The 288,358-nt window shown below is 44.2% G+C and overlaps 5 protein-coding genes across 17 annotated transcripts; 2 read left to right on the forward strand and 3 right to left on the reverse strand.

Annotated features, from left to right (window-relative positions):
- Positions 1–36,468: 36,468 nt before the first annotated feature.
- On the reverse strand, positions 36,469–171,169 carry MAPKAPK3 (MAPK activated protein kinase 3). 4 transcript variants are annotated; one of them, XM_063348090.1, is made up of 13 exons: positions 169,949–171,169; positions 149,254–149,335; positions 84,050–84,400; positions 52,179–52,318; positions 51,270–51,334; positions 48,416–48,495; positions 46,537–46,663; positions 44,945–45,020; positions 44,643–44,767; positions 42,540–42,625; positions 39,773–39,853; positions 39,153–39,267; positions 36,469–38,285 (listed from the first exon to the last, which is right to left on the reverse strand). In XM_063348090.1, the coding sequence occupies exons 3-13, from the start codon at positions 84,272–84,274 to the stop codon at positions 38,242–38,244; spliced, it is 1,164 nt and encodes a 387-aa protein (XP_063204160.1). In that variant the 5' UTR covers positions 84,275–84,400; positions 149,254–149,335; positions 169,949–171,169; the 3' UTR covers positions 36,469–38,241. The 4 variants fall into 4 exon arrangements, with proteins under 4 accessions (XP_063204160.1, XP_063204159.1, XP_063204163.1 ...); XM_063348089.1 differs by lacking the exon at positions 39,153–39,267 and having other exon boundaries at positions 169,949–171,164; XM_063348093.1 differs by lacking the exons at positions 39,153–39,267; positions 149,254–149,335; positions 169,949–171,169 and adding exons at positions 55,484–55,648; positions 56,159–56,229 and having other exon boundaries at positions 84,050–84,168.
- CISH (cytokine inducible SH2 containing protein) lies at positions 93,827–107,299 on the forward strand. Its single transcript, XM_063347972.1, has 3 exons — positions 93,827–94,450; positions 98,966–99,192; positions 99,702–107,299. The coding sequence occupies exons 1-3, from the start codon at positions 94,404–94,406 to the stop codon at positions 100,202–100,204; spliced, it is 777 nt and encodes a 258-aa protein (XP_063204042.1). The 5' UTR covers positions 93,827–94,403; the 3' UTR covers positions 100,205–107,299.
- HEMK1 (HemK methyltransferase family member 1) lies at positions 170,080–204,000 on the reverse strand. 3 transcript variants are annotated; one of them, XM_063348096.1, is made up of 11 exons: positions 203,787–204,000; positions 201,549–201,607; positions 200,594–200,685; positions 198,537–198,630; positions 181,690–181,842; positions 179,605–179,669; positions 175,998–176,047; positions 174,548–174,653; positions 173,460–173,555; positions 171,562–171,675; positions 170,080–171,214 (listed from the first exon to the last, which is right to left on the reverse strand). In XM_063348096.1, the coding sequence occupies exons 4-11, from the start codon at positions 198,627–198,629 to the stop codon at positions 171,178–171,180; spliced, it is 714 nt and encodes a 237-aa protein (XP_063204166.1). In that variant the 5' UTR covers position 198,630; positions 200,594–200,685; positions 201,549–201,607; positions 203,787–204,000; the 3' UTR covers positions 170,080–171,177. The 3 variants fall into 3 exon arrangements, with proteins under 3 accessions (XP_063204166.1, XP_063204165.1, XP_063204164.1); XM_063348095.1 differs by having other exon boundaries at positions 201,546–201,607; XM_063348094.1 differs by having other exon boundaries at positions 201,170–201,607.
- A 133-nt stretch (positions 204,001–204,133) lies between these two features.
- Positions 204,134–219,669, forward strand: C10H3orf18 (chromosome 10 C3orf18 homolog). 7 transcript variants are annotated; one of them, XR_010072733.1, is made up of 6 exons: positions 204,285–204,709; positions 207,897–208,281; positions 209,673–209,698; positions 211,345–211,474; positions 216,124–218,141; positions 218,645–219,669. XR_010072733.1 is itself a non-coding variant. In XM_063347784.1 (5 exons), the coding sequence occupies exons 2-5, from the start codon at positions 208,045–208,047 to the stop codon at positions 213,341–213,343; spliced, it is 474 nt and encodes a 157-aa protein (XP_063203854.1). In that variant the 5' UTR covers positions 204,134–204,272; positions 207,897–208,044; the 3' UTR covers positions 213,344–216,071. The 7 variants fall into 7 exon arrangements, 6 of the variants coding, with proteins under 6 accessions (XP_063203854.1, XP_063203858.1, XP_063203859.1 ...); XM_063347784.1 differs by lacking the exons at positions 204,285–204,709; positions 216,124–218,141; positions 218,645–219,669 and adding exons at positions 204,134–204,272; positions 213,263–216,071; XM_063347788.1 differs by lacking the exons at positions 204,285–204,709; positions 216,124–218,141; positions 218,645–219,669 and adding exons at positions 204,227–204,272; positions 213,263–216,071 and having other exon boundaries at positions 207,901–208,281.
- On the reverse strand, positions 219,669–237,257 carry LOC134521386 (high mobility group protein HMGI-C-like). Of its 2 annotated transcripts, none has more exons than XM_063347790.1 (6): positions 237,129–237,257; positions 229,306–229,518; positions 228,620–228,706; positions 228,112–228,156; positions 223,705–223,795; positions 219,669–219,814 (listed from the first exon to the last, which is right to left on the reverse strand). In XM_063347790.1, the coding sequence occupies exons 2-6, from the start codon at positions 229,393–229,395 to the stop codon at positions 219,729–219,731; spliced, it is 399 nt and encodes a 132-aa protein (XP_063203860.1). In that variant the 5' UTR covers positions 229,396–229,518; positions 237,129–237,257; the 3' UTR covers positions 219,669–219,728. The 2 variants fall into 2 exon arrangements, with proteins under 2 accessions (XP_063203860.1, XP_063203861.1); XM_063347791.1 differs by lacking the exon at positions 219,669–219,814 and adding an exon at positions 221,555–221,820.
- Positions 237,258–288,358: the final 51,101 nt, after the last annotated feature.

Genomic DNA, 288,358 nt, shown 5'->3' on the forward strand with positions numbered 1-288,358 from the left:
AGTTCCCTGAGCACAGAGCAGGAACAGAGATGGAGAAGAGGAAAGACAGTAACGAGCAGAGCTATTTACTTCTCTGATCCTACTTCTCCGTCTCCAATGAACTTCCCAAAACTGGGTCAAGCAAGCGCATTCTCAAACCACAGTACTACTTTCTGTTCAAGACTCGCATGCACATCATCACCTCAGTGTTCCTGCACTGTGAGGTGAGACAGGAGAACACCTGCATAGCAAAACAGGTGCTAAGAACCCAGCATCTACAATGTATGTCGCTTTGGATAAGCTCTGGACCCCGGAACTAACATTCTCCGACTGCCTAATGGACATTCAAGGGTGTTCCTGGAGTGCGTGTTCTAGCTTAGTTTTAACCAGAAGCAATCCAATTCGTGTGCTCTGACACCACTCAGTGATGTGAGGCAAAGCGCAGTAAATGGGAACGACTGAGTGATTTACTTCAGAATTGCATCAAAAGTAGATGTACTCCATGGTAAAAACTGTATCTCAAGCTTTAAAATAAGCGTTATCTTATGGCACACCCTTAATTAAAAAAAATTAATTAAAAATTTAAAAATTTAATTTTTTTTATTAAAAATCTATTTAAAATTTTTTAAAAAATCAAATAAAAAGCAGAGAACACTGAGTTGGAGTGAAATGTGAACTGGCTCCAACTTTCGTAATTTAGTGTAGAGAATTAGGCTTTGCTTTAAAGGCAACTTTACAGATATTAAACTACTGACATGAACCTTCATAGAGAAAGGTAGTTTTACCACAGTGAAGGGTGTGCTAGAAAATCCTGCACTGTCTTGAAGAGTGAACACATTCCCCTGTTCTCTGGGCCAAGATGAAGAATCAGTGAAGCAGGATGCGAGGTTGCTTCTGTATCCTCCTTAGATTGCAGAGCCACAAAGGTATGGCGTAGATAAAAGGAGACTTGTCCTAGGAGCAGATCTAATAATAATTGAGTAGGGCATTTATCACAGAAAACAGAATGGTAAAATAGTAATTTACAATTAGTTCCAAATCAGGTTAGAGATAAAAATATCAAGCTAATTGGCTTGCCAGGCAATATTGAGTGGGAGGACCCTACAGGATTTCTGGAGCCTTGGTTTCCTGTGACTCTGTTGCTTGACAGAATAAAGCAGGTTTATATGAAAAATGGCCTTCAAGAACCTCTTAGGAAGGAACAGATATAAAGGAATTCCTCAAGGAAAAAAATCGCGGCTTTACTGCTACAGGGACAATCATTCACATAGCTAAAAAGAAATACACTTCATTTAAGGATGATTGTTTGTGTTTCCAGACTAGACTAGCTAATAACAGGAGAAATTTCAGTATGAACTTCCTATGAAAAGGCAATTTTCAGAGGTTGTGGTTCTGCTTTCTCAATTTTAGCCCTGCTGTGAAAGCTACTGTGAAAAAAAAAAATAAAAATCAAATACTGATCTTGTATAATTGCACTTCAAAATACATGCACAAGTATGCAGTTGACGAGCAAAATGACGTGATATTTAACCTCAACAGCTTTAAAGAAGCCTGATTTTTGTAATTTAATCTCAAAATTTGTTTGAAAGGATATATCTATTTTTCTTTTGTTATTCCAATTCTAGCTTTGCCATTGCTTGCAATCCACATTGGCAAGACACCCCCCAACAGAGAATTTCAGAAATATTCCCTCCAATTCTGAGCTATCTAGAGCCTAGTTACGTATTTCAAAGGGATTCCTCATCCCCCAACTTTGAGAGAACTTGAGAAAATAAAATCCTAGAATTTTCTGAGACAGACTGTATGGCTCGGCACCAGCAACTACGGCCAAGTTTTCCAAAATGCTCAGCTACTCTGCTGAATATCCCCTACGCTGAGTGCTTAGAGAAATGAGCACTGATAGTGCTTGCACAGAAACAAGCTCTTCAGAAAACCTGGTCTGTGACTACGTAAAACTGATCGAATCAGTGAAGACCGTTCAGAATTGAGGCATATCTGTTCTCTTACCTGAGGCTGTTGTAAGAATTAATTTAATTAAATGGCAATAGTAGTGTACAAATGAGATGTGAATCACATTTTGGGGAGTAACTAAATGGGAACTTAAATAATTACGGTTTATATGGAGATGGGTAGAAGAAAATGCGAATTATACTCATTTAGATACAATCTAAGTTCAGCCTGATTAAAAAAGTTTTAGAGATAAAAAGACTTTTAAGGTGCAACTTTAAGTAATGCCTAAATCTCATTTAAAGTCAAGGGAATTGTATGAAGATGTAGTGGTTTAAAGATTTTGTCATTAATTCATATCAGGCTATCTGTAATATTTTAAAAGTATACTAAGAATATGGTATATACTTCAGCTCCCTTTGGCTCTCAACAGACAAAAGAGGAGTTGCTGCTGTTACAGGCACAATGTATGCACACGGGCAGAAAGAGTTCCTACCTCAAGGCAATTACAATCTAAGCAAATATTCAGACGTAAGCTGGAGATAGTGCTGTGATATGTAAACAAAATACAGCGGTGGAAAACGTCACATCAATTCCATTGTATATAAGGGTTCATTTAAGTAAGAAAAGACTAAACAGAAAGAAAAGTGAAAGGGACTTGGGATACTGATGGAAGTGGATGAACGATACCATAAAGAATGTATTTGAGCCACAGAAGTTGCTACTGCCACCCAGGAGAAAAAGATACCAGTGCAGAGCTATAATTAGAAGCTGTGTGATGACAGAGGGACACCAGGAAAGGACAGGATGCAAAATATGGAGAGTTGCTCCGAGGTGTCAAAAAGCCTCACTGTAGCTCAGCAAACAGAGAGGGTGAGAAGGGAGCAAAAAGAGCTATTTCATCAATGGGGATTAACACTTCAATTTGCACAAACCCAGAGTTCAGTGACACACACGCAGGTTCGTTCTGAAACTTTCAAGAAGTAAACAGAGCAATTTTTTGGAAGAGTTGTTTCACAGCACTACACCTAGAGAACATCATTAAAATGCCACATAACTATGTGTGAAAAATAACGAAAACAAAGCTGTCTTATTCCATTACTGTAAATGTGTGCATGAGGCAGGATTGTAGGACTTCCCTCCTTTGTTTTCTCTTTTAATAGCTGTGGTCAGAAGCTTCACCGCATTACGTACGTCTAGACCCTGACCAATTGCTCTTTTGAAGAGCCAGTTACCATGTGATTCAAATTCCAAATGTAGGATTAACATGCTGCTGCAATAAAAAGAAAACCAAAACATGTCATTAGTGGCCTTTCACTGATCTAATTTAATCAATTTGCAGCCTCAGAAGAAATTAATATAATCCCAGGGACACTGCCAGAAAGCCTGAGCTAAGTACAGCGTTTGGAAACAAAAGGTCCACCGTCTTGCCCATGTGATGGGCTAATGCTTTGATTTCTACGTTGAGGATTAAAACTCCTTAAATTTCCCCAGGTAACCACACTCTGCATGCACCATGTTTATTTGTTACCGTTTAGTAAAAATTACTGCGCGCTTTTTCTCTACATTTAGAAACTCCTCTGAAACTATAATCACTACTGCCGCTTTGCACTAGAATCGCAGTGTTCCCTGAGTGAATCACAGTCCTAAGAGACAGGTTCTTCTCACTCGCCTGAGCTCCTGTGTATGTGCAAATATGATGAACTCCAGTGCGGAAGCAGCAACGCTGCTCTCAGATCTGTCTCTGAAAGCGTTCGTCTGCAGGCCCTGGCATGGTAGCTCTGCCATGGGAAGGTGCAGAAAAAGGAGTTGAATATCTCTTGGTGCATGAAGTTAGAGAGATTTAAGAGAGTTAGAGATCCCAAAGTCAGTCTTTGAAGACTGGCCCAAACACCGTTAACTGTCAGATGCTCCAGTTTACAAACAGGGGCTACACAAATTTCAAACCAGCACCATTTTCAAGCAGCAGCACAGGACTGAATTTGATGCGCGTACAACAAGGGGATCAATCCAAGAATTTTCACAAAATTCTAGGTTTGAAAACCGCCATGGTATGTAAACAAGGGCCCAAGGCCTTCAACCCTGTAAAATTTCCAAGGTATAAACATGTTGGTCCTTTCTATTCTTTCCTCACCCCATTGTTTTGTTGAGAAAGAACACAAATGTTTCACAATCAGCATCCATTTGCCTGGTGTACACATTTCTTGATGAATATATTCCTAAAGTTTCACTCCATGCATATTGGCAATGAAACAAATAAACATCCAAAGAGGCATAAAGGAAATGGAAAAATAAAAAATCTATAGATTGCCCTCCTTTTGGAAAAAAAAAAAAAAAAAAAGACCACTTTGCTATTAATTGCAATTATTCCCAATGTGTTTTGTTTTTTTTTTTAAACTGTATGTACAGCATGACAGGTCCATTCTGTGGGACACTTTCCTTTAATCACTTAAGTCATTATTCACACATATTGATTCTCCTGTCCCAGCAGATCCTTTCCATATGGAAATACGTATAAACAACATCATTGCATTTCTGAACAAGACTTTTCCAGCATATCCAATTCTGGCTACAGCAAGGTCTCAGTCAGCACATTCCCTGCTCATCAGTTTCCTTCAGACAGCAGCAACACATATATTCTTGGTGTAAATTAGTTTAGCTCCACCCAAATAATTACCAGCAGAGGATCTGGCCTAATCAATTCAGTAGATAAATTGTCTTCTATCAGACTACAGTATCTTCAAAGCTATAATTTATCTGCATATCTACAGTACAAGATAAGAGTCTCGTTACATTGAGTCTGAAATGAAATTAAGCTTACTTAGGTCTAAGATACTTTTTATCAAAGAATCCCATCTCTAACCAAAACAAAAAAAAAGAAAAAGAAAAAAAAGACATAAATATCCAAATTTCCCTTGCTGTACAGAATATTGAAGACTTACTGAAGACTTCATGTGGCACATGTGGGATACAGGATAATGTTCTGTTTCACTGCAGAACTGAGGTGATTGAAAGAGACAACAAATATGGAAGTTCAGAATTTTGGAATTGTTAGAAAAGTACATAATTTATTTACTCAAGAGACTATCTACTGGGAAAAACTTTGTAAGTCACACACAGAAAATAATTAACCCATATTGAACAAACAGATGAAACTTATGTCTTTCACCAGATATTACAGATTTTTTTTCTGAAGTAATATTTCTTCTTCTGCCATTTCTGTGTAATGTGAAAACAGTTTTGAATACAAACCAGTCTGTTCATTAAGGCAACTTAAATATAGATAAAAATCTTATAGCTAGCACTGTCAGCTGCTAAGTACAGCCACCTGCCTGTACTGAAATCTTCCTGAATGCCATACCTACTATCATTCCCAACAATTTGTCCAGCTTCTGTTTCTCATACAGAAATAAAAATATAACAAAAATAAAACCAGCATGAGCCCCCAGCGCTCCTGGCCCCAAATCCAAGTGCCACACTTTCTCATCTTGTTACAAGTGGCCCATTTTGAATCAGGCAGCCAGTGGGTTCATGCGGATGCGCACGTTCTCAAGAGACATGATGAAACACAGATCATGCTGCAACCGTATTCACACCATGGTCTTGTTATGTTACCTTATAATGATGGATTGCAATGTTAAAAACAGGATTATTCAACTAAAATGAGAATTTGCAATGACAGAAACATAACACGCACTTTCCTGTTAAGGAAAAATCTGGGACTTAGATCAGCATAAGAACAGAAGGAGAAGAGGCAGTCTTCTAGCACAGATAAAACAAAATGGTGCCAGCAGCATGTCCTCAGACACAAACACGACTGAAGTAGATGACGACAGCTTGGTAGCCAGAACTGTGAAAGATATTACACACAATCTTACCCTAGTAATAGGGAAAAAGGAAAGTTTCAGGGTTTCTGGTGCTCTCTAACAGAAAACTCCTATATGCAAAATTCAAGTAGAAACATGAAAATGATAATCAAGGAAATGCTGTGCAGATTACAGTATCACACAAATGCAGCAGATAAGTGAAGATAAATTTCTGCCACTGCTAAAAGAGTTACAAGGGCTTAAAGATTCACCAGAACATGGCAAAAGGGCCACAGAGAAAATACTTGCATTTGTGCATTCCTTTCAGCATTGAACTGCCTTTTCAGATCCTGAGCTGTCTTAGCTTCCAACTTCACAGTAAATGGCAGAACGAGCAGGCTCAAAACTGCAAAGGCGCATCATCCAATCAGCCACAAAGCTATCACGATCTGGATTCATAATCAGAGAGGCAGACAAAGCCATTCTGGCTGCTCAAATAAATAAACAAAACTCCACTGCAAACAATTGCAAGAAATGCTGATATTTCTGCGTAACAAAACCAAGACACCTGGGCCTCTGCCCTAGAAAAGATCTTAAAAAGTATGGCACACAGACACAGCTCCACTTCTGCAGCTGTTTTCAGAATTTCTTAACAGAGAAGAACATAAGATCTTTATGACACTAGTCAAAGGCTTACTCTGAAACTGCTTAAAGCACTGGCACAGATAGGCATTTTCTAAACATATACTACTGGAGAGAAATGCTTGCATATCACCATATGGATTTGTAGGATATATATAAATTTTGCTATTGGCTTGTAAACTACAATAAATTAGAGCACGCTTAATCACCTTCAGGTACAGCTTCTGTATTGAAAGAAAGTTTTAGGTTTGTCTTTAGATGAAGAGTGGGATTAATTTTGCTTGTAAAATCTGGCCCAAAGCTTGTAAATGAAAACTGAGACTACTGTTTAGGGATACGTTTATTTGGTTTAGATTAATTCAATACTCAGTCATTAATTGTTTATAGATTGTATGTTTTCCCCTATTAGACAAGAATATTAATATATACCTACCCTGAAGGTTTCATCACTTTTTGATACAGTCAATGTGGTTACACTGAGTCTAAGCTTTGTTCTTGGCATATAAGAATGAAAATAATCTTGTTCCTAAAGAAAAAAGAGAAAGCAAAACTTTCAAGGAGAGAGAGAGAGGGACAGGGTCCTACATACCTTTCAGATGAATTATGTTTTTAGAGAAGAATCACCCACCCTAAGCAGCAACCTCTTTCCCTCTCAAACCTCTTTTATGTCCTAGCCTCAAGGAATAACTTTTTATTCAAAACAAACAAATGCCAAACTTCTCTTAGCAAAGAAAACAGGTAGAAACCCAGGAGGTTCCTTCCACACCCCTTTCTCACCAGAAAAAGGGAGCAAAACTGGTAGAAGGAACACAAAGCAACATCCCTGCCTCCAAAAGGCTGCTGAAACATGTGACAGGCAGCCAGCTCTTCATTTTTATCTGTTTTGTCCTGTCACATTTGAATTCAGCAAGAACATCATATGGTACTAAGATCAATATTGCTGGTATATTTTCATCTCCCCAAAAGCAACATATTTTCGACAGTTTTTATTTCAAATTTGACTAAATTATAGTTATTCCTGTAAGTTATCCTCTTTCTAATAGCAGCAGACCTGGCAATGGTGCTGCAAGAGCTGTGGGATATTATATACTATTTTACTCTGTTAGATGAGGAAATCCATTTAGACTTTTATGCTGAGTAGTGCAATACTAACACAAGGAGACACTAGAACAGTAAAAGAAAAAACTTCAGTTATCACTTTCACAGATATTAAATAGACTCTATTTCCTTCTAGGACTCACTGAGGATTCTGCTATAAATGTGCAAAACCAGAACTGACACTATTGACTAAAGCTGTCCTGACACTTGACATCAGGAGACTCGGTTTCCAGTTGGGTATAATTTTGCCAAACTTTACCCATTTAGCCTGAACATTTTGATGCTGAACATCACCTGCAAGGTAATTTGTTTTGCTCCCTTATAGACAGACAGTTTAACTGGTTGTAACAACAAAGGTAGGGTAGGGAAAACACGTTATTTTGCTAACATAAAGAATAAGTTCTGGCAACTTTTGAAAAGCAACAAATGCAATTTTCATCAAACTTCCAGTGCTAGGCAACGACCAAGCTGCTACTGAAATTCGCATTCTAAGTCCATCCACTTTCTCATTTCATCTTATCTGGGAAGCTTTCAGAAGACAGACCCCACAGGCTTCTCTCTGCTTAAAAGAAAACAATGCCTGCCTTGGCATACATTCGGAGAGCAGTCTCAAGAGAACTAGAGAAAAAAGACCAAGACAACTGGCGTTCCCTGGGTTCCAAAGGAATAAGCTAAAATCCCCTCCTGTTTGTTTTAGAAGAATGTAGAGGCTCCAGAGCGAATGTAAGGGAATGGTCTCGTAGTCAAAATGGCTTTGAACTGGAGTTGCAATAATTTTTGATGCATAAAAATTTTGCATAAAAAAGAAGTCAACAGACTGGTCACTCAAGTTATTCTTTATGCATGAAAATTACCTCTTTATTGCACTTTTCTGCAGGAATATTTTCATTTATTGTTGATAGAATAAATGGATTTCTCATTGAAAGAGGCCTTCTTTGTTTTCTCTGTATCTTAAGCAAAATCAAACAAAATATTCTTTCAAATCAAACAAAGTATTCTTTATTCCTTCTTTCCATTATTATCATACTTCCTTCACACTAAAATTCAAATCTAATCAAGCTCAAGCTGGGAAAGAGAGCAGAAAGCAAGAGTTCCTCTGGAGTCTTGTCAAGGGAAGGGAAGTCCCAACCACCCGTCGTGAGCCAGGGCTGGAAGGTGCCAGTTTTGGACAGGTGGAAGCTGGAAAGTCACTGGGACATCACAAGATGGACAAGAAAGTTTGGTTTTCCCAGTTACTGACTGTGCAGAGCCAGCACCAGCAGGCTGGAGAAAGGCCCAGTTGAGAAGAACCACCACGCTGAGGCAGAAGTAGGGTAAACTGGGGTGAGAGGGGTGGAGCTGAAGTGAAATCTCTGCAGGAAGACAGAACTTTCAGGTAAAGCAGACTGCTTCTTAATACATCAAAACAGGCTGTTTTCCCAGACTAACAAGATTCTCAGACATCCTTACAAAAGGGAAGAACTACTACTCAAAAGGCATTTAGGTATTTGTATTTTAAACTCCTGGACTCAGAATTTAAGGAGAGATCAATTGTGCAGCTAGAAGCCAATGTTTCGTTAATACTCCAAAGGATCTTTGACATCATGTCACACCCACATAATGACCGTTACACACAGCAGAAGGGTTAAACACACCTCTGTGAAACAAAGGGGAAAATTTCACTATTATTGCCTCTTGCCTGGTGCTAGAGAGACTTTATTCTGAAAATAGCATGCAGCTAACCGGCAGTTCTTGCCAGCACAGCTGAATTCGTCAGAAAAGCTGCCAGGGAGGTGGGAAATCTCCAAGCCTCTTTGCTTGCTCCCGGGCTCGTTCCACCGCGGCACTGTTACAAATACACAACTGTAGAATCTGCTGTGCTCCTGGTTCTGAAAACAATAGCTCAGGGTCTATTTTCTTTATGAATTTCACTCAGCGCTCCAATTAATGCTGACAGAAACTGCACACATACTGAGAGAGGCACAGACTCGTTTTTCTCCCAGGTAAAAGAATTTTGTTCAGACGGGCCTTGCTTAAACATAGAGTAAGTTCTTCAAGCACGCAAGTTTCAGACTTACTACAGCTGTCTGATTCTTTGAAGTCACCGCTCCTCTGCACTCTTTAGTCATAGTAATCAATTTATTATTGCATTATAGATAATTAATCTGTAGATTAATGGTCAGACAAAATGTAAATCTCTATTAGAATATTCACAGAAAGGATGGGTAATTATAGCCGAGAAGTCTATTATCTTGCCTGCAGTCCTGTCAGTTCTCACAAAGGTGGCAATGTCAGGCCAATCAGTAATTCATAGCAAGAAATCCAAGGATCAGGAATCAAACAGTGGAAAAAGGGATTCAGCAGATGAGAACCACAAGGTTTAATTTAAGCCGGCCCTCTGAAACCTTTAATCACATATGCATAGTCTCTTTTTACATACATTATTTTGCATATTCTTTACATAATTTTTGCATAAAATGTAAAAAGAGTTTGTGCATTAAGATATGGTAGCTCCCGGATATTTATTTAGCAAGGGGTCTTGGGGAACTGCTTAATGGAGAGAAAAGGAGAGCATGTAAATAACTGGAATGACAAGTACATGCGTATGGAAAGAATATACTGACTAGATTATTAGACACTTCTAAGAAATTAGGGTTACTGCTTATGGCTATTCTTCTCACTACCTCTGTCAAAAGGCTGGTATTGTAACACTACCAGCAGAAACCACTCACATATCTTTTCTTCACGTTTCTGGAATTAAATCTTTTCTGATTCACCCTCAGGATTTTGCTTTCTGAGAAGCAGACCAGATGGGCTCTAGTAGATCTTGAAGTCATGAGCATAGTTCCCGAAACAAATGACACTTATAAAATACAAAAGTTGTATGAAGGCAAAATGCGTCTAGAATGATCCAACGATTTTGGAGGCTACATGTATTCCTTTCTTTTCTTCATAGGCCATCAGAAGGGAAAGGTGAAATACCTGAGTTACTGCTACGGCCGGTCTGCCTCGTCTCATTGGACACGAGACCGCACACGCTTTACTATACCTAAGCCTCCACTGCCTGATTTCAGATAACAAAAGCAATGCTACAAAAATCAACCCCCCAAGTTGCCATAAGGCAATCCCAATCAGCCTTTTCCATCGGGGTTAACGCTTCGAGTGGGTTTAATACCAGAACAAATACATATATTGAAGAACTTTATGCCTACCAGTAGCTAAATCATTAGACTTCATTGGCTAGAGCAGTGGATGGGGTACCTGTGTAAAAAGAATCTGGCTTCTTATGTTCCCTCCAGACTGGAGTGTTTTATTAAATGAGACTAGAAAATTCTAACATCACCTTTATACTTTGCCTTCGGTACCAGTGTATTAATTTGTAGATATGCTCACTTGAATTATTTCATTGTTTCAGTCTTAGTTGAATCAGTTTAGTTACTGCATTTTTCATCTTTGAGTAACTTAATTTATTCTTATTCTCTTTTCAGTAAAAGCTATTAAAAGCACGGAAAACATTACATTTCCTAGATTGTGCGATGGGCTATGAACATGTTGGCATAGGCAACCTCAGATAAGAAATCTCTAAGGCACTCATCTTTGCTTGCAATTTAAAATTTATTTACATCTAAGAAAAGTTATGACCTGAATGCAACACAAACAGTCTGCGCCTTTGTAAAACAGACAATATACAACCATATGAGAAATAATGGAATGATGAAAATGGAGAAGAGACCGGTATAAAAAAACCTGCAAGCTGGTTTAAAAAAAAACAGGTAAAAACCTGACAGTAGGCTGTTTTGAATGGGAAAATGCTGTGCATGAAGATGATCACTACTGGTGTTCCTCAGCTTTGCATTTGGGACCATTTTTATTTAGTATTTTAATTAAAAGTATTGGTACAAAAAGTAGGAGAGAGCTCACGGGAGTTCCTGATGACATAAGGGAGGCATAGTCAGCGTATGCAGGGGCTAGGTTTTGCCCAGGAATTTTATTTGTGGATGATCTTGTTTAAGAGAATGAACAAAACAGATGAAAATTTAATAATGCACAGTTACTAGTAATAAAATAAAAAGATTACTATAAACCTTAGCCTTACCTGTGGCAAGTGACAGAAGAAAAAACCCTTTGTTATTAGTAAATCTAAAGCTGATCCCTGGTCACCTGCGTAACGTGGTCACGAACATGGCAGTGCAATGCTAGGACTTGGAGAGAAAGGGCAAGAGGAGGCAGAGAAGTATCAATACCATTAGGTAAGAAGAGAAGGTAGAGAAGTATCAATACATTGGGTAAATTACCTCCTTTAGAACTCTGGTAATGAGTTTTTGAGAGCAATAATTTCCTGCACCAATACTGATTGAGGGACTACTATAAAAATATGAGGAATTGAAAGCCTATCTTTCGTAAGGAGAATAGAAAGACTGGCTTGTCTAAACAAAGGCTAAGAAAAGAATGATGATTTTCTTTAAGTACTTTAGCAGAACAAATACTCAGACAACTGAGGAGGAAAGGAGAAAACACTGATCCAGGCTAAATAACATCTGCATCATGAATCAACAGACAGAAACTGGTTGTAGCAAAATGAAAGCTGGAATAAGATTCTGTTACAGTCTTCCAAGAGGAGTTTCAGGGACAACTTAAGTTTCTGAGACTAAGCTTAATCCATTTGCCGAAGGGATTTATACTGATATGATTGCTTATGATAGAAATGGCTTGGACTCTTGACCCAGGAGGTCCCTCTTCTCTTTATTTCCTTGGAAATTTAACAGAGAGTGGATTTCCTCAGGGCTAGTGCAGTATCAGTGCATGTTATCAGAGAGAGACAATGTGCTACTTCAAATCTGATGACACACGGCTGGAATTTTAATTATACAATGCAATTTTAGAAGGCTCTTAAACTCCTTTCAAAAGTCAGGTTGCAGTTTTTAAACTGGATTTAAGAGAGGTTTGTCAGAAGTGAAATATTTCAAAATAACTGACTACTCAGAATTCTTCAATTTTTCTCATAAAATCACTTCAATACCAGTTAGTTGGTAAGTCCACTGAAGATTTTCTGGCATTTTGGTTTTCCTTTAAGCAATGGTTAGCAAGGTTACATTCTAGCTCATTAAATTCACTTACAGTTTTATCCAAATACAGTATTGGTCATGCTGTCCTCCTGCTATAAGACACAGACCCGACACACACCAATTCACCTTGCAGGTGTTTGCGTTTGAAGTAGAAATGACTATTTCACTCGACAAACCCCCTAGGGTTCTTCAGATAAAAGCTATATAAAATGTGATCTGTCATATGATTAGTACCTCTTGATATGGCATGCAAAATGTGAGTAATGTGCCACTTGCATTTTCCCCAGTGTATCAAGACATCTTTCTGCATTTTGGTATCAAGGGACTTACAAGGTTACAATTCCTCAATAGTTTGATTTGAAGTTGACTTTTCACAGTAACTGTAAGAAAAATAAATGACGTGCATCTTCTGAAATAATGAAATTTATGAAAGAAAATTACACCTGTTAAACTCTATTTGTCATAGATGTCTGTATTCTTAGAAGCTGCACAGAGTAAACAAACCATTTTGCTGTACAACCCTCATCAGGCTACATTAACGAACAAAAAAACCCAAAGCCACTTTTTGTACCTCTAGCTTAGGAACTTCACTGGTGTTGTATATTCACATTCATTCAGATAATAAAACAATTTCCAGGGGAGATAAAGAAGTCAGATGATTACCAATGTCATTACAAAGATAAAGACACATTTTTGAGCTTGAAAAACATAATTCCAAATGCAGGTTTTGGAGAGAAAAACCCCCATGTAGTTTCCCACTAGGCATAGTTTACTTGTCCTAAACTCAGAGCCTCCTAAGCATTACAACAATAAAATTACCTTTCAGTGTTTTTATTGAAACAGAGCAAAAACACACACAAAAAAAAATCCCATACACAAACTCCACTCAAACCTCAAGTTACAGAAACATAACAAATAGGTATTTTTAGTCTGTTTTCCCATCAAAACAATGAACCATGAAAAGAGATTGTGCTTGAAACAGTACTCCTATCTACTGTCATTTCCTTTGTTCCACCCACAACCTGTTGGTTGATTTGAGAAGTCATCTAGACCCTACAAATTCACAAAATAGGCAGTTAGAGGGGAAAACACTGAAGTACATGCCCTCTTAGCAACAGCAGAGCGAGTCCTGATAAACAGATAAATACACCATATGGAAAAGAAAAATTATGTTTTGAACCTGCACCATATTAGATACTGTGGTCACTCAAGTGAGACGTGAATGCATGGCAAGATAACATTTTTATCAATACCAGTGCTTACAGAACTACTTCTCTGATGTCTCAGTATAAATTAGTTTTTCAGTAAAATGTTATATATATATATTCTTAGGTAATTGCAAAACCCCACTGGCATCTTTCACACATTTATATAGTACACAATGCAGCCACAATTTAATTCCTGCAGAAATAATTTACTGATTTTACTCTACCAACAGAAGAGATGCTAATAAAAGTACCCAGAGGACTGGGCCCAGATAAGAAGAACTTGGGAGGCGGGGGGGGTGGAGGTGTAGAGGGTCATCACACCTGCCTCCCACTTTGAACTTCATAGCTCACAGCTGGGATACAGCTTCCTGCACAATTCGTGCAAAAAAAAGGCATCTAAATGCAGGTTTCACTACGGATAATACCTAGAGTGGTGCAATACTTAAGCCAACCAACAGTGGAGACTGAAGAGATTCTCTCAAAGCACATCCATCCCTGGTCTAACACACCCACTTACAAACACGCTTTTCAAACTGGAGAGATCTGGATTAAGGGTATACCTGCACTGCACAGTGGCCCACAGTCTTAACAACTGAGCTACTGCTGGAACCGGAAACAATTAGCAGCGTCAGTCAAGGGCTGCATGAACTCTAATCAGCTTTGATGGTAAAAAAATGGTTATATATTTTACCTGATAAAGAAGGCACAAGTATCAACAGCCCTGGGAACTGAAACCTTGCGTAAACGGCCTCCCTATTACTCCATATAACTTTTCCTTACTCTTATTCATTCTTTCCAGCCCCCTAGATCTTGACTTCATTTTTTTTTCTAGCCATTGGCAAATTTCTAACCTCATGGCACAAGCACTTTCCTGGCAAATGACTGACAAAGGTTTGAAGTCCACGGAGCCCAGAAGAGGCAAAGAACCTAGATCTACCACTGACACATGGGGCACTCATCACCATTACTCTCCCTTTCTGCTTGATACTTCACGCTGATCTTAATGACGTCTGTGTGTGCATCCCACTAAGGTCAGATACCTCAGAGACCACAAAGACACCCGGGTTCATTAATCCCAAAGGGAGACAACTATATATCAGGGCACTAGGCAATTATTTCAGATTTCGTGGAGTTTTCTCACAAAGTGAGAGGTCAACATATAATTATAATATCCTTCCCTCACTCCTGTCCTTCTTTTCTAAGCGGTGGTTTCTCAGGAATGCTGGTAAGTGACTGGTTTTAGTATGCATTCCCATTCTGAACAGGCCATGCAGGAAAAAAATGAATCAGTAAAAATCATATCCTAGAAGTTATACGGCTTTCTTTTCCCAACTTCTAAAAAGGAAACAGTAGTTTACAGAAGAAGCACTCTCTTGCCTTCATATTAACTTTCTGAAGTTGTACTATGTAATATTCTTGGATTAGAGCTCAAATACTTACCGTTATTTTCTAAGCAATGATGGAATTTGGGCAGATTTCTTTATCCAGATAACACATGGGAGATTCAGGTCTTGCTTTAAAAAAAGGAACAGAAGTACAAATTTACACACACAGAGTGCCACAAGAATTACCCAAAGAATCCAACTTAACAGTTAAGTGGTAGTTCTGGAGGAAGGAAAACCAGGTCTCCTTCCTTCTACCTGCCCCCATGAAGCCCCTGAAGCCAATTCTGCCCTCGCGCGTGTGCAACCTCACCTTCCCCGGTGCAGCAAAATAGAGTCTCCAGTTCAAGTTAAATAAGCTCAGGCAAAGGAATGGGAAAAGCTGTTATTTCTGGTGGTCAGGAACCAAGTGCCCTTTGAATACATCTCAGCTACCTGAAATGATGGAGCTCCCATTTCTGCCTGAGCACGCACATACTTTCGACACATTCCCCTACATGCTGTTTACAAAAATATTTTACAATGAAAATACAACCCTTAGTTGAATCTAGGCTTACAATAGCCAAGTAACTTTTCTTTTAGTAGGGCTCTTAAAAGAAGTCCGGAGACTCCCTGGAAATTTCCAGGTCACAAAGCGATAACTGCTCTGAGTCATAAAATGTGGTCTCTTCTCTATCTCTATTTTTTGCCTTACAGTAGGAGAGACAGAGTATGTGGTACTTCATAGGGCTTTTTTCTTGCCATATGTACTCTAGTTAATAACACAGAATTTGGGCCATAAAATGTATTAGAAAGTTTTCCCTCCCCTCTCTGACTTACAGGAATGGAACTGTCTGCGTATATATAGAAGAAACACAGATAAACAAAGTTCAACCATACTTGAAATTTTTTTCTCTTTTTATGCTACTTAACTGGAAGATAGCCTATACTATTTTCAAGGAACTACTTGGGAGAAACTACATTTCATTAGGAACCTCTACTTTAGATTTGTGAAAATGCAATGAAGCCAACATGAATGAAGGAATTCTGAATACCCCAAGCCCTTACTTTCCCTGACATTAGTAAAAAAAAAACAAACCTCCTAAGGTTTCAAGAGAAAACTATAGCAGGGGGGACATCTTTAACCATGATCTTAATTTATTATGGGAAAGAAAGGATGCGCAGATACTAACATCACCAGATGATTTCAATAGATAGCAGAATCATTAACTTTTAAGTAAAAATGTTACCTGCTGAAGTTCAAAAGAAAAAAAAAAAAGCCAAAACCTGATTGTAAAAACTCCATGTAGTGCACAGTGGGCAGAATAAGGGGTGAAGACTTGTCACTGGACTAGACGTATGACTGAACTCTAAGTTAAAGTGCGTTTTAACTGGCTTTTTAGTCCTTGGGATCCTGTTCCTGAGAGCCCTTCACAGCAGGGACAGGAAAACTGGCAGCTCTGCAGGATCCAAGTTCATCATAACCACGCAACAGCAGCTGCAGGAAACGTCCCCATCTAAGGGGAATGTCCTCATTAAGCAAAGCTTCTGGAAAGGCTCATCAGCTAGTTAAGAATTGCGGCTGTGTCCAACTCTAGCATATTTTCCAACAGTTTTCACTGAATATTGTCACTGACACAAAGCTACCTTTTTCTGTGCTGAATCAGCGCTTCCAGAACAGCCTTGTGTTTGGGATATAAAGCCATCTGGCAAAGGGCCTGGTCAGAGGTGCTGCTTTTTGAATGGATGCAAAAGGAATTTCTGCAGGAAGGAAAGAAAAAAAGAATACAAGTCAGAAAAATAAAGATGAGAAGGCTGGAAAGAAAGATGGACGTGCCACCTGAATCACAAAATGGAAGGTTAGGAACAGATTTCGAATCCTGGTCTGCACACCAAACCTCCCCCAAGGCAAATCACTTAATTCTTCTAATTTCATTTTCCTCATTGGTGTACCACTCGCCTAATAGGAACCCTATAAACAACTTACTGTTCCTCAAAGTACTTTGAGGCTACAAAATGCTTATTAATAAAGATGAGGTTGAGATATACTGAAGGAGGACAGAAAAGAGCAAGAGAAGAGAAACTTAGAAGAATAATTAGAATAACGTCGAAAAGATTTTCAGATGATTGGAGCTATGGTGCAGGAATAAAAGAAAAGCCAAATAAACACATTTGAGAAAAATGTAACAGCAAAATCCTTCCAGCCAAAACTGCCTACAATCAATGACCACAAAGAAGTTTGTAGGTAACCTGCTTGTGACCTTTTGGTCTTTATTACTCATGACAAAGGGTTGCTTCCTAATCCCAATTCATTTTCAAGAACAGCAGATTAACAAAAAGGGATCACCATCAAGCTGAACCTTCCAGATAATAATCCCTGCTAGCTCGAAATAATCATTGAAAGAGGAGCGTAGAAGGAACCATAATCAATTCCCTTTAATGTTGTTGGTAGCGAATATGCAGAAATCTCACTCAGAAAGGTGCTCGAATGCTGTATTTTCATAACAATTGTTTTTTTAAGCTAAAATAAAACCAGTCAAACAAAAAGTAATCTTATTTATTTCACCCTACAATGTTATCCACATATGGCATTATTCAAGATAAAGGGAAAATTATTGGTTGTCTATCTAGCAAGTTAAATCAGATTAAAATACTGTATGAATTTTAAGCAGAATTGTTCCTACACACACTTATTTCAGGAGAATTTAATTCACTTAGAGAGAACTAAGCTAAGACAACAAGGCTTACCGAGTTCTCAGTAACGCAGTCCCTGAATTAAGCTATGCTGTCTTTTATGACTACTTTTCAAATTTGCTTGAGCCCTAGAAGTCACCTTCTTTCGCCAAACATTGAACACACAACACTCCCCTGTTGTGGCTGCTTATACGCCTGGTAACTCAGCTCCTGCCAATCCCCATACAGGTACAGCAAATACTCAAGCCTCCAAATTTATATATATGTACATATGCATGCATACATGCATACAAACACACAGTTTCCTGTATTTTACTGAGAAAAATACAACACAATCTAAACCCCGCACTCCTAAATTCTTAGAGATACAAGTAAAATCATAAAACAAAAAGAAAAACTTAGCAAATATTTTACCTTAAAACATCAGAGGAAGTTAAAAATTAAGACATGTTAAGAGGAACAGTACTGCCCATGTTACACAAACACACACCTGAAATCTGTGAAAAACCAACACAAAAATATACTGTCCATTATCCAAATCTATGCACCTGTTGGCAACAGACATTGTACCTTTCAATCCGATGTAATGACTTCCTGCACCGTGTTTGCACAAATCTCATTAGATGCCCCTCATGACTGCCTGGCTTTTTTAGAAAAAGAAATTTTTAAAGGAATAGTGTTAGTTTTAGAGAATTTCGACAACTTGGGACGTCACCTTTCTATTGCTCACAACATAATTCTCATTCATCAGTGCGAGTTTTCTTTCCTGCGAGTAGGAACACAATCTACCAGACTGTAAAGCAACTCTCCATTTGACTCACTGGTGAAACAAGCTTGAAAAAGAGAAACCGGCAACATCTTCTGTTTCTAGGTGATGCTGTAAGATCACTGCTCGGTGTTCGTAAGTATGCAGATAAATCTTCCCTCTCTGACAAGAGAGAAAAGAGTGAACCATGCAATGAGGAGCCTTCCAACTTCACAGGTCTGCAAGACAAACTCAGCAAATCTTGTTTGCTCTCAGATTTATTAGATATTATTTACAAGATTTGTGTGCCACCACTGCCTGTCCTGTGATGTTTTATACTTGGCTGGTCATCACTGCCTTCCCTGTAACACAGAACTCCAGTCCATTAGCAGGCCAGGGAAGAAAAGCCATTCTAATCAGATAAAATAACAGAGGCATGACAGACTCACATATTTTCAAGCGTGGCGTAAGAACTAACTTTAAAATATTACTTCCATCAGTAATTTTACCCCCAAATCACATGAAACCTAAACCTAAAATAAAATGAAAACCACAATAAATAAAATCACAAAAAAAGTAATTTTGAGCTTGAATACAACTGTACCCTACAATATCAATGCATTATGTATGAATCTAAAGCAAGTGACTGACACAGGAGTTTGTCCTTGCAAATAACAATGAATTGCTGTCACAATCCCCACCACTGACAACGTGCCTGCTGCATCCCCTCAATGCTTACTGCCGGTATTATCTGCCATCTCCCTCCACCTCTTACAAGCACGTTTCTAACCCATTTCCTGAGGAACACGTATATATACCTCTCTTCCTGGTAATGACAGGCTGCTGCTACACATGCCCCACACAACGGCAGGATTTTCAGTGCCAGAAGTGGTGCATGCCGCCCTGCCAGAACCTGTCCCACACAGCTTTCCAGAGATGATCCCTGAAAGGTTTGCTGTGCTGTCATGCTCCCAAGGTCAGTGTTCACAACTGAGCGCTGACTTTTTTTTTTCCCCTGATGCACACTATGGAAATGCATTACGTACAAATATTATTCCCTGAACAAAAGTCACTGTGGTACTTTATCCAAACAACCAGCTAGCCAGTCAGTTTAGGATTAATTCAAATCCCCTCTCTTTTTTTCTTCCTTCTAACATCTGAAGATGGCACCTTGTCCTACTTTTGCAATCTCTTTCTTTTAAGATTGATTTATGGTAGCAATTTTCTTCCATCTGCATATCCATGAAAATTTGGGACCCAGCAGCAGAGCATAAGCTTATTCTAAAAATAAGAAGGCTTCACAAAAAAAAAATGAAGTCATATAAGAACACCCATGGTGAGCTATGAGTACATTACACAAAGCACAATAGGGACCCTATGGAACGCAGCAGCCCTAAAATATTCTAGGCACATTTTTATCCTTAGCAAGCAGATAAAGGATGATTTTTAGTTTTTAAATCTCTAAAGGATGAAATGAAATTCACCTTGGATTAGGGTAAATACCATGTATGAACAGGACAGACAACTTTTTTCTCTATGGGAGTCATTTTTCTCATGAACTTATTCTGATTTTTCTGTGGGTTCCTGTTAACTCAAATTAATGATTCATGACTGCTTTAAACATTTGCACTATTAATTTACTGGATCAGTAACAAGGAATTTATAATTTCCTTTTGGGAAAGTAGAAAAAAGACGACCCACCAGCATCTACACAGAGGCTTTATGAGTTTTATAGTTTGTTTTGGTTTTTTGGGGCATGTCCTATGGGTAAAGCATAAATAATTATCCAGACAAATTTTTAAACAACATACCAAATATCTAGGTACTGAAAATAAAGTGAACATAAAAGTGCTAATCTAAAAGCTATAAATACAACTTACTTTTGTAATGGAACTGGACTGTAAACTCCATGTATAGGTTTCCCTATGAATGTTATTTAGAATATAAGTGCATTCCCTGCAGTGCAAAATGAACATGACCCAAACCTACTACTCCTACAGCTGTCACCCCATGACAAGGTAGTTTTAATTGCCATTGTAGAGATCTCACAATATAGATTCTGTATCGCTGATGCCACGACTACAGATGCCAAGGTTGGATGTGGCATTCAGACACTGAAGCTGCCAAGTCTGCTTCTTTCACAAGTACTAAATTCACCTGGACTAAATTTTTTTTTATTTATTTTTAATACAAGAAAAATGTTCCTGGACTTTCAAGTTACTGGGACGTGATTAAACCCTTCAGAGGGATGTGTATCTGCTAGCATAGGTTGCACAGGTCAATTATTAAAAAACTCCAGGAATAAACACCATGAAAAAGTGCCCTCATCTCCGAAAGTTAATCAGTATAGTTCTAAGTTCATGATGAGACGTGGCAGAGGTTAATTAAGCATCTACCATGAAAGGAATGCAGAGCCTGGAGAAGTTTTGTTTGTTTTTAATGTATTGTGTTTGGTAACTAGCTAATGAAGAATACAAAATTCAACTACTTGTGGAGAAGCTGCAGTACAAAGAGTTCGAGAACAGCGATGACCTTGGACAAATTGTGTTGTCCAGTCTATTTTAACGCTAAGAAATTATGATTTTTTTTTTTGCCATCTCCATGCAGAACTCTCACTGAACTTCCGAGAGAAGGCAAGCTGCTGCAAATATCACAGTTGTGATATTTGTGCCTCTGCACCTCTTTCCTCTCTCGTGCATCTTGGTTAAATCCACAGGGACAGAGGAAAGAGTGAAGGCAGTCTGCCTTGCTAAGCTTGCATACAGAATAGTTTCTTCACCATCAGTCCAGACCAGTCTCTGGCTAAGATTCCTCCTAAATTTAAAAAAAAAAAAAAAAAAAAAAAAAAAAAAGAGTTAAAAAATATTCCTTAAAAAAGGCAAGAGAGAATTGCTGCAACAACTCTGGTAGTTTGCTTCCTCTGCAGCTAAAACAGAAAAATTCTGTTAACTTTCTTTCCTACATACCTAGAACACAGCCTTTGATTTCTCATGCAAAGAGCTAGCTTATGATTACTGGAAAACTCTGATGAATTAGTAAGCCACATATTTTTACAGATAAAAAAAAAATATTTTCCTTCTATGCAAGGAAGGGGACACCCAGAGGACCACATTAGGCCCCTGCCATCATCTTTGCGGCAACCATAAGTCACACTATTAAATTCCGATTACTAGAAACTGACATTCACTTGGCTCAAAATATATTTTTTTGTAATTTAGTGTCAGCTTAAACTTTATAGTGAAGGCATAACTTCAATCAAATGAAAGGGAGAAATTATCTGAATCAGTGCTCTGAATTCACTCATCTGTACCCCACCACCCAAGAGGGCCCAATCCGTGCATCTCTGTTTCTGCTTACTCTAAATGCTCTGGATAGACCCAGGTGTTATTTCAGACAGTTATTACTAAAAACCTTAGTCCTTTAGCAACAACGTATTTCTTCAGCTGTGCTGTTGCTACCTCATTACAGTTAGCGTTTCCTAGTCAATTTGGTCAGAAGGACCAGCTGCAAGAGAAGTGGGTGTTCACACTAGGCTTGGCAGCCTAGCCACAGTTAATCAACTCAGGTGTGTTATCATCAGAGATGATCCCATTTGCAAATCTGCAGGAACATGGTCTTCGGCTCCCTCAAATTTCCTTCCTTCCTGTTTCTCTTTATTCATTCCAAATTACTCCTCCAAATTTTTCCTTTCAATCATCTAAGAAAGGCAACCCTTTTGATCTGCTCTGCAGAGCTCCTGTATGTGCTCATCCCTTCCCAGTCTTCTCTAGCCTCCAGGGAACAACAAAACGGTGTGGTGAGGAAAATGCTTCAGTACTGCCCCCAGGAGAGAAAAAGTGCAGGTAGGACCTGAAAAGCCTTAATGCAGCAGCAGGCTCCTTAGCAGCTCTGGGTAGGAACCACAAACTAAACAGGGAATCCAAGAGCATTTCCCTTCAATCTGCAAACAGTGACACCAGCTGCTTCTCTTGCAAAAGCAGTGAATGAATTTCCATTTCTGATGGTCTTTGGGTCTGTCACTCTTGCTCCCTGGAGAAGAAGGTGACACTACTTTGTTGCACAGAGAAACGGGAGGATTGACCTTAGACTGTCTGCTTGGATGTGAACCCTAACTGCTCAATATGACTTTAGTTTATAAACTATTTTTTGCCTCTTGTACTGACCTAAATACTGCAATGTTTGGTTTACAAACATGTCAAGGGAACACTGGTTTTGCCCTTGCCCTACATTTCCCTTTCTCTTCTCAGTTTGGCATCTCTAATACATTTCTTTTACCCATATTACAGAAACTACTTTTTCCACATAAAACATTTTAGTCATTTGCTGGAATTCATAGGCTTGTGAGTGGGCTTCATATCGCACTGTTTAAATGGTCAGCATGGAATCATTTTTTTTTTTACATTAAATAAACAATTTGCTTTTTTTAAAAAAACCAAACATTTAAAATGCTACTGCTTTGATTAATGTCTGTAAGGTTATTTTTTAAAAAATAAAAATTCAGGCTGACAAAGAAAACTTTTATTGCTAGTTTATAATTTATAAACCAGAGAAAAACTCACCTCTTCTGACATTCATTTTCATTCCACTGCCTTTTGTTCCATCCGACTATTCCCTCTGCACACCTGCTCTCTATCTCCATTTGTCTGATTAATTATCCTCACTTCTTCTCTACAGGCTTTGACAAGTTCCTCTTCCTTCTCCAGATTCATCCCCATTTTTTGCCTTGTGTGGCTTAAATCTCCACCCTAAATATACTGGCTCCTCTCAAAATGAAACGAAACAGAAACTACCAATAAACAGTCTTAAACAAAGTAACAATAAGTAGCAGAACATTTTGACTCTATACCAATTTTTGGAAAACTTATAAATTAAGCAGTTTTCAGACTAGGAGCTGATGCTTCTGTGTGATATGTACTCCCATGGAGGAACAGCCATATTCAAAGAGGTCTTTATGATAGCATTATACACATTATTTCCCTTAGATAACACAGAACTTATTACCAATTCAGAATCTGATACAAATGCTGAGCAGTATTTCTGTATGTAAAAATATCATATAGGTGCGTCTCAGTTTATTTTTTTCAACATCCAGGTTACCTGGTAGTATATGCTATAATTAATTCTTCTCAGGATTTCCACAGTTGTTATTCCTCTCTTGTCCTGCTTTCAGTGTGTTGGGCCTTGATGAAAAATCCTGCTGTTAAGGCAAAACATACTTGTGCTTTGTCACTCATGTAACTTTTAATATGGAAACTTTGTAGATTTTTATTAGTAAACAATTCAAAATAGATATATAATCTTCACAAAGATGGGTCTGAGTGTTCCTGGAGCGGTTATAGTAGAGAGGACCAAGATGGTCTGTCACTGAAAGCGCATCTGTGACATCTGGTTTTGTGTTCAGTTTCCTCCTCTGCCCAAAATTCATGTAACCTTTCCAAGACCTTCAGCATCTTTGAAATCTGGGTTGTCTCACTGTTCTACCTTCTCCATTTCATAAGGGTTTGAGCATGATTATGGGATGAGCAATTCAGAAAAAGCACAGAGAGTATGTTCGGCAGCCTACAGAGGCAGAGGTATTACTCGCCTATGTGAGGCACACCATTTGTCCTCTTTGTCAGAGGCAAAGAAAAAAAGGTAGGAAAATACTTAAAAAGTAATCTTGCCTAGAAATATTTAGAAGCAATTGCATGGTCTTACCTTCTCACCAGCAATCCTTTCACATATTGAAACCAACCGGCACTTACTAGATGCTCATTTGATCCTTTTGCCCTGGAGGTTTTGGCTATCTTTACAACTGATCCATTCTTCACATTTAACAATGAGTCAAATCACATATGTAGGTATGGCGAGATGTGGGTGTCCTGACAGAAAGATTCGGCCTCACATGTCCCACCTCCAGTTTTTTGGGTTGGGATTTTTTTCTTTTTTTTTTACTCCAAGCATGTTATTACTGTCTATGAGTCATTTCATTAATCCAGAGAGAAGGCTAGAAAACAAGTGAATAAACACCCTGCTTCACAACCTTCTGTCTGCACTGTTTACTTCTCTGCTAATGAATGAACAGCTAAAAAACAGAATTATCGTAATTGGGGACATTCAAAGGGACATTATCTCCTCTTTGTCAAGAGCTGCTGCCTGGGTCTGCCCGTGATCACACTATATGGTCAGACGATGATCTCTGAATGTTCACTCCCAATGACAGCACAAATATGACAGAAAGTCCAGGAAAACATTGGAAAGGAATATACATGCAAGTCAAAACGAAGAGCACACGAGTCTTTTACGTGACCACACCTTTCCTGTTAAAAATAGGTGTGAGAAACACAAAACACCTGTGATGCCAGACACAGGACCCTGTCTCAAGCAGCACAAGGTCAGATCTCTTATACGCGCTGTGCTCGAACTCAGCACACGCTCCAAGTTCTGCAGTTCCCTCTGTGCGCATGGATAGGGCTCTTCATTTATCACCAATATGGCAGGCAACTGTCTGAAATGTCCTACTCCCCCCTTTAGAGCTGTCAGAGTGATCCTATCTCCAGTGACATGAATAAAGATAGAAGACAAAGGACTAAATGAGAAAGAAATTACTGTAGCCTTGGTTTTGCTCTCCAATGCAGGGATTACAGGAATTCAAGGTCTAACTTCTGCCACCACGGCAGCCTGGGTTTTACTCTCCCTTGCAGTCCTACAGCTGCAGACACAGATGAACTGATGCTCAGTGCAGCTTCATCCCAACTCCTTTCACACTGACAGAATCAACTTTTTCTTGCTTCCCTCAAAAGCATAGACAGAGTTAAACCTTAGGACTATTATTTCAAACACCAAAAGGTGTTTAATAAGTCCCTTTCAACTTTCAAGGGTAGGAATATTGCACAGTTACTTCATAAAACAAGAATTTAATGCCTATGGAAAACATTCAGATTCCTATGAATGCTTTTCAAAATAAGGCATGACACTAAGTCTGCTTGTGCACTTTATATACTCTTTCCCCTTTTTTGTTACATATGCTCAGATTCTGGAATTTAGTCTAACATTTATATTTCTGCACTTTGGTGCATAGTTGAACACGCTCTTCTCTGATCTGCTTTCAAAGAGAATCTATTAATTTCTCTATCAAGGAGGGCTGACGTGCAGCTCCTGAGCTAAACATACAGTCCAACAGAACATGAAATTCAACATCTGGCAACTCCCTGATGATGTCCTTTTCCTGCTGCCATTGTATAATGGGACAGCAGCTTGTACATGTCTCCATCATGTGAGTGGTGTGTTTCCACTTTTGTGACAACTAGTCGCATATGAGGCTCTGTCCCTGCCAATTGTCACACAAACAGTGTTCAAACACTTGTACAAATTGCTATGCACCTCTTTGTCTCCTTCTAGATGAGAATATCTTGTCCACGCTGTCTGGGCTGGACAGAAGGACTGGACACAGCAGTGCTCTAGGACATTACCATAACACATTGACTTGTGTCACCTGGACTTCTTAGGACTTACAAGGACAGGCAGACTCTTTGCGCTGACAACAAACTGTTGTCTGTGCACTGACAACAGACTTGCTGACATCTGTGTGGCTGGCTGGATTTCTGATCAAGAGTTAGTATTTTACAAGGCTCCTTGATAGCTTGCGACACACAAATCAACAGAAAGCTAGCATTCAGCAAATAAAATAAAAAAAAGCCTTTTCCTAAACTCTCTGTAAGACTCCTTCAACGGAACATAGTTTTCTTCTTATAAATCAAATTGTATCAAGAAAAACAGGAAAAAAAATCCTGAGTGTAACATAAAAGCGGTCAGCCAAGTGCTATGTACCACTCCGTCACAGTCTATCTTCCCCTCTCATCTGCCACATACTGCAGTAGACCATACGCGGGGAGGGCCGTTAGTGACCCTGGCTGGAGGACCACATTCTCGCATCCAGGTGCTGGGAGCACAAGAGGTCCAGCCCTCAGAGCAGACATACTGCTCACTCCTGCTCACCATTCGCATTACGGGACAGGTTCTCCGTCTGTGCTACTGCCTGCCCTCCTCCCACACACGCCTGTTAGGACTGGGTCCACTCTCAGGGAGAGGATTGTAGGACATGATCTGCCAGGCAGCTTCCCACAACGCTAAAGTTTCCTATAGAGCTGAGGTACAGATACACACAGACAAACAACTAACTCAGTGTCCTTTTAGCTGACCTGCCATGCCTCATCTGCATGTGTAGACTAACACAGGCAATTCCAGATAGAGCTCTTCCCCACTGCTTCCCTCCTCCTCTTTGGAGTAAGCAACGTCCAGCGGCAGATGGGAAAGATGACAGAGACATGAAACCACACAACATTTACTGGCAGTGAGAACCTTACTTTAAGGATGCTGTGGGAAGAAAGAAAAGTGAACTTGACAACAAAAGCTCAGACTAATTTTTTTTTGCATCAGAGTATATCTCTCTATATATGTAAATCTGTATTTGATTTGTACTTCTGAATTGAAAGCATTTTGGCCACACACTTGGAATACTTTCATGTGTACCTAACTTTAGGATATATAACTTCAAACCTGTAAGCATGCAAAGTCACTCTTGACACGGAAATCATCGTCATACAAACAGAAGACTAGTATGTCTTTTTTTTTTTTTTCTTTTTTTTTTAAAAATATCTCAACTTTGGCAGGAGGGTATTTCTGATTAATAAAATTTTAATTAAATTTCTCCTTTCACGTCTGTAGTAGTTAATTCTAATCGAGCAAGCTCAAGGTTTTCAGTTGCCTGGATAAGACTAATAAGATTCTTCCACACTGTTACTTCAACATATGCAATCATACATGGCTCAGAATCACAGAAAATTCATGGTTGGAAAGCACCCTTAAGATCATCGAGTCCAACCAAACAACCTACAGTCTCTGCCACTAGAGCATGCCCTGAAGTGCCACATCTAGACGTTTCTTAAATACCTCCAGGGATGGTGACTCAACCACCTCCCTGGGCAGGCTGTTCCAGTGCCTGACTACTCTTTCAGTGAAGTAATTTCTCCTAATATCTAACCTAAGCCTCCCCTGCCACAACTTCAGACCATTTCCTCTGGTCCTGTCATTATTCACCTGGGAGAAGAGGCCAACACCCACCTCTCTCCAACCTCCTTTCAGGTAGTTGTAGAGGGCAATGAGGTCTCCCCTCAGTCTCCTCTTCTCCACACTAAACATGCCCAGCTCCCTCAGCCTCTCCTCATATGCCCTGGTCTCCAGACCCCTCACCAGCCTGGTGGCTCTCCTCTGGACACGCTCCAGCACTTCAATGTCCCTCTTGTACAGTGGGGCCCAGAACCGAACACATCACTCGAGGTGAGGCTTCACCAGTGCCGAGTACAGAGGCACGATCACTTCCCTGCTCTTGCTGGCCACACTATTTCTGATACAAGCCAGAATGCTGTTGGCCTTCTTGGCCACAGTGGTGGCTCATGTTAAGCTGGCCGTCCACCAGCATCCCCAGGTCCTTTTCTGCCAGGCAGCTTTCCAGCCACTCTGCCCCAAGCCTGTAGCGTTGCTTGGGGTTGTTGTGACTGAAATGCAGGACCCGGCGCTTGGCCTTATTAAACCTCATACAGTTGGCCTTGGCCCATCGATCCAGCCTGTCCAGGTCCCTCTGTAGAGCCTTCCTACCATCAAGCAGATCAACACTCCCACCTAGTTTGGTGTCGTCTGCAAACTTACTGAGGGTGCACTCAATTCCCTCATCCAGATCATCGATAAAGATAATAAACAAAACCGGCCCCAAAACTGAGCCCTGAGGGACACCACTGGTGACCGGCCACCAAGAGGATTTCACCCCATTAATCACATCTCTCTGGGCACGGCCATCCAGACAGTTTTTAACCCAGCGAAGAGTACACTTGTCCATGCCATGATTCGCCAGCTTCTCCAGGAGAATGCTGTGGGGGACGGTGTCAAAGGCCTTACCAAAGTCCAGATAGACAACGTCCACAGCCTTCCCCGCATCCAGAAGGCGGGTCACATGGTCATAGAAAGAGATCAGGTTGGTTAAGCAGGACCTCCCCTTCCTAAACCCATGCTGGCTGGCCCTGATCCCTTGGCCACCCTGCACTTGCCGTGAGAGCTCACTCAAGATGATCCTCTCCATGATCTTTCCTGGTACTGAGGTCAGGCTGACAGGCCTGTAGTTCCCCAGATCCTCCTTCCGACCCTTCTTGTAGATGGGCGTCACATTAGCCACCCTCCAGTCATCTGGCACCTGCCCTGTTGACCAGGATTGTTGATAAATCATGGAGAGAGGCTTGGTGAGCTCTCCCGCCAGCTCCCTGAGTACTCTTGGGTGAATCCCATCCGGCCTCATAGACTTATGTATGTCTAAGTGCAGAAGCAGATCATTGACTGCTTCCTCCTGGATTATGGGTGGGTTGTTCTGCTCTCCATCTTCATCTTCCAGCTCAAGGAGGCTGAGCACCCTGGGGATAGTTGGTCTGACTATTGAAGACAGAGGCAAAGAAGGCATTAAGTATCTCAGCCTTCTCCTCGTCATTGGTTGCAACTTTCCCCCCAGCATCCAGTAAGGGATGGAGATTCTGCCTGGCTTTCTTTTTGTTGATGTATTTATAAAAGCTTTTTTTGTTGTCCTTAATGTTAGTGGCCAAGTTGAGCTCCAGCTGGGCTTTTGCCTTCCTAATTTTCTCTCTGTATAACCTAACGAGATCTCTGTACTCCTCCTGAGTTGCCTGTCCCTTCTTCCAAAGGTGGTAAACCCTCCTTTTATTCCTAAGTCCCACACGAAGTTCCTTATTCATCCAGACTGGCCATTTTCCCCGGCCTTTAGACTTGCGACACTTGGGGACAGCCTGCTCCTGGGCCTTTAAGATTTCCTTCTTGAAGACCATCCAGCCTTCCTGGACTCCTTTGCCCTTCAGGACTGTCTCCCAAGGGACTCTCTCAACCAGTGTCCTGAACAAGTCAAAGTCCGCCCTCTGGAAGTCCAAGGTGGAGGTTTTGCTAACCCCCCTCCTTACATCGCTACAAATTGAAAACTTGACCATTTCATGATCACTAAACCCAAGACAACCTCCGACCACCACATCTCCCACTAGCCCTTCTCTGTTTGTGAGCAGTAGGTCTAGCAAGGCACCTCCCCTGGTAGGCTCACCTACCAGTTGTGTCAGGAAGTTATCTTCCATGTTATCTTCCAAGTTATCTTCCATGCACTCGAGCCTTCCATGCACTCGAGCTCTCCTAGCCTGCCTGCTCTCTGCTGTGTTGTATTTCCAGCAGATAGCTGGCAGGTTGAAGTCCCCAACCAGAACAAGGGCTGGCAATTGCAAGACATCAGCCAGCCGCTTACAGAATACTTCGTCTGTCTCCTCATCCTGGCCAGGTGGTCTGTAGCATACTCCCAGCACAACATCTCCCTTATTTGCCTTCCCCTTCAACCTTACCCATAAACACTCAACTTTATCACAAATATCAACTTTCTTTTTAAACTTTCACTAGAAATAATTTTCTGAAGTTGGGGAAAAAACCTGCTGCAAATGGAAGTACACAATCTAAGGAATCCTATAAAGAAAACTTTAAGGCTTAAAAGAAATGCTTTAAAATTAATTTGCTTAGTACAGAACACCACCACCATTTAGGTTTCATATAGAAATGAAGCAACTCTTTATATTAGACTGAAGTTATGGGAAGCAGGTTTGATGCATGCGTGTGTGAATGACTGCAGATACGCTATGAAAGTGCACAGTATTAACAAACTAAAGTAATCACTTATTATTACTGGGTTCCTGTTAGCCAGGCATTAGCCAGGCATATAACTGCTGTAACTTGCGATGACGGAAGCTTCAAGTGATAGCACCAGATGCCTTATGACACAGAGTCATATACTTTTGGAGCTAATGATTGCTTATTAGATAGTTGTTCCAGGATTCTCAAGGAACAGCTTAGAAACTGACTTTGTGCAGGAATGACAAATTAATCGAGAAAACATTTGATAGCTCTACCAAGTGCCAGCCAAGGTTTGAGCTCAATGCAGAGAATTTATTACGAAACAAGGAGGCAGATCTAGCTGAGTCACTTTAAATCAGGAAATTCAATTCCTTCCTACTCCTCAGATTTTAAATATCCTATAGCAAAAAGCTTCAATAGGATTTTTTTTTATGTTTAGAGAAGAAACTGAAATACTGCAGTCAAGTCTCTCTAAAGGAAGTACTCATGACTTCCAAAAAGTGCAAAATACATCAGTCTAACAAAATTAAGAAGAAAACCAAAGGATTAAAAGGAAGATAACTAGTCCACCTCTTTTTACTCTTTGTAGTTAAGTGAAGTATTCCACACAAAGACTTAAAAGGCAGGAGGAGGAAATAAAAGTATTTCTGCCCTAAGCGGTTATTTCTCGGTGAGATAACCTACAACCTGCACCAAGAGATGTTGGAATAACAGTTCTATGACTCAGGACACTAGCATGGTGCTTTACAGAGCTGATTGGAAAAACAGCTTAAATTCCATAGGAGATGGGATTTTAAAGTAACATTTTCCTAATAAATTTAAACATGTTTATTCTGAATGAAGCTGAGAAACAGCAAAGGTTAAAACATCCTGTGCAGGAGCTGAAAGGGCTGATGGCTCTGCTTACACCCTCCCTTCACCACAACACCGTGGGTATGAGAAATGATAACAGAGGAAGCGCATCAGCCTCTGGGAGAAGTCTGAGGGAGGCAAGCACGGCAGAGCTGCTCACGCCATCCTGCAGTGGACTGCTGCTGCTCTGAAGGGAGAGCAGTATCCTTTGGGGTTATCTCTAAAGGAGGCACTCATAAATCTTGGAGAGTATACCCACAGCCCATTCTCAAACAGTAGAAAAAGTATTAAGTTCTGGTTGGGTTCATTTCTTTGGGGTTTTCTATTACCCTCAGAGGGACATCTTTCCTTCTATCACCCATTGCTTGGAATGTTCCTGCTTAGCGTTTTACATACAATGCGGTTTCTTGCTTCCTGCCAGGCAGTGGGATTCCTTGAAAATCTTCCAATATTTTACACCAGTAAAAGAAGTTCAGAAATAACAGAAGAGGTGGTACAACTGTAATTGAGCCAAAAAAGAAAAAACACTGTATCATGGAAGGTTAGCTTTGAGACAACTGATTAGATTTTTACTCAAGACAAGTGTCAAACACAGTGATGAAGTGCAAGATAGAAGTGTAAAATCTCTGAAAGCAAAAAAGAAAGTTAACTTCACCTTGATGAGGTTTCTGCAAGCAGAAAGGCAGCTCACTCAGGCAACTTTAGCAGAACAGAACTTAATCTGCAAAGCATATTTGTTCAGCTATTAGTTGGTCTAAAAAGTCGTTTATTTGGTATACTAACAGCATTTACTCAAAAGTCTCATTTATAAGTATCAAGCTAAGCCTTGCTTTAGACTACCTTAGAAAAAAAATGGAGTCTGTATTGTATATCTATCTTTAGGGGAAATATAATTATTTCTGAATTCAGGAACTGCTCTGGGTTGGAGCAGCAGCTAATATCATAACCAGAAATTCCTTGATCATTACTCAAGTGGTAGCATTTTTATTTTAAAAAACCTTAGTCCTCCTCCCCCACCAGTATTTCTCTTCTAACACATTCCATTCTAATTTTAGTCTTTTGAGAAGTTTCTTTTCCAGATCAACCCACTCTTTTTCACATTTAAATAATTTTCAGTTTTTTTAAAGAGCTCAGCTTTAGCAGGTGTTTCAGTAACTAAGCAATAAGAAATCTCTTGAGAACATCTTCCATGTTTCCCAAATGGATTAGCCTGGAAGTTTTGGGAGAACAATATTAGGCAAAATAACCTTGCCATTTAATTTCAAAACTGGAATAAAAGTCCTAAGACAAAAAAGACACGCCCCCCATAAAGAAGCACTTATGCTCACTGTTAACAAGTAAAGGTGCAGTGAGAAACAGTTGTTACACTGTCAATACCGGTAATTAACTTGAATTCAGTAAAATTCAACAGAAATAAATTTAGAAGCTTAGCATGGAAGAAAATAACGTAACTCTTCCTTTTTTGAATTATTCAGCTTTAGTGCAACCTCACAACTAAGAAGGCTAAATGGACCAAATAAGTACGTTTCAGCGGCTAACAGCAGACAAACCCCAGCATGTTGTCAAAGCAGGAGAGACTTTACTAGTAATCTGGGCCTGCAGCCCCACACAGCTAAAACGTGTTTATTATCAGATCTGGAAGCTGAGCTGTATACTATCTTCAAGTACCACCCCTCCTCAGACCAAAGACAGCCTGGCCCTTCATGTCACCTCCACAGAATCACGGAATTTTTCAGAGTTGGAAGGGACCTCTAGAGATCATCTAGTCCAACTCCCCAGCTATTTGAAAGCTGCATTTTTTTCCCCTTTGGCTCCTGGAACCTAAAAACACCACAGCACATTTCAGCAATTGCTTCTTTTTGCAGTCTCAAGTAGTATGAGGAAACACACTGACAATGATGCCTCTGTGCCTTTATGCATTTAGAGCAGACCTATGAGATCTCGGCACCTGGTAGATTCACGAGGCAGGAAATTTTGAAATAAAGTTAATGCTAGGCATGATTTACAGATTTACCAATACAGGTGTTCATCTACAGTCACAGAGTTATCTTTCACATTTCCCTAGAGTGCAGGAACATCATCCTCCTCCAGTGGTAAAAAAGACTAATAAAAAGCTGAATCTATCCTGCTATGTCTGTACAGAGGTAGCACCTGCAGTAAAAAAATAAGTTGGAGTAGAATACAACAGCAGACATTTCTTATCTTATTTTTCAACATGACATATCATCCCCCATTTCTACTCCCTTGGCCCCATTAAGTTCTTCTAACCGCACAGACTGAAAAAAAAAATAATCCTTTTTTAAAGCTGTACTTAATACACAAAAAGCATTTTCTTACCCGGTGCAAAGATTTCAGGGAAACATTTCTTCAGCAAATGTTATCACCTAGGATTGTTCTAACCACAATTTTCCAGATGTGAGATGCGTTTAAGTATGTACCTGAAGTAAACTTGCTTGTTAGTTTGCAAGAATTTTTAACAATTTTCTTTTTCTTTGAGGTTTTGAGAACGTGTTCTCTGGCTTCCAAGTTTGCTTCCCTGTCTTCACCCTCTTTAGGCTCTCTACAAGAGAATTAACTATGTTCATTCTCAGCTACACCAGCTCCAGTACCAAGAACAGCCAGGTGAAGAAGGGAAATACTGGAACCTAGGAAAAAGAGAATTCTGGTATTTCCGCAAAAAACTCTCCAAAACATGTACTATTGGAAGAAAGGAGTTCTTCCACATGCAAATTCATTCCCTGCTTGCCTTCACTCCCTGTGGTTTGTTAGTGAGTGTGAAAGGGCACTGGTGAAAGAGTGGGGTGCATCCTCTAGGACAAGAGTTTTCCTCCCTTTAAGTCCAGCTGAGCTGGCTCCCACAGCTGGCTTCATCCTTAGGCTGAGCATGCAAATATATCAAAGCAGCTGGACACAGATTTACACCTCTTCCCTACCTTTAACACAGGTTTAAAACAGTACGTGTACTTACAATTACGTGTAAGTAATTAAAAGCCTTAGTTCTCTCCTCCTCACTAAATCTTCCTTTTCTCAAAAGCGCCTTTGTCTAAACGTGGGCCAAAGTCTGAATTGAAAAGAGGACGGGAAATTAGATCAAACTGAGTATGTAGCATTCTCATTATCCCTCATGTCAGGCAAGTCAGAAGCAGTTACATAATTGGGCCTCCAGACTCTAGGCACTGAAGTGTTAAGAGAGAAAAGCAATCCCAGGACTGCGTGCTGGGTTTTCACAAATAGAAAAACACAGAAGTAGGCCAAGAGCTTACCATCAATGTTAGTTTTTAATTGCACCACGTCAAAAAAAAAGGCTCATCATATGGCACATGTGGTCAAAGTGGTAAGAAAGCATGTAGTGCAAGAAATGGAAAAGTGAGGGAGGGAATTTTATCTGTGCTTGTGTACATGCTTGTGTGTGAGTCAGAGAAAGTGCACTTGCGAGTGAGCGAGCAAGAACGCATGTGTATGAGAGGAGTACAGTGCAGAGAAATACAACGGGAGGCAGCGGCCCATAAGCAATTGCTATGAAAAGGAATGGGGGTGGGGAATTGTGCACAGTCCTTTTTTAGCTTCTGCCGTAAAAAATAAATGGACCTTTTAATCCGCATTCTCCTCGAAGCCTTCTCTATTGACCATTCATTTCTTCTTTCCCTTCCCAGCTCTTTACCTCCTCTATATGGCTGATGAATATGCAAATGCATAACCAGTTCTACAATAGCCTATCCTTTCTAAAAACAGGCTATAAATTTGGAACCTAAGCAGCAGGTTCTAAAGAGACTATTATACTATATGGCTGAGGGAAGAGGCAAGACCGAAATACCACCCCTAGCACACCAAAGCTCTTTATAATGTGTGTGAATGCAGCTAGAAGGCGGGCCCTTCATGTGACAGAGCTAGCAGCCAGGAAGGAGAGATCTTCTGCAAAACGTACACATGAATCTCATCACAGGCTCCTGCAGGGCACAGCGCACGTGCTAGCAACGGGCAGCGCTCCCTGCAGCCGTTGGCAAGAACACTAATGTGACACAGACCCCAAGATCACGTAGATTTTAGTTCTAACTGATGCCAGCTACTGGAACTGTGGGAGCTTTCGGGAAAGCCCAGTGACCTTGATGCTGCTGGGGATGCTGTGCTGCCTGCGGCCCCCCGCGGCTGCATCGCGGCGTGGCGGGCAGGAGGTGGCGCATAGAGCGGTATGTATGTGCCTGCGGAGACACATAGACACTGCTGGGGGGACGGCTGCACCCCAGCGAGGGGTGACAACAAGTGCAGCCCCCGAATCTGCTCCCCAGCAGATTCTCACAGCTCTGGCTGACTCAGGGCTAAAACGCGGCTAGGGCTCTCATACCCTGCTCCCGTCATGTTACAGAAGGCAGCTGCGTTACACACAGGACAGCAGTCTGAGGCTCCAGGTACTACACGTCAGCTGCTTCCCAGCTCCCAAGGAGTTGCCTCCTTTCGTCTGTACAATAAGCACAAACACTTCTGTACAATACTTGCATACACTTCCACATCTGCTATTTTCAGGCCCTCCTCAGGCTCCTGCTGGGCTTTACAGTATTCCTGGATGTTGTCACTGCAGGGTAAAACACAAGAACTGTTAGTCCAAATTTGACGAGATGGTATTGTCCTACTATACAGGGACTGAAAGCTGAAGGTGCTGTGCCCAAGTGCATCAGTTCATCACCCCAGCTTCCAAACTGCAGTTTCCCATGGAAAACTACTCAGGAACAGTTACGTGTCTTCAGGCTCCAGGCTGAACTGACAGGCAAGAAGGCGCCGGCTGGAAACTGAGAGCTCCAGCTCAAACCCTGGGCAAGGCAGATGCAAAACTGCGGGTTGCAACAGTTTCAATACACTCTGCCAAAGGCAGCCAGGACATCACCGCATCATGCAGAGGTTGCCCTGTTAACTGGGATAGTGGGAGCTTGTGTCACCCTGAGGGGGCACAGAGGTGGGAAGGCAGGAGGGATGTACATATAGCACCCTCAAAAAATTTGGATAAAGGGACAGAAACTTGGATCTGGCTCTAATCCTAACTGTCGCACCCTGAACACATCACAACTCTTTGTTGTATTATCATTTACAGGTAGTGAATAATATTTGCACAATTCATAGGAGTAATATGATAAAAATAAACATATACAGGACATGCTATAATCATAGATACACCTAGATAACATGAAATAATTCTAAAATACATCTTCACAGAGATTGATATTTAAAAACAAACGCTTGTAATCTTAAAAAACTGCTCAAAGTTGGACAGCCTTTGAATATGGACATCATTGTGCACTTTTCCTTCTCCCTTTTCCCATCACCTTCAACATAGATGTACCTCGCAAAGCAATTCAAATTCTTCCCCATCTCAACAAAAACAGGGATGCCAGGAGGAAGGAACGTTGTGATATGATTTATTAAAATCATTAAAACCCTAGGACCAAAGAAGACTAGTTCACAAAGAAGAATGGAGGTCCCATAAACACTGTGAAGATGGGAACAGGGCTCCCCAGATGAGGTCCAAAAGCCTCGAGTTCATCTTTGTTGGAGGTAACAAGATCTATGCGGCGGTCAGGTTTGATGACTCAGATCCTTTCTGGAGCCTGGTTTTCCTTTTTGTGTTTTAACATTCTTCCGAGCATATTAACACACAAGTACTCTGTGTGCCTACCACAAAGTAGCTTTTGTCTGCATCACTGGAAGCACGTAATTTTCATCCTAGACTCTGATAACACTTTCACAAATATTTGCTTCACCTCAACTCAAAAAAAACCAAACCCCAAATACAGTGAGAAGAAGTATTTTGATCACAAAGTAGAACAAATTAGCAAACCAAGGCCAGGATCCTATAAAGCAAGAATTAGAATAGGAAAAAAAAAAAAAAGAGTGGATATACTTCTAGGTAATCTCCCTTAGGTGACGAAAATCTTCGGATCCAGAAACACTGACAAAACACTGCAAATAAAGTAGCATCCTCCCCCTCCCTGACTCCAGGAAACAAACCAACCCCAGCACCCCAAAATTTGCTAAGATCAGCACATCTTAGGCACCAGATCTGGAGATAATTACCAGAAGGGATGTTGGCAGACACCAGGGTCCATTCAGAGAACACGCGTTTGCCACTTCTTCCCAAAATTTAGAAGTGTTTCTTCTAAAGCAGTCCCTGGTATACAACTGCATGTCCAGTTGTACACCCTAGAGGTCATGGGTCCAAGAGGAACAGCAATATTCTCTGCAGGATACCTTCAACTAATTAAATCCTTATTAAAACTCTTCACATAAACTACCATTTAAATTAAAAACATCACAAGAGAGGGAACTGACAGTGGCACAGACATGACATAATGGTTACAGTTTAGAAAACTTACACGTTATCAAGTGAGAATCCATGACAAACTCAAATCTTCTCATGAGACTACATGAAGACTTTAATGGAAATGTATGGATGCTTTCTTCTGTAACAGGAATTACTGTTTACTGTTTAGGTGATATTCTGTAACTACAGGAGGTAAGTTTGGAAACATTGACTATTACCAATTCTAACACGAAATGCTGTCCGATACATCCATAATAGAACTGCACCTGTGCTACTCACATAAAGAGTAGTGACATTTTTCTCCTTTCTTAATACTCATGTTTGGATTATTAAAACACTACTAGCAGAACACTTGGCATTTTTTCTAATCCCAAGTTTAAAATAGTAGCAGAAGTTAGTCTTGTAGATGGCTGTTAAAGCCTCAGTGCGTTAGTATGCTGAGACTGCCTCCTCTCCTCTTGTCCGATACAGTTAAAGCCAAAACAAAACCCTGTAACATTTCTGGTATTGCTGTACTTTCCCAAGCAATATGCAACAGAATCACGTCATATACATTAGCCTTTAAAAGCAAAGCCTTGATTCAAGTTATAAAAATGTAATCTTTCACACTGCTCCCTCTTTGCAGGATAGCTTCTTCACAGTCTCACTGCCTTTGTGGTACGGACTGAGTTGATCATACTGATTTTAAATTGTTCCTTTTAATTTTTACCCTCCACCCACAGGTCCTTGGCTTCTCTTCTCATTGGTTATTGCACCCTGGTGCTGCAGAAGAGGTGCCTGCCTGCTTCTGCTTCTTACGGCGTTTGTTCAGGAGGCGGTTGTTGGATGTTTTCAAGTCTTTGATTTTCACCTGATCATAGTCCACCCTCATGGTAGCCAAAGCACTGGTCATCTCCTCCTGAAACCAAGGAAGGAATTTATTGAAAACCCTGAGGCAGAGAGCACACAGCCATCCCACACTACTGCCAAGAGATGAACGTACAAAAAGGAACCCTCTGTTACACTACGGCCAGAAATAGCTGAGCCCTTTCTGCTGCACTGGACTATGACTAAAGGCTTCATTCTACTCACGGACTCATTCAGGAGGAGCTATTCACACAGCGTTTCATACGTGAGCATGCAGGACCACACTTGGCTGGCCTAAATTCCATCATGTCCCTGTGCCCAGCATTTCTTACTGCCTGGCTCTGGGCCTTCACCAGCTACTGAGCCTGGGCTTCTTAAACCAGAGTCAGGGCGCTGCTCTCCTTGCGCTGTTACCAAGCGAGGTTAGCAGGAACTAGAATAGAGAGTCCACACAAAGTTGTTTAAAAGTATGTGCCTCAAACTCACACACTTCCTCAGTTTGAATTAATGTTTGAGTGTAGGCAAATTTTAAACTTTTGAATAAGGCCTTAAGCAAAAATCTGCTCAAGTAAATGAATGTCTATGCATTTAGTTCAGGAATGGAAAAACGATTAAATATTATGGGAATGCTGATGGCCCAAGGGACCTATACAAAGCACAAGTATAAGAATTTCTCGGAAATATGGAAATGAAGAACGGTAAGTGAAACTATCTGTTTCTCTCTTTGACTCGAGAGGCAAATGTTGCCTAGGACCTATGAAATTTTACCATTTACCATTACATAGTTCAACAGCTGAGACATCAGTAATTTAAATAAAATCAGTAATCAGTAAAATACATTCCAGGAACATAGCAATTATCAAAATGCCAAGCATTATAAGTGCAAAAAATTCATAATTAATTGTAAAAGCATGCCAACCTGATAAAGGCCAGCAGGAAAGAGTTAAAGCTTGCAAACAACTTTTAGTCTGCCCTATAGTTTCTCTTTGCAGGAAGCATTCAACTGTCATCAGTACAAACAGCAGGTGAGGCACCTGGTTAGATTAAGGGAAAGACAGATATATTTTTATCTCCCCTTGCCAAATATCACAACAAGACATGACTAAGCTTATTTAATGTTTTTTTACAATAGAACAGAGTAGAAAACCAGAATGCAGCTCAGTCATCCCACCCTGTCCCCCTGCATTTTCATCATATTCTTCACTTCACTATAGTGAACTTCAAGCTCCCTCAACACTATCCCTTCTACTCTGCGGTTACATACAGTGGCTCAACAGGTAGCAACGTTAACAACTTTGATCATAAACATCTACTTTGTTGGTATTTGGCTATCAGATGAAGCTCAAATAGCATTCTTCTTTTTTAAATGGCTATCATATACACTTCGTTCTAACCAGGACTTTTTATGTTTCCCTTGTTTAACATGGTTGTATTCAAATTAGCCATAACCTCCAAGGAAATAGGCATATGCAGAGAAGCCAGCCCATTTAATCTCTTACCAGACTTGATTTCAAGAAATCTGAACTGTGATTGACTCACTTTAACTTCATCCCAGTGGTCTTTATCCTCTTGCAGGACCCGTGCAGTATGAAGAGGAGTTGGTGGCACTGCCATTGATCTCTGAGAAAAGGGAAAAATATCAAAAGACGTGTTCTGCAAAATCACATTTGGGAAGCGCCTGCTTGCTCTTCTATGTGTGCTGAGGGCATAAAAGTTTATGTAATGTCCTTCAGTGCTTTCAATCACTCCAGAAGCTAATTCATGTGTGAGGTAGAAAAGGACTATAGTCCCCACATGACAATATTTTCAAAGAAAAAAAGGAGAAAGAAATCAGTGCTGAGTTTCTTTCACTCTTCTCCCTTCCAGTCCAACCAATATCCCTGCGTTGGATAAATTTTTATGTACGTTTTAGATTTTAACTGTCATTTCACTATTCGTTAGTCAATGTTTTAAAGTGGTTGATTTGACCTCTATCTTCTGGGATTTGTCGTAGGAAAAATTTTCTTGCATATCTACATTAACTGAGATTACCAGTTTATCAGATCATAAACGTGCCCCAAAGAGGAAATTATACTATTACTCAGAGTAAGCACAGTTCAGAAGACAGTGCATCGCTTGAAATGCTCTTCCACATAAAATTGAGATCTATGCTCACCTGCCATGAAAGATCAGTAGACATTTTAAATTAGAATAAGGTACAATTTCTAAAGCATGACGTGCAGTTCCCCAGCTAAATTCAGCAAGAATCATAGTATTTCTTGTCAGTCCATAACCCAAACTATAAATTCATACCTATATCCCTTATGCTTTCTATGCAAACTTGCTGTCTACTGCTGTGGTGTCCTACACCAGATGCAGCTTCACGTCAAAAAAGTTTAGGGAGATCCCTGTATATGTCATTGTAAAATAAGCATTACATTGTAAGCAGTGCTTACACTCCACCAAGCTAACAGCACCACAGCAGTAGTTACAGAAGTGGAAGCAGAAATGATGACGCCAGCATCCTCTGGAAAAGGACCCTAGCTGGCCACAGTATAGTTTTATCAAGTACAGCTGGGAGGAGGGAAATGGAAAACCAGACGACTGGCTTTAATGGTGTCCCTGAGCAGGTGTTGAAGTTGCCCTCCTATCTGCTATGAGCTGCTACTTGTTAAATAGATCTTATCTCCAAGCTAACTAGAGGACCCCACCTAAACTGAAAATTTTTGCATGGTCCACAATAATACTTCTGCCATCCACGTAATAAAAAAAAAATGAGAGAAAAAGAAGAGGAGAGAAAAGCACCCTCCTCCACTGCTTGTGCGGGCATCTCCCCATACATGTTCCCACTTGGGGATTTAGGAAAAGGAAGAACACAAGCATTCACTATGTTGGTCTTTCCCTCTCCCTCCCTCTGCCTCGTGGGAACAATAGGTTCAGCACAAAAAGATGCCAACCTGCAGCTCCAAGAGCATTCTTCCAGGAATGGTATTCTAGCACGGCTCTTTGGTGCAGCAGAATCTTGTCTCTAATCTCCTCCTTATTAATTGGTTATATGCATATTTCAAGTAACATGTGTCACTGTAGGTGGTAGCTTCCTTAGCTATTAGGCACTTATTCTGTGACATTCATCGCCTGCTGACTTCTGAAACACCTCCTTCTTGGGTCTTCAAACACTTAAAGCTGGAGGTATTTATTCTGAACAGTGATTACGTTTTTATTGGGTTAAAAAAGACTTAGAAACATTGTCTAGGTTCTGTTCTAGTTCTACAGAGTCTTTGTAACCTTAATTTCTCAGTTTTCACAGCTCTAAATGAAGACATCTATCTACTTCATCAGGATGTTATGCAACTACATTTCTATACAATTCTAAGGGTTTTCATATCTTCAAACAGGCATTATAGAAATACTGACTATTAGTCACACCTCTGCTTCTGCCCCTTCCTCTGAGGATCAGCACAGACAGGTAAAGCTCTATGAGAGAAAAGGGCATTCTACAGTACAAGTGATTCTGTTCCTGGCTGATAATTTTTGGGCGGTAAGAACAAGACTGGTGTCCTTCTATGCACAAATGTGAGAAGTATAATCTATTATTTTAAGTGACACCTACAGAGCAGAGACGATATGCTGAAACTCAGCCTGATAACTCCTGGGATTCTTGTCTCTTGTTTGAAATAACTGATGTTGTATTATTAGAGTCTTTCCCCACTCCCTCCCCCCCCCAAAAAAAGATTTTTTTAAGGAAAAGTAGATTCAACCAAGTCATAGAATGAAACCTGAACCGGGACCATTAATAGCTCTGTGTACCACCCCTATCTGGCAACCTCTTATAGGGCGCTAAGCTGAGACCCTTGCTCCTCCCCCACGCATTTCCAAACTCTGCCAAGGATGAGAATTCCCACTTAGCATAGAACCGTGTTCACACTAGCACAGCTATGCACAATGGTGCCTGAGACCACTAATAATAGATGTCTCTAAATCCTGCACCAATGAAGTAAGTACATACAGTTTATTTTTATATTTTTAAAGAGAGTAACACATGCATATGCTGCAGAGTCAACACTGACTGCCTGCTCACAGAAGATACAGATACTTTCGGCTTTTGCTTCCAAGGACGCTACTGTGGGTGTCTCTCTTTGTGTGTCCTCTGGTAACACCAAGAAGAGCTGTGGTTCTACAAGCAGATGACTGTGCCCTCCACAGAGGGCACAGAGGTTAATTAAGTTATTAACAATAATCATCAATCCTTCTTTTGCTGTGCTATGTGGAGCTACATGTAAGTTCTGCGTGTAAGAATTCATCTTGTGAAAAGAGATATGAAACTTACATTAATCCAAGGGTGATTCATAAACTGAGAAACTGTCATCCTCTCTGTCGGGTCAGTCTTCAGCAAATGGCGAATAAGTTGTTTGGCTGAAACACAGGACCAACATGGCATGTTTACTACTGTGTTCCCAAATAACCTTGAGAATACAATGACCTGCTGAATGAAGAAATTCTGCAGAACTCAAAAACGCCTACCTATTGCTGGTACCATGTTAAGAAGCCATGTACAGTGTGGTAAGTTAAAGAGGCAGAACATGAAAACATCCAAAACAAGAGATAAGAAGGAAAGATAAAGGATTAGGGATTCCAGCTATGCTATCTACATCACTAAACCAACTGCTTTGAGAGCAAGAACTTGAGAAAAAGAGAAACAGAGGAACAGAAAGCTGCCAAGCCACCTGTCTGAAAGATGGCAACACGCTCGGCATTATGGGCTGAATGAATGCATAAGCTGATGTTTTGAGAAATGACAGAAGACAAAAACTAGCACAGTTGCAGAAAAAAAGATAATAAACTTTTGACAACTGAGAGGCCACTAAAAGGATAACGCAGTCAAAGAAATGGATTGCACAAACAGGCTTTGCAGCATTCTGTGAACATGGTATCTGCCAAAGCAGGAGTCCTAAGTAACTGAGATATGAGATGATGAGAATCTAGACAAGAGTTTCATTAATGTGGGCAGACTGGAAACACTACATCTAAGGGACGTTATTTAGAAAGATTTATGCATAACTTCCTTGGAGGAACCTAGAAAAACTTCTGCATAAGAGTTCTCTTTTAGAAACATTAAATATGAGATGACTAAATGCTTGTAAGAAGCTGTTAGAGGTACAAGTTGAGACTTTAGTTTGTTGAGAGATGCTGCAAAGGAGTTTTACAGCAGAGATTACGTGGACTCTAAAATGTACAAGGAAACAAAAGGAGGGGACCACAAACAGAACCCATTAAGATGATTACAAGAAGTTGGAGGGGAATTTAGAGGAAGCCTCCATAGACGATGGAATGATAACAGAAAGAAAACCATGACGGTACAAAGGAGGGCAAAAAGAAGCAGTCTGCTGAAGATGCCAGATCAGCCTAAAAGAATACACATAAACTAGTTGATTTTAATAGGTTCAAAGGTATAGGGCACCTGTCTTCATTCAGGCAAGCATACAGAAACCCTACAAATTTTCCGAGTGCACGTTCTCTCACCAAGCTCCCCATGCATTTTAATAACTGCTGTAATATGAACAAGACCGAAGGCAGACAAAGTATTAAGCCAGAAACCCGTAAGTAAAACATCCACCTTATATTAAAACGCTCTCCTCAGTAGTTGATGCTGCACATGCAACCATGAGAACCAATGAGATGTTAAAATGCCACAGATCACAGTATTATCCAGCGATGATTTGTTGTTGCTAAACAGCAGACAGTAATAGGATGCTACCAACAGCAATATAAAGGGCTTGTTAGAAAAAAAAGACGTGCCAAGAGGTTGCTGACCTTTCGCTCTAAGATGATGGGCAGGTGAGACTTCCAGATTATAAGACTGTCAGGATAAGAGGGAATCAAAAACATGCACTTTCAGGTTTGAGCCCATCCAGGTCACAGCTGAACAGCAGCAGCTTTCAGTCAATGACTTATACAAAATAAATTGTTGACCTTGTTTCAAGTGGTGATTGGCAAGTTCCTACGTCACAAAAAGCTACCATGAAAACTTGCCATCCTTTCTGGCTCTGTCACCAAGGAGGGCAAAGACTGAATGAGTTCTTAAGACAGTTTGCCTTTCTTCCAACTCAGCTTGCATTGCAGCTATCCTGGCAGCCTCCTTTCTCAGGATTAAAGACTTTTGTTTTCAGAGGGTTTAATCTTGGCATTCACTAGCACTAGCTGGAATTTGAAAGAAACTTTTCAGTAGTCATTTACTTTCTGGAGTACTTAGGTTGCTGGCTAGTATTTGAGTTCCCAGTCGTTCTCTGTATCATCTTAGAAAAAAATAATTTAAATTCTAGAAGAAAGGGAAACAAAACCTAAGACAGGTTTTTGGAAATAGTCTCTTGTAAGCTCTCCACCACCACACAACGCCATGCACACACTCATCGGTAACCGTGAGCATTGTTACCTTCCTCTGATACTTCAGCCCACTCTGGATTGGGAAACCCATATTGCCCCATCCGAATTCTTCTCTTCATCCCTGGAGAAATGGCTTGACCGGTGTTTGAGTAGAATGGAGGGAACCCACACAGGCTGTAAGAGTGGACAAAAGAACTCTCATAACTATGAAAGTCCTTTCATCTCTCAAAAGGTCCCAGACAAGCTTAGTCTTCTGCAGGTTGCAAGATCCTAGTGACTAATTACTTGCAAGTGTAGATTTAACAAGATGCGTCCTCTTTCTGTTCCTCAAGCCTCTTTCCAAATACTTACAGAATATATGTGATGACACCCAACGACCACATGTCACATGATTTGTCATACTTCTCAGGACCAAGGACTTCTGGGGCTGAAGAAGATTAAAACCAGAAATTAACAGAGTACCAGATATTTCCTTTCATCTCCATCACCATGTAAGTTGCAGCACACTTCAACAAGTATCAGAGGCGTTAAAAAAATGCAACGCACTGCAGGAACTGGGTAGTATTTTCTATTGACAAGTTCCCAAACACAATCTAATGTAACTACATCTAATGTAGTTTTAAAAAGGAGGAACGGAGCTGGCAAAATGCCCCACTCTTCACCTTAGTGTCTCTTTGCTCAAGAGAGTACTAAGATTACAGCAAAGCAGAAGGAGCTATAGCTAAATGCGTACAGGGAAACACTGCATTGAAAGAGGCAGGAGCATATGTTCCAGAAATCAGAACAGAAAGGACCTCCTTGAGCCGTGATAACATTTTGAACGACACCTAGGTGGAGTATGTTTAGCTGCAGCAACTACAGAGCACTGTATTTTCCCTTGGTCTCCAGAGCACTACATTTTTTCACTAAGTAACAAAATTTTAGAGAGATACATTTAGAGGGGATTTTTTTTTTCCCCTGGGGCGGGTGAACTGGCAGGGAGCTTGATTTTGTAAGGAAAATGATTCTCTAAACATACGAGCAATCATACTGGTTTACAAAAAGGTGTTGAGAAGGGAAATGTCGGTTTGTTTATATACAAAGGCATAAACATATATATGCATAATTTCCTTAACATTTTATCACTAATCCCAGCTTACAAAAATATAGAAGAAAGCATCAGAAAAAAATATTGCTATCTTAATTATCTGCTAACAATGAATAACAATATCTTTCAACACAAAAAAACCTATATAAACTTACATCGTAGAAGAGAACTAATTCTTCCAAAAAATGAAGCCCTTTTTCTTCCAAAGAAGTTCCAGGCGCGGACTGCCTCAGTCATACCATATGGTGAATGACTATTAACTCAAAGACCAAAAGGGACGTACTCTAAAATGAGTGCATAAAGGACAGTCTACTGTGGTGTTCATTACACAGCACTCTGTCTTTGGACAAAATGAAGGCAAAAATTCAGCTGTGATTAAGTCACATTGGTCTTTTATTACTAATTTCTCCATTTGCCAGCTTTAAGAAGCTTTACAGCTGAGGCAATACTTTCCCTGTTCTCTTTCATTGCATTAGTTAAGCTAAGGGAAGTTTTGCAAGGGAACGCCCAAATAATCATGAAGCTGAGTTCAAACCATGGCTTTTATTGCATCATTCAGAGGAAACACCAGGATTACTTCAAGTGTAATCAGAAGCAATATGTTCTCTCTCCTTGATCCTCATTTGCATCCCCTATTAAGGCTGTTTCCTCTGCAACCAAGGAAGAAAGCAGGAGTACTAAACTGTACCTCAACCAGACTAGGTTTGGGTTGGATCCTAGTTTAAAATCTGCAGGCTACCTCTTTGTATTTACATCCACAATAGAAGATTTCCCATCCATTCCTACAGTCCACAGGCCCACTATAAGGAGGGATGACAGACTCAAACACAAAAGAATCGCATTTTGGATAACTTACCCACATAATAAGGAGTGTAACAGGGGGTCTGGAGCGCGTTTTGTACAGTGGTTTCTTTGGCAAAGCCGAAGTCTGTGAGTTTGAGTACAGTATCCTTCTCTTTAGACGTGTAAAGCAAGTTTTCAGGCTGAAAGGCCACCAAGAGAAAGGATAAACTGGACAATGAAGAGATGTCTCTCATGAGCTGAAAGGTCAAACCATTCCCACTTGCCTGGATCACCACCAGCATCTGGGTCTTCTTACTTCTCTCACATCCCCACCACACTATGCAGAAAGTTCCCTCCCAACACATAGCATTTTTGCTCAGACTAAGGATCAACATCCTTCTCTACATGGTACTTAGGAGAGCAAAACACAAGACTCTCATCAGGTCCAGTGGGTGTCAAGTCTGGCTTCTTGAACCTCTCTCTAGTTCACTGCACTTACTGGGATTGTTCTGCACTCTGTACCGCACTCAAGTAGCTGAGTTGGAAGACAAGAGAAGTCATCAGCCAAATTCTCTATGAGCAACAGACATAACTCCATCAGAATTAACCGATACAGACATAGTCCCCTTCCTGCTCCTCCCCTCCTCTGTCTCCTGAAACCTGAGCTATTCCACTCTTGCTCCACACTCCATAAAGGCTCTCCAAAACCAGAAGTGGCACAAAGGGAACTACAAGCTCTTGTGCGGGAAGAACAGGGACAACGAGCACATCTCCAGAATCTGCAATTGTTTGAACTTGTTTTTCAGTTTCTCAGTCATAAGGAAGCTATGTCCTCTCTCATGCTAGTGTTTAGGGACATACAGAAGAAGGGAGAGCTTGAAAGAAAACAGGATTTAGGATCTATTAAGCAATTTGAACCATTCCTGCATGAGTTCACTGAGTGTGTGTAGGTGGTGTTTGGGGCTAAGTACTTCAGTTTCTGTGTGTAGACAATGGTACACAGGTCCACAAAAGTGAACAGATTTTTCGTCTCTGAACTCTTAAATCATTTTCCAGTTCCTACCTAAAGAACCCTCAAACATCCCCCTGAGTGACACCAAGCAATGGCAGTTCTCCCTCCAGCTAAACATACAGAAGCATCTGTAGAAAATTCACAAATCAGAACTGGAGAATCAATCAGATGCCTCAGCCTACCATTATGTGACGTGCTCTCCAGCACATTCCGTAACACTACCACATTGCTGTGCTAGAAATGCCTTGGTGCGGCTATCTTGTCTTTGCTTATTCTGTGCAATTTACAGAATGAAAACAAAATACAATACTCCAAACCTGGTCAAGTCTCTACAAGAAGATGTGGGTACAAACTTTAACTAATAAAACACACACTCCCACATGGTAGTAACTGAGACCTTCCCATTTTCCTAAATATTTACATATAGTATTAAAGTGGGTTGGATGCATGGAATTGGTATTATTCCTCCCATATACGCAGTTTCTCCTCTCTCTGGAGAGGGTTTTGGTGTTTGTTTAGTTTTTTTGTTTGTTTGTTTGTTCCTGGGGTTTTTTTTAGGCAAGTAGGATTCTGAAAAAAACTAATAACTGTCAAAGACTGTACACAGAGGTATAGCATCTAGTATAAGTTCACTTCAGGCAGCATTATTTTCTTGTTAATTAACTGGATTGCAAGTTGATAGTACCTCTTTAATTAACCATTTGATTATCACCAGATTCTTCTGCATTCCGTACACAATTGGACGGCATTAACACACATGAATCCCCTGACCTTTAACTAGTAGCAAACCAGTTGTGAACAGATCCCTTCTCACACTGGCAGAGGAACAGAAACACTTCGATCATCTGATTGTACTCCTAGTTCTATTTAAACCACCTCTGCCCATTTATTTTTCTGCCTTATGGTCTTTTCTCCCTGCCCACACACCTTCAGGCCTCACCTTGACGTCTCTATGGGCAATGTTCATTGAATGCAGATACTGGATGGCTGTTCCGATGTCTCTCATTATTTCAGAGGCCTCTATAAATACAATTTTAGAGAAAGGTCACATTAACATTCCCACTGTAACTCAGTGACATGCTTGGGAATGCTTATGACTTACAAACAGCTTGCTGGAATATAGGGCTAGCGTCAAGACTAGAAAACCTAAAATTAGCCCTAACAGCTGTGTTTTGGTTTTGCATGCAACCATACCCCCCAATTCCCCGGCTGCTCAGCCCTCCTCCTGAGCCTGCATTGCAACTGAACGGTTGAGACTCCAGTTTTTTATGAGCTTGTAAATTTGTACTTTAATTCGCTCACCAGAAAAGCAGCAAGAGCAGAGCAGGTACGCAAACAACATGCAAGACTGAGGAGAAAGGAGCCCCAATCAAGACATATCTCTGATTGTCCAGGACATGTCCTCAGTTGTCCAAGACAGAAGTTTAACTTTCAGCTTCTAGTTCAGGGGTAACAGGAGGATCTAACAGATTTTCTAAAAATAGAGCAACATAACAATATAGTAATTTTAGGTGAGGTCACATCTTCATTCCTCACTGTCTTTAGAAGTTTTTCCTCAAGAGAAAGAAAATCAACAGTTCTATTCTGCAAAGCCCAAACTGCCACCTTTGAAATAGTACATTTCTAAAATTTAACATAACCCCAGTGGGAAATTTTAGTAGTTGGTGAGCTGCCTTGCAACAGCAGTACTCTTGAAGTCTGCAAGAGTTCAGCTACACAGGGAGAGGTTTCAGAGCAGGGAGGAGTGACATTTCCATTGTACCAAGTGAGCGTTACATTACACCTCCATTGACTGGGAAACAGAACCAGCGATTTCAACCTGATCCTCTGTTTTCTGCATAGGTAGAAACCTCAGCTGCAGTAGTGAGAGAGAGTGTAGAAATTCTTGTACTGTAACCTGGAATCCTTTTTCACACGGCTTGAGATTGAAATTACACAATCTCAGGCAAGGACAATCAGAATGCAGAAATACTCATCTTCTTCAGGGAAAACCTTGCACAACCTCCTCCTTCCTGGCCCAGGCTAAAACTCCTGGCTCCTAATGGTAAGTTGTGGCTGATACACAAACAGCAGCCAAGTGAACCTGGGGAATCCAGTAGAAAAAGGCTCATTTATCTCAGGAAAGAATGAAGGTGATTTTTCTGTTTAACACTTCAGATGATTACTGAGTAAGTATTTAGAATGTTATACAATGGTATTTAAGGTAAAAAAAATCATGTTCTTAGTAGAGTGGAGTCACTAACGATCACAGAACCAGCTTCCCTCCTGGAATCTTGCATTTTAGAGAGGAACAAATAAAGTTCCTCAAAAAACGCCTGTTTTCCCTACATGCGTTTCATACCACTTTCTCATGCTTTCAGCTGGGATGGGGTTGACTTTCTTGCTAGCAGCTGGCATAGTGCTGTGTTTTGGATTTGGGATGAGAATAGTGTTGGTAGCACACTAATGTTTTTCTTTGTTGCTAAGCAATCAAGGCCTTTTCTGGTCCTCACACCGCTCCACCAGCAAATAGGCTGGGAGCGCACAAAAAGTCAACAGAAGATACAGCAGGGACAGCTGACCCCAACTGACCAAAGGGATATCCCATACTGTATGTCATGCTCAGTATATAAAACTCGCAAAGAAGGAAGAAAGGGACATTTGGAGTTACAGCATTTGTCTTCCCAAGTAACCGTTACATGTGATGGAGCTCAGCTTTCCTGGAGATGGCTGGACACCCGCCTGCCCATGGGAAGCAGTGAATTAATTCCTTGTTTTGCTTTGCTTGCATGCGTGGCTTTTGATCTACCTATTAAACTGTCCTTATCTCAACCCAGGAGTTTTTTCTCACTTTTACTCTTCCAATTCTGTTCCCCATCCCAACTTGGGGGAGCGAGTGAGCGGCTGCATGGCCCTAGTTGCTGGCTGGTGTTAAACCATGACACACTTCAAGGAATCATCCCAGGCTAAGAAACACAGGATCAAAAAAAGCCTGGCCTTTGTACCAGATTTGCAAAACCGTCACAGTAATTTACAAGCTCAGGTGTACATTTTTCTAATAATAATTTCATCTCAATGCTAATTACAAACACTAACGTTGTTAATCCTAAGCAGAAACAAGCTCTTGTCTGTTGTGAATGGGCAAGGAGAAGCAGAGTCAAGCACACCTTTGGTACTCTGCAGATAACTAATAGCAAAAATAATAAAAATGGTAAGACCATTCTATTGCAAGCTCTGTCACTGACTCACAGCAGGTCTTTAAACTTGCACATAGTCCCTATGATAGATGAGCAGGCTTGTTTACAGCGTGGCTAATAACACTTCCTTTCAAGCAGTACTTTAAAACCCTTGAATAAGAGATGTTTCATCAAATGTGATTTGCTCGTTATGTTCATCACCTAACAGTATAGCTGTGCACGGTGATGCTGCTTGAGGGACAGCCAGAAGAGAAACCACAGTAGAAGCTGCGTTGATCATGTCAGAGGTGGTCTGGCAGGAGACCAGGGACTAGGGTAACAGAGGCTGCCATGGCTCAGAAATGAAGAAGCTGAGCAGATTTGTATGAAGAATTTTCCTCTAAACCTTCCACACTGTGCCTGAACTTGGCCAATTCTGGTAAGTCCCAATTTTTGGGAACTTTTAAAAATAACCATTTAATACAGAGTGCACAGAAAATGAAAAACAAAAAAAAAAATTTAAAATTACAAACAAAAATCAAATCAAAGAAAAATTCCTGTAAGGGAATTAAGCAAGGTGACAGAGACAGGGAGAAGCACTCTTTCACAAACTTTAAAATTAAACTTGCGATTTTTTACCTCTCTCAGTGAAAGCCTGATCTCCTCTCTCCTGGATCCTGCTAAACAGCTCTCCTCCCTCCATGCTGAAATAAAGAACACAAAAACCCACCACCTTACATGAGCAGAAAAGATCAAATTAACACCTGACTGCACATCCATATAATCACACAGAACCGTGACAGGAACACATTAGAAAGTATTATGGGCCTCCTAGGCCAATGCTTCCTAAACATCACACTTATTTGAATCAATGCACAAAGCCATTCTGATATGGAATAAACCGAAAACAAAACAAGACCAAGGAGTTTTGATGCCTTCAGTTTAATGTGTCCTGTCACAAGAAACATGACACACATAGCTGGGAAGTCAGATACGCTGGCACTGGGAGGCTGACAGTAATCTTTTTTTATGTAAGGGTTGCAGATGAAGAAAAAAGAAAGAAGGAAGCAAAGACACTGAAAAGGATTATTAATTTGTCCCTAGTGAAGACAACAATAACTGTGGTATTACAGATCAAAGAAGAATAGGAAAAGCTAGAGTCTAAGTGGTAGCAAAAAGGATCACGTCAGATCACAGGATTCACATCTGAAGTTGGAAACCAATCACAATCAAAGTGCATCATATTTGTAGAGATATATCTTTCAAGACTGTATTAATTAGTCAATGCTTTAATGAGGGCGATTGTCATGGAGTACAAGGAAAATTTATTTTCTGGTTAAGGATCGTCATTCTTCCATCATACAAGATGGCTGGAGCAGCTATACATTTCCATATCAGTTCCACAAAGACAATAAAAGGTTTGCTGTGCAAACCAAAATCGTGGCACTGAGAAGGCTCATCTAACTCTCACCTAAGCCAACATATTCTCCCACTCCCTCCACCCCCTCAAAGAGCAATGTTTGGTGGGGGGCTGCTGCTGGTCCATACCATTCCATGACAATGAGGAGGCATCTCTTTCCATGATGTATATTCTCATAAACATCCAGGACATGGACAATGTGGGGACACCCTGACGCTCGCCAATGATATTCTACTTCCTGACGGGCTTTTGGGTTGTCATACAGGAGCTGTAAAGAAATAGGAGAGAGCAATGTCAGTGAGCCAGCATAATTCTGCTTTAAATTGGCACCTACATGCATTTCAGCTCAAAGATGGTGGCAAAAGCTACTCTTAGCACTTTCTCCAGCCAAAGGATGTCAATGCATCACAAGACTTTCACCATCTCTGGGCTGTCCAACTTCCTAGACTGAGGAATATAGAAACAACTGGTCCCTTGGAACTGGAAGGACCTCGAGCGCCAGTGAGGAGAGATTTGGAATCTGAGATGGAGACAGACTTATCTCATCCACTGCTGGATGGGAAACAGCAATTGTTTTCCTACTGGTTTGCAGTACTTGCACACAGAGGAGAATCCCTCTGCTAAGGACCTTCCTACCTGCCCTGCTCCTGGAAGAAGCGACTTTTAGGTGCAATGCAAATCATTAAAGTTCAGTAAGATTTAAAAGAATAAGGATTTTCACACTGAATCTGAACGTGCTACTTAAATACTACACAAATTTCTGACTCCACCAGGGTCAGAAAGGGACCTTTGACTATCTAGATGCTTGAACTTCTTTCTCTGTCACATGCAAGGCCAGTATATTTTAAAGGCACTAATCTCTAGAAGGGAGGTAAGAGCTCATCTTTCCCGATCCTGCAACCTCATACACAAGAAACGTGTCCCTTCCCACTTGAAGAACTGCTCTGTATCAGACTCTGCAGCTGAGTTTTTGTGCAAGAGTGGCACATTGCTGAATCATGCCTTTTTTTCTCTGCCTTGTCTCTCTAGATACCATTAACACTTTGTGAGAGACTCTCTCTTTACTGCACATTTATACAGTTCCTACACAGTATGGCTGTGATCTAAGTTTGATACTTTATGCCCTATAGTAATAATCATTGTAATGATGAAGCAGCACAAAACTGATCCTATATAAAGCATTGTCAAATGCATTGAGACAGAGTAAAAACAAGCAAAGAGCAATCACCTCTGACCTATTTGCCTTGAAAAAGGACTACAACAACTGTTGCAGGAACTGTTTTCAAACAGGCAAACAAGAAGTATCATTGTTGCACTATCAGGCCTTAGCCTGAAGCTCTTCTCACTGGTGTTTGCTATCAGGTCCCAGACAAAACACAACCGCATGATAATTGCTGAAAACAAGTATTAACATGTAACCTGTCATCTGGGACCTATGAATCAGCCCAGGAAAATGAGATTGCTTTTCCATTCAATTGCCAAGCTAAGGCACAAATGGTGTCACAAGCACCTCTCAATATAGGGAAACACATGATTTAAAGGTCACAGGAAGGAAGTCACAAATTCTGGTTTCTTTATTGAGTTCAATACAGACAATTTGCGTCACTGGAAAAAAAGCTTACATTTCTTTCCTGCTTGAACATCCCTTTCAGTAAAGCAGACACTGTAACATGGCAGGAAAGGCCTGTAACTCTTCAAGAAATGGTGGGAAAGCACTCAGGAACCACTGGACAGAAGGTTAAGAGACTTCTCTTCTTTTCCAGTCTAGGAACAGTAAAAGGGTGACAAGTACTCCTCTGCCAAGTGCACATTTCTGTATTTTTGTGAAGCACAGAGAGGTTGCAGGAGGGGACGAGCAGCCTCAGGAGGGCTGCTGGCTGCTTAGCTGAATGGGCAGTGAGACTCACCACCGTGACCACCCTCCAGGCTCCCTCAACTCTGCCCCAAAGGCTCCAGCATGACACCAGATTTTCAGCGGTGCAAGGAGCTGAAGAAGCTTTCTTACCGAGTTCAATGCCCTCGCAGCCAACCTACTTCTTCCACAGCTGTCATTCTGCACCCAGAGCATACCCTTTTGAGATCACTAACTATCCGCCTCTTCCTTCCTGCTCCAGCCTGGCTATGGCCTGATTTCCAACACAAATAACTTCCTAAAGAAAGAGATGGCTCCAATTTGGACAAAAAGCCCATTAGCGAGTCCAAGTGCAGTTGCTTTACTTCTTTCAGCCATCAGCCCATTCAGCGGCTTTTCCTTCACAGCCGCTGTGTTCTAGCTCAGTAGGACTGTCTGTCAGCATTTTCCCCTATGCCCTTCTGAGTTTGGGCTGTTGCCTAGAGGTCTCTTTAAAAGTCCATTAAATTACATGTGCAACAAAGACCAAACACCCTCAGGACTAACCAGGCCGTTTAGAAAAGCATTACAGAGTTTACTGCTTGGATATTACTGAATTAATGCCACTTCTGAGCAGGACGCTTCAAAAACCTTCTCACCTATCTGTGCTACTAATTGGACATAACTAGTCTCTTTACTAATGTTAACTGCACTATAATCTGTGTGTCCTGCACTTGCACAGTATGCAGAGATGTTGTTTTTCATGTTTGTACCAAGTGCTTATGAAAACAGTTTCACAGAATTGAATTCTCACTCTCTAAACAGCTTTTACAAGGCATTTTGATACACACAAGGATGCTGCAGTTTCTTTTCTCCACCCCTACAAGCAAGTTACATATACTCCTTAGTGCCAAGCTTGAATGTACTCATGTCAAGATGACACCTGGAGAAGCAGAGAAAAGAAAATGCAAAAATAAAGAGCAGATATACATACCAAGCAACATCTGATATATCAACCAACTGTTAACCTTTGGATTTCTCCTTCTGAGCCTTAAAAATAAATTAAATCTTTTCCTTACGTCTAAAACTGGAAGCCATAACTATACCTTTTAAGACATCTTAGAGATGCAGACACCTGTAAAATGAAAGCCAGGCAGTGCTGAAAGCACCAATTTCTACAAAATTCAGCTGATGATTTAGAAACATAGACTGAAATTCTAGCCCTATGGTTAAATTTAACAAACTTGCAAAAAAACCATAAATGGATATTCTGCCATCTTCCTGAGCCTGAAAAGAGACTGTGCTTCTATTGCAGCAATAGCTTTGGTAAGACTATGACCAGGTTCCCCTGACATCCTATGAAAGTGCAGACGTAGTTGTGAACAAACCCAGAGTTTCAGATAAGTTTTCCAGCACAGCTGGTTCATGCTGGTTTGAGGAAGGAGCAGCTTTGTCAAACAGGATCAGCTCAAGGAGCCCACAGTCATCCCCTTAGAGTTCCCACACAGTTCAGCTGAGTCACAGCTTGTCATGATGGGCTGTGGGCAGGATCATGAACCGACCTAACTTCAAAACAAGACAAACCCAAGAAACATGCCCCACCTCCCAGTTTTTCTTGAAGACAGCGATCCAATGCACGCTGCACAGTAGCCTTTGCATAGCAGTGAGGGCATGCCCATGTGTGCGGTCAGGAAACACAGTTTGGAACAGGAGCTGCACAGTAGAAAACCGTATTTTTGCTGGAGCTCAGCATTACTGAATCACTGCCTAAAAGAAGCAGATGAAGAAGCATTAACAGATATTCACAGGGAGATCACAAAAAACAGAGGTGATGGAAGGCAAGAAAGAACAAGTGCTCTAGAGCCCTAACCCCTACTGATTCACACAACTCTCCATGATCTTTAAAAGCTGGAGAGGGAAGAGAGCTGTGCCATGGGGTGTGCTCTGCCTGTTTTGTAGGAACAACAGGGCAGATGTCAGCAGACACTCCAGGATGCCCACAGCAAATTCAGGGTCTCGCAGTGGAGGGAGGCCTGAACCCTAAATTCTGGGGTAATGGCCTAATGCAAGTTAGCAAACACCTACAAAACAAAACAAATGCTAAACTGCAGCTTGGAAGGCCAGCTCTGTGAAATGTCTCCCTCTGCAGAATTTCTTGATAGAGGGGAAAAAAAAAAAAAAAAAAGGGCAGACTAAAAAGTGACACAGTATCTTATAATTGCTTTTCCATTGATTCAGTGTAGTGTAAGCAAGGAAAGATAGCAGGAACCCTCATACCTTAATGGTCTGATCTATACAGGAAATAGCCTTCTAAGGACTCCAGGGAGCAGCAAGTGATTTTCTGGACTCTGAAATTGTAACAACAAGGAGAGAAGATATCCATGGGCACACGTATGAAACAGGCTGAGGACAGGATGCAATGACTTCTTTGTGACTTTCTCTCTAATATGCCCTAGCAAATTACACAGATTACTATTATATCTGCTATCTGTTCCCTACATAGGGGATTAATACCTACATATATGCTTTTTTATTTATTTTGAACTGCAGCAATTTTTCCTAGCTGCAAACAGTTGTGGTGCTTGGATTAGACCTGTTACAGGCTCAGTTCTCATCTACTGCACGTGCCATGTTAAGGCAGCATCTGACACTGCAAGCATCCTTTACTTACTTGCACCAATTCCAGAATCTGAACTCTCCTGCAATAGACAATCAGTCTTATAATCTCTATGCTATTTTCCTCACAGGAAGGCTTCCCATTATTAAAACAGAAATGAGACCAGCAAAAACTTTCAGTCCTAGGGGACCTCAACATGTTGTACTGATATGTAGGCACTTAAATATAGCTTTAATTTATTTTTCTAACTGGGATAAAAATGTCTCTGCCCAGGCATAAGTGGGTAATGTCTAACTTCTTTTGCTTTCTTTCCTCTTTGCACATAGCTATTACAAAAATGCTGAATCCTACAAATAAGCCTTGGAATCTAAAATCATGCTGATGCGGAGCAGCTCTTCCAGTTGTTCTTTATTCAAGAGGGGCTGATGGCAAAAGGAGTCTTGGATAATATTTCTTTCATCTCCTCCCTCCCCTACGCTACAAAAACAAGAGAAAAAAAAGAAAAAAGAGCTATCACTATGGTTCTGGACATTTTGTCTTTTATTACATACTGATTATTTGCACTACATCTATTAATTCGGTGTTAACAATCTTTATCTGTTTTGAGAGCTCTTCATAAGGGATAAAGACATGGTTTGTGTTAGAACGCTAAAGGAATTGAAATTATCAAGGTTTTCTTCTTCACGCATCAGCACTGCCAGTCAGTCAAGCTGCAGCAAGAAACGTGTCTTTTTGCAATGGCAGCCCAGCAAGCAGGGAAATCCACACATGTAAATCACAAAGAAAGCATTGAATTTTTTCTTAAAATAAAAAATATAATACATTTCTGATCAAATTGTTCAGTACTGAGGCATCAGTTTATAGGCAAGGGATAAAACCAGGGCAGGCACAGGTGGGTCATCACTAAATCTTTCACTTTTCTGCTTTTATTTCAAATCCAGCTTAGGCTATTAGAAATTAAATCTGCTTGGAGGCTTCATTGAAACAAACTGTCATCGCAGTTCCTGCAGAGCTGTCCAAGCTGCTACCACAGTTGGCATTAACTGGCATCTCCATCAGTGCTCAGGTAGACAGCCAGTCCCAGAGGTGGGCTTCCGCAAGTTAATAATAGAGCACAGTCAAGTAGCAGGGTTTTGCAGCACTCCTGCCTGTGGTATCTAATCCTATCAACTCAATCTACTGAGTATCAAGGTTTTACTAGTCGCACTGGGAGGCCCCTCTCTATCAACCTTTTTCTTCCAGTCTTCCAATCTCTACTCGGCTTATCTTTTGAAACGGCAACAGCTACAACAGATCTTTGGTATCTTGCCAGCATAAGCGAGAAAGAAGAGGACTCAGAGAGGACTGCTTGCATGTGGTGTCAGAGTCGCACTCTGAAACCAATTCCCTGCTGACACACCAGGCTTCACATTTCTTAAGCACACATTTTAAGGGGAAAACAGGAGAAAGAGTAGAATGGACAAAGATAAAAAGAACAGTTTAACAGAGAGATGTGCTCTTTTGTAAGAGTTTGCACACTGGACATAGAGCAAATCCACTGAATTTAGCTCTCCGAGCACTCCTACTTCTCCATCCCGAGAGCACACACCATAAATATTATTTTTCTCCAAGCCTCTCTCCTGCAGTGAATCAACTAGGTCTCTCAAAAATAACTTTGGTGTGGTTCTGAATTTTATTTATTGTAGCAGTATTCAAATCACCACCAGGTACTCAATATGACTCTACAACCTGAGGTAAATAAATGAGACATACCACTATTAGTTCTCTAATTACACATGCATCTAGCCATTCACTCTGCAAAGGTCAACTGTCTTTGTTCATAAATGTTAGTGGAGATATGGCAAATACAGCTGAAATAGCAAAGCAGTGGGCCAGTATACATTTCAAATTTATCCCCTTGCACACGTGAGGTTAGCATAAAAGGCAAGCACAAAAATGAGCAAAAAAAATGCCCATTTTCCTGTTCTGATAAATAATCTGATAATAGTACATGAATCTACTTGAACTGCAGTGCCCAAAGTATGTGACTGTACATTCAATACTATGGGGTATGTATAGATTTAAATAAAAAGCATGCTATGCGTTTTGTTACAACCATAAAATTACTTTGCATTTTAATACTGCGCTTCCTCTGCTGTGTGGATGGAAAAATAATTCTTAGTGGCACCTTAAGATTCCAGTTATACTCAGTTGTGACAGGCTACAAACCAGATACATGCGGCTTCTATTTTATTCAAAATATTGCAACTGTATTTTAAAAGAAAAATAAATCACCAACAGCTACTAATGTGCTGTTACCAGACAAGAACATCCTCGAATGCTTGTTTATACAAGAAGGCCTACAGATCAGCTCCTCTCTCTGCCTTCCCCTTACGACAACTACTACCACAGAATGCTGCTGTTTAGCCAGTACTGACAACTGCATTCAATACCTGCAGTCAATACTCAGCATCTGCGGAGACGTGCTGCAAAGCCCTTTCTGAAACCCCCACACACCACAGAACATCCTTTCTTTCCTTCCTTCTTTAATATGCATATTATGACCGTCTGAGATGAAAGAAAAGCGGGAAGTGCTCTAGAGGTCTTTCCTACCTTCATTTTAAAACCTCTTTTTTCTCTGGGGATAGGCAGAAACGCAGAATAAATAGGCAAGTCACAGGATTTGTGTTCACTCTCTTTCAATGTCTGGACTTCAATATGGCTTTGCTCTGTACTGAGATGCTCTTTGCCACCAAAACCATCGTCTCCTTCCTTGGAGCAGGATTTTCACTGTAGTGCCTGCATGCACACAGCACAGGACACCTGGCAGCTGTGGCCCTAAAACACACGAAGTTCAGCCTGATGTGCCAACATTGCTCTGCCTATAACCTACTCAGGTTAACCAGCATAAAGCCAAATTATCCAAAACCTGATATGGCATAAATACCTTCAATGAAGTGGGATTGTGATTATAATAATCTGTTTCTACTCTTCTTAAATTTCTGAGTTGAGGAAAAGGAAATCTAAAATCCCAGCTGAAAATTATGATACTTTTTGATTTATGGTTTTAATCTAGTGCCTGATATGAGGTTTGCCTTTGAAAAGAAAAAAAGAGGAAAAAAAACCTTCAACAAAAACATCACTCCTGACAGCTATGAGTTCATAAATTCTGATAACAAGGATTCAGGTGACTTGGCTTCAGTAATTCATATATCTCAATCCTTGGCTGGTCAAAAGTAATAGAGCTTGCTTGTGAACTTTGCTGTTTAAGAAAATGCCAGCAGTACAAAATGCCATGGCACCTCCTCAGATCATGAGCCCATCAAACCTTCCCTCTGCTTTGATTTTAAGCTACTCATAGAACACTAAAACAAATTCAAGACCATAATCTTGATCTTCTAGGTGTCTAACACCTTCAATCGAAGCATACAGAAGATCACTTAAAACTTTGAGACATACACTATGGCCAACAGTTTTGCTGCCTTGCCATAGTGAAATTTCACACAATAGGATACATCTTGCCTGTGCTGGAGACAGAGCTGTCTTGGAGGTCAATCTGAGACTGAGACACAGATTTCCACAAGAACTACAGCCATCAAAAAAACCCTCTCCTATTTGTTTTTTTTCAAGTGCCAGTTGTATTTCTTTACCTTTGCCTTTCTCCTGTAGAGTGACTGTGATTCAGCAATACCTCCAAAAAACATACTAGCACTTTGCACGGTCATGAAATGGGATGGAATGTGTGTCTGCCAGGATGTGACCCTCTCACACGCTTCCCAATATTGACAGCCACAGTTGCTAAGTTCCATTTTAATCACCCCGAACAACGCCCCTCCCAATAATATGACATTTTTGTTATATACATAGTCTTACACGTCTGGTTTTTTTTTAAAAAAAAAAAACAAAAAAACACAACCCCCCTCTAATTACTCTAGTAGTAATAGCCATTGCACTCTACAGACATTTTCCACAGGAAGAAGGGGAAAGAGCAAACATAATAGATGTTGTTCAAAGTGCTTAATGCCCATTTAGGTGCTAACCGCCGTGAAACCCATCTGTACAGCTGTGTGGAACATCTGGACAATGATACCAAGATTAGCAAAGCATGGCACACCTTTGTTGGAGCAGGATGTTACAGAAGGCACAGACCAGAAAAAAAAAGTACTGAGAAGATCCAAGTCCAATGTTCCCCTTCCTAGTCTTCATACTAATAAGTGGTATCAAAATTAACATAGAAGTGATAATACTGAACAAGGCAGAAGCAAAAATTAGCAACATGTTTAATCTCATTAACCACAGATAACAGTAGCTCCAAGAGGAACCCGTGCTGCCTCCCAGCCTTTCTCTGTATTCCCTGCATGTTTGACTATACAGTCATGTAGATTAAATCACTCAAGAACTCCCAGGAAGGCTTTGACATCCTTCCCCCCAATACACAGAGGCTCTTCAGGGTGCATGCTGGATTTGTGTTGTAGGCATTTTGCATGCACCTGCCTTTTCACTCTGCTCTGCACCCCAGCACCACTTTGTGAGCTTCCCACCACAGCTGCAGCCATGTTGTCCTCTATGGCCCCACCATTTGGCAATTCAGAATGAAGATACCATCCTCTCGTACCACTGCCTGCACACCTAAACTCTCTTTTACCTGGCTTCCCTTCCCTTCCGCATGAATTTAAGATTATCATCCATGCATACAAAGCTTGGCAATATGCCACCCCAGGCCAGTTCTTTCTGATGTATTGCTGTTCTTCCTCTTCTTTCATATTTCATTTCTCTACACTCATATTTGTGCTTTCTGTCACATAATCTACCAGGCCAAGCAGTGTCTCTCTCTTCTGCTGCACTATCTCAAGTATTCCTAAATCATCCAAACACAAGAACCTAGAGGTAAACAAAGAACTCTCAAATCTTCCTTCTCCCATTCCACAGGGCTCATCTACTTCTTTTAAGCATTACCTTAAGGGGAGACTTGCTAAATCACAGACATCAGTGGCACTGACAGCAACTGTACCTCACGTCCCCCACAGAAGAGACACTGAGATTTCACCCAGCTCTTGGGAACGTAACTGGAGGGACTCTGCCCAGTGTAATGTCAAACATTCACTCCTGAAAGCTGTCACCTGTGGGAACTTGACTTGTCTTCAAAAATAAAACAAAGCCCTAAAATCTTCAGCAAGGACACCTGCTATATGTTTTCAGACTGACATTTGTGCAAGCTCTGCTGTTGGCATCTTCAAGCACAGATCTATACCTATTTCTAAGTCACAAATCAGTAGACAGCTCAGTCATCGATGGTTTAAAGGCCCATCAGGTATGAAGATCCCTGGAACTGCCTATCGTGTACAGCAAACATATGACAGAGAATGGTGTGACTGTGAATGGAAACAAAACCACGCAGCATTCAGCAGAGGCTAGAAATGTAAAGGAAGCCATTAAGAGAAAGAGGAAAGTAAATTGCTCTCCCAAGACTTCTTGTGCTTATTTTGTCTGAATATATATTCTAAAGCCAAGTAAAAGGAAAGAAAAGAAATAAACTGGGGGAAGGGGGAATTCAACAGACGGAGTCAACATAAGCAAGCGACAGTGCAGTAAAACCGTTATTTATGTTGCAATTCTCATTGATTCATTTTGCTTGGTGCGCTAGCTTAGCCACCCAGGGTTACAGCTCTGCTTCACCAGAACTGCATCAGAATCTAGCAATCAAAAACATTACTTTTCTCTCGAGCCCCACAGCACACTCCTGGAGCAGCTAATGCCTTGCAGCACTCACTACTTGATTAAGTGCTCTTTAATATCCAGGACACTGGAAAACACACACTTCCTAGAACACAACTGGGAGCTGCCAGTTCACACACAGCCTAACAGTCTTTCCCAGTTCCTTGCAGAAACCTTCAAGAAACACCCTGCAAGCTGCCTTTAAGGAAGCTTGCATAAATACCACGTAAATGCTCCATCCTTCTAATCTAAAGCCCTCCTGAGCCACAGCTCCTCCTCTTCATCCAAACCTGTTCAGTTATTTGCCCAGCCCATCCAGACTCCCACCCTGCCTGCTCGAGCACCCAACCCCTGGAGCCGAGACCTTCCGCGAGCCCTGGACAAGTCCCTGCTCCCAGCTACTCTGGGCAAGCAGACTACATTGCCCCTAAGCTCCAGAGGGCAGGGAACATCTTTCCATTTTGCTGCCCACTTTATTTCAGCTTTTAGCTACCTAGCCTCCCTCCAAACATTTTCCCTATACCAGGCTATGCTGTGGAGTGAGAGGTGGGAGCAGAGAGTTCCCTTCCCAACGTCCATGTTCCATTTCTTTCGACAGATGTTAGAGGACTGCTTCACATTCCCTGCTACCAGATGACAGAAAACAGTCAGACACCACAAAGGCAGAACAGAGCAGCTTAAATGGAAGGGTGGTTTTTGGCCAAAATCAAGAGCATTTCCTTCATATTCCTGAACAGATTTCCTCTCCACTCCTGCATTGTGTTGGCTGCCTCATGACTACACATGCAAAAGGAAGAGGAGGAAGATCCCAAGAATATTTGGAAGCCTAATGTTTTGATGTCTTGGCTAAAGTGGTACCATGCTGAGGACTGCACAGGGGTCAGAAAAATTAGATGTAGCAAAAGCACTGCTGGACAAAAATCATTCCAGGATTTCAATCCTTTTCACCTTTTCAAGCTGAAACATACATCCACTTCCCTCTCTTCAGACACTGTCCTTTCCCCCCCCTCTCCCTGCAGAAGGATCTGCTTGTGGTACACTGCATTGTTGGCTCATTTCCACAAGTCAGTGTGCCTGCAAGAGAGAGGTCTGGGCTGGAGGAAGGGGAAAAGGGAGTGAGAAAGCTGGGGCAACGGAGAAAAGGGACTCAGATCTTCCTGGCCTAAAGTCACCTGCCTGATTCCAACTAATATCAGTACCGTGGAAACCGCTGCCCCACAAAAGTGTTAATGACTTCTGAGGTGATGATTTCACAGAAGCCATGTGCCATCCTGTATCATTCTCCTAGACGTGACACATCAGGGAATCAGGAAAACATACCTGTGCTAAAGCCACGTTAACAGAGAAACAGATTGTCTGAGCTGCACAGCTGCTGGTCTCTCAACGGAGCTGATTCAACACTTCACAGCAGGCAGTGGCAAGGGGAGAAGGCATTCAGCCATGATGCTCTTCCCATCAGTCAGGAAGACAGATCCCCAAGTGGAGACAGGGAGGGCAAGGGAAACTTGCAGATTTTGAACATCATGCAGCACTCCACAAGACCTGGATGATACCTGCTTAATATGCAGGATTTTGTCCAAGACCTGTCAGATGCTAGTAATTTCAACTTTCATGGGTTAATCCCTCTCCTATCACCAAAAATGCTCTGTTTTGGGTGAGGGAGGAGAATCCCTGAAGGTCCAGTGAAAGAACACCAAGACAGTGATATATCATTTTCGTCATACAACTATGCAGCACAAACTCAACCAGGTCAAATGCGATCACTTTCAAAACACTTCTTAATACTAAATGATGATACCAACAATTGCAGAATCTGAAGACATTTTTCAAACCTTAATGCATTAAACCTTAAAGCTCCTGAAGTCTCAGTTTCTTCTTAGCAGTTGACTATTCTAAACTAAAAGCTGTGATATTTTGAACATGGGGGGGGGGTGTGCTCTGCCAGAATTCATAATTATCCATCTCTAGCTGTATCTCCAACTGCAAGATCCGAACTATTTTAGTCAAAAGTAAAAGTTTCCACGTGAAAATATACAACAGATTGGTAGAGAAGTATTCTTAGATCCTGGACAGAACTGCCATTCAAAACCACCACAAGAGACCCTGTATTTACATATCAGATAACCAATAGCTGATTTGCCTATTAAGTCTGGGTGCAGAAATACACTTCCAGATCTTTGCTCTGCCTGAATTAGGTCAGGGTCTTCCACTTCACTACCCGAGTCCTTACAGCTCTTACAGAGAACTCTTCACTTGTCTACAGTGTGCTATATCTCCCACTTTCCACTACTGAAACACAAGTTAGCAAAGTACAGACATAGCCTTGAATTTCCCAGATCCCAGCTGAGTGGGAACCACTGTCTATTTTGGGTTAGGTATGACTATTCTCATTTCTCATGAGGAGTTTTAAAAGTTCCTGGGTGTTTCTAAATGTGGTGAATGCAAATTTTTGTATTTGATAAAGTTTTCCTACAGTCAAAATACCACTTCCTGTTCAGTTTTAAGGGAGGTATTTCTAAAAACAATTATCACAAAAGAAAGGAAAAAGTGAAACTAAGCAAGAAAACCTCCTTGGGGGTACATGCACTTATTACAGGCAGCGTGAGGGGGATTCAGAAGAGAGCCCGACACGTAAGACAAGTTTCCTGAATGCTGGCAGAACTGGAGAGCAGCACACCAGGACTCTCCCGGGGTCTCTGAGGGATGCCATGCGAGAGCTGCATTTAGTTTTCTAGAACATACGCTGACACAGCAAGCGCTACTAGAAAAATATTATTCTTCATTTCCCAAAGGACTGTTACACAAATACCTATGCCCATTTCACTCATTTATCCCTGTGAGCCCTAGGTGGAAAGACCACGAGAGCTTGGGAGCTGGAATATGAAAGTGAAGCCTTTTCATAACTCCGCAACACGCTTACCAAGGCAATTTCTAATAAAGCGTGTTTCAGCCTCTGTATCAGAAGGAAATATTCTCTTGTCTTTTGAGAAAGATGGAATAAGGCTTAGCTACAGACACGACTGAAGTCTGAATGCTTACTTAAATGACTAAGGGCAACTTTTTCGTGACCCCAGTTCTGGCTACAACACAATAGCACCAAAAAAAAGGCAACCAACCTCATTGATAGGTTCAGTACAGCTAAAGGGAGACCCATGCTCACCCACAAGTTACAAGTCAGGTGAAATGTTATAAAGCACAAAGCTGCAGATTTGAGTAAAGCAACTGTTTAGGGAAGCTAAACTAAACAAAAACGAATCCAAGAGCGTGCATCAAATGAAGTGAGCAACAGAGTCCACCCTCCTCCTTTAGAGACATGCCTGGAAACTTGAAATTGTGACATTTAGCCATAACCCATAGTCCCACCTCTTGGTCTCTCTGAAAAAGGCCTGACTGCAATTTTTAAGGCTGCACAGCCTCCATGTCTTTGGAACATTTGCTACACCCCTTTGAGCTCTGTTCCCCTGGACAACCCTGCAAGCTTTGGCCATGAAGCCCCTGCTGTTTTGCAATACATGCAATAGCTTTGTTGTCTCTCAGCTACAGCCACCCACTTGTCTTACATACCTTGCAAAAGGTACAAACCCCAACAAACACCTGACAAAAGACAAAAAGAGAAAGATATTTAAATGCTAGGATCCAGCAGTGCTCTCTGGCACTTCAAAGATGAACTTTAAAGGTTCCATTCTGCAAAGACACTATCAAATTTAAAGATTACAGATTTACAGATTATAAATACTCTATAGTACTCCCCAGTCCAGATTTCATCTAGGCCACATTTGATAACATTCTTTCCTTTGACTATGTAAACCTTCCAAAAAACATTTGCTGTTGCCTGTCCCAAAATGCAGGACACCTAGTCAATAGTCACATTCCTCTATCTTTGCCAATGTCCATGCTGTTAGCCTGTAAATACTCTTGCCATAGATTTCCTTATTGTCAATAACCGATTGTGTTCATTATTTATCGTACCTTTAGCTCAGACATCCTGTCTCCAAGTTTTTATCATTTGGGTAAAGCTAGCACAGAAGCTTGCTGTGGTAGTCCTAACAGTTTAACACATAAAAGAAAGCAGACAACACATGTGTGTCCTGTGTCTTCCTTCCCTCTGTCCCAGTCCCTGTCGAGCCTCCCATGTCTCTAATGTGGACTCTTTTCACTGTTTAGAACATGTAGGGCTGTGGGTTTAAAAACTCCAAGCACTGTTTGGATTTCTCAGATACACTAGCATTCTTTTACATAGCTAAGCCATCAAAGCCATGCCACTAAAAATTAAAAGGGAAAATGCAGCCTATATAGCTTATTTTCCCACCAGGACCAACCAGTTGCAGCGTTTGTTGTAACCACTACATACACACCTAGAAGTGCCTGTAAAAGAAACTGCATGGAAGTTCAAAAACCTGAAGTTCTAATCCAGCCTAGGCAAATGAGGAAACTTTTGAAAAACAAACTGAAGAAAAAGAAATGAAAGCTGAATCCTCCTCTTTGCATAATCCTGACCAAAAACAAAAAAGAAAAAATCAGCAGTAAAAGCAGTAAAGCAGGCAAGGCCCAAGTTGCAGTTTTCACTGAAAAGGCTCCAGTGAAAGAGGAAGAATAGTGACGCTTTATTGGAAGTGATTGATAGTACATGTAAAAATAACCCCACCAGCAGCTGAATTTCTGAGAATTGTTTATTGAGAGCTATTGCGTGATACAGTCTTTACATGTTGCATGGAGTGCAAGTTTTCTCCAGCTCCTGGCCCTGGAAAGCGCCTGTAAGATTACACCATGGATTTTTCTTTCAGAATAATTCACATACACTTGTTGCCTATATGAACTGCTTGGCATGGTTAAGAGGTTATGTTCTTGCCCTTAAGAGACCGGACTCAGGAATCTCAGATCCTTTTCTAGGTCACAGACTTCTTTTGGAACAAAAACTGTCTCTGGATGTCACTTCCCTCATGTTTTACTGCAATGGGGTGCTTTCAGCACAAATTGTTTGGGAATCTCCAACACAGATATGACAGAGGCTGTAATAAATCCTGATAATATAAATTCTGTGCATACAGCATAACTTAGAAATTTCATCATTTTGTTGTTTAAATCGTTTTCTCTGAAGCATTTAATACCCCCTCAATAAATAAAATGTTGCAGATAAAGAAGAACCATTAGTCTATCTTGTCCTCACTATCAACAGGCCTCTGTGATAATTAATAAAAACAAAATATAGATTTCATAATAGGATTAAAATTGCCCTTTTAGACCTTCTAACATTAGTGAATTACAGGATTAAGGTGTGTGAGTAACCTGAATGCTGCTTCCCTTATAAGTATCTATTAAACACAGTATTATTATACACTATTCCTCGTTCTTCAACTTTATCCTTACAACAGGCAGAGTACAACCTGAACCTGATCGGGATGCAAGTCAGGATGCAGAGTGACAGGAACTGCTATGTGCAGCCTCTCTCACCTCGTGTTCATTTTATATAGAAACTGGAAAGCATAATGTAAGAAAGAAGGGTCTTGTGGTTACCACAGCTGAATGCTACTCTCAGCAATCTGGATTCTACTCTTCTCCCTTTCTGATGTCTTAGGCAGTATCTCAGAAAGTCAGCCGAGCCAAAGAGGTAGTCACTAATTGCCTATACCTAATTTCTTACAAGCCTGAATTGCAGTCTCATTTGCAAAAGTCCTGGGCACTCCCAGCTGTAACAGAGCTTGAGTCTAAAAAGCGTGGCTTGAGTTAAAGAGGGGGGAGGGAATCCAAAAAACAAGCCACCCTTATCCCAGATACTTCAAATGGAGCTCCCAAAATTCAATGGATACTTTTACTCTTAGAAGTCTACCCTATTTCTCTGCTCCCCATATGTGAAGTAGGGACAATACAAACTTACCTTCAAGCAATGTTGTGAAACTAATAGTGATCCAGGCATTATAGCAAAAATACCACAAAGAACAACCAGGAGGAAATTAAAAAAATTGTTTTCAGAGTAGGTCTAGAATAACATGAAGTAAAGAAGCCTTGTCCATATGCTGAACAACGACAATGAAACCAGGTATTGAAACCAGTCATTTATCAATCTAATAAAGGCTGAAATGTGGTAGAAAATGGAGGGCAAGATACTCAAAGTACATACATAGCAGGGATTCTGACATTCGCTACATCTGAATGCTCAGTTTCCCAACCCAAAACTAGGGACAGTCTATACTGGGGACAGTCAGAGAGTCAAAGGCCAGAGCAGAGATTGTGTCTCAGTACCTGTGTCCAGAGCCGGGGCAGATTTCAGTAGTGCAGGGATTCAATCCCTGGACCATACCTGCTCTGCTATAGTTGGTGGTACACGCAGTGCAAACACACCTTTGGGAGAGTCAGCTGTTAAACTGAACACACCTCTACTAACCATTAAAGATTTAGAATTTGGCTGAACTGGGGATGATTTTAAGGGTGACAGGGCAAGATGCTCCTAGAACAAAATTCACCCCTCAATAAACTTCAAATTCATGTAACAGTCAAATCACTAGATACTTAACTTGGATTTTATGTAGGCAAAACAATTTTTTCCTCTAGTCTTATTAGTGGAAATGGTTGAAAAATTTCTGTCAAAACAACTCTAGCAAAACTATTTCTGTTCAGCGCAGGAAATACCATCCTTCAAGTCTGTCAGAATATTAAGATAAGAGAGCCCATGTAGACCCAAGCAATCCCACCAAGAAGCTAAGCTGAGCTCTGCCTACAGGCAAGTGCTTTGCCCAGCCCAATTCTGCATCTTTCCAGGGACACAATAGAGTTCCCTGGTAAGAGCACTCATAGCACTGACCTCACAATATCATCTTTTTCCCTGACATCTATTTTTTTCTTTTTATACAAGACTTATCACATTAGTTACAGTCTTGGTGTCTTCACCAAGATAAACTGCTCTCTTAACAGATACTTCGCCTGAGCAAGGACAATGACTCTGGCAGTTATTTTTGTTTCTTTCCACAATTAGCTCTGATACCGCCTGAGAAGCTAATTACATCAGAAAAGTAATCAGTATTTTATCTAAGATACCTTTTCCTGATGCTGTCTTCAAACCATATATATTCAGCTTTCATCATTGCTCACCCTGGCAAACACCATTATCCAGAATGATCTACTCTTGGAACAATTCAGATAGTTGATGTTTCCCCGTGCTTCCTGATAGGCGGTACCTTTCGCCATGCTGAAATTTGCAGGGTGCAGATAGCAGTTCTGTCCACACAATAAGTAGTTCCAACACCAGCACTACTGTAGCAAATCAGATGAACCCCCGAACCAAATATAACTGAGTGTTTCCAAATGCAGCTGCACAGAAGGTTAACTTTTCATATGCTGCTGTGCTCTTATTAATTCCCAAAAGGAATAAACTTGTACTCAAGTATCAGTCTGCATCATTCTCAGTATGTTACTTCTGACTATTTCTCGTGTCTTCTGGAGAGCTACGTGTCTTCCACTTTGTTTTGATTTTGTAACACTGCATTGATTACTTGACTCTGTTATTATTCTGTACCTTTTACTTCTACTTGAAAATCATTTACAACAGAGGAAGCAACAACTTAACACAACCCTCAGCATCTTTTACTGTAACTTCATCATTTGCTTTGTTCCAATTCAGCCTCATTTTCCTAGGAAGATTGGGTGTAGTAAAGAGCCAAAGATTTTCTAACTTTATTAATGCCTGCTAAATTCAATAATCAATTTATTTCTCCGTTATATTACACAAAATTGTGCCACTACGTTGCTTTTAAAATACGTAATTTTCTACCTCTGATTCTGGTTTAATTTAATTAAAATCAATAATTCTTAGACTCACTTATCTGATTGCTCTCCTCTCTCAGCAATGACCATTATGTCTTTCAATTTGAGTATACCTATTAGTTGTTTTTATTTTCCTCAGTTCCGGCGGGCAACACTAGATCATTTGCATCCCTTATTTCTTTGTCGTACAAAGTCTATGGATAAGTAATTTGCTGCCTTCTATTCTCCCATTTCAAACTAACAATAAAATGAGTGAAGTTAGAAGATAGTTGCTTCACGCTTCCTTACTTTTGGGTCAATTAACAACAAATTACATTTTAAGAATAGAACAGAATTTTAAGTAAACACAATCAAGTTAAAGAAGTCTAAGAGTATTTGGCCAATTCTATGCTATTTTTTTTTATAGCATTTATGTCTCTTGCTCCAGCAGAGAGACCCCAATTCAACAGCAAGAAAGGGGAAGCAGGCTGATGTACAATGCGTAGAAGCAGCTCTTGGAGCAGCCAAGCTTCCTGGAACACAGTGCTAACAGTTGGCTCATGTTTTCTATCAGCTGGCTACAGAGACTATATAAATCCTTACTGCTAGCACAGAACGAGATGCTGTAACTTCAGGTTATGGGAGACTACAGTCTTTGGGAGCTGCATTCAATTTCAGGTTACAGCCCTCACGCTAAGAGCTTGAGTTGGGTGCATCCTTATCATCTGTGGGGTCACCATCCCATATCATCCTTATCAATTTACCTGCTCCCACCCTGGTACGTGGGTCGCCTCACCAGAGAAGCCATTTGGGAGGCGGTAGGGGAGACGCCACCCTGGGAGTTATGTTGGTCTGCAGAAGTAGCATGCCATATAGTTTTCCTATATCCTTGATTTATATTATGCATGGAAGCCTGAGCATTTGCTGAAAATGGCAATGCTTACTGACTTCTATTTTCACAGCCAGTGAGAAAACAAATATAAGGCCAAAACTGAATTCCTAATTCAAGCCAAACTCCAACAGACTTTTCAGGAAAAAAAAGGCAGAAAGGAATCTAACATTTTTGTTTTAGTTACTCATCCTACAAGTTTGATTTTGTTATATATTTGTGGTTACTAACAATCCTCTAGTGGGCTACAGTTCCCAGTAATTAATGTTTATTTGTTCCCCGTTTTCTAAGTAATATAAATTTTGGCTCTCCCCTTCTCACACAAAGATATATACAAACATGTAAAAAGGGGAAAACAATGTATTTTATTTTTAGCTTACAAGATCAGAAAACAGGAGACATGCAAATAATATACCAGAGCCTACATTTCTATATAACTAGTAAAATAAATTAGGAATTGTTAAAATTAATTGGGGAGCATACCAGCTCTAAAGAAAAAGCAGAGTAGAGGGATAATACGCTTCTACCTGGCCTCAGAAAAAGTTCAAATGCAAATACTTGTTTTATTTTTAAAGCAATTTTACTTCTTCTTCAATGTATGCCTTATTAAATGAAAAATTTAGATACCGAAAACTCCAAATTTGGTAGTTTGGAAAAAGATTAACAGCAAATTTAATCATACTTCAGAAGTACAGTTTCTATTTATTGAATGCTAAATGAATCTGAGAGAAGAAAAAGGGAAAAATTGCGAAGAGTGATGTCTCACAGATTACTTTCCCCTCATATAACTTTTAATAATAAAATGGAAGTTTTGGGGTGGAAGGAAAAATTGACATTTACTGACATTTAGCAGTTAAAATGTAATCCGTCCAGAGAATGAACAGCAGAAAAAGGTGGGGGTGGAAGAGAAGGGAATCAACTTCTGCCCTGATTACACAGAAGAAAAACGTTAAAAAGCGTGGAATAAACTGACTGAAAGCACAAAACCACAAGCGTTTGCATGGAGGAAGATGTCAGAAGTCCCAGGAATACTGATTTTTGGGCTCCCTAGAAATATTCCTTACAAAAAAGCAGACAGCTACAAACCATTAATGGTAATCAGTCATACTGAACCGGAAAACAGATCATTGGCCTGATGTCTCAGTGGCAGTAATTAGTGACCAATACACACTAACACACAGCTCAGAATCTGCATAGGATTCTATTTATTTGTTTAGGAAAATGCTTTATAAATTTAATTAACCTATTTTTAAAAAGCAAAGAGAAAAGAAGAAAATCCCTACGAGTTTTGTTGCAGGGGCACCAATCACTCTATGTAGATGCAAGCTGAAATGCAAAACATTGGCCAAGATTTATGTATAATCACACAACAAACTGCACATAGGAAACTAAAGGTTGACTACAGTCCAAAGGTATAAGGTATTTAGATTAATAACCTGCAGATTTAAATTAAATATGGTATGAAAGTGTAAATTATCTTGATTAAAGTTAATTTATTTTTTAATTAAAGTTTAAGTATTATTTGAAGGCTTGAACAGATAGCTTAAGACAACTCAATGCAGCCCGATTTCTCAGTAGGGTCACCACATTAGAAGTCGTTCCTCTGAGTCGTTTTAAGCTATGTAGTTGAAATTGAAGGAGCTCTACTCTGGTGAACTCTTTTAGAAAAAAGCCTGATGTACTAGAGAGCTTTAAAAGATACCATCCTTCAGAGGTGGTGAGGAACCTTTGGGTAATAAGAAGCAATATAAAACAGAACCTTGATTCATATTAATACTATATTAACAGCGCTAATCTCAACCAAAGAGCATTTAATGCCCTTGTGCACATACAGTAGGGAGTAATGACATGCAGTTGTCTACTGGTAATCCCCTACGCAGCATGAAACCAAGTGAACATGGAACACATTAGTGTTATTCATTTTTAATATAAAACAGTGCGATGTTCCTTGGTGATGTAGGTGGTGTATTATGCACAGGAGAAGTTGGTGACTAGCAGTGATATTAACAATACCTCCCCCTACCAAGTCAACCCTATTTTAACTTGCTCAAATGCAGGTCAGTAGATCAATTTTAAAAGACAGAAATGACCATTTTGGTCTGCTGAGTCAGAGCATCCTCAAGAAACAGAGATGAAGAAATCATATCTGGAACACTGATGACTTGTGTTAGAAAGCGGTTGTTAAGCACACAATACAAAGTCATAGCACACTGAATGGCTCAGATGTCCGAGTTTAAGAGGTTTACATAAACACAAACAGAGAACATCATCTCCTCGCGATCTTTGATGTTTGGGATAGATGGGAAAGATGACATGTGAAACTCCACATTCAGCAGTGTCACGGATGCTTTCCCATCCTATCCTTAGAAGACTGCCATGCAGCCCTCTCTCACACTCACTCTATGCAGACTCCAAGCTCAAACCACTCTCCTTCTCCGAAACTGCCCTCCTGTGAAATATGCAGGCAAACTCCTGCTTTAGTTTTTTAATTAAACAGTTATTAGCTCATATTGCCAAAAATCAAGAGTGTCACAGATACCAAGAACCAGCTTAGGGTATTTTGATTTAACAAAAAAATATTAATGCTGTGTTGGATGTTTTATTGAACCAACACTTGTGAGAACTTTCTCCGTATTTCCCCTGTGAGACTTGGCTTTTGTGCACAAACACACAACGCTGCAGTCATTCACCCTCCCTCACACCTCCACAACAGTGATTCAGACAGCAGAGAGGTGGGAAAGACTCAGAATTAATTGCTCTTGTATAATGTCGCTTATCAATAATGTGCATTGCTGTCTTCTCCTCCTCCCTACTGCAGTAAGAGGTTAGCTTTTGTAGATCTTGAGTGTCATGTCCCATTTTTCAACAGTAGCAGGCATATAGCCCCAGCCCAAGTCAAGGCAGTCACACTCACCTGCCAAAATAGAGGCGTGCCTGGCAATCAGGGTTTCTGAAATGCAACTGGAACGAAAAGTCACTCTCACGCCCCCTCTGCCTTCAAGAGGCCTTTAATCACAGCATCTCAGCAACAGGAAAAAGCTATTACAGAGCTGAGAGACTGGAGGAAAATTCCACTTGATACCAAACCACCAGAACTGAGACTGTTTCTAAATTAATTGACCTTTCCTCATCTAACACTCTGTCAGTCTGCTTCCCTGCACTCTGGTGCCGGAAATCCTGTGAGATGCTACTTTGTAGGTTTCCAAACATAAAAGAAAATCTACTGAAAAACCACCCAACGAAATCTGATAAACCTGGCAAAACGCTCAATTCCAGCAGACAAGACACAGCCTTCCAGAGATTCTCCTGTTTGTAGGAATGACCCATGTACTACAAATTCCAATGCAGAGCCAGTGACAGGAACAGTAAGAATACAACCAGCTATCAAAAGCTGGTTGCGATACTATTCTAAGTTGCAGATAGAGAGTTTAGTCTTTAAAAGTCATTAATAGGCATCCAAAAATTGAATTAAAATTGTATTTGCATTTGGGTACACGATTTCATCATATATTTGAGCTAGTTTAAAGCATTAACTTCCCATTTCTCTAAAGTTCCAGCTTCTGGTTTTAACCATCTTCGGCAGTTGCTTTTTACCATAGTTTCTATTAAAGGTGAAAAAAAGCAGCAGCAAGTGCCTCAAAGGAAGTTTCAACAACATTATACTGTTTGCATTTCCATGGGCCAAGTCTGGTAAAAGTGCTTTCCTGCCCTGCCCTTCAGAAGGTGTGTAGGGGGGAAATATCTAAATATGAATAGCCATTGTGAAAAATCTATTTCTCTTTATGTTTACACCCTAGTTTAGACAAGAACAACTTGCCCAGGAAGACACACCCTTACATGAAACTATTATGCAAGTGATGGGCATTACCCAGAGCCACAGCCCTCTGCAAAGCTGAGACTGCAGCTCTGCCTCCCTCTCCTTGGACAGGAGGACATTTTACACCTGCAGCAGCAATAAATACACTTAACACAAGACAAGCAATAAGGTGCCTTCTGAAGCTCAAAGTTTCATTACTTATCCTGACAGTTTTGTAATTATCAGTTGTAACAACAGGATCTAGAAGACCACAGCCAAATTTGTACAGTATATTGAAACAACAGGGTTTTTCTTCACATTTGCAATACTTGGAGAAGGGCTTTTTCCTCTCAAGATCTTCACAGCATCACTACCACTCAGCTCCTGAGGCAATGAATTTCACAGGTTAACTATGTATTAGAAAATACTTTTAAACAATGCAATTTTCCAAGGTCAACAGGAGCGAGGCTTAGCTCCCACCCTAAGGGGATGGGTGGCTCAGAAAACCCATTCAAGCAGGTTTAGTTGAAGCAGGTTTCACATTACTGGGAAAGGTAAAAGGACTGATCATTTTTCATGTTCTCATTCATAAGCAGACATCAAACACAGTTCAAAAAGAATAGTGCTCTACCCTCCTTTATCACAAACTCACTGCTACAGGTTTTGCATGTATGCAAGTGCTATTTTGTTTGCAGAAAAAACTCGGTTTAAAAAGCAGACGACAGAGCTGCGCCCTTCAGAACAGAGGGCTTTGAAAGAACAGGAAGCTTCTAAGCATCAAGGAACCATCAAGCCCCATCACCCTCCCAAGTGTCAAATTTTGACTGTAAATTGATTGGAAAGGGAAGAGTAGAACAAAATGAAAGGCTTTTACTCTCCACAAAGACAATGGAGACGTTGTACTGTGGCGTGGCTGCAGCAAGGGCCTCTACCGTGGCGAGGCAGCTGAGCCAGAAAACGCAGCCCCCTCCCCTCCCTACCTTCGAGCGCTGACATCTTTGGTGTTAACAGCTCCGTTACTGTGGAAACCAGACTGCTTTTGACAAAGCCACATTGACTAAAAGCAACACGTGGGAAAATGGAATAAGGCCCTGAGAGAAATTAATCCTTTAAAAGAAAAATAAATAAATACATTTTTGGTTAAAAATGAAGCAAGTAACGGATGGTATTTCTCGTCATTAGAGCTACAGGCAAGGAGAACGCTGGCAGTTATGGCAGTCCCAAACGCCAGCCCTTGTGGCACTACAAATGGGATTTTAAGGACTCTTCATCCCTCAAATATATGGTAGATTTGATGCTGAGAACAACACAGGAGTCCCACGCAGAACACAGGTGTGCGAGACGGCTGCTCCCTGTGCAGTTTTTAACTGCTCTCCTTTGAAAACAAAAACAAAAACCAAATACACCCCACAGTATAACAGAAACCTACTGCAGTTACAAATCACTACTCAAACACTTTCATAAGGCTTACAGCTGATTCACACCTAGGCAAACTCCTCGACCCAGCTAAAATTTCACCACACAAGAAAGTTCAGCGGATGAAGGGCATGAGTCACTCCACGCCCTGCCATTTCCAAACGGTTTATATATTTCAGAAGTGCTGTCCAAAAAACCAAAGTTTTTTCTGAGCTTGCCCCTTACAATGGGCTTAATAAATCTGTCTTCAGCCCTAGCTGACTCAGATCCCAGGGGCTGCCTTAGGGCCTGTTACTTGGAATGCCAGCATACTTAAGAGAGTATTCAAGAAAAAAAAAAAAAATTCCTGGGAAAAAGCCCATGGAGAAGAGCCAGAGTCTGAACAGGCAAGACTTAAGATCTGTGAACAGTGCAACTTTAATGATTGCCTCCTCAGCCAGAACATCTGAAATTACTAGTAAAGATGGCATATTCAGGGTGGCTTGTTTTAGTTTTTTTTAAATAAGTTCAGCAAGCAAACTTCTCTAGAGGAAAAATTAATTTTACCTAAACATAGTATTTGCTTTTTGTCTTAAATCAGCGCAAAATACCATATATTACAAAGATTCAGGAAGCAGGAGGCCACACGTGATTTACATGCTGAGCAAGAATTCTCTCCCCCTTCACTCCTGAGGTATTAAAATGCTGGAGCATTATAGCTTAATCTCATTTACGGAGCTTTGAATCATCTTAAGTACTTAGGAAGTCTGTGTAAAATACCACAATCCACACAGTTTATACACTCTAATCCAGACAGGCTGCACCTCCAGCTTTCACTGGTGATGATGGCAAGAAGTTCTCACAGTTTTCCAATTAAGTAAACAGGTCATCTACTCTCTACCTCCAACACTGGCCACATCTCTGCCACCTTCTTTTTCGTGAATGTCGCCACATCTTCTTGCAGAATAAGAGCCACAACACAAACAGTCCAAACAACTCCACTGTTACCAAAGAAATGAGGACAGCTATGCAGACAGCCATACCATTGCTATTCAAATATTACACGCAATCCTAAAGTCTGGCATTCTAAAGACATATTTAACATGGAAAAATTCCATAACAAGGAAACATATGCACATCATACAAGAAATAGGAACTTCTTCAGAGTTAAGCAAATAGTAACTGCAAAAACATTTAGGGATGCAAAATGTCGCATATGATTATGTAAATAAGTCAATGATTGTATCTTTTTTTCTTTAGAAAAAAATAATCACTGTATACAGCTAAGAGTTTAACAGAGAACAGTCTTTATATGCAAGAGATTCATCTATTAACTTTCTCAAATTTACATTAGCTCTTGCTCCCAATGACAGCCCTTCTCTATGCTTCCCACGAATTTATCAGAGCATGAAGATAATCTCTTTTTTCTGTTGAGACTTAACTGGCAGTAAGCTATCATAAGAAGCCATTTATTCTCAGACCAGGCTGCTCTTACACAGGGTGCTACCACAGACAGCAGACAAAAATATACTAAGGAAAAAAAAGATGCGTGTGAGCCATGACGTTCGGGTGTGGCTTTGATTCTTCCCAAATTATAACAGATGTTATCAGGTTTTTCCAGTCTGGGCATCTCTCTAGATGGTATTACCACAAGTAAATGAGGCTGAAGTACACTTGTCTTGTAAATGAACTTTAAAATTCATGATTATTGTTCCCTTGCACTAAAGCTGATTTGCAAAATCCAGTTATCCGTAATGAGACTCCCAGCTAGCATGAATCAGTGAGGTTTTATTTTAGTTAAATGGAATAGGAGGATTTAGACTCTGAAGGGAGGAGCAAGAGGCAAAGAGAAGGGTCTTCTAGTCCAAAGAGGATGTCAAGTGATAAGTCATGTCTGACAGATATACACATGCACTCTCCCTTTAAGCACCTTCCTGGCAGTTGAAATAAGACACGTATCTATAATACTTTCTCAGATCTTTGAACTGGGCGAAGACAGGGGAACGCACCTTGATCTTCCCAAGCTTTGCTGCTACACAAGTCAGGGTATAACTTGTACCAGCTTGCTAGCAGACTGGAGTAGAACACAGAAGGTGCAAAGTTGCATCAACATAGTTTTGTTTTGACTTAATGGTTTATAGTATTTGCCTTTCTGTTTGTACTTTATAGGCTTAATGAACTGTCATTGAACCTAGTAAGAATTTACTACATGTGGTTTTATTATTTTGGACCACCCACCTCCCCCCCCCCTTTTTTTTTTTATTTGCTGTATTTCAAGTAAGGAGAAGACCAGTCAAGAACGTCAGGTCTTCAAAGTAAATTGATAAAGTCCACCTTTTTTAAATTAACTAGTCAAACGCACACCCTGGAAGGTGCCATTCTGGCCCAAATACGTACAAAGTGCTGAAAGACTCAGGTCTTGAATGACTCACTAGTTTAAAAACAATTCTTGTAGCAGTAGAAACGACCCACTTTTTAATCGACTGAATGTTATTTTAGGTATTTTATGCACATTTACGTAATACTTACCAAGATTTGCACTGAAGGATAAAATTCAAGGACCAGTTTCATGCTATCCATATTTTAGGTAATCCTCCATACACTGGGGGCTGCCGCTTAACTAGAACTTTTCTGAACTCATACTCATTCTACACTGTATCTGGCTTTGATCTACAACACAGAGCTCCTGGAGTTTATTACTCATACTCAGCTGTGTTACCGACACTCAATTTACTGTAGCATGAGATAAACCAGTATAAATAGGCTGCAGTAAACATGGTAGGTAAGAGGGAACTACAGAATACTTCACTATAAAGTGCTAATTTCCTCCTGAAACATACAATCACTCCAGTAAAGCAAGAGCTCCTTCATCCTGCACAAAACCTAACCAACAATTACACTTGGTTACCCTGAATTGCCACCACAGTTCTAGCTTAGTACAACATTATTCTTCCTTATTCTAAAAACGTTGAAGTGTTTCATTCCTAATCTGGCATAATTTTCTTCTCTTCTAAAAATGCAATCTGTAGCATCTAAGAAGCTTGTTAACATTTCCTATTCTACCATCAGTCATCAGCCTAAAATAACCTTGACTTTCACTGGAGGCATTGCATTCTCTACTGCTGCATTCTTTTCCTTGATCATCATCTTATTTCAGGCAATAAATAGGGTATTTTACAAGTACCAGCTATTTAGATACATTGCAAAACAAATACTTTGGACTGTACAGTCTCCCATTTGTGAGCAATCACGACCTGACTTCAGGGTATACTAACTGAAAACAGACTATCCAGCAATTAGCTTACGTGATGTAGTATTACTTAACATAATCAGAAACATTAAAATTGAGTAAGAGGCAGAAACGTAGCTCAAGACTAAATGAAATTAAGGTGACGCAGATCTTTCTCCACAGTAACTCTACTTTAGAAAGCAGAACATTCTCTATGTAGTCCTATGCGTGGTTTCCAAGAACCATTTCGGGAATTATTTTTCTTTACAGAATTTCTTTCTCCATTACCCGCTTTCCTTTCTTCTGAGCACAAAGTTATGTTAATACTCTCACAGATAACAGTAGACCCTCCTACTCTATGATTATCATTTATATCATTCACCAAAATTCCTTAAATCTAAAAGGAAGGGAGCCTGTTCATTTTTGTGTTTGCTTTTTGCTTTATTTACATTTGGGCTTCACCCATTTGTCTTCAAATCAGCAAGTCACGTACACTGTATTATTGGCACTTAGCAGCACAGGACATTTTCCATGAGGCAGGTCATGGCTTAACTCACTGTTTATTCCAGAGGATAAGACTTACGAACTAGAAGGTCCATTCATATACACCGTGCCTTAACCTAGAAATCTCAGACAACTGTAAGGCAGCTGCAATATACAGTGCATATGCTTCTCTTAGGGGAGAAGCACTTTACAACTGCAATACTGTTATTCAGGAGAGTTTTCCTATCAAAAGTACCAATGCACTTATAACCAAATGTCCTGATTTGAGGTACTTTGTTTTCCTGAAGTTCCAAGGGTCTTTGTTTTGCTGCTATGCCTGAACTGTCCTTCCTTTTCTTCTCCTGGAAAGAAGCAATATCTGTTTACGGAAGGTGAATAGTATGTGGGCGACACATAACACTGTTTTTACATCTGAAACATCCACCGAAGTCCCAATACCCCAGCAGCTCTCTTTTCTTGATCCCAACTCTGCTTGAAGCCTTTCTACTGTCTCTCACAAAAATAAAGTAGGTCATCAAATGCACTGAAATATTACTTTGACACCACTTAGCAGGAATTTGTGGCAAAATAAAAGGACAATGTAGTGAGGGGAAAAGAAAGAAAGAACAAGGGACCGTATGTTGAGGTTTTTTTAATGGGAGGCAAGTCCCAGGAGTTCACGTTTATCCTCAGAGGTAGTCAGCTATTTTGGTCTCCTCCTCTCCCTAAAACCAGGGAGGAGTGTGAAAACCAGTAGAGAACACTCAGGCCGATGACAGTGTTAAAGGAGTGGAGGTTAAGTTTTAGCCCCAAAAGGTAAAGTGAACAGAAGGGGGCAGGCTGGCAAAGAAGAGATAAAAATAGAAGAGTGACTAGACTTCACTTGACTGCTATTTCTGGATCAACTATGGAACAAGATCTGAGAAGGTTTTCTATTTGCAAGGGAGAGGGAGACCAAAACACAGTTGCCTTCTAGAAGGCCACAGTCCTGCACAGCAGTTTTGTTTATGCTTCTACTTTTCTAAATACCCGCATTGTCACTATTTGGAAACAGTGCTGTTCAGCCAAAATGTCATTATACGTCTAAGTGAGTAACCAGATTAGATTTTCTGGAGCAGGACAGCAATGCGTGTGGCATTTCAATCTAACAGAAACAGAGCTGACAGCACATTGTAAAAGCGTGTAGCAAATCACAATGCCGAGCAGAGTAAACTAAGCCACATAATACTTTCAGAAAATAACCAAAGCCCTGCAGTATCTCCGAGAGGACGGCTTGTGTTTACCCACTCTAAAATGATTAGTGAAATTCTAACTAGTTCCAACTTCGGACACAGACTAAAGAAGACAACAGGGACCTCCCAACTACACTATGTAGTGCTTGACTGACACATGGCTCTGGGGATGAACATTTCTGCCTGTTCAAGGCCTTTCCTTTTGAGTACCTCAGTTAAAATTCCTTCCATTGAGTAATTTCTATCCAGATCCTGGCTGTGCTGGCTTTGTTCCCATATAAAAGAAAACCTGCAGGCAGAAAGCAATGCCATCTGCCAAGTCAGAAGCTGCTTTAATGGGCAAGTTTGGTGTGAAGGGGAACAGACTATTACACTTTATCTTCAGCAGTAGGAGTGATGTTTTTCCTTTCCCAGGAGTAGGTTACAGTGAGCACACTCACACCTGAAGTATTCGTTCACAAATATACGTAGATCCCAATGGATACTGCACAAGCAACCTCCAGGTAAAAAAAAAAAAAAAAATCCAGCCATCATCCCTTTTTTCCTGTTCAACTTGCAATTCAATCTTTACATTTCTCTTTACCTGTCAGACCAGTTTTGGGTTTTTTCTGTGACAGCTTCATCAGCTTCCACTTTCTATTCCTGTAAGTGAATGATAACCCTGCCATCACACCTAGGGAGTATGAGCAGCGGCAAGGCAGAAATGCCAAAGCCCTATTGTCCCTACATAGAGAATTCTGCACTGAAGCTGTTTCTGAACATTTTTTTCCCCCCAAGTTTCTTGTCCCTTTTCCATAACTATTTGACTGGATGATTTGCTCTGAAATCTCAACTGGAGCAGGTCTGGGACTTGCGTGGCCCAGTTCAGGTTTCACGAGAAACAATGGCAAAACTTCCTCTGAGTATTTTCATCCTTGCAAATATCTTCAGGGCTAGGAAAAGATCTTTCTATTCTTGCCAATTAACCAAGCACAGTTTTTATCCTTCCTTGTTGGGTAATCTTCTCATTAGACCATCTTCGGAGAGAATAGCGGATTCTCTCTGGGCTGCCGGCAGTTTTACTTAATTGCATATTTAACTTTCTATTCAGCACTTAAACTCATAATGATGAGAAATACATACACGCAAGCAGCAAAGTATTATCTGCCATTTGAACTCCCAAGAGAAACATCTTAATATTTCTGTCCCTTTCAGAAGAAAAGTGCACACATTCCACAGCTGGGGGAGGATGACAAACACATATATAATGTGATTTCAGTGATATATTAGCCATTACTGACAAAACTCCAGTTTGGGAAGGAGGTGGTGGTGGTTTGGTCCTTAATATATTTTAAAAGTTCTGAAAAAATCAGCCAACTCAATCAGTGCTAAACAGAAACTGGTATTAGAGGATCTACTGTAGGTTCCTCCTCCCCATTAGGCAGAGGACATTCTGTCAGAGCACAGCAACTTTACCCCTCTTCTTCCCTTCCCCAACTCTGAGCGCTGAATTAAGAAAATATTGTAGAGATGCTAGTATCCATAGGAATGTATTTCCTATTTGATTCCAGAGCTACAGAATTTGCTGTGGAACACGCTTGTTGCCACTGGATTGTGCTCTAGAATGGCAACTTCTATTTTAAAATGCTTCCAGTCCTTATGACTGCAAAACCTTTGAAGTATGAATGGTATACGATCAGCAACAAAGCCGCTGAACTCTTCAGAAACATCAGAACAGCTTCAGTATTAACTATTATCCTTCATCACAGTGTGCTAAGTATAGAAATTAATGTTGATACCACTTCAGATGGATCTGATTAATGGATCACTTCAGAGTTGTAAAAACCTGACACTCCCCTATGCAAGAGCAAAACCCCAGTACTTCCAGTCTGTTTGCCAAAACCTCCAGTTTCCCCAGGACATACTTCTGTGAGTCAGCTAAGTGAAGCTAATACAAAAACCAGTATGATAAAGAAAACGAGTGTGTTGGAAACATGTGAATTAATCAGCATGTTACTGTATTATAAGCTTTTCTAGCTCTTCTATTAAAAATCTTTCCAACACACAAAGCTACCAGATATTTCCAGTGTGTTCTATCAAAGTGCAAAGGCATATTGCTGGGGATAGCAGTTGTAGCTTGGTAAGACCATGTCCAGACCTTGGCAGACCTTCCAGCTGACAGCTAGCAGATTTGTCCTGCTGTCAGCAAACATGGAGTGTGAGGTTTAAGGAAAGAAAGGGTACCTGAAAGCCTTCTAGACATCCCAACTGATCAGATTAACACCAGCAAGGACTCAGTAACATTCTTAAGTCATTGTCATGATAGTTAATGCAGCTGGTTTTCAGTCTTATCATACAGAACCATCCTGGTTCTCATTTGAGCTCCTTCTTTTCTAACAGTGTGGTTTAAAAGCATCAGGGAAGTCTTCAAGTTTAAAAGCTGCAGCGCAAAAAGGTAGGTAAGCTTTATGTTCTCTAATGAATGGTTATTGCTCCATTTATTTAAGTGGTACTTATCACCATAAATATCTACTAAACTTACTTGCCAATACTGGTGTAATCAGTGCTTTCCCAGGTAATACCCCTCTGTAAATGAATTGCAAAAATAAAGAGGAGAATAAGTGAGTAAACAACTAGAAACACCCTGTAAGAAAAGTCTTCAAAGGGAGGAAAGCCTGAAGACCAATGAATACTTAAATACTTCCCAGTTTAGGTCTATTTCATTGCACAAAACCCAAAATAGTTTCCTTCCCGAGTATTGCATAATATGTTCATTCAAAATCTAGCAAGCTTTCTCACAGAACACACTAAGACACTGTCCTCTCCCCCGCTTTTTTGTCTTTTAAATATCAACACGAGAATTTCACAGCTGATAACATTCTTCTGGAAACTCATGCAGAATATTCTGGAAAAGACTCAAGTTTGGACTACGATGTTGTAAGTAATAGCAAACATCTCCACGTATTCAAGTTCTTCATACAGCACTCTTCAAATGTAAGCAACAAAAATGTAATAATGTGAAATGTAAGCAACAGAACAAGTAGCTTTTACAAGGCTTTGGAAGTGAACTCTGGCCTCCAAATCATAAATAAGGAAAAACAGAAAAAGCCTACATACCTTCAAAGCACATTTCTGGCCTGTCTGCTTGTTGAAACACTCCAGTACTTTGCCATTGATTCCTAACCCTAGCACCCGTTTGGAGAGTTTGTAGTCATCCGTAACTGCATGTTTTTTTATCTCTAGTTTGACATGGGCTTCTCCCCCAGGCAAGGATTTCACGCTGCTCTTGCTATCCACGTGACTCTCTGGCTGTGATTCCTGTTCACCTTCACTTTGTTCCATATCAGGGAAGAATCTGAGATGACAGAGATACCCAACAGATTCCCTGTGGGGTATCCTCAGCAGAGTCCCTCCTCTCAGGTGATCAAACCCAGTGCTTCAAACAGTCCATTTGCTCGCCATTTAGTCCTGAGTAAAAATATAAACGAGTATTAGTAACTGATGTGAACTAACCTTTCTCCCACCTAACCCCTTTCCTCTCATCCTTTCTTAGTAAGATGACCAGGCGCTAGAGAGAACAAAAGTGGAGGTCCACCTCAGGAAAGCACAACTTTGTTTAGCTTTACAGACCAGCCATCCCAGTTCCAATATACACAGCTATCAGCCCACAGTTATAAATTACTGCTTTTACTGCAACAAGGGCCTGCACTGAGTCTTGGACTAAAGCCTTACTCGGCTAAGCTCTGTACAACAAAACAGAGATGGCCTCTGCTTCAAGGAGCTTATAAACCTGCATCAACAACTTATTGCCTCAATGTTTTGTGTAGGAGTCTCAGCAATGGTCCCCTGCCTCATCCCGACGCTCCAAATCACGCAAGAGAACGAGGAATACTTGGATTAAATCCCAGAGGGGCATTGCCTGGGCAGGCATCGGACCTGACGCTGGGCCAGCTCTTACCAAATTGCCCCAGTCCACACGGTGCGGCATTACTCAGGGCACCATCAAACCACCCAAAAACTCATGTGCGCAGAGATGCCACGGCGTGGCACCCAAAGCCAAGGAGGGCCTCTGGTCTCTCAGGAGCGCAGCCCCGCGGGGGGCACCGGCGCCAGGGTCTCCGAGCCCCGTTAACATGCCCGAGCCACCAGCAGGCGAAGCCCCCCTCAGACCCTGGGCGGGAGCACCGGGAGCGGCTCGCTCAGCGAGGGCCGGCGGGGCACCTCCCTCAACCCCCCACGCCGCCAGGCGGAGGGCGGGAAAGCCCCGAGGCGGGAAAACCCTGAGGTGAGGCGAGGTGAAGCGAGGCTTCACGGCGAGGAGAAGGAGGCGGGGGTGGGGAGGGGGACGGGACGGACCACCGGGGTGGCTGGCGGTGGGCTCCACCGCCGGAGGACGGTTACCTGCCTGTGGCGGCGCGGCGCGGCCCCAGCCGAGGCTTCCCGGTGCGGAGTCCCGGGAGGCGGGGACTGCCTGAGCCCGCCCCGACGCCCTGGGCAGGTGCGCGCCGCCTTCCCCCCACCCTCCCCCGGCGCTGAGGGGAAGCCGCCGCCGGCGGGGCCCGAATCGGCCCGACCCCGGGGGAACCCCCGGGGTCGGGCCGGACCGGGCCCCGCATGAGATGAGGGGGCAGTGGGAGGCCCCGGCTGGGGCTGCCTCATCGGCTGCGTCTTCCCCGGGGAAGGACGAGCGGGCGGTGGGGAAGACCCCCTGCGTAGGGCGGTGTTTTCAGGGTTATTCGTTTATGGGGGTAAACGGGTCTGCTGGGCCGGGGGGGAGTAATGGGGGACGAAGCTGCCGCGGCAGCTCCGGGTTTGTGCCGCAGCGCGCCCGCGCGGTGGCCGCGGGGCGAGCGGGGGAGGCCCGGCCAGGCCCGGCCCCGCTGTCCCCGTCCCCCCACCGCTCGTTTTGGCGTTTTAGGAACGGGAAAGTCTCGACATGTCCACTCTAAAACCTCTTTTCAACGGTAAAGCCGTTGCTGTGGAGCACAGCATTGAGATTCGCTGCTGGGCGGACTACGAACCCTCAGGCACCGCAGTTCACCAAAATAGTCGGCGCTGGTATTAAAGGCGAGCTTTTCTGCCAAATAAGCAGTCGGTATGGCTTTGCACTTTTGTGTGTACAGTCAGGATATTAAAAGTGATGGTTCCCACAGCAACTGTCGCTCATCGCTGGGGCACGGAGCGTAGTTACAGGGATGTGAAATGCTGAGTTTTTCCTACATGTGAAGATGAGTCACGCATTGAAATGGAGCTGTATTTGTATCACTGGAAAGAGCTTAAAGTTCACATGCTTTACGAGTTAAAAATACATTTGTCATTTTACGTAACATAATGGCATCTGGAGTTCTAGCGGTTAGGAAAATAATTAAAAGGGCTAATGAGTCCTTTCTCCAAGGGATAAAAAGTAGTTCAACTTAGCTGGATGCAGATCTGCAGTATATTGCCATGTGACGTGACGCTACAGCTATTCTGCCTCAGGTTTCCCTTCCAGGCTTTCAGCAGCTCAGCTACTGAAGGGCCTGGTCCCCTGATTCAGTCCACCTATTCTGGGCTAATCAAATCCCAGAGGAACACAGCTATTTCCAACCTTTCCTTCTCAGGTTTGGCTTCCAGCCTTCTTAGGCTTTGCACCACCTCCCACTGTGGCAATCTCAGAGAAACGTATACATAGCTGTAAGCTCCCAGGTTGCAAACCTTCGATAACACTGTCCTGTAGTCAGCAGCTTGCTCTTGTTTCCCTTCCCACAGCTTCTGCCTGTATTTGCTGTTTTATTTGTCCTAGATGGTAACTTCCTTCTCTTTGCAACAGATAACTATAGTCCTCTTCCCAGCTCACAGTCACCAGGGGCCAGAGCCTTCATAAAACTTCTCAATCTCTCAGCTCTTTTCTATATTTTATAATTTGAGAAATATACTCGTTCATACCAATTTGTAGCTCCCATTCCCTGCCCCACTTCTGATCTTTCCGTGTAACTCTTACACAAAAGTCTATGGCTGACCAAAGCAAGCAGTTGGTACAGTGGTGAGCACATTACAGCTAGCAGAAGGCAATTTAGGGCCCTATTCTGGGAAATATTAAACACTGCAAAAATTCCAAACAGATGTCTACTTAAGGGGTTGCTATTTTTTACAGAGTGTGTCAGAAGCAAGGAATTTCATTAAGAAATTATGACTCTTTCTAACTATTACAAGAATGAGCTTCTACAAAATAAGCTTTGCGTGGAAGGAAAGGAGGAAAGACGAGGGAATAAGGCAGGATTCTTCTGTTTGAAGTTAGTTGGTTCACATGTCAGTTATGAACGGTCTCCCACTGAGAGTTCAACTGGTAGGATACAAAACACATTTTTCAAGTTCACTGCTTGAAATGGTATCTTACTGAAAGCTACGCTTGTTTGGGTTCACTACTCAGTATTGTCTATATATGCTCTTAGCAAGGTTCACTGTTTTACCAGCAACCAGTAATAAGTTTAAACAGGGCAACAACCTTAAAAATCCAGTGTGAATCATGGTTAATAAGGCCTTACACCAACCCTCTGCTAATTTCACCCACCATAAACTGCAAAAGAGCCTTTCCAGCGCCAACCCAAGTATCAAATAGCCTCACTGCACACAAGGATGACCACAGCTGAGGAATAAAAAGCAAATACATTCCCTTGCTCTTTGCGTTCATTTTTTGTCTTAGATAGGCTGTCCAAGCACAAAGCGTATCCCCAGGCAAAACACAAATACCATGTGCAGAAAATCTTTAAAACCAGTGACAAAGACAGTCTATCTCAATATCTAAAAGTCTTTGTAACAGAGTATTTTCACAAGTAACAAGGTGGCAATCTGATACTGTAACAGGCAAAAGTATCCCATGCTCTTATACTAAAATTCTACGTGTTTTCCATCAGACATCTCTCCTGATTTTGCTTAGCTGATGCTTTCCATTCAGTGTTATTCTGACCACGCTGGGCAGCCCCAGAGCAGTCTGGTTTGGGTGCTGCACTAGTGAAGCGACTCTGCTCCGGTGACCTGGTGTGGTGTCTTAGGTGACTGTACCTGCAAACCCGTGTTGGGTACCCACTCTGAAGTACCTGCACTGGTAAATTCCAGCCTTTACAATCCACATGCAGTTTGTACAGAGCTGAGAATGTTCACTTGTGCAATATCCTTCTCTTAAGCTGCTTAAGGTTTTATAATTTCTCTGAGAAGCTCTGGGGGAGGGACGAGCACGATGGGTCCAGGCACACGCATCCTGGAGTTAACAACTGGGTCGACCACTCAGCCCCAACGCCTCTGGCACCCTGAAGGCACGCAAGTGCAGTGCCATCATGTTGGCTGTAGTTGTCCCCCTGTCTGGCTCTGGGAGCACTTCTCACAATGTCTGCTTTCAAATGCCAGTTTTAGATCATCCTGGGAATTACATCTCATATGATCAAAAACTTGCCCCGCAGATCCTAGGGCTTCTCTCTGTGCTCGTGGCAGGTGGAGCCGTGCTGGCATCCTTTGGATATACTGTTGGAGGACATGCTGACAGGCCCACTGCAGCTCATTGTGCCGGGGGACATTTTTCATTGAAAAAGACATTTTTATTTATTTATTGATGTTTGCTTTTTGAAGTTTAAAAAAACCACAGTAGTATTACAGGATAAGAGCCCACTATGGCAAAAGTTCTTTCATCCTCACAAAAATCCCTAAAACTGTAAATTAAATATTAATCCTGTTTTTACCAAAAATCCCCAACAGCAACAACACAAAACAACTTGTTTCAAGAGAGAATTTAGTAGCTCAGCTATGCCTGCCTTACCCCAAACTAGAAGAGTAGTTTATAGGAGAAAATAAGCAAACAATAAGGCCCTAATCTTGCAATAACCTTTGTGGCAGCAGCCCCGTTTCTCTAAGCTAGTGTGTTTACCCTGTGAAGCTTCATATTTTAGCCAGCACGCAGTTTGGACATGCTGTTCCTGACTTTATCATGTCTTGGATATCACAGATACCCGTGAGCAGCGAGCACTACTGCTTAAGTACAGAAGGTTAACTTTGGCTGTCCCACTGGGTATTTTCACTGCCTTTCTGCCACGCTGTTGCAATTCACTAACAGTAATATCTGGGATCAAAGACATTTCAGACTTTCAAATATCTCTTTTCTTAACAAAAATGAAATGAAATATCTGAGTTTGCTCTCATCTGGAGAGCTAGGAAAGCTGATGTCATCAAACGTTCTCTGAGGGATGGCATATTTTGGAGGAGTGATACTTACCTGAATGCTACCATTACCTGAGTTTATTTACAGACAAAAGTGATTTGCACAGAGGTTAGTTCTTTGATGGCAATGTCTTGTGGAAATCAATATCAGCTACAATAAAGAAAATATCACCATCAGCTGAAAATATAGTGACTTGTTTTTCTGAAAGATTACTTCCTCCGAGTAACAGCTATATATATTTTTTTTTTCTGGTGTTATGAGAAATCCACTCTCTGGGATGCATTATATAGATGTCACCAAAGAGAAAATCCTCTGTATTGTCAGGTTGAAGTGAGGACACAGCTTTGTCTGATTGGGCGGTTGCGACAACCTTATTAAATCTCTCAGGAAGTGCTTCAGAAACTGCGTCTGTGATATTAAAAGAAAGGGCAGCTCTACAGAACAATAGTGTGATATGAAGGAGAAAAAAAGAAGCCTCATGTAGGATCTTTAGTTTAGTCTGTCATGTGTGCAGTGGTCTGAAACAGAGACTATATACGTGGTTTTTCGTCTGTCTTTCAGTTCTGCTCTGGAGGTGTCTGTCTCAGGCTTATCAAAAAGGAAAAAAAAAGGGTAAAAAGAAAAAAGAAGAAAAAAAAAGCCCAACAGCAAGCCAGAAACTGAAATTGTTTCTATTACCCATACAACTTTCCTAGCTCATCAGCAAACAGCCTAGCTCTTTTCTCTTCATTGCTGAGGTAAAAACAGGTTTATAGAGCTCTTTCATAGGCAGTCATGTTTACCTGATGCTTTGTGATCACCAAACTAGAACAACTTCTCTTTTATTCTCAACAGCCTCTGCCCTGACCTGGGATTATAACACGGTTTCTAGGAGGAATTACAAACTCTATCTACGAACCAGACGCTAGCGAAGGAAAGGGAAGTCTCAAGAGCACCAGTCTCACAACCTGGAGACTGTGTCCTATTACCTGACTTAGTTCCTCAAGTTTACCTCCTCCCTGTTAGCACATACTCAGCAGGTATTTTTCTACAGAAATAGAGAAATGGGTAGGACAGTTGCTTTTATAATCCCGAACTCAGACACCTTATTACAGAAACCGTGTCTTGCTCATCGAGAAGGTTTGGGGAGGCTCCATCCCTGCTCCTCCACTAAGGGTTGCTGTCTGGGGATCTTAGAGCAGAAGGGGCTCTGGGACACTGCTCATTGACAGAGGGAGTTAGAGAGATACCGGTTAGACATTTCCATTCCAGCAGAGAGAAAAAAAGACAGGTTTTTTCACAGAAGCGTCATAAATCAAAAGCATCACAAATCTTCCAATCTGTCTTCAGAAGATGGTGCTTCATTTTATGCTGCAGGGGAGCACAAGAAATAAATCTCTCTCTTTCATTGAAAGAGATCCTGCAACTAATGGGTATGGCAACATAGTCTGACGGTCCTGGGGTGGCCTTCCATTCCAGGCCACTCAGGAATACAACCTTTGTGGAAACACAGCATTTGATACAAACAGAAAAGTTGCTCGCAGATGCCACACTGCAATCATCTTGTAGGTCACCACATGCCAGCAAGCTCAGGGACAATGAATATCTTGAGTTCCTTACAGGAACACCAAGGTTTTTTGGGGCCCAAAATGAAGCTTGTTGCCGTCCTGCACATCTTACTTCTGCCTGGAGCCAGGTCAGATGTCCCTGCATCCACGGCACAGCCCACCCACACCCTGGAGACTCCATTGCTGTACACCAGGTTGGGAAATCAAAACCACAACGGTAAGTTCATCACCCTCTTGTGTTGTTGATTACAGACATTGGTGTGCCCTACTGAAATAACAAGATGGCCCATCTAAACAAGGCATAGATGCTTATTATTGTTAATGTGTGTTCGGTCATATGTTATTCCTTACATTACAACCCAGGGCAAGGGTCAGAGATGGCCTTATGGCCACACAGCAGCCAGAGGGCCTGTCTTTCAGGTACCAGATTATAGCGAAGGTACATGTAACCTCCAGACACACAGACCTCTCTCAAGAGTTATGATTTTGGACGTCACTTTACATTTACACCAACTCTACGCGATTATGGAAATGTCCAACTGTACAGCTGAAGTGGCGTAACTTACCCTCAATGGGAAGGGGGCTCTGGCCGCCTGTCTTCTCAAACACCCATTTATCAGTAGATGGTGCTGTTGTGTTGGTGAACTTTCCTAAGGGACTAACTGGCTCACGATTTCTGGATTTTCTTACCTCCCTGACTTTACCGTGAGCGTTCTTTGATACCTTTGATAACTAAAGCCTGTTACTGAATGATATCGCTCAACAGTATTTCTTGTAAATTCCTCTGCAACACTGAACCCTGGAGAGCCATTTATATCGGTATAAACTGGGTTTAAACAACTAATTTGTTGGAACAACATCAATTTATATTGGCTGTGCACAGGTAACTGACTGCACTAGGCCTGGGGCTCTGGCAAATTGGGCACACTGTTGTGTTTCCTACTCAGGGCATTACCATGGGCATGAGGAATGCCAGCGAGAGGCAAAATGTTCAGGTAGAGTGATGAAGTACTGCTGAATGCTCCTGACTTAAAACCAATCACTAATTTTGTACATAAAATAACCCAGGCAGTAGCCTGAACATTTTTTTGATGTGGACCACCTCTACAAATGTTTCCAATGAAGATGAAACTCCTTTCATTAATTCTCATACTCATTAGCTACTTCCATTTAATGATTATCTTTCAGGGTCCTGTAAGACTCATGAAAAGAGAGTCACGGATCGAGTGAGTGCTGGTAGAAACCCAGTGCCTCAGCATGTGATGCATACTGAATAACACGGTCTCTGCAGTGGTGTGGACACCTACGCTGCTTCCACAGAGCAGAAGTTCAGAGCTGCCAACTGCGACCCGTTTCTGCACGTGATGTTTCCACTGTAGAGTTCTTAGCATAGATTTCCTGCTCCCGAGATACAAATGGCTACTCAGACAGCACGCAGCCTGCACACAAAGACTTTTCCAGAAGAAGATCACTAGATGGAGCCCAATTCTAAGTAAAAAAAAACATGTAAAGACAGCTGCTCAGTGTCTGTGCTGGGCCACAGCACTCCTGCCTCATGGCACGCTACAGCTATCATCTCAGTGTCCTCTCCAAGGCTGAAGATGAAACACCTTCTGAATGTGCAGGTTAACTACAGGTTGCAGCAAACAACAGCCACTTCCTACCCTCTAGTCCAGCTCTGTTCAAATCCATCATGCTGCAGCAACACCAACATTAAATAATGCCAAATTTAGATCGGAAGGAGCACATGCCTGCAGGCATCCCTGCAGGCATCCCCCTGCAGCCCTGTGCCAGAACTGAAGGGCGAAGGTACAGCCTTCGATACCTTCTGACTCTAGCACTTGCTGTGCACAGAAAGGGTGAGGATTGAAATTCCACTCTCCCCTGCTCTCCCCTCGCCCCTGCTGGGGATTTAATGTATTCAGATGAAGTGTCGGCTGAAGTCCGTCTTCAGAAGCAAACTGGGGTATCTAAGCACCCATCCCTCTGGGTACTTAGATGGCCCGCAGCACCTCTCTCTCTGAATAGCTCAGTATTATTAGTAGCACTCATTGCCGTGCTGTCCCTGATGTAGTAGTGACAAGGAATGGAAGCATGCAAAGGCTAACCGGCTGCTAAATCAAAGAGCGGGGAGTTGAAGGCTGAGTCAGGAGCTGAACATAGGCTTCCTGCTCTCAGGCTCGTGTCCTGCCCATGAGAACATCCTTCTAACCTTATCCTTACCATCACCTTCCCCTCCCCTCACGGCCCCATCCAATTTGGTTCCGAACAGCACAATGATTACCAGTTTTTAAATATTCATTGTACTTCAATGGAGATGACAGGCAGCCCACTCTCACCTTCTCCCTCATCTCTGGTATGTGAAGAGGTGGAAACTCGTGGCAGGAAAAGAACAATCAAGCTTTTGTTATAAAGTGCTTAAACATCAAAGGTTCAATAACCCTAAAAGGAACTGAAATATTTCCTCCTGGGTCACCCAATTTTAACTTGACAACGATCTATAAACGCAGGACAGAATGGTGGCGGCGCAACCTTTTCCAGGAGACTCAGCCGAGCTGAAATCCCAACTCCCAGGGGATTCCCAGGTGACCAAGACACGGGGCCAGTGTGACAACCTTATTTCCGCCTCCCGGCCCGCGAGACACGACAGCACCCGCTCCCCCCGGGGACTGTCGCCCGCTCCCCGCCGCGGCCGGCCGACACCCCGGCGGGGCTGCCGGGGGGCGCAGGGGGAGCTCCCCGCCCCTGCGCCCCCCTCCGCGCTCCGCCCGCGGCGGGGCGGGGGCGTTGCCCATTGGCGGGCGGGCGGCGGGCGGCGGCGCCCATTGGCGGGCGGGCGGCGGCGGCGGCGCCCATTGGCAGCGCCCGCCGCGGCGGCCCCGCGTTCCTGGAAAGTTCTTGGAAATGGATCAAAGGCGTTTCCGCGAACGCCCGCGGCGGCGGCTCCGCAGGGCCGGCAGCGCCCCGCAGCCCTCCCCTCCGCCCCGGGAGGGCTCCGCTCCCCTCCCCCGGCGCTGACATCAAGGCGGCCGTTATGGACACATCTATTTATACCTTTTTTTTTTTTTTTTTTTTTCCGCGTGGCTGATACCGGCGGAGTGATGCGAATACAATGCGATTCCAGGAATCCCTCACTTCCTGGAACAGATTAAAAGGGGCAAACAAAAGATTACTTAGTAGGTTGGGTTTTGGTTTTTTTTTTTTTCCCCTCGGAGCTTCATTACTGCCGGAGTCAGTGAAAAAGCAGGTCGCTGCTCTGCCGGCTCTTAGCATTCGGGGAGATATTATTTATTGGTATCTATTTATTATTATTTCAGAGTGCTCTGAATATTTTTTTCTAAAAGGCTGCTCTGAAGGAAGATTAGTTCCTCTTTAAATATATGTAATTTCCCCTTTTTCTCTGGTTATTTTTTAAAACTTTTTGTTGTTGTTTTTTAAAAAGCAGAACAAGAACACATTATTTTCTAAAGCACCCAGTGTGCACACATTTTCCTGGCCAAAGTTGCTAAACAAGCCGCAAAGTCTTTCTCGGACAGCCTGATCCTCCGTCTGCTCGGCTCTTCCTGCGCGTGAAACTCAACCTACTGCGGAAGGGCTTTGCTGGGACTCGCCAGCCTTCTCTTACTGTGAGCCCTCACTTTAGGCTGGAACTAGCTTGCGCCTTCTGGGAAGCAAAGAAGAAGACGACAAGAAAAAGAGAAGAGGAGAAAGCATTTCCCACCTTCTTGAAGACTTAATGCTTTTCCCTTGGTCCAGGAGTGACATGATCCTCTGTGTTCAGGGGTAAGATACTTTGCAGCCTTCTTTTAAAAGCTGTGGTTCGATAACTGTGATTAGTAAGATTCTCTGGGATGGTTTTTCGGCTTGTGTGAGTTGCCATGTGTGATTGTAATGGAATGGGAATGACTTACGCTAGCCGAGTGCTGAGCTCTGCGTGTGTGTCCTATCTGTCTGCTTTTTAGATTCCATGGACAAAAATCATGGACTGTAAAGGATTCCTGATCTCCATGCTTTCTATTGCAGAAAAGCGACATGGTATTCAAAGTCTTTGGGGGAGTAAAAATTAGTAAAAGTTCAGAGTGTGTTGTTCAGTGGTGTGTGTGCAGCACCAGCGGGGACACAAGCCCGAGACCATGGGTGTTCTCTAATGTCCCAGTGGAAACAAACTGCTTACAGGGGAAAACTTCCCCAGACTTCAGATGTTTTTGTCTATTTCTAAGTAAATATTTATGCTAAACACATAATTTTGGTTTTCTATTGCTTTTATGGGTAAGATTAAATGTATGTACAGACTTACTCATACGCAGCATTCTGTACAAGCCACAGGGGGCATATATATAGTTACACCATCTCTGTTCAGTAAAACAGGTAACATCCAAGTCCCTTCTCCAGTACCAGTGTCTAGTACTGGTGTGTTGGCACTTCAGTGTCTCTATGATCAGCTCAGGTCATCAGTGTGTGTAAATACCTGGTCTGCAGGAATCATCCAGCATATTTGGAAAGTGTCAGCATTGGTTTTGGCCTGAGCCGCAATGTCAGTGTTACCCATCCCGCCTGCCCCCAGCGGATTTTCCTCAGAGGCAGTGCGTTTGCCTTGTCTGCTTTAAATGAGTAAAGCACGGGGATTTTTCTGCCATTGCCCCCCCGCCCAAATCTGTTCCACAGACAAGCGGAGCTCATGCTTACCAATACATTCCTGCTACTCAGTGTTTGTTTTCGCTCTCGTTGTCGGGCTACTGCTGCAGTTCCTACAGCCACGGCAAAGGGAATTCATTTTTCAGCTTAGGCTTTGTGAAACCCTTAGCTGAAGCTTTTCTCCAGGGTTAACATACCAGAGCTACTGCTTCCCTTCACCCACTAAGAACTTGTTATGTAGCCAGACGTGTAGATGGTTGTCTCTAAATATCTTTTTTATGACCATCTATTGCTCAGTTTCCATTATCCCCTAGGATTTCATATATCCTGGACTCCTACTCTGCCTCCTATTCAGACCAAGCTCCCACGGGAGTCTTGGGACGTGGCTGATAGAAGGGAGAGCAGCTCAACGCACTTTTTCTTGTACTATTTGTACTGTGTTACAAAGTTTTAGCTTATCAGCAAAGTAACTGCAAAGCTAACACTAAATGATACCAGACACAGCTAGTTCTCTTGAACTTTCTTGGCTTTCCAAGTCTTTTTGAAACACTAATTGCCAGAGCACAGGGAAGTTCATTTGCTGTTTCTCTGGAGACTCCACATAGACTACTGGCTAGACATGCCAAATTTTATATATGTGTTTTCTTCCTCATTGCAGCTGTTGTACTAACGCTTTACTCTGTTCAGTCCTGGTCCTCCACATGTCTCTCCTCTACTTTCTTTCTTACAAGCACTAATTATTTTCAAACACTTATTTTGCCCATTAAAGGGCTGAATTTTTCATGTCAGCGTATCTTTTTCAACATGTCCTTATCCCAGCAAACGCTTCTTATCCCTCTTGCAAACATACTTGCATTAAAAGCTGTAGTTTGCCATTACTCACTGATCCCTCTGCTCTCCCTGTCCTGTGCCTGGAGCTGCTCTGGTCACAGCAGCAGCTCTTTTTTCTTCAACCTATGTACAAAGTTGTTTCGGACACCGGCACCTCCCAGTCTATGAGAATTTCTAATCCCACCATGCTCCTTTGAGGCTTCAGCTGCGCTAGGACTTTTTGTAGGGGGGAGAGGGACATAAGGTATACAGAAGGGAAAGAGGAAGAGTATCGGCACGGCCCTTCTCTGGCTGCAGTGGAAGAATCTCCACACTGACTGCAGGGGGTTTGGGCTCCTTCACCTTCAGGTGGCAGAAAGTGTAAGGCAGCAGAGAGTGGGCACAAGGGCAAACCTCATCTTAGGCACACGGGCTCCGCTTCAGAGACCCACCACAGCGGCTCTATAAAAGAAACCTACTGACGAATTCACATAGTTGATGTGTCTTTTGGAGGACTGAACTGTGAACTGGTACAGCCCTTGAAATTGCTTTCTGCACTGAAACAGGAGTATGTTTCCCCACAAAGGTTTGCTATCTCTCCCTTCCTTCCCAGCCTCTTAGCCAATTCCTAATTTCCTCTCCAAAGTAGGTACATAAAAAGAAGAAAAAAAGTAGTTCCATGCTAGGAACGAGAAAAGTTTTCTTCATGTTCAAAACCCTTCCCAAAAGGTAGGCCAGAAATAAGTTCAGAGAGATCTGGAATTTGGACTGCAGTATTCAAGTGAGAGGGCAGCGAGCGGTGCGGGACTCATTTCACTTAACATTGGTCACAGCCATTTTCAGCTCAGTGAACAGTTGGTATAAGACTGCACCTGAGAGAGAATGCTCTGCCAGCGGTGCTGTGTAACACCCTCTGCACAGCGCGAACTATTAGTGCAGTGAAGGGGCTGGTTTACGGTCCTCCTTGCTCAAAAGGGGGGGAAATGGAGAGTCAGGAATCTCCTTTCCCCAAGAAGCTAGACATTTGTGAAGACCATGACATTACGAGGGAGACATCCAAGTATCTTTAAAAATGCAGCCCTCAACACCTACAAATGTCGCTCAGGTGGGACTTGAAAGAAAACCCAGAGGTTTTACAACAGCAACCTCCAGGTATAAAAGTATATTCAGACCCATTGTTCTGTGAAAGCCACTGAAAACGCAGTCCCTGTGATCAAGGGCACCTGGTGACGATAAGGGCCAGCAATCACTTTCATTAGGTTTGGTTTCCTACCCATGAATAGAAATTAAGAAATGAGGATCAAATACCAGGAATGCTAAGTAGATACCCTTCTTCATATGTCCTGATTTGACATATGGAAAAAGGAAGAATATTCTTTTCTAAATACCAAAAGAATAGCGGGGTTTTGCCTTTTACTGCATGGGCAAGAAGCGTCTCTCTGTAAATTCAATTTTACCAGTGCTTTTACAAAAACCTTACTCCAAATCTATGTGGTTTTATTAGAAATACAGAGTCATGGAACTGGTCAGGTTATCTCTATTCTACTTTTCCCTTCAAAATCTTCTTCCTGCTCCCGTCCCATACCTCAGATTTGGCAGTTTGGGAAGGTGGGGTGCAGCCATGACCAGGGGCAGATCATTTACCACACATTTCTGTACGTACTTAAAGTGTGAGTGTTCCCATACAGCACAGAGAAGGAGGAAGACTGGAAGGGAAGCGCTTATGACTTCAGAGTGTCCTTCCACTTCTCTTTTCAGTGCTGCAGGAGGAGGTGGCTGCTGCCTTTGCAATCCCCATCAGCTCCAATGGTGCTGTGACAGTCTCATGTTGAGGACTGTGTTGTGTTTCTCTGGACGCTCAGCTATCTTTTATGTTAAGTGTCTAAAAGAATGTCTCAAGCAAGTGAGTGCCTGTGGGGGATATAACACAGGAGGTGCAGCAGTACAGGGCACACAAAGGCAAAGAGCCTAGAAGACAGAAACTAATGGTTTTGCTCAGGAGATTGCCTGGGAATGAAGACTTCCCTGTCTCCCAACATCCATCCTCCCCCTGGAGCTCTGCCTTCCTTTAGGAATCTCCATGGTGCAGAGAAGGAGCACCCATGGCCCATGAGAGCTCCAGAGGCTTCCTGAAACTGCCCTTAGACGCTGACCTAACCTGAAGAGACCACTAACGCTCTCTTTAGGCCACAGAGGGATTAATGTTCATAGCAGCCCAGCCATGGCAGGACCTCCTGCTGCTGTAATCCCGCAGGGATTACAGTCGCACTGAGGTCTCCATTGTGCCGTTGAATGCTAGGGTTTGTGTAGTGCAGAGGCTTGGCTAAAACAAGAATTCCTATTATTCTACTACAAGATCAGCTCACCCTCCGTTTGAACGCACACATTAAGATCAGGTCAACCTTGAGCAGAAAGTGGGTAGGACAAAACCTGAGCTATTCCCAGTTTTGCTTCTAATTATATTACAGTAAATGACTAACAAACGCACTGGCAGAAAAAGAAATGCTCTAACATTGTAATGATGTAAGTGAAGCTGTAATGCTGCTATGAACCTTATTGCTTCTGAACCTGCATATTAAAAGATAACATCTAAAAATATCAGGTTTCAAATCAACCTTAATTGCAAGATAGACCACCTTTTACGAGGTGAAAGAGGCCAATTCTCCCTGTTTCTAAGGACTCATCTTTAGCTGTTTAATTTTTCCCCCCTTGACTCTGTCTCTTTGAAAGATAATCATATTGAGGATCTGTTACAAAATGTAACGTGTTGTAGTACAACGTAGCATGCACTGAACAGACACTGCAACCTATTTCAAGGCAAGGAAAAATAGCAGAGTATGCCCTTCATTTCAGACCTCATCCTTTGCTGGCGGAGGAGAAGATCAGGAGACTGTCACTCAGGGACATTGCAGTGGATTTGCCAGAGCCGATCATGCAGCCTCTCCCAGTTATGGCCTTCCAGGAGGAGTCCGCGCCTGCCTTCGCAGCTCCAGTTCCAGACAGCAACCCACCTCAGACACGAGACCCTGAAGAAGACCTTCTCTGCATTGCAAAAACCTTCTCCTACCTGCGAGAATCGGGTAAGACTCAACTCACAAAGTCATGGGGTCAGAAGGCTACAGGGAGCAGGGAGCCAACTCTGCAATCTGAGCTCCAGGAAGAATCTCCTGATCCCACTTCGGATAGGAACCTGGTTCTGTCACAGCCATGGCTCACTCTTGTGGATACAGCAAGTGCATTTTCAGTCTCTACAAACTTGTATCATGAAGTAATTTGTTACTAGTGTAAGCAAAAGCTTTGTCTTTAATAACTGAATCAGGAGAAAGAAATGCAAAAAGGGCCCTCTTTCTCTGTAAAGCGCAGTATCTGCGTAAGTCAGTCATCCCCGTCCCAAGCCCCAGCACAGCAATGACAGGAGTAGGTAGGAAACCCTTAGACCTTGATGTAGTCTTTCTGAAGGTCTTACCAAGCCTGGGCTTCGTTACTTTCCAGGCCCTGAACCCAGTAGGCTTCAAGGCTTCCCTAAACACACTGCTAGTCCTTTAATATGTTTTTTCCCTAACAAGTTCCTTCTGGGATGCTTTTCCAGGTTGGTACTGGGGATCTATCACTGCCAGTGAGGCCAAGCAGCACCTCCAAAAGATGCCGGAGGGCACCTTCCTGGTACGGGACAGCACCCACCCCAGCTACCTGTTCACACTCTCTGTCAAGACAAATCGAGGTCCCACCAACGTGCGCATCGAATACACTGACAGCAAGTTCCGGCTAGACTCCAACTACTTGTCCAAACCTCGCATCCTGGCCTTCCCAGATGTGGTCAGTCTTATCCAGCATTATGTCATGTCCTGCACAACGGAAAGCAAGAACGAGGCTCCTTACCCGCCTCCGTCTCCTCTACCTCCCATGCAAAAAGAGATGGCAGCAGCTGCAGTACACTTGAAACTCATCCGGCCGCTCAGCCGCAAAGACAACATCCCCAGTCTACAGCACCTGTGCCGGCTACGGATCAACAAGTCTACAGCCGACGTGGACCAGCTCCCTCTACCCAGGCGGATGGGGGACTATTTGAAGCAATACCCTTTCCAACTCTGAAGCATGGCCATTATATCTCAGGCGTGACAGACAGGGACAGAAACAAGAGAACTTTGTGTCTTTGTCCCGCTAAAGCGAGGCATCAGGTGGGCACAGTAAAGACCTGGTTATCAGCAGAGACTGCATCCATCTTTCCTCTCCCCTTCTCTAAATCCATTCCAGCGCCAGGGAGGAGTTGGTTGTTTCAGTGAACAACGGGACACAATCTGAGCTCTGAACCTCAGGCCGCGCCAACAGTGGCTGTGAGAAAGTGCTGTAGGCATGTGCACACTACTTGAATTTCAGAGTTTCTGTGAGACCGGAATTGTTAACATTGTTATTTTTGCTATTTATTTCCATGGCAGTTTCTCTCCTCATGGTATTTTAAAAGCACCTTTTACTTTATTCTTTTTTGTTTCTTTTTCTTTTTGTGGAATTAGAGATAGAATAAAGGCTCCCAGCCAACTGGCCGCCAAAAATCTGTGGGAATTTGGATTTGGATTCACATCCAAATAGTACCTGTTTGAACCTGTCCCTGTAACAGGTCACAGGAGTCCACATCCAAGCTCCCCCAGACTTCTGGGGTATGTAGGACTCAGATGATTGTATCTAGACCCATCTCTAGAGAGGTAAAGAAATTTTTTTCCTTCCTTAGCTACAGGGGGCTGGGTATCGTAACCTCAAAGCACATTGGTAGCAGCTCGTGCATCTCCCAGAGATGCATGCAGCATCATAGGTTGTGGACAGGAGATTTTGAGGAAGCCCTTCTTCCTCGAGAGCTCTAAGCAGAGATTCTGGATATTGAGCTTGGGCCAGGGGGCACTCATCCCATTTTTTTCATCTTCTCCATCTCCAAAGGAAGTTTGTGACAAAATATTTAGAAAGAAGTGATCAGAAACCCAATTTTCTTATTTGCAGGCAGAGGGATTTGGTTTCAGAGCGCTCTGCATTTGGCTTGTGTTTTGAAAGTGCCGTTCCCTGACATTGTCCTTGTCTTGCGAGACGTGGGGCAAGAACGGGGTCTCCTGGACCAGGGGTTCAGAGACAGCTCTGCTGAGCTGCACCAGTGACACATACAGCTTCAGGATATTTATTTATTTATTTCTGGGGGGTAACGAATTAGAAGCACCTCAGCAGAAAGAGCTGTCCTTCCTCTCTGCTAACACAATGCCAAACTGCCAGTTGCTCTGTGTCTGCCAGCATTATTCACAAGCCACGTGGCTTCAATCAGAGCTAGGCTCTAGCACACACTGGAAACCACAATTCAACTTTTCTGTTTGCCAAGGTCCAGACCTCTCCTCTCCCTTTCTCCCACTGGCATGTTTGTTACCCTTAATTAGATTTTTTGCTCTGGGATACTTCTCACCCCCCATCCCTTTCACGTCCCTGCAAATGAAGCACAATGGCTCTCCCTTGCTCCTTTGTGGATAGAAGGGATAAACAGCAGATGGGATCTGCCCAAAACCAAGCATAGACAGAGAAGTTCTCCCTTCCTCTCCATTTGCATGATCCCATCACCTTCCCAGCCTGTCGGAGCCCCTCCATGTCACTGAGTGAGAGCAGAGAAGGGAACAGACAGGTCTAGAGAATTTATCTTTTGGCTTCTTTTGCCCCGAAGACCCCATAACTTGTTAAAGCATGAACCAATGTGAAGGATTCCTCGTTCATCCCTCCCTGGGACTGTCTCTCTGTAAGAAGAGACAAATCCCAGCTATACCTGAGGGTTGAGAGAGGATGTGGAAAAGGATGGGATGGTGAGCCAGGAGACAAGCTCAAAAAATGAGTGGAGTTTCTTCCACCCTAACTTAAAGCTGCCAAAGGGACAAGATGGCCTGATGTGCTTAGGCAGTGTCCTTTTTTTTTTTTTTCCCTCTCCACATTTATACAAGTTTGTGCTCTTGCAAGCTTTGTTTTTGATACTTTGATGATTGACAGCGTGCATGTGTGATGTCAGGTTTGCTTTTTATTACATCCTTCCCCCTTGCCCCATATGGCAGCAACCATGGGAAGGTACTGAACGAGAATGAAAACTTAGAAGGCAAAACAAGAAATAAAACTTTTTTTTTTTTAAATAATATAAACCATAAACCACTGAAAAGGCTTCCTTTTATCCAAACACCTCGATCTGCCTGAGGACACTGGGAACAGGGAAACCACAGCTCTTCAAAGAGCAGCAGTGATCTCAGGAAGCCCACATGGCTCGGCCACAGGCTTGGTACCTACAGCACGTGAAAATCAGTTTGGGAAGTGTTCAGCTCTCTGAAACTTGCCTTCTACTTGATCTTGTCTCTGTTGGGGGTAATGAGGAAATCAAGCTTGCAGGTTTGACCTCATGCCTCAAGAGAGCCCAGCTAAAATGTCAGAAGCATGTAAGGAGAAGGAATGCCCGGTTAATCCCCCAGCGGGACGATGCAGAGGCCAGGCTGAAGGCTGTAAGCTCATGTGGGCAGGGACCACCTCTGTTATATGTTTGTTCCGCATCTAGCACAATAGGGTTCTCTAGGTGCTACTGCAATACAAAGAATAAACAATACAGTTACTCCAAAAAGTCAGTTTCTTCTATCTTGAGAAAGTTTGTTAAAAATCATTTGACTTGGATTTTAAATAAACATTTTAAATATATTTTAAAGCCACTCGATGTAGAAGTCTTTGGTAAAATCCAAATGGATTCATTCATATTCTATTCACAGAAATCCTCCCCAAGAAGATCAGACAAATTCTTCACCATTTTTTTTTTCAAACAAGACACAAAAACCTTTAAAACAAAGAAAAGTCTTTTGGATACTGAGAGAGTTAACACCAAAACCATCATCAGTGTGGGCCTGGTTTCTACCGCACACAGATGAGCAGTGGCAGACCCCAAGTCCCAAGTTACGAAGGGCTGACGGAACGTTCTTTAATGATGTAGAAAAACACAGGAATGATTTTTGCATTGCTTCTGTGTGCCATAGAAAACCATTACAGTCTAAGGGAAAGGAGATGGAAAGTAACTGGAAGTTTGGCCACTTGTTTACAGCAGGCTTCAAGTTGGCCCCAAAGAAAAATTCTGCTCATGGTAGTGTTGAAAGATGAGTTTGTGAAAGGCAGACCATGCTCGGGCTGCGGGACTCCCACCAACAGCTTTTTCCCCATGTTCTGCTGCCGCTGGGCCTCAGTCTCCCCATCTTTGCAGCCTGGCCCAGCACCCTTTCCCCTTCTCATCACCTCACGTGCCAGGCAGCAGGCGGGGAAACCACTGGGGAGCTGGATCTGCCCCGTGGTGTCAGACGGAGACAGAGGCCACCTCATCTGTCCCGCCTCCACGAAATGCAGGGAATACACTGGGGGAACCCCATTGCTGGCACACGACTCCACTGTGGCCGCTTTGCACTCGCTCCCCAGGAGAGATGCTCATGCCACAGTCCCCCCATCCTGCCCGAAGCAAGGCACAGCGTGCTCTCAACCACTGGAAACAATAACACACGCTCAGAAAAAAACCAGAAGCTCAACTAGTTCCTCTCCATCATTCTCCCTTTCTGAATCCACTGGCTTCAAAGTTCAAACTACTGCTTTAAAGTATTCCTAAAGCACGTGCTGTCCCTTCCGTGCCAGCCATGGGACTGGCATTCACCACCAAACATTGTTTCCACAACCTCATCAACGGTGGGTAGATTTCCACTGCACACCAACCGGGAAACGCTGGCAATGAATAATCTGCTCAAGTTCAAGTTGTTAAACAAAAACAATCACATCCCTCTTGGTTGTGCTTGAAATGCGGAAAGCGAGTTAGACAGGGTAGAAACAAAACACAATCAAAGTAAGTGGAAAAATGAAAACAAAAGGAAGGAAAAGCTGTATCCATCTTTAAAAGGGAACTCTGAAAACCTTGTAAAATACTGAAAAGAAAGATGCAGTATTTCTGACACATTATTATGTAATTTCTTAATTTCTTAGCTGGACTAAACTCTTCCCCTAGCTACATATATGAAACCCTGCAGCTCCCTTTCTGCAGACTGAAGGCAGAAAGGATTGGCGTGAGTCAAGCCAACACATAACTGCAGTCACACACGGTTTTACTGCATCGGCTGTTATCTTAACGACTCCCACTCCTGCATCTTCAGCACATTTTGTTAAAGCAAACAGGTTCAAGTTCTGAGAACTCCTGCGCCAAACCTCCGTGCAATTGAGTTCCACATCACTGGAAACGGGAGCATTCGTGGAAATGCAGACTGACCTTTACAATCTCTGAAGTACAGCCGCAACACCTCTCCGGGTGACACCTGTACAGTTTGCTAAGCCAATGCAGGACAATTTGGTTGGATTCTCTCTTGCTTTTCGGATTCTGACTGCAGATAGACACTTGGACGTGGAGCCCTCACTGAGTCTAACAAGCAGATTGAAAGGACAGGGAATAGAAATCCCAGTCCCTGACAGAAACCATGCTACCATGGCTCACTGCCGCACCAGAAATACCCTGCAGTTTGTCAGGCACATATGGTATTATTTTCTGTCTTAAATGATCAGCCTTCTGAAACAGCAACACATGCAAGGAAAAAATAACCCGTTTATGTGCACATGTTTGTATCCTCTCAAACTTACTGAAATCTTACTCCTTTCCCCAGCTACTCTCGGGTGCGCAACTTCCCTTAGCCCAAGCCAGATGAACCAGCAAGAAACGAAGTGAATCAGCAGAGTGTATTTAATTCTCTTACAACCTATGTGGTCAGGTGTTTCAAGCAACTGACCTATTAGGGTCCAAATTCCATTGTCTATCCACTGCTACCTATGAAATTAAGAAAATGAAAATCAAAATTAACTGCAAAACACTGCACGTATGGCTCTTCTGCTCTGCCGAATCATGTTCAAACCTGTCAGAAGCCAGTTATCACGGTCCTTTCCCATCTCTCCCTAATGACTCCTGAAACTTTTGCAATCCTCACGGAAACGCACCATCCTTTTCCCCACCCCTGAACTCATCAGCAGTCCAAAGGTCTGGAGCACAGCGTAAAGCAATACCCAGTAAAGATGTGCCAGAGCAACTCTGGATGCCAAATAACATCTTCCAACTCAGTTCCTAGCAGCATTGTCACGACATCCACGTCCCATTTTCAGTGAACCCCACCTATCATTCACAGGAGAAAATGAAAGAAAAAAACACCAGATGAGGCAGCTCCTTATGAAACAAACCAGCCAAAGGTAAAAAAGAGATATTATTTAAAGAGATCAGCCCTGTCCTTGGGCAGAAAAGCTCACCCTTTTGCCTTTCTCTGTTCACAGCAACCTAGCATTGCATTTTTAAGAGGGAGTACAAGGGAACCCAGTCCTGCCAGTATTGCCCAACAGTGTGATAGCAAAAAGAGGGCTATGCAGTTGCTAAGTGCATTGATAACACGTTCAGACTCCGACTAATTTCTGCCCACAATTTCTGCCCACACCCAGTCCTGCCCATTTAATTTTTTTTTATAATCACAGGTGCCAGAGTGTCAGGGAACAGGAACGCGTAGGGGCATGGTTTTATCTGGAGGCTAATGCTGCCTCATGCGAACCCCACTCTGAGCTGCCACTTACTCCTCCTGAGAAACACAACGATCGTGTGGCTTCTGCTACGCACTGCACGAACGCGTAAGGCAAGTGGCCGTCGGGAGCAGGCACAGTGCTGCAACACAGCCAGGCACCCATCATCGCCGCTGCTATACATCAGAAAAAAAGTTTAAAGACAAATGACAAAGTGGGCCTACGAATAAAATTAGATTAGAGGTTTTCAGTATTCACATGACATAGACGGATGAGTGCACACAAACCTTCTCTTCCAAATTTTAGCAGGAATTTTTTTTTTTAACTTGGAAAAGGTTATATTGTTCAAAGGAAGAGGCTGCTGGTAGGCAAAATGTAGACCAGGCAGAAGAAAAATCGTTCTAACGAACAGCTTCACTGTTAGCCTAGGCAATAAACTTCAAAAGGAAACTATGAAAAGGATTCCTGTGAGTAAAATACGGTTTGGGTTTTACACAATAACCCAACATCATGTTATGCTTTAACATAATAATTTAGAGGGCTTTTGGACTGGGAAAGGGGAGGGAATACAACAAAGCTTCAGAACTTTAGCTGATATCCATTAAAGATGAGACTCAACGAAAAAGGAGATTTTACTGCAAATCATTGGTGGCTTAGTCCTTGCAATCTCCTTTTACTCAGCTGTGGTAGTGGCCACAGCTGGAGACGTGTTGGGCTAGATGGCCCACAGGCCAGCTCCACATAGAGCTAGTCCTGCATTCTTGCAAAATCACCATTTGAATAATTTAAATATAGAAAAGAGCAGACCCCAGAGAAAGCAGCCGCCCCAGCAGAGGAAAGGACCCAGTCAGAACTGCTCCCAGTACCGGCTGGTACTGACATACCAGCCTAGCTTTGCAGAAGAGGGTTTCCTTTTGCGCACAGGAACTGCTCTCACCCTTTTGCTCCTCTTTCTCAGACCTTACTGGCAAGGGTTTTCTCCTGAATACCGTTACTTCCCAAATGCAGTGTAACTGCACTTTGCATCAGCTCAGATTTGAGTTGAAAAAATGAATACAATGTCAGTTTCTGTAAAAATATCTATTTTAAGAGAGCGCTCTATATACCCAGGAAAGGCATTTGCTCTAATGTACCCCCATGCAACTACAGTGACAATAAAAACTTGAAATAGTACTGGCTACTGCAGCATTAGATTGCCCAAACATATAATCAGAGACTTGGTATTTCTCAAAAACCTATGATATAAATATGCCAGATGGAAGGACAAAGGAAAAGCTGGTCAACCAAAAGTCAGTGGCAGAGCTCAGCCAGGACTCGGGTTTCTTGGACTGACGCCCAGCACTCTGCGTAACGCCATCATGTGATGCCTTCATCTAGAAGATACGCTGCAACTTTCCCAATTGCGGCTGTCGGAGAAGTGCTGCTCTTATTGAAACAGCCCTGCCTAGGAAACCTGTAAAACAAAACGGGCAACATCCAGCTTCGTTGCCCATTGAGTGATGGGAATTCATTTACTTCAGGGCTGAATTTGGACCACTTAATGTTCCTAGTTTTCAGACAAGGATTTTATCCCTGCGGTAATTCTGACATGAATTTGTCATTAAAGGAAATGGTAACACTGAAGCGCGGCTTACTTAATACAAGAAAAACTTCCCTGCACACACTGCCTCACCAGCATGCATAATCACTAGCCCAGACATTTATTTTTTAAAAGCAAAAGGAAAGCTCATCGTGCATTGTACAGTTAAGTTCTGGCTTCACTTGAATTCACCTACAAATATGCCAGTCAGGACATTTGCAATGCAGCTTTGGGATGTAAACATTACTCCATAGAAAACTGAGCAGACAAACATGGATTGATCTCAGCTAACTAATTTCACACTGGCTAAGACAGAGCTTTCAGTGATGACAACCCCTAAAAACAACAGATCTAGGTTTCATTTGTGACAAAGAGTCCGTAAGACCCAGGGCTAAGCTCCTGGGACGCCCGACCCATCCAACTGTCCCTTGCTGCTTATTCTTCAGAGGGTCACTCAATGCAAACCGGGAGCGCGATTTAAAAGCTGATCGGAGAGACTGCATAGTCTAACGGCAGGACTGTCTCTTCCCTAGAACAGCAATATGGCTTGAAATCTAGTTTACAGAAGGCAGAGCTGTGTTTATACTTGTCAGAAGTTACCCAACTTGGCCATGATTCCTCCCATCATGCAAGTGTCATCGCAGTCACTGCCAAACGCTGCCGAGGCAGAGTTCAAAACTCTACCTCCGAGCCTGTAAATATCAAACACGTTGCACAGCGCACATGCTATGTGTTTGCACATGTCTGAAAGTGTTAAGTGGTAATAAAAAGTGTTGTTATGATTAAAATGTAAATCTGAAAAAGCCTAAAACATGACCTAATATTATTTCCAGGGAACTTTTTGGAAAATCTCTGTAACTCTTTTTGAAAATACCTCCCTCTCTTCTCAGCCTTTGTGTTTGGAATACTCCTTACATTCTTTTAAGACTCGTTGCAAGTCACCCCTCTTTAATTCTCTCCCTCCAGTGCTGTGTTATGAAAGTCACCTTGGCTGAGAGGCGCTGGGCAGCATTTTGGAAAGAGCACACACAGAATAGCACTGCAAGACTGCTGGAACGTGCCGGATCAGCTGGGGGCTGAATGGTCCCCATATGGGGCCAATATGCAGGCTCCGTATCACTCTTTTCTTTCCAAGAATATAGGAGATTGAAGGCTTTCCTGTGCATCCAAAACCTTGGATCTTCCTGACCAGATCCTTAGGAGGGAGGAGCAGGGTCGGTGTGACCTGCCAGGCTGCTGACTCAGGGGTATGCACAAGCAGCAAGCGTGTGCAAGCGTTTAACGACCTCAGTGCCTCAGGATACTGAAAACTAGGGTTTGGTCATTAGGGTAGTGGGGAAACACTCTGCTGCAGAAGTCCTTGATTCTGTACCAAAGTGAGTAGCTGCACTTTCCACTTGCAGTGTAGACCAGTCAGATGAGACAAACCGGACTGGCGTGCCACTCCTACAGCTGCCTGCTCCTCCGCTCAGTCCATCTCTCTTCATCCACACTATTTTCCGACTGACATACTCGTGCACCCCCAGGCTGCCTATAACCGTCTAGCTTGGCTCTGGGTTAAGGGCAGGGTTTCACCCTGCTTTGCCAATCCATGCGTCAGGCAGGGAGGAAGCCAGATCCGCACACTCCTAGCACGCAGGTCCCTCTTGTTCGGATGTACTGTGTGAAGAAGGTACCTGAAGGTTATTACTGTTTACGTCCCTTAGCTCTCTACTGGCTGGCTGTATAGTACAGCCTGTCTTACCTGAAAAGATGAGCCTTTATTACACAAACCAGTACAAATCAGGCACACAGCCAAAACCAAAATAACTCACCTTGGTGTCACATCACAGCGTGACACGGACTTGTGTAGTCAGTGAAAATGTCCCATGCTGGCTACTGTTGTTTCCTAACATAGAATTGTACTAGCAGATTTTGACAGAAAATATGCATTGAGCGTCATGTTGTTACTACTTCTTCATTTAAATTACGGTTTCCATCACAACTACTGGAAGGGGAATTACTATACTCAGTCTTGGATGGGAAGAGAGGTGAGTTCAGAAACAGACGGTCCACTCTATAATACAATCAGATAACTCCTGCCACACATTCTCAATCCAGTCCTACTTGACTAATAAACAATAAAAATAAATATATCATCTTGCTTATGCTTCTTACCCCATTTGCGGGAGGCAATAAGCAGGATTTTGTATGTTGCTTTTGCAGTTTATCTTTTATTTTCCTTTTGGCCTGTTATCACGCTAATAATTGCCTCCTTTGTCTTAGCTCTTCTTAGAGGAATTAGCTGATGGAAGAGCAATACTCTGTCAAAGAGCTTCTTAATCCTTTTCCTGTGAGCCAAAAGAAACATTCTCTTCTTACGCTTGGGTTAAGGGAAATAGGTAACTGTCAAAGGAACTGTTTCTTAATTATCTCTTCCCACTCCCGCAGCAGCAGCACCCAGCATCCCTCTTCAGCCTATTACTTAGGTGGAATTAAAACCCCAAAGGCTTACAGCAAACGCTATATATCCCATAGCGATCCCTATAGGTAGCATCATTAATTCTTACTGGAGCAGAAACGGAAAGGTCTCAAAATTCTCTCTGCAGTTATTGACAAAACAAATGACTTTATGGAAAGGGAACGTGGTACAGACACTGGTGGATTCTAGGTAGCCAGCTATCTCAGGTAATGACCCAACAAATACTGGATGACGTAGCAGCTGAGGTCAACACTCCTCACCTTGACCAGCTACAGAGATATAAATATTCCCTATGCCTTGCTGTTCCAGTATGTTTGCTTTCTAAGATGAGTACTTCAAATGACAGGAAAATCACAGGAAACAAAAGTATGAAGGAATTATTTTTTTTTTTACCCTTGCCCTCAGACCTTCCTATGGCTGATATAATCCTTACAGCAGTGGTGTTTTGGAGGCAATTGATGATTAAAGCCTACAAAAGGAAGCACTTCAAATTATGTCAGGGAACACTGATTTTTCATGTATTTTTTGTCTCGTAGAGATGGCTTTTTGATGCAAAGGGAGATGAAGTCAAATGAGATTTATATGTTATGGTATTAACCAAAGGCAAAGGGGAAAAACCAGTCCCTTTATCATCTCTGTCCTTCATGCCAGCTGGAACCACTGCCAAAGAAAGAGCCCAGCTCAGTACTGTGGAAGGCCCCCCCCAAATCATACACGTGTGTTTGTGTGAAGAACACTGGTGATCAAATATCGTTCACACAGATTCGCTTCAGCTTCCAGCCCCAGTTTCTAAACCTCAGGATCAGAACGTATGCCGAGATAATTCTGCTAAAAACCAATACAAAATGTGTTCTGAAGTCTTACTCCAAGGACACGAACCTCTTAACTTGCCCCTGTATCCTGAGAGAACCACGGCTGTGATATTTTGTAAGAACAACAAGGAAAAGGACAGTGGTGCACGGATACTAACAAACCCGTAAATAGTCAAAGCGATGGAGTCAGTATAGCGAAGTGGCAAAGCCATCAACAATCTGCACAGGAAAGTCTCTGGATATTTGTGGGTTTTTTAAATTTGATTATTTAAATCTATAAACATCAGCAGCTTTTTTTTTTTTTTTCCCTTTTTCTCCTTTCCCAGTTGAACAACGTGCACACTCAGGGAACATAAGGAAAATTGGCAGATAAAGGAAGTTTCCTCTTTTGTTCCTCTAAGGCAGAGAGATGCTGGGCTTTGTGTGTCACCTCTGTGGCCTCCAGTGGGGAGGCAGGAGCTAACAGGCTGAGGCCACCGGGACTGAATGTACATCTCCTACACGGCACTTGACAGAAGTGCCTGGATGAGCGGAGTTTTCATGTCATTCCTCCTTTCTGTTCCCTGTACTGGTGATCTGCTTTCCACATCATCAGAAAATACCCGAGCGATACAAAATCATCAGTGGTGACCAGCCTGACCTTGAGACACACAAAGCCAGCTACAAAATTCAGCAGCTGAGGACAAAGTGGGACTATTAGAGGTACTTCAAACCCTACACAGTTACCAAGTAACAATTTCACATCTGGTTTAAAATGACAGCTCTCCCTGCAGAAAGTAGGTCATTCCTTCAATGTCAAATTCAAAACAGACCGACCGTAGCTGTGTTCACTCAAACCGGTTATTCTAGCTATCAGGCAGTTCCTAGCGCTATCCTAAGCTACAAGTAATCCTCTGCACCTCACTGAAAACCCTTTGAGCAACCCAAGAGCAGGGGATGTGCTCGACTCATGCCTGTACCTACCCCAGGGCTGACACGTCCGCGCGGGAGGTTGGGTCGGCGGCGCAGAGACAAGGGCTGCCCGTGGAGCTCCCCTGGGCGGGGGGGACCGACCCCGGCTCAGGTCACCCGGACCTTCTTTCTCCGACCTAAAACCTCAACTCAAATCCTCGCCTGGAGCCTCAGGCCACGCGCCCGGCTGGGAACCGCCGCAACGGGAATGCCCTTTACAAACAATGGGCAGAACGCCTGTCACCAAAATTAATGTGGCTCTACCCAAGCCTGAAGAGTCTCCCGCAGTGCAATTTAAAAACAACCTCAAAAACAATTCTGGAGAAATGATTACGGCCAGTGCACAAAGGGGCTGGTACTCGGCGCTGCCGCCTCCGCTGAGGTCAAACCGATACAAGTAACCTTAACAAAAAGAAAGTCAGGCCCAAAGCTATTCTGTACAAAGGTGACTTTTTCTTGCCCTCTGCAATTGCTGCCTCAAATCTGAGCAAGAGCTATTTGTAAGTGGCCCAACCTCCCTTCTTCCCAGCGCTGCCAGAGAAGAGACAAGTCCATCAGATTGGTGGGACAACAAAGGAAAGCATAAGTGACTTAACTAAATCTTTTTTCTTGTCCCTGGGGCAATCAACCGCATATCCCCATGCAGATTAAAAACCCACATTTCTAAGCCCGGCTTTGTAAGGTCAGGAAGTAAAGCCGTCTCTTGGGCTCCTAACCACATAAGGTCTTCCCTTGGTCCTTCCCCTCTCTAATGGGAAACCCTCCGACTTGACGTCTCATCCGAGCGCTCCCACCCTGTATTTTCACTGGTCTTGCACAAACCCAAGCGCTCTGCCCGCCGGGGTGCTGACGACAGACACCCTCTCCCGTGGCGGCGGGGAGCTCGCTGCTGCCTGCGATCAAGCACAGCTGCTCTTTGGAAACTCGCTCTGGTTTAGCAGGAGCAGGGTAACATTAGAGTACCTGAACAGGTCTGACTCCCCACGTCAGCTACTAAGCTTTTAATGGAAAGCTGGATTCTGTTACTAATCACATCTAGCTACACCCTCCTTATGACAAACACCTATTCCACCCTGGTTTTGCTTGACAGAAGATGACTAAGATGATTTGCTTGGAAAGAAACCAACTACAAAAGAGCATTTCCCTCCTGCTATCTTCATGCACCGTAACTGATTAGTTTCATTTCCCTGTGCTGTTAAATGTCAAGTACTTTTGTTATGTGTACATTTATTTTTTTGAGTCTCCAAAACAGACCAAAGGAGCTTGGAAAGATTATTTTCTAATTCTACTCAACCTCCCCTGCTCGGCAAAGTACTTTTTGCCTCTTCCATATGGTGCATTAATATTTTGTAACCTATGCACAATACTTTGGACTTGATTTTCTCCCATATTGGGAGGTGCAGCGCCCAGTTAAGTGACCCAAGCTATGGAAGTGTGTGTGAAAGAGGTGTCACACCCACTACCTGCAGCAGTGACTGCAGACAGCCTAAGAAAAGTCTTTGATGTGGGAATGGAGGAGCCAGTGGGGGAAACTCACATTACTGGGCTGCTCATGCATCCTAGGGTGGGAAACAAAAGCAGAGCCATTTCTGACCTTTTCATTAGCCAAGAAGCAGAGTTAAAACTCTGCTCTAAAACAAATAAATTTGCTGCTGGTTGAGCAGGACCCATCCGCAGATCAAGTGTAACATCAACAGCAGCGTGCTTCTTTCTTCTACTTGAACTTTGAAGAACCACCTATGCAGGCAAGAAAACAATTTAGATCTTAGTGCCAAGAGAGCCTGCAGTCTGAGATGATGCTCACCCTACGCTACAGGAGGGGGAATAAGCCCTGAGTGGGTTACTTTTCATGGCAATAGTTTTGTCATGCCCAGAGCCCGGCACAATCTGCAGGAGGACGGCATAACTCTGCACCGTCAGAGTACCCCGATTTCCCCATGGTTCCGGTCTCAGTTTCAGACACAAGGTAATTAAATTACTTCAGCGAGTTATTAAATTACATAAAATCAACTTCTTGGAAGACATCACGAGTACACAGAGAGCAGCAAGCACACTACAAATCCATGTGCTGGCTTAGCGCACTCTGACTTCTTGATAAAGACAAGCTCCTGAACTCGAGGCAGTTGAAGCGGTTGGCTCCAAAGGTTTGCTGTCTTCCCGCTGGGCAGCACCCAGCAATCAAGTCTGCTCTCATGCAAAGCAGGTGAACGCATTTTCCTACACAGCAGTTTCAGTCCAGCAGCACCCTCCTTGCTCACGTCTCAGGCTGCACCCAGAGCAGGCTGCTCTCTGCACTCAAAGGCAAGCAAGCTGGGGGGGACAGCAACTTCCACGTCTTTCCTTTCCACTGCTGTCTTATTTCCAGATTGTAGCACAGGCAGATTGTACATTTAATTTTAATTCCTGTAGGCCTCTGCTGTAAGGTGGTATTTTTTTCCTTCTTCCCTGAATGCCCTCAAACACTAGGCAAAAGGCATTTGGTGCAAATAAAAGAAGATACAAGCTTGAAGTGACTCTGTAAATACCAGAACATCTGTGGGATGACACTGATCCAAAAAGATGAGAGCAGGCCCTACCACCAGATCAGCCCAGAAGTGCAAGCCAAGGAAAAGACCAAAACACAGCTACGATATTTGCAATTCACGTTTGTTTCTTTAAAATAAAGAGGCAAATACAGTACAAGTAAAATAGTGAAAGGTGAAGGAAAACATCATACAAATGGGAATATGACCTAGAATTAAAAATCTATAGTGTAAATAAGGAGTGGGTAAGTTATCTGCTGAGCTTTTGGGTCTCCAGAAACAAAAATGATGCTGACGGTACCCGCAGGGTACACAGAAAAACCCCAGAAGATGGCCCAGTGCCTTTACCATGCACGATGCTGCAGGAAGCATTAAGACCCTACTGATGAAGGACGTGGTTGAAGCTGCGTGCAGCACCGTCACTCCCTCCATTTCACTATCAGCTGCAGAAAGGAAACTAAATGAGCTCTTAAAACCATGCAGTCTCAGTCAGCCCTCCCCCAGACTGTCGGGTTTCTGTGGAAAGCCCATTGCTCCCTGGGGTCATTTTCATTGCACTTCAGCTCTTCCAGGAACTCAGACATGCTGACAGCAGTCCCTCCTCTGCCAAACACCCAATCAGAGCACCGAGGGAGGTTTTTCTAAGGAAGCTAATTGAACATGTTTTATTAAAAAGAAAAAAAAAAAAAAAACCCAAACAACTAACACCCACCACTTTGCTCTACGGGCAAATTCTATGAAACACAGAAAACCCAGAGGGCAAGATGCTAAGCACAGGATCAGCTGCAAGTGTTGTTTAGGGAACCAGACAAAGCTGATGATGAACTTTCCCTGGGGTCTGGAAGGGCCAGCAAGACCCATACCTGGCCTGCCCCTTACACCTTGTCAAAGGAGTGTCTCAGGTTGGGGATCAACGTCTGGAAAAGGGGTAAGGAGGCAGTTTTATGTACACTTTTCAGTGTGAGCTGTGGGGCAAAAAATGACTCAGAATTCACCATGTGATGGGAATTGCTATTCACTATGCAAACCCATTAGCAGCGATTACTAGCACACCAAAGTGGTAGAAGCAAGGCCAAGGACACGGAGCACACCCTCTTTATTTGTAGAGCTCCAGTTGCCCTCCCTGTACTGCAGTAACTCATAAAGCAACCTATCTTCCTGCTGCACCGAGGTTCTGAAATCAATCCCAATGTTACAAGGACATAGAGCACTGCAAGGCTGGGAGAGTCATACTTTGATTACCTAAAAAGTATGAGGGGATATACCACTGGGATATAACTCGATGACCCACTTCAATCCCACCTCTACTCTTTACCATCCCATGCACAAGTGGAAGGCTGTCTCAGAAGGGGCCAGAGCACACATGGGGCTGAACAGGAAGGCGCTCATCAGGCATTGGCCATGGTCTTACAGGCTTGGGGACACAGGGTCCCGCAGAGAGCTACGCTGCTTTTGGGGCCCAAGCTGCCATCACCATGGCCATGTAGTGAAAGAAGCTCAGAACAGCTCCGGTTTGAGCATCTCTGCAACGTGACTTGTTGCAGTATGCGAACTTTTCTCTGGACTTTAAAAACAGAATAGGTCGCTCACTGCTGTAGGTCACAGGTATGGATGTGAAGATGGGGCAGACAGAAAATGAGCTTTGAAACCTCATACACACCATAGCTCTCACTGCGATGGCAAGATAAGTAGAAATATAGCGACATACCACAGCTATTTATAGCAATTGGCTTTCTACAGATTTTTCATCTGAGGTTTTCTAAAGGCTTTACAAAAACGTGCCAAATTCAGCACAGGTATAATTTTATCATGGCTCGAATTTATCCTTAATCCACATATAGGTGCACAAGTCACTAAAGAATATATATAGGAATTACTCCATACATGTCTATCCCACAAAACAAAGACATTACTAGGCAGCACCTCTGAGCTATGTTAGGAACCGGTAGTCAGGAAGTGTTTGCAAGGAATTTAGGGAGGTGAAACACACTATCCATAAACGTAGGCTAGACAGGATGCAAACATTACTGCTCACGTTTTTACATTATATTGTCTTGGGCTCTTTGTAAGTGCACCTCTCCCATCTGCACAGATCTCCAATCCTGTACAAGGTGAAGGGCTCAGGCACATCTGAAAGGCAGATAATCATCAAGTTGAAGGATGAACAGGGTTGAGGCATCTTCAACGTCTCCCTGATACCTTCTATTATGGGAGTAAATACACACAAAGGCTTGTGTAGCTGCCAGGTTCATGAATGCGATTTAAATTTCTCTAGCAGTTACAGCTAGAAAACTGTTACCAAATCCCTAATGTTTCTGAGGAGGAAACACCACAAAGTTGCTGCAGATGTGGCTGCTCTCCTCAAGAAGACCTAGCAGCAGGGAAGGAGAGCTCAGTGCAGATGTTCTCACTGCAGCAGATTATCCAGCTGCAAAGGCACCAGACCGCACTGCACTGTGCGGGCTCCCCTGCTCTCCTCTGCAGGCAGCAGAGCTACGTCGCTGGAGCACCAGCAGGTCCTCCTGCCAAAGTGAGTTGTTGCTGGTGGGGTCCAGATCATGCAAACACATCCCGTTTGCACCCAGGCAGTTTTAGAGGCTCAGCGTTTCCAGCTGTGGGGTTAGTGAGGGCTGTACCAGCTCAGGTTCAGCCTCCGCATTGTGATTTACTGTATCACAGGTGGTATGCACAGCCTTCGAGCTGCTTAAACCTCCCCTTTGGACTGAGAAGCACCAATAAAGACAACTGCTAATGCATAACTCCAGGACATTGTGTTGTTCCTAAACCTTTCACCTGCCTCTCTTCCCTCCAGCCTTCTCCCATATAGTCTCATGCAACAGGAGAATAAACTAACAAGCAAGAAGGCAAACGAATAGGGAGAGATATATATACAATATCAGGAGTGAATTAATACATTGGCACTAGATCACGTTGCAACCATATGGTGCTGTGAATACCTTTGGAAGCTTCCCATCCACTGCTGAGCAAGAAATCTGCACAGGCTTTCCCCAGACGCCACCCGAGAGCCAGTTTGCAGGGCATCTTCCAATGCGCTCATTTCAGATTGGGCAGATGTCTCCTACGGCCAACAAAAAAGGGAGCCTCATGCCTTCTGCACCTTTCTGAGGTCACCAAAAAGAGATAGGAACAGTTTTTAAACACTATGTTGCAACTATTCCCACTCCTTTCCAGCTGCTCCAAACTCCCTGCTGTGCCAGCCCCTGCTGGATCCATGGACTCCAGAAAGCAGGATTTTCCACTGCAACTCTTGGCACGACAACGCGGCACAGAGAACACCCAAAAGGGCAATTTAGGAACCAAAATAGCATGTGGCACAATCCAGTTAGCCAAAGTGCCATGGGTAGCCAGCCCAAGCTGCAGAGGGCGCAGCCATGCTCAGACTCTCAGTCCCAGGCATTGCTCATCACTTGGAAGGAAACCTGCCCAGGCAGGACATAACTATGCATTTAACGTCTGGAACAGAGGGGATTCCTTTGACAGGACAAAGGAAGAATTATCGCAATGTGTTTGTATGTTTAGGGAGGGGTAGGATCTGCGTGCTTTAATACACCAGTTTCCCATAGGAAAAGCAAGCTGATGATCATCCTTATCCTTCAGATTAGGTAACAAATTCATAAAAAGTTAACTAATTAACAGCTACTTTGAGGAATCTTTGCACAACTTGTTTGAAAGCTAACAGATGGAAAAGTTGAGACTTGTTTCCCCTTTTGGAGACGCACATAATAAACGAGTTACGTGCAAACTTCAAACCATACCTTTCCTAGAAGGAAAGCAGATAGAAACCGCAACAACAGATGGATCAAAAAACACTCAAGACTTCACAAACAAAAATGATAATTGCTCTACTACTCTAATGCTGATCTGTGATGGCAGCAAGAAGTTTATGTCATCAAAACCCCCCTCTGTATATTGTCAGTAAGTAACATCTGAAATGCAGGTTCTACCCACGTAAGCAGTAGCTGCTGACATTGCATATAACTGAGCGAATACTGATGTGTGGCACCTGCACCTCTTTATGCCAGTTGCTGCAATGGAAAGAGAGAGAAGCAATAAAGATTTTTTTTTTTTTTATTTTTTTATAACTCGGTATAGAATTTCTTGGCTTCCCTCAGCTCCATCCTGCCTGTTTGCTGCAGCAAAGCAACAAGTCACCAAACCAAGGGGTCCTGTGCATTTTAAACATATGCCTGCATCAAAAAGGAGACTATTTGGTGAAGGAGGGGAAAAATGGAGACATGAAAGAAAAAGCTACCTACACTGTTCTAGCTACACCCTAAAAGGCCTGAGAACAACTCCATTAAAGCAGAGTATCTATGAACAACCCGAATACATTGCTCTCCCAGTCCCTCAAAGACTTAGTATAGAAAAGTGACTAAAAAGAAAATGAACCTGCTAGGAGAAAAAGGAAGATTCCAGATGAAAAGTCTGCAGGCAATCTTCGAAAGATGGCTGCTAAGTGTGCGCACTGTCATTCACCAGAGCCTGCATCAACTGCACACCAGAAAAACCTCAGGAGCCCAGGAAGAAGCTGTGCGAGGGAGTCACCCTCCATGGGGCATTCAACCTTGGGGTATCAGAGCACAACAGGGAGGAAGCAGCGTGTACAGGGAGATGGGTTGAGGGAGGGTGGACTCTGGAGGGCCTGAATTCAAGATTTCAGATGCTTCCAGGTGAGCAAGAAGCGTGCAGGACCCCTCCATGCCAGGGGCAGGAAGCATACTCTCTGTGCAGCCGGTAGAGCGGCTCCTGCCTGTGGCATCAGGAGATTCCCAGGTTCTGGTTTGCCTCCCAGGTGCACATCCCCACTGCGCCTTCCCTTCATGTACACCCCCGATCGAAGAGGTCTCTGCTCGCATCTTCATGGGGCGCAGGAAGTTATTAGATGGGAGTTATTAGAGTGAGATTATCCTAGAACAGCATTGCAACCCTTTTGTTATCTTTCTAGGAAAAAGCAAAACCTTTTGATCTCCTACCAAAAACTAAAAAGCAAATTAAATGTTAATAAAACCTTAATAAAGAGCTACTCTCCTGCATTTTAATTAGTTGTTCATAGAAACCAAATACATTTAATAGACTAAGAAAATGAAAGGCAACAAGGAACTTGGCTTTGATGGAACAGCTCCTCCAGCGGCATAATCCTGTGAATCCATTAAGGTCTTTTACATGAAGAGCAAGAACAGCTGCCTCCCCCCACCCCCCTCCCCAGCATACGCTTCTTCCCAAACCAAGGGCGTATGTGAGCAGAAAAGGTTTTGCTAGCTCTCATTTTGGGAAAGTTTCTCCACAGTGGAAAAATATACAGGAAAAAAAAATATGGGAAAGAGTAAAGGCTCCAGAGCAGTATCAGGAAGTCTGATCAAACACTAGAAGGAGGATCACAATAAATACATGGGAAGAAAGAGGTTTGGGGGCTGACTGATACCTTAGAAGGCCATTAAATGTAAAAGCAAAGAAACAAACAATCTGCTGTGATGTCTAGGGGAAAGCTGACAGCATTAAATGAACATCCCCAGAAGACAACACACTTGCTGGCTGGAGCACGACGTGCCAGAGCTGTGGTTATCAGATCGAGTCAAAAAAGAGCAGCAAAAGTCAGGGTCAGAGTTGGAACAGAGTTCACAGGACTTTTCAATGAGGAGGACTAGACTTGAAATAGCGTGCAAAATGATAATATCCCAATAAAATTCATGGGACCGATGATGTCAAGGCCTAAGGGACCCGTCTGGTCTGGCCTAGAGGAAGGTCAGAAAGTGTGACTCCTACCTCCTCTCTTTGAGCAGCTCGCAGTGGGTTAGGTCACCTCTTCCAGGAAAGCCACCCTTCCATGTGTGCCCTACACAAAACCAGAAAAAGCAGGCACTATCTGCAGCCCGCAGCATCGCTACAGTGACTTCCAAAAGTATCTTGGATGCCAATATCCAACTTCAACATTTCCTCTCAAATCTCTGCTAATTTGAAACCGATCCAGACCAACTCAGTAACCACATGTAGAAGATGTATTTAAAGTCCAGGGCTGTGAGAAATTCACTCCTCCCAGGCTGCCAGCAGCATGTGAAATAATTTTATCTTGTAAATGAGCAGTAAGAACAACATTAATTTGTCAGTGTCATGCTGAGCGTTTTCCTTAGAAGCTCTGCAGGGCTTGGGAGGAAAGTTCCCATCGACTCCTGCTTTGGAAGGAGGGAGCGTGCAGCAGCCCTGAACCCAGAACAAGCAAACGACTGGTGGGAGCCATGGCAGTGGGGAGAAGGAAGTGCGGGATGGCAGCACAAGCCAGGCTCAACCTCAGTTTGCTGCTTCTTGTTTTATTTATTCAAGGTCATGTGGTTGCGGGAGGCTTCAGGGTCTTGAAATCTCTGTCTGAGCTTCTGGCACCCTCTCCGGCTCCCACCAAGGAGATGATGACTGATGGCAGGAAATTTTGACCTTTTAACTCCATATCCCTTTTCTAAATTCCTGTGGTCACTACTGGTATCTCCTATGCAGCAAATTATTTCTCCCTCTCCCCCAAGAAGCCAAACAAATTACTGTAGTACAGTTCTGAGTGGGGCATAAATCTCCAGGCCCTTGCGTCTCTGGTAATCTTCCCAGTCCCATGGTGTGACTCCAAACTTTTGCCCCTTGCCACTGGGGAGCCCCTGGTCACTGGAGGAGCTCTTTTGCCATCCTTGGAATGGCAGCGAGAATTCCTTGAAGCGTCCCGCGGGGCCCACGGACGCAGTTCCCAGAACTGGCGTCTGCTGACTTGGCTCGAGCTCTTCCTAGAACTGCTGCGCCTTCGCTCACCCCCGGGGTTGGGGGGGATGGGGACAAGCGGGGCCGAGGAGGGGGAGGAGGGATGAGAGGAGAGAGACCGCATTGTGCGGACCCTTCAGCACTCCAGACATTCCCCTCTCCTTTTTCATGTGAATCCCAGGAGGATTATTTTTACCTTATTTTTAAGCCCTGGAAAGCACGGGGATGAGCCCAGCTGCAGCCTGTCCAGACTGGCAGCGGCAGCTCCCACCTCTCCCCCAGCCCCCCGCCCGGCGCTGCCTCCCTGCTCCTGCCATACCTCAGGTTTGCTTCCAGTAATTCCAGCTCCTGCATTTGAAAACAACTCTGCAAGAGGTGGCAGCCAGGCCTGTGGATCACACCAAAACTCCTTTCCAAGCAACAGCACACATTACACCAGGAAACACCAGCGGTAACAGACAGATAGCACTAAGAAGGAGATTTGCCACACACCAAGTGAGGTTTGATCCAGGTTGAGCCCAACACGGGCAATCTATGCTGGGAATGATCTCCATCACCATCTCCCTGCGTGGCGGCTTTGTACCAGAGCTGCACGCTAGGGCGGTCACGGCATCACGCTGCTGACAATGGGCTCATTTTACAAAACAGCTTTTCTACACCGTAGCTTTCTCAAGCATTCACATGGAGCCACCCCGGCTCCTAACTGCACTCTAAGCAGCTGTGTGTACGGCCCATCACACATCTAGCTATAAAATTTATTTCTAGGGAATAGATGTCTATAGCGTGAGCCAGGCATGTCTGGGACCAAATTCTTGTCTTAGCTAATCACATGCAATTTCTCTTGCTTCAAGAAAACTGTGCCAAGGTGACGGAGAAAGAATTTGGCCCACAGTCCGGCTTCTCCCAGCACAGCATTTAGCTGCAGACAGACTTGGGGTTTTCAGAAGGAAGCTCTTTGAGCACCTGGCTGGAAAGTAACGGCCAGAAAAACCCAGAACACGGTGGATGAAAATTAGGAGCTGAAAGAAAGTAAATAAACTAAATGGGTTTCTCTGCTCCGACAGCACACGTTTCTCCTTCAATCATCTGCACTGCTATGAAAGGTGATGATATTGCTCCATTTACGGAGTTTTTCCTGGCCTGTCCTCAAGGCCACAATACAGTGTGTTTATTTGGTTTTCATAAGGTCAAAGAAGCATATTTGGGTAACACAGAAAGTTTACTATGGACTTTCACCTTCGAGATCTTAAACCAAGTGTGACAGCTGCAATGAAAAATATTTACTGCTGTTTACATATATTACAGGGGGGCTTTTGGAAGACAGGCGGCTTTTAGTCTCATTCCACATCCTTCTTAACAGCTGTTTAAAAAATTATTTATTACGCACAAGAGGAAAAAGAAGAAAGTTTTGAGAACTAGACTTTACAGTGCTCCCAGAACACACTGCTGATCCTCCCGAGCCACGGAACACAGACAAGCAGGCACGTCCAGGGAGTTATCCACACTGACCTGTGCAGAAGAACTCTAGCAATAAATACTGTTATTACAGATCACATACCTGGAGCTACCGTGCTCACGTGCTACTTTAAATAGGTGGGCAGAAGCTGCAGTGAGCAAGTCCTGTGTAACACTGCCTTTTCCATGGGAGCCAAAAAAACGCTGGCATCGCTTATCAGCTTACTTTATCTGGAAACCTCAACATGCTGGAACTTCATGTACTTACACACCCTGCGCCATGGTTTGTAAAAACAGGCCATCAAGCATGCTCGCTACCCAAAAGGCGGTCTGTCCTGCCTTCCACATCCCGAAACTCCATGCAATATTTGGTGACAGTTCTTTTTCTGTTTGTAGGGGCCACAGAAACAGCCAGAAAGTAAGCACTGGGAGCCTGACACTGGTCCACAACTTAGTTCCAGAAGGAACTACTGCAAAGAAAACCATCCCTACCCAAGAGGAGAACAACCAGCAAAATCCCACACTCCTGAGACACTTCCAGAGGTCAGAACATGCCGGATGGGGAAGGACGTGAGCTGACGCTTAATCATAGAATCATAGGGTTGAAAGGGACCTCTGGAGATCATCCAGTCCAACCCCCTGCCAGACCAGGGTCATCTTAGAGCAGGTTGCACAGGAACGCGTCCAGGCAGGTTTTGAATGTCTCCAGAGATGGAGACTCCACCACCTCTCTGGACAAACCCGCACTGGCTTTGACCCAGCAGCAGCACAATGACTACAGTGACCACATGGAAATGCAGATTCTGACTTCCCTCAGATCCAAGCCCCTTTCCAACACAGAAAGGGAAGAAGAAGAGACATGATGAAATACACTTTGATGTCAGCAGAGGTATCATCGCCATCTGTCTTACACCAGCGGTTTTCAAGCTGCAGCCCTCAGAACTTGGGGTTTTTCCATGGATTACTGATGACATCCATGAAAGATGACTAATTAGAGGAAGCCTACTGTCAGGAGGACTTTCTGATGGAAAGTTTTGAGTTACTCATGTCGAAAATGTTGACAACCAGTCCCCTAGGCAATGAGTTGCAAACAGTTTCTCCAAGTCTTTAAATGCCTTGGGTGGGGGCTGATAGGTGATGCTCTTCCTCCTCCCACCTACGTACGGAGTTATATTCACACCTTCCTAATTTAGCTCCTCCTGTTAAATTCCAAGCAGCTTCCTTGAGTAATCATCTCAAAAACTGAGATGACAATACAACAGATCCTAAATTCTCCCCAGATGGCAGATACGTGACAAGGTTAACCATGTTCTTAACCCTCTCCGACTGCACCAACATCATAGAAGCAGAAATCCCTTTTCAAGTGACAGGAGAACAGCATCAAATGAGCTGGCAACAGCTTTAAGGACAGTTTTTTGCAGAAGGTGGCAGCTGGGCCTTCTCAGTTCTACTACAACAAACCTACCTATTAAGTATTAATATATAGTATATGAGGAATAAATATATAGTATTTATCATAAGCTTATAGCTACATAGAAAATGTCTTCAATCTGCTTTTTAAGTTACAGTTGCTGTAACTCAAATGGCTATTAAGTTACAGACAATACAGCTAAATTAACTCTCACTCAGGCAAAGCAAATTTACTGCTATGAGAGATACTGATATGATTTTACTGATATGAGAGAAGATGCAAGAAGCACTCCAAGAAAACATTTTTTTTCCTTTCTATTTAGAAAACCAGCTATTTTTTAACCTTCCCTCCAATTCCACTAGCCAAAACAGTGAAGTTTTGAATCCCATCAGCAAAATATAAGAAAAACAAACCAGATGTGATTCCACCCTCCAGGCGATGCAAAACTGCACAGACCGAGTACATAACCCTTCCTTTGTGTATTGATGACGTCTTAATACAGACTGTACCGTCACTGCTGCCAATTTGCGCACGCAGCCGTACTCAAGCCTGGGAAATGGCTGTCCCTAATTCCTTCTCCACAAGTTTAATTGTGTCGCTGCTTTGTCTTGCCTACGACAGGACCGCAGAGTTTCCACCTTTTCTCAGAGAACGGCTGATTAGCTGAACAAGACGTTCCTTTCTTACTTCTTCGTTCCGGACGTACTCTTTCTGCAGCCACGAGGCCAAACTGCACAAACTATAAATAATACCTAATCCTCAAGATGGTGATTAAACTTGCTCGTTATTGCTACAGCATCAGAAACCTGCTTCTTACCCCACGTCCCACGTGATGGAGGTGTAAGGAGGAAGCATCTAGGAGAGGAGAGCATGTCTGCAACAGGCTTTAGGAACTACCCCCTGAATTCCTGATGAGCCAGAGAAGCATTTGCCGCCAGCACAGAGGATGGAGCCGCTCGCATCCCGACCTGCCCTCCGCAGCCCTGCCAGGGACAGCAAGATGTGGTGAGTATTCACTGAGGTCAACGCGACCCTGGCTGTACTGGACGCCCGGCAGTTTTCAAAAAAGCTCCCACACGCTTACTTACACACAATGTAAAGCACAGAAAGGAGTAAGCAGGCTGACATTAGCTGGTGACATGGAAATTCAATAAAATACAGAACCAAATGCAAAACCCATGCCAATTCACACACTTTTGCTGCTTTCTTTCCCCCTGTTTTATTCAGGACATATTCCATTCACTCTCTTCTTTCACAATTGCCGTTTTCACCCTTTTCACTCCCTGCATTGTTCCCACTCTTTTTAAAAGAAAGTAGCTCCTCAGCTGATTTCTAGACTTCACAGATTCCCTCAGCTTCTCGAGTGTTTTATCATACATTCCTTCCCCATCTTATCCATTTTCCACAGGGGACTTCCAATGTCCTTTATTTCCCCCAATTATTTGCCCCTGTTTTCTGCAATGTAAACACACAATCACGTTCTAAACTAAAAGGAACAGCCACTGCAAATGCAGTCAGTCATTCGCCTGACCTCATACCACTGCATGGTTAAAAAAATAGTTTTAAAAAAAAAAAACAAAAAACCAAAAAAAACCCCATCATTCTTGCTGTTCTCCATGCCCCTCCCTATTTCTTCTGCATTTTCAGAGCTTGAGCATGAAACCAACTGAGTCTGCCCAAAGAGACACAGCCCATTTCTCTATTAACTTCTTCAGCCACTGCTAACGTAAAACTGATGCACTTCTCCAGCAAACCACTTGTGTCACAGGCTCACCTTTCAGAGGTTAATTCTATACACATCACCAGCAAGTATTTCTGCCCAGCTAGCATAAAATGCAAAGCCATTTCCCACAGAGCTGGTTTCCAAACAGGGTTTTGATTGCCAGGATTTGCTTTATCAACACTCAGAAACTGTCCACTTGCCTGTTTTCACCTCCCAGCTACAACTATCATAGCTGGGCAGCCATATGATTTATCACACCAGTTTCCCCTCTGCTGTGACAAACTGCAGTTCACCAGTGGGGTTGCTGGGACCAGGACTTGGGCAAAAAACCTTGAAAGCCTGATCCAAGCAAACTGCATCAATACTCAGTGATGGCAGTATGCCAGCACTAATTACTCCACTGCCAATCAGTTTATCAGAAGCACCCAGCCAGTGTGCTCATCTTTCAAGTCCTCTCCTGTGTCTCCAAGAGCCCCACCTTGCCTTCCTCTGCTGCTGAAACATCTGGGTGGCCCGTTCTCCTCCCACAGTGCAGTTTAAAGAGATGACAAAAGCTCTAAGTAACAACATAATAAGTTCTAATTAAAAGCCAATGGAAAACAGAGCAAGAAACCACAGTATAATCTACAGACTTAAGATGCTTTAGGTCCAGATTGGAGCATCTTCTCTGTTGCTCAATGAAAACCTTGAGCTAGTGCCTATCTGGAAGGGCAGAAGGCAGCTGGAACAGTGCAGCACTGGAGAGCTGCATTCATTCTCCTCCCTTTCTTAGGAAGGCTGAGGCAACTAAACTAGATCCAAGAACTCCTCCTTCTCCATTAACATTCATCTGCCACTGCTTTTTTGCAAGACAGGCCCTCCTATCCTCTTTCCTGCCGTCACTTCAGCCAGCAGTCAGGCTCTTCTAGGAAATCAGACAAGAGAAGAGCAGAATCACTCATCTGCCAACCACACGATCATACCAGCAGGGGCAAGAGACTGTAAGAGGAAACTCATTTTTTAAAAAGAAGCTTTTTACTGCTTCTTGGGATCTGGCTTCTGTGTAGAATGACACACAAAGAAACTCTTACAACACATACAGAGTGAGGAATTCAGATTAGGGAAGTACAGAGAGAAGCGGAGACAGCTCTGAACCAAGCCTGAAAACTTGCAGATCCTCAAGCGCATGGTGTAAGATGAGAGCAACAGGCTATTACTAGGAACTAGGAGGAAAAAACAACCCCTTTCAAATCTTCCTATTTGAGGAGCTGTGAACACTCAGTTTCAACTTTTTTTTTTTTTTTTGACATAGATAATCTCCATGATTTTAACACTCAGACTTGAGGTGGGAGGGGGAAGCAAATGACCGCCAACATAGCAAAGCAACCCAGATGTCACCAGGGACAATCTGGAGTAACTGACTGCAAGTGGAAAAAATGAACTCATGTATTTTGAAGACGCGAATTTAACACAAAAATATCAAAACCAGAGAGAGCCATAAACTCTCACGCCATTAATGTCTTGTAGACCTATTTTCAATACTTCTCATTCATACTGCATGCGTATGCAAAAAGAGTGGCAATGCACTTTCATGGTCTTAAATCTCAGATGGTTAAATAAGAGCTGCTGAAAAACCTCCGTAACTAGAGCAGTAGCAAGTAACAAGAGCAGCAGCATTGCCTTGTGCAGTGCTGAGAATGCTTATTTACAGCTGGCTCCCTGCAGACAAGCTAAAGAACAAGTGATTGGGGATTAGAACTTATAGAATTCTGAGACAAACTTGCATTTGATTTACCGAGTAAAGCTTTCCAAAGCTGATCATAAAATTCCCCTTTACCTCCTCCTGCCTCACACGCAGCCAAATACAGCTACACCTGAGAGTGCCTTTGCCATCCTGTCCAGAGGCTGGAACTCAGCTCCAAAACTTTCAAAGGCTGCAGAGCGTTCATAAGTGCACAGGGGGCAAATACGCACTGACCTGAACTGCAAGAGGTAGGAAAGATGAATAAAACAGAAAATATGGGACAGTTTACTACAGGTTTGCTTCATGACTCAACAGTTTGTAAAGTCTGCCCAGGAAAGGCTGGCAACCTGCAACTGATGTAAAAATAGTGCCTTTTTTTAACAAATCCAGAGCCAATCAAAACCGTGTAACAAATCCAAAGAACTTCAGGTTGTTACTGGATTGCGTTGCAACATTTTGAAACTTCCCAGAACAAAGCTTTCATCCACAGGACAGAGCCATTTGCGCAAACCAGAAATATCCGCTGCTGTCAACACAGGGAGTTGTACGTACACACACACAGCAGCAGAGACCATTCCTCCTTGGCAGGCGGGAACGATACTGCTCGAACATCTACACATATGCGAGCAGCCACACGCAAACACAGCAAACTGCATGCGTATGTGTTTATTAAATGGTACTAGCAAAAGCTTCGGTGAGAGAAAGTTGCAGTCATGAACGCGTCAAAGCAAAGAAACAAAACAAACACGCAGAGTCGCTCTTCGGGGAAGAGGGTATGGAGAACGGGGAGTCTGCAGATTACATTTTTCCTGGGCTCTGATGACTTTATGGTAGAGACAGGTGAAGTGAAACCTGACCAGGGTAACTTTAGCCAGAGAGAGTGAGATAGAAATAAACAATATTATTCCTGGAAAGAAGGGGTAGTAGCTGTCCCTCTGCCAAAGTGCACTCCAGTCCAGAGCCTATTAGCTGCGGATTCCTTTCTGCGCTCCACCTCCCAGTGTCAGGGCAACGGTCCCAGGTCTTGACGTCAAAGCTGCCTTTTGTTTGCTGCGCAGACCTTCCCCTTTTTGCAGGTTGAGCAGACCGAGGCACGGAAGCAGCCAGGCAAAGGGCTCTACTCTGGCCAGTCTGCAAACTCAACGCAAGCCTCCAGGGAAAGTCCTCTCCCCACATTACTAATTTCAATCTTTCCAATAAAAAAAAATAAAAATAATGTAATTCAGTATGTCTAAATTGGTTTACATCTAAATTGTCCTCTTGCTAACCTTTCCTTTCATTCGTGCCCTGTGTTTTATCTGGTGCGGTTTTATCTTGCGTTATTTAGATTGCAAGAGCTGCCAAGCAAGGACTCTTTCCATAAGCATAAGACAAGACTGTAAAACTACTTCTCTACCTACCAGACAAATTTGGAGAAAATCCTCACAGAGACAGGGGATAAACTCCCAGTGTTCCAGGACAGTACTCAGGGATATCAGAAGGGGAAGAAAGAATGAGACCAGGCTATTACGAAATCCTTCCACCTCTCTGAAGTTGGGACAGCCAAACTGGTTGTCTTCCAAAGTTAGCAGAGGAGCCTCTCCTCCGCTGGTCACGATGACTCGGGCACATACAAGCCATTCCTTGCCCTTCGTATCCACCTGACTGCCCGCCCTAAAACCCAAGCTGTGTGGGAGTACAGGGGAAGAACTAGCTGTGTTATGCCAGGCTTCTCCTGCTAAAGAGGCCCTTCAAGATAGATACAGTTATAGCAGTCACAGCAAGTTTATGACATTGCTAACAGAAATGCGACACTCCATTATATCCCACAGCTTTTTTGTTTAAAGGCCAAAGATTGCAGGTCAATAAACAGGTATAGCTTTTTTGTATAAAGGCCAAAGATTGTAGGTCAATAAACAGTGGGCAAAAACAAATGGAAAAAGCAGGCACATAATACACACAAAAATGGGCATGGTAATCAGCTGCTACAAATTTCCGAGAGGAGATGCCAGTCTTCTCACATGCCCAGAGTTAAGATCTGACCACATTTGTAATCCCTCCGATCAACAGCAGCAAACCTGACATTCGCTGCGATATTCCACAACAGGGCCCTCCTATTCCCCTGCCGCTGAGACTCCCCAAACCACCTCCCTCCGCCCAAAGCAGCGCCCAACGCTCTTACTCCCATTCTCCAAACATAGGTGTGCTGCAGGCTCTCCTTTTTTTCCCCTTCTGAAAGCTTAAACCTGGGGAACCTTTGGCATCTTTCCTTCTTGTAAGACTCTCAAACTAGTACTTGGCTTTGTGATTCTTGCATGAGTACTGTTGCTGGCTTTGTGTATCTGTGAGTGGAAAAACGTGACTATTATCACCTGCGTAAGGCAAAGGGCCATCACTGCTGGGAAGCAGCATTCCTAGGCTATTAGTAGTTAGCAAGATGAGCAGTGTACGCTCCTGCTAGTGAAGAAAAAAAAAAAAAGGGAAGAAAAGAAAGAAAGAAGAAAAAAAGACTTTTCTATCATCTCTGCTGTCAGAGTAACCGACAACTATATGCTCAACCCAGGTCAAAGCCTTTCATCCCTTGCAAAGTGTTAATTTGCCAGGCAGAACGCAAGTTGCCTGCATCTCAACAGAGCCTGGTCATCCCATACCATCCTCCTGACCTGGACAGAAAACCAAACCTCCCAAAGAACTAACCCACATCCAGTTCCCTGGCACAACTTATTCGCTAACTAGTGTGAGTGAATCCTCATTCAACAACACGCATCCTGGGTCAGAGGCAGGAGTCCCAAGTGGAGTCTCATACAGTCACACTTCCCTCTCCTGTCTTTCAGTCAAACTACCAGCACACAAATAAACACGGGAACCAGGCGTCACATTTACTCTCTTTTAAGCTTCTTCTAGTGTTTTCAGAGAAGTCACACTAAACAAAATGGAAAGGCCTGTTCATTTTCGCTTGTTCTCTAACAGCAGGGAGACGCAAGCTAGCTGGTCAGTAGGACGACATTATACTACCGACTTAAAAGCGCACATGGGTGGTATCGGGGGCAGACGTCAGGAAGCCCGCCAGCTGCTACAGCCTGATCTAGAGCTCTGCATGGGAGTGCTACACCAAACCAGGCTCTGACTTTCTATCATCGTGTCCTGGAAAGGCACACTGACAGTCAGGTCACTGTGGAGATAAGCAGGATCTTTTAGGCCTCACACGGATCCTTTCTCTAATATAAAGGCTTGAAAAAATTGAGCCCTGGGGATGACTAGCAGCTTAATTTATGTCACACGGCGGGCGCACTCTAAAACTAGGCTGTGATACAGAGAGAAAGACTATTTCCAGGTATTGAAGAGACAGCTATTCCAGTAACTCAGCACTCTCCTCCCACTCCACCAAAGTAGGTGAGCGAGTGACACGAGGCTTATTCCAAGCGCTCTGAACCCAGGAGTCACATCTCAAGAAATCGAGAGACTGAAATGCTGGTAGTAGGGGTGTCAGGGTGGAATGGCTGCATGTGGCTGGTTATTGGCCTTCACACAGTTGACCCTTTAGAGTCACATTTTCCAAGCTCTGTCACAACAAGGGCTCAGAATCAGAATGTTTTTCCTAAAAAAAAAAAAGAAAAAAAAAAAGAAAGAAAATCATAGACTATCTCATCATGAGAGAGAATTACAAATCCAGAGCTCGAGGCTTGAAGAAAAACAGTAAGGATGTAGAGAGCTAACAACTCCCAGAGCATCCCTCTGAAGCTGGAGATAGTTGAGGCTGGTCCCAGCTCTCAGAGAGCCAGCAGCAAGGCAAGCCCACCACCATTGCCAAGAAGATCTGCTTTTAGCAACTAGCTGGCTCCTGGGGCAGGATTTGTGCCACAGCAGCTCTGCCCACTCCCAACTCCTTCCCCATCTCTCCATTCCAGACTCAGATGACAGAGGCACAAGCTGCCTGTCACAGGAGGGGGATCGCTTGCATGATTTTGTAGATACATGCAGTTGTAGATACATGATGGGGTGTTTCTGAGTTAAAAAATACAAACCAGCCACATAATTTAAAGTGTTCAGCTAGGTCCTAGCTGTCTCAGCAAGCCACATAGAACTCGAGCACTGAGCAGCGAGTGGCTCTGTTGTGTGTGGCCAGCTGAGCAGCACTGGCTTCCCACCCAAAGTCAGGACAAAGAGCACGGGGCAAGCGCCGCCGTGGCCTCACCGCCGTGGCTTGGAGGCCATGGCTGCCTCGACTTCCCTGTCTGTCATATTTTTTGACTTGCGATGTCGGTGCAGAGACCTAAGGAAACAGAAGTCCTGGGAGGAAGTGAGTCAGGAAACCTGTACTGCATGGCAGGGGGAAGTGTGACTCAGAGCGCACGGTGCTCGCAGCGCCCTGGAGGAGGTGATAAGATTGTGTAATCCCCAAGATAACTTGCAGCACATCCTAATTCTGCTGATCCTCCCAGGGGAGGGGTGCCTCTGCTGAGTACTGTACATTAGCTGATTTCTTAGAATAAACTGTGACAGCTCCCTGTGAGCTCATCGTGTGGGAGGGGGGATGCTGGGCTCCCTGCCTGCGCTGTCAGAAGAACGAGAAGCTACAGAACCACTGAATTTATCAAGAGCACAGCAAAGACCTGGCAAAACCTCTTGTTTAGTCTATTTGTTCTTCTTTCACAGACAGAGAGTAGGGACAGAAGTGCTTGAAAGCCACAGGGGAACCATCTATAAAGCAGCAGGGAAGATTTAAGAAAGAGAAAATTTGAGAAAGAAGAGGACAAATGCGGTGGCCATAGGAGGGGAAGAGACAGTCTGTGTGGTCAGGACTGTGAGGGGACAGGCAGGGAGAGAGGTACATGAGATACCAGGAGGAAAGAAACGAAGACTGTGGGCCAAGCAAGGGAAGTGAGGAGGGCAGAGAGGATGGAGAAAAGACCTTAGGGAATGTCACTTAGGATTGATGAGGAAGGTACAGCAAAAACAAAATGCCCTTGGGACTGAGAGAGGAAAGAAATGTTACGGTGAGGGAAAAGGGGCCACCATCCATTTTGAGTTCTCAGGACACATAAGAGCCAGAGTTTGCATTTCTGGGTCTCTGTATCTTTGTAAGGGCAACCAGAGCCCTAAAGCAGAGGGATTCACAAAAATCACCCTTTTTCAGCCTTACTCTGTTGTCCTCATTTCCTCACCATGAGTGCAGGCACGAGCCGTGTCAGCACTCAGAAGCTCAGCCCTTTGCCTGTGTCAGTACAGCACCTGCTGTCTCGGGACATGAGCAGGCTTCTGGAAATTTCTGCTGTACAAGTAAAGCTCCCAGGCATCTCGGGGTGCTTGATGCCAGCTGAACTTCCAAACTCCAACCCTCTGTTCCCCGGAGACAAAACCATGCCTACAAAGAATCACAGAATCACAGGGTTGGAAGGGACCTCTGGAGATCATCTTGTCCAGCCCCCCTGCCAGAGCAGGGTCACCCAGAGCAGGTGGCACAGGAACGTGTCCAGGCAGGTTTTGAATGTCTCCAGAGACAGAGACTCCACCACCTCTCTGGGCAGCCTGTGCCAGGGCTCTGCCACCCTCAAAGGAAAGAAGTTCCTCCTCATGTTTAGGTGGAACTTCCTATGCTCAAGTTTGTGGCCATTACCTCTTGTCCTGTCCCCGGGCACCACTGAAAAGAGCCTGGACCCGTCCTCCTGACACCCACCCTTTAAGTATTTATAAGTGTTGATAAGATCCCCCCTCAGCCATCTTTTTTCCAGACTGAAGAGACCCAAGTCCCTCAGCCTTTCCTCATAAAAGAGGTGTTCCAGTCCCCTCATCATCTTGGTAGCCCTTTGCTGTCCCCTCTCCAGCAGTTCCCTGTCCTTCTTGACCCGGGGAGCCCAGAACTGGACACAGTACTCCAGGTGTGGCCTCACCAGGGCAGAGTAGAGGGGGAGGATGACCTCCCTTGACCTGCTGGCCACACTCTTCTTGATGCAGCCCAGGATGCCATTGGCCTTCTTGGCCACGAGGGCACAGTGCTGGCTCATGGTCATCCTGTTGTCCACCAGGACTCCCAGGTCTCTTTCCAGAGCTGCTCTCCAGCAGGTCAGCCCCCAACCTGTACCGGTGCAGGGGGTTATTCCTCCCCAGGTGCAGCACCCTACACTTGCCCTTGTTGAATTTCATAAGGTTCCTCTCTGCCCAGATCTCCCACCTGTCCAGGTCTCTCTGTATGGCAGCACAGCCTTCCCGTGTGTCAGCCACCCCACCCAGCTTTGTGTCATCGGCAAACTCTATCCCCTCGTCCAGGTCATTGATGAATACTCTGAAGAGGACTGGACCCAGTACTGACCCCTGGGGAACACCATTCGTCATTGACCTCCAACTAGACTCTGTGCCCCTGATCACGACCCTCTGAGCTCTGTCTTTCAACCAGTTATCTATCCACCTTACTGCCCATTCATCTAACCCACTCTTCCTAAGCTTCCCTATGAGGATGCTGTGGGAGACCATGTCAAACGCCTTGCGGAAGTCAAGGTAGACCACATCCACTGCCCTCCCCTCATCTATCCATCCAGTCATGCCATCATAGAAGGCTATCAGATTAGTCAGACATGATTTCCCCTTGGCAAATCCATGTTGAGTTCTTCTGATAGCTTTCTTTCCCTCCACATGCCTTGAGATGACGCCCAGAACGAGCTGTTCCACCATCTTTCCAGGGATGGAGGTGAGGCTGACCGGCCTGTGGTTCCCCGGCTCCTCCTTCTTGCCCTTTTTGAAGACTGGAGTGACACTGGCTTTCCTCCAGTCCTCAGGCACCTCTCCTATTCTCCAGGACCTTTCAAAGATGATGGAGAGCGGCCCAGCAATGACTTCTGCCAGCTCCCTCAGCACTCTCGGGTGCATCCCATCAGGGCCCATGGACTTGTGAACATCTAATTGACCTAACTGATCCCTCACTCCATCCTCCTCAACCCAGGGGAAATCTTCCTCTTTCCCCGTTACTTTCCCCAAAGCCTGGGGCTCCTGAGGGCTGGGCTGAGCAGTAAAGACTGAAGCAAAGAAGGCATTCAGTAACTCTGCCTTCTCCGCATCCTCCATCACCATGGCTCCTGCCTCATTCAACAGGCCTTGGCTTTCCTCATTTCATCCCTGCACACTCTGGCAGCATTCTTGTAATCCTCCCAAAGGGTCAGTCTATTCTTCCACTTACTGTAAACTTCCTTTTTCCACTTGAGCTTTTTCAGAAGCTCCCTGGCTCAACCATGCAGGTCTCCTGTGTCCCTTGGCTGATTTCTTGCTCTTAGGGACGCACCAATCCTGAGCTTGGAGGAAGTGGTCTTTGAATACCAACCAGCTCTCTTGAGCCCCTTTGCCTTCCAGAGCCCTAGCCCACGGGATCTCTCCAAGCAGTTTCTTGAAGAGGTCAAAGTTAGCCCTCCTGAAATCCAAGGTTGTAATTCTACTTCTCGTTGTTTTGTGCGTAGTACCCATGACCCTGAACAATTCATGATCACTACAACCTAGGGTGCCCCCAACCTTAATGTCCTCCACCAGTCCCTCTGTGTTTGTCAGTACCAGGTCCAGGAGTGCTCCTCTCCTTGTAGGTTCCTGCACCACCTGAGTCAAAAAGTCGTCATCAATGCACCGGAGGAGCCTCCTGGACTAGGCATGCCTGGCTGTGTGGTCTTCCCAGCAGATATTGGGGTGATTGAAGTCCCCCATAAGAACCAAGGCCTGTAATTGCGAGGCTACCTTCAGCTGTCCGTAGATGGCCTCATCAGCTTCCCCATCCTGATCAGGTGGCCTGTAATAAACACCCACAACAGTGTCCCTCATATTAGCCTGCCCCTTAATCCTTACCCATAAGCTCTCAACCTTCTCTTCATCCGCCCCAAGTGGGAACGCGATGCATTCCAGTTGCTCTCACATGGAGTGCAACTCCACCCCCACGCCTCGCTGGCCTGTCTTCCCTGGAAAGGACATAGCCATCCATGACAGCGTTCCAGTCATGTGAGCTGTCCCAGTACACGTCTCAGTAACTGCAATGAGATCATGGCCCTGCGACTGCACACAGATCTCCAGCTCTCCCTGCCCATTGCCCATGCTGCGTGCATTGGTGTGTAAGCAGCTCAGAGAGGGAGTCGTGTGTGTAGTTTTGACCCTCGAGATGTGGTGTGCCTTCTGGCTCTCAGAAATACTGGCACACTCCCCCACAAGTGCTGACCAACTACGCTCTGGCACCTCACCAGCAAGTCCAGTACCGTCCCCACCCCCCTTCAAATCTGTTTTAAAGCCCTATCAATGAGCCCTGATAACTCTTGTCCTAGAACCCTTTTCCCCCCACAAGACAAGGTCTTCCCATCTGTTACCAGCAGGCCTGGTGTTTTGTAAATCAGGCCACAATCAAAGAACCCAAAATTGCTTTTGCAAACAATCTGCTCTGATCGAAGAGAGAAGGAAGCGGTGACTGTGCCAGCGCAGACACCGGAGCCCAAGCTGCTGCTACGCACGGGCTTTCACAAACTCTGTTCACAGAGTCAGAAAAGGCCCTGTCCTGTCCCAACTCACCAGAGTCAAAACGCACCACATAATCACAGACACAGCATGAGTTAGGGAAATCCAGGCCTGGTTATACAGAAAATTCACTCTCAAGAAGTATTATTTTCAGAAGGGGCTGTTCTGTGCTTCCCGGGAGAGCTTCACGCTCCAGCACACAGGTACATGCCCGGGCTGCAGCTGCACAAACGCTCTGTCCATCTGAAGTAGATCTAAACTGAATTTCAAGCACTGTTTCAGAGTCCTAACCATGCACAATATGGCACTAAAAAATACCATACAGCCTTCCAACTGCAAATTTGCTATGCTATTTATGTGAGGCAGGAGCCAGAAGTGATCAAACCATCAGTTTCAGAGACTTTTACGCCCAACTGAGGGGCAGCAAAGGTGCTGGCTGAGACTCAGAAGATCTAAAGCCTATTTCCATTTCTGCCCCAACCTGTCAGCTATCCTGAGACAAAACGTGATGCGTCCTTGGGCTCTGGGTCCCTTTTCTCCCCTTTTTTACCTCACTGGTATTGAATGCAAGCACCCCGGGCGCTGGCTGCTGGACAGTATATGCCTCTAACACTAAATGCATCCCAGACTGCAAAATGCTGAACGGTTCTGTAATGGAAATAATAATGACTACTTTAAGTTTCAAGCCTGGTATTTCTAGGACAAACGTCACAGCTCATATGACCTAATGTCACAGGGCTGGCGAGCCTGGGAAGAAGAGCTGTGTATAGGAACCGTGCACAGGGGAGCAGGCAATCAAACTTTTTTTATTACTTCTGGTAATAAAAAAGTAACATTTTTACCACAAAACACAAATCAAAGGAAATTCTTATCCCTCGCCTATGAAAATTCAAGGCCAATTTGTTGGAAGTTTGTGATAGTTATCACGGATTCAGTGGGACCTTATACTGTAATTCCTTATTTCCCTGTGACCAGTGTGTCACTCAGACATGGGACAATGACATTTTGTTCCTGTAGGCAGTATCTGTAAGGCCACAGCGCAAGGACCCAAACTCTTGCTATCATGCTTTATAAGCGTCTGTTAGTTATTCTGCCCCCTGCAAACACTCACCCACCTTGTGGGCACAGCACAGGGATGAAGCTGTGTCCAGCCAAGCAGGTACTCACGGGTTTTTGTTTAAACGATGTTTTGTGAACCTGACTCAGCTGCTGACACCTCCTCACCACACAGGATGCCTGCACTCTTTTACAGAGGCTCTGTTTTTCCCTTTGAATCTGTTCTAATAGGAAAACATCAGGTGGAACAGTTTCTTTTTCTAGTTACTGTTTTTCAAGACGTTGCCTGGCCGAGATCAATTCCAAGAACTGCGGCAGTCAAACAAAGAAACTTTTACAGGCTCATCAGCAGCATGAACATCACTGCTCTGGCAACTTCCCACGCTGTAGCAAGAATTTGCACAAACCCAAATGAGACCACACGCAAGAGAAGGGCTGAGCAACGCCTGCAGGGAACTGCCAGCGCCTGCACCTTCAGCACCTCTGCAGACACCGGAGGCGGCGGGCAGCCTCCAGCACCGTGCCGTCATGCTTCCCCAGAATACGTGCTCCAGCAGAGAAACCTCCCCACCGCTATTTGTCCAGGCAACTAACCAAACCGCAGCGCTTCCACAGTGGTGGCAGGGGGAAGGCGGGAGATAGGGTTGTTCACTCAGTTCCCTCCCAGGAGGCCATACCCTCAGACAGGATTCACACACTTCTCTGCCTTGCAGTACTACAGGTTGCTGACTATGAAGACTGAAACTTGAACAGCAGTAAATAAATGCCTTTAGGGGACAGGATGGGGCAAAGCAGAGACTTGTAAGATCCCAGTGCTTCAGCCCTTCTTCCTTTGCCCCTCCATGCCAGGAAAAAAAAACAGTCACCTCCATGAACTCTGCACAGGCACAAAAATCATCTCAAAAAGTCACCTCATTGCAGGCAGCTACCAGTGCCAGCTTGGAAAGAGTGACTTTGACATCCCAGGTGAACCCAACCCCTTCTCATTCTCTCCTCCTTTGTGTGTACTCTGACAGACGCCCATGTTGGCATTCACGGTGAGTTTGTTTTCTTTCCTGGAGTAACGCGCTGAGGAGCTGAAATCAGGGGCCAGCCCCTATCAGAGCTCGACTGAGAAAGCAAAGCTCCCAGACTGACCAAAATCAACCTGACAACCTGTGAAAAGTGAGGAGTCTAAACCAATTTTAGGCACAGAGGGAAAGGAAGGGATTTTCTTTCTCCCTTGAATAAAGCAAGCCAAAAACACTGAAAGAGAAAAACCTTTGGACTACTTGTCTTCGGCTAATTGCATCCATGGAAATAGCAATAGAAATGCCTACATCTGCTACGTTCTGGTCACCTTAAGCTGTTTTCTGGATCTCATCAGATTCATCACAGCCATCCGACTCAGATAAATTTGGCACTGGGGCTATGGCTGTGACAGTCACAGCTGTGGAATAACAAGCTTTGAGTCAGCCTGAAGAAAGAAGCAAATGATCCGGTGCATTTCCAGTGATCCTGTAATAGTTTGTGTTTCCAGAGATGTCTCTGCCTGGGGACCCCAGAGTCATTAATAAGCCCTCGCGATCCCCAGCTGAACCACAGTATCAGTACGTCCTCTACCACACAGGGCACACTGAGGCACCGGAGAACAGTGCTTGGCCCCAATTACGCAGCAAGAAACAAAGCCCAAATCACAAGATTATAAACTACAAACTCTTCACCCTTATTCGCAACACATATGCAGACCTTCATATAAGCAATTTCATTAACTGACTGGAATTCACCTTATGGCACACGTAGTCTTTACATGGGTCTAAAGGCACATTATCAAACATTTTGTGCCTCATGCTGTAGTTACCGTCTCAAGGTATACCTTAACCAGGACAATTCCAGGGGACCCTGTGGCTGAGAAGTTCTTTGCATTCCAAAAGGCACTTTGCCTACTGAAGCGCAGAGCCCAGGGAGGACATGGCCATGGAGCAGCCTGCCTGGATGAACAGCTGCTCCTGCTTCAATTCTGATAGGCAAGATAAAAAAAAATAAGAGGTGGTCCTAGCATAAGTGTAGCGAACCTGAATTACATCAGGGATGCATTTGGCCGATGACATGACACTGTATTTTAGATTGGCTTCCAGACACATGGCCCCAATGAATGAAGAAAACCCTTGTCCCTTTCTAAAAGAACCCATTTTGCAGGCTCTGTAGTGCCTCTCGGTGGAGTGAGGGTTAATCCAGGATAGGGAACAAGAGGGATGAAGATCAGCTCATCTTTTCCATTCAAGCAGAGCCTGCTACAGAAAATGCTGGTTTCTCGATGCTTAGTGTCTCAGTGACTTCCAGGAACAGTGAGCTAAACTCAGCTGCTCTTCCCAGCACCAGCTGAGGGGGCGGCAGGGGATGGAACACAGCCCTGTTCTTGGAAGGCAGGAAAAAATAAGGCTCTGGCAGAGCTGTGCAAACTCTCCTCTTTCCCTCCTCCCCTCCCCAAAAGCCTCTTTCAGCATCTCTCATTCCTCGCGGTACAGCTGGGTTGGTTTTCCCTTTTATCAAATAAACATAAGAGCAATGCAAGAAAACTGCAGGCAATTCTCAAGTAGAGAGAGGTTAAGTTAATCAAATAAATAAATGATAAGCTCATCTCCGCGAGCTCCCACACGCCCCGTGATTTTGCTCAGTTTAGTGCATGACCTACTGTACTTCTTAACATTTTCCTGTTAGATAAACACAGAAAGCTACAGAACCATCCAGCTCATGGAAACTATTTTTGGCTGCTTTATCTCCATGCAATACAAATTCCAAGGCATGATTGGATATTTGGACTTCTCCCAGCCTGGCTGACTGTGAAGGGAGCAGACAGTAACCTCATTGCTATTCTTCTGTGGAAACAAACATCTTTTAGAGATGACAAGCATCTGGCTTGTAGGTACAGTACTCTGAATGAGATTCAGGGAAACAGAGCAGTCACCAGCTGCGAGGAATGTGAGGATAGCCTCGAGGCACACAAAAAAGGAAAACAGGGATCAGACGGAGTTTGTTTTATGGTTCCCCACAAGCTGACCTTGAAATACAAGGCAGCAGCATGGAGCTGTGAATAGCGGGAGAAACCCTGCTACAAGGTTTGCAGTCGGCAGCGCAGCTGGATGAGAATTCACACCATCTTTCATACAGACTCCAGTCTGGCCCTACTGAGAAAGAAAAGAAAGCCTGGACGACCTGTGCTGGTAGGCCCCAGCTGAACACCCAGCAAACCGGCTCCCTTGGTGGGCGTCTTGGCCTATGGGCCCCGGAATGAACGGGCCACGCAGCGGCTCAAACTAACAACTGGTCACCCCAGGCCAGGGCCATGGCGTGCTGCTGTGGAGGCGTTGCAGGAGAAGCTGGTCCCTGAGATATACAGTAGCTGTTCAGCAGATAAGACGCCTGTCTCCGTCGCAACCAGTCTCTCACCTATTACAAGTGTTCCATGCACTTTAAAACACTGTGGTTTTCTGTTTGTTTAGTGCTTTCTTCACCTGCTGGACAGAAGGAAAATGCCAATCTGCATGGTTACACAGGACTGAACTTCCCTGCGATGCCAAGGCCATATGCACATTTGGAAGACAAGCAGACTTCATCCGTACCTTTCTTGGATTTCAGGGCTATTAAAAAAACACACCCAGGGAACAGCACAGAAAGCAAGGTAGTGTAACGTGGGATCTCTAATGGATCAAGACAGATCAGCAGCAAACTACAAGACCAGTTTACAGGTTGTTTAACATTTTCCATGTGCCGATTTCTAGATTCCCAGACACCAGCTAAGAGACCAAAGCACTCTGCTGTCCCTCCGGGACACCAGCGTGATGCACCATTTATCTCTCCTACCTTCAATTAGAAAGATTAGAAAGAGGAAGCAAAGAGCTGGGCACTAGGCTCATTTTTAGCTGTGCGGAACTGTGATGACCCAGCTACTTGCCTATAAATCAATGTAGTTGTGCTGATTTACACTCTGTCAGAAATCGGTTCGTTAGCTAGAATTAAACAGAGGCCCAATCCACACCATTTAAATTTGAACAGTGCTCCTGAACACCCTGTTCAGTCCAGGAACTGGGATTTGCTTGGTGCCTTCCTATATTTAGCATACAGTAATGTAATTGAAGCAACAAAATTGCACCCACAAATAGACTGGTTTCTCAGTACTTAATCAACGACCTTTTCCTAGAACTGCAGAGGGTTGAAATTAAAAGAAAGGAATGTGTGGTAATCAGCCCCATGGAGGCAGGAGGAAACCACCATGAGTTTAAACTCCAAACACGCACTCTGGCCAGCTGAATGTACCCTTGTTTAAATTAAATGTGGCTTCACAGTGACCCAGGCCAGGGATTGCACGGAACGCTTCAGAGTGTGCAGCCCACGTACAAGGCGCAGATACAACCCTTATGGTCTGCAATTCACTGTATAACAGAATGTCCTCGGACCCCTATCCTTAACGGATGAAGGAAACGACAGGTCTGCGGTACCTCTGCAACAATGCTAATCTGACTTTTGTGAACAGCAACAGGTACAGAAAGGAGTGACTGAAAGACAAACCCAGCATACAAACTGCAAAATGCATCAAACGGGCAGCGATCGCCCTGCAGCACACCTAACAACAAAGTGAGGACGGACGGCAGGAGCCCATGGCACTGCGCTTGTTACAAGATAAACTAGAAGACTCCATTTCCTTTCCTCTTTTTCTTAATCTAATTTTACTGGGGGGCTGAATAGGAGAATTACACTTTTAAAAAAAATAAATCTTTTTTCTGTAACCAGTTTTCATATTACTATTTGGAAAATCTCTTTGCATTCTAAGCTAACAACTGCCAGAAGAATAAGACAAAGAAAATACTCTGTAAGCAGCAGCACAGTCAGACATCTAAGAAGTGCTGAAACGCTTCAGAAACTGTCAAAGCTTGCAGCTGACAGCGAATGAAAGGGAGCTTCATTTTTATATATTTCTACAATATCAGCACCAGTAGCCTCACAGTGCCAGTTAGGACATGCAAAGACATGGATGCAGAGCTAAGTCAGAGGAAGGTCTTTTAAAATACATTTCAGAGCTGTATTTTCTAGCTTTGGCAATACCCTTGAAGAGGTCAGTTGTACCTCCCCATCTCCTCTGCTCACACTGTTCTGCAAACAGATGGAACAGCCCATCATGCGCAGAGCACGCCCCTAGAAACGTCCTCTAAACAGCTTCTGCCAAAGAAATTTTAGGATTAAATTTACTTCCTACACGTAGAAGCTACTGACTTCTGGCAAATTTTTCCTGTGTAACGTGGGATCTCTAATGGATCAAGACAGATGAGGCAGAAAGACGAAGAGCTCCCCTGCGCTGGTTTCATATACTGCATTCCCACCCCCTGCTATTGCAGGAGGCAGAGGGTGAGGGCAGAGCAGGGGAAGTGAGAAAGTAAGGAGAGAAATAGGATATGGGAACCAGACAACAGTAGCATAAATGTAAATCAGCCATTATGCCTTTGATTCACCCTGAGGCAAGACGGCTGAGAAGGAAGGGCCCGGCTCCCCTCCCTGCCGGCACCCTGCAGTGGAAAAGCTGTGCTGGCTCTAAAGCTGCATCTAAAAATCGCTCACTCGGAGCTCCAGATACTAAGAATTCATTATGTAAAGCTGCATGAGGGCAAGCGTTTCTCGTACAGTGGAGACCTTTTTCAGTGCAGGTCTACAAAACATTATAGCATAATTAAGCTTCCATAAATATGAATAATTCCGTTTATAATTCCATTTCTAGTTCCGTTCCTTCCATTCATCTATTAATTAATATTGCTTTCACATCATAATTAAAGATACCAGCTTGATAGTAGGAACAAAAGATTAGGCTGGGAATCTTATTCGTAATGCTTGGTGACAAATAATATCAGGTGCAAATTGCAAAGTGTGAGAGTGCAGAAACCCACTGCCCTAACCTCCGAATTAACCTGACAACACAAAAGCCTCTCTGATATTCACAGACACCAGCGCTTCCTAGAAGAAAACCGAGAAGAAATCATTTACTCTTAAACTACGAAACGCTGACTGGAGACGTAAGTACATTTGAAAAATACATGTCAAATGCAATTCAGTGGAACATACTCCAGTGTTTTAAGCAAAGCCAAGTTACCTTTCTATTAAGGCATCATTAAGGAAACAGAAGTGGAATTAGCGCCTCTGCCATCGTGGTGAACCCATGCAAGCTGAGGCCAGCAGAGCTGTAACGGAGGGTAAACGAGAAGCTGTGCGGCAAAGCTGATGGGAAGGTGGAGGACTGTGCAGAGGTATAGACAATAAATACCTTTTAGCATACAATTCAAAGCAGAATCAGCATGTGAACTAGTTTAACGCTTCACCCTTAGCCTTGCCTTCTTTTCCTCCCCAAAGGCATGCTGTTCCTTTGAACGGGCTTTTCCTAACTGCTATTCTTGCAGCAAGGAGCTCAAAGGCACTGGCTGCTAAGTGGCACTCAGGCATGTCGTCCCTGTGTCTTTGAAGAATTTCCTTGGGCAGTGTCTCAGACTTTTATGCTCCAATTTGTTAGGTAGGAGCAGTCTGGGCTTTCACATCTCATCCAGGCCTTGATCCCACAGTGGGCAAGCCCCTGTCAGCGCCCGAGTTCAGACACAGCCAGGACATAGAAAGACCTTCCTATAGTTAATCTTATAAATCTTTTTTTGGAGCAGCTGCAAAGGTGGGAAAATTCCCTCAGCTCACAGGCGTGCTCTCTCCAGAGCACCCGAGCCCTGCAGCTGGACAGTGTCACGGCAAGCACAAAAGCTCAACAGCGAGCGTACCTTTTCTCTAGCAGGGAGGCTCGAAGCCGTACAGACTCCACACTCCCTTCCTAGCCCATCAAAAGAGGAATTACCGTTTTAGCACCTGCATCATCATTCAGAACATTTCCAAAGGAAATTAATTTGTAAGTAAGCAGGAGCTTAACTCACCGGTGGACAGAATATCCAAGAATGACCAGCACGTTACCACCTCCCACTGACAGTTAATCCAAAATTGATACTGCTTTGGGGGATGACAGCTTTGAATCTCAGCCAGCTCACTCGCTTCCCTGTCAAACCAGCAGCACTCTGTGGCTTTTTGTGACCCAGAGCCTTTTTCTTTTGATTCAATGGCTCTGAACGACCTATTCCTAATGAAGCTGAAGTGTCATTCTGTCCTGTAAGAGTCACAAGAGGCCTTAAATCCAGCAGGTGCACAAAGGGATCATCTCCCTCAGAGCTCTTCCCTAAGCCCACAGAGAAGGAAGGAGCCGGGGAAGAAGTCCTTCATTCTAAACTCCCCACGATTGTTTTGTTTGACTAATCCAGGTTCCCTTTTGGCATATTGAAACCCCAGCCAAAAATCCAGTGTCCTGGATTTCCCCAGCATTAAAAACTGCCATCTGCAAACCACCTATCTTCTCAGCACCTCTGCTGGGGCTCTTGCCTGCAAGTTATCTGAACATGTACTATTGCCAGCCAGTGTTTTATAACACTTTTTTCTGGAGGCCTAATTATTTAGAAATTAATTCGTTATCCTCCTGTGATTCTAATGTATTATTCTACTGTCATCCAAACACAGATCAGAACTACTTACTAAATGCTTCTACTTATTTCCATCGTCATTAACAATTGCACCATTTCCATTTCAAAGAGGCCTTGTACAATTCTTTTTCTGTTTCAAGCGGAATGTTCAAATACTTTATCGTCCTTGAAGATAGCAGCCAAGGATAATTTTACATTTTCCTTTTCATTTCTAGTTTTCTGCACTTCATTTCTAATTTATATTAACTGCGCCCCACTCTCCCTCCCCTTCCACATTGCTTTTACTTTTTTGTTGCTAATGCTGTCTTCACCACTGAACAATAATCAGCTTTTATGAAAATGCCTCTTTCCTGAGGGCAGAATCACAGTTCTTTGCCATATAATGCACTGTTCTTAAAGAACACCTAATTCTAATATTTTTTCCCCAAGTTTAACTCAAAAAGTCTTTTAATTTTGGGTAAATTATACGTTACATTATCAGTTGGGAAAGTATTCTTTTTAGTTAGATTTATCTTTAACAAGGTCACAGTCATGCAGATACTACCGACTTGCCATCCAGCCCTGGAATCCTTTGCTCCCAGATGTGCTGGGTCTGTCAAAACACTATTCAATGATTTCTTGGAGACCACGCAGCACATAAATCCTTCCACTCTGAGAGACTGCACCTGCGGATTTGTGTAACCAACATGCACTTATCTTCTCTGGATGCAGATTCCTGGACTCCAGTTACACAACCGCCACGGAGTCAATGTGACAGCAGGGACTAACAGGCACCTCCACCCCCATCACATTTCTGCTCTCCGTGGCAAGCGGAGCATCCTCTCGCTGCTTTGGCTGGGTGCTGGGCTGAGAGTTAGACCTTTAAAAAGCGCTCCCAAAACGGGAGTAAAAGAAAGGGAAGAAAAATATCATGGCTGGAATACAGCAGGGGGGACAAAGCAAGAGCCTGAATTCTGCACCATGCTGATCATGATGCAGGCTGACACCCGGGGATTGAGGCCCCTCTGCCCTGGGGGACTCCAGCAAGGACAAAAGGAAAGGCAAGGGGAGACATTATCAGTGAAAGGAGTAGAAATATCTTATTGGGTCTCTCTTTTGGGGCAGAACCCTCCTAGGTGGAACCCAGAGGAGAAAAATAAGCATGGAAAAGAATCAGATGAACAACTGCATTTACTGAAAAGCTTTTAACTTCTAGGACCATAAATATCTCACGGCACCCAACAATAAAATGTTGCTTTCAGCATTTGCTTAAGTGTTTTGTCAAACCATTCCCTCCTCGCACCTTCACTGAACCATCTTGCGCGAGCCAAAGACAAACCCCCGCCGGGTAGCCAGCCCCAAGATCCCTCCAGCAGGCTGAAGTCAGGCCCATCAACCCTTCTGGGGTTTTCACTAGATCTCACTGTGGGAAGACTTCTAGCCCCAACCCAGATACTTGCCTACATCTCTTGCTACTATTCCTAGGTCAGAGCATGAAAGGACTCTTCCAAGTTCTTATATATATAATTGAAGCTGGAAGGGATCTCTGGGTTTCATTTAGTCCATCAAGCTTCCTCGCAGCACGGATAACCTCCCAGTTAGACCGGGTTGCTCAGCTCTTTGTCCCTATGAGTTCTGACACACTAGGTCTGCAATTAGGCTGCAAAAGAGGAGACGTGAGATGTACATGGATACACTCAATACTGGAATAAACTGCTGCATTTGCAAATGGGCTTTTCCCATTTGTAAAGTGAAAGTATTGCTACAAACCAGGACAACGTTTCACCATAATTCTTAAAAGCCACACTGGTGTTTGCTCTTGGCTGTGGAGAGCAGCCTACCAGCAGGGAGAACAGCCAAGCAATCCCTGATGACCTTCTAGCTTCCTTAAGTAGTTTCCAAATGGTACACTACACTCACAGGCAAGTCACACAATAATATAGTATTAAATAAAAGTGAAAGTTTATCTTTTCAACGCTAGATACATTCGAGTTACAGGAACAGCACAAAGTCACTAAAGAATTATCTCAGATTAACATACTACACAATCACATTTCTTTTAAAACCTCGTCAGCTCCACCTTATACTATACAAATGGAGAACTGTTCTAAACTCTGAGCAAATCTGCTACTATCCTGATATGTCCGGTTTTCAATAGGTTTTTACTAAAGATCTAAGTGGAGAAATAACCCCATGTTTGGTGACACTGTAGTCTGAGTCTAAACTATCAAAACCATGGATGCCGAGAGGTAAGACTTTTCTTTGGGATTTTAATTCCCTGCCCTAAGTACGGTATTAAGTACATCAGAACATAAAGCATCGAGTCTTCTCTACACATAGTTCACCCAGGTATGTTCTGCGGATGCTGTACACATTCATTCTCACGCAAAGTACACCCTACAGTATGTATGCCCTGCAGTCATTATCCTTCAGCTTCCGACCAGTGCTTCAGTTCAAATCTTCAAGTTCTTTTGGGATGTCATTTAGCCTCACAAATTATTAGAAGATCACTCTTCTCTGGCTTGGTTGCCTACAGTATCAAAGGTAACCTTAAAAGGACAAAAAAACAAAATGGGGAAGAACATCACTCTACTCTGCCTTCAGAAGCAAGGATCTACCAAGCACAGGACAGGGAGGATAGGTCCCTCTGGGACGGAATATGGTAGTTTAAGGATTAGAAAAGTATACGATGGGAGGGTGCAAACAGGAAACTAGAGACACACCTTCCTATACACACGAAACAGCACATTTCCAGCGGCCACGATCTCATGATCTGCCCTTGACTCCAGTACTGACAGTGGCGGCTGTTGCTAATACCTATGGTTGCCATTGCTGCTGCCCGTGCACTAGAGCAACACAAATCTGGGAACCCCTGGCACAGGCTACAACCACAGGCTGAATTCCTCTTTGATACCACTTAAGCCAATATGAGTTCTGAGAAACAGTTGCCACATGTTCTCTCCATGACGCACTGCTTAACAAGCAGCTCTTATTTTGTGCTGGCTTCTGTTTCAGAGTGATTTCAGTGTATGGTCCCATATTCAATGCTTCGCAGCGGAGTGACTTGGAGCTGGGTAACTGTGGCGCTACCGGTGTCTGTGAAGACAGCTGTATGCTCTTCTAGCTCCATATGAACAGAAACAATAGTACTCAGGCCTGTTCTATTGGAAACATTCACCTACACAACACCACCACCATGAGGAATATTTGTGTCATTTGGGTCTCACTTAACCTCTCTTATCTGAGACAAGTCTGTGCCAAAGCCTTAAAAAAAACCCAACACCCCTCATCTCTGAGACTCTGATGACAGCCTGGGTTTAGCAAGCAACTACCACTTCGGTCAGGTTAGCTGGCGGACATACTACCTGCTGTATGTCCTTACGCGCGGTGCTGTCACTCCATAAGACGTGAAGGGCTGCTTCCCCACAGGTCAGATTCACCGCAAAATCACAACGAACCTTCCCTTTCCCCTCACCTGCCACAACTGAGTTACAGACCACACAGGTCTCCAGGAATGAAACACTATCAGTGGTCAGGGGATTCTGTGTTGCTTCCCAGAGTAAAAAGTAGCCTTTGGGGATAAGTTTTTCTAGATAGCACCCTCAGCCTTCATCCAGGAGAAAGGCAGTTAGTTTCAATGCTTTGTTAAGTTCCCTTCTGTGCAGAGGGACCTCGGAGGAGGAGGTGGTGAGAATGCTTGCCACAATGGGAGGCCTCTTTGAGGAAACCAAAGAGCTTTTATCTTTCTTTCTGGACCCTGTCTTGTTCTCTTCTGAGTGAGGTTCTGATGAACTTTGAGATGTGCTGCATTTCAGGAAAGAGAAGTCAGGAAAGAAAAAGGCGTTTATGTGAAAAGGTGGGTTTTGTGGGAGCTTACGAAGCTGCAGCATGTAGCCTTTAGAGTACCTGACTATTTAATTCTGCTCTAGCTGTCCTTTTAGCTTTCACCTAAGACAGCTACAGTCCTTTTTTAAATTTACAATTACTCAGTGTTAACTGAAATAAGTTTTAACTTGAAACGCTAACTGACTTCCAAGAGGGGGAAGATTGCTTAAGCAGCGTTCAACAGCCAATCCTGAGAAGTCAGGCTAAAGCCAAAAGGCCCATTTCTTCAGCTTGTCACACATCAATCCATCCTGTTCACATAGAGCTCTGCAGTCTTGAGAGCTGCAGCTACTTCTAGAAGTTCTTCTCATGAACTTGTGTTCATGAGATATTCATGTCACTGTTTACCAAATACCCAAGGGTATTAGAGTTTAAATATATAAACTCTACCCTCAAATGTACATTATGCTTTCTTTTTTTTACCTATACATGTACAAATAGAATATGTTAAAAACGAGAAACGAGTTTTTGAGAAACTGTGAGGAAACAGATTTACTAAATGTAAGTTGATGATGTTTTTTTTCAGACCCAAACCCCCCAGCCAATCACATAAAAGTGCTCTTAATTATTACTTTTTTTAAAAAACAATTAGCCTTTGGTTGGATTGGCTCTTACTACTTGTTACTACCTCCTGTCTTCTCAGCCAACCAAACACAACCAACAACTGCTGTTCAGCTGATCGATAGCACCAGTTATCTCGTGAGTTTTGTGATGCTTCCCTGCTGCCTTGAATTCTCCTGTGCACAGAAACAGTGCTTTGGAACAAACACCTGTGTTTTATCCACATCTCTCTACTTCACTGTAATATGGACAGGAAAAAAACTCTGAGGGAAGCCTGTTCACTACACCCATTATAAAAAACACAGACACAGAACCAAGCAAGAGACAACAGCCAAAGACAACGCCTCTGGCACACAGCATAAGGGGACAGGAGAGCCTCGGGCATCCCCGCCCTCTTTCTTCCCGTGACATTCCCTTATTTTTAAGGTGCTCCTTGGAGTCCCCTTCCAGTGAGCCCCAGCTCAGAGGGCAGGAGCTGTGTACCCACCACACATCACATTAGAAACAGCCTCAGCAATTTCCGCCTACCAGAGCTCGCCCCAAGCGCTGCGTCCCATCTGGTTAGTACCACAAGGTACCTTAGGCATGCCGGGCCCATCAGAATAGAAAAGGCATAAAAGAGTGTCACTCTCTCTCCCCACACTGCAGGTTTTCCACTGTTACCACAGGGCACAAAGCAGGACACTCGGATAACAATCTTAAAGCCGGGGAGTGAGTTACCTTCAGTGAAATTCACAGCTGATAGAGGATTCTGGCCAGACTTGTGCACCACTTTGGCTCCATTCACGCCATTGAATCTGGTCTAAAGAAAGCAAAAAATAGGTCACGTCACTCTTTGGGAATATCTTCTTCCAGGAAAAACTGATTCACTAAACAACACATCGGACTTTTTTTTTTTTTTAAACTAATTCAGCACAAGACTAGCACAGGCCCTTGCTGCCCATATTGGCCCAGCTAAAGGCAGACATCTAACTGAAATTCTTAGAACAGATGCTTCTTCAAGGGTCAATGGTGACAGAAAGATACACTCCACCTGAATCTGACTTACACCCATTTGTCAGCGCCCAGACTGCTCTGCTGGAGGATCCAGCATTTCTTAGGTTTGCAGGCTCATATTTTATGACTCTACCAAATTTATTCTGCTGTCCCTTCAAGGATCAGAGGCAAAGGGCCTGCTCTACCTAGCCTGTTAAGTCAAAAAATCTTTTTAACCCTCTTTCTGATCCTTTCTCCATGGCAGCTGAGCCCATTTTCAGCAGCTCCTTGCTCACTGCCTGCTTTTGCATTTTCTAGAGCTCATAAATCCCCCTGGACTGGGAGGAGGGACTTAGATTGCAATTTGCCGTATGAGTCTTTTCAGTGGTGCCTGGTGACAGCACAAGGGGCAACGGGCACAAACTGGAACACAAGAAATTCCATCTCAACATGAGGAAAAGCTTCTTTACTTTGAGGGTGCTGGAGCCCTGGCACAGGCTGCCCAGAGAGGTGGTGTGGTCTCCTTCTCTGGAGATATTCCAAACCCGCCTGGAAGCGTTCCTGGGCACCCTGCTCTGGGTGAAGCTGCTTTGGCAGGGGGGCTGGATTAGATGATCTCCAGAGGTCCCTTCCAACCCATACCCTTCTGTGATTCTATGATATGGACAATGGCTACTGCCCCATTTTGAAATCCAGCACACTCTTTTCTTGCTTCCTCAAAGTGGAAAGAATGAAACACTTTTCCTTGGATGAGGCAGCAGTTCCTGACCTTTTAGGAACTCAGTGGGAACCAGGAACTGTTGCCACCCCAAAGCTGAGAACCTGCTGATGTGCTGTGAAGAAGGAGTTGCAATGCCTCTGGAACCATCCCCCCAACTTTCCCTTCCCCTTCATTCTGTCCCTGCTGTGCCTGATGAAATCCTAACAGGATAAACTGTACTTGGCAACTTCCCAAGCAGCACGAAGAATAGACTGCTCCCACTCGGAGCTGTGGTCCCCCCTCACTGGCACACTGAGACAAGCCGTGGGGTTTCCCGCCAGGTACAGTTAGTGCCTTCTGCACTGCGGTGGTGCTAAATGATGCACATTTATGGCCACCACAAAGGCCTTTGTTGTGTATGGCACAGCTTCTCGAGTCAGCAGTGGGTCTCTGCTGTCTACTGTTGTGGAGGCCGATCAGCCTCAAAAAAGAGATGAGAAGTTCCCCCCATTTTTATGAGAGTTCAATAAGCCTCACTCTGCAGGACTGCTCAGGTGCTTTGCCCTTCCTTGTTTCCCTGTTCAACCCACACCCTACAAACACGACTCTCATGCTCAAACAGAGCCACAGTTTATCTACAGATGCCTCTGGTGAGAAGGTAACACAGCGAGCAGGTGCTGGTACATACAGAAGAGGGGCTCAGGCCACATTTGGATCACTTGCTGGGGAAGAGCGTCACCACCGTGCTTCAGGCACGAACCCCACTCTGAAGACATAGCAGCCTTTCTTGGGAAACAAACGGGGTGTAAAGTCCTCCTGGGTTGTGCATCTCCATGCGTCTTTTGAGTAATGAACTTCAAACACCACCAAACCATATGAGGACTATATACATTTTTGTCAGTGATACTAAGTCCCAGCACCGCTCACTTCCAGAGCACAAGGTCAAGCCTGCCCACATTGATGGGCCCACAGTATTGACTCTGAACCAAGACAGGAAATCAGCAGCTCAGAGGCCCTCAGTTTGTCACAGACGCCCGAGATATTAGCTGAAACCTGGGACTGCCTGCCTAAACAAAACAGGTGGTCTGTTAAAACCCAGCACCACTGTTCACAGAAAAGAAATGGCTGTTTATATTGTCATTCCACTGCTACAGCAGTGAAACCGGTAACTTTGTCATACAACCTTGGTAAGCGTTTACTTTCTCCTACAGATACTTTCCCTTTCCCAAAGCCTTCAGCATAGCCCATTTTCATGCTCCACTGTAAACTGGATCACGGTGTACCTTGTACAATTTTTGTTATTTAAAAAGCTGTACTGAGCATATCATTATTTTACACACTATCCTTCTCTTCTGTATGTCTTATTAGACACAAAGAATAAAGAGTTGATCTCAGCTATCAAATAAACATAAAAGCCCGCTGCGAGCGTGAAGCAGGCTGAGGTACAGATATTACGTGCAGATAAGCAGAGTTCTGAGTGATCTAAGCTGCAACAACCATCCTACAGTTAAGTGTAATGCATAATGTGCTGTTCAAACCACAAATTAGCAATAATATGGAACCAATCCAATTAACAAAAAATCAGAACTTTGCCTTAAAGAATGAGCTTTTTAACAAAATCAAATGTTTTCAAACCTGTGAAAAACAACTTTCTCTGCCAGCGTTTATAAGGACTATGGTTATTTTTCCATTTCTTGTGCAGATCTACATAAAACCTTTTCTTTTTTACATATATTAAAACCCAAACCTTTCAGTTCTCGAAGGCTATCAGGGTTGGTCTGACTCACCTCTCTGAAGAAAGAAGTGAGAACTATATTTAAGCCTCATCTTTCAGGCATACAAGTAATGCTGGATTTGTTTCCTTTTAATACACATGAACAGTGAGGCAGAACAAAAAGGACCTTGTGCTGCTATAGTTATCTTGGGACGCCAATGCTTTCACCTATGCTTGGTTTAAGAGAGGGGGGAACACGAGGAAAGAAAATACATTCGCTTTTCAGACAACTCTATAATTAACTGCAACACTGGAAACTAATATTAAGCACAATTCTCCACTTCTTCCTTCTTTCCTTGCTTGCGTGGGAACAAGTAGTTCTAGCATTTGGAATAAATGGACACAAAGTTAACACAGCACCCCTTTGTCAGTACACTGCTGCAGCCTCCTCACCATCGTGCTGACCAGAACTGGCCACTTTGCTTTGTCCTCATGTCACAGTGCCTCTCTACTACTCTGTCAGTGAGGAAATGAGGTCAAACAGATGAAAAATTAATTCATGCCTACTCTGAGTCACCTTTACTCCGCCAGGGAGACATAAAGAAGCACTTCTGTGAACCAGAGCTGTGCCCACGCTGTTCCACGTGCTCTCTGCAGGAGACGTACTCCTAATTTACGCCTACTGCCTGCCTGGTCTGAGTGACACCTGCACGAAGAGCAAGCATTTAGCAACCCTCATCAGCCAGGTAAAAAACTGTTTATCATAGGTGTCCCCCAGTTACCGATCGAGTCACTTAAATACTTCACAGAGGTCATACATCCCCAACGCGGACCAAACTCTGCACAGAGCGGTGGCAGAACCCAACAGACACAGACTCAAACAGAGTATCTTCAAATAACCTGGTCATTGTTTTTGTTGTCACTTCAAAGAGAATGAAAAAAAATCCCACACTATTCGATGCTCCTCAACCTACGCTATAATATGTTACATCATAAATACAGCTCTTGGATATCCTCCTGCTAAAGTCACCAAAAAGCCCATGAGATCGGTGGGAGCTGTCAACTTCAAATCTTCAAGTAAGATGGCTGCCAGCAGAGACAGGAGTTTGGAGACAAGCACCCACATGAGCTGGTACCATCAGAGCAAGTGATCCTCCAAACCCTCTTTGCAGAGATTTTATCAGAGCTGGGCAGGCAACAGGCAGGTCATGAGTCACACCACCATTAACCCCTCCCAGCAGTATTAGCATTTAAGGTGGAAAATTACAGGTGTGTTGTAGACCAAGGTTGTGTAACAGGTCAGTCTGCATGGCTGCATTTCAGATACTTCCAACAGGTATCAATGTGAAGGGCTCAGGCATGGTGAAGGTCTAAGCACGTCAGAAAAGTGGTTAAAATGAGAAGAACTACACCTTCATAGCAACAGGCTAAAGAGAAGCACCTCACACAAACATCACTGTGTTATGCCACAATAATTGCAGCAAAACTTAACTTTCACTAGATGACGTCCTGTTTCTATAAGATATCCTTACCCTGACCCAGTGAAACAAAAGGCAAATCACCTTCATCACCTGCAGGGACTGCTTAGCATTGCTCCTCCTGGTCAACAGCAGCACAGAAGACTCATACGGAAAGGCACAACGCTGAGGCTAGTGTAGTTCCTGATTTGCATAGGCTTTTCTCAGAGCATTACATCATGTTAGTTCACCTCCTCAAGTGGATTTCCTCTCCGGACTCTGGCACTTGTGCCTTGAACACGGACTTCAGCACCACGCAAACACCTAACCTTTGGGCAGCAGACAGCACAGAGTGCAGACTCCCTTGCGTTCAGATGTTAGAAAGAAGTGTCATCATGCATAATCCTAGATAGAGAAGTGGACATTAAAAACTACATCCACCTCAGCAGCTGGACTATACTTCTTGGCTAGGCACTGAGCTCTGTATTACAAAGACTGTAGAAGACCTTGCCTAGCCAGGGAAAAGGAAAGACGGGGGTAATCCCCACTGCCTGCAGCCTTCTTCCTCATTTTATTAATTCCTCTTCTACTCCCATCTGCTCCTTCTTTTGAGCTGTTGCATCCTTACAATGAGACTGCAAGCAATGATTGAACCGAGCATGGGAGGCCCTCCACATCCCAAATGACCAAGATCTGCCTCCTCAGATATTTCTAGGCAAAGTGGTACAAAATACGATGCCGTGGCACTGGTTATAATTGACATATTTCAAGAACAGGCTCACATCACTCGAATGTGAACCAAGTCATGGGGATGGGCCGACTTCTGTCCTGCCATGCTCCGTATCTGCCTTATGGAAGAGTATTTATAAATCCCCCGTAGCTGGCTTGTCTTTCAGAGAAGGCGGCAAGTTCCAGTCCATCCGGTCTTGGAATTCTGCAAAGAAGCAGCGGCACCAGGATCCTAATGCCTTACAGATGATGGCAGAGCTCATTTTAGTTCTTAACCTTTGCCTTCATGGCAGCAAGAAACCATCTCAGCGTGAGTGAACACGCTGCACCCGCACAAAGAACAACCCCAGCTGCCAAGCTAACTGTGGAGACGGAACGGCTGGTAGGAGAACAGGACAGGAGATGGGGGTTTATATCAGAGTTGCACTGATGTTTTAAGTGAGGCACAAGTGGGGAAGGTAACTTCTAGGATAAAGACCTTTCATTATTCAGTGCAGGGATTTTATCCTCATAATGGAAAAATCTTGACAATGATGAATAGGAGCATTCAGATTACAGAGAAAGTGGGGCCGGGGTTTCAATACGTCTTGTGCAACACACTCCAAACTCAACCAGTTTCTTCACTCTGAATTTATGAAGACACTCTTTGGGACTCACATACTCCACCCTTCATTACTTATTGGCAGACAAAAGCTAATGCAACAAGAGTTGAACAGGTTTAAGAACCTCTTTGCAATGACCCTCACCACTGGCACAGGTAAGCGTAAAGACTGAAACTCAGCTTGAGGGAGGTGCTGAGCATGCCATTCTGGCAGGATAAGCAGGACTGCATTTGTGTGGGGAAAAAGGACCCCTGATCAGAAAAAATGCCTTGAAATTTCTTTCAACACAGCTAGCTCTGCTAACTAGCAAATACCATTCAACTTTCTTTTCACCCTGGGCTGCATCAAAAGAAGTATGGCCCAGAGAAGTTGTGGCTGCCCCATCCCTGGAGGTGTTCAAGACCAAGCTGGATGAGGCTTTGTGCAGCCTGGTCTAGTGGGAGGTGTCCCTGCCCATGGCAGGGGGCTTGGAACTAGAAGGTCCCTTCTAACCCGAACCATTCTATCATTCTATGATTCCGTAAGTCTGCTTCGGCTGCTCCATGGATGTCTGCTTTTCCATCCAGCTGAGGGGGGGGTTGACGCCCACTGTTTGCTTTTACAAGTTCTCAAGTCTGTAGGGCAGCCCTTGTGGTTGTGTAAACCAGGCTAAATAGGAATTTGCAGCTAACCCGTACAGGCAGAGACAGGAGACGCGGCAGTGACACAAGGTAAAAAGATACAGCAAACATTTTCCAAATGTTTCCATTATTCTGAGGGCACTGCCATTCTGGAATGTCCATAGCTGAGACAGATTCTCAACACAATTTACAGGAATACACAAACTCTTCAGGTCCCACTCTCCTAAGCTCAAAAACTTTGCAAAAATGAAAGTTTCAAAATTGAGCATGCATTCAGGGCAAAACTCGCAAGTTTACAACTACTCATTTTTCACAATACTTTGAAGTCCTCTTTTACATCCACTGCTCTGGTTTGGAGTAAGCAATAACAAAAAGGGAAACAAAATGAGAGTTAAGTAAGTCCTTTGTTTCTGTTATTGCTATTTTGCTGGAACTAATGTAATAAAAAAAAAGCTCCTCAATGTGCAAAAGTTTCTTATGTTAACTAAGAGAGTTGCAAAGAAAAGGAATTAAAGCAGTACCACACTCACCAAGCAATTTATTTGGTTTCAGTTAAGCTGTGAGGAAAAGAAGAGAAAGAATGGAGTGGCAGAAGAAGAAAGAAAAATAAATGAAAAGAAACACAGAAATTTGTTTTGACTATCCCCTAACACAGACCAACCGCTATGCTAAATTGACAGAAAGTACAAAAGAACCTGTGGAAGATCTCAGAAGGAGACAGAATCACCTTAGTTACGGTTTCCTGAGGCTTTCAACTTCTTAGCGAGCAGCATTTGTTATATTCACCTCTTCCATTTGCCAAGAGAGAAGACTATGAGCGACTCAGCACATAGGTAGGCTTTTTCCAATGCATCTGTGTTGCTCAGGCAAACATCCTAAGACAGGCTGGAACAGATATCCTTGTCATATCTGAACAGGCATTGTTTGGACAACTGAGGACAAAACTTTGTCTACAGAATAGTAAGTCTCTAACTCCATTTTTTCAGATATTGAAGAAAAAGAAAGTAAAAGAAAATCCCATGTTCCTGCAGACTACAGATCTAGGTCTTGCAGAATCCAACCACAGCTTCTCACTTCTGCAAATCAGACAGAAAATCAGACTTATCACAATGGGTTATTTAACATCCCAAATATTCAGAAGAGTGAGGTAATGCTGTAGGAATTATTCCATTAACAACTTAACAATTTTGAGCAACTTTTTGTCTTCATTTATAGAAGGCAAGAGCAGGATTCAATCCTGTCTCTCTTGACCTGTCATGCCAAATGGGGAGAAATGTGCCTCAAAGTCAATAGCAACTGCAGGTCATGCACCCCTGAGGCCCTGGCTTTCATCACACCATTTCTGTGCACCAAAAGAAGAATATAAAAACAAGGTACCAAATCAGCATGTGCACAGGGCAGGTAACTTCTCCATAATTAGGCCAAATGGTCCAAAGACACTGTGCATGGACTACAGGTGTCAAGCTGGGCTGCAGAGGAGGACTAGGCTTGTTATCCTTGCCAACTATTAGATCACATTGGTGTCAGTCCCTCATGATTTCCCCTCTCCCTACCAAAATTCCCTGCTGGCCCTATGATCACTTGAAAATGCAAGGACAGAATGTTTTAATGAGCTGGAGGCAAGAGATGCTGGCCACTTCTGAAAGACCTATGACATCTCAGACCATCAGGTAAGAGCCTCCTCTGGGAAATGCAATTTTTATATTCACTTTATATTGTGAATATAAATGCATTGTCTCCATTGATTAATGGCAGCTTTCCAACACCCTACTTAATTTTACTGCCAAGTCAGGATCATGCTGGGGGATAAATAAGCAAAGTTCATTAGTAAGAGAAAAATGCTGCAAAGAAAATCAAACTCAGCAGAGCTACACCATGGATATTGTTGCAAAAATCAAAGCAGCAGCTGATTGTTTTTCTTCAGAAGGGCAATAATGCTCCTCCAGCTTTCTCCCATGTATCTCTGATGCTCTCCAGATCTGCAGCCAGAAGGAATGGGAAGTAAAATTTCTTTGCCCTGAATGCTCATGTCTGATTAGGAGCTGAAAAGAGATACATGCTCTGCCTGCTCTACTACCCCTTCTTCATTCCTCATGCGTCTGTTCAGCTGCATCTTCTATTTATTGCTTGCTTCTTGCATTCTTTATGCCAATTCCAAAGAACTGTCATTTCCAGGATTACCTTTCTGTGTACCACCATTAAGGGCTGAAGTTCTTGTTTTAGCTGATTTGTTTTTTCCATATCTATTTGCATCTTCCTTTCATTTTCTAGCCTGAAAAGTTCAGCTTGTCCTATAGGAACCTAGAGATTCCCCAGTTCTGACCTGGGATAACACTGCAATTTTCAAAATACTTTTAAGAAGTTACTTCCTTTTCTCTTAATCCAAAAATTTTCTGACACAATTGCAAGCTTGCTACAAACCAGCAGCTGGTTTGCAAAAGGATCCTAGGACCTCCTCTGACTAAGGCAGCTCTGCTAAACTTCGCTAACTTTCCTTCTACAATTTCATGCCTAAAGGCTCTCTTGTGAAGCCTCCAGCAAAACTGAAGGCATTCTCAAAATACGTCCTGAAACATATCCTAATCTTTTATGAAAAAGGAATTAGGGGCACTGAGACAACGCCACTCTACTACAGCCACAATCTGTGATCTGTGCCTGAAAGGAGCAGAAGGGAAGGGGAGAGGGAAGCTTTACCACAGTCCTACTGTGCAAGTTTTGGTTCTAAAAGATGCTGTGAAGAGGCTCTAAACTTAGTTGGTGAAGTCTCTGTTCTTAAACACTAGATACAGCCAAAGCTGGGTATCTGCACAGCTCAGCTCTCCTGAAACTCCCCATCTCCTGCGGCTGACTGGTAACTTGGCTATCGATTCTTAATTACGGCTGTTGACTGCTGCTTCCACTTACTATTGCAACTCGCCCTCCTGTCTAGACTACTGGGTCAGGCTGTCTATAGCACCAACATGCATAAAATAAAGTAAGACTGTGTCAGAGATTTAATTTACTCTCCCTTTGCTACTGCAGGTTCCTCATGCTTCTTTACAAAGCTCCTTTGGTTTCCATTTCTCCCTTTGAGAGACTGCTCCAGAATCTCAGTCCTCTAGTGGTAGAAAATCTAATTTCCAGGCTAAGTTTATTAATAGGAAATTTGTACCAATTTGTCCTTGTGCCAGCATTGATCTTTATTATAAAGACCTTTTCTTCCCCTCTAGTATTTACTTTGCAATGAAGTGTTTACAGAGAGAAATCACATTTCTCTCCCAGTCTTTGTTTTGCTAAGCAAAAGAAACTCATCTCTTTTAGTTTTATATCATCTGCTAAGCTTTCTGTCCCTTACTCATTCTCCTAGCCCTGTTCTGCACCTGCTCCTGCGCGCGTACATTTTTCTGACAGAACCGTACACAGTGTTCTTGGCACACTCTTGCATCTTGGTTGTGAACCTCCCTATTTGTAACAGGACTGTCTCCTTAAAACTATCCTACAACTGTAGCAGCCCTGACACTTCTCCACCATATGTTCCTACCGCTACCAAAGTTCCTCTGCTGCTTCCACCAGCTTCCTCAGCACTCGGCTCATTCCCTCCTCTGCTCCCACCCGCCAGCACCTCGTGCACATCATTCCCACAGCGGCTGAGGACACACACGGCCCGAAGCTGGTGCCAGCACTTAGTCCCGTGACCTCTGCGCCTCCGCAGGGCTCTCCCACACACACTGCAGGTACCGGTTGCGCTGCCCTGCTCCCCAACGTTAATCAAGCAAACTCCCACAGAAGACTCCCTGATCCTACACCTCCTGGGCCTCCTTCCCTTGTTGGTAGACTCTTCCGAACAGCACTGACTCTCTGGCTTTCAACCCTGGATCTTCTGTGGCTCAGTCAGAAGTGACAGAAGGACAAAGCCTCCCTTAGGCCCTCAAATCTAAGACCTCTGTCCTATTCGGAGGAACACAGTCCTTCCCTAGACTCTACGAGCCCCAAAACGCAGCCAATCTCTTCGGAACAGCCAGACACATCCACTGAACTTTCCCTGCTGCCATGAACAACAGGAATATCCCCCCATCCATACACCAGTTCTCCAGTTCCCTGCGCATGAGCAAAAATCATTACACTGGTGTTTCCCTGTAGCTTCTGTCTTACACGTAGCTACGATGTCTCAGAGCTTACAGCCTTGTGCCTGGCCTTTCAAAGATCCCCTTTCAGTATAAACCCAGACAGGGCAAAAATGGCATACAAAAATACCATTTAAGAGCAAGAAAAGGCATTTTCATACTTGCATAAACAATCAATTTGGACGTAGTTAAACCCAGATCTTAGCCTAGGGAATAAAGAATTCTTCCGTCTTCCAACCCTCAATCTAATTCTGTGAATTGAAGCAAGCGGGGACATCTGTTGTCTTGTGGAAATAAAATTCAGAGGAGCACACCCATGGGAACTTGTCCAGTGCTATTTCAGTGGCACAGTTCCAGAAACTGCCCTCATACCCTGTCTTCACTCATGCACTGCTCCCAGATACTTGCAGTAATAATGGCCTTAAGGTCGCACAGCATAAACAAGTTCATAAAATATGCTTGTTCTACAGAAACTCAAAAACTGTCACTCATCTTCTTAGCGCTGCATTTGCAGCAAAGCTGTCAGCATCTTTATTTCTGACTTCTGGAGAGCTCAGCCCTCCCTGTTAGGTAAGGGTTTCATTCACTAATACTATTAAGGAAAAGAAAGTCTTTAAATCAGTGGAGTGGGGTGAACACGGCAGCTATGTTTTCCCAGAAGCAGACCAGTTTCAGCCGCACACTGCTGACACATACTTCTCTGCTGGGATACATCTTACCACTATTGATGCCTGGATTGAGTACCAACTCCAATGAAAATATCCTACTTATAAACCCTGCTGCAGTCCTTCTCCTCCACTGAGGACGCTATTCCCTAATTCAACAAACAAACAAACAATTCTTTCTACAGTATCAGCTTGTTTTCTTTTAATTATACAGTGTAATAGGTGAATGGATTTAATTTAAGACCAATAAGCTCTTCACCTGTGCTGAGAGCCACATTGGAATTTGGTTCCCCTAACTGTGGCTTCCCACCAGTGTCTGCAGTGATGGCTGCTGAAAGGTAACCACAGAAACACCTTCCTCCGCAAGAGCAGCAAAAGCCCACCCACTAGCCAGCAAACCTCAATGCAAAGCACGTCAGGAAAGGAAACTTTGGCTTGATTAATTCTGTGGCCTCCCAGTCACGCATGCTATCTTCCCTGCTCAGGCCATCCTGTGTTTTTTTGGAACACAGTTGTGTTGCTTGTTTGGGCAGCACCTTGGAAAAGAGAAACAGGCATGACAACATTTGCCATCTCCTCCGTGCAGAGGGAGGTCTCCATGGAAGAGGCTCAACAGTGAGAGCACACTGTCCTTCCCCCCTGCGCAGGGCAGGAAAGACAGCAGCTGGTTGAACAGCATGCTCCTGCCTCGGGGTAAGGAGAATTATTTTGCACCTGATGTGATGTGTTACAAGCAGTACAAAAGCAGCACGGGAGCCAGAGAAGGGCAGCTTGTGCAATGAAGGAGTTTTTAGGACTTTCACTATGGAGACTTGGGTTTAAGCCCTAGTGGGAAACGTCTCTACTCACAGTGCCAAGGAGCGTAACAAAGACTGCCTTTGCTGGGACAGAAATACAGCTAGTAGAAAAGCACCATCAAAACATCTTCTTGGGAATAACTTCTTTTAAGAACAGATATATTTTTTTAATTTGTTTTTGAAATAGCATTGATTTTGACAAAAGTTCCTGCCAAAGCTACTTGGAACAGCTTTGTCTCTGGCAGTTCAGAAGCGCTATTCCAGAAGTTCCAAATTGTACATATTTTATCTTAGCGCTTTTTATCCCACATGCATCGTTATTACCTTGCCCTAACATGACAGAAGTAATTAAATACTTTATTACTTTTTAGATCATTAAGATGAATCGTTACTTACTACAGAACAAAATGTTACCTGCTTTTCAAGATAAAGGCGTTCCTGAGTGTGTAATGGCACTGCCAGACTTTCATTACATTGCAAACAAGGGACTTCTAGAGAATAAGATAAGATGTTTCAGTCATATTAAGCAGCAGCTGTTCTTATCAATTAAAAAAAAAAAAAGAGATAACTACTGTGTTTTCTTATATAATATACATACTGTGACCTACTAGTAGTTACTACTTAGCAAATCAGCAGTAAGCACGAGCAGCACAAGAACTTAAAATGGATATAAGTCAAAACAAAAATTCAGAAATCCCAGTGCAAAACATTTCTAAAACTCGAAATCTGGGACACCGTGTCCTCACAGAAAATTTTAAAAATACATTATTTAATTCTGATTTAAGAGGGGGAAAAAAACCCAAACAAACAAGCTTTACAGTATTGGAACTTCCCAGGAAAGGGTAATTCTGAGTTAGGCTAATGCACGTTAATTCTGAGAAGCCTGAGCAGGATTTTTCGCTAGGGACAAAGTCCAAGAGGATTGGGACGGAGGGAATTCTGCAGGGATCCACGGCACAAACAGTGAGGTTACGGGAGGTCTGGCACAGCTGGCTGTGAGAGCGCTCCAGGGCTGAGCAGAGCTTTGGTGGAGGAGTAAGGCACTGCCAGAGGAGAAGCGCAAGGAAAAAGGGGCTGCCTTCACTCTTCTGCCCACTGCCTGCAGAAAAGCAGCAGGTCAGACCTCGAGAGGGAGAAGTCTCATGCTCCTGTGCGGGATGTACACCACTACCCATAAACGAACACTCGAGGCTCTACTGGCAATTCCCCACACCTTCTACAGGGGGGCTCAGGGAAATACGTGCCAGCAGCAGCGGCAAGGGGTGTCTCCCTTTCTTGCTTTCCCAGGCTCTGCCTGAGCAGAGGAGGACACTAGCAAGCACCAACTGCTGTGAAGACTCTTTCAAGCAGTTATTTTTTGATCAGGACACCAGCAACAGGCTACAGGGCATCCATTCAGATGCATTCATCTTTTAATTTTTGTGCCCATGACCTTTCATGCTTACGACCTACCCTGGCCTTAATCCCGGCCCTATTTAGTAACTAAGTTACTTAATTAGTACATTAAATACTTAGTTTATTTAATACTTTACTATTTCAATTAAGTTATCCAGCTTTCACAAGTTACAAAGGCCACCTCTCCAAAGACAGAATTTTCACTCTCAAAGTATTTATGTCCCTTTTCTTTCCCACATAGGCAATGATGGGTGGAAAAGCCAAAATAAATGAATAACTAACTACCTCCATACTCTTGGCTTTATTGCTGGTCAACAGGGCACACAATCAAGCCCTGAAGCATAACAGATGATATATTTGCTGGGTTTATGGAACTTACCGTGGAGTTTATTGCACAATTCAGGATCTGCATCACGTGTGTGTGTGTACGCGTGCACGTTGCTGAGGTGGAAAAAGTTGTGATGCTGAACAAAGGGCTACTGTCTGCTGACACAAACGAGACAAAAAACTCACTGACCTGGAAGTTAAAGTACAAAATCCACTTTCATCCTGAGTGCCCCCTGCCCATACACATTAAATGAAGAAGCCTTGTTTGAGCAAAGGACGATCTTAATCTACTCAAGCAAAGAGAGCACATGCCGGCACCATGACTCCCACCCCAGCAAGCCCCATCAGCAGCAAAGTCACACGAAGAACAATACAAGGCTAAACTGCCTTTTACATTAGAATTTTTCTGTCACAAGCTTACTCCAAATTATCTAACAAAGAAATTTATCCGTGCAAGCCAACAATATTGGCAGGGGGAAAGTTACACAACAAGATACTGGCAGGGGAATGGAGTACTGAAAGCTTAGAAAGAGATGGAGCAACCTGTGAGAAAAGCTTCTATCACTACAGCAATACAAACACACCATGAACTGCAAAGGCTCGGAGAAGGATTCCAGAGAAGCAGCGAGCTCAAAGCCAAAAGGGCTGGCGAGAAGGTCACTCCCAGATAAACGGCAGAGCAATAGGGATAAGGAGAAAAGATTTGTCAGCTATCAGCCTCCAGTCCCTGGAAAAGCTTAAATCAATGACTGGCTGCTTGTTTCACAGAAATACCACATATTGCCAAGCGAGCCAACTTCAACCCAACAGGAGTGAGTGGGATGACTCCACTGAGGTCAACGGAGTTGTAACTGCTTACTCTGGATGTAGAGCTGGAACATCAAAGCACTATGCAAACCTAAGTAATTAATCATAAGCCACATGCCAGGCCAGGAATTTTGTAATAATTCATGCCTTTTTCGTCAACTCAAGCAACTGTGTTCACATTCTAGACAGTCTTGGATGAGTATTTCAGGTAAACAGCAAGGATTCTGATGGCAGAAGCCACTCTTTTCCCAGCATTGCTGGGTACTGCAGCTCTTGCAGCAGCTCGGGTCGCCAAGTAAGGAGTGCAGTGCAGTAGGCTCTCTGCTATCAAGTTGATGGGCATGCCCTGCTGCTCCCATGCTATAGCATTGATGTAAAACACAGGAGACAAGCTAGTCATCAAGAACGGAAGGGGCAGATGGGGAGCTAAAACTACAGAGAGCAGCTAGCATAGAGTGGAAGTCAAAATCTCCCATGTAAGAATTGCTGAAGACATCCCACTAGAAGCAGAGTTCTGCCTCCCATACACTCGGGCAAGTGGCATCTTTGTGACACCCTTCGAACAGTGCTCTGCCTTCCACAGAACAAGGCTCCTCAGAGTGCCGTGCTTGGTCCACTGTTGCTGCCCATCCCCTGTGGTCCACCAGAAAGCCACCCACACTGGAGAGGGGGCTCCATTCACTCTCTGAAGCAGATATTAGGCAGAGATGCTCAGACTTTGCCTCCTATGTACAACTTGCACCTTATGGAGACTCATCCCCACACTTCTACTTACCGTTTCAGTAAGGGGCAAAGCAGGAATCTGGCAGCACAGGCCATCCCCTCTAAAACCTCCGCTTCATTTTAACACACCCTTTTTCTCAAGAATCTTTTTTTCCCTAGATGAACTTCATGTAATGGTTTCTTCATCGCTTCCTCCCCTCCTCCATCACACCTATCATTTGCATACATCCAGGTCCTGTGCCAGCAATGCAAACTGTGAAAATTACCCTCATTCCATAATTCGAGACTGAGGCTCTCCAAACCGACCATTTATCCGGTCACACTCTCACATCTTCTCTTCATGCAAACAGGAAGGAATAACAATAGCTGCTTCCTACTTTCAAGGCAGTGTCATCTTCCCCAGTAACAGCTGGGATGGCTACGCTATTTAAAGAACCAGTGAAGGGAGAAACAAGTACAGGTAGAGCTAGGTTGCAAGAACTGTCATTAAGGCCATTTGAGCTCTTTCTGTGACTCTGCTCTTTCTTTCCTGTGCTTCAGTTTTCTTACCACACTGGTTGGCCCTAGATATTTAGATGGCAAACTCTTTTTTGCCGTGCTGCAAATTCCAGCCTGGGAGCTGAGGACGCCTGCAATGTCTCCTGATGCTCCCTGCAATGGGCAGGATGATCTCAGAACATCCCGGCTGTCACAAAACACAGCATAAAGCCTGAGACTCCTTATGCAGCCCTTTGAAGCAAGCTGAACCCAGAGTAAATATTTAATGGGGATAAGGCCCTTTCCTCCCCAGGCTCATTCACCTGCAGTTATTCTAAGGCTTTCTGTCCTGTGGTAACCTTGCTCATGTAGCCATGGTTATCACCGTAACACTGGCAGGGGAGCTGCAACTGAAATGACACCTTGATGCCCGCTTTGCCCAAAATGCTCCAATAAGCAGGCAAGATGCAGAAGAGTGACCATTCAGGTTTGCTGGTGAAGGGAGAGGATGAAGCAGATCTTTAGAGCTAGAAGTTGCCGCTTTACAAAAAGTTCTGACATCAACCACATAAAGGAGACAAACCATAGAGACCACAACATGTGGCAGCACTTCTCTCCATCTGTCTGCAATAGCAACATATTCGATGCTCATGAACCGTAAAAGCACCACTTGCTTTTGTGAGCAGGATGCACCTTCTCAGCACTCTGCAGCAGGCTGGTTTGTCTGTGCATCACGTTCTCATCACGCTCAGAGATGCGCTTGCTGCAGAAGAACTACTGCTGGTACTTTGGCTCACTCCCACATCCTTTGGTTTTGCACTGGCAGCACTGGAAATCAGCAAAGCAAATCTGATCTCATGCTGCAGCATGGTGTGCCCTGCCATCAAGAAGCAGATGAGATGGATTTCATAAAAGTTGGCTCATTCTTTGCTCTTTCTGGATGTAACTGAAGAAGAGGCTTCCACAGGACTGTCACAGGCCTCTCTGAGGTAAACGAGTACCCCACATCCTCTACACAAGGTACTCTCACAATAGTCTGTAAGACAGCAAAGGGTTATTATTCCAACATAACAGTAGGGAACAGAGTAAGCAATAACATGCCCAAGGTCAGGCCTGCCGTTTGCCACGCAGCAGGGATCTGAATCCAGATTTGGTGAATCCCAGTACAGGACAGAACCACTGGCAACTTCCCAGCAAATGCAGCGTTAAAATTCCCAAAGGGAGCAAAGTGGAATGACAGCTTATTTGCCTCTGACCTGGCAACAGCAGATGGGGAAGAGAGTGCAAGTCGCACCTGCTTTTGGGCACAGCTGGAATTACTCAGGCCTTGCTCGTGGGCAGGAACTGCTGCAAACAGATTCCCCCTTCTTTGTCATCCCTACCCACTCTGTCCCACAGTGAAATCCACAGGCATACGGACTTTTCCTCAGGCATGAAAGATACATATCTAAAGCGGTTTGCTCAAGAGCATATCCCTTGAAAAACAGCTGATTTTGCAAACACTCCAGTGCATCTACACACACCATATTCCCAAAAGGCCTGATCTCAGGATCCAGCACAGACGGAAAACCATCGTGGTATTCAGTTCAGCACAGCACACACAGGTTAGCATGATCACACTTCTTACTACTAGCATGTTCCTTGGTCTGCTCTATTCCTTCTACCTAGGGGGTAACATAATCTTTACATACCCTCTCTGGAGGGGATCAAAAACCCCAAGCAACACAAGCAGGCAATTCGAGACCAGAGCCCAGGGGCAGGGAGAACATGTAGGTCAGTATCCGACAAGACACCACCTCCTGCTTGCAGGCACATTTACAAGAGAGTTCCTCAGGGCAAATCTTGGGAACAGCTCAAATGCAGCCTCTGAACCCGGGCATGTCAGCCTAAGCCTGTCTGGCACAACCAGAGAGGTGACTGCAAGGCAGGAGAAAGCTGGGTACAGGTCTGATTCTGCAACTAAGGCAGATTTTAGAACATCCTTAAGGCTACAGTGACTTCTGCTAGCTGCCCCAAATGCAACAGCTGAATGCAGAGAATACTTTGGCCATGACCACAGGACTGCAGGGTGGCAGCATGTTAATACCCTCCTGCGTTCACCAGGGACTGGATGGACCATGCTGAGATTTGCAAGCAGCTGCCAGGCAAAAGAAATAGAGAAGGATTGTGATGGGATCCTCCGAAGGAAGGAACATCTGAAACTTCCAACACTTAATGCAAAGCACATCAAAACATCTATGGAAGAGGAAACAGGCTGGAAACTGGATAAAGTCTCTCTTGGTATCTCATCATCTTCTTGACTGTGAGAGAAGCCTTCTCTCACCGAGTGTTTGTATCTCTGGATGAAACTCAAAGTAGAAATAGTAGTTTATTAAAACTTAAATACAGCTTTTGAAAACTTGCCCAGACAAACAAAATGTTAATGCAAGTTTTGGCTTGGTCTTCACTGCTTAGGAAATGACTCCTCCTCTGTAATAAGATGAGCTGTAGCAGCTCTGTTATTCCAGTTACCATAGGCCCAAGTATCACTTGCAACACGTCTGAAGCACACTACCCTTCAGCACACCTGGGCCCTCTTTACATCTCTCAAGCAGGGGGGGAAGGATGTGCAAGCAGCCTACAGAAACAACAGTGTTGGTCTTCTCTCCTCAGAAATGAGGACTGTGAGGAAACACAGGAACAGACTACCACATGGAAGCTGCTCTAAAGGAGAGAGTCAGCTCTTCTCCACATCAGGACAGGAGAAGTACTACGCGGCTTTTATGGCAGCAAGGAAGGCTAGGTACGAAGGACAACTTTCTAGCAGGAAGAACACCACCACCCCAGAACAGATTGCATGCAAAAATCCTTATCAGCACTGGAGGCCTTTCAGATCAGGTTGGGCAAACATTTGTCAGGAATGATGTAAGCCAAGCTGATTCTTACTTGGACAGGGAAATTAAGCTAGGTGACTGTCAAACTCTCTTCCAACCCATTTTGATCTATGGCCCTGCATCAAGGAACTGAGTGCTGGCCAGTAATCCACACACGTTCAGTCACCTAGGTCCCCAGAGGTCTCCTGCGTCACCCTAGTAGTCACCCTGTGTCACGCAGTTCCTCACCTGGAAAGAAGTCTCATCCCTACAAGAGCATAGGCTCAGCTGAGAGCACTGTGAGGGTAAGTACATTCCTTAGACCCTCTAAGTCCTTTCCCCCCATGTTTTGGGTGGAAGACTGAAAACACAGGTGGTACTTACACTTCAGGGTGCTTACAATGAAATTACACCAGAACAAGTATACTCTGTCCTCTATCATACTAGATTGTCCAAAACCATGGATTAATGCAAGCTTCAGGTCTCTCATTAACAGTATAAGGCACAACACCAGCCTTGTACCACAGCCACGAGGTCCCCTCCCAGCTTCCCCACAACAAAGCTCTGTTTTACTGGCACAGGAACAGAGGCTAAAGCCCCACTTTGCAGCCACATCTACACTGAAACCCTCTGTTGCCCCGAGTTCTCTCGCCATGCTCCCCACGCAGCGGGAAGCCTGCCGCAGGACTGTTCTCCAGCACGGCCACAGCTAAGCTGGGACCACAGCACCATCTGCAGGGCTCTGCCAAAGACCAGGCTTTTACTGACTCCTCCTCGGGAAAGGCGAGCACAATCCCAAGAGATACTTCACACCTGGTAACTCTCCAAAGCACAGGCACAAGCACACACGCACCCAACCACACTCTTAAGAGCCCTGGAGGAAAACACACCCTGAAGTGATGCTTGCTCTCTGAAAGCATCACTCCAGGAAACAGATCACCGTTTTGGTACAGTTCCAGAGACCCAGTAAGTCCCAGAAAATTAAATGTATGTGGGATACTGGATTACATAAAATGCCGACTGTCAGCCTTCTGTGGCTTCAGGGAGCAGCTATGCATCTGCAGAGAGCTCACAAGCACTGTAAAATACTGGCGACAGCAGAGCCTCCCACTCACGGGCAACAAAGACAACACAGACACGGTCCAGTGCTTCAGTAAGGGTGCTGGGAGCGCCTGTGGTTCCTTAAAACCACCATCTCCCAAAAGCTTTGCAGTGCTTCAGTACCAAAATGAGCCTGGGCCAACATGCGTAAAGCGCTGAAGAACACATTGTACTGCACCAGCACACTCCCTCAGATGCAACTCTGAACAAATAAATCCAGCCTCTTGGGAGGAAGAACAATTTTTCTCCATTCTTGTCTTTATGAGAAAGTCAGCAGCACCACGTGATTTTCCAAGACACATAACCACTATGCAGTGCAAACCCACAGAAATGCAAGCATTTTTATTATTGCTTTAGTTATAAATATAGGAATTTAACACTTGTCCTACTGGATTAGACCAAGAGTATGTCTCCCAGAGAAAGTGTCCTGCTCAGAGCTCTGACATGTGATTGATTGATGCTTCCGAGAAAAGGCACGCCGCTTTCTGCAGCCCAGCCACCAGTGCTCTCAGAGGGACATCTAACTCTAGTCTGCTGCAGGGAGTCAGCACGATGCTGTTTAACACTCTCATAAACCAGTAAACTATCCACTACTTTTTAAGTACCCTGCAGAAGTAAGCTGTGTGTGTTGCTCTGTTTCATACGTAAACACTGCCAACACCCAGATGAAATCTGTGAACTGTTTAAAAATTAAAGAAATAAGTCTGACAAACTGAACTTTTAAAAAAGACCCTAAACTACAATTTAAAAAAAAAAAGAACACCACCACCTGTTTGACTGCAATTTGTACTCGCAGGTCTAGCAGGCAAAACTGCCAGAAATCAGCTGTGCTAGAACTTTATTTCCAAATCTAGGAAAAAGCGCACGTTACCGGGACGTTTTTAGTTCTCTCCTTCCCTAGATTTCCTCTACCGTGTCTAACCAGGGCAGGTACTGCAGCCCAGAGAAAGCTCAGACTGTCAAGTGGGGAGGATTAATGCAGGGCTGAGTGGTACAACAGAGTGAAAGGCCAGTCTGCGAACAGAGCTGTAAAAGCTCAGACGATGCGGAGAGGATCCAACTGGAGACCTGAGCACTGGTATATCAGAGAGAGCTCAAGTATCTCTGGAAAAGCAGGGCCAATGTTCAAGAATTAAAAAGGGAATGAAAGAGCAGGGAGTGTGAGTGTGGGAGAGGCAGAGGGGAAAGGGACTAGATATATTAGTGCTCATGGAAAGCCCTCTGAGCGTGCTGCAGCCTTCGAAACAGATGCAGTTTGCTGATGCAGCTCCTACCTATTGGTTCTGGCTGTGCACTCCCAGTTCAGCCTGGACAGAGAGCCTGACAGCATCTGCCACTGTCTGGACACTTCCACCCCTACTGAGTGCTCACCTCCACTGGCCCAGCAGCTGCTTCCATTCAGGCCGGTAGACCAGATCCTTTGGTTTGCTCTTTCCTTCCTTCCTTCCCTGGCTAGCTATGGTCAGGAAAGGAACTTGCAATACCAGAAACAGCAGCAACAATAAGCAGCAGCTTGAATTTAATCCTTCCATTATTTACAATGTCATGATGTTGACCGTCCATTTCAGGGACTTCTCTCAGCGTTGTTTCAGGCAGCCCTACTCTGAGTCATCCAGCCCAAAGAAACAGATCTCAGCTACTCCCACAGCTGTCAAGGGACTGGGTCCTACTCCACACTTAGCCTGTTGTCAAATTTTGTACAAATCATTTGACCTCCTGTTTTTCAACTTCTCCATCTGCAAAACTGGAGTAGTGATTCTGGCCTTTTTTGTAAAGTCTTGCATTTAAATGCCTTACATGGATGTTCAGCATTTCTATTACTATCAGAAGCAACATGCAGGTGCCAGATGTTTATTCAGGTCTGCTAGCATGTTTGAAAATGTAATTCAACAGCAATTCTTGTAAGGACACTTATCTGACACACTATCTTTATTACAATGTTTTGGTTGTTCCTGGCAGTATCCACCAAGTGTCAGGTGCCGTAGATTCAAATGGTGTAACAAGTGCACTGATCCCTCAACGACATGCCACTCAGCAGGACTGGGAAACGAAGGCTGCTTTGCTGTTGGAGATCTATTCCACAGCATCAGGATTCTGGAAAGGAACTGAATTTGAAATGCACAGGTTAATCTTGTCCCATTATACTAGCAAATCCGTGTGCTCAGCCAGAGTTTGGACCGATCATAAAATCTGGTCACATTCTATATAAATTCACCTCAAGGCCAAAAAAAAAAAGTGAAATCCTTCCTAGGTAAAATGGGCGATCTGACATGTTGAGACGTATTTTTCATGAAATATCTGGAGCTGTGAACCTTCCATATTGAGTTCTGAGATTAATGAGTCACTTCAGCAGAGCAAACTAAGAAGTGGCATGCAGCTCTCAGGGGACGGTGACACACTTCTGCATGCCCTGCTGAGCTTCTGCATCCCTGGATGAAGTCTGTGTCAGAAAATGAGGGGGTCTGCCACTGCATGGAGAGTTCAATGCACTGGGGAATAAAGTGAAGATTCCTTTTGCCACGCAGGGTTTTCAACAATCCGTTCAGCAGGGCTCATCAGCAAAAAGCATACTGCAAGAAGAGTTATTTCTGGTACAGTTGTCATCTGCTTTGGTTTTGGATGTGCAGAAACCTAGGCCTGTGGGAAACAGAATGCCCAGAGCTTTAAGCCTTGCCAGGGAGAACATGCCTTTACTTCCATCCTATAAAAGCAGCAGTTTTCCAATGGTGATAATCTTACCAGAGGTAGTCACCCCAGAAATGCTTACCTACATCAGAATTCTGACTCAGAAACACTTGCCAGGCTATCTCAGGCTGTGAGAAGGTTGAGATACTTGAAGGAAGCCCCTGTTTTTTTTAAGATTGGCTTCAGCTGTGGACTTTCTCTGTCTGAGTTCATTCAATACACCAGGGTGCAGGGACATGATCTACAAAGGACACAGACCTATACCTGAAGCAAAAATCTGAAGGTAAAAAAAGACTTACTTGCCACAGAAGTCTTTGTGAATAGCCCGAAGGATGAGTAGTAAATTGGGGTGTGCCTGTAGCCAGTTCTCCACCATATTTGGGTGTCTGGGATCAACTTCCAGAAACACACTCCTGAAAGGACACATTTGGGAACAGAAAGTGGGGAGATGCACATATTTAGGTTGCTAAACTGAAAAAAATTAAGGTCTGTCTTTCTGGTTGACTACTATCAGTGAAGGAAACGAGAAGGTCAGCAAACACACTGCAATCCAATAATCCTAAAACCGATCACAGCTGTCCATTTAAGATGCAGATCCCAACTCCTTCAGGGGAAGAAAATGTTGATCTTGGGGGGAATTCTCATGGTACTCCTCTATGTGAGCAGTTCAACCTTTGTATTGAGATGTAAGGATCCCATTTGAATCCCATGCAGAGATATTGCCAGCTTTGTCTTTCTGAGGGCCCCACAGATTTAAAGCCAGAATGAAGTTTTATGATGCAAACGCATGAACACTGAGCATTGGACTGGCAGCATGAAGTTCCTCTTTGTATAAGCAGGGTGACATTAGTTCCAGGAGCGAGAGCCATAAAGCCCAAGTTAGTACACACATTTTCACACAGTAAATGTCTCCATAAATCACTTACGAAAGCACCACCAGCACTCAGACCTACATAGAGGACTGTACAAAGGAGAGTGCAGCAGGGATAAGGGAACTAATCAGACAAGCTCAGTTAGTGCACCAGGACTAGGCCAGGACACTGCAGGGCTATTTCCATCTCTGCTGCTGCCGGGCTTTATGACACTGGCCCATTTCTGAGTTTCCACTCCCATGATGAGACAGAACCACCCTAGCTTACAGGCACGGGGAGACGATGGAACTGGTTACAGCCTGTGACAGTGCAGCAAGATACAAGTTTAACAGGCAAAGAACAGAGGCCAAGTCCCAATCATACGCTCTCCTGAGAATTCCTAAAACGTCCCACACTGAATGCTCCCTATAAATTCACCAAACTAACTACCAGCTGGGTGGGGATCGCATTCCTGACCTTAAAAAAAACTTCCATTCCTCAATGGGGGCTCCACCTTATAAAACCAGCAAAAAGGGAAAGAAAAAAAAAATAATCCTAACAATCAACCCCGTGGGACCAATCTCTGTTGCTGGGAAGTTCTGAGGAGCATCTTCTGCTCTTGTGGTCATGCAAAGCATGAGGAATGAATTCTGCATGCAGTACGCCTCTCAATATTCCTGTTTCTCTACTCAAAACAGCAGATTTTCAGTGACCTCTCTTATGCTGGTAAAATGTCAGGAACTTTCAACAAGATACATGAATGCCCTGGCACAACAGACTTTTGGGTGGGTATCAGCATATTGATCTGTAAGCACAAAATGGATCCCACACGACAGAGAATAGGAACAATCAGTCTTGAGTGTTAACCACGGAGAAATTTAACATTTAAGAAACTATCCCTGACTGATCTTCATTCTCCTGGGATATTCAGCATCATACCCTGGCACAATAATTAAAAGGTGGGAGGAAAGTAGAGATCTACATCCATTCTCACAGAGTTCTATATTCCTTCTCCTTCAATTGTTATTCTGTTTAGAAAGCTTCCTTTTTTTTTTTTTCCACTATCTCTTTCATGTTCTTTTTGTTCCTGCTTTGACCTTTAAAGATTCTCACTTCACTAGTGACTATGAAACACCACCCCTGGTCAAGGAAGGCTCATATCCCCTTATTAACCAATTTCAAGCTAGTTTTCCTTATACACATGACACTTTTCAAACTGCTATTATTAGATGGGGCAGGAGGCGACATTTTTGCAACTGTTTTCCCTCTGTACCTTCCTGTATGAAAAGTAAACAGAAGTTACAGAAGTGAGTCGACATGAAATTCAAACAGACAACAGTGCTTACCCAGAATCCTTCAGAAGAGAAGGAGCCAGAGCCAGAATTGTTTTGATGACTTTCATCCCATCCTCTCCCCCATCCAGTGCATCAAGGTCCTCATAGCTGGAGTGTGGGAATAAGAAGACATTAACAGCAATTCACGTGGCATGAGCCATGCCCTTGAGGATGCACTGCCCCACACTCCATGGAGAAAGGTGCACCCAACACCCCTGAGCTCAAGTACTCCTACAGCAGGTGACAGCACCCGCAGCTGTTATGTAAAATGCAGGGAATAAGAAGGCAGCTACCACTAGGCTGAGAAATGACATGTTGAGCACAAGCAGAAAACATCCCCTGAACTCTTCCTGAAAATCATGAGACAACTGCAGCTGGGATCACACAGTTCCAGCAGGTGGATCTGTTCTCTCTGTGCCAACTGGACAAGAAGTGGGTAGGTTTCAAGCAAGGGATCGCTTGCTTTACTTCAACCATGCCAATAGCCAGCTTGCACTGCCTTCTAAACAAGCAGAGCTAATTAGCATGTAGAAAGGTCAACTTCCAGAATCTGCTCTGGTGCACATCTTGCACAGGGGTGGTGCAGGACTTTGTCCTGACATGCATGACAATCCATTCTGAGAAAGAACCAGCACACACAAAGTAGCTCCACATCCCAAAAGGGCTTATTCGTGTTTGTGTGGGTGGGTTTGCGTAAGACAAGTATTGGGATGAGAACAGGTCGCAGCATTTCCACACAAGTTTTTTTTCCATCACAAGAAGCTGCTCAGATTACTTTTACTTCCTTTCATAAACTTACGCAAATTAAGGAAAAAAATAAGGTCTAACAGTAAAAATGTTCTGAAACAGTTTTGGATTGGAATATAGTTAATTTCAAAGTGTGTGTTTTTTCCATTTTTATAAATATTTAATATACTTTGATATTGTTTCAGACCTGTAAGCAGTTATCAAAGTAACAAAGTATTATTATATACCATATAAACACACCTATACTACCTACAGGTATACTACATTGGCATGTTTTGTGTGCAATTGTTTATAGTATAAGGAAGCAGACAGAAAACCTTGCTTCAAGGAGAAAAATCTATTTGTCTGATTACCGGAGGATTTCTGCGTCCAAGGAAGCCATGTCTTCATGGAAGACATATGGGGGGTTACTGACTATGAAGTCTATGGGTCCCCAGAGCAGCAGCTGCTTGGCAAAACCTAGAAAAGAAGAATCACAACCAGCTCTCAACCACAGCAATCCTCCCTATAAGCTCAGTGTCAAAATCCTACCCAGGAAACTGCTTCTCCACATGTGCCCATGTGTGTTTGGCTCTGCTTTTCTCTAAATTTGATCCCATTTCTTTTTGGGATAGCCTGGCCTCCTCACTCTCCCACCTTGCATGCAAGAGTGATACAAAGCTAAACATAGGCAAAGTATCATTTTTTCATACCAACAGCCCCGCTTAGCAGAACATGCTACAAAGCAAAGGACCTTGAATGCTCTAGAGCTCTGCGCCAATCTGTATCTAAAGCAACAACCAGAACTTAAGAGCCCACAGAGATCTGAGAGCCCAGACTAGCTGTCAGGATGCAGATCCTTCCTCTCACCAAAGCTGCAGAAGGACCTCTAATGAGCAAAGGAGCCAGGCCCCCCCAGCAGTATCAATCATCCAATGGTTTGCTCTCCTGCGGACAAGGTTTCGCTCGCTACACTCATGCTACTGTCTGGACTGACACATACCAGCCCTGAATCAGACATCACATAACCATGTGAGCGTGGTGCCATCCTCAGGCCAGCCCCTTGGCACAGGGCTTACCCATGCAAGTGCAATGCCAACACAGCTCCATGGTTTTTGGACTGAAGCTGTTTGGAGCATGGGCAGCGCAAACTCAGATTTGCAGACAGAAGACTCTGCAGACATACCCCTAAGAGGTCAGTGTCAAAAACAATAGTGTCAGAAAGATGCACTAACGAATCTACAGTGCTGGAGCTCCTGGCTACAGATCAGCTGAGCACATACGTACCTAACTGGATAAGCCTCACCAAATGACAGTTTTAACTGGTTTCAGCCAGGGAAGACAACAGGTATCCTTCCCTCATTCAGCTCATCTAATTTCAGGTGAATAAGACTTGACATTTAATCTAAACTAAATATCTGGGCTTCCTCTAACATCAACAGAGAGAGAGGCATATACATGTTTATCTAAAGCATCCACGGCAGCATGGAATGAATTACCCTGTGTATATATTTGCCTCTCCCCAGTAATGCTAGAGAGAACTTGGACTAACAGCTCAGACACAACCTTTAGACACCTAAAAGCAGGATCAATTCACCTTCTGATGTAGTCAGGGACTCCTCCCAGCTGATCATCTGGCCTGGAAATCTCTGACAGGAAAAGCTTCACTGGCTTACTTCTTGCTGACCTTTTTCTCGATTAACTTCAACACCCCTCTGACCCACACATCTCAAAGGGGTCCCTTGGCTGTGTCTCACACCTGCCTCCCCCATCACAGTAAAAAGGGAGAAAGACAAAGGGGATTATAACAGTGAAAAGAGTTACCGTATGAAACATCATGGTGGAGGACATGGATCCTCTCCTGGAGTTGCAGCCTGTAAAATACCAGAAGCAAAAACAGAAAGAAGAAAGATTAGGAGGCATGTTTGTGTGGATTCATGAGCAGCACACTGTATAAGCAGATCATTAAATGTCACATCTCCTATCTGATATATGTATATCCTACCCCACTGACTGCAGCTGGATTCCTCTCAAGCCACAAGGGAAGTTTAGGATCTGCTCTTTGCCTGAGAAACAAAATTCAAAGCAAAGAGCACACTGTGCACCCATTGTGATTCCAGGGTGTGGCTCCTGTGCACTCCAAACCTATATGTATCACTCCTTGCCATATATACAGCACTATTCCCCTACCCTCTTGCGTATTAGCTACACCTCCAAGGCCTCCCCCAGGTAAGCTCACTACCCCTGAAAAACGAACAAACAAACAAACTAAAACCAAAACCCCAAAACAAAAAAAAAACCAAACCAAAACACAAAAAAACCCCAACAAAATCACCTGCTTCAAATATTTAAACTTGTTATTTTAAGTGGACACATCATGCTCACACATTTGACACATTCTTTCTCCAGCCTCCTTGATACTCTAGATCTTAACAGTGTTCTGGCATCTGAGTGTATTTTCGAGGCATCTTTGGATCCCATCTCACATGCCAATGTTAAGGTGACGAGATGTTACTGCACACTACCAGAAGGCCAGCACATGCAGGGCAGCAAAACCCCTGTGCCAGACACAGAGTGAGGAATAGGAACTCCTTTAGGAACAGCTCACACACAAACTGTGCAGTATAATGTATTTAAAATACACACTAGGATCTCTCAGATGCTGGCTTCTAACTCATGATATCTCTGATATCTGCCTCTGATATCTCTGTGCACGTTAATTAGGAAACACATGTTATGGTCAGTGTCTTTCATCTGCACGCAGATGTCCCCAGGGTGCTCACACCAGCAGAACCCCTGAAGGCACTAGAAGACACAAACATCTCTCCTTTACCTGTGACAAGCGAGCGAGTATGCATGTTGCCTTGCTATTTTTAAGAAACAGGTCTATAAACACGTCAGTATTTCTCAGGGAGAAATCTTGACCAAGGTTCTGATCCGGCTCACTGCGCTAATCCAAGGTAGAACAGCCTGGAGACTGCCAGACTGCCACCGCATGGCGCTCCAGTCTGTCACAACCTGGCACGATCCATCCCTTGCTCCTATTCCCATACAGAATAGGCTCCCTGCCAGGGGAAAACAGTTGAGACAGCGATCCCCTAAAACCTTAGGAATCCTGAGCAAAGTTCCCTTGATGTTCCTGGAACAGAAAAGAGAGACCAGTCTGAAAGTAACCTTGGTGCTTGGTGACAGCCTGATAATGTAGGAGAGGTCACAGAAACAGAGAGCATGAGATAGCAAGGAAGGAACAGAACCTCTAACCCCTCAGCTACATGGTCCACCCACCAAAGTACCTCTCTCTTCTCACCAGGTTTGCCTCTGGCTTTTGTGAAGACATTTCAGCAACGTTGGAGGAAGCACTTTGCGAAGTCATGAAGACAAGGCTGGTCAAGATTTGCTGGTGGAGAAAGACTCCACATGTCCCACAGGAGATGCCTTTCCCTGACCAGCAACAGCACATTGTGGCAGAGAGTCTGCACTGACCCCTAGCTCCTGTCCTCAATGAAGTCAATGTCTAGAGAAAACAAAACTGCCCAGCTCTTCCCAGCATGTTTCCTCCTCCCACGAGACCCACCACAGTGACAGAGTTTTTCTCCCAGCTCTTCAGGGTAACACCTCAGGGCTACCCAACAGGGTTCATAGAGCTGGGACAAAGGCCTTATACCCAAGTCCTACTTGCCTTTGCTGAGGGCCTATGGTACTGCCCTGTCAGCACACACAGACATGAAGAAAGGGAGGGATTCCTGCATCTGTCTGCAATGTGCCCAGATTGGCCATCCAGCACTGAAACTGATTTAGTGAGAGCAAGACTCACCTAAGTATCTAGAGAACACAGCTGTGATAAGGGAGCTGTGAAGAGAAGGCAGGAACCAAGCTGGCTTCAGTCAAGCAATAACACGGCTTACCCTACTGGCTTCTCTCCCAAGAGCTAGAGGGCATTGTGCCATGGACAAGATCACAAGGACACAATGAAAATATCCACGGAGAAACATGAGGTTCTCTGGCACTGCATTTACACTCCCTCAGCCACTCTTTTGCCAACAAGCAATGTTAATAACGACTATTTTTTCCAGATGCCAGAGCAAAAACTACCAAGGAGGCAAAGATCTGGCCTGCTTTTATTATATCCATGAAAAATTGCAACAGAACTTGGTTTGACACTGACACATCAGAAGGAAATCTCTGCTCCCCACTCCCTGTAACTAGACTAGGAGGCAAAGGGTAACAGTGAGGTGACAAATCCGGAAAGGGCTTGTTCCTATACATCACTTCAGACTCACTGAAGTTGGGGCTGGGGCTGAGTTGCAAGAAGTGAAGAGATACAGCTCAGTGCAGACAGAAACAGAAGCTGCCTGTCTCTGTAGCCCCAGTGCTGGCAGCAGTTTGGGGGAAAAAAGGGTATGTGGGCCCTGTGGACAGAAATCAGTTAATGAGCACCCAGCACCACTTAAGACTCACAACTGCACTAGACTACACAAGAGATAGCAACAGGAATCCTTTCAAAGACTGCTCTAGTTAACGCCTAGGGCCCAGCAGTTTCTGAGGATATGAATACACACTAGAACTCTGTACCTTTTACAATGTCTACAGAGACTGGGATCCTGGACTCAAAACCATACTGATATTCTAGTTCTGGTGCTTGCTATGTTAGTGATGGTCCAGAGTAACCTGGGTTAGGAAGAACCAGTTAAGGAAGTGGTACCACTAGAGGACAAGGTCAACCCAATACAGAGCTGTTCTAACTTCAGGCACGAGACGCTTGACTCCTTGCAGGGGGTTGGACTAGATGGCCTTTAAAGGTTCCCTTTCAACCCAAACCATTCTATAATTCAGCAGCTCTGAACATCCAGCCACAGCGCAGGTGTGCAAACAGCACAGGACCCAGCAGCACCACTCTCACCAAAGCCAAGACTGCAAGGAGGATGCTGATGGATACCACACCAGCACATCGGAGTGAAGGTGCTTTTTGAGTGTGCAAGCTTATATCTAGAGCAGCAGTGACAGAAACAAGCACAGCAATAATGATACAAGAAGCCAGAGAGAGAAAGGTTCTGGCTGTACTTGTCCTTCACCTAAGTGACATATACATTCTTACAACCTGCTGCCTTGAGTTTCCCAAGTTCACAGAAAGGGGTAAAAGCAGTTACCATGAAACACTTTCAAAACCCTTGAAAGACAGACACCATTTAAGTACTATTGTTTTATTTAGGCTACTGTCCTCACAAAGTGCATTCACAAGTCAAAGGAAAAAAATATTCTGCTAAATATAAGCATTTTTTTCTGAATTCTTACATGCTTTAGGAGCTCAACCTAGGGAAGTATTCCCCGGTTTCCAGTGGCAATAAATATGAACCATATGCCCAAATAGTGAGGACTCTTGGTCTTTCTTGAGCAAAAATTTACAAAAAATGGGTAATATGTGGGCTTGTACCTATGTGCGTTCTCCCTGGTGAGATCCACAGCAGCCTTCTCTTTATCCGTGGCTATCACCCGGCTCTGTGACAGAAAAAACAACAAGTATTACAACATCAAGGTTCCTGAGCAGACATGCTCTGCCAAAAGGGACACACAAGAAAAGAACTGACAATTGACTCTTCACTCTCAGCTCCTAAAAGGAATAGCTCATGAAGAATGCAGGTCAGGGCACTGATGGGATCGTAAGTCACTTCTAGTAACACCGCTAACGTGACAGTAACACCACTAACGTGACACTGCCAGCTGCCTACCAAAATAAATAGGCTTCTGACAGAACTAACTCAGCTGACAACAATGGATTCACACAAACTCACATCACCTGATACGTTCATAGCTCCTGGTAGTGCCAGACTCAACACTGGCTAGTCTGGGGTAGACACAGGTTAAAGGAAGATTGTGTACTAGGCTTCTCCTCTCTAACGTGGACAGAATCCCTCCCAACATTAACACAACCACTTCCACAGAGGTTCTGGCATTCTCCATCTGTTATGCAGACCCCTTTTGCCTAGTTACTCACTACAGTTGTTACACCACATTCACAGCGTGTATTGACTGCGCGCACTTGACTGCGTGTCAAGTATGAGAGTCCTCCAGCATAAAGTTAAAAGACAAGACTACAGAGTTAGAGATTTGTTTGTCCTTCCATTCCACCTTGGGAAAAGTGCAGGCAAAGGCCTGACTTGTTTTTTGCTTTGCTTAATGTTTTTTAAACACAGATGTTGGTAACTATTTACACAAAGAAAACATGCTCAAAGAAACTACTTTGCATTTGCAGATGATGGTATCATCTGCCATCATTCCTAGGGGGATTAATTTCAAAGCCTGAGACTAGCACCCACACACATGAAGCTGACTCTTAAGGTGAAGGACACAGCTGAATCCGTAAGTTGCTGTTGTTTTCTCAATACCCTAGTGCCAAACTCTGCCTCAAACACTAAAGAGATCACACAGAGTAGAAACTCCACTTAGCTGTCAGCGTAGCTACCACTAACTCTAATTAGTCAAGGCTCTTTATTTCTCTGGGCACAGCAGTTTGTGCTACTCAGCTGGGAATGGACCATTATCAGTTACAGGGACAGACTGACACAGCTCTTTAACTTAAAAGGCAAGGAAAAGAGCTCAGGAAATCACAGTAATTATACTTCGAAGTCATGAATCTCAAGTATTAACCTCATCCAGTCACTGGGAGGAGGAACACAGGCATCAACCTCTAATTCTTACCAAGTCTTACACTTCTACAAGAGGAGGGGCTGGCCCCAGCAATTCTCGTTCACGAGAAGGAACTAGCTGGTCTGCAATTCTGAGGAAAGGGGACTATTTTTCCCTTAACCACATGCGATGAGATCTTGGATTCATTTCTCTTTCTATTTACCAACAGTATCTCAGCAAGCATGTTATATGCCACAATAACCAGGGGCAAGAAGGGCTTTGGTCACCCAGATCTCAGTCCCCTCCCTGCTCTTTTGACTCTGTTCAGGAGGTGTGGTCTGTTATTAGGAAACAAGAGACTTAAAAAAAAGTGGTTTGGCAGTTGTGGTAGTGTGACACATGCTTGTCATATAGATCCCAAGTACTGACACTTCTGTGCTAATCCCTTTCCTGTATTCATTTAGTCTTCAGTCTTCTAGAGAAAAGATCCTTCTGTTCACAGCAAGGCGATTTTGAGAGATGACTGCCCCATAAATTCGACTAAGAGAGTGTGTGCCCATGCCTCAGTCCCTCCTCCCCACAGCCCAGGATATTAACTTAAACCAACACCCACCTGTGCTTGAAGCTAAGGTGATTAATAGTGAGCTGTGACAGCTGAAGAATGAGCACATTTGCTTCTTCCACTCTATGTTTCCACTACTCCTGCGGACAGCTGGGGAGAGCAATTCCTAAACACCCCTCTTCTACCTAACATGAACTGTCAGAGACCTTTGCTGCTGAAGTGCCATCAAAGCAAAGAAGTTTGCCTGTGAAGTCTCAATGAAGACTAGTAGAGTGGGATTGTCCTGTACCATGGGCATCTACTGTACCATGAACACTGAAAAAAGCTCACCTGTGGCAGTTTGCGTAACAGACTCAGAGCAATTGCTCCAGAGCCGCAGCCAATCTCCAGGATCACAGGATGAGGGCCAGGAACCGGGAAGCAGAGGCCTGAATTCTTCTCACATTTCCTAGATTCTTCCTCCACAACTAAAGAGATAAGATCCTAACGAACAAACAAAAAGAAAAAAAAAAGAATAAGAAAAAAGTTTCCAAGGGAGCTGTTTTGACTCACACCTTTGTGGTCTGAGGACTGGAGTTTAAACTTCTTGACTCAGTAGCCCAGGGAAATGTATTTTTATTGCTAATTTTTAAAATACAGACAGCAGCAATGGAACTGACATGCCAGAATTCACTTCAGCTCCATCTCCCCCACAGGGTGCTTTGATTAGCAACCAAATCCTCAGGATACAATTTCCCACAGATCCTCTGAAATCTTCTAGCACTGTTCGGAAAAACAATAACCAAACAGCTGGAGCACATTATCTTCTGCGACACCATTTTATTTACTCCAAAACTCCAGCTTTCAGAATTTTAAGCTTAAAAATTTAAGATTTCTACACTGTCTCAGTACTGCACGCAATCTGGAGGCAGAAGTACAGCTCCCAACAGCATCTAAACCAATGATCCAACCTGCAGATGAAAAGCAAAGGCAAGGAATTATTAAATGATCCAAATGAGCAGCTCCCTGCTGGATTTCAGATTGTGGACTCCTACTACATTTTGTTGGTATATAGTCACATGGAAAAGATTTTCACCCATGCTCCCAGATCCATATGCATCTCTATTATTGCCTCCTCCCTCCCATCAATCTCCTCTTTTTTAAATCCCTTCGCATACAAAATCCAACACAGCAGGAGAGGTCTCAAAGATACACAATTGTAAGGTTTGTGAAAATGAGTGACTAGCTATAAGAGAAAGCACACGTATTCCTCCCTCAGACTGCAGCACGAACACCCCTTGCTATTCACTGGCGAAAACTACAAGACTGTGAGAAATAAGTTCCAGTCCGAATGAAATAGGCTCAGGCAGAATCCTCTGTGAAGCACATTTTTATTCACGGTCTTGCAAGAGCGGGTGACCTAGCAAGTAGGCACACTTTCAGTTCTGGAAACACACCTTTTTATTTCCTAATCCCGGATGAATTTTTCCCTCCCCTGTTTCCCATTCATTAGGTACTCCAGGGTTCACAGTCTGTCTGAGGCGCCTAAAATCCTTCCCGGACGTCTTGCCTCTGTTTACTTCTCTTTATGCTACACCTAAAGGGATTATCCGACTAGTTTATTTCCTTCCTTTTTGGTAAAAAACTGCTCAATGTCATTAGCCCTGGTTAAATGTTTGACTACCCTTCTAGTAGTCAAACTACTAATCCAGTAGGAATCAATTTTTCCTTTTGTCTGTGTGATAAGAGATGTTCTACAAGCCTTTGCTGGAGCCTCTTTGTCTTAGTCATTCCCTTATCACGTCACCTCTGATGGAAACGGCCTTTCTCCTCTGCAAAAGCAATACCTGCCTTTCTTACAACAGGAACCTTGTAAACGCTTTGAGTACATCAGCAGGTTCAGCAGGAGCTCACAACTCCCCGGAAATCTTAGTGCTTCCATAGTACAACAGGACGAAACAAGGCCTTACTGCCCGAGGCACTGCCACGACAGCGAGGTTATTTCACTGGAGAGGCGTGCTCTTGCGTCTCTCCCGTAAATCCAGAAAGCTTAACAAAATTTACAAAGAATAATTGGCTTGATTTTGTCAACAGTTAAAAATTAAAGATATTACCAGGAAAATTACAGGTCTTCCATTTTTACAAGGAATCTTGCATGTTCTTGGCATAAGCAGGAATATTTAAGTGCAACATGTCCTGGCAGGCACATCAGCTTCTCTTCAGTAAAGCGATGGCCATTTTCAGAAGCCTAGACGGGCTGTGCCTGTACATAAGGGCATAAGCCCTTCCTTGGATATACCACCCTAACTGGTGCAGTGTAAATAGATGCCTGTGCAAAGCTGTAGGTTTTTATGTAGATATTTGTTGCTGTTGGTCATCCTTCATGCTAGGGCAATTTGTCTCTGCAGTAAGTAGGGAGGGAGGATGCAAACAGGCATAAAGACGAAGCATTAGATTAGATGAGCTTCACCAAAACATCTCCAGCAGCAGTGCACCCGAGACACTGGCTGTTTTGTCAGACAGTATTTTCTGAGGTTTCCCACAAGAACTGAACTGCTTTTAAACACAGTGAAGCACTGTGCCCCTGCATGCCAGCGCACACCCAGTGCTTAGAGAACAGAAGTGAAGATTGCACTACTTCCCAGTCCGGAATGGAGCAACAGGCATACTTCAACATTGTCCAGGCCCTGCACAGCCAGGCAGCTTCCAGCCGCTTCATTTTAACAGAACCCTTTCCCTGTTGATTCCTCCTGCTGAAAGAGCCCGAAAGCATAAGTAAAAAGGAAAACTTGGGTTTATTTGAGCATGTAAACACTCTGTATTTCCTCTGGTCACATTACTTCTTCAGATCCGCTCTTGTGAGCTTTTGCCACTTTCAACTCAGCTGTGTTAGGCTTTGCTGCTTTTCCACTACCCTGGATCTGCCAACAATAGCCTTTTGGTAGCCAATGGCTCTTCAACTTTCTTTAGGCTCCTTTTCATAGCCACAGCTTTTGGGGGCCTTCAGGGGCTTTTTAGCAACAATTACCTTCAACTGTTTCCATTGTTTTCTCTCAAATCTTCTCCAGTTGTTGAGCTGGAAAGACCTCACCAGTGACTGGATGACAACAACCTTGGTGCTTCTCCAGACTGTGGCCTCTGCCTTCCACAGCTTTCAGTGCTCCTCAGCAATGAGCTCTGTTGTGCTCATACCCCAAAGCCCAAGAGGGAATGAGAAGCAGCCTGCAGGCTGGAGAACACTCTTCTGAGAGGCTCTCAGAGGTGGGTCTTCACTGCAAAGTTAGGTTTGGTGACTGACAACCTAAGCTAGCCCTCAGCCAGGAATGAGGAGACACACTGCAATGTCCCACCTTGGTTATCATGTCATTATTGGCACTGCACTCATAGGGAGTTTTGCTAAAAGCCTCCAAAACCCTATTTCTTGTTGCTGGTCTGGGATTCCTTTCTTAGACCATTATGGAGGAAAACATTGTTGTAGGCTCCCTGCAGGACTGTGGGAAACCATTAGAGGACTATCAGCGCTCAGATAACAACAGGGAAAAAACAAACACCTTATTTACCCACTTCTGTGGGAAAATGGCTTTTGCCTTTCAGCTAACATCTCCAGATGAATCAGTTTGAAAACACTTTTGCATTGAAGACAGTCAGAGACTGCAACCACAGCTGTTTTGGGGAAGCAGGTGCAGACTATTCCAAGACCACAGAAGAGCCACCCAAAAAAATTCTGCTTGGCCATTAAATTACTCTTCTTAAATACCAGCCATTTCTGGTCACTTACAAATATTTCCAGGAAATCTCTACAGTAACTCAGAACAACCATCTGTCTCCAGGGCTGATGACAGAGTAGTACAAGTTACTGATTACAAATGTCTAAATGTAACTTCCACACAGTAGAACTATTGTCAACATTTATTAACTTCCTTAAGGTTTATCATTAATAATGTCAAGATTGGACTTTTTAATGGAACTTCTACTTTACAGATTCCACAATGAAAGGACTTTTAGAATGCTTGCCAAAGCTCCTATTTACATATGACCAATTTCAGTTTTTACCACATGTGTCTTAAAAAAGGGATGTTGGTATTACTTACACTTTGTATCCTACTTCCCAACTCTCTTGCTTTACTGCCTTGGTTATTTCATGTACTTCTTACTGAGGCAAAGGCTAGTTCTCTCATAACACACGTGTTTATCATAATACTTCAAAATTAAAAGATATTTAAAATAATGTGACAATCTAAAGAAACCTTTTTCCAGACATTAGTATCTCACTACAATCCAAAAGTTGGACAATTACAAAAATAAATTCTTTCATGAAATAAACTCAATTGGCAAGCAAAACAGAAGCTGTATTCTAACTGGCAAATTAAGAAAAAACATTACTAGTACAGATTATTCAATGTTGAATTAAATTTACAATTATGTATGTATTAAAAGCAAGAAGTAAAGACAAAACAGAATGCACTGGACTAAGACATTTTGTAGTCCTGGTTTAACTGGGTGTGATACCATGGTCCTTTTCTTCACTGAACAGCTTTCATGCAAAAACAATATTTCCCCAACATCTGCAAAAGAATCAGGGAAACCCAGCAACCACGATACAGAGTATGTCCAGTCAGCACACTGACATCGCCTCTAGCTTTCCTTTTCAGAAATCATGAATGATAAATTTATCCAAAATTGTTCTGAAACAGTATTCTTCAGATTCTTCTTAGTATTTTTCTCCTTTTAGCAAGTGATCCAGCCAAAATCAGTGCTTCTCCGAGCACATCGTCATCTCCAAGATGTCACCGCTGGAAATTGATAAATTACAGCATTTTGCAGAACACAGCAGAACCACTTTCAAATCTCATCTTGGGAGATGAGGTATTTCTGGCCATGCATCACAGTGTTCACACGAAGACTACAAAACACCCTGCAAGACAGACACTCCCTACCTCCGTACAAGAATCTGACTAGAGCCACTGGTGGGGAAGAGCAACAAAGAGGCAGAAGGTGCTAAAAAGAGATGCCAGTCCCAGACACAGAGAAACTGGGACAACTGCAGACAGCCAAAGGCTGTCGTCTTTATTGTGGAGGATACCCCGCATCTTCTCAGACTGAACAGATTCAGACCACAAATACCTGCTAATATAATGCCATCATTGCTAAAAGCCATCTTAACCATCAGTTTGATCACCAGCTCTAAAGGTTGAGAGACGAAATTACAAAAATTCCACTGGGAAATAAAAGAAAACACTTTGGCAGCCTAGACAATTAACCTTTGGAATACGTTAAGTAAATTCTGCACAATCTGGCACTCTACACTGAAATGGCAGGCTGTTCAAAAGGGCTTACTTCCACTCACACCATTTACAGGATTCAATACATCAGAGAGAGAAATGTCCTTCACTACAAAAAATGTTATTTTGGATAAAACAAAAGCTTGACAATCAGTGTGTCTTTATAGTCTCTAAATATAGGAAAACGAGTTGGCTTGCTCAGGCGCCTCGTCCCTGCAATATGCTGAGCACTCCAGTACCTTTAACACATTTATCCTCACAACTCCCATTTACCAGATGACCAACTGTAAAACAGTGACCATCCCAAACTCACAAAGGAGGACTACAGCAGAGCAGAGCACTGAACCCAACGCTCTGGAAGCCTCATCTACACCTTTCCCACAGACACCACTTTAGATCATGGAAATGGGTCCCCCAAACCCAGTTGCATGAGGGCAATTGACCTCCTGCAGAAAAGCAGAACGCACAAAGATCAGAGGCAGATTCCCATATTACACACAGAATGGTAGGGGTTGGAAGGGCCCTCTGGAGATCATCTTGTCCAACCCCCCTGCCAGAGCAGGGTCACCCAGAGCAGGTGGCACAGGAACGTGTCCAGGCGGGTTTGGAATATCTCCAGAGACAGAGACTCCACCACCTCTCTGGGCAGCCTGTGCCAGGGCTCTGCCACACTCAAAGGAAAGGAGTTCCTCCTCACGTTTAGGTGGAACTTCCTATGCTCAAGTTTGTGCCCATTACCCCTTGTCCTGTCCCCGGGCACCACTGAAAAGAGCCTGGACCCGTCCTCCTGACACCCATCCTTTAAGTATTTATAAGCCTTGATAAGATCCCCCCTCAGCCATCTTTTTTCCAAGACTAAAAAGACCCAAATCCTTCAGCCTTTCCTCATAAGAGGGATGTTCCAATCCCCTAATCATCTTGGTAGCCCTTTGCTGTCCCCTCTCCAGCAGTTCCCTGTCCTTGAACCAGGGAGCCCAGCACTGGACACACACTCCAGGTGCGGCCTCACCGAGGGCAGAGTAGAGGGGGACGATGACCTCCCTCGACCTGCTGGCCACACTCTTCTTGATGCACCCAACAAACAGTGCTTGGCTGCTCTTGAATCATCTTTTTGTTTTTACTGTTGTAGATAAAAACGGTAAATATAATTAAAAAAAATAAAAATCCAAAGTGCTGTAATTAAGGAGCAAGTAAAATAATAAATTCAAAGAATACCTTAGAAATGTGACCCGATTCCCCATTTACCCACAGCGTGCTAACCACTGCATAAGATGAATGCTCAACTGTGGGGTTATTAAAATTCAGATTATTGCTTACAGTATGCATCACTATTGTCAGTAACAACACAGCCTGCACTAAAGTCCTATTAATCAGTGCTACAGGTACTGGCAGAACTACTTTAATCCTGGAGCCTGGTGTACACGTATGCGGGTGTAAGTGTGATATTTGTGTCAGAGCAGGGAAATGGAACATTTTGAAGATCTTTTCTCTCCTACTCTATGCAAGAAGCTCCTTCCCCCAGTAAAAGCCACTTTTGGAAGGAGCGGAGGGACTGAATGGCAAACACACAAAACCAGAGAGAAACTAAATTCCTCGCTGCTTTTGGTAGCGATGGCATGAAGGCGGAAGGGAAGGAGGGCCCTGGACGTGGCTTGGGCAGCGCCCACCCGACTCAGAGCTGTTGACATCTGCTTGTAGGGGCAGATTGCGTATTTCATTCAATAGACGGGTGTACAGAGATGTTCAAGCAGCAGAGAGGAAGAGCTAGAAGTCACATGGAAAGGTGAGCTCAGTGGCCACCACTGTCCCTTGGGGCAGATCTTATGTACGGCTAAAACTGCCCCACAGCTGTCCTCTGCCACAGAGCTTGCAGGACTGCCATGCGCCTTTCCAGGGCACACCAGCAATGCCTGTGAGCTGCAGGGCCTTTTTGTCAGCTGTTACAGGCAGACAGCTCAACAGTTAGGGCAACAGGCTAGGCTTAGGAACAGGGCCAAGCTCACAGCTCTGCACAGTTACTAGTGTGACTAAATCCCAATCTGGCTGCATGTTGCAACCCCACCTTGCACGGTAATAATCGATGAACTTCCCCTTCTCCCCCATTTTACACGATTTTGTGCAAATAAATATTCAAAAGGATGTCAAGAGCACCAGCCACCTCTGAAACCTGTGCAATCACGAGGTGGAACGCTATGTGCAAAGCAAAGTATTTGGAAGGGGTTTTACATTGCGCTGGCCTAGAGGTGGTGCAGGCATCAAGTGATGGGTTTTCAGGGACCTAAATTCTGTTGTTTAGCACAAAACAGGGTGGGGAGGAGGTATCTAGACCTTCCAGGTCTGCCGGAAGTGAACTTAAAAATCTACAGGGAAAAATGCAGGACATCCTTGGGAGGGAGAAGGTTATCCAGTCCTGACTAGCAAAGGAAGAGCTTGCAAGGACTAGAAGAGACCTATTACCTGTGGTTCCACATACAGGGGACACAAATATTTGTTTCCCATGCTACTTAATTTCCATCACTCAGAGGTCCTCAAGCTTTTATCTCTTAGCCAAAGCCACTCACAGGCTGCTCTCACCTTGCGATTCCAGGAAGTCTTGCTTCACTGCCAGATTCACCCTAAGTTCACACTGTCGTTTATTTGGTGGTTTTTTTTTTTGGTTTTTTTTTTTTTACCCCTCATCTTCTCTGTTGAGAGAAATAAATGCAAAACTTTGCAAACACCGCCAGCTTCCCATGAGCCTCTGCCTCACCCTTCCACCCACAACTCCTGTTCCCCAGCTCCCCCCCACCCGCTCCCCCCAGCACACAGTCATGTTCTGACAGGTTCTTGGTATTACCTCCCCCTCCCTGCAGCCAGGTCTCTAGTTCACCGTATTTCTTGGAACCGCAGCTGCACAAAGAAAGCGTGAGGACAGTGTCTGCCAGCACCCAAACCACAAGCTCCACAGCTGCACGGCTCCAACCAGCAGGGTCAGGCAGCTTTCAGCACCAAGACACTTGGGAGGAAACAGCAGAGATTCTCGCTGCACAACGGTGGCTACGGAGCCGCATGGAAGTCCAGAGGCAGCGCAATCACGTGCTGCAGTACAACAACAGTGATGTTTCTGCGATTAAAAGTACAAGGCTAAGAAAAACAAGAGGAGGGGAGGAATGGGAAAGGCAAGGGTAGAGCTCACAAATTCACACTGCATTCCCTGGAAGCACCCTTTTTTCGTGCCCCACATGCTCTGGGGAAAGCAAGGAAGATAAGATTCTAGGGGTACGAGCCAGGGTGGCAAGAGGTTCTAACTTCCCAGGCTAGCAAACCGGACGAGGAAAGCAAGAGACGCATGAAAACCTGAGTAACCTCTCTGCTTTCACAGACTTCCTGGGAATGTTTTACTTATTTGTGTGTTTTCCAGAAACTTCTGTTCTCAGAATCCAGGACTTTCCATAGAGCCTGATCTGATATTAACCAAATCACCCCTCCCCTCCTGTTTGTCCACTTGGCTGCCAATCAGCACATGACAAAACACCAGGAAGCCAAGCTGGAAACCTAATTCCATGGCAATGGCCATACAAGATCACTGACACGTGCCCTCTTTCCAAAACCAGACGCCCAAGCCAGCCCAGTGCTTAGTGGGCAGGCAGGCTACAGTGTTTTTGTCCTGGGGTCTTCTGCCTGGTACCGCAGTAGGAAAGAGATAATGTTGCACAAAGTTCATGAAACTCCCCTTCTACATGTAGAGAAAGCAAAACACCAGAATAACTCCAGGAAGAGGCACTGATCCTGCAAGAAAAGGTGGCTCAAGCAGAAGCAATGACAGACAAACAGGCAAAGGCATGCCTAATACTGAGGAAGGAGTTGGGCTTCTCTGTCACACAACAGATGTCCTGATGTGTCACAGCACATGCCAAACGCTGTTTCATCTGTTGGAGGAGAGGCTGTGACAGCATCCAGAAATGATTTCACCAAAAGGCAGCAACTTTTGCAACCCATGTGTGCTACTGCCCAAGAAAAATTACCACAGTTGTCACATATAAATTTAGCCATGCCAAGAGGGGCAAGAAGGATGGATCAGAGTAACTGTAAGTCGGCTGCACCTTAGGTCTCCATCAGAAACCTCTCTCCAGAATCAAGGCATTTTCTTTCTCTGCAGATACTGGTATTGACCACTGCCAGATACAGCATCTGGACAGATGTGCTGGTCCAGCTCACTAATCCCTAGCTCTGAAATTCTGGTTACTTGGACGTCTGAGAGAAGGGGGGGACATACATTTCCCCCCCCCCCCCCATGTGGGAATCCCTTCAAATCCCATCCCTCCTGTTACAGCTATTCTATAGTTTGTTTTTCTCCAGCTCTAGTCCTAAATCTTGCTCTAACAGCCAATGACCTAAGCTATTCAGATGAAACTCATAGAAAGAGAGACCCTATTTCAATTGGAATTAAAAAGCTGAAGACTTCATAAAGTTCTTTTAGGGCCAAAAAAAATAAAGGCACATCACAGAGATCTGTGAAAACATATTAGGAAGGTCTATACAAGTTAACCTGTGGAACAGGTTTGTGCATGAATTAAAGGAACAGCACAGGCTTTCCCTGCCTTCAGCATAGATTTTAGCTTTAAATTTATATTTTGAGTCTGTCCTGGAAATCACTAACTTTGAAGTAACCCTCTGCACTAGCACAGGCTTTTTTCCTTGCATAAGAAGCCAGGAGAAACTACTGCCATGGTTCATCTTGGCCAGTTAGCCAGGAATAATCCTGTTTCTTCTTCCATTTCCTTTTGAACAAAAAATCTGTCCTGGGAAAACATCCTGTCCTGATTTTAAAGTAGCCAGCAACAGACTCCTGCTAAGCTGTTTCAGTAATTAGTTAGACTCTCTGTTAAAGATGTGCACCTTTTCTTATGGCCTGCATTTATAGTGCTTGTTATATGCTTTTCTATGAAACCAAAGAGACTTCTTTATCAAATTTCTGCTCCCTGTGCCAGGTAGTTAACCCCTAAATTTGTCTTTGAGGAGCTAAACAGTCTTTCACAAGGTAGATCTTTCCAGCTGTTAATCCACCTACTGGTTCTTCTCCAAACGTACTTTCCCATTTCTTTCTCAACCAGTCAGTAACATAACTGGACGTAATATCTTTACAAGTATTCCACTACTGCCGTACACAGACTTAATCTTGCTACTTGTACTTGGCAATCCCATGTTAACACACACAAGGACCACATTAGCCTGCTGGGCAGCCCACTGAAAATGGGTGCTCGTGGTCAGAGCCCCAAATCTTTCTCCAAGCTCTTCTGGGAGAGGAAGCCCCTCAGCCACGAGGCACAGGCCGCATTATTTATTTCTGCGCATATGATCTTATTAAACACTTGTTCCTAGCTCAAAAGGCAATTCCAATTGCTGTGCAGCAACAACAGGTTCCCTTCATAATTCCCATTCCCCAGACACTGTGCCACGGCCCACTTTCAGAAAATATTGTTTTCCTCCAACATACTGATAAAATATTACCTAGCATATGGGTCAAATCTGATCTATGTGAGGCCACAACAGCTATACTCCAAATTTAGCACATTTGTTTACAGCTACATTCTGACAGCAGTTAATTTTTGATCTATTAAATAATGCCCTATTGTATTTAAGTCCAATATACCTTATAGAAGTGTGTATATCTATACATTTCAAGAAAGGACCTTAAGCTATGTACAAGATAGGCACCATTATCCTTTTCATTTCCCAAATTGGGAAGCCAGTGTTGCTGAAAGGAGAAGCAGCCTTCCTTTGAAGAGACAACTGGTCAGAGGTAAAACCATAAAAATAAAGAAGCCAGTCTCCTGACTCCTGATCCATGGCTGTACTCCACTAGACAGGGTGACCTTTTGAACTTTCCAAGAAGTAGCCATCTGTGGCAATGAAATTAGTGCAATGAAAGGCCATTCTGCATTGAAAGCTTCCTTTTAGCACTGATTAAATCAGAAAATGTGTACACTGCTTTGACATAAAGCACTGGAGAAGGGCCCCACCTTGCAATCTGTATATTTGCATATACATGCCAGGAAGCAAAAATCCTCCCTTCTCTTGTGTGTTTGACCTTCTTGAAAGGTTAATGATTATGTTTAGTGAGAAGTAAGGTTAAACTTCACGTAAGGTTAAACTTCACGGAAGGTTTCTCTGAGCAAATCTTTGCCTAAAGTGCTTTCGCAGAACACCCCAGCACAATGACTGCCATGCCGCTGACAGATGCAAGTAAACAGCAATGGTTTCCGTGTACTGAACACAGTATCACGAGAAACAATCTATCTTGGGAAACATGTTAAAAGCTTAAAAATCATAGGTAGAAAAGAATTGATTAAAAAGTGACAGGACCAAAAATTACAGCTGCTGCACAGGGCATGAATAATTTTATGTGTTACATAGTAAGAAGTAAGGGCTTTCCTGTTAAATGAGCAGGCAGCACCAAAAGCACAGAAAATGCATTTCCCACTTGCAATACAAAATAAGAAAGATTCGCTGTCAGATAACGTCCTGGAGGCTAGACACAGACAGACTCAAAAGAGGATTAAACAAATTAATGGAGGACAGACCCATTAGTGATTATGAAGCAGGATGGCCCCAAATCCAGCTTTGTCTAAGAACAGTTCTTAACCGCTGACTGTCAAAAGAAGGGGGAATCCTTCCATACCTATCTTTTCCCTTGTAATTTTGCCCCCACCATCTGCTACAAGCCCCAGTCAAACACAGTACGTTCAACTAGACAGACCAATGCAGTCTGACCCACAAAGTCTTTTTTCTTGCTCTCACAGGAGGCCGCAGCCACAATATTTTTTGCATGACTACTAAGAAATGTTCAGCATGGCACATACTTTAATTTCTTTCCCTAAGATGCCTCCCAGGCTAAACATGTATCCTCACCCTACAGCGTGCTTCTGACCCCCTTATAGGGCAATGGACTCATGACAGAGCCACCACAAACAAAGCCAAGACGGAAAAAAATTATGTAGGGTGTGACCTTGTGCTGAGATCACAACAGATCAAGGAGGCCTCACCAGGGGACTCCTGGACAGCCTGAGGGTCAGAGGGGATGGTGCAACAGAAAATCCTCCCAAGCAGAACTGGAGGTTCTCCTCCCAGCAGCTTTCATCCAGCAAAAACAAAAACTCAATGCCCGAGAACCTGACTCTACCCACACAGTAGTTGCAACAGATAAAAGGAGACCATTTTTGTTTCCACTGAACAAATAAGCCTTTATTTGCTTTAAAACCCAGCATCTGAGAGGAAGGGATCAGGAACACCAGAAATTCTACAATAATTAATAAGAAATAAAGCCCTCAGGAACTCTGCGAGCCTAAGCCTGGAGTGCCCTCTAGGGGTAAAAGACTGGTGAGCCGCATACCCCAAACTTCGGAGAAGTCCCGAAGCAAAAACTAAACCTTTCCTTAATGAAGTAACGAGCTTTCATTTAGCTTGTATTTGCCAGGACAAAAAAGGAATTATGTATCCACGGTTTTCTGAGTTCTCCTTCTCTTTTTCCTATTTTTTCTCTGATCCACAAGGCTGATGTGATGGTAACACAGCCCAAGCTTTAGTAGGCCTTGCTTTGGGAAAAGGACTTTCTCCTCCATTAATACAGTGACTGAGCAATGTTGAGACAGGGATTCCTTGACAATACAGTGATAATCGCATAACAAAGATAATTCACCGGACTGAGCACACCCCTAATATTTGGCCCAAACACCTCCCCACTGCAGATGCCTGTCTCCTGGGGTCACCGGAGAAAAGCAGGCAGGACGCTGGGTTCCGCAAGCCCTTGCAAAGCCAGTCAGGACTTGTAGCAGCGAGTCCAAAGCTTTGCTCACAGAGGGCCAGGTAACTGGAGGAAGGGGAGACTGAGGACTGCTTAACAAAACTCTCCTCCAGTGCAGTGCGTCTGTGCTCACGGAAGCATCTATCAGCCCTGCATGCCAAGAAGTTATGACTGAATGCAATCAGCTTTGTTATCCCGCTCTCAGAACTTAAACAGGACCTGCTATTTTCCTTATTTTGGCTGCCTGTCCCCTCCTCACCCAGATTCCCACGGAACAGAAGAAGGAAGCCACATGTACTGAAAAAATATTCCCAGAGGGAACAAACGGGAGAGGGCTCAGCTACCAAGGAGAACAAAACGTACTACAAAGGGGCAAATTTCACACAGGGCAAAATTAAGCAGACAACTGGGCTTCTCTGTTTGCATGTGTCTCTGTCCCCAGGACTGAAACAATGCCGGTGGTTTATGTCCTACTGTGTTTGCCATTACCAACGCGTCTGGAAGCAAGAGTCATAACCCTTCTGTTGTAACCATAGAAAAAAAACGGGCGTCATAAAGATGGCTCCCCTTTTTTTCAGGCTTTGAATCAACAAGCAGGAGCATTTGCAGAAGCTACATAAATATAGCTAGGAAGCAAATTTTGCAGCTGCTTGTGTATCTGCACTAACAAGTCAATTTAGGGAGTCCCATTTACTCAGACAAGGACAAAGAGATGCCACGTGGCTCGTGTGTGCAGTCACAGACAAGCCACTCGAACCTGGGATACCAATGTTGATAACGAACTGCTTCCTAAAGAACACGGATTATTTACTGGTATTATTTGGTGAAAAGTTTCAGCACTATTGGTTTTAAGAATGCTGCAGACAAATCCTAAACAGAAGGAGAGCAACAGATGCAACTAACTTCAATATTTTTGAAAGGAGATCTTTAAAACTGCAGTTTTAAAGTCCAGTGAAGCCTGGAGAAATTACTCTGATGAAACAAAACACAGGCAAACCCCAACCCAAACACACCACACAAAGCCCTGTGTTAGAGATGACCAACCTTTCCTTCCTAGCAGAATGAAAGGATCGGGACATCAACTCACTTTGTGCAACGGGGCATGAACAGTACATGGTTCCTGGAAGCAGCACATGCCTAAAGCATTGTCCTGCCAGGTGCTGCTAAATAGCTGGATCTTGTCCCCATGCCCTTCTGTCCAAGTAACTCCCCCAGCATGACATCACAAGAAAACAGACATCAGTTGCCAAGAGCTCCATTCCTGAGCCATCATCATAAACTTCTGGCCTTCCATAATAAATGTTCTAAAAATGTGCCTTCATAGTGAGTACTGTGACACATCAAATAAAGTTTTCCCAGAGAGGTTAAGCTGTTTATGCTACGTTATTACACCAGGGCACATTAAGTGGTTTCAAACACAGCACATTACACAGCACTGCATTTCAGTTCGGGTCACCGGAGATGCTTTTACCAAAATTACGTATGTGGGTGTAATTAACAACATTCTCAGGCATTAGCCACCCTGGCTCCCACTCCACACAACAGGACTTCATTTGAAGCCTGGCAATGCACGGAGAGAATGAGAGCACAGCACCAGAGGAAGCCTTGCCAGCAGGGGTTTTGACTTGCAGAATATATAGGTTCCCCCTGGTTTTAATGCTCACATCACATACACAAATTAATGGAGAGTTAGAGGTTGGAAATACTCTCTTGAATCAACCGGAGCAGAAATACTGTTCACAATAACAATGCTAACCATTGCTGGGCTCCAACTGGCAAAATTATTCCTTCGAGCCCTATTCTCCAAACTTAACTGCCACAGAGTGATCAAACCCAGACACAACAGAGAGCTCACACCTTCTTCTTCGGCACAAGTGTCATCACCTATGATTTAGGGCCCAGCAGGCTCTCATTAAGGTGCTGCTGATGCCCCACACCAAATCAAGACTCTGGTTCTGAATATTCTTCTACAGGCTGAGATGATAGGATGTCCAAATGGTAGTTGTGTTCATTTCCACTAAATTGTCTGGAACCCTCTCATAGATTTCAGTAGCACCCTCTTCTTGGAAAGGTAGAGTGGAAGCACAGGCTGTCTTTGCCTTTTAACTTTTGTGTAACAAAAGGTGTCAGATGAAGGCTTCTGCAGACTGCCTCCTTTAGTGAGCTGCTGCTTTCTTCACACATTCCCAATACTATCCCTTCCCCAGAAAAAGCAAAGGTGGTCTTCCCATCTCCAAAGCTCACTCAGTCCTTAACATCTCTTCTGATATTATCAGAATATATTCTGATATTATCAGAAGAGGACATTCTGTCTGAATGAGACTTTTTATTCTTTTTACAGCATGGGCCCCTACTTCCAGAAATCTGAGCAGAGGGATGCCAGCACATTACAACAGTGCCCAAGCAGCAGGCAAATGACTGAAGAAATGACTATTAGACTAAAACAGGTTTATGCTTCTGGGACTCCTAAATGGACAAGCTATGGAGACAACTTCATCTCCAAAAGTTAACACAGGGTACAAAAGAAAATAAATTCTCAGAAGAAAAAAAAAAAAAAGAAAAGCTCAAAAAAAGAACCAACCCAAACGCCCCCAAAATTCTCACAAAACCTAAAAACTCCCGAGGACTAGTAAACAGAAACCTTCTGAGAACTAGTATGCAGAAAGACTTCATTGCTAGGATGGTCCATGAGCTGAAAGCGAGGCTACTGTCAGAGAAAGTGTCACCATGTAGTTCTTAGGCTTTTCCCTAGCAGCAGGAACACTGGGGAAAATGGAGTATTAACTTGATCATGTATGGCTGTCGCTTACATTCTTATAACTGACATTCATATTTAATTCCAGCCCAGGTCAGAACTTACCCTTCAGTTTCTAGTGTTTGTTTTGTTACCATTCAGGAAACAAGCCTTCAGTTTCCCGTGTCTGTCTAGAAATCCCTGTGGAACCATCAGACAGGTGATAGGTGCCATTTCTTACCACCCTGCACTATTTTAGTCTCCACATGAACAAACAAGCTCTCTGGAATTCATTACTTTCTTCCAGTAGCTTTCTAGTACTGCAGAGTTTTGCTAACAGCCTTTGGACGCCTTTGAGATTCTTACCCTTCCACCAAAGCACAAAGCCACTGGGATATAGCAGTATATGTTCTGAACTTCCAGGAGTCATTACTATAGCAGAAATAAGGAAAGAAAGCCAAGTCCTTCCATCAATAGAGATGGATCTCCATGTAATTAAGTGATACGCTAGCTTGCAACATCTCTTGCTCTGAGCCAGGAGGCAAAGTTCACCAGCATCAGTTCCAGATCACAAGCTTAGAATCCTTCTCTGTTCTAAAAGAAGTGATCTGACCTCCCCATCACGACAACCTCATGATATACAGGGCACCTTCACGGAATCACAGAATCACAGAATCTTCAGAGTTGGAAGGGACCTCTAGAGATCATCTAGTCCAACTCCCCTGCTAGAGCAGGATTGCCTAGAGCACATTACTCAAGACTGCATCCAGGCGAGTCTTGAAAATCTCCAGAGAAGGGAACTCCACAACCTCACTGGGCAGCCTGTTCCAGTGCTCTGTCACCCTCACTGTAAAGAAGTTTTTCCGTGTATTTGAACGGAACTTCCTGTGTTACAACTTGTGCCCATTGCCCCTCGTCCTGTCACTGGGAACCATTGAATAGAGTCTAGCACCATCCTCCTTCAACCCACCCTTTAGATACTTGTATGCCATAATAAGGTCTCCCCTCAGCCTTCTCTTCTCCAGGCTAGAGAGTCCCAGCTCTCTCAGCCTTTCCTCATAAGGGAGATGCTCCAGTCCCTCAATCATCTTAGTTGCCCTTCGCTGGACTCGCTCCAGCAGTTCCCTGTCCCTCTTGAACTGGGGAGCCCAAAACTGGACACAGTATTCCAGTTGTGGCCTCACCAGTGCAGAGTAGAGGGGGAGAATGACCTCCTTTGACCTACTGGCCACACTCTTCCCTATGCAGCCCAGGATGCCATTGGCCTTCTTGGCAACAAGGGCACATTGTTGGCTCATGGACAATTTACTGTCTACAGTAAATTGCTGTCACAGCAATGCTATGATCGTATTGTATGATGTAATTCACAGATTCAAGCCCGCCCCCGCCACATTCATACCTCTGTTTCAGGCCGAGGAATAAATACTGGGGGTCTCATCTTCAGAGTCAGGTCCTGAAAGTCCCACTCACCAAGCACATACTGCACCGGCATTCTGTGGCAAAGGCAAGCGTGAATGCTTTAGGACTACACTCCATAACACAGAAAAGCTCTCAATACCATGCTTACCTCATTACTAACCATATAACCCCTCTGAGCGTGAGCACCTAGACACCCTTAAGGCTCTCAACTGCATGTGCAATGTGCACGTGCACTCTAAGGGAGCAGGAGCTCTATTCCCACAAAAGAGTTTGTTATCAAGCACTGGACCCAGGAAACTACAGGACAGACAGCCTCACCTCAGTGCTGGGGAAAGTGACAGAACAAACAGTCCTGCTGGACAACGGCCCTGCAGAAAAGGCCCTGGGGATCGGGTGGACAAGTTGACCATGAGCCAGCAATGTGCCCTTGCAGCAAAGAAGGCCAATGGCTTCCTGGGCTGCATTAGGCAGAGCATTGCCAGAAGGTCGAGGGAGGGAATCTTTCCACTCTATTCAGCACTGGTAGCAAACACCTGGAGGGCTGGGCTCCCAGTACAGGAGAGACATGGACATACTGGAGTAAGTCCACTGAATGGCATTAAGATGATTAAGGGATTGGAGCACCTGACATACAAGGAGAGAGAACAACAGCTGGGACAGTTTAGCCTTGAGAAGGGAAAACTGGGGCTGGGGAACCTCATCAATAACCAGATGCTTCTGGTGAGATGGAGTAAAGACAACAGAGCCTGACTCTTGTGTGGTATCCAGTGAACAGACAAGCAAAGGGCACAGACTGAAATATAGAAAATTCCATTTAAACCTAAGAACCACCACCCCCTTTTTTTTTTTTCTTTCCCTTTTTCTAAACACTGTGAGGGTGGTCAAACACTGGAACAGGTTGTCCAGAGAGCTTGTATAGAATCTGTCTTTGGATATAGTAAAAAATGAATTGGGCATGGCTCTGAGCAACTTGCTCTAATTGATCCTGTTTTGAACAGAGGGTGGACTAGGTTTCCAGAGGCCCCTATCAACCTCCACGATCCTATGAATTTTGGGGTCATGTTTTCAGTTGCTCTGAGGCACCATACCTCACTTCATGTAGAACAGCAGATATTTGTTGCAACCTTAACAGCACTTAAGACAAAAGAACTTGCAAGTCAGACAGCTCTAGGAATTTTGCATTTCTACCCTTAACACAAGATTCAAGAGCAGCAGGAAAATTTCAGGGAAGACACTCAGATCCTACAAACAGTAACTGCTGCTAACACACTGACTCCCTGATAAACCCTCACATCCTATTCTGCGTACGTTGTGGCAGGATTAATCCACACAGGAAAACGAGGATCCATATCATAACCGTATTCATGTAAACAAGCAGGAGGATGCTATCTCCAAACATACTCCCAAGCATCTCCCACCCTTCTAAATGATCCAAGTTCCTGAATATTTCCTCTCCCCACACACTACTCCCCAGGCTCAGCCTGATTCCAAGTAGGTCCTTCACACCAAACCCATTTAATTTTTGCGCTAAGACAACACCTCACACAGAGCAAGCAAATGGAGGCCAAACAGAGACCAAAGCTACATCAGGAAAACAAATGGATACCTCTAAACGCCAGGAAAATCCCTCTGCAGGCAAAGCCTAGAAAGGAAAGCCCAGCGATACCACAGTCCAGTATAGAACTGGCAGCTGAAGAGAGTGCTAAATCAAACAGGAGGGGCTAAGCCTAAACTTTGTCAGCACAGAAGGGCTTAATGAAAATGTACCCAACACAGAGTCAGTATTGCCAGTTTCCTGCTCCTCTGCAACACCCCTGAAACCCTTTTTGCTCCCAGACAGGACAGACAGCCGATTTGCTACCTGACAACAACGACAAATACCCATCACTTGACTCACCATGAGAGACCAACACAGTACTGTTACTTGGTATGTCAGCTGCTAATGGTCTTCTGCCTTCTCTCTGCTACCGTTCTTCTGGCTGCACTAAGGCTGAAGGAAAACCCTCCAAAGAAATGACTGTAAGAGAATGCTCCTACCTCTCTAGTCGCTTGTTGCTCAGCTGCTGGATTTGCTCCTGCTGCACTGCTGTAAGTGGAGTGTGGAGGCTTTTGGAATTCAAGCTCTGAAACTGAAGACAAAGTCACTTTAAAACCTGCTTACTTGTGCCACTTGGGTGTCCTCTGCACCCTCCCAAGGGCATCCTCCAGGGAGACCCAGCACGCTGACAAACACATATGCCTGGGACTGTTGAAAACCACAAATGATTCGGAGAATCTATCTGCATATTTAAAAATAAACATGTACAACTGTTCTGCTGCTTTTTGGGGCTCAGAAGAATAGGTAAAATTAAGAATCATTCCACCAAGCAAGTCAGGGTACAGTGTAGGTGTATAATGTCACGGGTTACGTTTCAGTCCCTGCAAAAGGTGGCATTTAAGATACCCCAAGTGTTCTGCTGGCATTAATAAAATATGCCTCACCCCTTCTGCTATCTAAGGTAGGGAAAAGTTGGTCTAATATCTGTAAGTGACATAAAAAGAAAGGTAAGGGATTAAACCAAAATTACAAAGTGAGAGGCACACACAGACCTTGTTCCTTTCGTATTACTTAACTGTTTTTGCTCCCAGGACAAATGACACAATGTATTCACTGGATTCTCGTGCTTCAGGGATCCCATTTGTCTCAAACACCTTCTGCCAGTAGTTGACCACATCGGTGGCAGTCACAAGCCGAGGTCTTGCACTGCAGCTCTGCCTCAGAGATGACCACTTGTGCCCGAGGACAGGACTTTTACTTTGACTCAACTCCCCTGGCACACACTGAGGTGAGGGACCCAACAACCTCTTGAGCAGTGGACGGGTGAAGCATCTCATTGTTGCTAAGTCAGTTCCTAGCTTCCACATGTGTTTCTCGTTGCCATCAGTCAGTGCTGAGACTCACAGTACACTTGGTGCTACCACAAGCCACTGTGGCTAGGCACCAGCTTACCACAGTCAGTGGGTTCTCCTCAGGGCAGCATGAAAAGGGCACTGGTTTGCAGCTCTTCTGGTCTAGAAAAGGAGGCAAGAGTACAGCCTGAATCCCTCTGGCTAGCAAACTGCAGGTTACCCTCTGACCGAATGCAGACTGCTTGCCCTAATCCCAGCCCGCAGGTACAAAACCAACTACTCACACCCTAAGAGTAACAAAGGATTACCCCAAGAAAAGGCTCGTGTGACAGCTAACCAGCTCTGCCATTGCAATGCATTTCTTTGCAGAGATGCCTATCTCAACAGGCCAGAGCTACCAGGAGGCCAGTCCATGCCCAACGCAGGGCAGAAGTGAGCGTGCCTACACACAGGCACAGCACTTCTGCCTGTTCTTGGTCCCAGAAAGCCACAGACACGCCAACCTTCAGCTCTAGCCCTTGGCTCTCCGCCCCATGGGTGGCTCACCCTGGTTCCCTGCAGGAAGACCTTCGGTGTCACCGGGATTCTTTCTTTTATTTCTCTCTTTGTTCATAAAGCACAAGTCCTAGGTTAGTAGGTGTGCTCACAGAAGACCTTGACACCATGGGTCAGGGGTCTTCCACACTGCCACCATCCCCAGAGAGCAGACAAGAGGCCACAGAGCCAGGGCTGAGCTGCTAATAGCAGAGGAAGGAGAAAAAGCCCACAAGGTACAACTAGAGGGAAGAGAAACACTTGAAAGATGCAAAGTCCAGAAAAGGCAAATCCTGCCAGAGGGAAGTCAGCCTCTTAAAGGAGAGAGCTGGCAGAGCCAGACAGAGAAGGAAGAAAAACAAACAAGATGACTGCAGGAGACAAAGGAGATGAAACTTTACAGCACAGCTGCTGCATATCACACTTGGAACTCTGCGAGTCAAACAGAACAACAATCCTACTTTCCTGCTGTGATCCATCAGAAATGAGGGCCCCTCTCCCTTCTGACTCACTGTCCCTGGAGCCGCTGTGGGTTTCCCTGAGCGCCCATTCCCATTCTTCTATTGATGGCTGCTTTTCATCACTGTCTCAGAGAGGCCACAACCTCCTCTCCTCCAATTCTTCCAGAAAACCACCACACAAACAACTAAATACGTCTCACAAGCAGCCAGCAGCACCCAGGGTGGGTGGCTCTCTGCCCTGTAGGTCTGGGGAGGCTGGGTCAGCTCCCACCTGGGCAGATGCTGGCATGAACCCCTGCAGCAGCCCTGGACCCTGCTGCACAGGGCGCCTGTGCAGGGAGCAGTGTGGGGCCTGCTCCGCTCTTGCTGCACGGTGAAAGCGTGGGAAGAGTCAGGCCTCCATTGCCCTCCTTTGCAAAAATCAAACCAAACAGAGCCCAGGGAAGCAGCAGAAGGAATACCCTGCAGCAAAGACCTCAAGATTGTCTTACCTGCTACCTCCTGACAAAAAGGCCAGTGCTCTAAGAGCCTAAGGATCCCCTTCTTACCATCTTCATTACCCCTAGCAGAGAGACAAGCAGCCCCTATGAAAACTTGCCTTTGTGTTATACATACACAGTCTGATAGCTACAGTCTTTACCCAAACAGCTCCCCACTGCAAGGCCCTGTTCTGGGGATACTGACACAAGAGGAACACTAAAGGAATAAACCATTAGTGTCATTAGAGAGGCAATTAAGACTTTAATTAGCCACACCTGGAACAATGCTGCCACTGCTGTCATTATTAATAAAGAAGACCAACTACTGATGTGAGGTCCCTGCGTGCTACTTCTTGGTGCAAATACCTGTTTGCACACAGGTAAGAAAAGATTATTTTTCCTGCAGTTCTGTGGTGTGGTCCATTCAATCCCCAGTTTCTCAGTCAGTGTAGGCCAACACGTAGACTGGCAGCTGTTGAAAGGCAGGGCCTGCCCCTCTCAGCCCCTGCCCTACACTCCCTTTCTCGCTCACAGGCTGGGGCAGGAGCTGGGGCTTGTGCTGCCATAAATCCATACCTTTCCGTGGCTGGGTTAGCGGTCAGCTGAACCGCCCCTCGCACAGCCCCGGTGGCCGTACCGGGGGAGGGGATACAAGCCCCACTTTACCAGCCCGGGAGCTGCCCACTCACGCCTCATTTCAGCGACCGAGCCGCCCTCCGGCGGCAAACGAGCCCCACAGAGCACCGCCGGGACCGGAGCCCCGCTTTCCTTCCAGCTGTCTCGGCCTTCCCTGCACACGCAATACCCTGGCCAAGGCCAAGCACCCCGCCTGGCCTGCACCGCGGCGCTGGCGCGGGCTCCCTTTACCTGGGCGGCGGCGGGCCCGGGGGCTCCTCAGAGGCGAGCGCGCCTGCACAGCGACGCCTCACCTCACGGCTACCGCCACCGGCGGGGCTGAAGGAGCAACCGGCTCCCGCGGGGGCCGGAGCCGTGAGCAGCCGCCTCCCGCACCGCAGCCTGCGGTGAGGGCTTGAGGAAGGGGGAGGAGGCGAAGGGAACGGCGGCACAACCGAGTCGCTCGCGCCGCCTGCCCGCCGCCACAGGCGCGCGGGAGTGACAGGCGCGCTGACCAACCGCGAGCCGAGCCCTGCGGCCGCCGGCCAATCGCCTGGGGGCGGGGAGCGGCGGGGCGGGGCCGCCGGCCGTGCGGCGGCGCGCGCGCGGAGCTGAGCGGCCCGGCCCGGCCCGGCCCCCCGCGGGCAGCGCGGCCCCGCGGCCGAGGGCGCGGCCCCCCGGCGGCCCCGGCGCCGGCGGCGCTCCGGGGGGACCGGACGCCTCAGCGGGGAGCGCTCAGTAAGTGCCGGCCCCGGCGGGGGGGGGCGCGGCGCTGAAAGGCGGCTGCCTCCGGGGAGGGGCGCGGCGGCGGCGGGCTGGGCCGCGGGGGCGTCCGGCCGCCCTGTCCCGTCCCGCCGGGCGGGGGCTTCCGCGGCCTCTCGGCGGCGGGGAAGGACGGGCGGCGGCGCTCCGCGCTGTGCCCGACCCCGTCAGTGTCCCGGCCGCCCCGGCGAGGCCCGGCCGTCCCCGGTCGGGAGAGGCGCAGCGCTGCGGGTGGCCGGAGCCGCGGAGCCGGCTGCGAGCCCCGGGGCCGATCCCTCAGCGCCTGGGCAGCGTTTGCGAGCGGGAAGGGCCGTGTGACCCGTTATCCGTCTGGAAACTTCTCCCCGGGACGGGGAAGGAATGACTTCCCGCCGGGACAGAGTCCCCCAGCCAGCGGGGGGTGGCACTGCCCGGTAAGGGACAGGGGACAGGGCCATCGCTTGTGTTTCAGGTCAACATCGGTGCGGGGTCAGAGAGGTGACATTGCTGGGGAGCATCCCTGTGCTGGGGCGGGATGGGAGCGCAGCACCTCTCTGGCAGCTGAGGTGCTCCAGGACAGCGGGCACAGGCGGATGGGGCTTCACCCCCACCCTGCGGGCGGCCCTGGCGCCGGGAAGAGGAAGCCACAACTTCACGCACTGGGAAGCCACATCCCGTAGCCAACGGCAACCCGGTGCTGCTTGCATTGCGGAATTACTAGAGACGCTTCATCTCGGTGAAGTAACGCAGAAAAAAATACTAGTTGTTATTTGCCACCTTCATCCAGAGACCCCGTGACCCGTCTTCATCCCTGTGACACAAACCTCTGTATTCCTGTCATAACCTGAGAGGAACCTGCAGCACAGAGAGATTAAAACTAACGCTCAGAAAAGCCAGCAGCCTCGAGCTAGTGCTTGACATGATGTTCTGCATCTCAGAGGTGCTGGCCACCACAGCACCTGTCAGGGACCAGTTTGGAAATGTTGGCTTAGGAGAGGAACGTGTTGTCCTTATTCCCAGACCCAGCAGAGCCCAGCACAGAGCGGCCCTGGCTGTGTGAGAAGCTCTGTTGGTGCAGGCAATGGAAGACTGCCAGCTCGCAGCAGCTGAGGATCTGGTTCCTCTTCTGTTCTATTTGTGCATGGACTATGCTAAAATCTGCCAGCAATAGGCAGTAGCTGTCCCTGGCCCTAGAGCAGCCATCAAAGACTTGGAGTGTGCCCAGCCTGCGGATCAAACTTCCAGCACCAGGATGACACCTGGGAAAGGAACGTGGTGGGAAAGATCATCCACCCCGAGCTCTACCATTGTAAGCCGTGTGCCCTGGGCCATACTTGCACTCATCCTCCTCATCTGGCCCTCTGCAGCCTGGACCAGAACGGGCTTAGGAACAGAAATACCCCCATCTGGACCTGGAAGTGGTTGTCTAAGCCATGTCAGAAACCTTTCATACAGGATCGCTTTTAGAGCCAGGTCTTTGGGCTTGGGAATCCTTCAGCATGGGCAGGACCCTGAGAGCATGAACAAGAGCCCTCATTCCCGCTTGACCAGATTTTCAACTGGCTAACTTTATTCAGAGGAGCAATGCACAGCAGCACAGTGTGTGCTCCATACATAAGGTATCTTACCCAAAGGCTTGCTATCAGCTTCAACATCCAAGTTCCAGTGGTTTTCCAAAACTGACACCACACTGAGATGAAAGCCTAACCCATTTTGTTTCCAAAATTCAGGAGCTGTTTGAGATCTAGAGCCATACTTTGCAAAGCCCTTGGGCCTGCTTCACTCTTTTAACTTAAGCTCCTTTTCCACTTTTTGTTTCCGTGATGGTGGCTTTTTTTAAAACGTGAATTATCATCACGGAGAATTTCCCTGAATAGCACAAATCGATGATGCTCTATGAGCAGCTGCTCAGTCTGCCCCATACCTGCTCAACAATTCCTTCCCTTTTCCCTGCTGGGCTGGAGCTGCTGCTGCTGTTGTGGCATTTTGGATTTCGAATTTTCCATCTTTGTGCCCGAGTGCCCACTACCCCTGAACTCCGCTGTGGTCAGTACTGGCTGGGGAAATCCAGGTGCCACGTGGTTTAAAGTAGGCATGGTTTGGTGGTCAGTGAAGGACACAGTCCCTTTCAGCTGCAATGAACTCATGTCTCAGCATGATGTTAGGTGGGACCAGACCAGAACTGCTATCTTCACCTTTCTCTAAAAAAACATGGGAGTTTGACAGCTCCCACAGCCTCCCAGGCACTTCAAAACCCCCAGCAACTCCTGCTTCACAAAGTTTTTCACAGGGAGGTGTGAGACAGATCCTGCATGTGTGGGGAGAGATTTACCTGCTCAGGGCGATGCAGGACAAGTGCTCTGCAAGTCGAGGTGGCCACTCGGGCTGCTGGCTGACCACAGGGCTGTTTGCCTGGTGCGATTTCTCTGCTTCAGTTCGTGACAGATATTAATCACACTGCTTAATGCAGTTATGGACAGCAGTAAGGCGTCACAGTAATGGGAACTGTGCAATAACCTTGCCTAGAATAGAATAGAGTAGAGCAGAACAATGGCTTGTTTCTCTTTGCAGGCACATCTTTTTCTGTTCAGAGCTCATTAACCCCTGTGTCCCAGCTGCATTCCAGTCCAGAGATGTAACGTCTGCTAAACTGCAGAGAAATTACCACAGGACGGCTACAGTACTTCTTGGGGTCGGCACTGCTCTGGTACAGAAGTAGCTGCATTTTCACAGAAGAAATTGCTGAACTAATGTTATATACGGTGGTTTTATAAATAAAGTTGTGCAAATACTTCCCATAGGATCATCCCATGGTGTTTTGCAACTCCTGATCATTTGCACAATAGAAGCATGAAGCAATTAAAGCCTTTCATGTTTTCAGCATGAATAGATCTATCAAATTTCACAACTGTAATCCAAAATTGGACTAATTTTAAAAATAATATTGATAATTAGCAGTGCATGACTAAGCTTGAGTGGGTGCTTTCATGGGGATCTTGAGAAATACTGTCTTTAATAGCAGATGGGGGATCAGTGCAACTCACTGCTTTAAGGAAGCTGTCTTTCCAGAGTGCACGGGATGAGGGACAGCGGGGCGATGGATAGTGCAGTGCCTTACCAGTCACCAGCGACTACCACAACAGGGAAGTCCTACTTTAGATTCAATAAAAAGCATCCTGAGATATGGAGGCCTCGCAGCTGAGTGCCATTTTATTGGATGTGTCCCCACTGATAAACTTAAAGGGATCCGTGTAACTTTGCAAAAAGTAAAAGCAAGAGATAGAAGCAGGAAAATGCTGTATCTGCCCAGGCAGATAGAGGCCACCTGGCTCAGCCTGGAGCAGATCAAAGACAGGGATTCTGAGGTTGTCCCCATGTAGACCTGCCAAGTGCCTGTAAGGAGTCAGAGCTGAAGCAGTGAGAGGAGAGAATGTGACTGACTTCAAGTGACTCAGGCATGACTCTAGGGGCTCTCAGTACCCCTGAAAATGTTTTTCTTATTTTCAGTGGGTATCTGTGAGCCACTGTCAAAAATTGTACTAGTGAACTGGGAGGCTTTGGAAAAGGTTGTGCCTGTCTCTAAGAGCTCTGCACTCTTTTTTTGTTCTCATTCTTTCCTAGGCAGAAACCACTGAAGAAAAACCATCAGCGATAAGGCTACAGGATAGGTCTCACATCAGTGTCCTTGATACGAAGGGCAGCTCTCTGCTTCTGTAGCTGATGGGTGAGGACAACAGCTTGGTAAAAGGAGCTACCAAGAGCTGGCAGGATGAGTTACAGCTCACCCTCTGTGCATGACTTGTATCACAGCACCACCACCACCACGGCCAAGCCAGACCCAGGGACAACTCTGGATGCGACTGTACCAGAAACAGCTACCATAAGCCCTGAGACTACCAGTTTCAATAGCACCAAAATCCCAGATGTTTCCAGCACCGGACCCGGCGTGAGCACAATGCTGCTGTCCTTCGGGATCATTACTGTGATTGGGTTGGCTGTAGCTATGGTAAGAGAGCCCTGCTAAATATTTCTCTGTCTGTTGAGGCTGGAAGGTGGCAAAGTGGGTCTGGGACTGATCTGGGTTGAATGATTTATATGCACTCTACTAAAGGCTCACCTAGAACTGCTGGGAACTGATAGTTCCTGAGATCCTTTTCTTTTTAAGGCCTTTATCCAGTGCTCCAATATATCTGCACTCTCCCTGAGGTCTAGTCCGAACAGGACGGTCAGCAGGCCTAGAGGAAGCCATATGTAGTATCAGTATTTATTTTTAATAGCAATAGGAAGTTCAGTGAAAAGAACACAAAGCAGATTCTGTTCTGACTTGTTAACTGGAACAGCTGCATTGATTTAAACTTTGTCAACACAGGGCCTCACAAGAAAGTTCACCCAAATTAACTTTTAAAGCAGACTGTTGAAACCACATTAATCTCCCCTGTGGTCAGGCCTTTTTGAATTAAAGTGTCCTGAATCCATTTTAGCTAGAATCATTCTGGACTGCGTTTCCAAGGTTCTACTTGCTGGGTATCAGCAAAGTCCATGAGGATTTGCTGCATAACTAACCTTGCATTAATTCTGCAGGCAGAAGCTTTCAGAAACTATAGTTCTGGGCCTGACACGGGCTATGCAAGTGCTGCAGTTCTTCTTTTGATATACAACTGGGTCATTTACCTGCCAACAGAGAACAGAAGGTAGCGGCAAGCTCCCATTCCTCATATGAGGAATACATTCACTAATACAACTGTCAGAGGAGCCTACAGAAAGGGACTACTGCAAAATTTCATTGCAGGCCCAAGGAGGAGTTTTTCCAAAAGCCCCTAAGAGAACCTGGAAACGTTATCCTGGAAACGGTCATAAGTTCCCAAGAGCAACATCCAGCGTTCGTAGTTCTCAGAACAAGGCTCTGGAGGCCAACAGCCTCACTTTCTTCCCAGCGCAGCTAGCCTTACTGGCCGATATGAGGCAAGTCACTGAGCATGCCCTCTTTGCTTCTTCCCTTTATACTGGGGAGGGGGTAAGAGCACTTCTACGCTGTAGGAAATCTACAGGTGAAAACCACAAACGGAAGGTTCTTCATCCACTCTTAGATTGCAAGATACGTCCTGCAGACACCAAAAAGTGCTGAGCTACACCTAACAATAATACACCTAATATTCTTACTACTACTAACACACCTAATAACAGGCCACTTAAGCACTTAGTATCAGACATGATGTGCTACCGAGCGTACACTGATACATATGAAATTTCTTTTTCCGTTGTCACGTCTCCCCCCTGCTTCAGTATGCAGTGACTCCAGACTTGCTACACCTCCGTTCTGTGTGCCCAAAATTTCTCTTTGCAGCTGTTCCCCATCCTACTGTGACTGTTGTAATCATGGTGTTCTTTCTTCTTCAGGTTCTGTATATCAGGAAGAGGAAGAGGTAAGTAACATCTGTTGTTGGCTAAAGGGAACTCAGTGCTTCAAACTCCGGAGAGAGCTAGGAAACAGACAGGGAGAATGTAAGGGATGGCTGTCTGAGAACAAGGTTATGGGGAATCAGCTGCGTGGGCATGAGGCAGGGGTAGGGACACTGCACTCCTGGTATTGGCCCACCTTCTAACACCAGAGCTTCAAAGATTCCTCCGCAGCTTTGGAAAGGAAAACATGGTTGAGCAGGAGGAGGTTAGGGATCCTGCAAACTCTTCATGCTTCATTTATGAGATGCACTGAAACAGAGGAAAGGGTTATGAGTGTATAAAGAAGCTGGGAACTCTTTCATGAGAGGTGTAGATCTCATGTTTCAGCCATTCCCAGATCCCTGTTTTTCAACAGCCCGGGCCAAGGACACTGGCCTTGCAAAGCTGAAGGTCTCTTTAGTTGCAGTCACAGCAACTGGCAGCAGCATAGTGCAGAGATGCAGTTTTCTAGCCCAAGACTTAGTGTCTTAATTTTCTTAAGCTCCTGGCTGAAAATAGAGAGAAGAGCAGCATGCAGTGAGACAGGCATCTTGATTCTTCCATCTCTGACAGCAGAGACACTGGTAAAGATCCATTAGATGTGATACCTTCTCCCTGCCTTGTGGCAGGCCTGGCCTGGCCATGGAACTTTCAAGAAGTGCTGCTGCCCACTGTAAAATTTCCGAGCCAGACCCTGAAGCCCATATCTGAGTACTGCCACGGGAGCAGCTAATGTTTGGCCTGTGAACATAGCGCTGCTGGAGATAATGGTTGTGTTGGCAAACCCATATAGAAGCAGGGAGGGAATGTGTCATCCTAACACTTGCTAAAATACATATTTGTGGTGACACTGCCAGTAAGTGCTTGTGTGTTTCCCTCCCCCATCCCCGAAACTCAGCTACAGCCTAAGGCAGGGCTCAGTGTTTTCATAGGAGCATGCCCACCCACCCACCCACCCATTCTCCATCTCTGAGCTGCCCAGTATTTAGGGACACCCCTTGGAGTGATACTTTATAGCTCTGTCACTTGGAGCAATGATACAAGAGTAAGACAGTGTGTCCACAGGCATCAGCCTCCTATGAGATTCTCTCTCTTTCCTATTTATTGTTTATTATTTTCTATTTAATTTTATGTAATTCAACCCCAGAGTTAAAGTATACTCTTAGGCCACTGGAGCTAAAAATGGACTTCTGCTGGCAGACATAAGTGTGACATGGCAGGACTGGCTGTTGAGGGCAGAGAGACAGGGGAGAAGTCACAAAATGCCTCGCCAGTACGTTCCACTGTCTCTTTTGTCCCATGACATAAAGCTTCATCTTTTAAGGTCTGCAGGAACTTAAATCCCTGTCTGACTCCTCTGTGCGTAATGCCTGCCAACATAGATTAGGGATAGCAATTAATCCCTGTAACTGCACTCTGGGTATCTTCCGCTCCTGCCAGCTGTATGTAGTAGGTTCTTATCCTCATTGCTGCAGGACAGGACATGACCCGTGTCCAGCAAGAGCAACAAGAGCAGAATCCCTGCACAGCAGGATAAACAGCCTGCAGAAAGCCTCAGCAGTGGGGTGGGGAAGGCAGCCCAAGCATCTGTCCTTCACAACAAACCCTTTCCCTTCCCTCCCACGGGCAGGTTGGAGAAGCTACGGCACCAGCTCATGCCCATGTACAACTTCGATCCCACCGAGGAGCAGGATGAACTGGAACAGGAGCTGCTGGAACATGGGCGAGATGCAGCATCTTCCCAGGCATCGCAGAGCAAGGTAGGCAGCAGGGACCAGTGAGTCTGTCATTACAACCACTGGTACCTGCGCTGCTTTTGTTAAAGAGTCAACGAGTTTTTGTAGTGTTGTAGGGTAGGGAAACCATGTAAGACCTCAGGAGGACTTGCCCCATCTCTGCCAGCCCTAGAGATAGGGGACTTGAGCATTTTGGAGTGCTTAGGATGGACTGAAGAGTCAGACAACTAGGACGAAGAGCCTCCCCCTCCTGGGGAGGTGAAGTGCTGGCCCTACTCAACTAGGAGAGAGAAAAGGGCAACTTCAGTAATTAAGGGTGAGTTTACTACAGTTTACCACCCAGGGCACCACACGGGAGCAGTAGGATGAATGCCATTTTCTAGGGGAAAGGGCTTCAATGCCCACAAACCACTGAGTCTCCTTTGCCCCTGAAAATCAAGTAATTTCCACCCAGTTTTAAAAGGTATCTCTGCTTTACCTAAGGATGCAAGTGTGGAACAAGGCCTTGCTGAGGGAAAGCCTGTAATGGTAACGGTTACCTGTGCTGCAAGCCCTGAGGAACGCAGGCAGAAAGCCTGCACGTTGTTGTGGCATGGCACACCCGATCTTGTCAGCACCTCCAGGCCAGCCTTGCTGGGCACAGGGCAGGGGCTCAGAAAGAGAAAGGGAGGCGAGTTCTCTGGTTGGTATTTGGGGAGAGGGGAAGAATGCTTTGCTTTAACCACTTCTGAGCATTCAAAGGCATGCAGTATGCTGAGAAATCATATGGACCTCAGAGACCACTGATTTACTACGTTTGTGAGCTAGGAAAGAGCTTGATAGCTTGGGCAGTTGTTTTTGGTTAATGGTCCAGATGGGTCTTTGACAAGAGGCTATCTCCTTCCTCTGTCTACCAAGAGGTAGGAAAATAGGGAAGAAGGACTTCTCACCACCATTTGCAGCCAGCTTCACAGTGTTTTCTTTTCTTTGTCACCACCACCACACAAAAAGCCTTTCTGAAAGACAGAGCCGGCAGGGACGGTTGGAACAGGTATGCCTCTTAGCTAGTGGTGCAGCCTCCCCTTAGAGTAGACATCTCTCTTTTCTTGAATTCCTCTCCAGCTTCTGTGTTGCTCGTGTTTTCCCTTGCTTCTCCAGTTCCAGGAGCAGTTCTCCCAAACAGTTCTTCGTTTCCACACATTTTACACCTTCAGATAATCTGTAGCAGGCTTGGTGTGGGCAGAAAGGGAAAGAGGATATAATAAATACAACTGTAGTTATAAAATATTTACCTTGAGACACACTTCCCAATCTGCTAAAGGTTTACTACCCTTCAGGTATTAAAACAGGAGGAAATGACAAGACCAGAGTTAAACTTAGCACAGTAAAAGCAGATCCTTCCTATAAAGGGACTGGCCAGCAGGCTACCTCAGATCCTTCCAGACCTTGCTAATGCGCAGGTAGAAAGTACACAAGTTTAAAAGCTTAACACAGTAAGAGAGGGAGAGTCTAAAACAACAGACAAAGTTCAGTCTATGGCATGTTTCTAGGTCTTCTTGATGTTTCATGGCTTTTCATGCTGCCTTGTATATATAAATAGTGAGACCCAGTAATCCAATAATGCAGGGATTTTAAACTGGCATGGACGTGCTGACTTGCTCTCTGGCCTGTCGTATTTTGCTGTCACAGCCTTGTTAATGCCGTGTTAGCCAGCCCGCCCGCCCTTAGTAAGGGGCAGAATCTAGTTACAATACTGTGCAGTCCGTGCCCAAGCACACGCACCTGAGCAAAGGCAGACTTCGCTGGGTCTCATCTTTCACTGCTTCAACGCAGATTCTGCTGACAAGTCAAGGAGCTCTCCAGAGACCCAGCCGTCTTGTGTTCACAGACGTTGCCAATGCCATCAATGCATGAACAATACCTGCCCCTGCTCTGGGATCATGCTGAGACTGGGGAGGATGAAGCCAACAAACCAGTGACTTCCCGCAAGCATGGCCGATCCACTGAGCCCAGCTGGCCACCCCGTTGGTTTGTGTTACAAATGGGCACAAGCACTGGGAACCGTTGTCACTTTGGGAAGCAACCCCTTTGTGACGGCAGTGGTGATTTTTTGGTGCATCTGTTACCACTAGAAGTTCCTGAGCTCCAGTTTCTGGGCTGGTGCTGACTGGTACCATCTACCAAGCTGCGTTCTTAGGAACAGTGCCTGCTTTGTTGTAGATTAACTTGTCAGAGCGCATGCGTGCACTCTCTGGGCCAGGCAAGGAGTAGAGGTGCATATTTCAGAGAGCTTCCCCATTGCCTTGGTGCCACCAGACTCCAAGGAAAACGATGAATGAGCCTCTCTGTACAGTGACCACAGCTCTGGCAGATCCCGGAGGGCTGACTGGTGGCAAAGCCCCTTTAAGCAAGGAGAGCTGACTCCCCAGGCTGAGTGGTAATCTGGGGCACGCCAGGGAAAACACATACTACCGTGGGCTTATCCCCCTTGTGGCATGTGGGCTGCTGATAAACATGTACCCAGGGTGATGCTGAAGCATGGGGAATTCACTAGCTTTAAAAAGTGAAATAGTGAACATTTGGCTGATTACATCTTAACTGAGGAAGTGGCTGAACAGCCCAAATTAGGGCTGCCCTGTAGACAGAGCGGAATTCACACAGCTAGAAGCAGGGGGTGTCAGAGTCTGGGTACATGACTCCTTGCCAGGAGCTTGGAATAATGGTGCTTGGGCCAGAGAGAGGAGTTGAGTAGAACTGGGGTTCCGATAACCATGTATCCCTCTCCTGCTTTGGTTCAGGGAAGTTTCAACATTGCAGAGCATTATCCAGAAAAAAGATTAAGTCTTGAAGTATTTTCTTTTAAATAAGGAAAAAACATGTATTGGCTCAACATTACGACAGCCCCATGTCTGCCCCCAGAGGTGACTGAACAGCTGATTCGTCCTTCCTTACCTGCCAGGACCTGCAGTCAGAGCCTTCTCTTCTTCCTGCTGGAGGAAACATAGAGCTTTGTGTTATTCTCTGCTCACCTTACCTGCTAATGCAGAAGGTGGGACCAGACAGGTAAGCCAGGAGTTTCCCTGCAACCCTGAAGCATCTCTGCCTGTGCACCCTTCAGGGCTGCAGGAGGGAGAGATTGCAAAGGGGTCTCTGGCCACCTTGGCATGCTGCAGTGCGGCATGGGGGCTGTCCTCTGCAGAACCTTTTGGTGGCCACCAGCCTCGAGTGCTGCAGGCCAGCACAGCAGCCAGGGGCCAGCAGCAGAGCCTGCATGCAAGCATCAGTGCCCAGCAATGCACTGATCACCTCCTGATGTTTTTGCAGTACATACATTTGTCAGTCAGATCATATTCCATCCACAGCACCAGTCAAACGGGAATCAGGGCAAGCCAAAGTTTGAATGCAGACGTAAAGATAGGCTTTATGCAAGGAGATCTTTCACTGAGTGGCAATTCAGGTATCACGTGCTTTGTTGCAAGTTTGGACCTGCCAGTTAGTTTTTGTTCTCCTAAATCTTTTGGGTTTTTTTCTTCCCCACTGTGATTTTTTTTTTTCCCCTGTGTTCATTAAATGCAGACTCTTTCCTGGGCATGTGCCACCAACCCCTGCAGTGCACAGTTCCGTACCAGTCCTCCCTCCTTCACTGACACAGCTTTCCTTACGGCAGTTTTGCAGAGCTAAGTTGCTTTAAATTTTTCAGTATCCCTCTATTTTAAAACCAGACAGTTCTGAAGGTGTATTAGGGCTAGGAGTGCCATCACCTGTGGAAAACAGCCCATCCTCCATACCCAGGAGATCTGGCAGGAGACATTCCCAGGCTGCTGGTTGCTGCTGGTGTTTGCACTACAGGGATATTGTTGGAAGGGAAGTGCGCAGGTAAAAATACTCAATGTAATCTGGCTTAGGTCCTTAAAATTTGGACACTCTATGAATCTTCCCAGAGGTTATGCCTACATGGCTAGCTGAGAAGCAAATACATCACATATTCACACACACTTACCATCTCCTCCAGCCACAGAGACATTGGATTTCTCTCTTCAGCAGCTGGCACGGTGCTGCCTGTCACGCTCCCATGCACTGCAGCGGGACAGGGATGCAAGCAGCAGCAGGGGTTCATGGCTGTCCTAAATCGCAACATTTCCCCTACAACTCTTAGGATTGGAACTTAATTTGTTGTTTTAAACTCTGTAAGAGGCAAGTGTAAGCTGAGCTGTTTCTTCAAACTAACAGCCTACCTTCTGCTCTTCACCCAACGCCACGTGCTGCACAGGCAGCTGCCCAGCAGCGCATCTGCCAGCTCAGGTGCAAAACCACGCGCCTTGTTGCACGTTAATGCTGAGATGTACCTTGTATAACAAACACACCTACAGAGGAATTCTCTCTCTTTAACCATTCTTCCTGTAATGGTAGGCTTTGTTCTGTGATGACTGCCCTTAAATTAAAGAAGTACAGATAATAAGACTAAAAGAATATTACGGGTATTTGCTGGGCTTGTACTGGAGTGTTCTTTTAGTTCAGTAGCGCCTCCTGTCACAGTTCTTGGGAAATATATGTACAATTTAGCAGAAGCGTTATGATGTAATTTAATTCCAGTGTTTCTGTGTTTTAAGCATTGAAATATAATTAAACTATTTACATGAAATCTAGTGTGATTGTCTTCTTTTGCCCCCCCGCATTGTTTCCGTTTTCCACAGAAAACTGCTGGAGTGTACCCTCACCTCAGTACCTGTTGGTAATTTGCATGCCATTCGAAGGCTGAAGTGTGAAAAACTTGGAAGGACAAGCTCTGCAGGGGTCAAGGTTTACTGCTCCACAGCATGGAAACTCGGACCTCCTCAGGAAGGGTTGGTGCTTGGTGGAGAAGTCAGGAAGGCCTCGTAGATCCTGGGCATCCGGAATGCAGAAAGACAAATTCCAACTTGTCTGTTTGCCATATTATCCTTTAACCAGGTGAATTCCTGGTCAAACTAGGGGTTCATCAGCGCACCTGCAGCTCTGTCCACGATAGCCTGCCCACACTGGGGTGAACATTGTGGGCAGCAGCATCGGTAGCTCCATGGTGATAGTGTTGGTGTATTTCAGATTGCTTTCTGTCTCATCTTCCGTCCGACAGACCCAAAACTTGGGACTAGTTAGGAAAGCTGTCAGATTAACTGAAGAGGCTATGCACAGGAGCAGAATTAATTGTATGAAAAGCTAAATAGTTGTACAGCACACACAATAATGTGGGGCATAAACAGACTCGGCTGTGGAGACTTCAGGATGTACACATGAAGCAGAATTGGCTTGTGTTCCAATCAAGCCAGTTATGAGGTACTATATGATATGCAAGAGGATGGAATTAGGTACCAACATTTGGGCTTAAGGGTCTGTCTTTTTTCCTCCATGTGTGATTCCTCCTGCTTATTCTTCTTTGTTTTCACATAGATCTGTGGGTGCTCCTGAATGGCCAAATCTTGTTTTATAAAGCCCAAAACTTCGATAAAGATAAACTCACCTTGTCTGGTGATACGCACGTGTGCTGAGGTTGTTGTGCATGGACGAGGCAAAGCATAAGCTTGAGGTGCTACGTTTTATACCTTTATTAAAAACAAACTCCAAGGCTAATTTGCAAGTTGCCAACACTCTTTATGCCTTCACCAAACCCATTTATGAGAATCTGACAAACTTTGCTAGATAACAAACCTCCTTCATTTCCCATGGTTTGATCGGACTGTAATAACCTCTTATTTTTGACTGAGTCAGACCACAACTGTCAAGCTTAAAAACACTTGATACGCATTTGCTTAGAGGTAGGATTTGGCTACACAGAAAAGATAACTAACTATATGGGAAATAAAAACTGTTTATCATTTCAAAAAAAGAAAACCCAAGTGATCCCGCGTGAGATCCTAGCTCTCTGAAGATGGCTGGAATTCTGCCCACCTTTATTAGGCATTGACTTTCATTCCAAGTCTCTGCATAAACATTGAACCTGAAGCTATGGACTGGGATTTCAACTACACACAGAGTAGCTCCTTATAGTGTGGAATTTTGCTTGTTCTTCTCAAGCACTTAAAGTTTTATGGAGACATGTTTTCTACTGTGGCTTCCCAATAGAGTATTAAGAGGTAGCAAAGACTAATTTATTTATTTATTTATTTAGTTTAGAAAAGAGAAGGACTTTGTATGCATGTCCCAGAGGAATAGTGCTGACCTAAAGCAAATGGATTTACTATCTAGCTGAGGCAGTTTCCATCTCTACTCCATGCCACCAGCTGAGAATTGTCTGACTGATGTCATCAATTTGAATCTCTTACAGATGCAATCCCTAATCCATTTAGGAGAAGCTGACAGTCTAGTCTCACATTGTAACAGCTATTGCTCTCAGGTAATAGGGGTTAATTAAATAGGCAGTACAGCCTTGCAAGGAGAGTACTAAACCTGCCAATTCACCTGAGAATCAGGTAAAGAAGTTGGTAAAATCTGTTGGCCTGCCACTGGAGCGGCCTGTGGATGCAGACATGAACTGCAGCTGAACTTGTGTGTCCCCTGAAGGAGAGCAGCTCCCTAACCTTAATTCAGAGGAACACCAGTTGGATCTTCTCATGTAACCACCAACAGTTACAGCTTTGTGTGCATCATGTCCCACCCGGATTTATCCACACAGCAGAAGGGGGTCAAACTCTTGCCATACCTGGCAGCACGCCTCATCCTACAGCGTAAAATTTAGGTAAGTCTCTGTGATCTAAACCATTTAATCCTTGATTTCTCTGCTATGTGGTAGAGGACGCACAAAGGTTATCTGGGATGCAGTTTTTGGCTGAGACCACCAAACTCCACACACAAGAAACTGCTGTTAGGGCAAACCAGACACCACACAGAATTAACAGGATTGGGATTCTGATTACTACTAAACTGGGCAGACTGGACAAAATGACCCAGAATGAAAACACACCTTTTTTTTTTTTTCCCCTATTATCTCTCTCCAATCATCTCTTCCTCTTAATTCTACATACATTTTCTTGTGTTAAATAAATACCTGCTAAGGGAACAGACCTCTGATGAAAGGATAATAAATGAGCTCAATATATACTGCTATTTCATGGATTTCTGCTATGCACTGCCATAAATTTAAAGCCAATTATGTTCTGTTTAAATATTTAACACTGTAAAGCTAGCCAATTTTACATCTTGTCAAAGATAATTGAAATACCCACTTTGTCCCTTTAATAGGCAGGTAGAGCATCCACGAGATGGAAAATACCACCGGGATTTCACTGTTTGCAACTGGATATTGGAAATACCGTCAGTTCCTCAGAGTTCAGCAAGATCAGCTCTGACACCGAAAGCACAAATCTGCATACAACGTGAGACTGAGAGCAGCCAGCAACGATCTCAGACCAACTGTCTACTGCTGCCTCCCCAAACTAAATTGTATCAGCAAGCTTTTATTTGCATAGCTACAACACTACAGGACCCCACATACGCATATTATGGACTGAAGATACAACTGATTTAAACTGAATCCTGAGGCTGTGCAAGGAAGCAACTTTTGTGTAACTGGTTCTTTACAGACACTCCTTTGAAGTGATGAAATCCAGTGGCTGTGACTAAGCTTGTAAACATTGTGCACTCAGAGTTGCTGTCGGATTCAGGGGGAGCACCACCAGGCCAAAAGCTAGTTATTGGAGATGGCCCTGAGCTGACAGTGCTAGGATAAAAATTTAAGAATGAATCCCAAGACATCAGGGTGCAAACTTTCCCCTAAAGTATCCAAGTTACTGACCACGGGAGCAACAGCATTAGGTAAGCTGGAATGGCCATGAAGGTTTTTCTTTCTGATATAGTAAAGAAAGGACTCAAAAGACTGTCTTTCAGATGCAATCCCTATGGGCAACTGAGCAAAACGTAAGCTCTTGGGACTGCTCCATCCATCTACCAGAGGTGGTAGGATACATAACTTCAGCAATTAGCTGTGTAAATAAGTTTCCTTTACTGTATCTGCGTTACTGAGTCAACGCTACCTTTCTGTTGAACTATTGCTGTCTGTGGCAGGGCAAGGCACCATGTTAGCCAAGTATTTGTAAGAAAGATTAATTTCCTCAGAAAAGTTATACTACAAACTGTGAAAGGCATCTCTCCAACAAGGCATTTGCCATTTCTTCCCCTAAGTCCCTGTTTGTATGTTTGGGGTAAGCCAGCAGACAACAGGAGAGAAAGCTTGGCCAAAATTATCACAAAGGAAGAATTTGAAGTATGACATTAAAAATCCTGATTTCCAGTCCTCTGGCTTCAGCAAGACATGAACAGTGGCATACTACTGAGCTGTGGCAGGGATGTTGCTCAGAGATCTCCTAACACCAGTAGTTTTGCCGGGCCTGGAACCATCTTTTCCAGTGACGCCTAAAGGGAAAGATCATGGGAGAGAGAGGGTTAGAGGTCTAGAGGAGCCTAACTGCCCAAATGCCCCATTGCAGAGTCAGTGCAAGGTTAAAAGGTGGCAAGGATCCATTCCCAAACAACTAAAGGTCTTCACAGCAACATTCCCCTTGCTCTTGTACCAGCTCCAGGCTAATGCCTGACAGAAATGGCTTTCCTGGCAGCAGGCCTCAGCATGAGGCTGTTGAGAGCCCAGATATTACAGTCTGTGTGAAATTTGCTGGCTTCTGCTATGCAAATGCACACGATCAACCTCTGCTGTGAGCAGTTATATGTGTTTCCAGCTACCACCCTGGATCCTCGCAAGACACGAAATACCAGAAACGCCTTATAGTGTCATGAACATCAGGAAAGTAGATGCACAGAAGGTCTGAAAATGGTCTCAGAGGGGGGAATGTTTCTGGCTGCACCGGCTTGCTCTGATCTGCAGCTAACCCCCTGGTTTCAGGGACAGCTGAGGTGACCATTGGGGCAGCAGAGGGAACAAAGTGAGACAAAGGAGTTTGCAGCTGCTCCATCTCTCGATGCGCTGAGAAGAACACAGGGCAGGAAAGACAGACAAAAAGCAGCAAGACCCCAAGGCTGCTCCTGGCTTTGGACTGGGGCTTGGAAATTTTGCCATAAAGCAAACTCTGCTCTCACACCTATACTCCATTAGCCAAGCAAGCTTATTGAAACAAACCAAGGGTGCTTTTGTGGCTTAAGAGGATTTGAAATCAGCTTCATCCATCATTCAGCAGTGGTACTGATGGAAGAGAAGACAAATGCTTCTTGGCCTAGACTAACAGAAAACTTTAACAACTGAGTTGTGATTGGCAGCATCTGCAGGTAGCAACACAATAAAGCCTGAACCATTAACAAACCTCTGCCTGCTCATAGATAACCCGGAGTCACCCATAACATAATTTAATGGCTTGAGAGCCTGAGGAGGAGGACTTCGGGGTGCTGGTGGACAAGAAGCTCAACATGAGCCGGCAATGCGCGCTTGCAGCCTAGAAAGCCAACTGCATCCTGGACTGCATGAAAAGCAGCGTGGCCAGCAGGTGGAGGGAGGTGATGCAGCCCCTCTACTCCGCTCTGGTGAGACCCCCCCTGGAGCACTGCGTGCCCCTCTAGAGTCCTCAGCACAAGAAGGACCTGTTGGAACGGGTCCAGCGGAGGGCCACGAAGATGATCAGAGGGCTGGAGCACCTCTGCTATGAGGACAGACTGAGAGAGTTGGGGTTGTTCAGCCTGGAGAAGAGAAGGCTCCATTGGAGACCTTATGGCAGCCTTCCAGTACCTAAAGGGGGCCTACAGGAAAGCTGGGGAGGGACTCTGGATCAGGGGGTGTAATGAATGATAGGGCACGGGGTAATGGCCTCAAATTGAAAGAGGGTACATTCAGGTTGGATATCAGGAAGAAATTCTCTCCTGTGAGGGTGGTGAGACACTGGCACAGGTTGCCCAGGGAGGTTGTGGATGCCCCATCCCTGGAGGTCTTCAAGACCAGGCTGGATGGGACTCTGAGCAACCTGGTCTAGTGGGAGGTGTCTCTGCCCATGGCAGGGGGTTGAAACTAGATGATCTTTAAGGTCCCTTCCAACCCGAACCATTCTGTGATAACCAGCGCCTTTGGAAAAACCAGAGCTGGATCCCCAGCTACAAAGGCCATGGAAAAACATCAGGTAGCTTTAAAGCAGCTCTCTGCCCCATGGCAGGCTTGTAAGTCTTGCATATTTCTAGTTTGGCTCTTCCTATTTCTTGATTCTCCCCCTGACAGACTGACTGAAAAGCAGGGAGTCAGCCATTGTTTATTTCAGCAAGTCAGTCGTTGTTTATTTCAACAATTCTTCCTTAATGTTGCAGACATGAAGCCCAGGGCAGATCTCTTTCCCACTCAGAGCTGTACAGCATACAACCTGCAGGATGAGCAAGCACATGCATCCTCCCATGTCCTCCCTCTAGCACAGCAGCTCAAAAATCCTCACCTGAAAGGAAAAGACAAACCAACAAACCCCACAATGACGAAAATCTCTGGCTGTGCCTGTAGCAGGAGATTATTATGTGATTGAAGACAAATCTCAGAGCAGCAGCCACCTACACGAGTAGCACAAAAGCTTGCAGGCATATAATACCTAAGTTAAACTCAGACCCATAGAATGGGTTCATCCAGAAACTACCTGTCTGAAAGCTGCTGCAACTGCATCTTGCTTGCAAACAAGCCACAGGATCTATAGTTTCTGGTAAATCAGAATAGTAAGTCTCCTCTTTCCCTTTTTAGTCAGAAGTTTCCAAGACTGGATTACCATTCCATCTCAAGCTCCTGAGCAAATACCAACTGTTATGAATTTTTCCAGAGGATTGCCAGGTTTCATACTGTACACGCTTATCTCCGCTGATCTTCAACTGGCTGGGGTTTTTTTCTCACAGAAGTGCACACCTTCCCCAACAGTAAAACTCCCCTCCCTGTCCCTAGGGCTGAGCGGGCAGACACAGAGCGGTTTGTGCTGCAGTATCATGCGCTGCGCTGCTGTCTCCCACTGACCGCAGCATCCGCTTATCCTGTCACATCTGGTTCTACCTCACTGCGACAGGAGGAAAACGTATTCCTCATGTCACTGCCCTCGGTCCCACTCAAACTGAAAGGAAGAAGAAAGTACCCACATTGGCTGTGGTTTCGGGTGATGCTTAGGAGTACTACAGAAAGGCAGCGACTGGGCCGGAGGTGAGCTCATCATCCGCGAGCTTGCGGCTCTGCTGATGTCATCACACAACTCGGTGGCAGGAAGTGATACGGGAACAGGAGCCCAAGAGGAAACTGAATCGAGCAACTGAGGTTAACTATTCTGGCATTTTATCATGCGGCATTTCCAGGGACTTTCTAAGAACCTGAGGTTGGGTTTGGCTGCCCAGCGTCAGTTAAGCTGCTTCACACGCCACGCTCAGCAGCACTAACGGCAGCGGGATGAGGGAGCAGCTGTGCTGACCACATGGCAAAACAAGGCAACATCTGCCTCTCCTGGGTTGCTGGCTCCCTTCCCCCTCCCACTCAAGGGAAAGTATTTAATGAATAGCTTCCCACAGTGCTCACGGAAGGTAGGACTCAGCCGCATGCAAGTCTTCCTGGCATCTATCTCAGGAATGGCCTTGATGGTACAGGCTGGGCTTGGATTTGCACTTTCCCAGGGTTGTAGTGAGGCTGGGGCTCTGGGTGGTGCATCTGTAACTTCCTACAACAGCGGTAACAGTTATCTGGCATCTCATCTCAGAGAAGCTTAGGTAACTTTGCAGCCCTTTATAGAAACTTGCCAGTGTCGTCATTCTCTGTGCTGCTGATGCATTAGCATCTCTGCTAGCGTGCCAGCCACTAACAGGGAGCACTGCCTTGGAGTACAAGCCAGGAAGGAGAGAGCAAGGCTATCATAGAGGCATGCTGGAGTTAATCCAGAATACTAGGATGTCCCAGATGTCAAGGGATCTTCAAATTTTTTTTTTTTTTTTTAAAGTAAGGTAAGACATTCATGATCTATTTTCACTTTCTACATAACACAGCCAATTCCATCAAGCCACACCTGTGAACACTGACCAGAACCTCAGATACATGATTTCTTGGAAAGACAAAGGTATAGATTCTCTTCCCATCCCTCTTTTCTGCCTCCACTTGAGCTGAAATAGTCACAACTGAATTAGATGGAAGGAATGTGCTACCCTTCCTGCTGTAATGTGCCTGGAAGCCTGCCAAATCCTCCTGTTTGTAGGATTTACCATAACGAACGCAGCCAGTGCTAGAGCTTTGGGGATACAGGCATGGTTTGCCAGGAGCATGGCTGCAGAGTTTAGTCTCATGTAATTACAATTATCTAATTTCAAACCTTGGGTGGCTGGCGCTGAGTTCAAATTCAAGTCACTGCTTCCCTGAGGATTTCCTTCCTGAGGCACTCCTTCTTGGACCACTAGTTGAGGCTACGAAGAAAAACACCAAAAACAAAGAAAAACACCCACATAAAATTAGGTATCAAGAGACAAAATTGCTAATATGCAAAGTAGATGGAAAACAAAAAGTCTTTGATCTGTGTTATTTAAATAAGGCTGTGCAGCCCTGAAAGCATGACCATTTGCCACTACTTCCTACATCCAACCATACGCAAGAGCAAGCGCCAGTGCATCTAGTGTCCACACACATCCACAAGCATCTCTGAATGGTTGTCAGAATCCGTAATAACCCACCATATTACCAGCCTTAGGAGACACATATCCCCACACTGTGAAAAAATCTCCCCATTATGCAGCCATGGAGAATTTTTTTCATCCTTGAGAACACTTTCTGTATTTCAGGATATTTTCCTGTCCTGAACAACTAAAAATTTTGTCCATCGAAAATTAAAAACCAAACGGCTGTTCTTTTCCTTCTGTTTTGGTTTTGCCCCCCCAAAACTCCTCAAGCTGTTAAAACAAATTAATTTTGATTAATAGATCAATTTACCTCAATTTAACTGCAAAACCCCAAGCCTAGCCCAGAACTGCAGCTACTACAATCTGTAACAGAAGAGAATGGCTGGAAGAGTCTTTTCTGACCTCATTTGCAGCCTGTTACAGATGAGAGATGGTTATAAATTATTTCTAGCATGCTATAGATGTTTATAGACTGGGCAAATCCCTGAGCACCCTGATCCATTTAGACCTGCTTTGAGCAGTGGTTTGAACTGAAGGATCTGCAGTGGGCTGTTCCAACATAACTATAATTCTAAAAAAAGTAAAAAGAAGCATATGTACACACCCAGCTGAGGGATACCAGACATTCAATACCACTACTAGCAGTGGTCCTGCTTGTTGTCCTGCTTCTTCTGTGTGGCATAAAGCTCTCAAAGAAGAATAAAGTGTGAACTGAACTTAGAAGGAAGTGTTTTTATTAACCATAGAATACCAGGTTGGAAGGGACCTCAAGGTCCAACCTTGCTTGGCAAAAGCACGGTCTAGATGAGATGGCCCAGCACCCTGTCCGGCTGAATCTTTAAAGTGTCCAATGATGGAATCCACCACTTCCCTGGGGAGATTATTGCAATGGCCGATTGTTCTCATTGAAAAAATCTTCCTCTTGTGTTCAACTGGAATCTCCCCAGGAGTAACTTGTGCCCATTACCCCTAATAATAATCTAATAAAAATTAGATTATCATTATAGAAAAATCAGAATTTCCATTGAAATTATTTTTTTGAAATTGCACTTCCAACAACAACAAAAAAAAAGGACAGGAAAACTATTCCAAACTATTCCAGCTAGCTTTATTTCAGATAATAGCTTTTGACAGCACACATATGGGTGTCTGTGCCCCACAAGAAGTTGGAGACCATGTTCTTAACACTGCCTTAACTGTGCCTGCCTGTGGGTATCAAACATACCCATTTGCTTTTCTACTGCAGGAGCCTATCCCTGGGAGGGGAAGTGGGGGTCTCTCTCTGCAGCCGCATCACGCACACAGACTAACTACAAAGCAGGGATGAAGCCATCTCCTCTGTCACTATTACTGTCAGTTTAACCACAAGACAGCCCTACCAGCAGGTGTTTTATAAACTGTCCCTTGCTCTGAAACCCTCTCTCAGAGTTCTCCTGCATAGGAGCTTTATATAGCATTTCACTTTTTTTGGCTTTCCTGAACCCTACAATAACAGAGTTTCACAGCCAAGGCTCCTCTGTCCCTATCAGATTGCATCATGGCAACAGCAAAAGCTGGGACTGAATCTATTCCTCCCACAGAATTTCATTGCCTGCTCTTTCCCTTACCAGACAGCGAGCAGAAAGGCACTGTAGTACTCCCGAGGGTTAAACTTGCCTATTTCAGGTTAGATGAAGAATGCATAAACTAGTGCCAGAAACTGCCTGCCAGCTCCTCTGGAGTCCTTTGGCCTCTGCACTTGCATTTACCCACTGTAGTTCACAGACCCATACAGGACACAACCCTTTGTACCATTGTCCAAGACAAGGTGGTCTCTCTCTTAATCTCTGCCTCCTCTCATGCATGTGGCCAGGTCAAATTGCACCTGCTGATGAATATTGCTCTTACTCAGTATTAAATTCAGCAATACCCCAACTGCTTCAAAGCTACTTGCAAAGTCCTGCCTTTCCCTGCTCCCAAGGAAGGACCATCACACCACTGCTAGGGCAGGGAGAGCCCTGCAATCACAGCCCTTCAGGGAACACCTATACTATCTCTCATTTTATTTTTATGAAGTGATCTTCAATCCATTTTACCTGGGAGGCATGGTTTCTGGCTGTTCAACTGTCCCCTGCCCTGATTCAGGCTGATACTGTGCCTCAGGCTTAGCTGTATTACCCTGCCATTTTGAGTCCAGCTCAGCAACGTCCAGCTCTGTTCTCTATCAGTAGATAACGATGCCTCCCTTCTCACAGTCCCTTTTGTCCTGGACACTCTGCTTAAACAGGACTGTGCTCCTCATCTGGTCCAGGAACAATCCATGTATCCCTGCTTATAGATGCTTTGGGCAGGAAAATAGTATCTTCCCCATAGTATCTGAGCTCCTTCTGACTCACTCTGTCCTCGAAAGAGAATCAAGACCTAGGACTGGCTGTGCCTCACCTCCTTATCCCTTTCTGATCTCTCCAGTACCCATGGTTCTAGTAAGTATCTCTCTGAGCTATACGCTTGCAAGTCATTTTTCTTGCTTGCTTGCATCTACTTCATAGAAGAGCATGTTCTCTCCTTATTTGCTGCTGCTTTGTACTTTTTCCCTCATCTCATTTCTTTCTCGCCCTAAAACCCAAAGATAATCTAAAAAAAATAATGTCTTTTTCCCCTCTTTTTTTTTTGTCTTTGTTTTTTCCTTTTCCTACTTTGCAGCCCCAAGATGTTTCTTTTTCCTCCAAATGCACTTTGGGCTTTTCACAACAACCTGGCCATGGCGCCCTACCACTACTGAAAGGGAGAACACTGTCCTTTATTCATGTCCTCCCAGGTCCTCCTGCTTCTCTTTGCGATTTGTCAGACCAGGAATGACACCAGCAGAACTCACTGGGTAAGATGTTTGTTTTGGTCTCTAAGACACAGCCATTGCTGCCTCCAATATTTTTTCCATAGAGCTTGAGGATCCCAATTTGCAGAGCTGGTTGCTTCAAGCACTGGTAACGTACCAGGCTTCCCTACACAGTGTATTTAAATAACATAATATAAATTGGTTTAGAAAAAGCAATGGGCTTTTAGCAAAAGCTATGTGGTGAACTAGACTGTGACCTTCTCATCTGGATTTCAAGGAAGAAACAGCAAATGGACATATTTATGGAGCAGATCTCTTGTCTGGGAGATTCAGTTCTGCACCGAGTTTGCGGACAGTTTCCCTCCATCACTATCCAAGAATTCGTATGCCCTGTCATGTCAGCAGTGTCTTCTAATCTCTCCCATACCCTGGCACATCCTCCCTGGGGAAGATTTGCTTCCAAGTCTCCCGTGTGGCCCTCACACGCTGCTCTATCCCTCTGTTTCTGCTGAGCCAGACAGCATTTCTTTCCATCCCAAGGACTCCGGTGGCACCATAGCTGTAGAACAAACCTACAGATTCCTGCAGCAATTGCACAGATTGGGTTTGGTCTAGAATTTGTGCAGTAACAAATACACACCAAGTAATGGTTTGTGGTTGGTTTTTTTGTTTGTTTGGGGTTTTTTTCCATCACTCCTAATGATAGACAATGTGCCAATAATTGTTTGCAATATCCTTAATGATTCAAAGCTTTCATCTTCTCCCCCCCCCCCCCCCCCAACACCTGGAACGTTCTATGTTCATCTTCTAACTACTGATTCTTACTAATCCTTTGTTTGCTGCATAAAAGAGCCTCCTGCTGGCAGGATTCAAAGTTTCATCATTCACCAAATTCCTCTTTTTGATTAATTTTAAGTTTCTTCTTTTGAGACAAATTAATATGCTAAGCAATCACTCCAGTCTTTCAAGACTCCTAGGAAGACAACCCCTCTCCCCTAGAAAGGGTGGAATCTCTGGTCTGACCTTCCAGCCTGGAAAAGTACTGTGGAAGACTAATATGTGTTGAATTAAGTACAGCAGCTCTCCTGGGCTCTCAGGATTCTTTCAGGAGCTGAATCTTAGGGGTGAGTTACTGGAAAGGTGGTCGGAGCTTCCCTAAAGTGTTAGATTTCCAGGTCACCTAGGCTGAAAGAATGTTGTTGCACATAGAGCCTGAAAAGAGCATATACAACTGAAAATCCCCCAGGATCCATGACTGGAGAAGAGGAAGAGGACTGAACACTGTACTCACCCACTTGCGAGGCCTCCCTCTTGGCCTTTTCCCAGAAGGTTCTACCTTCGTTGAAAACAAAGGGAAAAAAAAAGTATTTTCACCTCTCATACTTGCTAGGCACCGTGAGTAATACACTGAACATGGCCAAGGTGACCTCTGTATAAAGTTCTTGTAAGACAAGTAGCAGAAAAGGCTAAAGCTGGGGATAGAAGACAGTTGAGGAGGAAACACCTGCCAGACTATGCTGGTTGTGATTATTTGGCAATGGTGGAGGAGAAACGCTAGAAGGAAGCTGCTGAACAGGCAGCGGCAACACAGGAAGGCTGGGAGGTGAGTTAAGACAAAGACCACAATAACTGATTTGTCCAACAGTGGCAATTAAGGCTGCGCTGAATTAGAGACAACTTTCACTGTCTATCTGTAAAGCTAAGAGAAGCCTCCCTGCTTGTCCCTCTAGCAACGCTTAAAGGAAAAGTGACAGCCAGCTTCTCTCTCCCATAAAAGAAAATAAGCCATTTACTCTTACCGTTTGTCCAGATACAGTAGTCACCTTCTTGCTTCCTTTTGGCCTTCCTCGTGGTTTCTTCGCTGGCAATGGTCCTACAGCCTCCTCCTGGGACAAAAGGAGAAAACCATTTAAGTGGGATGATCCCTGGAACAACTTACAGCTTCTCATTTTAATGTATCTTAGACTGTCTTACGCCAATTAGAGCACCCAGACCACTAAATACATGTTCGTCTCTGCCTTTCCAGCTGCTGAAGTGCATTAGAAGATGGCCAGTAATACTTCCACCCCTTTATCTTTTGGTCTGTGGAAATTAATAAATCCCAAGGACTCTGACTATAGTGTCTGGAATGAGGAGAGAAAAAGCCTTGGCCTTCTTCCCTCTATCTAGCTACTGGTGCAGAAACAGAGCGTGGTGACACCTGAAAGTCTCCAGACTGGAACAGAGATCTGGCCAGCTGCTCTCATGCCATTTCCTGGCCTGAACAGTCACGGCCTGCTACAGTAGAGGCAACTCTGAAGCCAGTGGCTAAGATGCCCCATGGTGCACACGCTACTGCTTTCCTGAATAGCAATAATATTTATCACAGAATGCCTCAGCTTCCCTTGCTCCTTGTTAGCGAGCCACTTCCCAGGGCTGCCTGCAAATCCCAACAGGCTAATGCCACAGCATCCTCAGGCAGCCTCTTAGGGTGATGTGCCCTCACCTGGGGCTGCTTCTTTGGTCTTCCCCTCTTTCTCTTCAGGCCCTCGGTCAGTGTAGATGAGCTGGGGTTCACCGGCCTCTCGTTGCTCATGTTGGCAGTTTCCACTGTTTCCAGATGATAATCCAACAGGGTTATTTTTCCATGGACTGGGAAAGAAAACTTGTCTCTTCTTTTTTTCCCAATCTTGTTACAGATTCTCCTCTACCTGCAAGGCTGAAATGGTGAGAGAGAATCAGGCATGACAGCTTGCTATTGTTTTCATCAGCTGGAAGAGTCTGTGACATAGCAGACTTTCAGAAGTGTAACCGTGCTTTATAAACATTAATGAACCATTCTCTTACACGGCCCATTCCTCAGCTTTCTGAGCCTTTTGCCAAAGGAGCCAATTGCTCCAGGTACTAGAGCATGTTGGTACCTGCATCTACCTTTCCCCGCCTTGTCGGCCAGTTTAATCCAAACTGACAAAGCCAATGTCTTCAGCTCTCTGAACTCTCCTCTTTGTAGGCTTCCTTTGCCTGAGGAGGGAGGAGGTGGGAGACAAAGTGGTGGTGAGTTGTAAACACCCCATTCAAGGGTAAAGCTCCATTTGGAACTCCTACATCATCAGAGACCAGAGGTAATCCTGAAACCCAAATCCACAGCAAAGAGAGCCTTATATCAGGATGCTTGAGAGAGCAAGTATCAGGGTACCAACTCTTTAAGAGATGAATTTAGCTCTAGAGCTGCCCCTCAAGAGTTTGTTCACTGACTGAACAGGCACTGTCTGAAGAGATGGCCTGACGCCATTTCAGAGCACCCAGGCCTCTGGTCCTACACAAGACTCACTATTTCCTACAGGACAAACAAGGTCACCCACACTTGGGTGCTGCTTAGATACTGAGCACTGGTTTGTCTGCTGCAAGTTTTGTACCAGCAGGATTGCCAGTCAGCCTCCTCCTGTCCCCAGGCTCCGCTTAGTGCCTGCTGTGGTTGGAATGAGCCCTGATCTGACTTGTTTGCTCTAAGAAATAACCAAGATCATGAGCTGTCGAGGGTATATAGGAAACCAATGACTTTCCTTGCTTGTGCTTGAGGTTTCTCCTCTGGTGGTGGTTGCCAGAGAAGGTGGCAGTCTGACTGTGAGCATTTACACCCTCACATCCCAAAGCAGGAAAAGGAGGGAAGAGACCTTGACCTCAGCTGGCACCTGAATCCCAAGGCACGTTAAGAGAGATGGCGGTCATTGGTCTTGCTTGCATGTGAGGTAAACCCTATCCAAGGATCCCAGTTCAGCTCTCAGTTTGCTGATCTGCTTGAAAAAGGCACTTGGAGCCCCCCACCAGACCTTGGCACCCTCCTTTCCTTCTTACACAGGAGGGAGGGCTCAGGAAGATGCAAGGGGCTGTGGGGACTGAGCCTGGGTGGACAGAGGCCAGCAGTGCTGGCTGACTGAATCCTCATTTGTCAGTAATTGTTACCACAAAATAAACAGCTGAGAATAGTGCAGCTGGGAAAGCGACACCATTGCTTGCTGAGGAAAGCAGGAGTAAATAGATGAACAACGCACTTCTACCTTCTGTGCAAAGTCATTGCCTTCTCCTTCTCACCTAGGCGTTGCAGATTTAATCTGCCTTGGCTACAGAAGCTCTTCTCCTCCACCTGAGAAATGTTTTTCGCAGCTCTTTTCTCTACCTCTTTTGTTTCTCCTTTCTGCCTTGTTAAATGAAAGGTAACAACAGCATGCTAAAACAGCTCTGTCCCATCAGCCTTGAGTGCTGCTGGGTCCCTAAGTCCCTCTGGCAGGCTCTACCTGAGGCAATAAAGGCAGCATTGCAAGTAAGAGCACAGCTGCATCGTGTAGAAGAGCGTGACTGTTTTCTTCAAAATAATGCTGGAGGGCAGAAGTTGGGTTCAGTTCCAGTTCATGCATGAGCAACCCTACCTAGCAAACTCCCTGGATGTCCCTTGGTGCACACTGTTGGGACCCAGCTCAGAGGTGCTGCTGCACACTCGGCTTTTCTATCAAAACCTCTGATCAGAGGGCAATGGAAAGACTGGTTGATGATGATGGTTGACGAAAGACTCAGGTCTCTGAGATCAGGCTGCATCTGAAGGGGAGACAGTTAGAAAAAAAAAAAAAAAAAGGTTTCTTTGTACTTGCAAGTCGTGCACAGTTGCCACCAAGTCCCTGAGAGACAAGTATGAAACACTTTTGCAGTCTCTTTCAGCAAAGAGCTGTGCTTTTAGAAACTGTTACCAGAGCGTTGTAGCTTGATCAGATGTCAAGTCCCAAAGATGAGAGGGCCTTAACTGAAGATGACAATATTGTGCCCTCTGGTCCAGCTACTGTTTCCTGCATTCTCATTTACTGGTCAGAACTGGGGCTCAAACAGACTTGTGCTGGTCTTGGCATCTGGGGCTGGCTGAGGCAGGAAGGAGTCACTCAGGTACATGGACCCTGGGCTGCTTTAGGAGCAGAGAAGCCTCAGTGCCTCTTCCCAAAGGCAGGTCTAAGCCAGCCCTGCCTCGTGCTGCACACATCTGCTGCGGCATCAGCCCAGAGTGCAGCAAAGGTGTCTTGAAGGTTCATGAGCCTGAGCAGCCCCTCAGCCACCAGAGGCAATGGAATAGACATCGCCATAGGAATGGACAAGCGTGAAAGTGCTGTCCAAGCCAGGTTCCTGAGAAGAGATTGCGGCTGCTCTGACAACACAGCTTCTACCTATGGATCACAGTAATTGGAAAGCACTGGTTCAGTGCTTCTTGGAATTCAGGTCCTAATGCTAATATGGAGAAAAGTGTTATGGAGGAAATACAAACACGTCCTTGAAAAGCATCATACTTGCACATTTTTCCCCTGTTTTTCCCTGGTAATGGTGAAGCATAAGGAACAGGCTGAATGATGGGCTATGGCAGATATTGTCAAAGATAACAGCAGATGTAGTTATAGCTAGGGGAGGCGATGCTGATAGGAGAGCTAAGTATTTGTATTTTATTTTTCAGTCTCAGATTGCACTCTCTGCTTGGTCACCTCAGGTTGGACACGCAGAATCTGAAAATGTCACTGGCAAATGCAGCAAGAAAACTTCCAGCCTTCACTCTATATTCTAACCAAATGTATGCAGTCATGACAGCCACTGAAGCCATTGCTCTTATTGACACAGCCTCTCTCATGAGTTCACTGTAACTGAAACCTGCGTTAAATCCAAATTTTGCATTCAAGTGGGAGCAACCACAGCATACAGAATTAATTTTTTCCCCAGATGCAAAGAAAGTCAGTTCTTGCACAACAATTATTTTCCAAATCTTGCAAGACTGATACGCTCTACAATGTCTTTCACGTATCTGCCAAGCTTTCTACAGACAGGACTGCAGACAAACATACAGAGACTATCAGGAGATACCAGTGTCTTTGCACATCTTACTTCCACCTTCCCATCACCCACCAAAGGCACAGCTTCTTGAAGCCTAGTGTGAAAAGAAAAAAACCAAGGAAAGCTATACAAGCATCTGCCCTTAGGGCTTTTGTAAGCTTTACATGACTCAATGCAAGATGTATACAAAGCAAAAGCATCCAATGCAATTCTACTTCAAATTTCTCAACAACAGCTTTCCATTTATATATATAAACCCCCAAATCAATATTGACTCCCACTGTATACCAAAAAACAAGTATGCTTTCCAGAGTCACTGCACTCCCTGCTGGGAGTTGAGTCAGCGGGGCTGAATTCCAGTGGTATACACTGTCCATAAGGGCATGGGATCTAAAAAACCTACCTGAATGCCTGTGGGCCTTAGATCACCTTTATGATGTCAGCCATATACACACTTTGCAAATGATGCAGATATGTGAATACATGTTTTTGGCAGTATTCAGACCTCTATGTTGCAGAGACACCACCTAAATCAAAGCATCTCACATCCCAAAAGCATTCCCAGGCACCTGGCAGAGGACAAAGGATTCTCACAGTCTAACGCTTTACACCTGATTTAGGTGCTAATTTGTACAAAGCCGGGTTTTCTACCATACCAAGTTCTCAGAAGAGAAAAGCTCCTCCCGGGGACAATGCAGTTGTAGTCTAACACAGGGCACTGAAGAGCTTCTTGAGGGACTTTTTCCTCTCCACAGACTACAGGGGAAGCCTTGGGGATGAGCCTGCTGACTTGGGCAAGTAAATTAAACAGCAGATCCCCTTCCTGTTTGTTTCCTCAGGGAGGTTAAGTTTTAGGCTACGTCCTTGGGATAATAACAATATGACACAGGGATGCTTAAGACATCGTACTAAAACCCCCAAACTGTGTGCATGATTCACAGCAAATGCTGCCAGAAAATGATTGTCTAGCTGCAGTGCCCACATACAAAATACAAAGCTCACAAAGGCTTTTTCAAGGCATAATAGGAGTGTGATTATAAGAGACCCTTCATTATAGCCTTAACTCTGCTGCTGTCTCTATAATAATGGGAAAAAATATCCACAAAGCACAACTCCCACTTAGTAGCACAGCGCCATTGTTCTGCTGTCACGTGTGACAAGGTAAACCCAGGGTAACTTCACTGACGTGAACGCGGTCAGTCTTCAGTCCCTCTAGTAAAAGAGGGAGGGAAAAATTCGGCCCAAGCCCTGCATCAAGCGGAGGAGGATAAAAGACTTTGTTAGTCAAGACATCTAAAGAAGGGGACTAAGAAGGCCGCGCAGAGAGAAACCTTTCATTCCAATAACTGTAGCAATAACGATCTGCACTTGCATTATGAGAAATTACTTTCACCTTCCGAGAAATCAAATGCTCACGTCTTTTCAGATCTCACAGCAGATCAAGAAATACCACAGCTTGTCGCAGTTCCCCGTGGACTGTTCTACCAGAAAAGCAGGATAGCCAAGCGTTGGATAGCCCCCTTGGGAAAGGGCAGTGGTAGCAACGCTCTGGCAAATGAACCTTCTGTGCCAGATTTTTCTGTGAAATGAAGAACTTACGGGCCACTAAATCAATCTTGTGGCAACAGCAGGTAACTGCTACAGTCTCATAAATCACATCTCAGAAACATAAATAACCTCTATAGGTGATTTCCCTAACTACTTTGAGTGGCTAAGTCTAAGCCTTCTTTTGTCTCGTGCTTAAAAGTCTCCTAGTTCCTTGCTTGTTGTTTTTTTTTAATGAGCAATTTGTCATTTCTTCTTGCATCACCAGAGTCCTTCAGCACCAATGTTTGTCTCTCCTCCATTTTTAAACCCACTCTACCAGATATACACATTAATCTGATCTCCCGCATCTCACCTGGCTGAACAAACATGTTCCAGTTTCTCGGGATGTGATCATATCTCCCTATCATTTTGGTTGTCATTTACACCCTTTCCAATCTGAGTTCAGCACTTCTCTATATGGTAAGGATTCTTACTTTCAAAACTATTTTCAGAGAGGACAACTCGACCAACTTAACTTCTCACTTATCTGAGAAGCATGGACTAAGCAACAGTTCAGTGGGAAAAATTCAGTTCCTATGTGACATTACCAGCATGAACTTTCAAACTGATTCAATCAGCAAGCTATTCCACTACGTCCAGCATATCCTGACTGATAAAATATCCAGGCCAGAAGACAGAGGACAAAAAATACAGGAACTGTATGGGCTTCCATGCTTCACAGTGCTAGGAACCAGCGCAAGGCCTGAATGGGAACCTCTGTAGTTTTACCTACAGAGTTACATTTCTGACCTTGTTATAGATTTCTCTGTGTAACCCTAATGAAAGTGCCTTCATGTGTTTCAGTTCCCCATCCACAAAATGGTGCGTAGTTCCCTGTCTGCTGAGCTGTGCTGGTGATGGGGCTGAGGGGAAAGAACCCGAGTGAGGAGGAAGAGGCCATCCTGCCTGTGTCTCTTCTTCTGAGACAGCCAGCAACCTAGGCAAGTGCTACCAGCTGGGACAGGAGCTTATGGACTAAAGATCTATCTACTAGGAAACAGACAGTGACAGAAGCTTTTTTTTTTTTGAGACATGCACAGCTACATGGGAAAAGGGTTGTTTTCAAGCGACGATGGAGACACAAACAGTCTCTCTGTTTCCTGTTTCCCAGATCCTAAACATCCAGCTTCAGCACAACACCAATACACTGCAAGGGCACTCTCTTGAATGAGCCCACGCTTGATGCAGTGCCTGCCAACTTCTCTCTCCCTGAGCCAGTTACCACTCTGAGAGGCACCTTGCTCATCCTAATCCACACCACAACTCATCGTAGAAATACCACCGTGGCTCTGCTGTAGCTAGCCTAAAATATTCCCATTCCTTCCTCAGAAAAGTGAGGCTTTGCATTTGCCTGTGGAAAGAGTCAGGCTCTGTGTGGAGTCCTAGCAGAGTCCTAGCTGCACTGAGGTCCTTTTAATTTCTGTATGTGCAGGACTTCCCCTGAAGGTTGCCACGTACTTCTACAGTGAAGTGCTCAACCTCAATCCTACCTCAGCACCATCAGCTTCCAAGCCAAGCCATGGCTCCAGGCTTCTTATGGTCAGAGCAGGCGAAGCAATGCGGCAGTTAACCATCCCAGGGAAGATCTGGAAAAGCACTGCTGGATACCAAGACCAGAGAGGAAGAGATATCTGGAAGCTGTTCCTGATTCTGATCTTGGGCAAGTCATGTAATCTTTCTGTGTTTCACATTTTCTGTCTATAAGATTATGGAATAACACTGGAAGTATTAACACTTGCCCTCAAACTGAGGTGGAGGGACTGAGGACTAAATCATTCCTATTTGTAGAGTAACACTAAGAACCCCCAGCAGAAGAAAACAGAGCAAGCCATTATTTGCAGACTGCACCAGCAGCCTCCCCCGTGTCATTGTGTTCAGGAGCACAAAGGAGAGGCTGTCACAACTGAAGAAATACAGCCCAGGATTAGCCACATCCTGCTCAGCAGCAAAACACACCCTCACCCTCTTCCCCGAGGAAGCTGAAGGCTCGTGGGACCAATGTGGCCCCAGGCTGTAAACTGGAGTTCCCTGCCCTGGAACCCAGCACAGAGCAGCACTGGAGTGTGAGTTAGGGTCCCCCAGAGCTGTAGCATGTTGCTGAGCTGCACAGCACTTCTCACCCGCTCCCAAACCAGAGCAGGTAGGGGACACAGGGCCCAGCTCAACATCTCTATCCCAGGAAACTCACGTACCGAACTCAGGACCTCAAGTCTTGAGGCCACTGCCTGCGGTCTTAGGCACCCTTCCAGCGCTTCTCCCAAATGTATCAAGCCAGATCAGTGACACTGGATGCCTCTGCGCAGACTGTAGACTCCCTAGCATTACACATTAAGATCCTGTTAAAATTCTCCCTTAGGGATTTGCCCAAATATTTGCTAAAAGACTCTTTCTTCTCTTAAAGTCTCTGTCCAGATGCTTTCATCAAAAAGCAAGCTCCCCAAGCAGTGCGGAGTTAAATCAGTGGAGAAAAAACAACAGTATTTACAGTGAAAAAAAAGGATAGGGAGAAATCTGTGGTTACTAAAACAAAATTGAAAATCACAGTCATCTCTTATTTCAGATACCATCAAGCCTTGCTCCTCTGCGGAGTTACTGTCTTGTTCAGGCCAACTACTAACATCTGCAAAACACTGTCCACTTGCGCAAAACCAGGAAATGGCCCTCTGCGTCTGCTGGTGAGGACAGGCGTTTTAGCACCTGGCACAGGGACATACGAGGCAGCAAGTTTTGTGCCTTAACCTGCTTCCAAACAGTCTCTCTCAATTACCGAGATGCAAGTTATTAATACCTTTGCCTTAATAAACCCCAGCACCTTGCAGATGAGCTCTGCACGGGCATTTCAAACGCAGGCTTGCCAATGCGGTAAGAAAGGAACAAGGTTACCTGTTGAGAAGTTGGGCAGCGCCACTTGACCCGACCCCAGCAGACCCAGCAATGAAGGCAGGAGAGAAAGACAGAGGTACCCAGCAGCTGACACCCCTTCTGCACCGGCGAGAAGCAGCTAACCGGAGCCTCTGCACACATTCATTTCAGGAGCCTTACAATGAGCTGAACGCTATTTATTGCGCTCCCAGTTAGTGATATGGAAAGCAGCACGAGCGCTGCCAGCGATCTCCTTCTGATGGCAGTCCTGAGTAGTGACAGCAAGTGAAACCGAGTTCACTTCAACCCGCCTGGAATCTCACACTCAACTGGCAACAACCAAAAAGAAGAAAAATCCCCAACCAGACCACTTACACCAGGCAGTTAGTACCACTGCCCTGCTTACTAAAAATAAGGCCAGTTTCCAAATGTGAAATAAATGATCTGAGTAGTGGGGACAGATCATTTCACAGGTTTCCCTCTTTACAAATGCTAGAAAGAATCATGCTGACCCTGTTTTATGAAAGAAAAAAAACCCCACACAAACAACAAAACACAAAACCCCCAAATGGGTAGCCCCAGGAAGGCTTGTGATGACAAAGTGGTTATTAATCTGAGTGCAAAATGTGCTCGGGGCATTTACTATAAGCCACAAATAAAAATGGGAAGCTGACTTCAGTTGAGCATAAATATATTTAGAAAGGAGATGTTGCATGGCTCTAAGTTAGGTATTCAATATTAGTTACGTGAACAACCATTAGTGCTGGCAAAAGTCCCCCTAAGTATTTTGCAAAGGAGAATGCAGACTTTTCATATGACTGACTTGGTATATTTAAGACACATATATTGTTTTTTTTGGCACATTACCATTAGCAAAACCAGAGAACTGAAGTAGCTCAATCTGTACCTGTATAAAACCCATTACAGTATCTTAGAGACAAAGTCTGAGACTCTTCTTTATGTCAAGTAGCAAATTGCTTACAGTGACAGTACAACTGAATAAACTGAAGACTAACTTTTTTTCTCAGAGCCATCCACGTAAAAGATTTGCAATCACTCGAGTTCCTCAGTAATTTCTGAAAACATCAGTAAGGCACCTACCTAAATCACTTACTGCAGTCCGGACCTTATTAACACAGGAACGACGATCTCCTGGTTAAAGATGTACGTGGGGACCCTGGAATGTGTCCAGTTCTTGGGGCTGCCACGTGCTTCCTCTGTGACCTCAGGAAAGTCATCTTTTCTTTGTACTCAGTTTCCTACATGTAAAGTGGGGATAACACACAAAATAGGTAACATCTTGCTTATTTAGACAATATTTTCTTTGGGAAGAGGTACGTTTCCCACCATGTAATCACACAGGTCTTAGGCAAAGTGGCTCAAGTCTATTTGGAGCTCTTAACCACTAATAACACAAAATCAACATGAAACATTAAGAAAAGCCTTTGATCACCCCAGCAACGATGTCTCATCCAAAAATCAAAAACTAGTGTATGAATTTGAGTACCTCAAAATTTTTACCTATTAATATAAATGCTTAACTATATCTAGCTAATCTATCAAAAATCCCCCTGCATACACAATACTGTATTGTATGGAAATACACAAACTTTTTCATTTTTTTAATGAAAATTTTTTTAATTTTTTTTTTTTTTTAAATATCACTAGAGACAAAGTTGACTAGATCAGAACCTGAATTGGTATGCTTTGTATAAAATGAAAAAATCTGCATTTCATACAAATAGTTCCTGACAAGGAAGTATTAAACTTGATTCTACAGCACTAAACCAGAGATGGTTGACTGTCCACAAGAACGTTATTAATATTGTAGAAATTAAACTTCTAGTTAGGAAATGTCAAATATAAAATTGGCACATGAAGTCCTATTTAATCTTTATTGAGCATATATTGGAAGATGTCTCTAATTTTATAGCCACACTTCATAATTTCATTAGCATTTGAGGCCAAGAGAAATGATTCGATCATTCTGTATATAAAGGGCTGTCATTTCATTGTTATCCTTGGACTAAGCCCAAAACTTTTATACTGGACTGAAGCATTGGTCCCAAAAAAATCACATGTTCTTGATTTAAAGACATCATGGGATGAAGAATGTACCACTACCCTTGGACATGTGCTCCCGTGGTTAATCCCCTTTAAAAAGGGTGCCTAATTTACAATTTGATTCATGTGCTTTCAGATTGCAGGTGCTGGTTCTTATCGTGCTTTTCTCAGATAAGCACCCAGCCTACCTATTCCCTACCTCCCCTGCTCAGTGATACTTCCACACTGTTATCAAGGCTACTCACGCTATTCTTCTAAAAAATTAAATAGACTGAGCTCCTTAAGTCTCAGACAGTAAAGCCTTAAAAAAAAACAAATTAAAAAAAATCATTTTTGTGCCCCTCATCTTCAAATATTAATACCTTTTAAGAAGAGGGGCACCAAAGCAGCATGCCTACTTCAGTAGCTGCCTTGACCCCCATTAAACCAGAAGTAAAATTAATTCCTCTTTTCCACTCCTGTGGTTTAACAGCAAAGAATCATACAAGCCCTTTAAGAACACAAAACGATTTTTTCTACAGCATTCCCATTCATTTCACAAGCTGTCCCTTCCATCCAGTAAACACTGCTGTTTCTTTTTACCCTTTTGGCTCGTTCTTTACTGCTCTGTGCAAGCCTTTCTCAGAAGGTAAAATTATCTGTCCCCCCCCGGACTTTACAACAGCGGTCCTTACCATACCATTTAAGTGCTTTACAAACTTGAATTAACCAATGCGTCCATTGCCACTCTATAGTGTGTATGTTGTGTATTTTGCAAAGAAGGGGAATTAAGATTAGTATCTTACATATCAACATCTAGGTAAGATGCCGTCAGCACAACAGTTTTACCACTTGCTAATTCCATCCAGCCAGGTACGTGAGGATACCATGAAAGCTTCCCTTGGGCAGACTGGTAGATCTTGTCCCTGTTCCTTCTACCCCTGCATTCAAATCCCAGGATTTTTTTCCCCTGGGCAGCCTCAATGCCAAGAGGCAAGTTCTGAAAGACAAATTTGAGCTGTTTTCAGTGTACATCAAACCAGACAAGTGCTGTGCTAAACAGAGACGTGGATCCTAGTTCTCAGGTGCAGAATGGGACTGCCTGGACATTGTCTGTCCTGCTTTGTCCCAGGGCACTTTGGACTTCGGAGAAGCCACTGTGGAGAAAAGTAGCTTCTGGCCAAGGGCTGAAGCCTGTTCAGGACTGCACTTTCTGATGAAATTTCTCTTCTGGAGGTCCCATGAAGCGGGAACAAGCATGAGCTGGACCAATCAGCAGAAAAACATCCACAGCCAAATCTAGAGGACAGGAGTCATTTCAAATTCCCTCTCCTTAGACGTGGGAGGGGAAAAAAAATATTCAATGAGCAAGGTTTCCACTCTTGAGTGACTTGCTAAGATATTTATGTCCTGAGAGGGTTTTGTGTGTTTGCAGCAAGAGTTGCCCCACACAAGGGCTAGCTTGTGCCTGCCAGATAGTTACTAGTTTCCTTTAGGAAACCTGCAGATTTTACCACAATGCAGTGCAAGTCTCTGCCTGCGTTCCCACTCCTTATCTTCACTCTTCCTGAAACTAGACTGGTCACGGTGGTATAGCACTATATACGTAGGCTAACACCATCTGTAGATTCATTTGTGTATAATCCTTTTCTGTTAGACAGGTATATATAAAGAGCTTCATTCACTGCTATCCTGATCTTGTCAGAACCTCTCATGTGCACAAACCTGTATCTCATAAGTGTAATGAAAGCTAGTTTCATAGTAATTGTTCTATACATGCTTATTATTCGGGCTCTATTAATGAATATTTTAACTGGAGATTAGGCTGAGGTGTGATTTCCAAAAGATAAGAAATAGATTGGCCATGCTCTATTTTATCATTGTAATGGAAGCGTGCCCTGCAATATTATACTTCTTAATTTTTTCATATTATACTCAACAGCAACTTAAACTCTCTGGATGATGCAGAGTTACAAAATCTCACTTTGAGAAAGTTGTGGACTTGCTGGAAGGCCTCCAAAAACCAGAAGCTTAGAAAACACGGCCTGTGAGGAAAGACTGAGGAACTGGGTTGCTAAACCTAGAGATAGGAGAATTGCTTTCAAATACACAGAATAGTGTGACATCTAGGAAAGTAATACTGTGTGGACAGATTAAAAAAAAAAAAAAATCAGTTTAAATGCAGATGGGAAAGTTGAACTTTAAAGAAAGCCTAATGACTTAATGGTCAGGACAGCAAAGCACTGGAATAAGGTGTCAGTTTGTGGAGCCTCTGCCCGTGGAAAAGCTAAAAATGGGTCACGCACACGTACTAGGATCGGCAGGGATGGTGATAAGGCTCCTCCTAGAAATGAAATGTGTTTGGCAACTTCTCGGGCTGCCTCCCAGCTCTCTTTTCTATGACATGAAGTTTTTAAGTAGGCCGTGGTTAAGTATGTTCATGCAGAACTATATCAAAAGGCCAGAAGAGCTGATTCATAGGGACTATAATTAATTTCTACTCGTACTCCATGGTTGCAAGATCTCCTGAACTGGCTGAGTATTCTTTCAGTGCCTTTGGAATCCAGTTGGTCCCACAGCTAAAAAGCTTGTGATTCCCATAGGGGAAGCTAAAGGATATTTCACTATTTCGGGCCCAAAATGCTGACGATTAATTACCACAGAATTTGGCTCTTGCAATGGGAAGGATGAATCCTGGTAAAGCAACACCATAAACACAATCAGCTGGTAAAAAGGCTGACCCTTTTCTACCTCTATTGCAGGAGGCAGTTACTGTTCCTGACAACATGCAGAGGAGGAAGGTGGGACAACTGAGAGTGAGGAGGGAACAGTGTTGCTTGCAGGAAAGAAAGGTGCAGCTAGAATTAGAAAGAGCTCACACCTTGCTTGATAAAGCCATGAGGAGACATTGTGAACAATGCCCTGGAGATGGCCTTGAAGGACCTTCGTAACACAAAATGAACCTTCCACCAGCAGATAGCTGAGTATGAATGAGGATTAGATCCCAATGGGAAAGGAAAGGCTGGGTAATTCTCATCTGTGACCAGAGGCAACCAAGAGCATCAGCAGAGGGACCCATAGCAAACAGTCCATACCGGAGAACTACCCCCTAAGATACAGAGCTGGAAGCCTATGGCCGGGGAGCACAGACTGACAGCATAGCAAGCAGCACCCCAAATACTGGGGGGTAGGTGTACATATGGAGGAAGATGTATGTTTCTGTGGGAGACAGCTCAGGCCCACCATTATCCTTTAGGTTGCCATCCAAAGGAGCAGCACGGCAGCACCACATCAAGGCGGAGCGTTTAAAGGAAATGCAGTAGCTCCTCATGAAGTGACACTTACAGCTACCCAAAGACGCTTTGCCAGCAAGAGGATTTTACTAGCATCCCAGCTGGAAAGTCTGAATTTCTCTAAGAGGCAACGTAAGACAGACTAATCTGTCTCTCCTCCAGGTCTGAATAGGGCCATTCTGAAGATTGCAAATTACATCTCAGGAGGGATCCTGTAGCGATTGTGTCCTTGTTCCAATGTTCCCATTGAAAGTTATCAGGTGGACCAAAGGCAGGTGTGTCCCAGCAAGAGAATCAGAGGTGTGTCCCAGCCACTATATCAAGTAGATTCATGCTAAAGGAGCAGCAATGGCAGTGCATTCCATGCTCCCTTCCTTGATTTTGCAATGTGTACCCCATGTGCAGCTTCAAGGTACTTGAATCCTTCTAGGTCTTAAAGGGAGGGGAAGGGGGAAGCTCACATATACTTCTAAATAGTACCAAATTTCTTATGATTGGGCTGAAGAGCTCATGAAGTCAGGCTAGTTTGGAAGGATGTCTGCAAAGAACCAATAAACATACTGCTGGATCAGCTGCAGAGCCAGTGCCAGGCTTACAGCACAGGTACAGCCTACAGGCTATGCCCCTGGCAAGGTGGCTGCCGCTTACTGTTGCTCTCTTTTTCCTTCAATCTTACAACAAACCACTGAGCTTCAGAAGGAAGCGTTCCCTTCCCCAGAGCAGAACCAAAGCAAATTAGCCACACGGAATTGGTATTTAAGGACCTAGGGCTAAAAGACATTGAAAATCAAGCATTAAGGTGTGAGACCTACTTAGTAAAGCCAAATGACCAGGTTATGAGGATGCCAGGACAGGGGACTAAGAGGACTTTAGACTCAGTATTACCACTGTGGGGTGCAGAATGCGTGCTGTAATAGAGGAATGATCACAGTGCAGCCCTGGCATCGCTGGCACAGGTACAAGAAAGCACACCTCTAAGCCCCTGAACTTGTGTTGTCCATGCCTGAGCCCCTTTGCAACCGACCGCTTGGAGAAAACTGCAGGGCACAGTATATTATCTATATGTAGCCTGTTCTTATCCCTTTATTTCTCTGTCCCTTGAGGAAAGACATGATGTTAACACACGACTGGAAAAGAACACATTTTGCCTTACCATTGCCAAAAGGCTATTGGGAGAGAGAAGGGAAGCAAGGAGAATATATAAGCAAAATATAAGTGCGTGAAGTGCTGCTCCTGCTCCTTTACCAGGCTCAGCCCAAATCCTGGGGAAAAATCAGGAATGCCTCCATTAACTTCAGAGATGCTCCTTTAAACCTTCTGTGAAAGGGATGACATTTTCTGTGTCACCACACAGTGGCACTCTCCCCACACATTTCCCAGAGGTAAGTCAGCAGGGTTGTTTCCCCATAACCAAGATACCTATGAGCATAAACACCACTGAGCAGACAGGGTTTTCAGAAACGACCAGTAACTGAAACACATGTCACTTGGAACCAGCAGAGATGGTCAAACACCTGCTTTGGCAGCACAAGTATTAGCTGATTAGAAGTTGTTAGAAACCAAACACTAGGGAAATCTGATTTAAAAATTGCTGGTAAATCTATTCTTAGGATCCGTCCCCACACCCTCTTCTCTGCACACTTCACTCCCTTGCACTTCCAACATTCTGGCTTCACCATTTTGAGATCTCAGGCACTTCATGTTGCTTCTGCCTTCCATAACTCTCACAGCACCGCTCTAAACTCTGGCAAATCATTTGTTCTCCGTGGCTTCCCCAGAGGAAAAGCCCCAAGGACTCCCAAGCAAATACACATTCACCAAAACACCTCTCTGCTAGACACACATTGCATGTGGATTTATTCAAGGTGAGAGCAATGGCATGTTGGTAGGACTGTAGCAGAGAAACAGGACTAGGTAAGGAGAAGTGATGGAAAAGTAGTGATATGTTGGAAGAGAGCCATTCGCACAGGTTTTCCTGATAATTGTTGATTTTTATCCTTAAGTGCTAAATGTCCAGTGACACAAGCCTTAATCTTTATGACCTAAACATTACACACACCTTGCACAGAGACAAGGTATCAGAGCTGATGTCTGTAACGATGCACATAAAAGAGAGGAAGCCTACAGTCTCGCTCAGCCCTCCTAACTGACCTTTGGATGGGGCCAGCAGGTGGGAGCCAGCTGGCTGGTGATAAAATGTGTGTCCACCCCAACACTTTCCCTGAGTCCTTTAAGCCACAGATTGATTGTTTGGGATTTGCAGATAGCAACTCAGGTGTACTTAGCCTCCAGCAAGGCAGACCATGGCTGAATATGCAGGTGCTCTGAATTACACTGTGAGCCCTGCCCCTTCCAACCTCCACTTTCTCACTTTCCCACTTACCCAGCTGTTATGAAAGGTCCTGTGCTGTGATGACAGATAACAAAGGTGAGCCTATAAATAATGGTGAAAACATGGCAACAAAGCATGCAATACCTTCAAAGTACAAAGGGAAGAGGGGTTTCTAGAAAGGGTCCTATCAATTTCCAGCTATTTCTGATCAGTCTCCACCTTTGCAGCTGCCAGTTCAGATGAGCTAGGCTAGCTGCCAGTTACCCAAGCAGAAGAATCCCAGATGCCTACAGAGATCAAAGGGATTATCACGTATGTATGGCATAAATACCAGTGACAGTTCTTTGTCTGGGTGAGGAAACTCCCTCCACCGCCAAACCTCTATTTGGAGGCTGGGCCAGAATAGTGAATCCATCAATGATCACACAGGATTTTACCTGTTTTTCAGGAAAGAAACTCAGATAGGAGAGCAGTACTTCTTACGAGAGGCTATTCCATTGTACATGAGAAACATCACCCTAAAACATAAGAGGTAAGAACACTCATGACGGTTCAGGACAAGTTTTTCTTTGGAAAACCTTTGTTCTTGCATAGGGGAAGACAATAAACAGGCCCTATCCATGCTCTTACATCTTTGCTACTCTTCTCAGTCATGTCTCCTCCAAGCTGAAGATAATTTCTCATCCAATCCTATATATAAGCCATTCTTGGAATTTTCTCACATCTAGTATACTCCTTGAGGATGAAGAAAACAAAACCACATGTTGTATTCAAGGTGCAAGCACACCAGGCTTTTTTTCATTAAAAAAACCAACCAAATAAAAAAACACAAACCAACACTAAAACCAAACACACACACCCCACCCAGAACAGCGCAACAGTATTTTCTGGTTTGTTCTTTATTCCTTTCTTAACTTCTAGGATTTGATTTGTCTTTCTGCTAAGCTTGACCTGATGCTTTCATGGAGCTTTCTAACGTAACTCCAAGATATTGCTTCGGAGTGGTATGGTCAACTCAGAGCCCATGATTTTATATGCACAGCAAGCACTGTTTTTCTCTGCATGCCTCATTTCACATCTATTCACATGAAATTTCATCCACTGTTTTCCTGGCCAGCCATTCAGTCTCATAGGGTTTTTCAACAACCCTTCACTGTTGGCAATCATCTTTGCTATCTTGAGTAACTTAATTTTATCAAAGTTTGAGGTCTCACTGTTCTCCTGATTTTCAATGGTCATTCCTGAATACGTTCAACATTACAGATCCCAGCACTGACCTGTGAAACTCCCCTGGCAACATCCTTCCATTGGGATAACTTTTCTCCCATTTTCTCTTACCTTGTATAAATAATTGGCAAAGAGATAGGACACATCTCAGGACCTTCTCTCCTAGGCAATGCCTACTCAGGTTCCCAATAAGGTATTTTGTAAAAGAACTTCACCAAAAGTCTTATAGAAATCTCATATCAGCTGTTTCATTCTTACCTACATACTTTTCAAAGAACTCCAGGAGGTTTGCAAGACAATACTGCCTTTACAGAAATCACATGGACTTTTCCAAAACTGATTGTGTTTATCTCACCGTCAAATATATTTTTTTCCCATTACAGCTTTTACTAGTTTATGTACTACAGATGAAGCTTACAAGCCTTTGGTTTCCTGGATCATCCCCAAACCCTTTTTTTAAAGATTGATGATTGATGAGATTTACCCACCCTCCATGCTTCAGGCGCCAAGAAATTTTTTAAGAGAAATGTTACACACTGCCTTTGGCAATACAGCTATTTCATCCTTGAGTTCTCCTCAGACCTCAGGTGAAACCTTCCAGTCCTGGCAATTTGTTAGCGTTCAAAGCTGCTCAAACGTCGGATTCTGGATCCAAATCACAAATCTGTTTTGCCAGCGTTTTATGTTCTGTGACAGAGTCAGGGAGCGAGAAGGTGCTATCAACACCCTCACCAAGCAGCCAGGTGAAAGAGCTCAGAATGAAAGGAGGTCCAAGTGAGAGCTGGGTATAAAGCCCCATACACATCCTCCTACATAAACCCCTCTCACATACCCTATGTAGGAGCATAGACCTCATTACAAAGGTATCAGCGATCGCTGTACTCGAAGTAACAATGAAACTAAATGACACTTCCCCAGTACCAATCCATACCGAGGCCTCATGCTCCCACCACCACAGAGACAAAGGGATACGTTTTCAAGTAGTTTAATTTGGCCAAATGAAGCATTGCGCTAAGCCGGTGGTTATCTTGGAACAGATGCATATCACTTAGGTTAACCATTCTAGCCTAGTCAAAATCATGGCAGACAGCAGAGCCCTGGTGTGGTCTTTGCCACCCACCACACTGAGGTGCTAAGACAAATGGACAAAGGGAGCACATTTAAAAAAAAGAAAAGGAAGATGACAGAAGTTATGTTTACGAAGCCTTCAAGTTATGAAGGGCTGAATGAGGAGGTGTCACTTCATTGCAGAAATGTGGATGGGAAGACTTCTACTTGCATACCAAGACGGCTGGGGCCGAAGTTGTGATGACAGACAGAACTTCACTTGTCTGCCTTATCCTTCCATCACCGCCGGATATAACCACTATTGGCACAGCTAGCACCATAGTCAAATGGTACAAAGATAGCTAGTTACCTTTAAGAAGACATTTCATAAATGGGATGTGAAAGAAGGTTAAAAAATAAATAGTCTCACTGCACTGCACTCCTGTGAATGGGATTTCCTGCTGGTAGACCAACAACAAAACAGCTGTCACCCCCAGCTCTACTGATCCCCCGGGAACACACAGCTGCTAGAGGTCCAAGTCCTTGTTTCACATCCCAGGATGAGTCCTCTGGATTGCAGGGAACAAGCAGCAGCAGAAGGGCACACACCAACTGCAGGGCATCTGCAAAGGGATACACAATAGGCATTAATTCAAACCTCAAAACAGATGTTGCTTTTTTGGTTGCACTCATGAGCGTTGCAAATTTGAGTGCCAAAAGATGACTGCGATTAGGGTATTTGCAACTTGACTGAAACCCCAGCAAAACCTCCAGATTGCATGAGGGGTTTTTTTCATCTCAGATTGTAGGCTGGAAGACTTCAGCAACACGCCTGGGGGCTTGAAAAGGAACAGACTTGAGAAGCTGCAATGTCAGATAAGACAATTCAGAGACCTGGGCCCAATGGTTTACTCTGCCATGTGTCCACAGTATTCCCGTAGGCTGCTGGCTTTGCCCAGTCACAGGTCTCCAACGTTTGGTGCCATGTCACCCCTGAAAGAAGGGGATCTCTCATGCTGCAGGAGGTCTCTGCATCCAGCTACTCCCATGCCTCTGTAAGATTTCTCCACCTCCCATCCCTACCCTCATTTCCAGTATATTTTAGGAATTCTCTGCAAACCTTCCCTTCCCTTTTTCACACTGGGGGGTCTAGGAATTCTTCATTATTCCAAAGGAGTCTTATTTGCTCCATTGCTCCTCTCTGACACATGCCCTTCACATGTATCCCCTTATTCCATTATCTAACCACACTTTGTTCTCTCCAGGTTTCTTTACCAGGGCTTTCATTTTCTCTCTTATCAAGGACTTTGTATGTCCCGCATTTCATTTGTTTGTTTGGTTTTGGTTTTTTTTTTTTTTTTCATCTCACAGCCAGAATCACAACTGCTTCCTGTGCCGAGAAGCCTAGACCTCTTTTCCCTCTTCTGATCTTTAACAAAATCAGTGGCTTTCTATCCAGAAATCAGTCCTGAATATCACAGCTGATCAGATCCAGCATCCACTGGTGGCTTGCCACAGACAGATAATGCGGATACAGGCGTTGCCTTACGCTTTCACCTTGCTTCTTTAATGGCCAGATCAAAAACACTAACAGCATTACAGAAATTAAAATAAAGTATCTGGGCTCCTCAAGATGTATTCATTCACCAGGTGCTAGGTTTGTCAGGGATTTCAATGGCTTGGGGTTTGAGATATAGGCTTTGAAGTTTGATAGCAGTAGTGCCATTTCAATCAAGGTAGAATATAGATACAAAAAAAATGTTCATTAGGAAGAAAAAGGAAGGGAACTAAAAGAAAAACTGCACAAAAATCAATCAATTTTGAAACACATCTCTATTTTGAAACACCATCTCAGCCAAAGCAGGAAATGGAGTCTTCAGTCTGTTATCCAGCTTTGGAGGCTGCTGTCCCAGGAAGAAAGGAGAGGCTGAGGCATGAAGCACAAGGACATAAGTAAGCTTGAAGTGCCCATGGTTGCAATAGAGTCTTGAAATTAGGTAGTTCTGGTTTTGGCAAGTCTCGTGCTAGCAACAAGATTGAATAAAAGAAACTAGCTTTGCAGACTTTGCTGACTGTTTTGCAGACTGCTTGAAAGTTGAGGAAAGCAGGCAGACATGCCCAATGCTAATGGAATGTGCTTCACCAAGGCCAAGTGCCGGGTCCTGCGCTTGGGCCACAACAACCCCATGCATCGCTACAGGCTTGGGGCAGAGTGGCTGGAGAGCTGCCCGGCAGAAAAGGACCTGGGGGTTCTAATTGACAAGCGGCTGAACATGAGCCAGCAGTGTGCCCAGGTGGCCAAGAAAGCCAATGGCATCCTGGCTTGTATTAGAAATAGTGTGACCAGCAGAAGTAGGGAGGTGATTGTGAGGCCACACCTTGAGTATTGTGTCCAGTTCTGGGCACCCCAATACGAGAGAGATATCGAGGTGCTGGAGCGAGTGCAGAGGAGGGCAACAAAGCTGGTGAAGGGCCTGGAGAAGAAATCTTATGAGGAGCAACTGAAGGAGCTGGGACTGTTTAGTTTGAGGAAGAGGAGGCTGAGGGGAGACCTCATCACTCTCTACAACTACTTGAAAGGACATTGTAGAGAGGTTGGTGCTGGTCTCTTCTCACAGGTAGTTAGCGATAGAACAAGAGGGAATGGCTTCAAGCTGCAGCAGGGTAGGTTTAGGCTGGACATTAGGAAAAAATTCTTCACAGAAAGAGTGGTCAGACACTGGAATAGGCTGCCCAGGGAGGTGGTGGAGTCACCATCCCTGGATGTGTTTGAGGCTCGTTTAGATGTGGTGTTAAGGGATATGGTGTAAGGGAGAACTTCATAGAGTGGAGTTGATGGTTGGACTCGATGATCCCAAGGGTCTTTTCCAACCTAAATGATTCTATGATTCTATGTCTCTCAAAGCAATCTGTTTTTCTTATAATTATCTCCTGTTCCTAGAGAGTTTCCTCTGGGTTTATTAGAAAACTAGTAGCATCTGGCTCTTTGGAATCAAGTTCATCCCTTACTTCTGCAGAATTTACTTGGCCAGTCACTGCAGCTTTGAAAGCCTGATGTCTAGTATTCTGCAGGCCACCAGGAGACAGGAATGGCTTGCTTAAAGTAATCTAGCCAGAGAGGTGATCAGGACAGGAAGGGGCAGAGCAGACCTGACAGGCAGTAGGCTTGCACATCGGAGCCCATCTAAAATTTCAAACTCTCTTCTAAAGGAAATCAGACGGAGATCAGGCTTAGGATTCATTTGCAGGGGAACAATTGGCTTTTCTTATCTGGCCCTCCATTCCTATAGCACACCTGTGACGTGATACCCTCCTCCTCATCTGTCTCTCATTCCAGATCCAAGACCTCCTCCCTCCCGCACAATGCTACATTATCCCACCTTCTCTCACTGCTCTTACCTGTGCCCATCAGAGAGCCACGGCACAGGCACTTGCTGTGACTCCTCATTATAGCTCAGAATTTTCCATTGCCCTCTGCAGCCCTCATGGTTATTATACTCTCATCGCCTGGGCAAGTGAACTCAATCTTCGCTTTTCTGATTTTCTATTGTCTGTTTATTAGATGGACCCTTTGTGAACTCAGCAGTTCACACTCTCCTGTGGTGCCAAGTGTAAAATTAATATTGACTAAAAAATCTGGGCACTTCTTTCTGGCCAGAAAGGAGACATTTCAAATTAATGGGAATGTTACAGTGTTTCACACCCACTGTCATCTTTCTGAAACCTCCAACTCTTGCAGCTCATTTCTAATTGCAGGCATTAACTCTTAATGGGCCTTGTCTGTTCCGGGTGGGTGGGTGCCTCCCTCAGCCAGCCCAGTGCCCACACGCGCCGGGCTGTCTGAGTGTGCCCAGGACTTACTGGGTGTCCTCGCAGGCAGGCAGCCAGCAGAGGTGGTGGCATATCAAACAGCTGCCTGGTTCTTCCAACTCCACACAGCTGTCAGGCAGGCAAAGTCACAGGCATGTGAAGGGTGCAGGTAGGCAGGTGAAGGGTGTTTGGCGGAGAGCTCTGACGGCACCAGAAGGGCCACAGCCCAAGCACTACTTTCTGTCATGCTGCCGGTGAGCTCCCAGGTTGAGCTGGCAGAAATGTCTCAGAGCAAGGAGATCATTCTGTCTCCGTGGCCTCAATTCAGCTCTCTGGCTGAGAGGTGACCAGCAGTGACTGAGGGGACAGTTACTGCCAACCGTGGTAGCTACTACTGTGAGGAGGTAAATGGGCTATTTGGTTTACAGCTGAGACCACAAATCTTTTTGCAAAATATCACCAAATAGCCGCTAAAGAGGCAGTATTAACTTTTGCTAGCTCAGAAATTACTGAGAGGAAAAATCCTCAATCAGCTGAGCACAGGCTGTGACTCTTGGTGGGGACAAGCGTGCCAAAAAGTCCAGTTCCTGGATCTGTCTCCAGGCATTGCTGTTTCCACAGAGAAGTGCCAGTATTTTTCTAACTGGCTTCACTGACCCAGCACCACTGCAGAACTCCGGAGACAAGACTGCTTAAATTAGGCATCTCATCGCTCTTGTACATTTTGAGTGCTTGTAACACCACCTCTGGTATGGTGTGCACATCCACGCGCAGGGCAAGACACTGAAGAGCCGAGTCTTTCAGTGGTCTTCCCTACAGCATGCACACATGCTAATGTTAGAGCCGGTCCATCTGGCCTTACACGGGAGTGGAACAACTGCTGGGACAACGTATGCTACTTGAGAAACCAACTCTCTGTCCTGTACTTGCAAACAGCTGAGTACTGCAAACATGAGAGACTGCAGCCAGGTCAGAGGAGTAGTGGGGAAACTGAGGCAATGTAGAGATGGAGACCAGGGATGGAGACCTTTCTCTCACTCAAGCTGACTTAAGATTTCAGAGGTGTTGGCAATCAAGGTTTCAGTTCAGTGTATTTCCACAGGCAGTTATGGCTGAGTAATTGATCGGTGTTTTCCACTGGTGGATCAAAATCCCCCAAGGAGGTCAAGAAACACAGTCCAGGGAAGAAAAGAAGATTAGAGAGATGCTGAACATGCAGCTATGATCTCGGGCAAAAGAAATCTTGCTCTTGCATTCCTTGCACACCCTAAACCTTTATAGCCACGAGCCCTTTGCAAGCCTCTTAAAACAAACATATAAAGCAATTACGCTGGCGTAACCACTAGTACCTCTGTGCACTTGCACAGCAAGCGTAAGAAGGGAGAGTTTAGACTTTATTATCCCTTCAAATCGCGTTGCCAACATGAAACTTTTGAGAAACACTAAGCTAACAAACACAACTGGGTTTTTTCCCCCCACTGTTTTCCTCACTTTCATTAACTGTCCCAGCCCAGCCCATGCCTGCTATAGAACTCCAGTATCACTGCTTTTACTTTCAAAAGGAAGATAATATTGAATCAACTTTTGTTCTCCAATGAAACTGGACTGAACAAATGAAAGAGGCCAGATGTGCAAGTCTCTCCTGGTCACATTAAGCACATTGTAGACTTCCAACCATGTTATAAATGGAGGAGTGGTGCAGTATTACTGCCCATATGAGAGAACTAAGGCACAGAGGAGTGCTTGTCACATCATGTGCCCGTGGATGACCAGGGACTGAGCTCCCACCTTCAGCCATGACAGATAAAACAGAGTTCCCTTTTTTAAAAGGAGAGGACACATGGTCTCTAATGCTTCACCTGTGGATACTTAAAATAATTGGATCTGGACAGATTATAGGCAAATGACAGTTGCTCAGATGAATATAATGTACTATATGGAGCTACAAAAACTGCCAGAAGTACTTGATTTTCAGATTATACCAGCCATAAAAAAATATGGATCACAGAATGCTGTCAAGAGAGGACAGCGAATGCTTTCCAAATGAAGTGTCAGATTATGGCAGCTCAGGCACTAACAAAACAGTGCACCTGATAAGCAGGGCAATGTGCGATGAACCCCCTCGCCCAGCACAGCTGAGCTGCAGGTGTACAACTGGATCTCAAGCACAGCCAGCGGAAGAGTTTGCAGCAGCACAGATCCACATCGGATTCTGTCCTTCCCTTCCTACAAAGGTGGAAAATTTCCAAGTATGCGATTGGCTCGGCTTTCCTCACACCACAGACAACAGTCAAGACCAACAGCGACAGGTTTTGAAATCTTCATCCTACGGCTCACAGGAAGATAAACAATAGCGAAGACAGAGGGAGATATGAAAACCTTCACGCAGTATGAAGAATTTCACTTTACGCAACCAAGAATTAAAAACCTTGTCCTTTGAGAAAGATAGCAGGTTTTTCTTTGTCTTGAAAGATCTTAAAAAAAAAATGAAAACACATGCACTCCAAGTTCTCCATCTCGTTAAGATAAGTCAACTTAAGAAGCAGATTATTCTTGTGCGTGGTCCCGTACAACCTGCCAAATCATATTAGCAAAATGGTGGAAGATCGGGCGAGGAGAGGCTGGTAGCAGTGTCCTGGTTCTTTGTTGCCGTCTGAGGCTAAACCACGACAAGCAGCTACCCAGAGTGCAGTCCCACGCGGTCTAAGCAAATCAGCCCTGCTCTACACCTGACCCAGAGCTTTCTTTTGCCCTTCATCACTGTCCTTCAAAACGTAAGGAACATGAAACTTAAGAAGCCCTCATGCTAGGAAAACATATATGTAGTCTTCATATTAAATGTGTGAGTCGTCCCCAGGAACATTAAGCTAAGCACATGAGCGAGTGATTGCAGGACCAAACTGAAACATGCAGTTTGTATTGAAATGGAGCTTACAATACGCTGATTTTCCTTCTTCAGGCGAAGACAAAAAAGGTAAGGAGCATCGTACCTGCGCTTGGTATGACTATTGGTATTTAATAGTGTCAGCTGAGACTTGACATTGTTTCATTTTCCGAGGCTTGCCTCAGTCTTTTACAAAATGGCCACGATGTTCATTATTATTGTGCTATTTGTCTAATAAAAATTTAAAGGTACATTTTACTTAGCAGTTGTTTATGACTGTGACGAAGGTAAACTTCTTCAATAACCATTCAGTAATGATTAAGGCATGGTACAGTTTAAAGCTCTAGATTACAATAACCTTTAAAACCAAATTGTTTTCCTTTGCATTGCTGCAGGGCAGAGTAAAGGCAGTTAAGGTACCTTAATTGCATTTCCACTCCTAGCATGTTTTTAAATCGTGTTTGGACTACAATTCCAAAGTTCCTAAGGCTTCAGTTGGAGGGATGTAGTTTGAACTGAAAAAAAAAAAAAAAAAAAAAAAAAAAAGAGGGGGGTGGGGGAAGAGAGGAACAAACCAGGAAAACATAGGCATTTCCTGAAATTAAATCTCAGGCGATTAGGTTATGTCTGACACTCAGCAACGGTGCAGTGCAAAGACAAAGGGGTTAACATGCACACAGCACAGCAAAGGGCACAATACCCGGGTTTGATCCGGAAAGCTATGCCAGAGCATCCTACATCTGAGTGGTCCAGGCACAAAAAAAGTATTTCCCCTTGGCAATCCTGTTTCCAGTTCTGCAATGCGCAGTGCTGACGCTCCTCACTATGCACCCTCTCACACTTTTTCCCCTCAGAATCACCTACCAGCCAAAATTAAAACCCAAACATCGCAGGCGATGCGGGCAGGGAGAAAGAGACAGAGCAAAGTGCTCCTCTGATTGACAGAGTTCTTGACACAAGAGGCTTGTGTCAGATCGGTTAAGTGCAGCCCTGAGTGACTCTTACAAAGTTTTGGTGTGTTCATTCAGAGAGCAGAAGTTAATCTGGATTCTCCTGGCTGGAGGTAGATGACAGCATTTTTTGTTCCTTAAATGGGAGTGGTTGCTTCAAGCACAGGGGGCTCTGCATTAGCAAGCCTGTTTCTCACCACAGCTTTAATAAGATGTATGAGAGTGCAGCGCTCTCTCTCAATTTGTGGGAAGTTGTTTGAAAGCTATTCTCTAGCTCCCAGGCTCACGTGTGATGTCGCTGGGATTTACAACCTCGGTTAACTTATGTAGGTTTTCCAATTTGCATCTATTTCCTGAAAGATTCAAGCCTAAGGAAAGTGGATGCTAATGTTGGAGCCTGTATTTGGATTGGTGAAGCAGATAATCCAAGATTAATTTCATCTGACAAAAGAAATCTATTATTACAGTGTCAAACTCTGGTGTGCAGCTAGTAGCTCTCAGCAAGACTGGAGATGCAACTCAGCACCTGCGTTCTTACACACAGGTGCTATTTGAAAATGCCTGGGGAGATTAAAGTGATTCTGACAAGGGCAAAAGTCTCTTTGAAAGCAAGGCCGAGAGCATCCTGTCATCACCTGGCTTTTGGCTGGATGGAGCATTGCGCCTGCATGCGATACTGCAGCAACTGTCATACATAAAAGACTATGCTGGCCACCAATAGGAGGTTTATTATAACCACAAAGGAGGAATAATTCGTCTCTAGCCTAGGTTTGAGGTCCTTCACTGAACGAGACACAAGGATCTGACAGGGAGACCCAACGGTCTGCATCTCATACACTGCCTTACCACAGCGGAAAAGCACAGGTTGGAAAAAAGTCTTTAATACTCACATAAACTGTGCGCCATGCAGGACAACACCGGATGGGTACAACAGTCCTTTAGAAGACTATGGAGCAGATCCAAATCCTCCTCAAACGCATACAGAGGCCCATTCGACAAATCAGTCGCCTCAGATGATTCAGGTCTATTACCTCTCGCCTGACACTCATCTCCCATTACATCTTCAGATTAAGAAAAGATGTTACTATGACTTCAGTAATTATGACAATATTAGCTGCCCCTCTCACATTCAGAAGTGACTGCCCGTGTGATCTCTATTTTACTGAAGATGTTTTCTTTCATCCAGGCATATCCATGTGCTCATGCAAAGCCTAGAGCAATAGTGCCACGGCCCTCAGTCCCACCCCTGCGTAAGACAGCAATGCTGACCTCAAAGCTTCTGCATGTGTGAGAAACATGTCTCTGGGCTATGTCAGTAGAGTACCTGTGCTTCCTATACCCTAACACATGGTTCTGGTAACATTTTTATAGAAAAATAAGACTGCAGAGTAAAAGTGGTACAAAATGATAAATAATAGACCAACTCCAACCAAATGAAGTACACACATAGAAGCTGCTTTGAGCAGGAGGCTGGCTCTTCCACCAACAGTAAGACTCACCGTTCTGAGGGGTATTTGACACTCTTCCCTACTTTAGTCCTTCAGTTGAGACAGTGATGTCTTCTGAGGTTCCCAAGAGCAGTACTGGAGCGCATTCAGACTATGCTCTCAGTGCAGCACACTACATGTCATTTGCTGTAAATTGCCAGGACTCTGACCTATGAGCCCGTGCCATTTACACAAGCTGAGCCTCTGGCTGTATTTCTTTCTACCATTTAAGCCACATCCCAATGTAACTGCCACAGCCCTTTAACTACTTGCAGCCATCTTGCACCCACCCTACTCCTTGCTTCCCAAGGCTTCAGCTTCTCCCCAGCTCCTACCTACGCTGGTGAGTTTCCCCCTGACAGGGGCTCGCACTGACCCCTTGACAGCTGCATGCACTGTGCTCTGCATTTCTGTCTCTTGCTCAACACAAGCACGTGGACACACAAAGGCAAAACCTAAACAGCTGGTTCATATAACAACACATTATAAAACTTATTAATCATTTCTCCTGCATATTAAGGGACTCCTCCTTCCTTTATCTACCTGCTAGGACCAGGTTCACACTTGGTGACAGCTGCAGACGTTGCCATGGGCAAGACAGCAAGACAAGTGCTGCCTTTTCTGGCTCTGTCCTGCACACATGAGGTCAGTGGGAGCTCTGCAGCCGCTTCTGTGAAAGCAGAAAGACGCTTGCCATTATGAAGGTCAAAGAGTTTTCTAAATTCTTCTAATGAATGCTAATGTTGCTTCCAGCTTGCAATCCCAGAACGCATTACCGACACACCACTTTACTCAGTATTTTGTTTGAGGACCAGCAGTTTGAGAAGAGATGCAACAGATGAAGGCACTTTCCTAGCTCACCTCACTGCAATATGGTCAGGATGGCCTCGCAGGCAACAAGGCCTCCATGGCTCATGTGGCCCTGGAGCAGGGTTCCCAGTTACTGATATAACACCCATTTGTTACCTGGCCATTGGGAACTGGACTCTCATCCAAACCCCACAGCATCAGGGAAAACTGATTTTTAGTTATTGCATGTCAGCAACTGTAGAATGCTGAACAACAAGTAGTGGGGGAGAAAGACTTCTGGTAGCGCACTTCTACAAGTGAGCCGTTTTTCAAGTCACCTTTGCCTACCAGACAATACTGGAGTGGTTCCTTATTGGTAAGATCACCTCCCACGTACCGCTGTGGTTCCTCTGCTGCACAGCAGCAGCAAGCCCATTACCCAGAGGAGAGAACCCAGAAGAAAATATCCATAGACAAAAAAAATATAAAATATCCAGTATGTGGATGAAATCCTAGCCCAAATGAACTCACTAGATCTAAATTATGGAATAGGGAAGCTTTGTAATTGGCTCTGCAACCCTGGTTACTGCGTGCAGACCGTAGCTGCCTCCTGGCATCATGCTGTGAAGATACCTGAACATATGAACCCCTTCTTCAGCAAGGGAACTTGGACAAGCCCAGAGGAAACCCCAATATACACCAAGAGAATTCCCCAGTATACGTGATCAATGGAAAAGCATTAGTGCTATTTGTCACAGACTCTTAGGGTCCATTAACCTTCAACACCCTGATTCTTGTACCCTCAAATATTTCAACCTTCAGAGTAATGCAAAGCCTTCATGCAACATTGCAGCGAGTGGAGACCGGGACCTTTCCAACCTCTGCTATGCAAACAGCTTACACACTGGAGCACAGGATTTATTCATACCCATCTCAGTATGAATAAATACTAGACCCAAAGCAATCCATCTTTCAGACAGTGACAGAATGAGCTGCTTCAATGACCTATTGGGGTAGCAATTGCCCGTTGATGGTTAAAGTAAAAGAAACTCCTGTCTGATCCATGGCCTGAAGATGATTTGAATTCCCGATGCTTGCCTGAAAGAAGATGTAGAGTGATTACAGGCTTAAGCCATCTGTGTTGGGGTCCTAACTCCTCATATATGCCCCATGGTGCAGAAGAAATGTCATGAGACATGACACTGTCTTCCTCCTGTCGAACTGCATCAGTCTCCTTGGAAGCAACAACTCACAGTGACATATCACAACCACATGAAAATGCAACACTACCAATATTGTAATGATCCATAAGTCTCAAAATAAATATTGAGCCTTTGTGCTGGAAGCAACAAAGGCCAATGGAAAAAAAACAAGGAGTCTCTTTAACTGTGGAGAAGGTGAAAGCTCAGAAAATAAACCCTGGGAACCTAGGAAAATGCTGGGGAAAGGCTTTTAAAAATGACCCACAAAAGAAAAAAAATCACCAGGGTCAAATAGACATCCTGATCTTTCCTGCATTTAGCTTGTGTGTCATGTTAACTCAACTCCTTGTCAAAACAAGTTCTGTTTTGCTGCTGTCAGCACAGTAGGTTTAACGTAGCTTAAGAAAAACATCTCACACTATTCTTCATACTTCATATATCATCTCCAACAAGCCAGATAGCAGAAAACAAGCTGCTACTGCGCTGCTGATTATTGGTGATCATGTACACAGGCAGGCCCAACGATGGAAGAATACTACTAAATTTTGCTAAGATCTGTTTTTAGCTATGCAGAGAGGCAATGAGCAACAACACAGGGGGAGCCTTTTACTCAGGGAAACATCCAGACTGCCTATTAACTACAGAAATACAATTCTGCATTAGTCTGACAAGTCACTTTTACACAGTACCTGTTGTTAAAAAGCAATAAAGTTGTCGACCATACGAGGCATCTTTCCCTGCAAAAATTGTCCGCATAATTCAAAAGAAGAGTCAGAAGAGTTGAGATGGAATAGACACTGAAAAAAAGTACTGCTATTAAAAACATTAAAGCAAAACCTGCTATTTGGTCTTTTCCTTTCTCAAACAGTTCAGCTGCTAATCTAGTGGAGGCAGTAAGTCACTCCATTCCTCTTAATTATCCTATTTTGGCCGATTCCATTCCTATGGATGGTATCTGTCTCTGCACATACAGTAATTTAATACAGCTACTTGCTTCAGTCACAGAATGTTAAACAGTTACCTATCTTTGTTTAATTGCAGAAAATCAGGACATTCTCCTAACAGCATGGTAATATGAACTTGGGGGATACATCCCTGAAATAACTCATGTCAATTTTCTCAAACATCACCCATTTAATTTAGAATCATATCCCAGAAGATATGAAGATGATTTCCTGATACCAAGGTATTCCTGCCAGTGTTTCACTGTGAACCATGTATCTATTTTGTTTTGCATATCCACCTTGTGAAAATACCTCATCATCGCTTTCCACTGATATTCAAGAGGGATCTTGTATTGCTCTCAGCAGCCAGCATTATAGTCTTCATCCTCTCTGCTGAGATTTGATGGTTCATTTCCTCTGCCCAGACTAACTTCAGATTGTCAATATTGCCCCGCAGTTCTGTAAAAAAGTACATGCAAAATATAGTTATTTGTACTTAGAGCAGATAGCTCCTCATCTTGTAGTTTCCTTACACAGCAAGCCAGTGGTGATAAAACGGGTTTAAACTACAGCTTAACATTAAACACCTCTTCCTCTTCAAAGCTTCCATGCTAAATTCTTGGTCATTCCTGAAGATGTGCTCTCACCCCACTCCTTGGTGAAGAGCCCGAGTATAGAAGTGAAGCTTATTTCTCATTGTTTTTGACAAAGCTGGGAGCTTAGCATGGAAAATGAAAAATTAGGATCTGGGATCTGGCTTAGAAGTGATGTTGTGTGTTTCTGAGTCCAGCCCCTGCTGCTATTGGTACTCATGCTCTGTAATTCATCAGCAACCTCCTAGACATCCTTAGTGTCTCTCTCCACTGTTCCTACGGGAAGCATGCTTCACAACTTCACTCTGATGGTTGGAAGCATTCTTCTCATTTACAGCCTCCATATGTTCAGGACAAGGTTATACAGTCGTCTTATGCTGGCATTTCCCTTCATCTTAAATAACACATCTCCTTCCCCGGTACCTTTTCCTAGGAAGCATTACTAGACAGCTTTTGCAGACTCTTCAGCCTTTTATTGCTAGTTACACTGAGTCAAATTTTTAGCATTCTCTTACCAGACAGGGTCTCTCTTCCCCAATCATCTCAGCTGTCCTCATCTCCCAAGCCAAATTCAGAATGTGAGATGAGGAAATGGCGGTGGAACAAGACTCAAACATGAACCTTAATCCTGTTGGTCACGAACAACGCTGGCCTGACTCCAGCCAGCTCACACTGATCCTCCAAAGAAATTCCAGCAGATCTAGTTGTCTCGCCACCACCTTTCTGTCTCACCAGAATGACCCATCTCAGTATCCCACTGTGAAAATAAAGCTGGCACAATTGAGTTGAGCTAGGTTAGATCTGAGTGCTACAAGGGCCTCTTGCAGGTAGGAGCCAAGGTACATAGGAAAATTGGTGAACCCAAGTTCACCACAGCCTGTTTGGATGCAGCAAGAGGAAATCAACCTCAGCTAAGGTACCGCGAATGCAAGTGGCCCACACCAAGCGACACACTGAGCTCGAGTACTCACGTAGGCCCAGTTACCAATGGCTGCCTAGACTTTCCAAGCAAGCTATGAACTTCTTAAACCCAGAAACGCTCTTCCTTCCCCCTAAAGGGTCACATTCAGAGAAGGGGGGAAAAAAAGCTCCTCTTCAATCACCCTCTGGCTCCTCATTCCCATCTCTGTGCAGAAGTTCAGAACCACCTCCTGTGTACTAAGACAAAAGCCCGTTTCCAAATGTTACAGAGACCACTGAGAACAACTGTTCCCTTCCCTCCCTTCAAGAAGAAAAAGTTCATTTTAAGCCAGTCCATTCCAGTGTTCCAGTTTACTGTGTGGTGACAAACAGCCAAGAAGACAGAGATATGCAAGCTGGCTTCACCACTGCAAACAATGGGGAGTGTGGTGGGCCCCGTTAAGACATACAAAGTGTAAGCAGCTAACTCACGACAGCACTGATCTGCCTGTACAGACAGCACAGCCACAGTCCGTTGTCAAGGTATCCTCATTAAACTCCTTGTCACTTCACCGGACAGAGGTGATATGAGCTACCTGTCCTTCACACATGCTTGCTTCACCTCTTCTTTCATCCAGGCATTCATTAGGCCACAGAGTGGAGAAACCATTTCTTGTAGGATTCAGCGCGTGCACCTCACCTTCCTGTTGTAGCTTTTTCACCTTGTGTCATGCCACTAAGAAAAGTTGGCTATGAAACTGTTAAATGCAGCATGCTAAACACTGTCAACCTGTAAAATCCCACTGGGCAGCTGCTGTACACACTTATCTCTGTGCAGCCAGGCTCTGCCATCTCGCTGGCTTAAAAGAAATGTTAATTTTCCCTGGTAGAACACGGAGATGGATTCAAGCCCTATTCCTGCCCCCTTCCTCTCACTCATTCTGCCACAGCTTTTCTCCCCCTTCCTTTGTAGCAACATGCCTAAGGGTACGGCAACACCCTGACAGACCCTTGGGGCCAGCCAGTCTAAAGCTCCCCTGAAGCCACAGCAAATTTCACCAGCTTCCACCGGAGTACGGCAAGGAGTCAGGACTCTTGCTGCTGATTACGGTACCTCTGTTTCCTTTAAAACAAGCTGCCTCACCGCTAAAACCTGTTTCGTGTGGCGATCAGCCCAGTCTCACCATGGGTGTCAGGAGAACAGGGCTGTAGCCACACGTGCCTGAAGTCACCCATTTTGCATGCAGCAGGTGTCAGGTCGCATCACACCTCTAGCTACACCGAGTTCCCCAGCACCTGCAGTCAATCCCTAAAACTGGGTCACGCTTAGCAGATCATACCGTGATGGACCCATCCTGAATGAAGAATTTGGTACCAGACAGCAGCAGAGCAATGTTTGTATGATCTTGCTGTAGCATAACGTCATTGCAATTCAAAATGCTACACCAAACAGCAAAGAAACTGCAATTAAGAGCTGGATGACAGGAAGCAGAAAGTTCGCACCTGCCACTGAGCCTTTCAGCCCAAACTGAAATAACCCACTTGGATTTAATCTCTTCTTCCTAAAGACAAAGCCACAACTCATATGTTTCCAGTCTGTTGATGACAGACGGGTGATCTTGTCAGAAAGCCGAAGACGTAAGTACAAAATTCCCGATTCCCGTTCCTAATTCTGTCTCATTGTCTTAGTCAAACCACCTCATCTTTGTTGCTCAGCTCTCCCCTGCAGAGAGGGAGGTTATACCTCACCAGGCTCTACTGATCTTCGTTCACACACTCCGGAATCCATCATTGCTACCAGAGAGTAAACTCTTTATTTCTTAAATACTGGAAGGAAGATACGGTATTTATACACGTACACACAGAGAGTAAGCTTCTACCTAAGATACCATCCGAGTATTCCAGACTGCTGGAGGAGGCAGGAAAGAGCACATGTACAGCATGAGAAGAAACCAGCAGTCTTCTGGATGTTTTCATCCAGATCAGAAATAGTTTCACCTCTCCCAGGCTTTAGCACCCTTCTCTATGAGGAGTGGAGTCTGTACGCACAACCGGACCAGTCTACATTTAGGGTCTTTCATTTCTACCCCCATCTTTTCTTCTTCACCTGGATGTCCCCGCAGAGCTGTTCTGAGTACGCATACTACACGCTTTTTGCCTCTATTCAGGCCATACTGATTATAAATATCATTCCGGTCAGCACAAAAAAAACCAATGACATGGCCAGTTCTTCTAAATGCAGCCCTAAAAGGACAGTCTTAGCAAAGCCTGTGCTGCTAAACAGAGAAACATGAGTTTTCTTGCTAACTAGGGATGGTGAAGCTGCACTGGTTCCTTTAATAATCGCTTTGAGATAAAGGAGAAAAGTGAAGTGAGTGATGATAATAAGCCATCAGATGGAATAACCGCCTTACACTGAGCATCACCACCTTTTCTGGGAACTCAGGCTGAAGTTTTGAATTTCAATTTAGTAAGGGGAAGGAGAAATTGTGCACTTTGCAAAAAGAATTGTGTGTGTGTGTATTCTACAAGCAATAAAGGGACACTGTCTCTGCAAGGACTGGGAAGAGGAGGAAAGTGGTATTTTTAAAAGCATTAGCGCACAGAAAAGCAGGATTTATAATGGGGAGTTCCTTGTGTCCCAAAGCCATAAGAATACCTGTGTTCTTGCTCATCTCAGGCACTGTAAAATACTCATATGGAGTGATTCTTTACCTGCTTTTATTGTTGGGTTTTTTTTTTTTTGATTGCACTGGTACCATCTCCCACCCACCTGGAAACAGCTCCCTCCCTCCCCTGTTGTTGACAATGAACAGAGAAGACTGTCCCCTGCCACACAAATGAAGTCAGAGGGCTTTCAGTGCTGAGAATTTCAGCAACTCTCTCCACGGCCTAAGAAACAGCAACCCTTCACAAGCCCAGCCCAATCCCTTGCTACACTGTTCTTTTGACAGATATATGTGGCATCACTCACTGCAGGGGCTGGGGAAGGGATTTTGTTTATTTGATTTTCCTGCAAGCAAAATTGAGACTGCTAAGCACGCAAAAATCAGAACTGCTTCCATTACAGACAACGCTGGTGGCCAGCAGCTGGACTGTAGCAGTCACTTGTGTTCAGCTTTTCCTGATGAGTTCCGACCTGACGCAGCAGGACAATGGAGGCAAAGTCTTTGTTTTCTGGTGTCAAACATATTTTTTAAAGCACGGTTTTCCATTCTCAGTGCCAGCTCAAATCTGCGCTTCTATCAATGCTGGCAGCAGTGCCAGTTGCTCAGTATCATTGCACTTGAGAGCTTTTTAGACCCTGACTACTTTCAAATTACACTAGATATAAAATAATGCCCAGCTGCATACTAAACAGTCATTGCCAAAACTGTACCTTCCAGTGGGCAGGGCTCTAAGAGGCAGTGGCCCAGCAAGGTCAGTCTCCTTTTAGCTCTGCCGCTGTCTCTGTGTCATCCTTTCCCCTCCTAGCTTTCACCCAACATACATATTTGATGAGAGTTTGCATTTTTGTTTGAGACAGTATATGCTGCCATACTGTACAGACAAAGGGTTTTACTTCTGTTGACTGCTATGTAACAGCTCCAGAAATTCTGACAATCCTGAAGGCATTTTACTGCCTTTTGCAGACTTCGGTTCATTGCCTTAAAAAGGCAATGAATTTAAGGCATTGCCTTAAAAAAAAAACAAACACTGTTTGGGGTATCCACAATAGAAAGAAAAGGATAGTGGGATGCGTCTGAGTTCTGTAACACGCTCGTTAGACCTTGTTTTCTCTTTCCAGGAGCAGAACAATGCAACGATTTGTATTTCTCCAGATTTGGAGCCTAACCGCATTTTGCAGAAACAGGCCATCCCATGAGCTCTCTGGCACTTCTACCACCCACTGACCCCTTGCCCACCAGGGAACACTTGCAGAACAAAGCTTCAGGAGAGTTTATTGTTGCTATTTCTGATGTGAAAACAACCAACCAGCCAGGATTCAATTCTGGTAGCCGAACCATGCGTGTTCACTTCCAAACATGGGCGGAACTTCAGACCTTTCATTGCAGTCAAGGCTATAAGGCTGTCTCAGCTCTCCACAAGCTTTTGGATGTTGAACACAAGGACATCTGTGCCAGTTGCAAAGGGAAAAGTACAACAAAATGAAAGCTCAATCACAGCTGTAACACAGAAGGCTCTGGCTCTACGAAGCCCTGCAAAACTGTAAAAACCACGTGGCGGTCTCCAGATTTTGAGTGGTCTCTACACTGAACCTAGAAGGTATGGGGTGACAGGATGAAACAGGTATGTATGTAACATTTCTAACAGGAAAAAAAGATTCTTACTGTCTCCACTATAACACTGCCAATAAGCAAGATCAGACAGGAATGAGTGCCAGGAATTCCTGGCCTATGATGCGATTTCAGCCACAGAAATCCAATGGTAAAAAGCACCTATCCAAGGCACCCTCCTGGTACATACATGGCATCGGATTGGGCACGGGTTGTTTTGAGGATGCAAAGCCAACGTGTCTGCACATCCACTTCCTGCATTTGGGTGTCGAGGTCTGGTGCGTGCAGACAAATACAAGCACACACATTTTAAAGGCCTTTTTAAAACTCAAGTGTTTATGCAGCTGTGAACAAGTCACTTTAATTCAGCCAGAGAAGAAGCATGGCATGGCCATGTGATTGCAAACAGTAAAATTTCCTTGGCTTAGCAAATTACGGTGTATCTGCTGGGCTGTGGCAACATATTATACACAGCCTTTTAATTCAACTCTAATGCAGAACAGAACATTTTGGTTTAAATCATTGGAAGGCAGTAGCTCTTCATTGTGGTGGTTTAAACAAAGGCACTTCACTGCTCAGTGAAGATAACGGTCCACCTGGTCATTTGCTGCCCGAGCTGAGCTTTGGTATCTTGACCACTTGCAATTATACAGTCTTAAGAGTATAAAGTAATTTGCCTAGACTATAGAGAAGTACTAACTATCTATGAAGTAGTTGGTTTTTTCCTCAGTACAGTTCCGTTGCAAACACCTATTCCTGAATTTGTTTCAAGCCATAAAACCGCCAGGGTTTATCAAAACATTACCATGCCTCCTTGTCCAAGATCTAAGTGCAGGGAAGGGGGCCTGTAGCTCACTCAGTAGCAGGCAATGTTTCAGATACATCCAGCTGATGCTGTTGGATGTCGCATCAGAGGCACACTATGGAATCCTATGGTACATTAGGACTTTGGCTTGCTCTAGGCTGTTGCAGACACAAAGACCACCAACTGGAACAGTTTTGCCCACTTGAAAGCAAAAAATCTTACATTTATCTCAGTGGTCAATGCGAGTGCTTGGGAGCAATGCCAAAATAATAGTTATTAGCCTGGCTGAAGCGTTTATAACTCCACTGTGTAGGTTCACATCGAGGAGAACACCCTGATACAGCAAGCAGCCAGTCTGGGAGTACTCAACATGCTAACTCCTATGCTATTTCAATTGAATTAGTTATTAGACACATGTAAAATAGTTTTGAAATGAGCTAACTTGTGAACAGATCTGCTTGTGTGTACACAGCAGACCAACCTAGCAAAGACAGGAATCAGACAATATACATGCCACTACATCGAGGCAGCTTGCCAGCACCTGGCTATCGCTGTCCCCAGAGGTATTGTTAGCGATGGGTGGGAGCATCACCACAATAACAGATCTAGAGAAGAAGCTGAAAAGTGAGGAGTTAAGTCTCCACCTCACCTTCCTCCATAAGCAGAACCACACTTAAACACATTGCCAGCCTGGCTGCGCTAGTTTTAAAAACAGCATTGCAGAATAAAAAGAGCGGGGGGTGGCTTTACACTTCAGCAAAGCAGCAGCTGTACAGGAGAGCCGATGGGCAGGATGGCAGAATGGCTGTCAACCCTCTGTATTCCGGCTGGAGCCCTGTGCAACCCAAGTGGTGGCTGCTGAAGCTGGGACAGGACGTACAGGCCAATGACCTCTGCTGGGAATGAGAGCGTGGAGGGAAGGCCTTTCCCAGAAGCTTCTGTAATTACTATCTCATTTTTTGATTTTCATACTTCTTGCAGCTGATCTCTGTCACTTGGCTGAGTCTTATCAGCTGCCTCACTTCACCTAGCTCAGCTTTTTTCTTACACCACCCATTCCAAGAATTATCCTCCATTACCCTTCTCCTTGGGACAACAAAATGCAGTTTTATCTATACTGCCAACTAATCTTGAACCAACTGCCAAAAAAGCTGCATGTGCTGCCCAGACTGCTAAGTCCCAGGGAAGAAAGGCAATTTGGTTTAACTCTATTCCCTCTCGCCCCACGCTAGTTCCCAATTAGAGTAACAGAAGTCTAATTACATGTGATGGCTGAACAAGGTAAATAACACCAGCACGGTTGTGTCCATGGCAGTCTCTCCTTCCTCATCTCCCATCCTGGTTATTAAAAGGTGCTAACATGAGCGCAGCCTTTGCCAGCGGCTCCAGATCGTTGAATCACTACAGTTAGGACATGACTGAGCCAGAAGCGATAGGGTGGGAACACTCTTATTCCCACATCCTACTAGTGCTATGTAGCTGGGAGTGAGCTACCTACACCCAGCTGTGCAGATATGGATCTACAGCCTCTTCAGCACCCTGGTAAACTCATTCAAGAGTTACAGAAAAATTACAATTACAGTTAAAAATTAGAAAGTAATACAATATGTACAGCAGTTGTCATTTTTTCTTCTACTAGAACCGTTTTCAGAACAGGCTGAAATGAATAAAATGCATGTGGGTCAGTGCCTGCCTAACAAGGCCAAGATCTCACCTGGGAACTTTAAGAGCTAAAGCAAAACCACCAACCCATTACCTTGGCTCTAGCCTATGCTGTTGACCCTGTATGTCCCCTGACATGACAATTTAAGGAAAAGAAAAAAAAAAAAAGATAGGGATTAAAAATATATCTTTGAACCTCTAAATCCCAGAGACTCAGTTCTTCCTTCTAGTCCTCCCAAAAAACCAAGCCGCTTGCTTGGGTACATCTCGCCAACAATGGTCACAGTTAGAAAGCAAAGGGCCCTGACCACGGTATCAGTCTCACTTTATAACCCAGCGCTGTCCCCGCAGGAGCCAATTGCTACAGCAGAGAGGCTGGAGGCAGCAGATAAGCCTTAGCTGGGTGATAGAGATCAGCTGCCCAGTTATCAAGGGAGTACAAAAATCAAATAGATTTTGATTTGCTAGTTACAGCTTTTCATATATCCTGGGAAAAGAAAAGAGAAGGACCAGGGAGGGGGAAGGGGGAGAGAGGAGTCTTTTCCAGGGTGTTATGATGTCAGATCTTTTTAGCAATGGATTTCTAGGTTAAGCAGTTACCGAGACATGCGGCTGCAGAGAACTGCAGTCAGCGCAGGCGTTTGTAGGAGGAAACTGAAAGCAGTGGAAGAAAGGCAAAGCAGAGCACATCTAAGGGCTGCAAACCCTGCCTGAAGTAAGCAAGATGCAGTACAGCAATGACAGTCATTCCCAACAGGCACAGAAACAAAGAATAGCAGCACTGTACTCTCGCTGAACCATTTTTCACAGTATTACAACTCATGCATCCAGTTCGGGGTGATAAGTTAACCTAATCCTTCTTTCAGATGCGACCCAAGCTTTGGGCTGCAATGCCGAATATAGTGTCCATTGGCTTCCGTGCCATGTGTCCAGCTTTGTAACTCTTTGGCAGGAGCAGATCATCACCAGTGGATTAGATCAACAATCATCAGCTGTGTTGCTGTTTTAAGTCCAGAGGCAGGCAGATGAAGATAACAGACTGGGTTTCAGAGCCAGCAATAGAATAGGCAATGGATGGCAACAGACAGGCAGGCACACATCAGTAGACAGTGCAGCAGGAATAAGAGAGAATCCTTCAGTTGCATGAAATTTGACCCAGTAAGCTTGGAATTCAGGTACAATTCTGGTATCAGCAATGACAAGGGCTACATTCGTAAATCTCTTAAACCTAAGTCATCTAAACATTAACACCGCTGCATAAGCTTCTAGTCAGAAGTTTTGGAAGCTGCAGCCATTTTAGTCATGAGGAATCTTTCACACAGTATGTAAAAAATATTATTCTTTAATACCAAATGGCTTGCGTTTAGGCTTACAGCCAAAACCTACAGGCATTTAATTCAGAACTTGCCCTGGCATCATAGGATTAAGTGCGGAAACAAGGCCAGGCCACTGGATCCCTTCTCATGGTCCCTTGGCAGGTGCCAGCAGACTGCTCTCACCTTCACTGCTCAGCCCACAGAGCACCGTGCACAGCGCCTGGGGACAGCATCCAGCCCTGTGCAGCCTCCGCCAAGCACTGGTGGCACCTGGATCTGACGCAACCCAGTTAGGCACAAAGAGGGAGACAGCATCTCCACCGTGCTGTGAGGGAGACTCATGGAGTGACCTGAACCATTCTTCATCTTCAGTGAGCTACACCCTGTATTTGTACTCCTGTAATCTATGTCCCAGCTCCATCCCCATCCCTGTTAATTACTGTCACAGCAGGAGAGTTTCTGGCATTTTAAAGAATGGCCCTTCCTATTAAGCAGGAAAATAGAGGGAGATAGCAGGCAGCACCATAGGCACAGAAACTGCCACAGATGCTCTCTTCCTCCTGCATGGCATTGTTGGTGGGTTTCCCTTGGTCGAGGCAGGAGAGAAGGTGGAAAAGCTGCAGTAAGTGGTGGGGAGCTGCCAACCTTCAGGTCTCCACCCTGCGGGTGGAGATGCTGGCTGTACTAGGAGCATCAGGCATCTTGTCTGACCCTTCCTGGCAGGGAACAGGGCAGGGAAACCAACTGCAAGGAGTTTGGATTGAGTCTGGTCCACCTTCTCCCAGGAGGGCATGCCATAGGGCAGAAGAGCTGCGTCTGTCAGGAGCTCCCCATTATTCTAGGCTCTCCCGCATCTAGTTGTTTCTCAGGACATCTCTAGTCCAATTTCAGATATATCTCCTATTATCTCCTATTGAAGCAAACCTTAACTCTGGTGTTGGATGATATCTCATATAGATCTGGCTTTTGATATAACTAGTCCTCCCTGAATCAGCTGAGCAAGACCATGACATCCTTATGCAGATAAATCTGCTCTTTTCAGTTAGGACTTGCTTCCTGGCAGCCCTTCCAGATTCAGATTTTAAGCACCTCCTATTGAACAAAACAGGTTATTTAAATGGCAAAAAAAAAAAAAAAAGTAAAAGTAGAGCTCTCTCTCTCTCCATCTGATTGTCTTTGGAAAGACAGGACTGGAGGCTGCTGTCCCAGAAGACTGAGCTGCCCTTATCTGAGGCACTCTGTTAAAAGACTTGGAATCACTTATTAATTTAGTGAAAGCTCCTTAATTTTGATCCTTTGTCTGCATTAATTGATTTGCTATCAATAACCTGCATTGATTAGGCCTCCAGACCTGGCAGCCACTGAACATGAAGAGACAGAGACTCTCTTTCAGAGCAGCAGTTCAAAGCCTGAAATGATTAAAAAAGACAGCACCAAAATGGCTGATAAAGAAAAAGGTGTCATTCTTTTTCCACACTACTATGAAACCATGTGCAGTTAACCCTTTTGTACCTAAAAGTGTGCTCAGCTTCAAGGTATTTGTATAACCTAGAGATACCTATTAGATTTACTCCACTTCGCCATTTTAATTAAATTATTACTGATGCACTGAAATACCTGACAGGATGAGCGCTGAGGGAAGATTTTATCTGCTTCAGCCACAAAGAGAGCTCAGGGAAAGCTACCGGATCTGGAGATTGGCTGAGGTAGCTCTCTCGGATCCCTTCCAGCAGATGGCATTGTAAAGACTGGTTGCAGAAGTCAGATTTAATTTGCAGCAGATCCAAACCAAATGCAACAGTAAAATTTAACAGTCATCTGTTAAAATTTTGACAATAAAATTTTGAGGGCCGAGAATGGCTTGCGAGTCCAAGATGCCAGGAAACCATTAGCAAAAATAGCTACTTGTCATAGAGGGTGCTGTCACACAGATCGAAGCTGCTCCCAATTCGGTATCTGTCTTGTATGAGCTACAAGAGGGGCAGAAGGTATGGATGTCTACACACGCTACTCCTCCAACAAGAGAAACAAAGGTACTGGCTAGGGAGACCTCTGGCCACCTAAAAAAGGATGTTTTGGGATATACACTAGGCACAACAGTTATAGTGGAAGTGCCTCAGCTACCCTATGTGCAGGTAGGGGGAAAATAAATAAATAAATCAATCAATCACAGCCAGTGCACACAGACAGGGTCTCAGGTGGCTTTGTCTGCTTCAGATTCCAAGTCTCCAGTAACGGCTTGCTAAATAACACAAGACCAGGTATTCACTCTAGCCCAGAATCTGAATAAAACCAGATGGCCATTGTCCACCAAAGACACTTAACTGATCTTTGAGACCTCCACCTATCGTTAAGAGCAAGGCAGTGCGGCTACCACTTTTTCCATCCAAGCTGTGTCAACCACCCCTCAGCTGTGATTGTGAATGTGCAACCCCTAACAGCACATCTTCCTGGGCCTGCAGATTTTCTCCTCAGAACCCATTTCACTAGGACAAAAGCCATATCATTCCTCTTACAGTTTGTTCAGCAGCAGCACATAGTGTGGATAAGCTACGGCACAAGGTAAGAGACAGTTCCTCCCCTGCAGAGCAAGCTATCAGCTGCTGGTCCAGAAGAACCGTGTTGGACCACTTTTTGAGAATCCTACACAAATGTAACATGAATTATAATTGATGGCTGAAACATGCCCTGCCCGACAGCTTACCACATCAGCCCTTCCAGTTCACATAGCAGTGCTTCTGCAGAAGGGAACTGACACAAACACAAACTGAGCTTCTGCATTTCCACTTTGACAACAGCATACAGCTACCAGTACTCCCAATCCCTTCTATGCATCTTTGCCTCTCTTCCTTAAGTGAATATTTTTAATGTCCCTCAGCCCTTCTAGCATATTTTTCTCTTCCTCCCTCCCTTTTTCTCCCTTCCATCCCCGCGTACATCACAGGTGGGTGCTAAATAACCCTGCAGCTGCAGTTGCTCTTCACATGTTGGCACTCCCACCCTCCTGTAGGTCTCTCATGTTTGTTTGTTCACTGCATACATCCTGCACATGTCCAGAAATCCCAGAAAAATGGACAAAATTCTTAAGTTCTTGTGATACAAAATTTCTAGGAGAACAAGGAATGTGACGGTACCCATGCTCTGGTCTCAACCCAGAAGGAGGGGTCAGTTCCATCAGTTCCGGAGTCCTCAGCCTCCCAAGCAGCTCTGGAAATAGGGATTTAGCACCTGCTTTCTTCCAGGTGCCCAACCTATGCCACAAAGCACCATGTGGCTGGGAAGAAACCATCTTTCACATCACAGCAGAACCAGCTCACTGAAATTAAAGATCCTTTATGTTCTAAAAGTCCTTTTCTTTTACTTTGGAAGCTATGTCAGCCTTTGTGTCCTCCACAAATTAAATGTGAATAACTGTTAGGACAGTTGAGCACTGGAATAGATTGCCTTGGGAAGTTGTGGAGTCTCCATCATTTGAATTTTTCTGAACAGACTAAACAGTCATCTGTCAAAAATGGTTTAGGTATTAAAAATCCTGCCTTGGGGAGCAGCGGGAAAGGAAGAAATGACCTCATAAGCTCTATTTCTGTAATTTAAATCTCTCTTCTCTGTGGACTCTAGAAATTCTGCTTGCCCCCTCAGCTGACCACAGCAAACCTTCTCCTAAGCCCTTGTGTTTCACATCCATGTGTTACAACAACTCCATTCTACAGTAAGGCTGGCCTTTTTCATGCAACGGTTCAAGTGACCCCTTCACGTTAGTTTCCTACATTTACAAAATGCTGAGGGATGGAAAGCACAATGCTGCAAATACCTCAAAATCTCCATATTTTCAAGAGGAACTTTTATTCCTACTTGTAACACATGACTACTAGATCAAAGTAACTGAAGGCTTTATCTGGTATCTCCCAGATACTAACACTGGGTGTACATAAATCACGGTGATGTGCACAGTACGAGAACCAAGGGAGGTAAGTTTTTTCCACCCACAAAGAACAAAAATAGGCTTTTATTCTGAATGACTTATTTTAGACTAAAACCAAGAAAGAACAAAAGCGAAGGCTCCAGGAAGTGGAGTCTGCACCCGCTTCTTATTTTAAGATGCTGCCTTCACTTTTCAGAAATTTAAAGCTGCAGTGCACAGAAAGCAAAATCAGATCGGTGATGTTATATAGACCACTATTTCTAAACATCAGTCCAGGATCTTAGAGGCAATAAAGATTCAATAACACTCCACTGTCTCCAGTTCTGAAAATCCAAAGGGAAAAACTGTAACAATTAAGGACAGATACAGATATGTAATATACATCGCACAGATGTTTTATTTCCCTGCAATTATATATATGTCCTCCACAAAAGACCCAACCTTCATTAACTCCACATTACAGTTGTTGTATATTCCGCATTAAAAAGAGTCAGTAAAAGCAAAGGAAAATACTCATCAAGATAGCATCAGCATCCAGACTAATCACATACACATTCCACCAAATTAATTTCCAACATGTTCAGATACTGGCCTTCCATGAATAATTTTTACACAAATATTTCCAGTGTTGCCTCTTAGGTCTCACAATATGTATCTAAAGTAAATATTTTTGTGTGAAATTGGCAACATAGTTTTACACACCTACCACTAAATAACACACATACATCCTTTGGGGATGCACATATAATACAATCATTTATGGAGAATCCACGCTAGCATGTACAAGCCTACTAGGAAACACAAGTTCATCATCTCTGCTGAGGACACAGCCTCAGACGCAAGCTGCTAACTCCGACCTCAGCACCTTAAGATTCCTCGCTAAGACCCACAGGCAAAACACAGGGATAGAGTAGTAGGCTGTACTTAGGAGGTGTGCATCTGAGTGCGACTGTGGGGAGATGCCATGTGTATCACCCTGCCGACGTATTAATACTACCTAACACTACTGCCTTGCTGCTAGACAGCAATAACTGTGTCAGCAGCAGGCAAACTGAGCCACAGCCCATTCCCATCTTCTGATGAGCAAAGGCAAAAAGCATCCAATTTCACCTTTAATCATTTTACTTATTGATTGGTTCTCTCAGTCTATACCCCAGAAATTCTCTCCACTTCAGAGGCAAAAGAATCCCAAATTCCCTTGTTCCTGGAAGCTTTTTCCTGACCCAAGGGAGAAACTGGAGGGCAATAATTTCATTTGATAACAGCTGGTTTCCCTTTCTCGGTATCACACCTGGTGCTTGGAGAATCACTCATTCCAGAACCAGCCATACCCTTAGCAGCGTGCAGCTTTAATAGCAGTTTAGCTGCAAGATCTCTGACTGCTCAAAGACTCACAAGCAGAGGAGTAATGCACACTATGTTTATTTTTCCTCTCCAGTGGGTGTTTAAAACAGCCCACAGAGATGTCTGGGTACCTCAGTCTACCTCAAGCTCCAAAAAGATGGTAGTCAGCTAAATACCATACAGCTCTGAGCTTGAACTTTAAAAAAAAGTATGTTTTTTCCAACTTTGGCAAGTGATAGGAAAACAAGTCTTCCAGTTCTGATGAATAATCTGCTTTGAGCTAAAACCCTCTGCTGAACTGCAGCTTCCCTCAGCTTTAACACAAAGGGATAGACCAGCAGAGACATTTCAACGCACAAATTAGTACGGGAAAGCACGAGGTATGCAGCTGATGTATTGCTGTTGCATCACCTTCTGTTTGATCAGTGATTAGGAAGTAATCGCCTCCCTGCCCAAGACATGAAATCCAGTGGAGTCATTATGAAATAAAGACAGCATTTACATATATTCCTCCAGACTATAAAATACTTCAGTTTCCAAGCACTATAGTCTTAACAGTCTTTGTATATAGTTTGATATTACCCCCACGCACAGCTCATTAGGCACTAAACTCTTTGAAATAAGGAACTCCTTTCTCTTATCCATGCAAAAGTCTAACACAGATGTCCCCCACTTAGCAGATGCAGAATGCTACTGCAATAAGAGATAATAATAAAGGAACTTGATTGGGTTAATGGAGTCTCATATGGTGGTGGTGTGGTCCTTGAGACCATTCCCCCCCAGCTTCAGTTTCCTCTCCTATCAGTCCTCTCCAGGGATTGGAAGAACGGTAGCATGGAAGGGGAAAAATTCAGGTTTGTAAGCACATCTGACATTTTGGGCTGAAAATACTATTAATCACTGTCACTGAGACAAGATCAATAAAAACTTATAAAGATCACATTTTCTAATGTGTACAAATTCCAGGAAACACTGACAGCCATACCAGCATCACGATACTAAAATAAATCCAATGCTTTTCCTCCCCTGAGTTTTTACTTTTGTCTCTTCATCCTGCATAACAGAGCTTACAACAGAGATGTTGCTGAATGTCTCTTGTGACTGTGTGCACTGATGCTTTTCACCGACTCCAGCAGGGTGCTGCTTTATACACGTAGGGCTCGGGATATGGAAGGTTTGACAGTATAAGCAAAGGGGGGGGGGGGGGGGGGGGGGAAATTACTTTGCTGTGATCAGTGCTCAGACATGAGGGAAGGAGGTGGAGTAAGTGAGAAGACTACAGATTGCACAGTACTGTACATTTCCATATTTGCTTTATTTCTTGACCGCTGTGCAATTAACTCATGTTCCTGAGTGCTGCAGGTCTCACATGTGGAATGAAAAAAGCGTCTTCTCACTTGGGGACTCATGTCTTTTCTTGCTGTAAGTCCTTTGTATCTAGACCCATCTATAATGAGGCAACAACAGTTTCTTTTGCTTGTTGAAAAAGGGACTGTTTCCTGCATAAAACCCCTCCGGAGCACAGGGGAGAGGATACTGCTTATGATAGTGGCCTCCAGACTCCTACTACAGAGCCTTAGCAAAAACCAACCCCATTAAAGTAACACAGCTCGTCTGTTGTCTCCAAAAGTCGGCTCCCTCCCTCAGACCAAACAGCCTGCCAGTCAGTATAACATGTTTTGCACGTGTTTATTTTTAGGGTACAGCTAACCTAGTGATATCAGTCTAACAGACTGTGCACCCATTGCACTAGTTCTTAATTACAGTAAGTTCACTGGGGAGGAAAAGAGCACGAGAAAAAAACTCAAACAAATTCCCTAAAACGGCACTGTCAAATCTCACCTGTTTTATCAGGGACCTAACCATATCTGAGCCTTTCACTAAAGCTCCAGTGTCTGGATTGCATAATTAACTGAGAATTTAATTTTAAAATACAATTTCTAGCATACTTCACTGACAAGGAAAGCATGGAAGAATCCCAGAGTGTGTATGTCTATTATGTTCAAAAACCTAAATATATGTACACTTTTGTGGCTTCCATAAATGTGTATGTGTACAAATATCACAGATTTTACGTCGGCATCTTGATTTTAGGAGACCTATCTTACAATGTTTTGATGCAAAACATTGTGCTCCGGATTAATACTGCTATGAAACCCTCAATAAATTGCTTTCTGTTCTCAGTGCACATTGCTACCCAAAGTACAGCTTAACCTCTTTGGAGAAAACAGTCGAAAGTGGAGCACAGGAAACCTGTTCACAGCTAAATTAAATAGCGAGCATTTCCAGAGCATCCCGAGAGGCAACCAAACAGTTACTCCTAGGAAGTGAAGGCTCAAGATGGCGCCTGAACAAATGGCTTTGCTGTGCTTCTAAAATGCTAATGCTTATTATTTACATCCCTGCACATGCTTATTATTCACATCCAAACTGGCTGCAATGCCTAACATTTCAGGAGACACATTTTTGCAGCTGTAATACAACTGGAGGAACACCCTATATTTCACTGTTACGAGGTACCGTAATGGCTGAACAATATATCTCTTCCTATACATCACATTCAAAGCCGGGAAATACCTTTTTGTTGTTTGCTGCAAACACAAGTTTTCTTATCTATAAAGCTAACAATAATAATGATACTTTACACAGCTCTAGAACCTCATAGCCCTTTCAAGACACTCAACACTTCTGTCTTATAGCTGAAGCAGTATTGGCATCTCCACAATTCAGACAGCGAGTAGAAGATGAAACACATTTGTGGAAGAGTTACAACTTAGAGCTTTTGGCTACTGGGGTGCCTGACACTGTGAAATATAGTTATTTTCTTATCATTATGGAGGTGCCAGTTATCACAAGTTAAGAAGCTTGGTAATATGAGACAAATATGGTACAACTGTGAAGAACATTCTTAATTAACTAAGAACATTATAAACACAGCAAGTATTAGGATATTATGGAAAGTTTTTTCACTTTAACCCAGGTAAGGGGCAGATACATTGCCCGAGTAACACTTTTAATATTAATTAGACCCCTATAATCGCAGGAGACATGTAGGTTAAAGCAGACACCACCTCCCCTTAGCAGACTATACTTCACCACAAGGCATAAACCTACAGGCCAGGGAACTTTAGAGCTTCACTCTCTGCATCATTTTTTGTTCTATATTACTTCTGATGCAAGCCAAAAACCCCAATACAAAACAAAAAACACCAGGGAAACAAAGCACCATCTCTTTCAGAGCAAGCAGAGGAGAGTAACAAAGCAGCTAAAATTGCTTACCAGCAAAAGAGAGGGCACAAAGCAAACAGGAGCCAGTTGCCAAATGGCTACTTAAGGCCTCTAGCTGCTTTGCACTGCCACATTTAAAGGGCCAGCACAGAAAGGCAGGTGGGGTAAAGCAGCACATCCTTCCACAGGATAGTGTTGTGTCAAAGGAGGTGCTGCTTTTGTCTGTTGTGTCCAAGCAATGCATCACGCAGCTGCAGCACACGCTAGGTCTTACAACTTGCTCTGAGCACATGAGCTTCCCCGAGTGCTGTTCACCCATTATATTAATTCCCTGAATCCACAGTCATTTTATTTGATGGGCTGCAGCAGCAGAATGACTCCATGATGAGATTGCTTTTTCTAAGCATTAAATGACCCTGTAAGGAAATGTACTAGAGATGGATACTATTAATAGTAAAATCACTTACACCTCCTTTAGATACTAAAACAGAGTCCCAAGCCCTCTAAGCCAGAGGGAATCACCTGTCGCTAGTATTAGCAGAAGGTCCCTTTCTGACACCTGATGTCAGTAGCTCTCAGTTACATGTGCATCGATTGCATTTCTATGCAATCATTAGATCTGAGTCTAAGGTCACCAAGTTGCTTAAAACCGTTAGCACTGAAATCTGCCAGGAAGAAAAAAGTGAAAAACTATCGCTTGTTCAGCAACTTGGCCCAGACACAGCTAGCATCTGGCAAGCCAAAAGTGTAATGCTCATCCCATAAGAGCGTTCTGGTCTGTGGGTTATGCTGCCTTAACCGATACTGTATGCTCCCTAAAAGGCAAATCACTACATCAAAGCCATTCTCATTTTGCCATCGCGTGCATCACATCTGAAAAGATTGGTGCTTACAGCAACAACGGGACGCTGAGCTCTAAGCTGTAAATAGAGTACCTGGCTGCAGCAGTGTTTTATCCCTTCCAGAAAAACTACTTCAGTGCATGAAATGCGTTTGTTGTTTCACATTCCTAGGCAAGAAAACTGATGAGCAACCTGAAACCAGCTGGGCAGCTGGAATGGTTAGAAGATAGAACAGAAAGTGAGAAAGAAAGCAAGCAAGCAAGATAAACTCCTGTGCCTCTGGTAGGGGCAGTCAGAGGGAAATCCAAGAGTAGCTTCTCCTGCCACCACACAGGCAGCATCTCCCCGACATATTCCACAGCAAGCACATGCAAACAAGGATTTTCTGGTTAGTGACAATTTTTGTGACAACTGTTGCCAGTTCTCTATCATTGGAGGATGTGGAGTCAGCACCTTGACTAACATGGCAGTCTTCTGCTACTGCCTTCCGTTCAACCTCAGAAGTGTGAGGTGAGCCAGCACTAGCACAGAAGGTGATGTGAGTCATGCAGAAGTTTGTAAAGACCACAAAGCATTTGTGCACTCCATTTAGTTGGGGAGCATGTTGAGGTGAAACAGCTGACCCCACATCAGGCAGTGATCATTTGATGAGTTCAGTACATTTCAGACTCAAAGACAGAAACAGAGAGTGCAAGAGAGTTGTCTGCAGCATCCTTGGGGCTACTGGTCACCTCCACACCTCCATCCCCCTCCGACCATGATTACGCTGTCGTGTGTGCAGGGCTTCTCCATGAGTGTGTGGAAAGGTCAGTTGTCCATTTCACTGGCTCCTCTTCAGTTGAGTGCCTATGTCAGATGTGAACCTCTGACTTTATTAGATGGTTCAGGACCTTACATGTCCTTCCTTTGCCTTAGCAGGTGAACCCTTCACGGTCTCCAACATGTTTCTCCTCATCACACCTCCCTGAGATGGGCAACTGTAATCCTATCTTTACAACTTGGAAGTTATGGCACAGAGACTAAAGGCAAGTTTTTAAAGGTCCTTAAGAAACCTGTGGATGCAGAGTTGACTGATACACTTTTCAAACACATGAAAGGCATAACTGCAATTCAAATCGCTGAATTGAAAAGCCCTGAGGAGTCTATTTCCTTTTGATTGATTTCAACGGGAATTAGACACTGTTTGTTTCTGAAAATTGTCATCTTTAAGTATGTAAAAGCCTCACTCTCAGCACCTTGTCTATAACATAGCAGGGAACGGAGCTGTAGTTTTCCAAGCATGAGGCTAATACTCTACCCACAGGTCCCCTTTTTAATCCTTCCTTCTTTTTTTTTTTCTTTAATGAAAGCCACCAGCCAGCCTTCAAAGGAGGTATGTGGTACCATCAGGTTCAAAAGTTACTAGACAAATTCAAGAACAGATCCACAAGTAGACACTGAAAACTGGGCAGGGATGTATCCTCTAGCACCCCTGATCCAACATTCCCGAGTGCTGGGGGAAAACAGCAGAAAGTGCCAAGTGCCAGGGCTTATAGGCTCCCCCTGAAAAGCACATCCTTTTGCTGCGGGGGAGACAGAACATTTGACCAGATGGACCATCGGTTTGCTCCAGGAAGGCATTTCTCACACTCTGATGTTATTGTGTCTTAAGCAGTCTGTGTGGAGCGGCAGTATAAATGCACTGACAGCCTGTACTGAGCACCAGCTTCTATCACTCTGCAGTCACTGCTTCTGCTGCATCTCTCCTAGCTGGACCTTGAACGATGCAGTTGCCATTTTGCTATATAGACTGGTTTTTGTCCTGATCCCATACACTTTGAAACTGGAGTCTGGGCTGGTCATCTTCTTTTGAGCTATTTCATTGCCACAGTTCCAAACCCGCGAATATGCTCGGTTTTCTCTTTCTTCTTCCAACTCTTTTGCATTCCAATTTTTTTCCTTTACAGCACTGTTATTGTGGCAGTGGCTGGCATGATTATTGCTACTTACTCCCAATCCCCCAATGGCAGTGTAATACCTCTTTAATTGGGTATTTCTCCCTCCCGACACTAATCTCCTAACAAATGCCGATGCCGTGTTAGATGCTGTGTGGGGATCTCTCATCACTATCTCTTTAAGCAGGCAGTTGTGTGTGGAACGGATGCATAGTCACTCAGCATGGATGGATTTGTCTGAGTCCCTGTCAGCTCCCTGTTTTTGTCACTGAAATCTTGCATTGCGGATCCGGATTTCTATTGCTTTAACTTTTTGAGGCAGATTTATCTCAGCCCCTGTCAGATCAATGGGTTTTGTCACAGAAATCTATGTGACTTTGTTCCCTGTGGAGATCTGGCTAGTCAAGTTTGTGGAGGCATATTTGGAAAACTGAACCCGAGGCCTTGTTTGGCTATGTCGGAGGGGAACAATAAGAACTGAAAAGAGCAGAGGCCTAACAACCATGAAGACTTAACTTGAAAATACAGCAGCAAAAGAAAGAAAGTTCACAAGAGACAGGCAACGCATACTCCAAGAGAGCAAATTCCTTCTAAAATATGTGCATACGTGTATTTTAGTAAGTTTGGGGATCTCCATCTGCTAGCATTGTAAACAGCTGCTCCCTCTGTTCATGGACTGCAGCCATATAACAATTATTGCAGTCTTATAAGGTTGTAGGTCTAGGGCAGATCAGCCTTTGCAAGACAGTCCTCTAAGTAGGGTTGCTCAAAACCCCCCTACCGCTGTGGAGGTGGTAAGTCCACAGGAGGCACCCTTCCTTTAACGCTGCAACAACATATTAGGAAGCACTGTGCTATCAAAGATATCTTTCTCAAGGGATACAACCCCAAATTTCTTTTTGCCTGTAGCCATCAGACCGCATGGTTGTCTCCCACTGAGATGATGTCAACAACAGAGTCTTCCAGATAAAGCTCAGCTTTAGTGAATTGCTATGCGTACTTGTCTCCTTGGTCAATTCAAAAATTTCCATGAACAACTTCAGTAAATGGAAGTTTCCTGATGAAAAATACATTTTTCAAATAATTTTTGGTTGGACTGAGGAATAACATTATTATTTCCTTTGCTTATTACTATATGAAGATTTTTTGACAATGATTATCACAGTTGATTTTGACCACAGTAAAGGTCTGAATGAACTTCTGGAACAAAGCAGTGGTAATAGCAGTAACAATGAGAGGAAAGCAGGTAACATACATTAAAGGAAGAGGCTGGTGTTGACTGATAAAGACTCAGACTTCACTGGAACAGCCAACTCAACCTGAAAGCTCAACACAGCAGGGCTGTAGTACCTTTTGGTGAAACTGTCTCTATTTTGTATTTGAAGTTCAAGATTTCAAAAAGAACGGTTCCCCAGGAAAGAGGGGATCTGGGGAAGGTAGCCATTAGCATCTCGGCATTAATGAGAAACAGTGCAAATTGTTGGCCATGGGTCACCTCATTGTTTTCTTTCCATTATTCCAGTCATGGGCTTTCTTTACAGCAGATGCTTGTTTCTGTGCCTGCCTGGTAAAAATTCCCTTATTTCTTTTTAATGAAACTCTCATTTTGTTGTATGCTTTTCTATTTCAATTTTACCTCTGGAAATTTTTCATTCCCATTTTTCACCTTCTAATCGTTCTTCATCCATCCTTCTCTCCCTGCCTCCTTTAAACATTCATGCTTCTGTTTTGCTTCTTCCTCTATGTGATTATCTATTCTCTTTTAACTGGTACCCCTCCTTAGTTTTTTCCCTTTCCCATCCTTTCATCTCTCTCTCTCCCTTTTGCTGCTTGCTCTCTCAGTCTCTCAGCTTGCTGCTTAGGAAGCGGTAGTCCTTAGATATTGAAATAACATGTTTAGTTTCTGCTTGCGATGCTGTTCTAGATACCTCTGTATGTCTGTGTGGTTTCAGACAGAGTGTAAGCCTTACTAAATACAGGAAACTAAGCTGGAAGCAAAGCTGAGTGAAAGGTTGTTACTTGTGCCTGTGATTTGTAGCTGTTTAATAATGGCCTCCTGATTAACACAGACTGCAATTCCAGAAACGCCACAGTGATAGATACTCAATATATACCTAAATAGAGATACACAATTCCCTTAACATTTAAAGCCAGTACTAGCGGTACAACTATTATCTTGTAAGTTGTTCACACCACTGCCTGTGTGCGTATCGCCTGGTAAAACACAACTTTAATTCTCCATGGGTCTCTGAGGACTAACAAGGTGTTAAATGATTATTATTACATGCAGCTGTCACCATGCCTGCAGTTTTATCAAACCAAAAGAATTACGTTGTAGCTTTCATGTTTTCACTTCAGAACAATGCAAAAAAAGTATGTCTTTAATAACACTGCTGAAACTGTCCCCTCGTAAGTCATCTTGTCTGCTACAGCAACTGCTTTTCACAGAGGTCCTCATATTTTATCTGCTTATAGTTAGTTAACAAAGAAGAATTACAAGGCTTGGCTAGACAAAGAGCGGTGAGATACCTGTAACCATGCTATTGCTTTAGTCCATCCCTTTTGATATATCTTAATGCGCAGCAAGGTCACTTCAGTAAGGAGCTTTGAAATACTTTCTATTGCTGCTTGCAGACTCACTTCCAGAAGCACACACGATGACTCTAGTCAGATTATCTCTCTGTGGTTTCCTTCTGCAGGTAAAGTGTCCGCAGGGTGACTTCCCAAGCAGGCAGAAGGAAAGGACCAAAGGACAGTAACAGGTCAGTCATTAGTAAGACAGTCCGAGAGCAAAAGCTGCCTGTTCTACCCTAAGCTAATTTTCTCTCGTGCCTTCACCACGAGTATAAACCAGGCTGACTATTTCAATCTGCCCTCCCGGCTCGATAAACCAAGCTAAGAGTTGCTGTTCCACACTCTGCTAAGGTTATAACTATCTGTTAGCAAAGACCCAGGTCTAGGAACGAGGACATGCAGAGGTGCATTCACAAAGATGAATACTAACCTAGATTGCTGCAGTGTTAACTGAGAGTGCCTGTGTTACCTGTCAGAACCGAGGAGGAGATGTTTGAAAACCGGTTTGGAAAAGGGACTTTAGCACAAAGTGTGGGAGCCCACATTTGGAAAAAAACCCAAAACTAGACTGAGTTGTACCAGCACAGCTGTGGGTGGAAAACTTGCACAATGCCTTGACTGCAGCCATGGCTGGTTTTCCTCATGTTCGTGGGCTCTAATTCTACATAAAATAAGAAAAGGGAGAGTGAGAGACAGCACTGCATCATCTTGACAGTCCTTTCTAACTATATAAAAGATGAGCTGTGAGCTCCTCAGTGTCTTGCTACCATATAAGCAGGCAACAGCAAATTGCCCTCTCTAGAGCCATGCAGGACAATGACAAATTGGTGAAAGCCAGGCTAATTCTGCCAATAACAGTGTCCAGCCATGTTTTCCAATAGTTGGATAATTAGTAGAAATACAGATTTCCAAGACAGCAAAAGACGATTAGGGAGCTCTGTAAAAGCCTCAAGGCTGGCTGTGAGACAAGTCTCAGAGGACTGTGATATAAAGTCTTTGCATGTATGCCCCAGCATTTAAGCTGACAGAGATCAGTGTTGGACTAAAGGTCCGATGGGCATTTATTACCTCAGACTGGCTGATGGTCTCAGTCTACCTTCTATTGTATAGCCGCCTACACCACTAAAGAAACAGGCAATCAGGTTATATTTCCAAATTTGTGGGCATTCAGGCTAGCACTTTAAGTAGACCATGAGGTCTAAGCTGTCTTGCCCTCTTGGTAGAGATTCGTCTGGTTCAGGACTGAGGCAAACTGGTAATGTAAGGAAAGAAGGAGCTTATGGTAGTTTGCTTATGCTGTACCTGTCCAAAAAAAAGGAGAGGATGCACATTTCTTTGTCTGTCAGTCTGGCATACTTCCCAGGCACTAAAATTCTGTAAAAATTAGAACCCTGTAACATTTTCTTTAAATAGCCAGAGATACTGGTTAGCAAAAGGTCACTGGGCGAGCAGAAACATTAGGTTACAGCCTAAATAACAACTTCAGCAACAATGGAAAGCCAGGTGGATTTACTGGTTGTACTACCACAAAATAAGCTTTGCAGGAGTTGTAATTTTGGACAACATTGTATAGCTGTGACTGCAACTTAAGCAGTTGCATAGGCTACATCCACCCATTGAAATGGGGTGATAGAAACGAAAGAGGTGACCAAATGGTTGTACTCAATGTAAAGCCAAATAAAATTAAGTTAATACTTGAAGAGAACTGCAAGATAGGAAGTTTCCAGCAATATTAAGGAGGTTCAATCCTTTCCAGTTTGGAACAAAACAACCAATTGTAATTAGCCTCATATTAACTACTTGCACGAATACCCAAAAACGGTCTGGTTACTTCTCCAGAATCTCTTAGGTCTGGAAACTGGGTCAGAAATCAGACTCTCTTGTCAGATCATCAATTCTGGTTACAGTGAAAATGTAAGGATTGCTTTAGAGGTTATAAACCATATATATGATTACATTCAGCTTCTTTCTAGTCTAAACCTTCAATAGCCAATCCTACTGTACCTTATCATACCTTATCTTCTTCAGACTCCCATCTAAGAAAAAGCCTGCAGCTAAGTAAATGTTACATTGTTTAAAACTCAAAATTTTATGGTAAAAGCGAGGAGCAGAATCATGAGGGCTTCAGTAGGATGCTTTGGTAACAGACTGAAGCAAAGTTTCTCCGTCAGTTCTAGGCAGTAGGGAAACACACTGCATGAAAGACAGCCTCTGACAAGACCTGGGCTCAGGTCAGGTGCCTCTGTATACACCAAATCTGTTGCTTTGAACTGCACTCTAAACGAAACCAGCACCTAATACTACCTACAGAGAACTGTGGTTTCTGAAACTTTTGAGTGGTCTTTTAAGGCAGTCCCATACAGAGCCTCCATTACAACAGATAATCAGAGTAAGAGCTTCTTCAGAGAGAAAAGGGGTGAGTTCCTTGGAAGGTGGAATGGAAAAGACCATTTCAAGCTATCTGTGCAGGAAAAGATCAAAAAGAAACAGTAGATTTTTATCCCTGTTAATAAGCACTTCAGTAATGGAACCAATGCTACATGTTCCAGCTACTTCTCAAAGAAACTAGCATTAGTTGTCTTGTCTCCGAGCTTCAGCCCACTTGCACCCCCGGAGCTCCTGTGGGCAGAAGAGAGATGGCTGCTCACAGAACAGCGCGGTACAGCAGTGGAGCCGACGGGGCTACATCGCTTTAGGCCTATTTGAAAAATTTTCCCTGGGACTTTGGCCTCAGACACAAAATTAAGCCAAACACAAGCCATGTTCCTGGAAAACGTGACATTCTTGTAAAAAGAGGAAGGCTGTTCAGCACTGTAGTAAAATGTGAGAATTGCACCATGGCAAATGCTCTGCCAAAACTGATGCTTTATGGAAAAACAGCTAAGGGCACCAGAGCACAGCTCCATTCTGCATCTAAGGTAATTCCCCTCCTGCCCCCAGTCTGAAGTCCTTCAAATCAGCTAAGCTAATCCTCAGAGAAAGTGTAAATTATCCAGCCGAATCATTACAGGGCATACAGAATTATGCAGCCCATCTAAGAAGGACTACTATTGCTTTTTAAATTGGAAGACTCTTTTAAATTTAATTAATCAGACCACCTTCATGTACAATTAGAACCGTATCTCCCAGCGATACTTCTGCTTTGATAACCACGTGACCTTCAGGAAAACAGAGCTTAGCAAATTATTGCTTCTAAATTTTACATGTTGAGGATTTGGTGGGTTAACTCCAGACATGACTTTTGGGTGTGTTGAAATGGCGATGTAACCAGGCCACAGGAACTACCTTCCCCCTTCTCTCTGCAGTGTTAAGCACAGATCTTCAGTTGTTCGGGAGCTGACAGCATGGGAACAGCTCTCGTCTTTGGTAAAACATCCCTCCCCCACTGTAAAAGCAAGTTTATCACAGACAGATCCCCTTAAGGTTAAATATAATCAGTCAGGGCAAGCTGTTCTTACAGCCCCTTTTTAGTCTCCCCTAACATTTGTAAGATCACCTGTAAGTTATCATAAAAAATTAGGGAAAAGCAGCAATGCTGGAAGCAGTTCAAGCTGAAAGTCAGACTGCACACCACTGCAGTCACAGTCTCAGGTGGGAACTCTGATAAAATGACAGTGTAGAATGACAGCTTAAGAGGAACCTGTGGGCGGGCAGGCATTAAACCTGTCCCAGACACACAGACTCGTCACCTAAGTCACACAAGAAGAGGTTGGTGAAACAGCACAAAATTATCTAATTGTATTAGGAAGAAGAACAAGTTATCTAATTCATGTGTTATGCTGCCAGAAATCCAAATCAGAGCTCACAACACTGGAATTTTGGATATCTTAAGACACAGAGCAAAGTGTGTCTCTCTAATAAACTCTTCCCACCTTTATTCAGGGCCAAAAAAAACACTGGATTTTTTTTTTTTTTGTGGCTATCACAAGCTCAATCCAAATGAAGGAGAATGCAAAGTTTGATGGTGCCTGTCTTCTAAAACCTTACACACCATAAACACCAGGACACCAACATTTGGTGCTGAGTCTCCCAACCAGCCTCACAGCTAGATGAAGCAAAATCAAGACCACAACTAAAGCAAAGTGAAGATGAGCTTGCCATGGGCCAGTTTTATATCTCTGTTTTGTATCTTACAACACAGACAAGAAATCACTGATGGTGTTTGAATTCTTCATTGCTTCCTGTAGCTGTATGGGATAATAGAGGATGGTCCAAGTGAGACGTGACAGAAAATTACTAGTTGAACCAAACCCAGTATACCTGCTGAGAAAAAGGACCTCAGTACTGTTGCTGCAAAAGCTATGTGCGCATCCATGAGAACCTGACCTTCGAAGAAGAAGATAACAAGAAGGGAGTCCAACAATGTGGTCGCGTATCAGACAGCCGCTGTTAGCAAAGCTGGATCATGAGTCTGGTGAGGCTCGCTGCATGTGCTGGCCACGTGTGCAGCGACTCTAGCCTGTACTTTTCCACTCCATCTGGTGCAGGATATAAGGGGGCTGTCTCAGGCCGGAGAGGGAGAGAGAGAGACATGAGCGCACTTTGAAGATACAGGGGATGCCCTGAACGTGCTGTGCCTGCCTTCCCTCTGCCGTACGGATGTAGCTCCTCGTTATCCTGCTGCTCAGCGGTACTACTACGATCTATGGGGTTGGTAAGACTCTCTTAAGTAACTTTTGGAACATTTGGGAACTGCTTAGCAAGCGCTGTACCTACCTCCCTCTGCCATACTGATGTGTCTCCTTGCTATCCTGCCGCTCAGCAGTACTACTACAATCTGTGGGGTGGTAAGACTCTCTGAAATAACTTTTGGGACATTTAGGAACTGCTTAGCAAAGCTTCGCAATAAAGCTGAATTCACTGCTTTTTTTTTTCTGTAGCAAGGCTTCACAATAAAGCAGAGTTAACCTTTTTTTTTCTTTGTGTGGGCTCCAGTTTGTACATTGGAATCTTTAAAAAAGAACCAGTTACACTGTACCTTACCAATGCTCAGTAGAGAAAGAATATTGAGAATACATAGTACCACTGCGTACTGAAATAGCTGATGGTCCTTTCATAAGGCAGCTCTTGCCCTAAACTTAATTTCTTTTAGTGTCAAAATGGTGCTAAACAAACCACTAATTGACTCCTGAGCTCTTGCAAACAGCCATTTTCCCATCCTTAACCTTCTTTCTACGAGACAATGAATATGAAACCGTCACGGCTGTGCCTCCATGAGGGGCCAGGCACGGTGAGAGCATGATAAAACACTTGAAATGGCTCTGGCCCTTTCTCTCACATGGTGCCCAGAGCAGCTGCTCCCGTAACTGTTCCTGAGCATCCAGAGGGATGGTTTTTGCCTAAGCCACAATGGTGAAGGGCAGTCCTTGCCATCTGTGATCAGATGGAAAGGTTGTATCCATCGCTGCTCTCAGCCATGCCTGTATCCTCTCTTCTGATTATAATCAGGGAGACACCTGCCTCGGAAGAGACTCTCTTGGCATGCGGTGCAGCAAGGGATTTACAGTTGGATTAATAGCTGTACGACTGCTTTTAAATACCGCTCAGGAGAGATTTTCTGCAAAGGGCAGGCATTGCAATGGGACTGGCAGAGCTCCCTAGCTCAGACACACCAGGCTCTGAATGCACTAGAGCAATGGGAAGGACCAAGGAATAGTGTACTTTCACAGTGATTTACTAAACCAGACTCCAAAAAAAGCTGTAATACTGGGACATGCTCCCATAGTGAATTTGTTTATGTTGTTCAGTTTTAATTGTGACCTCTCAGCAAACCTGTTTTGAAGACTTTCCTGTGTCCTGCTACTCTTTGTCCAGCAGTAGAACTTCTCTGGACCAGATGTACAGAT

This window comes from Chroicocephalus ridibundus, chromosome 10 (genome assembly GCF_963924245.1).
Source record: "Chroicocephalus ridibundus chromosome 10, bChrRid1.1, whole genome shotgun sequence".
Classification (NCBI taxonomy): domain Eukaryota; kingdom Metazoa; phylum Chordata; class Aves; order Charadriiformes; family Laridae; genus Chroicocephalus; species Chroicocephalus ridibundus.

Excerpts from the sequence above, each read along its gene's own strand:
- MAPKAPK3 (XM_063348090.1), bottom strand. The coding sequence starts at position 84,274 with ATGGAACAAAGTGAAGGTGAACAGGAATCACAGCCAGAGAGTCACGTG. Across the intron at positions 46,664-48,415 it reads TTGCCCATAGAGACGTCAAG|CCTGAAAACTTGCTTTACAC; the intron begins GTGAGGCCTGAA and ends GTGGCCTTTCAG. Across the intron at positions 39,854-42,539 it reads TGAATCACCCTTGGATTAAT|AGATCAATGGCAGTGCCACC; the intron begins GTAAGTTTCATA and ends CCCTTTTCTCAG.
- CISH (XM_063347972.1), top strand. The coding sequence starts at position 94,404 with ATGCTTTTCCCTTGGTCCAGGAGTGACATGATCCTCTGTGTTCAGGG. Across the intron at positions 94,451-98,965 it reads ATGATCCTCTGTGTTCAGGG|ACCTCATCCTTTGCTGGCGG; the intron begins GTAAGATACTTT and ends CCTTCATTTCAG. Across the intron at positions 99,193-99,701 it reads CTCCTACCTGCGAGAATCGG|GTTGGTACTGGGGATCTATC; the intron begins GTAAGACTCAAC and ends ATGCTTTTCCAG.
- HEMK1 (XM_063348094.1), bottom strand. The coding sequence starts at position 201,460 with ATGTGGAAGCTAGGAACTGACTTAGCAACAATGAGATGCTTCACCCGT. Across the intron at positions 176,048-179,604 it reads ACCAGGGAGAACGCACATAG|GCTGCAACTCCAGGAGAGGA; the intron begins GTACAAGCCCAC and ends GGTATTTTACAG. Across the intron at positions 171,676-173,459 it reads TCTCTTCTGAAGGATTCTGG|GAGTGTGTTTCTGGAAGTTG; the intron begins GTAAGCACTGTT and ends GTGTCCTTTCAG.
- C10H3orf18 (XM_063347784.1), top strand. The coding sequence starts at position 208,045 with ATGAGTTACAGCTCACCCTCTGTGCATGACTTGTATCACAGCACCACC. Across the intron at positions 208,282-209,672 it reads TTGGGTTGGCTGTAGCTATG|GTTCTGTATATCAGGAAGAG; the intron begins GTAAGAGAGCCC and ends TTTCTTCTTCAG. Across the intron at positions 209,699-211,344 it reads TATATCAGGAAGAGGAAGAG|GTTGGAGAAGCTACGGCACC; the intron begins GTAAGTAACATC and ends TCCCACGGGCAG.
- LOC134521386 (XM_063347790.1), bottom strand. The coding sequence starts at position 229,395 with ATGAGCAACGAGAGGCCGGTGAACCCCAGCTCATCTACACTGACCGAG. Across the intron at positions 228,707-229,305 it reads GACCAAAGAAGCAGCCCCAG|GAGGAGGCTGTAGGACCATT; the intron begins GTGAGGGCACAT and ends CTTTTGTCCCAG. Across the intron at positions 223,796-228,111 it reads GAGGGAGGCCTCGCAAGTGG|CCTCAACTAGTGGTCCAAGA; the intron begins GTGAGTACAGTG and ends TTTTCTTCGTAG.